Source organism: Podarcis liolepis (assembly GCF_965112155.1).
Source record: "Podarcis liolepis genome assembly, chromosome: 13".
In the NCBI taxonomy this organism is placed as follows: Eukaryota; Metazoa; Chordata; class Lepidosauria; order Squamata; family Lacertidae; genus Podarcis; species Podarcis liolepis.
Genome location: NC_139573.1, coordinates 10,167,413 through 10,455,770, shown reverse-complemented (window position 1 = coordinate 10,455,770; position 288,358 = coordinate 10,167,413). Strand labels below are relative to the sequence as shown.

The following is a 288,358-nucleotide window of genomic DNA, read 5'->3' as shown; positions in this document are numbered from 1 at the left end:
CAGAATGTATACGAGCTTCAAGTCCAAATGCTGTTATAAAAGGTGTATCAAAAATAAAAGTTGAGTATCAATTCTGGAATTTTTTATATTGGTGACATCTTTTTTTTATTGTCTCCCTGCTTTTTCTTAGAGCCACATAAACAATACAACAAAATGAGAAATGATTTACAGCTGAAATTCTTGGATCTTAGAAAAGTGAGTTTGATAAGACTTTCCCCCTATTGTCAAACAACCTAATTCTTAGAGTAGAAAACACCACTTCTATTCCACCCTAATTATGTCGAAGTTCGAGGTAAAATATCTTAGCTTCCACTGAAAAAAGAAATCTTCAAGATGTTTTAAAGATTAAAATATATTGATGTTATCTATAAACAATGAGATGAACACATCTGTTAATTTAAGCCTTCTCTCCTGCAGCAGTTTAATGTCAACAAAATTGCCAGGAGCCCAGAGGTTCTGCAGTATCTTCAGATGTCATTTCTAACCTTTCTCATTTGAAATCATTCCTTCTGGACATGGATCACAATCATAGCAGCAAAACTTCTCCCCCTCCTTCTTTTTCTTCCCGTAACCAGGATGGCAGTTGGCATTACATAGAGAAAGGGGTGGCAGCTATGCAAAGAGATAGGAAGAGTTTAATATTATGATATTGTTTTGGGGAATTTATCAAATATCCAATATCAGGTGATTTAATAGTAAATAGGAAGACTAATAGTGTGAAATGATCTGTAGGTACACAAGTGGTACCTTCAGTGGGGTAAAAAGCTGCTGTTCTAACATCATACAAACTTAAGAAGATGTCAGTATTCATGCCTGGACCATCCAACCTTACAGCTGTGTTAGAATTCAGTGTGATTTGACCCCTGGCTTGGCCTTTTGATGGAGTCACCACTTAATGGCATTTGCTTCAAGGAGTTCACATGGTGTTCCTTTGTCGTGGCACAAGGAATTAAAGGTAAGCCATTATAGTGGTTCTGCTCCTACCTGCAGGGTCATTACAAGAAACTAGCAATAGGAAATAATTCCATGACTTTTGGGTTGTGGTTTCCTGTTAGGCCACATCCTGTCTCAGAGAGAAATGCTTTGGGTTCCTACGCCTGACCTGTTCTGGGAGGAGTTGCATTCTGTTTGAAGCAAGAGGTCTGGGAGCACTCCTCTATTCTGACTCATCACTAGTCTGAAGTGGTTTGAGGTGCTAGTGAATTTCAAAATGAATAATGTGTGAAGTGCTTTTGTTGCATCTCATTTCGTGGATAACCACAAATTCTGGGTTTTCAGGGACTGTGCCATTATTTCCATACCTTAGTGAATCGTCTGTGCCATTTGATTCTGTCTTCATTAATGGTGAGCTCTTTGCCCGGAGGGGCCTGAGGATCCAAACTTCCCACTTTGACTCTGACATAGGAATTATTTGGGAAAGTGACCAAGTTGGTAATATCAAAGCCAGCTGCTAACTCTCCATATTCATTTAATGTAATTTCATCCCCAGCACTGTTGTTGAATGAGATTCTCTGCAGGAATGAGTGGAGCTAAGTGGAAAGAGAATTGAAGTTAAATGCTTCAGTTCACATTGGAGAGCATCCATATTTTAGTTGCGCATACAGGAGGAGTAGGGAATCATGAATCAGTGCTGATTCAACATTCAACAGACTTGCATCAAGATATTATGGAGAGATGAAACCATACACCTGCTTGCTTGAGACCAGCCTTTGTCAAGATCCACAAAAGGGAAGGGATTTGAGAAGTTATGTATGAGAAGAGATGGTAGCTTATATTCTTAAAGGATAGGAATGCAGTATGAGAACATCGGACTGGACCTTTCCATAGTTTATAGAGTGGATTTGACCATGGTTGGATGTTGGATGCAGAGGAGTGGCAGGAAGAAGCAGATGGGTAACCCCCAAGGGACATCTCAAGGAAAGGAGGCTCAGAGCCAGGGGATTGGTGGTGGGATGACAAGGAGTGGTCAGTGGGAGAAGAGGGAGCCAACTGGGAGGAAGAGCTTTCAGACACAGAAGAGGCAACAGGGTTAAGGGAGCAGGAAGAGGATGCGCCAGACTGAAATCCAGACTAAGAGGCAGAAGAGGAGAAAGGAGAAAAGCAGAGTCTAGAGACAGTGATCACACAATTGCTAGCCTCTTCTGGGAAACTACCAGTGAGGCTTCAGGCCCCAGATACCCCTGGTGGATGGCATACAGGGAAAGATGAGGAGTTGGCGATGGGGCCTTCCAGGACGTGTCCAGGTTGTGGCAGCCGCCTGATGGGCTGCTATTCTCTTTTCTCTTTGATATGAGGATCCCTGCAAAAGGCAGTGCCTGGGGTTGGGGTCCTGGTTGTGCTCCCTTATAATTATGCGCCTGGGGCCCCCAACCTTATACCACTGGGTAACTGGACAGGTAAGAGAGACAGAAAATTGGTGAGGGATTTGGATAGAAAATGGAGGGGTTTTCAGTATGGAGAAGGTGGTTGGCACAGCTTCAGTTATGTGTAGTTTTTTCCTTATGTCATCTAAAATCTGTTTAGTAGCATTATAGGAAATATTCTAATTCCCATCTTTGATAAAATTACTAAAGGTTTATTTTTTAATTTCTTAAGTTTTATTCTTTTATTTCTTTACTGATGATTAAATGCCAACTCACATAATGTACCAATGCAGTGAATGCTTTGTAACAGAGAACAATACCTGCCAAGGATCTGCATAGTGAGGAGAGAGTTTTTCCTTAGCATCTCTTCTGTTGCGAATGGTTCCATCCAAGTGCATGCTACTTAAGGCATGTGCCAAAGCATAGACAGCATTATAGATACTGTAGCTGTGGCCAGTCATGCTCATTTCAAAATATGGTGCAGGAAGGCTCTCCAGCATCTCCTCTCCAGTACACATGTGATCGTTGGATGTTGAGAGAGTGGAATTTAAAAGTGAACAACTGAATGCATCTTCCCAGAAATCTTGGATAAAACCATCTGTTTCTGTCCAATGAGGACGTATACTCCGAAGAAAGTCTTTAAAGTTGTGAATCTCCTTGAAGTGAATTGCAAAGGAGATAGCACCATGGAACATTCGTATATTAACAGTAAATTTTTGAAGGCTATATAATATGAAATCAATTTGGGTAGTTGTAATCCATACTTTTCCTTCACGTGAATTCTTTTGTGGAAATAGTAGCTGAGATAACTGCATTGTGCTTAAAGCAGCTGACAACCATATACTAAATCTACTTTCTCCATATACAAGAACTACATTGGTCCTGCTGGTTGTGAAAATTGGTAACCAGATCCTTGAGTCATGCAGTTGGTTACTGTTATAAATTAGATAGAGTTCCACTCTTTCTGTGAATGCTGAACAGATTCCATTCTTGAAAAGCATTGGCTCAATTGTCTGTAAGAAACGTTCTCCAGCTTCATTAGCTGGAGTCATGAGCCCAACCCATTTCCATCTGAAATGCAGAAGTAACCGGATAATTCCCTGATACTGAAGGTCTTCATTGGGGACCATGCGGTAAAAGGAAGGGAACTTGGTTCCATAATTTATGGCTGGTTCAAATGAACCATATGAAATCTGGAAAACAAGAAATCATCATATCCCAAAATATTTGTATATAAACACACACACACACACACACACACACACACACACACTGAATATATATCCCAAATGTACCAAATTACATAGAAAAACAGATATAATCTTGCTCTTGATTTCTGTAGATATTTATTGTTATAATTATGGCATCATCCCAGCTTTATACTTGTACACACTGATAGTCTACAAGTAGAGAGGTGCATTTATCATCGTTCGTGTTAATATCCTAAATGGAAGACTCAACAAAGTCCACAGTGGAGGTGGATCATGTACTTTTGCTCTGTAACCTTTATAGTGATTGTAGGGAGTGGTTGATTCTCTATCTATTCATATTTGTTATTAATATTATGGCATCATCACAGCTTCATTCTTGTACATTTTGATTGTAACTAAGAGTAGGGGAGCATTTATCATGGCTCATGTTTATATACTAAGTGGATGTTTAAGCAAAACTGCAAGGTGGAAGTGGAGTGATAGAAATTGTTGATTATGTACTTTTGCTCTGTAACCTTTGTAATGTTTGTAGGAAGCCGTTGATTCTCTATCTTCTAAGTACTCTCTCAGGAAGTTTTCCTGGGAAATCCTGAAGAGCTCCATTAGATTGTACAGTGGTACCTCGGGGTAAGTACTTAATTCGTTCTGGAGGTACGTTATTAACCTGAAACTGTTCTTAACCTGAAGCACCACTTTAGCTAATTGGGGCCTCCTACTTCTGCTGCACCGCCCCTGCATCATTTCTGTTCTCATCCTGAAGCAAAGTTCTTAACCTGAAGCACAATTTCTGGATTAGCGGAGTCTGTAACCTGAAGCGTATGTAACCTGGAGCGTATGTAACCCGAGGTACCACTGTATATGCTATTCTTCTCTGAGCACTATAAACCAAATCATATAAAATATCAGTAAAATATAAAATACTGTACCAGCACTATTTAAAACAACTAAAATGAAATGCAGCAATGCAGCAGAATAGCACAATGCTGACACCACTATATAACGCTCTGAAGTGACAAATGCCAGAACAATAGCAAGAAAACAGTGTTTTCAATTAGCCTCTGAAAGTGAACAATGTTGAGTAACATCATACTTTGAGAAAGGACTATCTTAATTTTTAAGGGGAGGAACATTTTTTGTTAATGTGTTTTCAGCAATTTTTGCTTATGAATCCAGTGCCCATGTCATATATTGAGTAGCTCACAGGAAGCCAGTGCAGTGCATTCAGGATTGATGTATATGAACCAGTCTAGGTGCCTCCTTTACAAACCTGGCAGCTTTAGAGAAACCTTCTATTACATCTATTAAACAGATACGGTCCCTTCTTACACACATTGTTGGGTATGCATATTATGCCTCTTTTACTTTGTCCATTTTTCCACTCCAGATATATGAATCAGTAGATTCTTAATGCAAGGAAAGCATGACATCTCTGTTTTTCAAATCCATATTCTACCTGTGGAATCTTGAAAAGACCTAAGACGTTTGCCATGCACCAGGAGGTATCAGAGCTGAGTCCCCCAATGACTCCTATGACATTTTTCTGGATGCCACACCTGTAGTTGAGAACAAAGTGACGTGATTTAAAGAGCAGGTCCAGAGTGTTTCGGTAGGTCATCTTTGAATCATAATAGCTATCATAGATGTGGAAGCCGAGAGAGACATTGGGCAACATCCTGGGATTCTCGTTGATCTCATCAACAGCAAAGACCAAGGCCAGGATTTGCTGGTAGAACTTTATCAACACTCTGCAAATGAAGTGAGATTTTGTTTGATAGGGAAATTAAACAGTGCACAGAATCTAGATAGGAGAGATTCACCTGCCCGCTTATAAAGAGAGCATGAAGTCAGCGAAGTTTATTTACTTATTTGGGCAATCTAAGAATACTGTGTAATTAAAAAAGCAGTTTCTTCATATCTTCAGCAACCCGTGTTTGTTTTCATCACCTTGAAAATTTGGGTATCATCAAAAAAGTTGAGTACCATACTACTTTGCTATATGCTTTCCCTATTTTTTATGCCATCTCTTTTCTCTTTCTCCTACTCTCTTCCCTATCTCTCTTTACACAATTTGACTCAAAAAAAGAAAAAAGAAAAAGAAAAAGCTTATTGTTCATTGACGGTATGCACATAGCCTATATGCACAGAGATTTCTAATAAAATCTCTCCACACATTAAAAAAATAAAGTTCTAAAGCTATCTTCCTACCCAATCAATGAAAGTTATTTTTAGTCAGATATAGCATATAAGGAATAATTAAATAATATTAGTTAACGGTTACTTACAGTGGCGCATTAATGAAGTCCTGGGAAGGATGTTTCTTGAAGGATAATTTGGGGACTATGTAATAGATATGAGATGCCATTGCACCAATGACCAGGTCACCTGGCTCATGCCACTCGTGTGGAACATGAACAGGATGATTTGTTGCGCATTGAGCGCTTTGTATTTGGGACACTATATTGGGGAGCAGCAGAAGCAGCAGGAGCAACATCCTGATGGCAAATACCCTTGTGGGCATGGACTCCCCTGCTTCTCTCGACAGTATTATTCCTCTCCTCCATCTGATCTGAACAAGAAAAATTGGGTGGCAGCTGATTCTGTCAATTTCGCACTTTAAAGGACATGTATCCACCTTATTGTTAGCTTGAACATTGTCACAACAGAATGCCTTTGATACCAAATAAGATGCAGTGGTTTGATATGAAAGAGGGAAACTGATAACTGATAAGTAACAGAGCCCTGCCTAGTTGTCTATGGAGCACAGAGGAGCTTATAATCATTTCAGGCTTGCTTGTTGATTCTTTTTTTACACTGTGGCATTTGGCGGTTCAGTCAGGTGGATTGATTATTGTAATTTGTGTAATGATAGGGGAGAGAATCAGTTGCGCAGTGTTTTTGGATTCTATGGCGCATCAGCAGTAGAGGAACTGCCAAAATATATCTATTATTAATTTTTAAATATATATTCTTATTGATTTACCAATATTGTTCGAATAGCGACCTCAATATAACAATACCAATTTTATCCAAATAATGCAATTATGAATGCCAATTTTCAAATGTCAAATTATATGATTTAATTAAAAGTTTCCCCTTGCGTTCTAGATTTGATGGCTTCATTCTTCTTCATTATTTCTGTGTTCTACTATGTTAATAATTTCCATTGCATTCTATTGACATATAGTAATCTCTTAGATAACAGCTACAGTCTTGTGATTTCTATTTGTGTTGGTATATATTAGGTAATTTATAAAGTTTCAAGTGAGGAACTCTAAGTGTAGTCCTTATTCTTTCCTGCGTGTGACAAGTTCCCCCCATGATGTTTTCCTTTCCATATATGGTGTTGTATCCTTCATTGCTGCAACTGTTGATATTTCCCATCATGCCCTGGGAGAAGCGGTTATCCCACAGTTTCCAAAAGTCACTTCATCACTTTGTCCTGTGTTTGGCTTCCAGTAAAAAAGCAGTGTTCACCATTTTTTTCCAGCCTAGGAGGAATGGTCTGATTTCAATTAGCTACAGCTTGGTTGCTACAGCTTGGAATTATAATTGGAAACATACGTTTGGAAATGAAGCTGAAAGCACATACATCAAGTAAAGCTCGACTGAGAAGACTGCTGATTAATGGATCTCTGCGAACAGGAGTGACGGACGGATTAGTAAATCTTCTGATGAATTGCCACAAGAAGACTGTATGTTTGGAATGAAGGGGGTGGTGGAGGAAAAAACTCCTTTTTTCCTGCATGATGTGACATTAATAACTCTTCACCCCAGATAGAAACAAGATTGTCGCGTTTTTATGAATCATAGGCAGGACTTTAAGAACTATGTGGGATGGATTATAAAAGGAAAGAAGACTGGAGAACAGTGAGAAAAGAGGAAAAAAATTATGACGCAGTTAAAAAATGGTGTCTCGCCAAGACAGGCTTGCCGGAGGAAATTGTTCGACTGAGAAGGAATGTTGGAATGTGAGTTTGGCCTGACAGAGCCCCCAGACTCATTTGATTTATTTGAAAAATAAAGGACAGATCGGAGATTAATTTTGTGTATGGAAGCGTTGTACAGAGGCTGTCCCTGATCGATATGATTTTTGGAAGAGTACAAAATCCACATAGAATGCCAGCTTTTAACCTGCTTGTGAAAATCATCAGAGATCGCAAAGAAAGGAATTTATGATAACAACAAGAAGAGAAAGGAAGTAATAAAGGACTATCCGGATCAAACTGGACAGAACTGTCTAATTAAAGCAGTAAAGATAAGTGATGCTGTTGTGGACTTGAGCGGAGCTTGATGTATGGGTACCCCCAACAAAATTTAAAATTGGCTGTATAATTTGGAATTAATGTGATATGGATAATGTGATGTAATTGGCCTGTTAATAATTTTTTTTTTAAAAAAGAAGTTATTCATATTGCAGTTGTTGTATAATGGATTATTATTTTGACTGGAATATAATAGAAATTAATACGATTTTGGAATGCGGAAATAACGGAAATCTAGCATGTGGGGGGGCACCTAAATTATATGATTCGGTATTTGAGCGATTAGTATTAGTATTACAATTTGGCATTGTTTTAATGACGCTATTATTGGATGGTAATTGAAAATAAATAAAAATTATTATAAAAGAAATAGCATAAATAGACTTTAAATCAACTTTAGAAACAACTCATCTGTATTCTCTGAAGCCATTTGGCTTATTTGAGATACTCTCTGCCACCACTCTTTCAAACTGGTTAGAAGTATAATTCAGAAAAAAAAGGTTTGTCCTATTAGTGTTAGTAATATCCAATGTATTTTCCTCCAGATAATGTTGCATATCACTGCTAATTTGTTAGTTTGTTAAAACTATTTAAAAATCAAGGGAAATGGCTGTTTTAAACTTCTCCTTCTTCTATTCATCAGCTGCTTTGTAGGTGAGAGATAAACAATGTAGAGCCCTTAACTATTTCACAATGTAATTTGCTTCTGGTCCCCTGTGTTGTCTTCAAGATGAATTTGCAGATTCCATGAAGTAATTGATAAGAGACTTTTTATTAACAATCATTCATACATTACATGTACAACACTGAGCAACTGAAATGAACCATTTCTAAAATAAATGGCGGAGAGTTTTGCTATTAAGATTCCATTTGCTTTAAATATACAGTAATACATGACAGGGGTGTATGGAGTGTTAGGGAGGGGTAGTAACTCTAGCGGGGAACAAGTCGTGCTCCTTCTGGTGCAGTTTGTCTACCTCAGATCCCCACCCTGCCCTCAGTTCTCACCTGTGGCTCCTAGAAGTTGTCAGCATGTGACAGCAGCCACATACCACGAATCAGATTCAACTGGCTCCCTAAATAATAATAATAATAATAATAATAATAATAATAATAATAATAATAAAAACTTTTATTAATATCCCGCCCTCCCCAGCCAAGGAATCAGGGCGGCTAACATTCTAAAATCATTTCATTAAAAAATCAGATGGATGGCAACCATTGGGCTAGAGTTCTGTGAAGATTGCCAAAGGAGGGAGTGAGGCTGTGCCCTGGCCAAAGGCTTGGCAGAACAGCTCTGTCTTGCAGGCCCTGCGGAAAGATGTCATGTCCCGCAGGGCCCAAATCTCTTGTGGCAGACTGGAGCCACAGCCAAAAAAGCCCTGGCTCTGGTTGAAGCCAGCCTAACCTCTCTACGCCCTGGGACCTCCAAGATGTTTTTTGTTTGAAGATCGTAAGTTCCTCTGTGGGACATACCAGGTGAGGGCAGCCAATGGGCCTCAAATCTTCAGTGAATTGGGGAATTTCTCTGCATGCAAAGACAGGATATAGCAGATGAGAGCAAAAGTGGGCCCAGTGCTCAAAAAGGTGGCTACTGCAGGAGCTGTAGAGGGAAATGAGGGGCAGATGGGTCTCATAAACCTAGGAAGGGAGCCCACCTAGGATAAGGAAACTTTGAACTTAAACCTCCACTGCTTTACAGCATTAGTCATTTGTGAAAAAGGTTTAGGGAGTAGAACCTGAGGAAAAATCTGTACCCGTTGCCTTTGGAACATCTTTGGCAAGTTAAGAAGCTAACTCTACACATATCCAGAGTAGGGACCTGGAAAGTGATACCAGCCAGGAAGTCCATGTATTCTAAGACCCAACAGAACCACAAATTCCACTGTCATTTATACCTTTCTTTGTGTTAGCTGCTCTCTGTTATTCAGGTCAGGCCTCAACACAATAATGTAGCATTTAGGGGTGAAAATGCAAGCCAGTAACCCAGCACCAGAAGCAAAGATGGAGAAGATCTCCACAGCCACCATGTATTTTCCTCTGGTGCTCAGGTAGGTTGGAATGAAGGAGAGCCAAACACTGCAGAAGACCAGCATGCTGAAGGTGATGAACTTGGCTTCGTTGAAAGTGTCAGGCAACTTCCTGGCTAGGAAGGCCACCGTGAAGCTGATAGTGGCCAGGAAGCCCATGTAGCCCAAAACACAATAGAACATGGAGACTGACCCTTCATTACATAGAAATATGATTTCTTCAGGCATTGAGTGCATGTCCACATCTGGGAATGGGGGAGAGGTTGCCAGCCAGAGGACACAGATTCCTACTTGGACAATGGAGCAGGAAAAGACAATGGAATAAGCCAGTTCTTTGCCTACCCATTTCCGCATATTGGATCCTGGTTTGGTAGCCATGAATGCCAAAACCACCAATATGGTTTTGGCTAAGATGCTGGAGAGGGCCACAGAGAAGACAATGCCAAAAGCCGTTTGTCGGAGGAGGCAAGTCACCTTATTAGGTTTTCCAATGAACAACAAAGAAGAGAGGAAACACAAGAGGAGGGAGATAAGGAGACCATAGGTGAGGCTTCTGTTGTTGGCTTTGACTATGGCTGTATTGCGATGCTTAATGAAGATGCCTAGCACTAGAATCGTAATTGGAGAGAATAGAAGCACAGAGGAAGTTGAAACAATGGCCAAGGTTTCATCAAAGGCTAGGAAGTTTGGAATCTTAGGAATGCAAAGATCCTGGCCGCTGTTTGGATACTGATCTGCTGGGCAACTGACACATGTTTCCATGTCTGAAAATACACAAACAGTGTGTGACAATTTGAAGTAACCAAAAATATTCTTAAGAATTCCACATCACTAGTCCATTTAGCATAGTGTTTTCTATGTAAGAATGTATACGAGCTTCAAGTCCAAATGCTTTTATAATAGGTGTATCAAAAATAAAACTTGTGGATCAATACTGGATTTTCTACATGGGTGACATTTTTTTACTATTATTGTTTCCCTGCTTTTTCTTAGAGCCACATAAACAGTACAACAAAATGAGAAATGCATTACAGCTGAAATCTTTGGATCTCAGAAAAGCGAGTTTGGTAATAGTTTCACACTATTGTCAAACAACCTGATACTTAGAGGAGAAAACACCACTTCTATTCCACCCCAACTTTGTAGAAGTTGGAGGTAAAATATATTAGCTTCCACTTAAAAAATAAAACTTCAAGATGTTTTAAAGATTAAAATATATTGATGTTATCTATAAACAATGAGAAGAACACATCTGTTAATTTAAGCCTTCTCTCCTGCAGCAGTTTAATGTCAACAAAATTGCCAGGAGCCCAGAGATACTGCAGTATCTTAAGATGTCATCTCTAACCTTTCTCATTTGAAATCATTCCTTCTGGACATGGATCACAATCATAGCAGCAAAACTTCTTCCCCTCCTTCTTTTTCTTCCCGTAACCAGGATGGCAGTTGGCATTACACACAGAAAGCGGTGGCACCTATGCAAAGAGATAGGAAGAGTTTAATATTATTATATTGTTTTGGGGAATTTATCAAATATCCAATATCAGGTGATTTAATAGTAAATAGGAGTACTAATAGTGTGAAATGTTCCGTAGCTACACAAGTGGCACAAACTTAAGAAGATGCCTGGACCATCCAACCTTACAGCTGTGTAAGAATTCGGTTTGATTTCACCCCTGGCTTGGCCTTTTGATGGAGTCACCACTTAATGGCATTTGCTTCAAGGAGTTCACATGCTGTTCCTTTGTGGTGGCACAAGGAATTAAAAGGTAAGCCATTATAGTGGTTCTGCGCCTACCTGCAGGTTCAGTACAAGCAACTAGGACTAGGAAATCATGCCATGACTTTTGGGTTGTGGTTTCCTGTTAGGCCACATCCTGTCTCAGAGAGAAATATTTTGGGTTCCTACGCCTGACCTGTTCTGGGAGGAGTTGCATTCCGTTTGAAGCAAGAGGTCTGGGAGCACTCCTCGATTCTCACTCATCACTAGTCTGAAGTGGTTTCAAGTGCTAGTGAATTTCAAAATGAATAATGTGTGAAGTGTTTTTGTTACATCCCAAACCACAAATACTGGGTTTTCAGGGACTGTGCCTTTATTTCCATACCTTAGTGAAGCGTCTGTGCCATTTGATTCTGTCTTCATTAATGGTGAGCTCTTTGCCCGGAGGGGCCTGAGGATCCAAACTTCCCACTTTGACTCTGACATAGGAATTATTTGGGAAAGTGACCAAGTTGGTAATATCAAAGCCAGCTGCTAACTCTCCATATTCATTTAATGCAATTTCATCCCCAGCACTGTTGTTGAATGAGATTCTCTGCAGCAATGAGTGGAGCTAAGTGGAAAAAGAATCAAGTTAAACACTTCAGTTCACAACAAAGAGCATCCATATTTTAGTTGCCCATACAGGAGGAGTAGGAAATCATGAATCAGTGCCAATTCAACATTCAACATACTTGCATAAAGATATAATGGAGAGAAGAGACCATAGACCTGCTTGCTTGAGACCAGCCTTTGTCTGTATCCAAGAAAGGGAAGGAAATTGAGAAGTCATGTAAGAGAAGAGATGGGAGCTTATGTCCTCAAGCAACATGGGCTGCTTTTCTGTTTTCTCTTTGATATGAAGATCCCTGCAATAGCCAGTGGCTGGGATTGGGGTCCTGGTTGTTCTCCCTCAGAATTATGTGTCCAGGGCCAATGGGCCCCAGGCCCCCAACCTTACACCACTGGGTAACTTGACAGGTAAGAGAGAATGAGAGAATTGCAGAGGGATATGGGGAGGAAACGGAGGGATTTGCAGTGTGAAGGAGGTGGTTGGCACAGCTACAGTTACGTGTAATTTTTGGTAGTCTGTTGCTTCTGAAAGCCTGTGTCACCTAAAGTCTGTTTAGTATCAATATAGGAAATACTCTAATTCCCATCTTTCATACAGTAAATTTACTTAAGGTTTATTTTTAATTTCTTAAGGTTTATTCTTTTATTTCTTTACTGATGATTAAATGCCAACTCACATAATGTACCAACGCAGTGAATGCTTTGTAACAGAGAACAATACCTGCCAAGGATCTGCATAGTGAGGAGAGAGTTTTCCCTTAGCATCTCTCCTTTTGCGGATGGCTCCAGCCAAGTGCATGGTATTTAAGGCATGTGCCAAAGCATAGACAGCATTGTAGATACTGTAGCTGTGGCCAGTCATGCTCATTTCAAAAAATGGTGCAGGGAGGCTCTCCAGCATCTCCTCTCCAGTACACATGGTTGCTGAGAGAGTGGAATTTTGAAGTGAACAACTGAATGCATCTTCCCAGAAATCTTGGATAAAACCATCTGCCTCTGTCCAATGAGGACGTATACTCCGAAGAAAGTCTTTAAAGTTGTGATTCTCCTTGGAGTGAATTGCAAAGGATATAGCACCATGGAGCATTCGTATATTTACAGTAAATTTTTGAAGGCTATATAATATGAAATCAATTTGGGTAGTTGTAATCCATACTTTTCCTTCACGTGACTTCTTTTGAGGAAATAGTAGCTGAGTAAACTCCATTGTGCTTAAAGCAGTTAACAACCATATACTAAATCTACTTTCTCCATATAGAAGAATTGCATTAGCTTTGCTGGTTGTGAATGCTGGCAATAAAATCTTTATGTCCTCCAATTCTAGTAAGTTACTGTTATAGTGTATATTGGGTTTAACGCTTTCTGTGAATGCCGAACAGATTCCATTCTTGAAAAGCATTGGCTCAATGTTCTGCAAGAAACGTTCTCCAGCTTCATTAGCTGGAGTCATGAGCCCAACCCATTTCCATCTGAAATGCAGAAGTAACCGGATAATTCCCTGATACTGAAGGTCTTCATTGGGGACCATGCGGTAAAAGGAAGGGAACTTGGTTCCATCATTTATGGGTGGTTCAAATGAACCATATGAAATCTGTAAAAAGCAAAAGCCAAACGTTTCCAAGTGGAAACAAGAAATCATGATATCCCCAAATATTTGATATTTGTATATAAACAGCCACCCACACACACTGAATATATATCCCAAATGTACCAAATTACATAGAAAAACAGATATAATCTTGCTCATGATTTCTACAGATATTTATTGTTATTATTATGGCATCATAATATGGCATTATACTTGTACACACTGATTGTCTCCAAGTAGAGAGGAGCATTTATCATCACTCATGTTAATATACTAAATGGAAGACTCAACAAAAGTCCAAAGTGGAGGTGGATCATGTACTTTTGCTCTGTAACCTTTATAGTGGTTTAAGAGAGAGGTTGATTCTCTATCTATTGATATTTATTATTAATATTATGGCATCATCACAGCTTCATTCTTGTACATTTTGACTTTAACCAAGAGTAGGGGAGCATTTATCATGGCTCCTGTTTATTTATTAAGTGGATGATTAAGCAAAACTCCAAGGTGGAAGTGGAGTGATAGAAATTGTTGATTATGTACTTTTGCTCTGTAACCTTTGTAATATTTGTAGGGAGCTGTTGATTCTCTGTATACTAAGTACTCTCTCAGGACGTTTTCCTGGGAAATCCTGAAGAGCTCCATTAGATTGTACAGTGGTACCTCGGGTTAAGTACTTAATTCGTTCTGGAGGCAGAATAGCACAATGCTGACACCACTCTATAACGCTCTGAAGTGAGAAATGCCAGAACAATAAGAAGAAAACAGTGTTTTCAATTAGCCTCTGAAAGTGAACAATGTTGAGTAACAGCATACTTTGGGAAAGCACTATCTTGATTTTTAAGGGGAGGAACATTTTTAGTTAATGTGTTCTCAGCTATTTTTGCCTATGAAGCCAATGTCAATATCATATATTCAGTAGCTCACAGGCAGCCAGGGCAGTGCATTCAGGATTGATATATATGAACCAGTCTAGGTGCCTCCTTTACAAACCTGCCAGCTTTACAGAAATCTCCTATTACATCTATTAAACACAAATTGCCCTTCTTACACACATTGTTGGATATGCATATTATGGCCCTTTTACATTGTCTATTTCCCCACTCCATATTTATGAATTAGTAGATTCCTAATGCAAGGAAAGCATGACATCTCTGTTTTTCAAAATCCATATTCTACCTGTGGAATCTTGAAAAGACCTAAGACGTTTGCCATGCACCAGGAGGTATCAGAGCTGAGTCCCCCAATGACTCCTATGACATTTTTCTGGATGCCACACATGTAGTTGGGAACAAAGTGACGTGATTTAAAGATCAGGTCCAGAGTGTTTCGGTAGGTCATCTTTGAATCATAATAGCTATCATAGATGTGGAAGCCGAGAGAGACATTGGGCAACATGCTGGGATTCTCGTTGATCTCATCAACAGCAAAGACCAAGGCCAGGATTTGCTGGTAGAACTTTGTCAACACCCTGCAAATGAAGGGAGGTTTTGGTTGATGGGAAAATTAAACAGTGCACAGAATCTAGATAGAAGAGATTCACCTGCCTGCATATAAAGAGAGGATAAAGCCAGCAAAGTTTATTTACTTATCTGGGCAATCTAAGAATACTGTGTAATTAAAAAAGATGTTTCTTCATATCTTCATATCTTCAGCAACCCGTGTTTGTTTTTGCCACCTTGAAAATTTGGATATCATCAAAAAAGTTAAGTACCATACTACTTGGCTATATGCTTTCCTATTTTTTATGCCATCACTTTTCTGTTTCTCTTTAAACAATTAGACTCAAAAAAACTTATTGTTCATTGACAATATGCAGATAGTCTATATGTACAGAGATTTCTAATAAAACCTCTCCACATATTAAAAAATAAAGTTCTAAAGCAATCCCCCCTTCAAATCAATCAAAGTTATTTTCTGTCAGATATAAGGAATAATTATAATAATATTAATTACCAGTTACTTACAGTGGGGCATCAATGAAGTCCTGGGAAGGGTGTTTCTTGAAGGAAACCTTGCGGACAATGTAATAAATATGAGATGCCATTGCACCAATGACCAGGTCACCTGGCTCATGCCACTCGTGTGGAACATGAACAGGATGATTTGTTGCGCATTTAGCACTTTGTCCTTGGGACACTATATTGTGGAGCAGCAGAAGCAGCATTAGCAACATCCTGATGGCAAATTCCCTTGTGTACATGGACTCCCCTGCTTCTCTCGACAGTATTATTGCTCTTCTTCACCTGACCTGAACAAGACAAATTGGGTGGCAGCTGACTCTGTCAATTTGGTACTTTAAGGGACCTGTATCCACCTTATTGTTAGCTTGAACACTGTCACAACAGAATGCCTTGGATGCCAAACAAGATGCAGTGGTTTGATATGAAAAAGGGAAACTGATAACTGATAAGTAACAGAGCCCAGCCTAGTTGTCTATGGAGCACAGAGGAGCTTATAATCATTTCAGGCTTGCTTGTTGATTCTTTTTTTCCACTCCGGCCTTTGGAGGTTCAGTCAGGTGGATTGATTATTGTAATTTGAGTAATGATAGGGGAGAGAATCAGTTGTGCAGTGTTTTTGGATTCTGTGGCGCATCAGCAGTAGGGGAAATGTCAAAATATTACTATTATTATTTTTTAAATATATATTTTTATTGATTTTTCAATATTGTTCCCATTGCGACCTCATTATAACAATACCAATTTTATCTAATTAATGCATTTATGAATGCCAATTATTCAAATGTCAAACGATATGATTTAATGAAACTGGCTCTCATGCATGCTAGATTTGATGGCTTCATTCTTCTTCATTAATTCTGTATTCCACTATATTAATAATTTCCATTGCATTCCATGCCCATATAATAATCTCTTATATAATGGCTACAGTCTTATGACTTCTATTTGTGTTGGTATATTAGGTAATTTATAAAGTTTCAAGTGAGGAACTCTAAGTGTAATCCTTATTCTTTCCTTCCCCCTACCCTGATGGTTGCTCCCTTCCCGATAGGGTGACAGCAGTGACCTGTGGAAGACAGGATGAATCCTCATACTGTCCAGCAGCATTAACTTAAATGCCACGGGATTAGCCTGTTGGATGACCTCAAAGGACCCACTCTCCTGGGCTTGAGCTTTTTGCACCCACCCCTCCAGGGCAACCCCTGTGTGGACAACCACACCCTATCCCCCACCCGGATGACCTCCCCTGGTCTTCAATGCCTGTCTGCTTCCCTCTTGTACACCTCTTTGGCCCTCTCCAAGTTCAACTGAAGCTATTGGTGAATGGCCTCCATCTCTTCCGCAAACTGTTCAGCGGCCGGCACACTCGATGACTCTTCTCCCCTCCCTGGAAAGGCCCTGGGGTGACACCCGTGATTGGCAAAGAAAGGAGTCATCCCTGTGGACACGTTCTCGGCGTTGTTGTACGCAAATTCTGCTAGTGCTAATTTGTCCGCCCAGTCGTTCTGTCTCTGACTGACAGCAAATACTGTTGCAAAATGGCATTTGCTCTCTCTGCTTGCCCGTTGGTTTCGGGGTGCCTTGCTGTCGTGAAGCTCACTTCTACTTGCAGCAAACCCATGAGCTTGCACCAAAATCGTGAGGTGAACTGCGTCCCCCAGTTAGAAATTACCTTAGAAGGAACCTCATGCAACCGAAACACATGCTCTACGAACAGCTTGGCTGTCTCCTCCGCCGTCACTGCATGGGAACATGCCACAAAGTGGCACATCTTGGTTAGTAGATCCACCACTACCATGACTGATGTTTTACCTCTGGACACAGATAGGTCAGTTATAAAATCTACAGCCACCACTTTCCTTGGCTTCCCTGGTGTGGGCAAAGGTTATAGTAACCCTGCCAGAGCAGCCCTCTCCCCTTTGGCCCTCTGACAGGTGTCACAACCTCTCACGTATTCCTGCACGTCCTCCCTCACCTTGGGCCACCAAAAGTCCCTTGCAATCAACAACATGGTCTTGTATTGCTCAAAATGTTCCGCAGTGGGGTTGTCGTAGAGCTGCTTGAGGATCTTGGCCCTTAGGGATTCACCTGGGACATACAGTGTCCCCCGATAGAACAAAAGCCCCCCTTTTTCCTCAAAACCTCCCTGCCCTCCCCCGTTTTCCTTAAGTTTGTTCAGCTTCCGCTGAGCAAAAGCATAGTTTCTGACCAGTTGACCAGTTCATTGTCCTCCACCAGTGACCCCCCACAAGTCCACCTGTTCTCCAGGAACATGAGCCTGGCTACAGGAGGTCCCTCTTCCACCCAATACTCCGGTTTGCGTGATAGCGCATCTGCCCTCACGTTCTGCTCTCCTGGAACGTACTGAATCCTAAAGTTGAAGTTGGCAAAAAACTCCACCCAGCATATTTGCCTTTGGCACAACACATGCGCCATCCGCCAGTACTCCAGGTTCTTATGAACCATGCACACCTGTATCTGATGTTTCGCACCAATCAGGAAGTGTCTCCACTGTTTAAAAGCTGCAAAAATAGGTTTTGGAAAAAAATTTGACAACAGTGGAATCAGAAAGGTTTCAGAAAGAGACAGACTTAAATGTGGTGAAGAAGGTGAAATACCTAGGGGTCAATATGACTGCTAAAAATTTGAATCTATTTAAAGATAATTATGAAAAGTGCTGGTCAGAGATTAAAAAGGATCTAGAAAGCTGGTCAAGATTGAAACTTTCCTTGTTGGGTAGAATTGCCGCGATTAAAATGAATGTATTGCCAAAAATGCTGGTTTTGTTTCAGACCCTACAGATTGTGGACAGGGTGGAATGTTTTAGAAAGTGGCAGAGAGATATTTCTAAATTTGTCTGGCAGGGCAAAAAGCCCCGAATAAAATTTAAAATACTAACCGATGCTAAAGAGAGAGGGGGGTTTGCCCTGCCAGATTTGAGGCTATATTATGAATCTGCAGCTTTCTGCTGGCTGAAAGATTGGTTCCTTCTTGAGAACACCGATGTCCTGGATCTGGAGGGGTTTAACAATGCTTTTGGATGTCATGCATATCTGTGGTACGACAAGGTAAAAATTCATAAGCTTTTCAAGAGCCATATTGTCAGAAAAGCAGTGTTTAATGTCTGGATAAAATACAAAGACTTATTAGAGAATAAGACCCCAAGGTGGTTGTCACCAATGGAAGCCAAGGCCCAGAAAAGACTCAATATGGAGGCCGCATGGCCGAAATATTGGGAAATACTAGAAAAAGAAGGAGATACTTGGAGATTGCAGAGTTTCGAGAAATTAAAGGATAAAGTGCGAGATTGGCTACATTACGCTCAGATCAGGGAGGTTTTTAATTTGGATAAAAAAATAGGTTTCCAGGTGGAAAAATCGAAACTAGAAACAGAGCTATTAGAACCTAAGACCAAGGTACTTTCAAAAATGTATAACTTGCTGTTGAAATGGAATACCCAAGATGAAACGGTCAAATCAGCTATGATAAAGTGGGCACAGGACATTGGGTACAATATTATGTTTGCTGATTGGGAAAGGTTATGGACCACCGGTGTGAAGTTCACGGCTTGTAATGCCTTGAAAGAAAATATTATGAAAATGATATATAGGTGGTACATGACCCCAGTTAAGCTTGCAAAAATATACCATATGTATGATAACAAATGTTGGAAATGTAAGGAGACTGAAGGAACATTCTTTCACCTCTGGTGGACTTGTCCAAAAGTGAAGGCCTTCTGGGAAATGATCTATAATGAGTTAAAAAAGGTATTCAAGTATACCTTCCCTAAGAAACCAGAGGCCTTCCTTTTGGGCATCGTTGGCCAGAAGGTGTTAAAGAAGGTGTCACGGGAATTGGGGTTGCTTGTGTGTAAACCTCTAGCTGTTCCAAACTGCTTAGGGGCGGTTGTGTCTTTCACTGACTGAGCAGCCTGGGTGCTGCTGCTGCTCAGTCGCTCGACGAATCCGTGAGTGGGCGTCTCCTAAATTTCCTCCAGCATAAGAGCTCCTTGACGGACAACCTTCGCCTCGCCTCTCTGCGCGTAACCCTTCTGCGCAGAGTGGGCGTGCCTAGTGGTGCCCCTCCACCCTCCTCACTGATTTCACTGCCAGAGTCTCGGAGCCTTTCCTCCGAGATGCTTTCTTCCTCTCCCTTCTTCCTGGTGTCACCTGGACATTCTTCCCCAGATGACGTTCTCTCTCTACCCTTACTCGTTCCCTCTTCTGCAGAGTCTGGAAGCACCGCCTTCCCCCTCTGCTCCGATGTCAGTTCCCTGAAAGAAGGATAGAACCTTTTTTATGTATGCAACAACAGCAGCAAGAATACTCATCGCAAAGTATTGGAAGACACAGGATTTGCCCACTCTGGAAGAATGGCAGTCGCAACTGATAGACTATATGGAACTGGCCGAAATGACTGGCAGAATTCGAGACCTGGGAGAAGAGACGGTGGAAGAGGACTGGAAAAAGTTTAAAGACTATTTACAAAAACATAAGCTGTATGAATGTTAAGAGAATGCATGTAAGAAAATAATACGGCGTCAGTAATTTAGTTGTAAGATATATGAATAAGTGATGTTTAAGGAATTGATGAAATTTGAAGTAATATTATGTTTAAGTTAAGCAGTCCAGCATATGATAAAAACAGCCAAAATTTGGGACATAATATTCGAGAACTACAAAATAAGAATTGAAATAAGGTAATAAATTGCTGCCTATATTTATATGACTGAGAACGCAGGAAAGGGAGATGCAAGGAAGTCCAAAGATTTTGAAAATATGATTTATGGATAATTGATTTTGTTATATTTTTTTTGTCTCTACATTCTATGTTTATTCTCTAATTTTTTTCTGTCTTTTTTTCTTTTTGTTCTGTTTTATGGTGATGGTATTGTATATGCTTGATGGTATGTTTTTTGTTGAAAATTTGAATAAATATTTTATTTTTTAAAAAACTGCGAAAATAGCAAGCAATTCTTTGTCGTAAATACTGTAGTTTAGCTCCGACTTTTTCAGAACAAAACGGTCATGTTTTCCTTTGTTCTGTTCAACGCTAAATAAAGTCTGTAAATAATACTCTTCTGCGGTGCAACTTCTGGCTGTGCTTTTATCTGCTGATAAACAGTGTACACAAGCCTGGAATGTGGCAATCCATTTCTCAGGCTTCGTGTCGCTAACTGCTGGATCTGCCTGTCTACGGGAGATCGATGGACGTCCGGCAGCTGGGTTGGGGCCATGATGGACAATATCTCCCTGGCAGATTCCCAACAAGAACATCCTTCCTGGACTTGGGGCTTTTCCATTCCACCACGGCTTTCACCTTCTCAGGATCCATTGCTAGACCCTTATCCGACAGCCGGTAGCCCAAGAACTCAACCTCCCTCGTGTGGAACTGGCAATTTTCCAGCTTTACCCACAGGCGATGCTCCTTTAGCTTCCCCAGAACCTCGTGCAGTCCTCCACATGCTGCTTTTCGTTCTCAGAGTATACCAGAATGTCATCCAAAAAACAAACGCAGTTATGGTACAGTAGCGGTCCCAGCATGTGGTGCATGAATGCCTGAAAGCATGGGCTTCCGCTTTGTAAGCCGAAAGGCATAATGAGATATTCAAATGCCCCAAGGGGGGTAAACATGGTGGTTTTCCATTCGTCTCCCTCTCGCACCCTAATGAGATTGTGTGCCCCCCGAGGTCTAGCTTAGTAAAAAAATTTCCCTTTCCGCACTCTTGCCAAAACGTTGTCGATTCTTGGCATGGGGAAGGCCAGGGGTTCCATCAAGGAGTTCAAAATTCTAAAGTCAACTACAAGTCTCTTTTCTTTCGTTGCCTTCTTGTCCACAAAGAACACAGGGCTGCCACCCACTGCCTTGGACTCCCTGATGAACCCCCTTTTCAAGTTTTTGTCAACAAACTCCTTCAACTCCTGTATCTCTTGGTCGGACATCGAGTACAGCTTACCCACCGGTAGCTTGGCCCCCAGGACCAAGTTAATCTGGCAATCATATGGCCGGTGAGGCGGTAACGTGTCAGCCTCTCTCTCACTGAACACCTCCTCCAAGTCCCTGTATTGTGGAGGGATTTTGCCTTCTTCCCCAGGCACATTGTCGCCACCTGGGCCTTCTTTTCCCAAGGTTCTCCTCCTCCCAGGCAGTTCTCCAAACAGTGAGTCGACCCGAAAGACAGGGATCGCTGGTGCCAAGAAACCACCGGGTCATGCAAGGCCAACAAACTCATTCCCAGAATAATGGGTGACCCAGCCAAGGTGACTACGTGAAAAGTGATGGTCTCTATTCCGTCTCGGGACTTCCGGTTCAGCGCGACTCTAGTGCGGGCGGGGATCTCTTCCTCGCGGAGGATCCTGAGCTTTTCGGAGAAAATAGGGGTTCCACAGGGCGCCGTGGTCCCCTGAAAAGTGTCTGGAGGGTGTTCAGACACACAGGTTCCCGCAGAGCCCAAACGCGGACCTCTCGGCCGTCAGGTAACTCCGGTAACTTCGGTTTCGGAGCGAAGAGTACGGCGGGGGGGAGAAGCGGGCGAGGGAAGCCATAGCTGTCTCCGGGAAAGCGAAGCCCCGAGCCTGCATGAGAAGGGCTGGATTCTCAAAAAAAGAAACTCGAGCCCGACAAGAAGATAAATAATTTGGACATTATAAAAGGAAAGGCTCGAAAAAAAAAGGCAGTGAAAAAAAGGGCTCAACTCTTATCTGGAGTCGTTACAAACGCAAGGAGCTAGACAAAGCGGAGAGAAATGTGAGTGACGCTGGCGGTTAAAGTTCTTTTCTCCTTTCCAACTTTCTTTGTTTGCATGGGAGGATACTAAATAACCAATAGAAGAGGAACTTGGAAGGGGAACAAAGAGATAACTTTTCGTTACTTTTGGCTACCCTTTAGCCCTCCCGGTGAAGGGGGAAAGAGGCGAAACCAAACCTATCTTTCTTTTTGAAATTCTGCGCAGCTGGAGATTCCATTTTGTAAGGTTTGGGCTCCATTACAAACTTTTTGAATTGCTTTTGGAAGAGAGGAAGAAGAAGGCACTCTTTCTTAAGTGCCAACTTACACCTCCGAGAGCCTATGTTTAATTAATCTTAAAAAACTTTAGCTAAGTTCAGAAATTTGATATACGCTACTGCTTTTTGTGAGCAAAATTAAAAGAGAAGCTGGATAGTTTTTTTTCCCTCCCCCCTCCCTTTTTTCGCGCTCTCTTTTCCTGGCTCCCTCCTCATTCGTCAGGTATTAGACCTCTGGTGGACGGGGGAGAAACTACAACCTGTTTTCCCTCCTGCCCCTTTTCTTTTGTCTTTTTATATATATTTTGTGGATGGTTTGAAGCTTTTGTTATCTTCTTCGCGGTTGGGATTTAGCCCAATTGAGGGCAAGAAGAATAAGAAACGGCTTTTTTTTTTAAAAAAAGAAAACAACTTATGGAATAAACAGCTTTATGAGGATTAGCCCGTTTGAGGGCAGGAAGAACTGAGAGTTGTCTACTTGCTGGAGTACAGTTCACCATCCCTTAGTATTGGTAAAGCTGTCTGGAGCTGTTGGGAGAGTTGTCTACTTATTAGTTAAAATATTTGAAGACTTTGGGAGGTCGATAAACTATATTTTTCTTCTTTTTTCTTTTTCCTTTCTCACGGTTATCCCCTGGGCCTCTCTTCCTGTTTGTTGGAATACCCTACTTGGTGGACTAGCCTAAGTGGTGGCATTAAGAAGCGAACATCAGACCCCTACCCAACCATAACCAAGACTAATTAATACACTCCATTACATAACCAACCACAAACCTAACAGAACTGAGTGCATGGAACTTTAGTGGACTTGAAAGAACCAATAGGACTCCTGTTAAATACTGTTGAACTGATGGTTACGCCCTGACTGAGAAAGGGCAATTAGGATACTGCAAATAGGTTTATTATTTTACTCAGCCAGTGTATTAAGTTATACTTATACAAAATGTCTCATGTACCAAAGAAAGGCGGGAATGGGGGGACACCAGTAGAAAAAAAGGGATCTAAACAAGAGACAGATTTCAGATCGGAAATATTAAAGATGTTCGCAGAGATCAGGCAAAGTGAAAAAAATCTGGAAACAAAAATAGAACAGGTAGACGCTAAAATTGGGAAAATGGATAAAAAAATAGATGAAACAGTGAATGAGCTGAAGGGGCAGATCAAAGAGGTATCCAAAAGAACCCATGTGCTAGAAGAAGGGATGAAAAGGACAAAATTGGAAATGAAGGACTTAAAACGGGAAGATGACAAATTTAGGATAGGACTCTTGGAAACCAATAAGATACAAGAGGAAATGTGGGATGCGATCTCCATGGGTGAACTCCGGCAACGGGAAGTAAACTTAAGGTTGAGGGGGATACCAGAAAACCAAGGTGAAAATATTAGACAAAAACTAACAATAGAATTGGCACAATGGCTGGGGTTACAAGCTGAGGAGGTGGCGAGTACTATACAAAATGCCTTTAGACTAAAAGTGAAGACGACCAAGGCGAAGAAATTCCCAGGGGACTGTCTTATAACTTTTAAGGATAGAGATATGAGGAATTTGGTACTTCAAAAAAACAGAGAAAAAAGATTATATGTTGATGGTAGTTACATAATTGTTTTCAAAGATATACCAATTAGACTGTTGAAACGGAGAGATCCCTACAAGCCACAGGCGCAAATTCTCAAAAAGAACAATATAGAATTTAAATGGGAATTCCCAGAGGGAATCTCATTTACTTATAAAAATAAGAGGCACAAATTAACTAGCCCAGAAGAAATAGGGAAATTCCAAAGAAAATATAAAGAGTTGTTAACGGAAGAGGAAGAAGAGGTCAGGGGAGCAGTAGGAGGGGTAGAGGTAAAGGGTCTGAAAGACGCGGGGGAGAGGAGGAAGGTTGAGGAGGGGCTGGAGGAGGAGGAGGGGGAGGAGGGGGAGGAGGAGGGAGAGGAGGAAGAGGAGAGATTATAAGGAATTTAAGCTGAGAAAAAAATACTTTTGTCAATGGAGAATAAAATGGCACTAAAATTATGGAACTGGAATATAAATGGACTAAATGAAAGGAAAAAAAGGAATAAAGTGGAACAATTCTTAAAGAAAAAAAACTTAGATATCATCTGTTTGCAAGAAACGCATGTAGCAAAAAGGCACAGGAGAATTTTGATAAATAAAAGACTTGGAAACGAATTTATATCTTCGGATAAAGGGAAGAAAAGAGGAGTAATTTTGTATATCAAAAATAACATAGAAGCTCACCAAATCTTCAAGGATGAAGAAGGGAGAATTATTGCTGTTCAAATTAATTGGCAAGGTGAAAAAATAATAATTGTCGGAATCTATGCCCCTAATGGAAATAAAACTGATTTTTACAAAAACTTGGAGGAAAGATTAATGGAATATGTGGACCAAAAAATAATTATGATGGGAGATATGAATGGGTAGTTTCAATCGACATGGATAGACTGAGAGAGAGTGGTTCAAAAGAAGGTAAACTACCCAAATCATTTTTCGAAATGATTAAAAACTGCAACTTAATAGATATTTGGAGGTTAAAACACCCATTGGAAAAACAATACACATATTATTCAGAACCAAACCAATCGTTGTCGAGAATCGATCAAATTTGGATGTCGAACGAGTTGACTTTAAGAACCCTCCAGGTAGAAATAGAACCAAGAGTAATTTCAGACCATAATCCGATTAAGTTAGAGATTAAAAGTTTTGAAGAACGAACGTATAGATGGAAGATGAACGATTACCTTTTCGATGATCAAAAATTTGTACAACAGGCACAGAAGAAAATGAAGGAATACTTTGTGGACAACTGTAATAAAGGGACAAAAATGAATATAGTGTGGGATGCAAGCAAGGCAGTGATGCGTGGACTTTATATACAACAAAATTCAATTAAAAGAAAGAATAGAGAGAAAGAAAAGAAAGGAATTCTAAAACAAATTATGGAATACGAGCAAAAGTTAATTAAAAAACCCAATAATATGAAAATCAAACAAAGCATTAAGGCCTTGCAAACCCAATTTGCTATGATAATAAATAAGGAGGTGGAATGGAACATTAAAAGAATAAGACAAAAGAACTTCGAATTTGCGAATAAATCAGGAAAATGGTTAGCCTGGCAGATCAAGAAGAGAAAAGAGCAAAGTACAATAAGCAAAATTAGAATGAAGGAAGAAGAGATTACCAACCCTAAAGGTATTAGGAAAGGATTTTTGGACTTCTACAGCCAATTGTATAGGAAAAAAGAGAAGAACAATATAAGGAAAATAGAGAGATACCTAAAAGAGAAAAAGGTGCAAAAGATTCCGACAGAGGCAAGAGATAGATTGAATGCCCCGATAGAAGAAGAAGAAATTAAGGTGGTTATATCAGAATTGAAAAATGGGAAGGCCCCAGGACCAGATGGTTTTACAGCAAGGTACTATAAAGAACTGAAAACAATTTTGGTAACACCGTTGAAAGAAACAATGAATAATATATTAAAAGAAAGAGATATTCCAGAGACCTGGAAGGAAGCATATATAACTTTTATTCCGAAAGAAGGTGCGGATTTAACACAAGTAAAGAATTATAGGCCAATCTCTCTGCTTAATACTGACTATAAAATTTTCGCAGGAATAATAGCAAAGAGATTAAAAAAAGTGTTGCAAGAAATTATCCATGAAGACCAAACGGGTTTCCTTCCGCGAAGACAGATAAGAGACAACGTGAGGAATATAATAAACATTTTGGAGTACCTGACAGCGAGTAATGAGAGAAGAGCTATGTTAATGTTTGTAGATGCCGAAAAGGCATTCGACAATATATCATGGGACTTTATGTTAAAAAATATGGAATATATGGAGATGGGGAATGAGTTTTTTAATGGAATTAAGGCAATATATACAGAACAAAGGGCAAAGCTGATAGTAAATAACGTAACAACAGAAGAAATTAAAATATCAAAAGGAACTAGGCAGGGCTGCCCGCTCTCGCCATTGCTATTTATTATGGTTTTGGAGATCCTCCTGAATTCGATCAGAGAAAATAAAAAGATAAAGGGGGTGACAATAGGAAAAAATGAATACAAGGTGAGAGCTTTTGCGGACGATTTGGTTATAATGGTGGAGGAACCGATGAACAATGCAACTGAAGTCTTAGAGGAAATTGAAAAATTTGGTGAGGTGGCTGGCTTCATATTGAATAGGGGGAAGACAAAAATTTTGACAAAAAATATCGATCAAACAATGATAGAGGTGCTACAACAACAAATAGGTATTGAAATTGTTAAAAAGGTTAAATACTTGGGCATATGGTTAACAACTAAAAATATTGACCTATTCCAAAATAATTATGTACCGGTATGGCACGGAATTAAGAAAGATTTGGAGAGATGGGGAAGGTTAAAATTATCCTTTTGGGGCAGGATAGCAATGATTAAGATGAACGTGTTGCCAAAGATGATATTTTTGTTTCAGATGATCCCAGTATTAAGAGGAGTTAAGATCTTTAAGGAATGGCAAAGAATGATATCAAGATATATCTGGCAGGGCAAAAAACCAAGAATTAAATATAAACTGTTAACGGATGTAAAGGAAAGAGGAGGTTTTGCCCTGCCAGACTTGAAGTTATACTATGAGGCATCATGTCTTTGCTGGGTAAAAGAATGGATAAGATTAAAAGACACAAAATTGTTGGACTTGGAGGGATTCGATAATCGATTCGGGTGGCATGTTTATCTATGGAGAGAAAAGAAAAAAGGCCATAAATCGTTTGAAAATCATATCTTCCGGAAATCTTTAATTGAAGTTTGGGACAGATATAAAAATATATTGGAAAGGGGAGTGCCACACTGGTTATCTCCACTAGAGACCATAGCAATTAAGAAAATTAATATGAGGAGTAATTGGATTACATATGGTGACTTGGTCATGAAAGAAGGGGATAAATGGAAAATAAAACCATATGAGCAAGTAAAAGAACAAGTATATGACTGGTTGCAATACCTTCAGATAAGGGACATGTTTAATAAGGAGGTCAAAGAAAGAAGATACAATGAAAAAGAATCGAGATTCCAATTAGAAATTATTAATAATGACTGTAAGATAATATCCAAAATGTATAAAATCCTATTGGAATGGCAAACAATGGATGAAGAGGTGAAAGAGGTAATGATCCATTGGGCCAGGGACTTGGGATATAGTATAGAACTGGAGGAGTGGCAAAAAATATGGACTGAAAATTTGAAATTCACGGCATGTATAACGTTGAAAGAAAACACTATGAAGATGGTGTACAGATGGTATATGACACCGGCTAGGCTTGCTAAAATGTACAAAGTTTGTAACAAATGTTGGAGGTGTAAGGAGAAGGAGGGCACATTTATGCACATGTGGTGGGAATGTAAAAGGGTGAAGGGGTTCTGGGAAACAATATATATTGAGTTAAAGAAAATATTGAAGTATAACTTTGTAAAGAGACCAGAGACTTTTTTACTGGGAGTAACTAGAAATGAAATAAATAAGAGGGATAAAAAGCTTTTTCAATATGCAATAACAGCTGCGAGAACCCTATTGGCTCAGAGATGGAAAAACGAAGAAACACCGACTTTGGAAGAATGGAGAGCAAAATTAACAGATTACGCAGAATTGGACAAATTAACCGGGAAAATCAGATTTCAAAGAGACCATAAGTTCCTGGAGGACTGGGTAAAATTTAGAGAATATTTGAAAACTGTATGTGAGGATCATACAACGCTAGTGTGTTTTAAAGAAGCTTTGTGAAAAAATAAGGAATATTGCAAGAAAGAAAATGAAGGTAGGAAAATGTATCTAAAGGTAATATCATAATTAAGGAATGCGCAGGTAGAGGAACAACTATGGAAGACTACTAGAGGAATTGAGGGAGGTCCAATAAGTGTAACTATGTGATGTGGAAATTGATTCTTTGAAGATATTAAGAAAACTTTCAATAAAAAATATATCTGAAAAAAAAAAAGAAAAGTGATGGTCTCGGAGTGTGTGGAAACCCGCATTCACATGGGAGGAGTCTGTCTGATGCATGACTTCCCCTCCCAAAAGTTCCCTTCCATCAATCATGGTAACTTGCAGAGGAAAATCAAGGGGCAGGAGATGCAGCTGGTGCTGTGCAGCAAAGTCCCTGCTGAAGAAGTTAGCACTGGCCCCCAAATCCACTAAGGCGTGGACCTCCATTGTGTGGCCATTTGGGAGCTCCTGCAGCACCCTAACCACTATGCCTGCTTTGGGGTGGCCTGGTCGGGGCTCTTCGCTGCTCCTCCTGCCTGGTTGCTGCCCTGGTTTCCCACCAGCCAGGCTTTCCCATTTCCCTGCATCTGGGGCACTTCTTCTCCCTGTGGAGTGGCCCACACCATTCCCTGCCAGTTACTATGTTCAGGACACACTCTGGCAAAGTTGCCTGGTTTCTGGCACAGAAAACACTTATTGGCAGCCTGCCAGTCCTTTCCCTCCTTTTTGCCCTGTGGCTGGACTTTTGAATGCTCCCACACGCGAGCTGAGTCGATTTCCATGGGCTCTGGCTGACTCCAACCTTGAGTAGCCCCTGCCAGCATCTCAGGAATGTGATTGCCATGGAAACCCTCCCCTCTGTTCTCCCGCCTCTCCGGGCTTCCTGTCTGATTCCAACAGCTAAGGCAGCCTTGGTTAACGAGTCCATATCTTTGGGCCAGGGGCCTCTTGAAAGCTCATCTTTCACGTCTGAATTTAGCCCTGCCTTAAAAAGGGCCTGCACTGGTTAAGAACTCAAATCCCAGCCCAGCTTGTGGACCAGCATGGCAAATTGAGACCAGTAACTGCGGACAGTCAGTTTCCCTTGCCTCAAAGCCAGTAGTTGCTGCTGAGTCATATCAACTTGGCTCTCATTTGTAAACATGGCATCCATCGCCTCATAAATCTTCCCCAAGTACCGGAGTGCATCGTTACCGGTGGCAATTAGGGGCCTCACCCATTCCCTAGCCATCCCAGATAGATGACTGATTACAAATGCCACTCTCTACTGATCCAGTTACAGATAGGTAGCCGTGTTGGTCTGCCATAGTCAAAATAAAAAAATTCCTTCCAGTAGCACCTTAAAGATCAACTAAGTTAGTTCTTGGTATGAGCTTTCGTGTGCATGCACACATCTTCAGATACACTGAAACAGAAGTTGCCAGACCCTTCTATATAGTGAGAAGGTGGGGAGGGGTATTACTCAGAAGGGTGGTGGGAATGGGAGATTGGCAGATAGCTGAGATGAGCCTGTTGATGACTCTTAACGACTGTAATAGGTCTTACAGGAAAAGGCAAGGAGTGAGAAGGTGAGAAATGGCTTAGTCATGTATAATGAGATAAGAATCCAATGTCTTTGTTCAGACCAGGTCTCTCCATGGTTTCATTACCAAACTTAAAACCATGGAGAGACCTGGTCTGAACAAAAATTTCAGTCTTAAAGCTCAAATATTCCTGAGGGTCCCCATCGAACCTACCGACCAATGAAGGCATTTTCCTTCCCAGCAGGTCACCCCTTGGTTCCTTATTTTGCGAACGACTCTCCTCCAGACTAATTCGCAGCTCCTGCGCGTGCTCTTCCATCGCAAATGACATTACTTCAACTCAGAAAATTCTTTCCCTGCTGGCTCTTCCATCGCTGTTATCTGTCCTTTCTTGCTAGCACCCGGCATATGAGTTTCGGCAAGCTGTCAAGATGATTGGTGTGTGCTAGAAGAGATAAGAACCTGGGACTCCAGCCAGCTTTACAAGATTTATTAAGTCCATTATACTATTTACAATCCGGAGCTCTTAAAAGCATGCCCTTCTTAGTTGGTGTCAGTTGCCGAAACTGCCCCCTCTCTTCGTCCTCTCCAGCATAACAACTTCCTGAAGCCTCCCCTTTTCCTTCCTCCCTTACGTAAAGAGCGAAGCCCCGGAAGTTGTTTCTCCCTCCCTGATTCATTGCTTCCTGATAGCCCCTCCTCATCTTCCCTCTCTGACGAGGTGCAGCTGCTCATTATCGGAGGCTGCTCTCTATATTTCCCCAGCGTTTCCCCTTTCTCAGCCCCCAGTTCCCTGACAATGTGCCTGCTTCACTTTAATATATTGCCCCCAACACACTGAACAACCTTTGACCGGAAGGCTTAAAAACAAAACCTAACTATCCCAGCTTGTCCTGTGGACGATCTTTGTGAGGGGATAACCAAAAAGTTGGAGTTTCAAGCAGCTGTTCTTTAAATAAACAATAAAGATTTATTTTTAAAAACAAGGTAGTATAATAAAAGTGGAGAAACATAGGTTACTTCAATAAGAATACGCTAGTTCACTTCAATTTGCTTTCAGAGGTTTCGGCTTTATAGTTCGGTTCCTTTCTAAGGTGGTACTTTCCTTCAGTTACGCGCCCCTTTCACAAATGCAGCTCCTGCGGTGCTTTCAGTAATAGTCTTAAGGGCTCACCACCTCCCCACTTCCTTCACTGGGATTTGGGAGTCTCTTCTTTCCTCAGAAGAGTCTCTCCCCTCCAAATTAGTTGGAGACCTAAGTAGACTCATCTCTTTCAGCTCCTCCTTCTCCTGTCTCACCCTCAGTCTCCCAGCAAGATCCGGTCCTATTACTCCTGCAGGACATTACACTAAGTCCTTCACTGTACACTCAGAGTGGATGTTTTATTCCAGAACCAACTCTCCCTCCTCCACAATCTTTATATTTCAACCTGACTCCTATCCTATCTCCCTACCTAACTCCCAACCTCCCACCTCAACTACCTCAACTCAGCTCCCCTCTTAACCACAGTCTAACTCTATCTGCCTCGAAATCCGTTCCTTTTAAACTCTCCCTCCTGGAAACAAGGCCAATCAGAGGCTGCCGCTCTTTAATCATTTGCTGGCAGGAGAAAAAAAGTAAAAAGAAATACTTGGGGAACCAACTTTTCCGTCACAACAGACACAACATTTTACAAGGAGTGGAAGAAACACCACGGACAGAATAACTGCCACAGACAGGAAGAACAAGGATGTAGTTTGAGTGCCACATTTGTAGTTCTATGAATCATTTAATGTGTCAACATGAATAGAAGTTATTAATATTGCAGTTGTTGTACAAGGGATTATTATTTTGACCGGAATATAATAGAAATTAATAAGATTTTGGAATGCAGAAATAAAGGAAATCATCTAGCATGTGGGGGGGACGACCTAAATTATATGATTCAGTATTTGAGTGCTTAGTATTAGTATTACAATTTGATATTGTTTTAATGATGCTATTCTTGGATAGTAATTGAAAATTAGAACAGAAATAGACTTTAGAATCAACTTTACAAACAACACATCCGTATTCTCTGAAGCCATTTGGCTTATTTGAGATATTCTCTGCCACCACTCTTTCAAACTGGTAAGAAGTATAATTCAGGAAAAAAAGGTTTGTCCTACTAGTGTTAGTAATATCCAATGTGTTTTCCTACAAATATTGTTGCATATCTCTGCTCCTTTTCTTTCTTAAAACTATTTAAAAAAACAAGGGAAATGGCTGTTTTAAACTTCTCCTTCATCTATTCCTCAGCTGCCTTGTGTGTTAGAGATAAAGAATGCAGAGCCCTCAACCATTTCACATTGTTTTTTGTTTCTGGTACTCTTTTTTGTCTTCAAGATGAATTTGCAGATTCCATGAAGAAATTGATAAGAGACTTTGGATTAACAATCATTTATACAGTACATGTAGAACGTTGATCAACTGAACTTAACCATTTCTAAATGAAAAGGCTGAGAGTTTTGCTATTAAGATTCCATTTGCTTTAAATATACAGTAAAACATGACAGGGTTGTATGAAGTGTTAGGGAGGGGTAGTAACTCTACCGGGGAACAAGTCGTGCTCCTTCTGGGATAGTTTGTCTACCTCTGATCCCCACCCCTTCACACAGTTCTCACCTGTGGCTCCTAGAAATTGTCAGCTTGCAACAGCAGCCACATCCCACAAATCAGATTCAACTGACCACCTAAACCAGGTGAGAGCAGCCAATGGGCCTCAAATCTTCAGTGAGTTGGGGAATTTCTCTGCATGCAAAGACAGGATATAGCAGATGAGAGCAAAAGTGGGTCCATTGCTCAAAAAGGTGGCTACTGCAGGTGCTGTAGAGGGAAATGAGGGGCAGATGGGTCTCGTAAACCTAAGAAGGGAGCCTACCTAGGAGAAGGAAACTTTGAACCTGAACTTCCATTGCTTTACAGCATTACTCATTTGTGAAAAAGGCTTTGGGACTAGAACCTGAGGAAAAATCTGTACCCATTGCCTTTGGGACATCTTTGGCAGACAAAACAGTTAAGGAGCAAACTCTACACAGATCCAGAGCAGGGACCTGGAAAGTGATACCCGCCACCCAGTCCATGTATTCTAAGACCCAACAGAGCCACAAATTCCACTGTCATTTATACCTTTCTTTGTGTTAGCTGCTCTTTGTTGTTCAGGTCAGGCCTCAACACAATAATGTAGCATTTAGGGGTGAAAATGCAAGCCAGTAACCCAGCACCAGAAGCAAAGATGGAGAAGATCTCCACAGCCACCATGTATTTTCCTCTGGTGCTCAGGTAGGTTGGAATGAAGGAGAGCCAAACACTGCAGAAGACCAGCATGCTGAAGGTGATGAACTTGGCTTCGTTGAAAGTGTCAGGCAACTTCCTGGCTAGGAAGGCCACCGTGAAGCTGATAGTGGCCAGGAAGCCCATGTAGCCCAAAACAGAATAGAACATGGAGACTGACCCTTCATTACACAGAAATATGATTTCTTCAGGCATTGAGTGCATGTCCACATCTGGGAATGGGGGAGAGGTTGCCAGCCAGAGGACACAGATTCCTATTTGAACAATGGAACAGGAAAAGACAATGGAATAAGCCAGTTCTTTGCCTACCCATTTCCTCATATTGGATCCTGGTTTGGTAGCCATGAATGCCAAAACCACCAGTATGGTTTTGGCTAAGATGCTGGAGAGGGCCACAGAGAAGACAATGCCAAAAGCAGTTTGTCGGAGAAGGCAAGTCACCATATTAGGTTTTCCAATAAACAACAAAGAAGAGAGGAAACACAAGAGGAGGGAGATAAGGAGACCATAGGTGAGGCTTTGGTTGTTGGCTTTGACTATGGCTGTATTGCGATGCTTAATGAAGATGCCGAGCACCAGAATTGTGATCAGAGAGAATAAAAGTGCAGAGGAAGTTGAAATAATGGTCAGGGTTTCATCAAAGGCTAGGAAGTTTGGAATCTTAGGAATGCAAAGATCCTGGCCGCTGTTTGGATACTGATCTGCTGGGCAACTCACACATGTTTCCATGTCTGAAAATACACAAACCATGTGTGACAATTTGAAGTAACCAAAAGTATTCTTAAGAATTCCACATCACTAGTCCATTTAGCATAGTGTTTTCTACGTCAGAATGTAGAAGAGCTTCAAGCCCAAATGCTTTTGTACTAGGTGTATCAAAAATAAAACTATATCTATTCTGTATCTATTCTGGAAATTTCCACATGTGTGACATCTGTTTTTACTGTCCCCCTGCTTTTTCTTAGAGCCACATAAACAGTACAACAAAATGAGAAATGCATTACTGCTGAAATCTTTGGATCTCAGAAAATCGAGTTTAATGAGACTTTCACCCCCTTGGCAAACAACCTAATTCTTAGAGGAGAAAACACCACTTCTATTCCACCCTAATTTTGTAGAAGTTAGAGGGAAAACATATTAGCTTCCACTTAAAAAAGAAATCTTCAAGATGTTTTAAAGATTTAAATATATTGGTGTTATCTATAAACAATGAGATGAACACATCCGTTAATTTAAGCCTTCTCTCCTGCAGCAGTTTAATGTCAACGAAATTGCCAGGAGCCCAGAGGTTCTGCATTATCTTCAGATGTCATCTCTAACCTTTCTCATTTGAAATCATTCCTTCTGGACATGGATCACAATCATAGCAGCAAAACTTCTTCCCCTCCTTCTTTTTCTTCCCGTAACCAGGATGGCAGTTGGCATTACATAGAGAAAGCGGTGGCACCTATGCAAAGAGATAGGAAGAGTTTAATATTATGATATTGTTTTGAGGAATTTATCAAATTTCCAATATCAGGTGATTTAATAGTAAATAGGAGGACTAATAGCATGAAATGATCCGTAGGTACACAAGTGGCACGTACATTGTGGTAAAAAGCTGCTGTTCTAAGCATCATACAAACTAAAAAGATATCAGTATTCATGCCTGGACCATCCAACCTTACAGCTGTGTTAGAATTCGGTGTGATTTCACCCCTGGCTTGGCCTTTTGATGGAGTCACCACTTAATGGCATTTGCTTCAAGGAGTTCACATGCTGTTCCTTTGTGGTGGCACAAGGAATTAAAGGTAAGCCATTATAGTGGTTCTGCTCCTACTTGCAGGGTCAGTACAAGCAACTAGCAATGGGAAATCATTCCATGACTTTTGGGTTTTGGGTTGTGGTTTCCTGTTCGTCCACATCCTGTGTCAGAGAGAAATGTTTTGGGTTCCTATGCCTGACCTGTTCTGGGAGGGGTTGCATTCCGTTTGAAGCAAGAGGTCTGGGAGCACACCTCAATTCTAACTCATCACTAGTCTGAAGTGGTTTCAGGTTCTAGTGAATATCAAAATGAATAATCTATGAAGTGCTTTTGTTACATCTCATTTTGTGGATAACCACAAATTCTGGGTTTTCAGGGACTGTGCCATTATTTCCATACCTTATTGAATCGTCTGTGCCATTTGATTCTGTCTTCATTAATGGTGAGCTCTTTACTTGGAGGGGCCTGAGGATCCAAACTTCCCACTTTGACTCTGACATAGGAATTATTTGGGAAAGTTACCAAGTTGGTAATATCAAAGCCAGCTGCTAACTCTCCATACTCATTTAATGTAATTTCATCCCCAGCGCTGTTGTTGAATGAGATTCTCTGCAGGAATGAGTGGAGCTAAGAGGAAGCGAATCAAAGTTAAACACTTCAGTTCACATTGGAGAGCATTCATATTTTAGTTGGACATAAAGGAGGAGTAGGGAATCATGAATCAGTGCCAATTCAACATTCAACAGACTTACATAAATATATTATGAAGAGATGAGACCATACACCTGCTGGCTTGAGACCAGCCTTTGTCTGTATCCAAGAAAGGGAAGGAATTTGAGAAGTCATGCAAGAGAAGAGATGGGAGCTCATGTTCTCAAAGGATAGGAATGCAACATGAGAACATTGGACTGGACCTTTCAATAGTTTATAGAGTGGGTTTGACCATGGTTGGATGTTGGATTCAGAGAAGTGATAGGGAGCACCAGCTGGGGAACCCCCAAGGGACACCCCAAGGAAAGGAGGCTCAGAGCCAGGGGACTGGTGGTGGGATGACAAGGAGTGGTCAGTGGGAGAAGAGGGAGCCGGCTGGGAGGAAGAGGTGTCAGATGCAGAAGGGGCAACAGCGTTAAGGGAGCAGGAAGAGGATGTGCCAGACTGAAATCCAGAAGAGGAGAAGGGAGAAAAGCAGGGTCTAGAGACAGTGATCACACAATTGCTAGCCTCTTCTGGGGACCTACCAGTGAGGCTTCAGCGCCCAGAAAACCCTGGTGGTTGACAGACAGGGAAAGATGAGGAGTTGGGGAGAAGGCCTTCCAAGATGTGCCCAGGTAGTGGCAGCTCCCTGATGGGCTGCTCCTCTGTTTTCTCTTGGATATGAGGATCCCTGCAAAAGCCAGTGCCTGGGGTTGGGGTCCTGGTTTGCTCCGTCAGAATTATGCACCCGGGGCCATGGACCCCAGGCCCCCAACCTTACACCGCTGGGTAACTGGACAGGTAAGAGAGACAGAGAGAACTGGGGAGGGATATTTGGAGAAAACGGAGGGGTTTGCAGCGTGAAGGAGTTAGTTGTTGGTAGTCTGTTGCTTCTGAAAGTTTGTATCATTTAAAGTCTGTTTAGTATCATTATAGGAAATATTCTAATTCCCATCTTTCAAACAATAAATTTACTTGTTTATTTTTAATTTCTTAAGTTTTATTCTTTTATTTCTTTACTAATGATTAAATGCTATCTCACATAATGTATCAATGAAGTGAATGCTTTGTAACAGAGAACATTACCTGCCAAGGTTCTACATATTGAGGAGAGAGTCTTCCCCCATCATCTCTCCTTTCGCGGATGACTGCAGCCAAGTGCATTCTATTTAAGGCATGTGCCAAAGCATAGACAGCATTATAGATACTGTAGCTGTGGCCAGTCATGCTCATTTCAAAAAATGGTGCAGGAAGGCTTTCCAGCATCTCCTCTCCAGTACACATGTGATCGTTGGATGTTGAGAGAGTGGCATTTGGAAGTGAACAACTGAATGCATCTTCCCAGAAACCTTGTATAAAACCATCTGTCTCTGTCCAATGAGGATATACACTTCGAAGAAAGTCTTTAAAGTTGTGAATCTCCTTGGAGTGAATTGCAAAGGATATAGCACCATGGAGCATTCGTATATTAACATTAATTCTTTTTTGAACGCTATGTAATATGAAATCAATTTGGGTAGTTGTAATCCATACTTTTCCTTCATGTGACTTCTTTTGAGGAAATAGTAGCTGAGTAAACTCCATCATGCTTAAAGCACTTGACAACCATATACCAAATCTACTTCCTCCATGTAGAAGAATTGCATTAGCTTTGCTTGTTGTGAAACTTGGTGACAAAACCTTTATGTCCACCATTTCTAGTAAGTTACTGTTATAATGTATATTGGGTTTAACTCTTTCTGTGAATGCTGAACAGATTCCATTCTTGAAAAGCATTGGCTCAATTGTCTGTAAGAAACGTTCCCCAGCTTCATTCGCTGGAGTGATGACCCCAACCCATTTCCATCTGAAATGCAGAAGTAACTGGATAATTCCCTGATACTGAAGGTCTTCATTGGGGACCATGCGGTAAAAGGAAGGGAACTTAATTCCATCATTTATGGCTGGTTCAAATGAACCATATGAAATCTGGAAAAAGCAAAAGCCAAACGTTTCCAAGTGGAAACAAGAACTCATGATATTCCTGTTTATTCAAATATAAACACGTGCATGCACACACACTAAAATATTGAATATATATTGAATCTACCGTATATCCCAAGTTTACCAAGTTTAGGGACAGCACCAACCCCAGCTTACATAGGAAAACACAGATAACCTTGCTCAATGTTTTCTGTTGATATTTATTATTAATATGGCATCATCACAGCTTCATTCTTGTACATATTGATTGTATCGAAGAATAGGGGAGCATTTGGGGGAGGAGCTGCTGGCGAGCTGCGTTGGAGGATTGCTGAATTCCATCACTGCCGTACGTTCTGGAATCAGAGGCTGAGAAGGGAGTAATCAGCCTCCCTACATTCCCCAGGCTGGGGAGTGGCAGCTCATCCACAGATTGCCCAACACCTGGCCCCAAATTCAGAAGGAAGGGGGGGGGGCTGGGGGACGCTGATTGGAAAGCCGGGAATGTTTCTTGGCAACTCTCCAAAGTCACCACCATTTAGCAGCAAGCTTCCAGTTCTTAAGATGAAAAATTGGATTTAAGTTTTGAACATGATCTGAGCGAAGGGGAAGAAACTACTCTTCTAATTAATTCATCCACTGAGGTGCTAAAAAGGATTCGAATGGAAAAAGGATAAACATCTATGTAGACTTGGTATGTTGGAACTGAAAGTGTGTGTGTGGAGGGTGAGCCTCCTTTGTTATAATATTTTGTTTTGCTATGCTATATGGCAAAATCCTCCTGTGAAAGAATCAACTGCCTGATTTTTTATCGCAAGCGAGACTGGGGAGGTGGTGTATTTGGTGATATAATATGAGTCTAATTGTCATTAGGGGACCTGGGTGGCACTGCGGGTTAAAACACAGAGCCTAGGACTTGCCGATCAGAAGGTCCGAGGTTCGAATCCCCAAGACGGGGTGAGCTCCCGTTGCTCGGTCCCAGTTCCTGCCAACCTAGAAGTTTGAAAGCACGTCAAAAGTGCAAGTAGATAAATAGGTACCGCTCAGGTGGGAAGGTAAACGGTGTTTCTGTGCTCTGCTCTGGTTCGCCAGAATGCGGTGCCTTAGGGGGATAGGTGCCTTTTAATATCTTACTTAATATTTGCATTCCCAGTTTTATATGGCAAAACCTTCCCTGGACAGGTTAACCATTTGAAGGACAGCTGGTCTTAAAGCATTGGGCAGATGCCTTGCTTTGATTTTATCTGGACTGACTTGGCTGCTTCCTGAGATGAGAAGATTTTTGGACTGGCTTGGCGGAAACATCATTTTGTGAAGAGACATTGTGAACATACAGAGAGAACGTAAATTCCAGACAGAATATATTGTTTTGTTTTATCTCGCTTGTTCAGAGGCTGTGAAATGTAATGAGGATTAACATCGAAATGATTTATGGGAACTATCGTGAAAATTATGAAAGCAGCAGAAGTATGAGATGATCAGAACCACCCCCGACCTCAGAACATGGGAAGATATCCCCATATATATTTTTTATAATTTGGCATAATATTTGGACTGTTTGATTGTTGAATAATATGTATAATTTGGAATATTTAATATCATTGGAAAGGATTGTTGAAGTGGAAAATTTAATAAATATATTTTTAAAAAATGAATAGGGGAGCATTTATCATGGCTCATGTTAATATACTAAGTGGATGATTAAGCAAAACTCCAAGGTGTAAGTGGAGTGATAGAAATTGTTGATCATGTACTTTTGATCTGTAACCTTTGTAATGAATGTAGGGAGCGGTTGATTTTCTATCTACTAAGAACTCTCTCAGGAAGATTTCCTAGGAAATCCTGAAGATCTCCATTAGATTGTGAATACTATTCATCTCTGAGCACAATAAACGAAATCATATAAAATGTCAATAAAATACTGTACCAGCACTATTTAAAACAACTAAAATGAAATACAACAATGCAACAGAATAGCACAATGCTGACACCACTATATAACTCTCTGACATCACAGATGACAAATGCCAGAACAAAGCAAGATAACACTTTTTCAATTAGCCTCTGAAAGTGAACAATGTTGATTAACATCATACTTTGGGAAAGGACTATCTTGACTTTTAAGGGGAGGAATATTTTTAGTTAATATGTTCTCAGTTATTTTTGCCTATGAAGCCAATGTCAATGTCATATATTCAGTAGCTCACAGGAAGCCAGTGCAGTGCGTTCAGAATTGATATATATGAACCAGTCTAGGTGCCTCCTTTACAAACCTTGCAGCTTTAGAGAAATCTTCTATTACATCTATTAAACACAAATTGCCCTTCTTACACACATTGTTGGTTATGCATATTATGGCCCTTTTACTTTGTCTATTTCCCCACTCCATATTTATGAATCAGTAGATTCCTAATGCAAGGAAAGCATGACATCTCTGTTTTTCAAAATCCATATTCTACCTGTGGAATCTTGAAAGGACCTAAGACGTTTGCCATGCACCAGGAGGTATCAGAGCTGAGTCCCCCAATGACTCCTATGACATTTTTCTGGATGCCACACCTGTAGTTGGGAACAAACTGATGTGATTTAAAGATCAGGTCCAGAGTGTTTCGGTAGGTCATCTTTGAATCATAATAGCTATCATAGATGTGGAAGCCAAGAGAGACATTGGGCAACATCCTGGGATTCTCATTGATCTCATCAACAGCAAACACCAAGGCCAGGATTTGCTGGTAGAACTTTGTCACCACCCTGCAAATGAAGTGAGGTTTTGTTTAATGGGAAAATTAAACAGTGCACAGAATCTAGATAGGAGAGATTCACCTGCCTCCCTATAAGGAGAGGATGAAGCCAGCAAAGTTTATTTACTTATTTGGGCAATCTAAGAATACTGTGTAATTAAAAAAGCTGTTGCATATTTCTTTATATCTTCAGCAACCTGTGTTTGTTTTTGCCACCTTGAAAATTTAGGTATCATCAAAAACTTCAGTACCATACTACTTTGCTATATACTTTTCCTATTTTTTATGCCATCTCTTTTCTCTTTCTCCTACTCTCTTTTCTATCTGTCTTTACACAATTAGACTCAAAAAAGCTTATTGTTCGTTGACAGTATGCACATAGCCTATACGTACAGAGATTTCTAATAAAATCTCTCCACACATTTAAAAATTAAATTCTATAGCAATCACTCAAAGTTATTTTCTGTCAGATATAGCATATAAGGAATAATTAAAATAATATTAATTAACAGTTACTTACATTGGGGCAACCATGAAGTTCTGGGAAGGGTGTTTCTTGAAGGATAATTTAGGGTGTATGTAAAAGATATGAGATGCCATTGCACCAATGACCAGGTCACCTGGCTCATGCCACTCGTGTGGAACATGAACAGGATTATTTGTTGTGCATTTAGCACTTTGTCCTTGGGACACTATATTGGGGAGCAGCAGAAGCAGCAGGAGCAACATCCTGATGGCAAATACTCTTGTGAGCATGGACTCCCCTGCTTCTCTCGACAGTGTTATTCCTCTCCTCCACCTGATATGAACAAGACAAATTGGGTGGCAGCTGACTCTGTCAATCTAGCACTTTAAAGGACATGTATCCACCTTATTGTTAGCTTGAACATTGTCACAACAGAATGCCTTGGATGCCAAACAAGATGCAGTGGTTTGATATGAAAGAGGGAAAGTGATAACTGATAAGTAACAGAGCCCTGCCTAGTTGTCTATGGAGCACAGAGGAGCTTATAATCATTTCAGGCTTGCTTGTTGATTCTTTTTTTACACCGTGGCATTTGGCGGTTCTGTCAGGTAGTTTGATTATTGTAATTTGAGTAATGATAGGGGAGAGAATCACTTGTGCAGTGTTTTTGGATTCTATGGCGCATCAGCAGTAGGGGAACTGCCAAAATATAACTATTATTAATTTTTAAATATATATTTTTATTGATTTACCATTATGGTTCCAATAGCGACCTCAATATAACAATACCAATTTTATCTAATTAATGCAATTATGAATGCCAATTATCCAAATGCCAATTATATGATTTAATTAAACGTTTCCCCTTGAATGCTAAATTTGATGGCTTCATTCTTCTTCATTATTTCTGTGTTCCACTATGTTAATAACTTCCATTGCATTCCATGTACATATAATCTGTTAGATAACAACTACAGTCTTCTGATTTCTATTTCTGTTGGCATATTAGGTAATTTATAAAGTTTCAATTGAGGAACTCTAAGTGTAATCCTTATTTCTTCCTGCGTGTGACAATTCCCCCCCATGATGTTTTCCCGTCCTTATATGGTGCTGGATCCTTCATTCCTGCAACTGTTGATATTTCCCATCCTGCCCTGGGAGGAGCAGTTATCCCACAGTTTCCAAAAGTCACTGCATCGCTTTGGCCTGTGATTCGGCTTCTAGAAAAAAAGCTGTGTTCACCGTTTTTTTTCCCCAGCCTAGGAGGAATGGTCTGAATCCAGACCGCAGATAGTGAATCCAAAAGCATCTATTACTGCAGCTGGTAGACAGGAAGCTGGATCTGCCAACGTAATTATATGTGTAATATCACAAAATCATAGGCAAGGAATGAACCTACAAGGTCAGCAGGATTGAGTTGAAATGGCCCCATCCTTTCCCTACTTCCAAATTTGTTAGTACTGGCGGCTAACAGATTGAGGTTGAATCCTGACAAGACAGAAGTACTGTTTTTGGGGGACAGGGAGCGGGTTGGTGTGGGGGATTCCCTGGTCTTGAATGGGGTAACTGTGCCCCTGAAGGACCAGGTGCGCAGCCTGGGAGTCATTTTGGACTCACAGCTGTCCATGGAGGCGCAGGTTAACTCTGTGTCCAGGGCAGCTGTCTACCAGCTCCACCTGGTATGCAGGCTAAGACCCTACCTGCCCGCGAACTGTCTCGCCAGAGTGGTGCATGCTTTAGTTATCTCACGCTTGGACTACTGCAATGCACTCTACGTGGGGCTACCTTTGAAGGTGACCCGGAAACTGCAATTAATCCAGAATGCGGCAGCTAGACTGGTGACTGGGAGTGGCCGCCGGGACCACATAACACCGGTTCTGAGAGATCTGCATTGGCTCCCAGTACGTTTCCGAGCACGATTCAAAGTGTTGGTGCTGACCTTTAAAGCCCTAAACAGCCTCGGTCCTGTATACCTGAAGGAGCGTCTCCACCCCCATCGTTCAGTCCGGACACTGAGATCCAGCGCCGAGGGCCTTCTGGCGGTTCCCTCATTGCGAGAAGTGAGGCTACAGGGAACCAGAAAGAGGGCCTTCTCAGTAGTGGCGCCCGCCCTGTGGAACGCCCTCCCATCAGATGTCAAAGAGATAAATAATTACCTGACATTCAGAAGACATCTTAAGGCAGCCCTGTTCAGGGAAGTTTTTAATATGTAACGCTGTACTGTTTTTAACACTGATTGGGAGCCGCCCAGAGTGGCTGGGGAAACTCAGCCAGATGGGCGGGGTATAAATAATAAATTCTTCTTCTTCTTCTTCTTCTTCTTCTTCTTCTTCTTCTCTCTCCCACCTATGTAACACTGATCAGACGTGGTTTGCCATCACATTAACTGAATGGTGGCAGCAATTCTGGATAGCATCCTTGCCTTATCAAGAAGTGAGGGCACTGGATTATAGCATCAATGGGATATCAGATGCACACAAGGCATGATGGAGAACAGCAAGAACTTGGAAAAGAGAGATGCGCCAAGCTTGGCGCCTCAGTTGTAGAGCCCTTAACTATTTCACAATGTTTTTTGTTTCTGGTACGCTTTTTTTGTCTTCAAGATGAATTTGTAGATACCATGAAGTAATTGATAAGAGACTTTTTATTAACAATCATTTATACAGTACATGTAGAACGTTGATCAACTGAACTTAACCATTTCTAAATGAAAAGGCTGAGAGTTTTGCTATTAAGATTCCATTTGCTTTAAATATACAGTAAGACATGACAGGTTAGTATAGTGGTAAGTATCCCCGCCTGTCACGCGGGAGACCGGGGTTCGATTCCCCGACGGGGAGAGGCAGCAATGTTTAAGGGACGCAGGTGGCGCTGTGGGTTAAACCACAGAGTCTAGGGCTTGCTGATCAGAAGGTCGGCGGTTCAAATCCCCGCGACGGGGTGAGCTCCCATTGCTCGGTCCCTGCTCCTGCCACCCTAGCAGTTCGAAAGCACGTCAAAGTGCAAGTAGATAAATAGGTACCGCTCCGGCGGAAAGGTAAACAGCGTTTCCGTGCACTGCTCTGGTTTGCCAGAAGCGGTTGGTCATGCTGGCAACATGACCCGGAAGCTGTACGCCGGCTCCCTCGGCCAGTAAAGCAAGATGAGCGCCGCAACCCCAGAGTCAGTCATGACTGGACCTAATGGTCAGGGGTCCCTTTACCTTTAATACATGACAGGGGTGTATGGAGTATTAGGGAGGGGTAGTAACTCTAGTGGGGACCAAGTCATGCTCCTTCTGGGGTAGTTTGTCTACCTCTGATCCCCACCCCTTCACTCAGTTCTCACCTGTGGCTCTTGGAAATTGTCAGCTTGCAACAGCAGCCACATCCCATGAATCAGATACAACTGGCTGGCTCCCTATACCAGGTGAGGGCAGCCAATGGGCCTCAAATCCTCAGTCTGTTAGGGAATTTCTCTGCATGCAAAGACATGACATAGCAGATAAGAGAAAAAGTGGGCCCAATGCTTAAAAAGGTGGCTACTGCAGGTGCTGTAGAGGGAAATGAGGGGCAGATGGGTCTCGTAAACCTAGGAAGGGAACCCACCTAGGAAATGGAAATTTTGAACCTAAACCTCCACTGCTTTACAGCATTACTCATTTGTGAAAAAGGCTTTGGGACTAGAACCTGAGGAAAAATCTGAACCCATTGCCTTTGGGACATCTTTGGCAGACAAAACAGTTAAGGAGCAAACTCTACAAAGATCCAGAGCAAGAACTCGGAAAGTGATACCCGCCACCAAGTCCATAAGACTCAACAGAACCACAAATTCCACTGTCATTTATACCTTTCTTTGTGTTAGCTGCTCTTTGTTGTTCAGGTCAGGCCTCACCACAATAATGTAGCATTTAGGGGTAAAAATGCAAGCCAGTAACCCAGCACCAGAAGCAAAGATGGAGAAGATCTCCACAGCCACCATGTATTTTCCTCTGGTGCTCAGGTAGGTTGGAATGAAGGAGAGCCAAACACTGCAGAAGACCAGCATGCTGAAGGTGATGAACTTGGCTTCATTGAAGCTGTCAGGCAACTTCCTGGCTAAGAAGGCTACCGTGAAGCTGAAAGTGGCCAGTAATCCCATGTAGCCCAAAACACAATAGAACATGGAGACTGACCCTTCATTACATAGAAATATGATTTCTTCCGTCATTGAGTGCATGTCCACATCTGGGAATGGGGGAGAGGTTGCCAGCCAGAGGACACAGATCCCTACTTGAACAATGGAGCAGGAAAAGACAATGGAATAAACCAGTTCTTTGCCTACCCATTTCCTCATATTGGATCCTGGTTTGGTAGCCATGAATGCCAAAACCACCAGTATGGTTTTGGCTAAGATGCTGGAGAGGGCCACAGAGAAGACAATGCCAAAAGCAGTTTGTCGGAGAAGGCAAGTCACCATATTAGGTTTTCCGATAAACAGCAAAGAAGAGAGGAAACACAAGAGGAGGGAGATAAGGAGACCATAGGTGAGGCTTGAGTTGTTGGCTTTGACTATGGCTGTATCGCGATGCTTAATGAAGATGCTGAGCACCAGAATTGTGATTAGAGCGAATAAAAGTGCAGAGGAAGATGAAACAATGGCCAAGGTTTCATCAAAGGCTAGGAAGTTTGGAATCTTAGGAATGCATAGATCCTGGTCGCTGTTTGGATACTGATCTGCTGGGCAACTGACACATGTTTCCATGTCTGAAAATACAAAAACAATGTGTGACAATTTGAAGTAACCAAAAATATTCTTAAGAATTCCACATCACTAGTCCATTTAGCATAGTGTTTTCTATGTCAGAATGTATAAGAGCTTCAAGTCCAAATGCTTTTATAATAGGTGTATCAAAAATAAAACTTGTGGATCAATACTGGATTTTCTACATGGGTAACATCTTTTTTTTCTTTATTGTCTCCCTGCTTTTTCTTAGAGCCACATAAACAGTACAACAAAATGAGAAATGCATTACAGCTGAAATCTTTGGATCTCAGAAAAGCGAATTTGATAATAGTTTCACACTATTGTCAAACAACCTGATACTTAGAGGAGAAAACACCACTTCTATTCCACCCCAACTTTGTAGAAGTTGGAGGTAAAATATATTAGCTTCCACTTAAAAAAGAAATCTTCAAGATGTTTTAAAGATTAAAATATATTGATGTTATCTATAAACAATGAGAAGAACACATCTGTTAATTTAAGCCTTCTCTCCTGCAGCAGTTTAATGTCAAAAAAATTGCCAGGAGCCCAGAGGTTCTGCAGTATCTTAAGATGTCATCTCTAACCTTTCTCATTTGAAATCATTCCTTCTGGACATGGATCACAATCGTAGCAGCAAAACTTCTCCCCCTCCTTCTTTTTCTTCCCGTAACCAGGATGGCAGTTGGCATTACATAGAGAAAGCGGTGGCACCTATGCAAAGAGATAGGAAGAGTTTAATATTATTATATTGTTTTGGGGAATCTATCAAATATCCAATATCAGGTGATTTAATAGTAAATAGGAGTACTAATAGTGTGAAATGTTCCGTAGCTACACAAGTGGCACAAACTTAAGAAGATGCCTAGACCATTCAACCTTACAGCTGTGTAAGAATTCGGTTTGATTTCACCCCTGGCTTGGCCTTTTGATGGAGTCACCACTTAATGTCATTTGCTTCAAGGAGTTCACATGCTGTTCCTGTGGCACAAGGAATTAAAAGGTAAGCCATTATAGTGGTTCTGCGCCTACCTGCAGGTTCATTACAAGCAACTAGGACTAGGAAATCATTCCATGAATTTTGGGTTGTGGTTTCCTGTAAGGCCACATCCTGTCTCAGAGAGAAATGCTTTAGGTTCCTACGCCTGACCTGTTCTGGGAGGAGTTGCATTCCGTTTGTAGCAAGAGGTCTGGGAGCACACCTCGATTCTAACTCATCACTAGTCTGAAGTGGTTTGAGGTTCTAGTGAATTTCAAAATGAATAATGTATGAAGTGCTTTTGTTACATCCCATTTTGTGGATAACTGCAAATTCTGGGTTTTCAGGGACTGTGCCATTATTTCCATACCTTAGTGAATCGTCTGTTCCATTTGATTCTGTCTTCATTAATGGTGAGCTCTTTCCCTGGAGGGGCCTGAGGATCCAAACTTCCCACTTTGACTCTGACATAGGAATTATTTGGGAAAGTTACCAAGTTGGTAATATCAAAGCCAGCTGCTAACTCTCCATATTCATTTAATGTAATTTCATCTCCAGCACTGTTGTTGAATGAGATTCTCTGCAGGAATGAGTGGAGCTAAGTGGAAGGAGCATTGAAGTTAAACACTTCAGTTCACAACAAAGAGCATCCATATTTTAGTTGCCCATACAGGAGGAGTAGGAAATCATGAATCAGTGCCAATTCAACATTCAACATACTTGCATAAATCTATAATGGAGAGAAGAGACCATAGACTTGCTTGCTTGACACCAGCCTTTGTCTGTATCCAAGAAAGGAAGGGAAATTCATGTAAGAGAAGAGATGGGAGCTTATGTGCTCAAACGATAGGAATGTAACATGAGAACCTTGGAATGGACCTTTCCATAGTTTATAGAGTGGATTTGAGCATGGTTGGATGTTGGATGCAGAGGAGTGGAAGGAAGCAGCAGCTGGGGAACCCCCAAGGGACACCCCAAGGAAAGGAGGCTCAGAGCCAGGGGATTGGTGGTGGGATGACAAGGAGTGGTCAGTGGGAGAAGAGGGAGCCGGCTGGGAGGAAGAGGTGTCAGAAACAGAAGAGGCAACAGGGTTAAGGGAGCAGGAAGAGGATGCGTCAGACTGAAATCCAGACTTAAAGGCAGAAAAGGGTCTAGAGACAGTGATCACACAGTTGCTAGCTTCTTCTGGGGACCTACCAGTGAGGCTGCAGAACCTCCCTGGTGGTGGACATACAGGGAAAGATGAGGAGTTGGGGAGAAGGCCTTCCAGGAGGTGCCCAGGTAGAGGCAGCTCCCTGGTGGGCTGCTCTTCTTTTTTCTCTTGGATATGAGGATCCCTGCAAAAGCCAATGCCTGGGGTTGGGATCCTGGTTGTGCTCCCTCAGAATAATGCTCCCAGGGCCATGGGCCCCAGGCCCCCAACCTTACACCACTGGGGAACTGGACAGGTAAGAGAGACAGAGAGAACTGGGGAGGGATTTGGATTGAAAATGGAGGGGTTTTATAATATGGAGAAGGTGGATGGCACAGCTTCAGTTACATGTAGTTTTTGGTAGTCTGTTGATTCTGAAAGCCTGTGTCATCTAAACTCTGTTTAGTATCATTATAGGAAATACTCTAATTCCCATCTTTCATACATTAAATTTACTTAAGGTTTATTTTTAATTTCTTAAGTTTTATTCTTTTATTTCTTTACTGATGATTAAATGCCAACTATCATAATGTACCAATGCAGTGAATGCTTTGTAACAGAGAACAATACCTGCCAAGGTTCTACATATTGAGGAGAGAGTCTTCCTCTACCACCTCTCCATTTGCAGATGACTGCAGCTAAGTGCATGCTATTTAAGGCATGTGCCAAAGCATAGACAGCATTATAAACACTGTAGCTCTGGCCAGTCATGCTCATTTCAAAAAATGGTGCAGGGAGGCTCTCCAGCATCTCCTCCCCAGTACACATGGTTGCTGAGATAGTGGAATTTGGAAGTGAACAACTGAATGCATCTTCCCAGAAATCTTGGATAAAACCATCTGTCTCTGTCCAATGAGGGTATACACTCTGAAGAAAGTCTTGAAAGTTGTGAATCTCCTTGGAGTGAATTGCAAAGGATATAGCACCATGGAGCATTCGTATATTTACAGTAAATTTTTGAAGGCTATATAATATGAAATCAATTTGGGTAGTTGTAATCCATACTTTTCCTTCACGTGACTTCTTTTGAGGAAACAGTAGCTGAGTAAACTCCACTGAGCTTAAAGCAGTTAACAACCATATACTAAATCTACTTCCTCCATGTAGAAGAATTGCATTAGCTTTGCTTGTTGTGAAACTTGGTGACAAAACCTTTATGTCCACCATTTCTAGTAAGTTACTGTTATAATGTATATTGGGTTTAACTCTTTCTGTGAATGCTGAACAGATTCCATTCTTGAAAAGCATTGGCTCAATTGTCTGTAAGAAACGTTCCCCAGCTTCATTAGCTGGAGTCATGAGCCCAACCCATTTCCATCTGAAATGCAGAAGTAACTGGATAATTCCCTGATACTGAAGGTCTTCATTGGGGACCATGCGGTAAAAGGAAGGGAACTTGGTTCCATCATTTATGGCTGGTTCAAATGAACCATATGAAATCTGGAAAAAGCAAAAGCCAAACGTTTCCAAGTGGAAACAAGAAATCATGATATCCCAAAATATTTGATATTTGTATATAAACACCCCCCCACACACACTGAATATATATCCCAAATGTACCAAATTACATAGAAAAACAGATATAATCTTGCTCATGGTTTCTACAGATATTTATTCTTATTATTATGGCATCATCCCAGCTTTATACTTGTACACACTGATAGTCTACAAGTAGAGAGGAGCATTTATCATCGCTCATGTTAATATACTAAATGGAAGACTCAACAAAACTCCAAAGTGGAGGTGGATCATGTACTTTTGCTCTGTAACCTTTATAGCGGTTTAAGAGAGAGGTTGATTCTCTATCTATTGATATTTAATATTAATATTATGGCATCATCACAGCTTCATTCTTGTACATTTTGACTGTAACCAAGAGTAGGGGAGCATTTATCATGGCTCATGTTTATTTAGTAAGTGGATGATTAAGCAAAACTCCAAGGTGGAAGTGGAGTGATAGAAATTGTTGATTATGTACTTTTGCTCTGTAACCTTTGTAATATTTGTAGGGAGCCGTTGATTCTCTGTATACTAAGTACTCTCTCAGGAAGTTTTCCTGGGAAATCCTGAAGAGCTCCATTAGATTGTACAGTGGTACCTCGGGTTAAGTACTTAATTCGTTCTGGAGGCAGAATAGCACAATGCTGACACCACTCTATAATGCTCTGAAGTGAGAAATGCCAGAACAATAAGAAGAAAACAGTGTTTTCAATTAGCCTCTGAAAGTGAACAATGTTGAGTAACAGCATACTTTGGGAAAGCACTATCTTGATTTTTAAGGGGAGGAACATTTTTAGTTAATGTGTTCTCAGCTATTTTTGCCTATGAAGCCAATGTCAATATCATATATTCAGTAGCTCACAGACAGCCAGTGCAGTTCATTCAGGATTGTTGTATATGAACCAGTCTAGGTGCCTCCTTTACAAACCTGGCAGCTTTACAGAAATCTTCTATTATATCTATTCAACACAAATTGCCCTTCTTACACACATTGTTGGATATGCATATTATGGCCCTTTTACATTGTCTATTTCCCCACTCCATATTTATGAATCAGTAGATTCCTAATTCAAGAAAAGCATGACATCTCTGTTTTTCAAAATCCATATTCTACCTGTGGAATCTTGAAAAGACCTAAGACGTTTGCCATGCACCAGGAGGTATCAGAGCTGAGTCCCCCAATGACTCCTATGACATTTTTCTGGATGCCGCACATGTAGTTGGGAACAAAGTGACGTGATTTAAAGATCAGGTCCAGAGTGTTTCGGTAGGTCATCTTTGAATCATAATAGCTATCATAGATGTGGAAGCCGAGAGAGACATTGGGCAACATGCTGGGATTCTCGTTGATCTCATCAACAGCAAACACCAAGGCCAGGATTTGCTGGTAGAACTTTGTCAACACCCTGCAAATGAAGGGAGGTTTTGGTTGATGGGAAAATTAAACAGTGCACAGAATCTAGATGGGAGAGATTCACCTGCCTGCATATAAAGAGAGGATAAAGCCAGCAAAGTTTATTTACTTATCTGGGCAATCTAAGAATACTGTGTAATTAAAAAAGCTGTTTCTTCATATCTTCATATCTTCAGCAACCCGTGTTTGTTTTTGCCACCTTGAAAATTTGGGTATCATCAAAAAAGTTAAGTACCATACTACTTGGCTATATGCTTTCCTATTTTTTATGCCATCACTTTTCTGTTTCTCTTTAAACAATTAGACTCAAAAAAACTTATTGTTCATTGACAATATGCAGATAGTCTATATGTACAGAGATTTCTAATAAAACCTCTCCACATATTAAAAAATAAAGTTCTAAAGCAATCCCCCCTTCAAATCAATCAAAGTTATTTTCTGTCAGATATAAGGAATAATTATAATAATATTAATTACCAGTTACTTACAGTGGGGCATCAATGAAGTCCTGGGAAGGGTGTTTCTTGAAGGAAACCTTGCGGACAATGTAATAAATATGAGATGACATTGCACCAATGACCAGGTCACCTGGCTCATGCCACTCGTGTGGAACATGAACAGGATGATTTGTTGCGCATTTAGCACTTTGTCCTTGGGACGCTATTTTGGGGAGCAGCAGAAGCAGCATTAGCAACATCCTGATGGCAAATTCCCTTGTGTACATGGACTCCACTGCTTCTCTCGACAGTATTATTGCTCTTCTCCACCTGACCTGAACAAGACAAATTGGGTGGCAGCTGACTCTGTCAATTTGGTACTTTAAGGGACATATGTCCACCTTATTGTTAGCTTGAACACTGTCACAACAGAATGCCTTGGATGCCAAACAAGATGCAGTGGTTTGATATGAAAGAGGGAAACTGATAACTGATAAGTAACAGAGCCCTGCCTTGTTGTCTATGGAGCACAGAGGAGCTTATAATCATTTCAGGCTTGCTTGTTGATTCTTTTTTTCCACTCCGGCCTTTGGAGGTTCAGTCAGGTGGATTGATTATTGTAATTTGAGTAATGATAGGGGAGAGAATCAGTTGTGCAGTGTTTTTGGATTCTGTGGCGCATCAGCAGTAGGGGAAATGTCAAAATATTACTATTATTATTTTTTAAATATATATTTTTATTGATTTTTCAATATTGTTCCCATTGCGACCTCATTATAACAATACCAATTTTATCTAATTAATGCATTTATGAATGCCAATTATTCAAATGTCAAATGATATGATTTAATGAAACTGGCTCCCATGCATGCTAGATTTGATGGCTTCATTCTTCTTCATTAATTCTGTATTCCACTATATTAATAATTTCCATTGCATTCCATGCCCATATAATAATCTCTTATATAACGGCTACAGTCTTATGACTTCTATTTGTGTTGGTATATTAGGTAATTTATAAAGTTTCAAGTGAGGAACTCTAAGTGTAATCCTTATTCTTTCCTTCCCCCTACCCTGATGGTTGCTCCCTTCCCGATAGGGTGACTGCAGTGACCTGTCGAAGACAGGATGAATCCTCATACTGTCCGGCAGCATTAACTTAAATGCCACGGGATTAGCCTGTTGGATGACCTCAAAGGGACCCACTCTCCTGGGCTTGAGCTTTTTGCACCCACCCCTCCAGGGCAACCCCTGTGTGGACAACCACACCCTATCCCCCACTTGGATGACCTCCCCTGGTCTTCGATGCCTGTCTGCTTCCCTCTTGTACACCTCTTTGGCCCTCTCCAAGTTCAACTGAAGCTATTGGTGAATGGCCTCCATCTCTTCCGCAAACTGTTCAGCGGCCGGCACACTCGATGACTCTTCTCCCCTCCCTGGAAAGGCCCTGGGGTGACACCCGTGATTGGCAAAGAAAGGAGTCATCCCTCTGGACACGTTCTCGGCGTTGTTGTACGCAAATTCTGCTAGTGCTAATTTGTCCGCCCAGTCGTTCTGTCTCTGACTGACAGCAAACACTGTTGCAAAATGGCATTTGCTCTCTCCGCTTGCCCGTTTGTTTCGGGGTGCCTTGCTGTCGTGAAGCTCACTTCTACTTGCAGCAAACCCATGAGCTTGCACCAAAATCGTGAGGTGAACTGCGCCCCCCAGTCAGAAATTACCTTAGAAGGAACCCCATGCAACCGAAACACATGCTCTATGAACAGCTTGGCTGTCTCTTCCGCCGTCACTGCATGGGAACATGCCACAAAGTGACACATCTTGGTTAGTAGATCCACCACTACCATGACTGATATTTTACCTCTGGACACAGGTAGGTCAGTTATAAAATCTACAGCCACCACTTTCCATGGCTTCCCTGGTGTGGGCAAAGGTTATAGTAACCCTGCCGGAGCAGCCCTCTCCCCTTTGGCCCTCTGACAGGTGTCACAACCTCTCACGTATTCCTGCACGTCCTCCCTCACCTTGGGCCACCAAAAGTCCCTTGTAACCAACAACATGGTCTTGTATTGCCCAAAATGTCCCGCAGTGGGGTTGTCGTAGAGCTGCTTGAGGATCTTGGCCCTTAGGGATTCACCTGGGACATACAGTGTCCCCCGATAGAACAAAAGCCCCCCTTTCTCCTCAAAACCTCCCTCCCCTCCCCCGTTTTCCTTAAGTTTGTTCAGCTTCCTCTGAGCAAAAGCATAGTTTCTGATCAGTTGACCAGTTCATTGTCCTCCACCAGTGACCCCCCACAAGTCCACCTGTTCTCCAGGAACATGAGCCTGGCTACAGGAGGTCCCTCTTCCACCCAATACTCTGGTTTGCGTGATAGCGCATCCGCCCTCACGTTCTGCTCTCCTGGAACGTACTGAATCCTAAAGTTGAAGTTGGCAAAAAACTCCACCCAGCATATTTGCCTTTGGCACAACACATGCGCCGTCCGCCAGTACTCCAGGTTCTTATGAACCATGCACACCTGTATCTGATGTTTTGCACCAATCAGGAAGTGTCTCCACTGTCTAAAAGCTGCAAAAATAGGTTTTGGAAAATTTTTTGACAACAGTGGAATCAGAAAGGTTTCAGAAAGAGACAGACTTAAATGTGGTGAAGAAGGTGAAATACCTAGGGGTCAATATGACTGCTAAAAATTTGAATCTATTTAAAGATAATTATGAAAAGTGCTGGTCAGAGATTAAAAAGGATCTAGAAAGCTGGTCAAGATTGAAACTTTCCTTGTTGGGTAGAATTGCCGCGATTAAAATGAATGTATTGCCAAAAATGCTGGTTTTGTTTCAGACCCTACAGATTGTGGACAGGGTGGAATGTTTCAGAAAGTGGCAGAGAGATATTTCTAAATTTGTCTGGCAGGGCAAAAAGCCCCGAATAAAATTTAAAATACTAACCGATGCTAAAGAGAGAGGGGGGTTTGCCCTGCCAGATTTGAGGCTGTATTATGAATCTGCAGCTTTCTGCTGGCTGAAAGATTGGTTCCTTCTTGAGAACACCGATGTCCTGAATCTGGAGGGGTTTAACAATGCTTTTGGATGGCATGCATATCTGTGGTACGACAAGGTAAAAATTCATAAGCTTTTCAAGAGCCATATTGTCAGAAAAGCAGTGTTTAATGTCTGGATAAAATACAAAGACTTATTAGAGAATAAGACCCCAAGGTGGTTGTCACCAATGGAAGCCAAGGCCCAGAAAAGACTCAATATGGAGGCCGCATGGCCGAAATATTGGGAAATACTAGAAAAAGAAGGAGATACTTGGAGATTGCAGAGTTTCGAGAAATTAAAGGATAAAGTGTGAGATTGGCTACATTACGCTCAGATCAGGGAGGTTTTTAATTTGGATAAAAAAATAGGTTTCCAGGTGGAAAAATCGAAACTAGAAACAGAGCTGTTAGAACCTAAGACCAAGGCACTTTCAAAAATGTATAACTTGCTGTTGAAATGGAATACCCAAGATGAAACGGTCAAATCAGCTATGATAAAGTGGGCACAGGACATTGGGTACAATATTATGTTTGCTGATTGGGAAAGGTTATGGACCACCGGTGTGAAGTTCACGGCTTGTAATGCCTTGAAAGAAAATATTATGAAAATGATATATAGGTGGTACATGACCCCAGTTAAGCTTGCAAAAATATACCATATGTATGATAACAAATGTTGGAAATGTAAGGAGACTGAAGGAACATTCTTTCACCTCTGGTGGACTTGTCCGAAAGTGAAGGCCTTCTGGGAAATGATCTATAATGAGTTAAAAAAGGTATTCAAGTATACCTTCCCTAAGAAACCAGAGGCCTTCCTTTTGGGCATCGTTGGCCAGAAGGTGTTAAAGAAGGTGTCACGGGAATTGGGGTTGCTTGTGTGTAAACCTCTAGCTGTTCCAAACTGCTTAGGGGCGGTTGTGTCTTTCCCTGACTGAGCAGCCTGGGTGCTGCTGCTGCTCAGTCGCTCGACGAATCCTTGAGTGGGCGTCTCCTAAATTTCCTCCAGCATAAGAGCTCCTTGACGGACAACCTTCGCCTCGCCTCTCTGCGCGTAACCCTTCTGCGCAGAGTGGGCGTGCCTAGTGGTGCCCCTCCACCCTCCTCACTGATTTCACTGCCAGAGTCTCGGAGCCTTTCCTCCAAGATGCTTTCTTCCTCTCCCTTCTTCCTGGTGTCACCTGGACATTCTTCCCCAGATGACGTTCTCTCTCTACCCTTACTCGTTCCCTCTTCTGCAGAGTCTGGAAGCACCGCCTTCCCCCTCTGCTCCGATGTCAGTTCCCTGACAGAAGGATAGAACCTTTTTTATGTATGCAACAACAGCAGCAAGAATACTCATCGCAAAGTATTGGAAGACACAGGATTTGCCCACTCTGGAAGAATGGCAGTCGCAACTGATAGACTATATGGAACTGGCCGAAATGACTGGCAGAATTCGAGACCTGGGAGAAGAGACGGTGGAAGAGGACTGGAAAAAGTTTAAAGACTATTTACAAAAACATTATAAGCTGTATGAATGTTAAGAGAATGCCCGTAAGAAAATAATACGGCGTCAGTAATTTAGTTGTAAGATATATGAATAAGTGATGTTTAAGTAATTGATGAAATTTGAAGTAATATTATGTTTAAGTTAAGCAGTCCAGCATATGATAAAAACAGCCAAAATTTGGGACATAATATTCGAGAACTACAAAATAAGAATTGAAATAAGGTAATAAATTGCTGCCTATATTTATATGACTGAGAACGCAGGAAAGGGAGATGCAAGGAAGTCCAAAGATTTTGAAAATATGATTTATGGATAATAGATTTTGTTATTTTTTTTTTTTTGTCTCTACATTCTATGTTTATTCTCTAATTTTTTTCTGTCTTTTTTTCTTTTTGTTCTGTTTTATGGTGATGGTATTGTATATGCTTGATGGTATGTTTTTTGTTGAAAATTTGCAATAAATATTTTATTAAAAAAAAGGTGCGAAAATAGCAAGCAATTCTTTGTCGTAAATACTGTAGTTTAGCTCCAACTTTTTCAGTTTCCTGGAGAAAAAGGCGCACAGTCTCCAATCCCCCCTACCAGCTTGCTGAATCTGATGGCCCGGTCTGACGCATCAGTTTCCACTCGCAGTGGCAGGTCAGGGTTGACGTGCAATAACTGCTCCTCCGAGGCAAAAACCTGCTTCAGTTTCTCAAATCCCTCTTGCGCCGCCTCAGTCCACTTCTTCTTCCCACTAAGGCAGTCAGTTATGGGCGCCGTCAAATGTGCAAAGTTCTTGATGAACTTCCTGTAGAAGTTGCTGAACCCCAGGGACCACAGAACATCCTTCCTGGTCTTGGGGCTTTTCCATTCCACCACGGCTTTCACCTTCTCAGGATCCATTGCTAGACCCTTATCCGACAGCCGGTAGCCCAAGAACTCAACCTCCCTCGTGTGGAACTGGCAATTTTCCAGCTTTACCCACAGGCGATGCTCCTTTAGCTTCCCCAGAACCTCACGCAGGCCTCCACATGCTGCTTTTCGTTCTCGGAGTATACCAGAATGTCATCCAAAAAACAAACGCAGTTACGGTACAGTAGCGGTCCCAGCATGTGGTGCATGAATGCCTGAAAGCATGGGCTTCCGCTTTGTAAGCCGAAGGGCATAACGAGATATTCAAATGCCCCAAGGGGGGTAAACATGGTGGTTTTCCATTCGTCTCCCTCTCGCACCCTAATGAGATTGTGTGCCCCCCGAGGTCTAGCTTAGTAAAATTTTTCCCTTTCCGCACTCTTGCCAAAACGTTGTCGATTCTTGGCATGGGGAAGGCCAGGGGTTCCATCAAGGAGTTCAAAATTCTAAAGTCAACTACAAGTCTCTTTTCTTTCGTTGCCTTCTTGTCCACAAAGAACACAGGGCTGCCACCCACTGCCTTGGACTCCCTGATGAACCCCCTTTTCAAGTTTTTGTCAATAAATTCCTTCAACTCCTGTATCTCTTGGTCGGACACCGAGTACACCTTACCCACCGGTAGCTTGGCCCCCAGGACCAAGTTAATCTGGCAATCATATGGCCAGTGAGGCGGTAACGTGTCAGCCTCTCTCTCACTGAACACCTCCTCCAAGTCCCTGTATTGTGGAGGGATTTTGCCTTTCTTCCCCAGGCACATTGTTGCCACCTGGGCCTTCTTTTCCCAAGGTTCTCCTCCTCCCAGGCAGTTCTCCAAACAGTGAGTCGACCTGAAAGACAGGGATCGCTGGTGCCAAGAAACCACCGGGTCATGCAAGGCCAACCAACTCATTCCCAGAATAATGGGTGACCCAGCCAAGGTGGCTACGTGAAAAGTGATGGTCTCGGAGTGCGTGGAAACCCGCATTCACATGGGAGGAGTCTGTCTGATGCATGACTTCCCCTCCCAAAAGTTCCCTTCCATCAATCGTGGTAACTTGAAGAGGAAAATCAAGGGGCAGGAGATGCAGCTGGTGCTGTGCAGCAAAGTCCCTGCTGAAGAAGTTAGCACTGGCCCCCAAATCCACTAAGGCGTGGACCTCCATTGTGTGGCCATTTGGGAGCTCCTGCAGCACCCTAACCACTATGCCTGCTTTGGGGTGGCCTGGTCGGGGCTCTTCGCTGCTGCTCCTGCCTGGTTGCTGCCCCGGTTTCCCACCAGCCAGGCTTTCCCGTTTCCCTGCATCTGGGGCACTTCTTCTCCCTGTGGAGTGGCCCCCACCATTCGCTGCCAGTTACTATGTTCAGGACACACTCTGGCAAAGTTGCCTGGTTTCTGGCACAGAAAACACTTATTGGCAGCCTGCCAGTCCTTTCCCTCCTTTTTGCCCTGTGGCTGGACTTTTGAATGCTCCCACACGCGAGCTGAGTCGATTTCCATGGGCTCTGGCTGACTCCGACCTTGAGTAGCCCCTGCCAGCATCTCAGGAATGTGATTGCCATGGAAACCCTCCCCTCTGTTCTCCCGCCTCTCCGGGCTTCCTGTCTGATTCCAACAGCTAAGGCAGCCTTGGTTAACGAGTCCATATCTTTGGGACAGGGGCCTCTTGAAAGCTCATCTTTCACGTCTGAATTTAGCCCTGCCTTAAAAAGGGCCTGCACTGGTTAAGAACTCAAATCCCAGCCCAGCTTGAGGACCAGCATGGCAAATTGAGACCAGTAACTGCGGACAGTCAGTTTCCCTTGCCTCAAAGCCAGTAGTTGCTGCTGAGTCATATCAACTTGGCTCTCATTTGTAAACATGGCATCCATCGCTTCATAAAACTTTCCCAAATACCGGAGTGCATCGTCACCCATTCCCTAGCCATCCCAGATAGATGACTGATTACAAATGCCACTCTCTACTGATCGTTAGCAAATTCACTCCCCTGGAGCTCCAATGCATATTTCATTTCAGTCTTAAAGCTCAAATATTCCTGAGGGTCCCCATCGAACCTACCGACCAATGAAGGCATTTTCCTTCCCAGCAGGTCACCCCTTGGTTCCTTATTTTGCGAACGACTCTCCTCCAGAGTAATTCGCAGCTCCTGCACGTGCTCTTCCAATTGCAAATGACATTGCTTCAACTCAGCAAATTCTTTCCTTGCTGCCTCTTCCATCGCTGTTATCTGTCCTTTCTTGCTAGCACCCGGCATATGAGTTTCGGCAAGCTGTCAAGATGATTGGCGTGTGCTAGAAGAGATAAGAGCCCGGGACTCCAGCCAGCTTTACAAGATTTATTAAGTCCATTATACTATTTACAATCCGGAGCTCTTAAAAGCATGCCCTTCTTAGTTGGTGTCAGTTGCCGAAACTGCCCCCTCTCTTCGTCCTCTCCAGCATAACAACTTCCTGAAGCCTCCCCTTTTCCTTCCTCCCTTACGTAAAGAGCGAAGCCCCGGAAGTTGTTTCTCCCTCCCTGATTCATTGCTTCCTGATAGCCCCTCCTCATCTTCCCTCTCTGACGAGGTGCAGCTGCTCATTATCGGAGGCTGCTCTCTATATTTCCCCAGCGTTTCCCCTTTCTCAGCCCCCAGTTCCCTGACAATGTGCCTGCTTCACTTTAATATATTGCCCCCAACACACTGAACAACCTTTGACCGGAAGGCTTAAAAACAAAACCTAACTATCCCAGCTTGTCCTGTGGACGATCTTTGTGAGGGGATAACCAAAAAGTTGGAGTTTCAAGCAGCTGTTCTTTAAATAAACAATAAAGATTTATTTTTAAAAACAAGGTAGTATAATAAAAGTGGAGAAACATAGGTTACTTCAATAAGAATACGCTAGTTCACTTCAATTCGCTTTCAGAGATTTCGGCTTTATAGTTCGGTTCCTTTCTAAGGTGGTACTTTCCTTCAGTTACGCGCCCCTTTCACAAATGCAGCTCCTGAGATGCTTTCAGTAAGAGTCTTAAGGGCTCACCACCTCCCCACTTCCTTCACTGGAATTTGGGAGTCTCTTCTTTCCTCAGAAGAGTCTCTCCCCTCCAAATTAGTTGGAGACCTAAGTAGACTCATCTCTTTCAGCTCCTCCTTCACCTGTCTCACCCTCAGTCTCCCAGCAAGATCCGGTCCTATTACTCCTGCAGGACATTACACTCAGTCCTTCACTGTACACTCAGAGTGGATGTTTTATTCCAGAACCAACTCTCCCTCCTCCACAATCTTTATATTTCAACCTGACTCCTATCCTATCTCCCTACCTAACTCCCAACCTCCCACCTCAACTACCTCAACTCAGCTCCCCTCTTAACCACAGTCTAACTCTATCTCCCCCGAAATCCGTTCCTTTTAAACTCTCCCTCCTGGAATCAAGGCCAATCAGAGGCTGCCACTCTTTAATCATTTGCTGGCAGGAGAAAAAAAGTAAAAAGAAATACTTGGGGAACCAACTTTTCCGTCACAACAGACACAATATTTTACAAGGAGTGGAAGAAACACCACGGACAGAATAACCGCCACAGACAGGAAGAACAAGGATGTAGTTTGAATGCCACATTTGTAGTTCTATGAATCATTTAATGTGTCAACAGGAATAGAAGTTATTAATATTGCAGTTGTTATATAAGGGATTATTATTTTGACCGGAATATAATAGAAATTAATAAGATTTTGGAATGCAGAAATAAAGGAAATCATCTAGCATGTGGGGGGGGCACCTAAATTATATGATTCAGTATTTGAGTGCTTAGTATTAGTATTACAATTTGATATTGTTTTAATGATGCTATTCTTGGATAGTAATTGAAAATTAGAACAGGAATAGACTTTAGAATCAACTTTACAAACAACACATCAGTATTCTCTGAAGCCATTTGGCTTACTTGAGATATTCTCTGCCACCACTCTTTCAAACTGGTTAGAAGTATAATTCAGGAAAAAAAGGTTTGTCCTACTAGTGTTAGTAATATCCAATGTGTTTTCCTACAAATATTGTTGCATATCTCTGCTCCTTTTCTTTCTTAAAACTATTTAAAAAAACAAGGGAAATGGCTGTTTTAAACTTCTCCTTCATCTATTCCTCAGCTGCCTTGTGTGTTAGAGATAAAGAATGTAGAGCCCTCAACTATTTCACAGTGTTTTTTGTTTCTGGTACCCTGTGTTGTCTTCAAGATGAATTTGCAGATTCCATGAAGAAATTGATAAGAGACTTTTGATTAACAATCATTCATACGGTACATGTACAACGTTGATCAACTGAACTTAACAATTTCTAAATGAAAAGGCTGAGAGTTTTGCTATTAAGATTCCGTTTGCTTTAAATATACAGTAATACATGACAGGGGTGTATGGAGTGTTAGGGGGGGTAGTAACTCTACTGGGGAACAAGTCGTGCTCCTTCTGGGGTAGTTTGTCTACCTCTGATCCCCACCCTGCACTCAGTTCTCACCTGTGGCTCCTAGATGTTGTCAGCATGCAACAGCAGCCGCATCCCACAAATCGGATTCAACTGGCTCCCTAAACCAGGTGAGGGCAGCCAATGGGCCACAAATCTTCAGTGAATTGGGGAATTTCTCTGCATGCAAAGACAGGATATAGCAGATGAGAGCAAAAGTGGGCCCAGTGCTCAGAAAGGTGGCTACTGCAGGTGCTGTTGAGGGAAATGAGGGGCAGATGGGTCTCGTAAACCTAGGAAGGGAGCCCACCTAGGAGAAGGAATCTTCGAACCTAAACCTCCACTGCTTTACAGCATTACTCATTTGTGAAAAAGGCTTTGGGACTAGAACCTGAGGAAAAATCTGTACCCATTGCCTTTGGGACATCTTTGGCAGACAAAACAGTTAAGGAGCAAACTCTACACAGATCCAGAGCAGGGACCTGGAAAGTGATACCCACCACCAAGTCCATGTATTCTAAGACCCAACAGAACCACAAATTCCACTGTCATTTATACCTTTCTTTGTGTTAGCTGCTCTTTGTTGTTCAGGTCTGGTCTCACCACAATAATGTAGCATTTAGGGGTGAAAATGCAAGCCAGTAACCCAGCACCAGAAGCAAAGATGGAGAAGATCTCCACAGCCACCATATATTTTCCTCTGGTGCTCAGGTAGGTTGGAATGAAGGAGAGCCAAACACTGCAGAAGACCAGCATGCTGAAGGTGATGAACTTGGCTTCGTTGAAAGTGTCAGGCAACTTCCTGGCTAGGAAGGCCACCGTGAAGCTGATAGTGGCCAGGAAGCCCATGTAGCCCAAAACACAATAGAACATGGAGACTGACCCTTCATTACACAGAAATATGATTTCTTCAGGCATTGAGTGCATGTCCACATCTGGGAATGGGGGAGAGGTTGCCAGCCAGAGGACACAGATTCCTATTTGAACAATGGAGCATGAAAAGACAATGGAATAAGCCAGTTCTTTGCCTACCCATTTCCTCATATTGGATCCTGGTTTGGTAGCCATGAATGCCAAAACCACCAATATGGTTTTGGCTAAGATGCTGGAGAGGGCCACAGAGAAGACAATGCCAAAAGCAGTTTGTCGGAGAAGGCAAGTCACCATATTAGGTTTTCCGAGAAACAACAAAGAAGAGAGGAAACACAAGAGGAGGGAGATAAGGAGAACATAGGTGAGGCTTCGGTTGTTGGCTTTGACTATGGCTGTATTGCGATGCTTAATGAAGATGCCGAGCACCAGAATTGTGATCAGAGAGAATAAAAGTGCAGAGGAAGTTGAAATAATGGTCAGGGTTTCATCAAAGGCTAGGAAGTTTGGAATCTTAGGAATGCATAGATCCTGGCCGCTGTTTGGATACTGATCTGCTGGGCAACTGACACATGTTTCCATGTCTGAAAATACAGAAGTAATGTGTGGGAATTTAAAGTAACCAAAAGTATTCTTAAGAATTCCACATCACTAGTCCATTTAGCATAGTGTTTTCTACGTCAGAATGTATACGAGCTTCAAGCCCAAATGCTTTTGTACTAGGTGTATCAAAAATAAAACGTGTATCTATTCTGGAAATTTCCACATGTGTGACATCTGTTTTTACTGTCCCCCTGCTTTTTCTTAGAGCCACATAAACAGTACAAGAAAATGAGAAATGCATTACTGCTGAAATCTTTGGATCTCAGAAAATCGAGTTTAATGAGACTTTCACCCCTTGGCAAACAATCTAATTCTTAGAGGAGAAAACACCACTTCTATTCCACCCTAATTTTGTAGAAGTTAGAGGAAAAACATATTAGCTTCCACTTAAAAAAGAAATCTTCAAGATGTTTTAAAGATTTAAATATATTGGTGTTATCTATAAACAATGAGATGAACACATCTGTTAATTTAAGCCTTCTCTCCTGCAGCAGTTTAATGTCAACGAAATTGCCAGGAGCCCAGAGGTTCTGCAGAATCTTAAGATGTCATCTCTAACCTTTCTCATTTGAAATCATTCCTTCTGGACATGGATCACAATCATAGCAGCAAAACTTCTCCCCCTCCTTCTTTTTCTTCCCGTAACCAGGATGGCAGTTGGCATTACATACAGAAAGCGGTGGCACCTATGCAAAGAGATAGGAAGAGTTTAATATTATGATATTGTTCTGGGGAATTTATCAAATATCCAATATCAGGTGATTTAATAGTAAATAGGAGGACTAATAGCATGAAATGTTCCGTAGGTACACAAGTGGCACATACATTGTGGTAAAAAGCTGCTGTTCTAAGCATCATACAAACTTAAGAAGATATCAGTATTCATGCCTGGACCATCCAACCTTACAGCTGTGTTAGAATTCGGTGTGATTTCACCCCTGGCTTGGCCTTTTGATGGAGTCACCACTTAATGGCATTTGCTTCAAGGAGTTCACATGCTGTTCCTTTGTGGTGGCACAAGGAATTAAAGGTAAGCCATTATAGTGGTTCTGCTCCTGCCTGCTGGTTCATTACAAGCAACTAGGACTAGGAAATCATTCCATGACTTTTGGGTTGTGGTTTCCTGTTCGTCCACATCCTGTCTCAGAGAGAAATGTTTTGGGTTCCTATGCCTGACCTGTTCTGGGAGGAGTTGCATTCCGTTTGAAGCAAGAGGTCTGGGAGCACTCCTCGATTCTAACTCATCACTAGTCTGAAGTGGTTTCAGGTTCTAGTGAATATCAAAATGAATAATGTATGAAAAGCTTTTGTTACATCTCATTTTGTGGATAACCACAAATTCTGGGTTTTCAGGGACTGTGCCATTATTTCCTTACCTTAGTGAATCGTCTGTGCCATTTGATTCTGTCTTCATTAATGGTGAGCTCTTTACTTGGAGGGGCCTGAGGATCCAACCTGCCCACTTTGACTCTGACATAGGAATTATTTGGGAAAGTGACCAAGTTGGTAATATCAAAGCCAGCTGCTAACTCTCCATACTCATTTAATGTAATTTCATCCCCAGCGCTGTTGTTGAATGAGATTCTCTGCAGGAATGAGTGGAGCTAAGAGGAAGCGAATCAAAGTTAAACACTTCAGTTCACATTGGAGAGCATTCATATTTTAGTTGGACATAAAGGAGGAGTAGGGAATCATGAATCAGTGCCAATTCAACATTCAACAGACTTACATAAATATATTATGAAGAGATGAGACCATACACCTGCTGGCTTGAGACCAGCCTTTGTCTGTATCCAAGAAAGGGAAGGAATTTGAGAAGTCATGCAAGAGAAGAGATGGGAGCTCATGTTCTCAAAGGATAGGAATGCAACATGAGAACATTGGACTGGACCTTTCCATAGTTTATAGAGTGGATTTGACCATGGTTGGATGTTGGATGCAGAGAAGTGATAGGGAGCAGCAGCTGGGGAACCCCCAAGGGACACCCCAAGGAAAGGAGGCTCAGAGCCAGGGGATTGGTGGTGGGATGACAAGGAGTGGTCAGTGGGAGAAGAGGGAGCCGGCTGGGAGGAAGAGGTGTCAGATGCAGAAGGGGCAACAGCGTTAAGGGAGCAGGAAGAGGATGTGCCAGACTGAAATCCAGAAGAGGAGAAGGGAGAAAAGCAGGGTCTAGAGACAGTGATCACACAATTGCTAGCCTCTTCTGGGGACCTACCAGTGAGGCTTCAGCGCCCAGAAAACCCTGGTGGTTGACAGACAGGGAAAGATGAGGAGTTGGGGAGAAGGCCTTCCAAGATGTGCCCAGGTAGTGGCAGCTCCCTGGTGGGCTGCTCCTCTGTTTTCTCTTGGATATGAGGATCCCTGCAAAAGCCAGTGCCTGGGGTTGGGGTCCTGGTTTGCTCCGTCAGAATTGTGCACCCGGGGCCATGGACCCCAGGCCCCCAACCTTACACCACTGGGTAACTGGACAGGTAAGAGAGACAGAGAGAACTGGGGAGGGATATTTGGAGAAAACGGAGGGGTTTGCAGCGTGAAGGAGTTAGTTGTTGGTAGTCTGTTGCTTCTGAAAGTTTGTATCATTTAAAGTCTGTTTAGTATCATTATAGGAAATATTCTAATTCCCTTCTTTCAAACAATAAATTTACTTAAGGTTTATTTTTAATTTCTTAAGTTTTATTCTTTTATTTCTTTACTGATGATTAAATGCTATCTCACATAATGTATCAATGAAGCGAATGCTTTGTAACAGAGAACATTACCTGCCAAGGTTCTACATATTGAGGAGAGAGTCTTCCCCCATCATCTCTCCTTTCGCGGATGACTGCAGCCAAGTGCATTCTATTTAAGGCATGTGCCAAAGCATAGACAGCATTATAGATACTGTAGCTGTGGCCAGTCATGCTCATTTCAAAAAATGGTGCAGGAAGGCTTTCCAGCATCTCCTGTCCAGTACACATGTGATCGTTGGATGTTGAGAGAGTGGCATTTGGAAGTGAACAACTGAATGCATCTTCCCAGAAACCTTGTATAAAACCATCTGTCTCTGTCCAATGAGGATATACACTTCGAAGAAAGTCTTTAAAGTTGTGAATCTCCTTGGAGTGAATTGCAAAGGATATAGCACCATGGAGCATTCGTATATTAACATTAATTTTTTTTTGAACGCTATATAATATGAAATCCATTTGGGTAGTTGTAATCCATACTTTTCCTTCATGTGACTTCTTTTGAGGAAACAGTAGCTGAGTAAACTCCATTATGATTAAAGCACTTGACAACCATATACTAAATCTACTTCCTCCATGTATTAGAATTGCATTAGCTTTGCTTGTTGTGAAACTTGGTGACAAAACCTTTATGTCCACCATTTCTAGTAAGTTACTGTTATACTGTATATTGGGTTTAACTCTTTCTGTGAATGCTGAACAGATTCCTTTCTTGAAAAGCATTGGCTCAATTGTCTGTAAGAAACGTTCCCCAGCTTCATTAGCTGGAGTGATGAGCCCAACCCATTTCCATCTGAAATGCAGAAGTAACTGGATAATTCCCTGATACTGAAGGTCTTCATTGGGGACCATGCGGTAAAAGGAAGGGAACTTGGTTCCATCATTTATGGCTGGTTCAAATGAACCATATGAAATCTGGAAAAAGCAAAAGCCAAACGTTTCCAAGTGGAAACAAGAACTCATGATATTCCTATTTATTCAAATATAAACACGTGCACGCACACACACTAAAATATTGAATATATATTGAATCTATATCCCAGGTTTACCAAGTTTAGGGACAGCACCAACTCCAGCTTACATAGGAAAACACAGATAACCTTGCTCAATGTTTTCTGTTGATATTTATTATAATTATGGCAACATCACAGCTTCATTCTTGTACATATTGATTGTATCGAAGAATAGGGGAGCATTTGGGGGAGGAGCTGCTGGCGAGCTGCGTTGGAGGATTGCTGAATTCCATCACTGCCTTACGTTCTTGAATCAGAGGCTGAGAAGGGAGTAATCAGCCTCCCTACATTCCCCAGGCTGGGGAGTGGCAGCTCATCCACAGATTGCCCAACACTTGGCCCCAAATTCAGAAGGAAGGGGGGCACTGGGGGTGGCTGGATGGAAAGCCTGGATCGTTTCTTGGTAACTCTCCAAAGTCGCCTCCATTTAGCAGCAAGCTTCCAGTTCTTAAGATGAAAAATTGGATTTAAGTTTTGAACATGATCTGAGTGAAGGGGAAGAAACTACTCTTCTAATTAATTCATCCACTGAGGTGTTAAAAAGTATTTGAACGGAAAAAGGATAAACATCTATGTAGACTTGGTATGCTGGAACTGAAAGTGTTGGTGGGGGAGTGAGCCTCCTTTGTTATAATATTTTGTTTTGCTATGCTATATGGCAAAATCCTCCTCTGAAAGAATCAACTGCCTGATTATTTATAGCAAGCGAGACTGGGGAGGTGGTGTATTTGGTGATATAATATGAGTCTAATAGTCATTAGGAGACCTGGGTGGCACTGTGGGTTAAAACACAGAGCCTAGGACTTGCCGATCAGAAGGTCGGCGGTTCGAATCCCCACAACGGGGTGAGCTCCCGTTGCTCGGTCCCAGTTCCTGCCAACCTAGCAGTTTGAAAGCACGTCAAAAGTGCAAGTAGATAAATAGGTACCACTCTGGTGGGAAGGTAAACGGTGTTTCTGTGCTCTGCTCTGGTTCGCCAGAAGTGGCTTAGTCATGCTGGCCACATGACCCGGAAGCTGTACGCCGGCTCCCTCAGACAATAAAGCGAGATGAGCACCGCAACCCCAGAGTCGGTCGCGACTGGACCTAACGGTCAGGGGTCCCTTTACCTTTACAATAATAGTTAGTCATTAATTTTGTGGAAATAACAATTATTCAAAAGTGGAAAACCAAGTTCAAAGTATTCGGCTGCAGATATATTTGGAAGAGGATAAAGACTTTCCCAACTTTGATTTGCAGAATGACTGGAGAGACACCAAAAAAACTTAGGAAATTTGCATAGAATTGGAATCGGAATGATGCAGCTCCAATTAAACGAGCGGCCAAGACCGAAAGTAGATCAGCTTGTCAAATTAAATGCGGTGCCTTAGGGGGATAGGTGCCTTTTAATATCTTACTTAATATTTGCATTCCCAGTTTTATATGGCAAAACCTTCCCTGGACAGGTTAACCATTTGAAGGACAGCTGGTCTTAAAGCATTGGGCAGATGCCTTGCTTTGATTTTATCTGGACTGACTTGGCTGCTGCCCGAGGTGAGAAGATTTTTGGACTGGCTTGGCAGAAACATCATTTTGTGAAGAGACATGGTGAATATACAGAGGGAACTCGGGATGTAAATTCCACAAAGAATATATTGTTTTGTTTTATCTCGCTTGTTCAGAGGCTGTGAAATGTAATGAGGATTAACATCAAAATGATTTATGGGAACTATCGTGAAAATTATGAAAGCAGCAGAAGTATGAGATGATCAGAACCACCCCCGACCTCAGAACATGGGAAGATACCTCCATTTTTTTATAATTTGGCATAATATTTGGACTGTTTGATTGTTGAATAATATGTATAATTTGGAATATTTAATATCATTGGATAGGATTGTTAAAGTGGAAAATTTAATAAATATTTTTTTTTTAAAAAAAAGAATAGGAGAGCATTTATCATGGCTCATGTTAACATACTACGTGGATGGTTAAGCAAAACTCCAATGTGTAAGTGGAGTGATAGAAATTGTTGATCATGTACTTTTGATCTGTAACCTTTGTAATGATTGTAGGGAGCGGTTGATTCTCTATCTACTAAGAACTCTCTCAGGAAGATTTCCTAGGAAATCCTGAAGATCTCCATTAGATTGTGAATACTATTCATCTCTGAGCACAATAAACCAAATCATATAAAATATCAGCAAAATACTGTACCAGCACTATTTAAAACAACTAAAATGAAATACTACAATGTAGCAGAATAGCAGAATGCTGACACCACTATATAACGATCTGAAGTGACAGACAACAAATGCCAGAACAATAGCAAGAAAACAGTGTTTCCTATTAGCCTCTGAAAGTGAACAATGTTGATTAACACCATACTTTGGGAAAGGACTATCTTGACTTTTAAGGGGAGGAACATTTTTAGATAATGTGTTCTCAGTTATCTTTGCCTATGAAGCCAATGTCAATGTCCTATATTCAGTAGCTCACAGGAAGCCAGGGCAGTGCATTCAGGATTGATGTATATGAACCAGTCTAGGTGCCTCCTTTACAAACCTTGCAGCTTTAGAGAAATCTTCTATTACATCTATTAAACACAAATTGCCCTTCTTACACACATTGTTGGTTATGCATATTATGGCCCTTTTACTTTGTCTATTTCCCCACTCCATATTTATGAATCAGTAGATTCCTAATGCAAGGAAAGCATGACATCTCTGTTTTTCAAATCCATATTCTACCTGTGGAATCTTGAAAAGACCTAAGATGTTTGCCATGCACCAGGAGGTATCAGAGCTGAGTCCCCCAATGACTCCTATGACATTTTTCTGGATGCCACACCTGTAGTTGGGAACAAAGTGACGTGATTTAAAGATCAGGTCCAGAGTGTTTCGGTAGGTCATCTTTGAATCATAATAGCTATCATAGATGTGGAAGCCAAGAGAGACATTGGGCAACATCCTGGGATTCTCATTGATCTCATCAACAGCAAACACTAAGGCCAGGATCTGCTGGTAGAACTTTGTCAACACCCTGCAAATGAAGTGAGGTTTTGTTTAATGGGAAAATTAAACAGTGCACAGAATCAAGATAGGAGAGATTCACCTGCCTGCATATAAGGAGAGGATGAAGCCAGCAAATTTATTTACTTATTTGGGCAATCTAAGAATACTGTGTAATTTTAAAAGCTGTTGTATATTTCTTCATCTCTTCAGCAACCTGTGTTTGTTTTTGCACCTTGAAAATTTAGGTATCATCAAAAACTTCAGTACCATACTACTTTACTATATACTTTTCCTATTTTTTTATGCCATCTCTTTTCTCTTTCTCCTACTCTCTTTTCTATCTGTCTTTACACAATTAGACTCAAAAAAGCTTATTGTTCATTGACAGTATGCACATAGCCTATACGTACAGAGATTTCTAATAAAATCTCTCCACACATTTAAAAAATAAAGTTCTATAGCAATCAATCAAAGTTATTTTCTGTCAGATATAGCATATAAGGAATAATTAAAATAATATTAATTAACAGTTACTTACATTGGGGCATCCATGAAGTCCTGGGAAGGGTGTTTCTTGAAGGATAATTTGGGGACTATGTAATAAATATGAGATGCCATTGCACCAATGACCAGGTCACCTGGCTCATGCCACTCGTGTGGAACATGAACAGGATTATTTGTTGCGCATTTAGCACTTTGTCCTTGGGACACTATATTAGGAAGCAGCAGAAGCAGCAGGAGGAACATCCTGATGGCAAATACCCTTGTGTGCATGGACTCCCCTGCTTCTCCCGACAGTATTATTCCTCTCCTCCACCTGATATGAACAAGACAAATTGGGTGGCAGCCGACTCTGTCAATTTGGCACTTTAAAGGACATGTATCCACCTTATTGTTAGCTTGAACACTGTCACAACAGAATGCCTTGGATGCCAAACAAGATGCAGTGGTTTGATATGAAAAAGGGAAACTGATAAGTGATAAGTAACAGAGCCCTGTCTAGTTGTTTATGGAGCACTGAGGAGCTTATAATCATTTCAGGCTTGCTTGTTGATTCTTTTTCTCCACTGTGACATCTGGAGGTTCAGTCAGGTGGATTGATTATTGTAATTTGAGTAATGATAGGGGAGAGAATCAGTTGTGCAGTGTTTTTGGATTCTATGGCGCATCAGCAGTAGGGGAACTGCCAAAATATAACTATTATTATTTTTGAAATATATATTTTTATTGATTTTTCAATATTGTTCCCATTGCGACCCCATTATAACAATACTGTCTATCTCTTTCCCCTCCCTGGGGGAGGCAGGAAGCAGGGAAGAGTGGTGTGTTCTTCTCATGCTTGAGGAGGATCGCCGATCGTGACCTAGCCTGTGTCCTGCCGGGAAATGCAGACAGGGAGGTCAACAAGGAGATCAAGCCGGGTGCCTGGAGAGTGGCCAGTTCCTCTGATAAGGCTTGAAATCCGACAGAATCCTCATACTGTCCGGCAGCATTAACTTAAACGCCACAGGATTGACCTGTTGGATGACCTCAAAGGGACCCACTCTCCTGGGCTTGAGCTTCACACCCTATCCTCCACCCGGATGACCTCCCCTGGTCTTCGATGCCTGTCTGCTTCCCTCTTGTACACCTCTTTGGCCCTCTCCAAGTTCAACTGAAGCTGTTGGTGAATGGCCTCCATCTCTTCCGCAAACTGTTCAGCGGCCGGAACACTCGATGACTCTTCTCCCCTCCCCGGAAAGGCCCTGGGGTGACACCCGTGATTGGCAAAGAAAGGAGTCATCCCTGTGGGCACGTTCTCAGTGTTGTTGTACACAAATTCTGCTAGTGCTAATTTGTCGCCCAGTCGTTCTGTCTCTGACTGACATAACACCGCAAATACTGTTGCAAAATGGCATTTGCTCTCTCTGCTTGCCCGTCGGTTTCGGGGTGCCTTGCTGTCATGAAGCTCACTTCTACTTGCAGCAAACCCATGAGCTTGCGCCAAAATCGTAAGGTGAACTGCGTCCCCAGTCAGAAATTACCTTAGAAGGAATCCCATGCAACCGAAACACATGCTCTACGAACAGCTTGGCTGTCTCCTCCGCCGTCACTGCATGGGAACATGCCACAAAGTGACACATCTTGGTTAGTAGATCCATCACTACCATGACTGATGTTTTACCTCTGGTCACAGGTAGGTCAGTTATAAAATCTACAGACACCACTTTCCATGGCTTCCCTGGTGTGGGCAAAGGTTATAGTAACCCTGCCGGAGCAGCCCTCTCCCCTTTGGCCCTCTGACAGGTGTCACAACCTCTCACGTATTCCTGCATGTCCTCCCTCACCTTGGGCCACCAAAAGTCCCTTGTAACCAACAACATGGTCTTGTATTGCCCAAAATGTCCCGCAGTAGGGTTGTCGTAGAGCTGCTTGAGGATCTTGGCCCTTAGGGATTCACCTGGGACATACAGTGTCCCCCGATAGAACAAAAGCCCCCCTTTCTCCTCAAAACCTCTCTCCCCTCCCCCGTTTTCCTTAAGTTTGTTCAGCTTCTGCTGAGCAAAAGCATCGTTTCTGATCAGTTGACCAGTTCATTGTCCTCCACCAGTGACCCCCCACAAGTCCACCTGTTCTCCGGGAACATGAGCCTGGCTACAGGAGGTCCCTCTTCCACCCAGTACTCCGGTTTGTGTGATAGCGCATCCGCCCTCACGTTCTGCTCTCCTGGAACGTACTGAATCCTAAAGTTGAAGTTGGCAAAAAACTCCATCCAGCATATTTGCCTTTGGCACAACACAGGCGCCGTCCGCCAGTACTCCAGGTTCTTATGAACCGTGTACACCTGTATCTGATGTTTCGCACCAATCAGGAAGTGTCTCCACTGTTTAAAAGCTGCAAAAATAGCAAGCAATTCTTTGTCGTAAATACTGTAGTTTAGCTCCGACTTTTTCAGTTTCCTGGAGAAAAAGGCGCACAGTCTCCAATCCCCCCTACCATCTTGCTGCATCTGATGGCCCGGTCTGACGCATCAGTTTCCACTCACAGCGGCAGGTCAGGGTTAACGTGCAATAACTGCTCCTCCAAGGCAAAAACCTTCTTCAGTTTCTCAAATCCCTCAGTCCACTTCTTCTTCCTACTAAGGCAGTCAGTTATGGGCGTTCTCAAACGTGCAAAGTTCTTGATGAACTTCCTGTAGAAGTTGCTGAACCCCAGGAACCACAGAACATCCTTCCTGGTCTTGGGGCTTTTCCATTCCACCACGGCTTTCACCTTCTCAGGATCCATTGCTAGACCCTTATCCGAGAGCCGGTAGCCCAAGAACTCAACCTCCCTCGTGTGGAACTGGCAATTTTCCAGCTTTACCCACAGGCGATGCTCCTTTAGCTTCCCCAGAACCTCACGCAGTCCTCCACATGCTGCTTTTCGTTCTCGGAGTATACCAGAATGTCATCCAAAAAACAAACGCAGTTACGGTACAGTAGCGGTCCCAGCATGTGGTGCATGAATGCCTGAAAGCATGGGCTTCCGCTTTGTAAGCCGAAGGGCATAACGAGATATTCAAATGCCTCAAGGGGGGTAAACATGGTGGTTTTCCATTCGTCTCCCTCTCACACCCCAATGAGATTGTGTGCCTCCCAAGGTCTAGCTTAGTAAAAATTTTCCCTTTCCGCACTCTTGCCAAAACATTGTCGATTCTTGGCATGGGGAAGGCCAGGGCTTCCATCAAGGAGTTCAAAATTCTAAAGTCAACTACAAGTCTCTTTTCTTTCGTTGCCTTCTTGTCCACAAAGAACACAGGGCTGCCACCCACTGCCTTGGACTCCCTGATGAACCCCCTTTTCAAGTTTTTGTCAATAAACTCCTTCAACTCCTGTATCTCTTGGTCTGACATCGAGTACAGCTTACCCACCGGTAGCTTGGCCCCCAGGACCAAGTTAATCTGGCAATCATATGGCCGGTGAGGCGGTAATGTGTCGGCCTCTCTCTCACTGAACACCTCCTCCAAGTCCCTGTATTGTGGAGGGATTTTGCCTTTCTTCCCCAGGCACATTGTCGCCACCTGGGCCTTCTTTTCCCAAGGTTCTCTTCCTCCCAGGCAGTTCTCCAAACAGTGAATTGACCCGAAAGACAGGTATTGCTGGTGCCAAGAAACCACCGGGTCATGCAAGGCCAACCAACTCATTCCCAGAATAATGGGCTACGTGAAGGTGGCCACGTGAAAGGTGGCTACGTGAAAAGCGATGGTCTCGGAGTGCATGGAAACCCACATTCACATGGGAGGAGTCTGTCTGATGCATGACTTCCCCTCCCAAAAGTTCCCTTCCATCAATCGTGGTAACTTGCAGAGGAAAATCAAGGGGCAGGAGATGCAGCTCGTGCTGTGCAGCAAAGTCCCTGCTGAAGAGGTTAGCACTGGCCCCAGAATCCACTAAGGTGTGGACCTCCATTGTGTGGCCATTTGGGAGCTCCTGCAGCACCCTAACCACTATGCCTGCTTTGGGGTGGCCTGGTCGGGGCTCTTCGCTGCTCCTCCTGCCTGGTTGCTGCCCCGGTTTCCCACCAGCCAGGCTTTCCTGTTTCCCTGCATCTGTGGAGCGGCCCCCACCATTCCCTGCCAGTTACTACGTTCAGGACACACTCTGGCAACGTTGCCTGGTTTCTGGCACAGAAAACACTTATTGGCAGCCTGCCAGTCCTTTCCCTCCTTTTTGCCCTGTGGCTGGACTTTTGAATGCTCCCACACGCGAGCTGAGTCGATTTCCATGGGCTCTGGCTGATTCTGACCTTGAGTAGCCCCTGCCAGCATCTCAGGAATATGATTGCCATGGAAACCCTCCCCTCTGTTCTCCCGCCTCTCCGGGCTTCCTGTCTGATTCCAACAGCTCAGGCAGCCTTGGTTAACGAGTCCATATCTTTGGGCCAGGGGCCTCTTGAAAGCTCACCTTTCACGTCTGAATCTAGCCCTGCCTTAAAAAGGGCCTGCACTGGTTAAGAACTCAAATCCCAGCCCAGCTTGAGGACCAGCATGGCAAATTGAGACCAGTAACTGTGGACAGTCAGTTTCCCTTGCCTCAAAGCCAGTAGTTGCTGCTGAGTCATATCAACTTGGCTCTCATTTGTAAACATGGCATCCATCGCCTCATAAAACTTCCCCAAATACCGGAGTGCATCGTCACCCAGTCCCTAGCCATCCCAGATAGATGACTGATTACAAATGCCATTCTCTACTGATCGTTAGCAAATTCATTCCCCTGGAGCTCCAATGCATATTTCATTTCAGTCTTAAAGCTCAAATATTCCTGAGGGTCCCCATCGAACCTACCGACCAATGAAGGCATTTTCCTTCCCAGCAGGTCACCCCTTGGTTCCTTATTTTGCGAACGACTCTCCTCCAGACTAATTCGCAGCTCCTGCGCGTGCTCTTCCAATTGCAAATGACATTGCTTCAACTCAGCAAATTCTTTCCTTGCTGCCTCTTCCATCGCTGTTATCTGTCCTTTCTTGCTAGCACCCAGCATATGAGTTTCGGCAAGCTGTCAAGATGATTGGCGTGTGCTAGAAGAGATAAGAGCCCGGGACTCCAGCCAGCTTTACAAGATTTATTAAGTCCATTATACTATTTACAATCCGGAGCTCTTAAAAGCATGCCCTTCTCAGTTGGTGTCAGTTGCCGAAACTGCCCCCTCCCTTCGTCCTCTCCAGCATAACAACTTCCTGAAGCCTCCCCTTTTCCTTCCTCCCTTACGTAAAGAGTGAAGCCCCGGAAGTTGTTTCTCCCTCCCTGATTCATTGCTTCCTGATAGCCCCTCCTCATCTTCCCTCTCTGACGAGGTTCAGCTGCTCATTATCGGAGGCTACTCTCTATATTTTCCCAGCGTTTCCCCTTTCTCAGCCCCCAGTTCCCTGACAATGTGCCTGCTTCACTTTAATATATTGCCCCCAACACACTGAACAACCTTTGACCGGAAGGCTTAAAAACAAAACCTAACTATCCCAGCTTATCCTGTGGATGATCTTTGTGAGGGGATAACCAAAAAGTTGGAGTTTCAAGCAGCTGTTCTTTAAATAAACAATAAAGATTTATTTTTAAAAACAAGGTAGTATAATAAAAGTGGAGAAACATAGGTTACTTCAATAAGAATACGCTAGTTCACTTCAATTCGTTTTCAGAGATTTCGGCTTTATAGTTCGGTTCCTTTCTAAGGTGGTACTTTCCTTCAGTTACGCGCCCCTTTCACAAATGCAGCTCCTGAGATGCTTTCAGTAAGAGTCTTAAGGGCTCCCCACCTCCCCACTTCCTTCACTGGAATTTGGGAGTCTCTTCTTTCCTCAGAAGAGTCTCTCCCCTCCAAATTAGTTGGAGACCTAAGTAGACTCATCTCTTTCAGCTCCTCCTTCACCTGTCTCACCCTCAGTCTCCCAGCAAGATCCGGTCCTATTACTCCTGCAGGACATTACACTCAGTCCTTCACTGTACACTCAGAGTGGATGTTTTATTCCAGAACCAACTCTCCCTCCTCCACAATCTTTATATTTCAACCTGACTCCTATCCTATCTCCCTACCTAACTCCCAACATCCCACCTCAACTACCTCAACTCAGCTCCCCTCTTAACCACAGTCTAACTCTATCTCCCTCGAAATCCGTTCCTTTTAAACTCTCCCTCCTGGAATCAAGGCCAATCAGAGGCTGCCACTCTTTAATCATTTGCTGGCAGGAGAAAAAAAGTAAAAAGAAATACTTGGGGAACCAACTTTTCCGTCACAACAGACACAACATTTTACAAGGAGTGGAAGAAACACCACGGACAGAATAACCGCCACAGACAGGAAGAACAAGGATGTAGTTTGAATGCCACATTTGTAGTTCTATGAATCATTTAATGTGTCAACAGGAATAGAAGTTATTAATATTGCAGTTGTTATATAAGGGATTATTATTTTGACCGGAATATAATAGAAATTAATAAGATTTTGGAATGCAGAAATAAGGGAAATCATCTAGCATGTGTGTGGGGGGGGGGCACCTAAATTATATGATTCAGTATTTGAGTGCTTAGTATTAGTATTACAATTTGATATTGTTTTAATGATGCTATTCTTGGATAGTAATTGAAAATTAGAACAGAAATAGACTTTAGAATCAACTTTACAAACAACACATCAGTATTCTCTGAAGCCATTTGGCTTACTTGAGATATTCTCTGCCACCACTCTTTCAAACTGGTTAGAAGTATAATTCAGGAAAAAAAGGTTTGTCCTACTAGTGTTAGTAATATCCAATGTGTTTTCCTACAAATATTGTTGCATATCTCTGCTCCTTTTCTTTCTTAAAACTATTTAAAAAAACAAGGGAAATGGCTGTTTTAAACTTCTCCTTCATCTATTCCTCAGCTGCCTTGTGTGTTAGAGATAAAGAATGTAGAGCCCTCAACTATTTCACAGTGTTTTTTGTTTCTGGTACCCTGTGTTGTCTTCAAGATGAATTTGCAGATTCCATGAAGAAATTGATAAGAGACTTTTGATTAACAATCATTCATACGGTACATGTACAACGTTGATCAACTGAACTTAACAATTTCTAAATGAAAAGGCTGAGAGTTTTGCTATTAAGATTCCGTTTGCTTTAAATATACAGTAATACATGACAGGGGTGTATGGAGTGTTAGGGGGGGTAGTAACTCTACTGGGGAACAAGTCGTGCTCCTTCTGGGGTAGTTTGTCTACCTCTGATCCCCACCCTGCACTCAGTTCTCACCTGTGGCTCCTAGATGTTGTCAGCATGCAACAGCAGCCGCATCCCACAAATCGGATTCAACTGGCTCCCTAAACCAGGTGAGGGCAGCCAATGGGCCTCAAATCTTCAGTGAATTGGGGAATTTCTCTGCATGCAAAGACAGGATATAGCAGATGAGAGCAAAAGTGGGCCCAGTGCTCAGAAAGGTGGCTACTGCAGGTGCTGTTGAGGGAAATGAGGGGCAGATGGGTCTCGTAAACCTAGGAAGGGAGCCCACCTAGGAGAAGGAATCTTCGAACCTAAACCTCCACTGCTTTACAGTATTACTCATTTGTGAAAAAGGCTTTGGGACTAGAACCTGAGGAAAAATCTGTACCCATTGCCTTTGGGACATCTTTGGCAGACAAAACAGTTAAGGAGCAAACTCTACACAGATCCAGAGCAGGGACCTGGAAAGTGATACCCACCACCAAGTCCATGTATTCTAAGACCCAACAGAACCACAAATTCCACTGTCATTTATACCTTTCTTTGTGTTAGCTGCTCTTTGTTGTTCAGGTCAGGCCTCACCACAATAATGTAGCATTTAGGGGTGAAAATGCAAGCCAGTAACCCAGCACCAGAAGCAAAGATGGAGAAGATCTCCACAGCCACCATATATTTTCCTCTGGTGCTCAGGTAGGTTGGAATGAAGGAGAGCCAAACACTGCAGAAGACCAGCATGCTGAAGGTGATGAACTTGGCTTCGTTGAAAGTGTCAGGCAACTTCCTGGCTAGGAAGGCCACCGTGAAGCTGATAGTGGCCAGGAAGCCCATGTAGCCCAAAACACAATAGAACATGGAGACTGACCCTTCATTACACAGAAATATGATTTCTTCAGGCATTGAGTGCATGTCCACATCTGGGAATGGGGGAGAGGTTGCCAGCCAGAGGACACAGATTCCTATTTGAACAATGGAGCATGAAAAGACAATGGAATAAGCCAGTTCTTTGCCTACCCATTTCCTCATATTGGATCCTGGTTTGGTAGCCATGAATGCCAAAACCACCAATATGGTTTTGGCCAAGATGCTGGAGAGGGCCACAGAGAAGACAATGCCAAAAGCAGTTTGTCGGAGAAGGCAAGTCACCATATTAGGTTTTCCAATAAACAACAAAGAAGAGATGAAACACAAGAGGAGGGAGATAAGGAGACCATAGGTGAGGCTTCGGTTGTTGGCTTTGACTATGGCTGTATTGCGATGCTTAATGAAGATGCCGAGCACTAAAATTGTGATCAGAGAGAATAAAAGTGCAGAGGAAGTTGAAATAATGGTCAGGGTTTCATCAAAGGCTAGGAAGTTTGGAATCTTAGGAATGCATAGATCCTGGCCGCTGTTTGGATACTGATCTGCTGGGCAACTGACACATGTTTCCATGTCTGAAAATACAGAAGTAATGTGTGGGAATTTAAAGTAACCAAAAGTATTCTTAAGAATTCCACATCACTAGTCCATTTAGCATAGTGTTTCCTACGTCAGAATGTAGAAGAGCTTCAAGCCCAAATGCTTTTGTACTAGGTGTATCAAAAATAAAACTATATCTATTCTGTATCTATTCTGGAAATTTCCACATGTGTGACATCTGTTTTTACTGTCCCCCTGCTTTTTCTTAGAGCCACATAAACAGTACAACAAAATGAGAAATGCATTACTGCTGAAATCTTTGGATCTCAGAAAATCGAGTTTAATGAGACTTTCACCCCCTTGGCAAACAACCTAATTCTTAGAGGAGAAAACACCACCTCTATTCCACCCTAATTTTGTAGAAGTTAGAGGAAAAACATATTAGCTTCCACTTAAAAAAGAAATCTTCAAGATGTTTTAAAGATTTAAATATATTGGTGTTATCTATAAACAATGAGATGAACACATCTGTTAATTTAAGCCTTCTCTCCTGCAGCAGTTTAATGTCAACAAAATTGCCAGGAGCCCAGAGGTTCTGCAGTATCTTAAGATGTCATCTCTAACCTTTCTCATTTGAAATCATTCCTTCTGGACATGGATCACAATCATAGCAGCAAAACTTCTCCCCCTCCTTCTTTTTCTTCCCGTAACCAGGATGGCAGTTGGCATTACATAGAGAAAGCGGTGGCACCTATGCAAAGAGATAGGAAGAGTTTAATATTATGATATTGTTCTGGGGAATTTATCAAATATCCAATATCAGGTGATTTAATAGTAAATAGGAGGACTAATAGCATGAAATGATCCGTAGGTACACAAGCGGCACATACATTGTGGTAAAAAGCTGCTGTTCTAAGCATCATACAAACTTAAGATGATATCAGTATTCATGCCTGGACCATCCATCCTTACAGCTGTGTTAGAATTCGGTGTGATTTCACCCCTGGCTTGGCCTTTTGATGGAGTCACCACTTAATGGCATTTGCTTCAAGGAGTTCACATGCTGTTCCTTTGTGGTGGCACAAGGAATTAAAGGTAAGCCATTATAGTGGTTCTGCTCCTGCCTGCTGGTTCATTACAAGCAACTAGGACTAGGAAATCATTCCATGACTTTTGGGTTGTGGTTTCCTGTTCGTCCACATCCTGTCTCAGAGAGAAATGTTTTGGGTTCCTATGCCTGACCTGTTCTGGGAGGAGTTGCATTCCGTTTGAAGCAAGAGGTCTGGGAGCACTCCTCGATTCTAACTCATCACTAGTCTGAAGTGGTTTCAGGTTCTAGTGAATATCAAAATGAATAATGTATGAAAAGCTTTTGTTACATCTCATTTTGTGGATAACCACAAATTCTGGGTTTTCAGGGACTGTGCCATTATTTCCTTACCTTAGTGAATCGTCTGTGCCATTTGATTCTGTCTTCATTAATGGTGAGCTCTTTCCCTGGAGGGGCCTGAGGATCCAACCTGCCCACTTTGACTCTGACATAGGAATTATTTGGGAAAGTGACCAAGTTGGTAATATCAAAGCCAGCTGCTAACTCTCCATACTCATTTAATGTAATTTCATCCCCAGCGCTGTTGTTGAATGAGATTCTCTGCAGGAATGAGTGGAGCTAAGTGGAAAAAGAATCAAAGTTAAACACTTCAGTTCACATTGGAGAGCATTCATATTTTAGTTGGACATAAAGGAGGAGTAGGGAATCATGAATCAGTGCCAATTCAACATTCAACAGACTTACATAAATATATTATGAAGAGATGAGACCATACACCTGCTCGCTTGAGACCAGCCTTTGTCTGTATCCAAGAAAGGGAAGGAATTTGAGAAGTCATGCAAGAGAAGAGATGGGAGCTCATGTTCTCAAAGGATAGGAATGCAACATGAGAACATTGGACTGGACCTTTCCATAGTTTATAGAGTGGATTTGACCATGGTTGGATGTTGGATGCAGAGAAGTGATAGGGAGCAGCAGCTGGGGAACCCCCAAGGGACACCCCAAGGAAAGGAGGCTCAGAGCCAGGGGATTGGTGGTGGGATGACAAGGAGTGGTCAGTGGGAGAAGAGGGAGCCGGCTGGGAGGAAGAGGTGTCAGATGCAGAAGGGGCAACAGCGTTAAGGGAGCAGGAAGAGGATGTGCCAGACTGAAATCCAGAAGAGGAGAAGGGAGAAAAGCAGGGTCTAGAGACAGTGATCACACAATTGCTAGCCTCTTCTGGGGACCTACCAGTGAGGCTTCAGCGCCCAGAAAACCCTGGTGGTTGACAGACAGGGAAAGATGAGGAGTTGGGGAGAAGGCCTTCCAAGATGTGCCCAGGTAGTGGCAGCTCCCTGGTGGGCTGCTCCTCTGTTTTCTCTTGGATATGAGGATCCCTGCAAAAGCCAGTGCCTGGGGTTGGGGTCCTGGTTTGCTCCGTCAGAATTGTGCACCCGGGGCCATGGACCCCAGGCCCCCAACCTTACACCACTGGGTAACTGGACAGGTAAGAGAGACAGAGAGAACTGGGGAGGGATATTTGGAGAAAACGGAGGGGTTTGCAGCGTGAAGGAGTTAGTTGTTGGTAGTCTGTTGCTTCTGAAAGTTTGTATCATTTAAAGTCTGTTTAGTATCATTATAGGAAATATTCTAATTCCCTTCTTTCAAACAATAAATTTACTTAAGGTTTATTTTTAATTTCTTAAGTTTTATTCTTTTATTTCTTTACTGATGATTAAATGCTATCTCACATAATGTATCAATGAAGCGAATGCTTTGTAACAGAGAACATTACCTGCCAAGGTTCTACATATTGAGGAGAGAGTCTTCCCCCATCATCTCTCCTTTCGCGGATGACTGCAGCCAAGTGCATTCTATTTAAGGCATGTGCCAAAGCATAGACAGCATTATAGATACTGTAGCTGTGGCCAGTCATGCTCATTTCAAAAAATGGTGCAGGAAGGCTTTCCAGCATCTCCTGTCCAGTACACATGTGATCGTTGGATGTTGAGAGAGTGGCATTTGGAAGTGAACAACTGAATGCATCTTCCCAGAAACCTTGTATAAAACCATCTGTCTCTGTCCAATGAGGATATACACTTCGAAGAAAGTCTTTAAAGTTGTGAATCTCCTTGGAGTGAATTGCAAAGGATATAGCACCATGGAGCATTCGTATATTAACATTAATTTTTTTTTGAACGCTATATAATATGAAATCCATTTGGGTAGTTGTAATCCATACTTTTCCTTCATGTGACTTCTTTTGAGGAAACAGTAGCTGAGTAAACTCCATTATGATTAAAGCACTTGACAACCATATACTAAATCTACTTCCTCCATGTATTAGAATTGCATTAGCTTTGCTTGTTGTGAAACTTGGTGACAAAACCTTTATGTCCACCATTTCTAGTAAGTTACTGTTATACTGTATATTGGGTTTAACTCTTTCTGTGAATGCTGAACAGATTCCTTTCTTGAAAAGCATTGGCTCAATTGTCTGTAAGAAACGTTCCCCAGCTTCATTAGCTGGAGTGATGAGCCCAACCCATTTCCATCTGAAATGCAGAAGTAACTGGATAATTCCCTGATACTGAAGGTCTTCATTGGGGACCATGCGGTAAAAGGAAGGGAACTTGGTTCCATCATTTATGGCTGGTTCAAATGAACCATATGAAATCTGGAAAAAGCAAAAGCCAAACGTTTCCAAGTGGAAACAAGAACTCATGATATTCCTATTTATTCAAATATAAACACGTGCACGCACACACACTAAAATATTGAATATATATTGAATCTATATCCCAGGTTTACCAAGTTTAGGGACAGCACCAACCCCAGCTTACATAGGAAAACACAGATAACCTTGCTCAATGTTTTCTGTTGATATTTATTATTATTATGGCATCATCACAGCTTCATTCTTGTACATATTGATTGTATCGAAGAATAGGGGAGCATTTGGGGGAGGAGCTTTCGGCTAGCTGCGATGGAGGATTGCTGAATTCCATCACTGCCGTACGTTCCGGAATCAGAGGCTGAGAAGGGAGTAATCAGCCTCCCTACACTCCTCAGGCTGGGGAGTGGCAGGTCATCCGCAGGTTGCCCAAAACCTGGCCCCAAATTCAGAAGGAGGGGCTGGGGATGGCTGGATGGAAAGCCTGGAATGTTTCTTGGCAACTCTCTAAAGTCGCCTCCATTTAGCAGCAAACTTCCAGTTCTTAAGATGAAAAATTGGATTTAAGTTTTGAACATGATCTGAGTGAAGGGGAAGAAACTAATCTGATAATTAGTTCATCCACTGAGGTGTTAAAAAGGATTTGAACGGAAAAAGGGTAAACATCTGTATAGACTTGGTATGCTGGAACTGAAAGTGTGTGTGTGGGGGGGGAGTGAGCCTCCTTTGTTATAATATTTTGTTTTGCTATGCTATATTGCAAAATCCTCCTCTGAAAGAATCAACTGCCTGATTATTTATAGCAAGCGAGACGGGGGAGGTGGTGTATTTGGTGATATAATATGAGTCTAATAGTCATTAGGAGACCTGGGTGGCACTGTGGGTTAAAACACAGAGCCTAGGACTTGCCGATCAGAAGGTCGGCGGTTCAAATCCCCACAACGGGGTGAGCTCCCGTTGCTCGGTCCCAGTTCCTGCCAACCTAGAAGTTTGAAAGCACGTCAAAAGTGCAAGTAGATAAATAGGTACCGCTCTGGTGGGAAGGTAAACGGTGTTTCTGTGCTCTGCTCTGGTTCGCCAGAAGCGGCTTAGTCATGCTGGCCACATGACCTGGAAGCTGTATGCCGTACTCCCTCAGACAATAAAGCGAGATGAGCACCAGAGTCGGTCGCGACTGGACCTAACGGTCAGGGATCCCTTTACCTTTACAATAATAGTTAGTCATTAATTTTGTGGAAATAACAATTATTCAAAAGTGGAAAACCAAGTTCAAAGTATTCGGCTGCAGATATATTTGGAAGAGGATAAAGACTTTCCCAACTTTGATTTGCAGAATGACTGGAGAGACACCAAAAAAACTTAGGAAATTTGCATAGAATTGGAATCGGAATGATGCAGCTCCAATTAAACGAGCGGCAATGACCGGAGGTAGATCAGCTTGTCAAATTAAATGCGGTGCCTTAGGGGGATAGGTGCCTTTTAATATCTTACTTAATATTTGCATTCCCAGTTTTATATGGCAAAACCTTCCCTGGACAGGTTAACCATTTGAAGGACAGCTGGTCTTAAAAGCATTGGGCAGATGCCTTGCTTTGATTTTATCTGGACTGACTTGGCTGCTGCCCAAGTTGAGAAGATTTTTGGGCTGGCTAGGCGGAAACATCATTTTGTGAAGAGACACCGTGAACATACAGAGGGAACTCTGGATGTAAATAACACACAGAATATATTATTTTCTTTTATCTCGCTTGTTCAGAGGCTGTGAAATGTAATAAGTATTAACATCGGAATGATTTATGGGAACTATCATGAAAATTATGAAAGCAACAGAAGTATGAGATGATCAGAACTACCCCCGACCTCAGAACATGGAAGGTACCTCCAATTTTTTTATATAATTTGGCATAATATTTGGACTGTTTGATTGTTGAATAATATGTATAATTTGGAATATTTAATATCATTGGATAGGATTGTTAAAGTGGAAAATTTAAAAAATATATTTTTTTAAAAAAAAAGAATAGGGGAGCATTTATCATGGCTCATGTTAATATACTAAGTGGATGATTAAGCAAAACTCCAAGGTGTAAGTGGAGTGATAGAAATTGTTGATCATGTACTTTTGCTCTGTAACCTTTGTAATGATTCTAGGGAGCGGTTGATTCTCTATCTACTAAGAACTCTCTCAGGAAGATTTCCTGGGAAATCCAGAAGATCTCCATTAGATTGTGAATACTATTCATCTCTGAGCACAATAAACCAAATCATATAAAATATCAGCAAAATACTGTACCAGCACTATTTAAAACAACTAAAATGAAATACTACAATGTAGCAGAATTGCAGAATGCTGACACCTCTATATAACGATCTGAAGTGACAGACAACAAATGCCAGAACAATAGCAAGAAAACAGTGTTTCCTATTAGCCTCTGAAAGTGAACAATGTTGATTAACACCATACTTTGGGAAAGGACTATCTTGACTTTTAAGGGGAGGAACATTTTTAGATAATGTGTTCTCAGTTATCTTTGCCTATGAAGCCAATGTCAATGTCCTATATTCAGTAGCTCACAGGAAGCCAGTGCAGTTCATTCAGGATTGATGTATATGAACCAGTCTAGGTGCCTCCTTTACAAACCTGGCAGCTTTAGAGAAATCTTCTATTAAACACAAATTGCCCTTCTTACACACATTGTTGGTTATGCAAATTATGGCCCTTTTACTTTGTCTATTTCCCCACTCCATATTTATGAATCAGTAGATTCCTAATGCAAGGAAAGCATGAAATCTCTGTTTTTCAAAATCCATATTCTACCTGTGGAATCTTGAAAAGACCTAAGACGTTTGCCATGCACCAGGAGGTATCAGAGCTGAGTCCCCCAATGACTCCTACGACATTTTTCTGGATGCCACACCTGTAGTTGGGAACAAAGTGACGTGATTTAAAGAGCAGGTCCAGAGTGTTTCTGTAGGTCATCTTTGAATCATAATAGCTATCATAGATGTGGAAGCCGAGAGAGACATTGGGCAACATCCTGGGATTCTCGTTGATCTCATCAACAGCAAACACCAAGGCCAGGATTTGCTGGTAGAACTTTGTCAACACCCTGCAAATGAAGTGAGGTTTTGTTTAATGGGAAAATTAAACAGTGCACAGAATCAAGATAGGAGAGATTCACCTGCCTGCATATAAGGAGAGGATGAAGCCAGCAAATTTATTTACTTATTTGGGCAATCTAAGAATACCGTGTAATTTTAAAAGCTGTTGCATATTTCTTCATCTCTTCAGCAACCTGTGTTTGTTTTTGCCACCTTGAAAATTTAGGTATCATCAAAAACTTCAGTACCATACTACTTTGCTATATACTTTTCCTATTTTTTATGCCATCTCTTTTCTCTTTCTCCTACTCTCTTTTCTATCTGTCTTTACACAATTAGACTCCAAAAAGCTTATTGTTCATTGACAGTATGCACATAGCCTATACGTACAGAGATTTCTAATAAAATCTCTGCACACATTTAAAAAATAAAGTTCTATAGCAATCAATCAAAGTTATTTTCTGTCACATATAGCATATAAGGAATAATTAAAATAATATTAATTAACAGTTACTTACATTGGGGCATCCACGAAGTCCTGGGAAGGGTGTTTCGTGAAGGATAATTTAGGGTGTATGTAATAGATATGAGATGCCATTGCACCAATGACCAGGTCACCTGGCTCATGCCACTCGTGTGGAACATGAAGAGGATTATTAGTTGTGCATTTAGCACTTTGTCCTTGGGACACTATATTGGGGAGCAGCAGAAGCAGCAGGAGCAACATCCTGATGGCAAATATCCTTGTGTGCATGGACTCCCCTGCTTCTCTCGACAGTGTTATTCCTCTCCTCCACCTGATATGAACAAGACAAATTGGGTGGCAGCCGACTCTGTCAATTTGGCACTTTAAAGGACATGGAAGAGGGAAAGTGATAACTGATAAGTAACAGAGCCCAGCCTAGTTGTCTATGGAGCACAGAGGAGCTTATAATCATTTCAGGCTTGCTTGTTGATTCTTTTTTTCCACTGTGACATCTGGAGGTTCAGTCAGGTAGTATGATTATTGTAATTTTAGTAATGATAGGGGAGAGAATCAGTTGTTCAGTGTTTTTGGATTCTATGGCGCATCAGCAGTAGGGGAACTGCCAAAATATAACTATTATTATTTTTTAAATATATATTTTTATTGATTTACCAATATGGTTCCAATAGCGACCTCAATATAACAATACCAATTTTATCTAATTAATGCAATTATGAATGCCAATTATTCAAATGTCAATTATATGATTTAATTAAACGTTTCCCCTTGCATGCTAAATTTTATGGCTTCATTCTTCTTCATTATTTCTGCGTTCCACTATGTTAATAACTTCCAGTGCATTCCATGTACATATAGCAATCTGTTAGATAACTGCTACAGTCTTCTGATTTCTATTTGTGTTGGTATATTAGGTAATTTGTAAAGTTTCAATTGAGGAACTCTAAGTGTAATCCTTATTGCTTCCTGCGTGTGACAATTTCCCCCCATGATGTTTTCCCATCCTTATATGGTGCTGGATCCTTCATTCCTGCAACTGTTGATATTTCCCATCATGCCCTGGGAGAAGCAGTTATCCCACAGTTTCCAAAAGTCACTGCATCGCTTTGGCCTATGATTCGGCTTCTAGTAAAAAAGCTGTGTTCACCGTTTTTTTTCCCAGCCTAGGAGGAACGGTCTGAATCCAGACCGCAGATAGTGAATCCAAAAGCATCTATTACTGCAGCTGGTAGACAGGAAGCTTGATCTGCCAATGTAATTATATGTGTAATATCACAAAATCATAGGCAAGGAATGAACCTACAAGGTCAGCAGGATTGAGTTGAAATGGCCCCATCCTTTCCCTACTTCCAAATTTGTTAGTACTGGGGCATCCTTCACTCTCCCCCCTATGTTACACTGATCAGACATGGTTTGCCATCACATTAACTGAATGGTGGCAGCAATTCTGGATAGCATCCTTGCCTTATCAAGAAGTAGGGGCACTGGATTATAGAATCAATGGGATATCAGATGCACACAAGGCATGATGGAGAACAGCAAGAACTTGGACAAGGTGGATGTGCCAAGCTTGGCGCCTCAGTTACTGCTCACGTCCATGTGCCTGCTCTCACTTTAATATATTGCTCCCACCACACCAACAACCTTTGACTCGAAGGCTTAAAAACAAAACCTAACTATCCCAGCATATTCTGTGGGTGATCTTTGTGAGGGGGATAACCAAAAAGCTGGAATCTCAAGCAGGTGTTCTTTAAATAAACAATAACGATTTATTTTTTAAAGCAAGGTAGTATAATATAAGTCGAGAATAATAATATGCTAGTTCACTTCAATTCAGTTTCTGAGGTTTGGGCTTTATAGTTCGGTCCCTTTCTAAGGCGGTACTTTCCTTCAGTTACCCAGCCCTTTCACAAATGCAGCTCCTGAGGTACTTTCAGTAATAGTCTTAAGGGCTCACCCCCTTCCTTCACTGGGATTTGGAAGTCTCTTCTTTCCTCAGAAGAGTCTCTCCCCTCCAGATTAGTTTGAGACCTAAGTAGACTCATCTCTTTCAGCTCCTTCTTCTCCTGTCTCACCCTCAGTCTCCCAGCAAAATTTGGTTCTATTACTCCTGCAGGACAATACACTCAGTCCTTCACTGTACACTCAGAGTGGATGTTTTATTCCATAACCAACTCTCCGTCCTCCACACTCCTATCCTATCTCCCTACCTAACTCCCAACCTCCCTCCTCAACCACCTCAACTCAACCCCACTCTTAACCACAGTCTAACCCCATCTCCCTTGAAATCGGCTCCTTTTAAACTCTCCCTCCTGGAACCACAGCCAGTCAGAGGCAGCTGTTATTTATCCATTTGCTGGCAGGAGAAAAAAGTAAAAAGAAATACTTGTGGAACTAACATTTCTGTCACAATAGACACAACATTTTAGAAGGACTGGAAGAAACACTATGGACAGCATATCTGCTACACATTGGAAGAACAAGGATATAGTTTGAGTGCCTCATTTGCAGTTCTATGAATCAATGTGTCAATACAAATAGAAAATATTAATATTGCAGTTGTTGTATAAGGGATTATTATCTTGACTGGAATATAATAGAAATTATTAAGATTTTGGAATGCAGAAATAAAGGAAATCATCTAGCATGTGGGGAGGGGCACCTAAATTATCTGATTCAGTATTTGAGTGCTTAGTATTAGTATTACAATTTGATATTGTTTTAATGATGCTATTATTGGATGGTAATTGAAAATTAATAAAAATTATTATAACAGAAATAGACTTTAGAATCAACTTTAGAAACAACACATCTGTATTCTTAAAAATGGGCTTTCTTGAGATATTCTCTGCCGCCTCTCTTTCAAACTGGTTAGAAGTATAATTCAGAAATAAAAGATTTGTCCTATTAGTGTCAGTAATATCCAATGTGTTTTCCTCCAGATATTGTTGCATATCTCTGCTCCTTTTCTTTCTTAAAACTATTTAAAAAAACAAGGGAAATGGCTGTTTTAAACTTCTCCTTCGTCTATTCCTCAGCTGCCTTGTGTGTTAGAGATAAAGAATGTAGAGCCCTTAACTATTTCACAATGTTTTTTGTTTCTGGTACGCTTTTTTGTCTCCAAGATGAATTTGTAGATACCATGAAGTAATTGATAAGAGACTTTTTATTAACAATCATTTATACAGTACATGTAGAACGTTGATCAACTGAACTTAACCATTTCTAAATGAAAAGGCTGAGAGTTTTGCTATTAAGATTCCATTTGCTTTAAATATACAGTAAGACATGACAGGTTAGTATAGTGGTAAGTATCCCCGCCTGTCACGCGGGAGACCAGGGTTCGATTCCCCGACGGGGAGAGGCAGCAATTTTTAAGGGACACAGGTGGCGCTGTGGGTTAAACCACAGAGTCTAGGGCTTGCTGATTGGTGGTTCGAATCCCCGCGACGGGGTGAGCTCCCATTGCTTGGTCCCTGCTCCTGCGACCCTAGCAGTTCGAAAGCACGTCTAAGTGCAAGTAGATAAATAGGTACCGCTCCGGTGGAAAGGTAAACGCCATTTCCGTGCACTGCTCTGGTTTGCCAGAAGCGGTTAGTCATGCTGGCCACATGACCCGGAAGCTGTACGCCGGCTCCCTCGGCCAGTAAAGCAAGATGAGCGCCGCAACCCCAGAGTCGGTCATGACTGGACCTAATGGTCAGGGGTCCCTTTACCTTTAATACATGACAGGGGTGTATGGAGTGTTAGGGAGGGGTAGTAACTCTAGTGGGGACCAAGTCATGCTCCTTCTGGGGTAGTTTGTCTACCTCTGATCCCCACCCCTTCACTCAGTTCTCACCTGTGGCTCCTAGAAATTGTCAGCTTGCAACAGCAGCCACATCCCATGAATCAGATACAACTGGCTGGCTCCCTAAACCAGGTGAGGGCAGCCAATGGGCCTCAAATCCTCAGTCTGTTAGGGAATTTCTCTGCATGCAAAGACAGGACATAGCAGATGAGAGCAAAAGTGGGCCCAATGCTTAAAAAGGTGGCTACTGCAGGTGCTGTAGAGGGAAATGAAGGGCAGATGGGTCTCGTAAACCTAGGAAGGGAGCCCACCTAGGAAATGGAAATTTTGAACCTAAACCTCCACTGCTTTACAGCATTACTCATTTGTGAAAAAGGCTTTCGGAGTAGAACCTGAGGAAAAATCTGTACCCATTGACTTTGGGACATCTTTGGCAGACAAAACAGTTAAGGAGCAAACTCTACAAAGATCCAGAGCAAGAACTCGGAAAGTGATACCCGCCACCAAGTCCATAAGACTCAACAGAAGCACAAATTCCACTGTCATTTATACCTTTCTTTGTGTTAGCTGCTCTTTGTTGTTCAGGTCAGGCCTCACCACAATAATGTAGCATTTAGGGGAAAAAATGCAAGCCAGTAACCCAGCACCAGAAGCAAAGATGGAGAAGATCTCCACAGCCACCATGTATTTTCCTCTGGTGCTCAGATAGGTTGGAATGAAGGAGAGCCAAACACTGCAGAAGACCAGCATGCTGAAGGTGATGAACTTGGCTTCATTGAAGCTGTCAGGCAACTTCCTGGCTAAGAAGGCCACCGTGAAGCTGAAAGTGGCCAGTAATCCCATGTAGCCCAAAACACAATAGAACATGGAGACTGACCCTTCATTACATAGAAATATGATTTCTTCCGTCATTGAGTGCATGTCCACATCTGGGAATGGGGGAGAGGTTGCCAGCCAGAGGACACAGATTCCAACTTGGACAATGGAGCAGGAAAAGACAATGGAATAAACCAGTTCTTTGCCTACCCATTTCCTCATATTGGATCCTGGTTTGGTAGCCATGAATGCCAAAACCACCAGTATGGTTTTGGCTAAGATGCTGGAGAGGGCCACAGAGAAGACAATGCCAAAAGCAGTTTGTCGGAGAAGGCAAGTCACCATATTAGGTTTTCCGATAAACAGCAAAGAAGAGAGGAAACACAAGAGGAGGGAGATAAGGAGACCATAGGTGAGGCTTCGGTTGTTGGCTTTGACTATGGCTGTATTGCGATGCTTAATGAAGATGCTGAGCACCAGAATTGTAATTAGAGCGAATAAAAGTGCAGAGGAAGATGAAACAATGGCCAAGGTTTCATCAAAGGCTAGGAAGTTTGGAATCTTAGGAATGCATAGATCCTGGCCGCTGTTTGGATACTGATCTGCTGGGCAACTGACACATGTATCCATGTCTGAAAATACACAAACAGTGTGTGACAATTTGAAGCAACCAAAAGTATTCTTAAGAATTCCCTCATCACTAGTCCATTTTGTATAGTGTTTTCTATGTCAGAATGTATACGAGCTTCAAGTCCAAATGCTTTTGTACTAGGTGTATCAAAAATAAAACGCGTGTATCAATTCTGGAATTTTCTACATGGGTGACATCTTTTTTCCCCTTCATTGTCTCCCTGCTTTTTCTTAGAGCCACATAAACAGTACAACAAAATGAGAAATGCATTAAAGCTGAAATCTTTGGATCTCAGAAAAGCGAGTTTGATAATAGTTTCACCCTATTGTCAAACCACTTCATTCTTAGAGGAGAAAACACCACTTCTATTCCACCCTAATTTTCTAGAAGTTGGAGGTAAAATATATTAGCTTCCACTTAAAAAAGAAATCTTCAAGATGTTTTAAAGATTAAAATATATTGATGTTATCTATAAACTGTGAGAAGAACACATCTGTTAATGTAAGCCTTTTCTCCTGCAGCAGTTTAATGTCAACAAAATTTCCAGGAGCCCAGAGATTCTGCATTATCTTCAGATATCACCTCTAACCTTTCTCATTTGAAATCATTCCTTCTGGACATGGATCACAATCGTAGCAGCAAAACTTCTCCCCCTCCTTCTTTTTCTTCCCGTAACCAGGATGGCAGTTGGCATTACATACAGAAAGCGGTGGCACCTATCCAAATAGATAGGAAGAGTTTAATATTATGATATTGTTTTGGGGAATTTATCAAATATCCACTATCAGGTGATGTAATAGTAAATAGGAGGACTAATAGCGTGAAATGATCCGTAGGTACACAAGTGGCACATAGAGTGGGGTAAAAAGCTGCTGTTCTAAGCATCATACAAACTTAAGAAGATATCAGTATTCCCATACCTTAGTAAAGCGTCTGTTCCATTTGATTCTGTCTTCATTAATGGTGAGCTCTTTACCTGGAGGGGCCTGAGGATCCAACCTGCCCACTTTGATTCTGACATAGGAATTATTTGGGAAAGTGACCAAGTTGGTTATATCAAAGCCAGCTGCTAACTCTCCATATTCATTAAATGTAATTTCATCTCCAGCACTGTTGTTGAATGAGATTCTCTGCAGGAATGACTGGAGCTAAGTGGAAAGAGAATCAAAGTTGAACACTTCAGTTCACATTGGAGAGCATTCATATTTTAGTTGGACATAAAGGAGGAGTAGGGAATCATGAATCAGTGCCAATTCAACATTCAACAGACTTGCATAAAGATGGAGAGACCATAGACCTGCTTGCCTGAGACCAGCCTTTGTCTGTATCCAAGAAAGGGATGGAATTTTAGAAGTCATGTAAGAGAAGAGATGGGAGCTTATGTTCTCAAAAGATAGGAATGCAACATGAGAACATCGGACTGGACCTTTCCATAGTTTATAGAGTGGATTTGAGCATGGTTGGATGTTGGATGCAGAGGAGTGGGAGGAAGCAGCAGCTGGAGAACCCGAAAGGGACACCCCAAGGAAAGGAGGCTCAGAGCTAGCGGACAAGGAGTGGTCAGTGGCAGAAGAGGGAGCAGACTGGGAGGAGGAGGTGTCAGAAGCAGAAAAGGCAACAGGGTTAAGGGAGCAGGAAGAGGCTGTGGCAGACTGAAATCCAGACTCAAAGGCAGAAGAGAAGGGAGAAACGCAGGGTCTAGAGACAGTGATCAAACAGTTGCCAGTGTCTTCTGGGGACCTACCAGTGAGGCCTGAAACCCCTGGTGATTGGCAGACAGGGAAAGATGAGGAGTTGGGGACAGGGCCTTCCAAGATGTGCTCAGGTAGTGGCAGCTCCCTGGTGGGCTGCTCTTCTGTTTTCTCTTGGATATGAGGATCCCTGCAATAGCCAGTGCCTGGTGTTGGGGTCCTGGTTGTTCTTCCTTAGAATTATGTGCCCAGGGCCAATGGGCCCCAGGCCCCCAACCTTACACCACTGGGTAACTGGACAGGTAAGAGAGAGAGGATTGGGGAGGGTCTTGAGATGGTGATCACACAATTGCTAGCCTCTTCTGGGGGTCAGCCAGCAAGGCTTCAGGGCCCAGAAACCCCTGGTGGTTTACAGACAGGGAAAGATGAAGAGTTGGGGACGGGGCCTTCCAGGACGTGTCCAGGCAGTGGCAACTCCCTGATGGGCTGCTCTTCTGTTTTCTTTTTTTTAAAGATATATTTATTAAATTTCATAAACAAATTTAAACAGATTTTAAACATAAAATACATAGCACAGAAAAGAGAAAAAAATTCAAGAATAGTAAGAAATACAAAGCAAAACAGATATTCAACAGAAAGACAGTTACCAAAAAGAAAAGGAAGTCATAACAAGCACCAACCCACCCCAAGAAAAAAGAAAAAAGAAAAATTATACCTCCAAATATTGTATCTTATTCACTAGTTTTTTGACCTCTTCACACCTCCCTTTCTGTATTACAATTCAGATATTTGGTTCAGCAAGTTCTTGCCCTCTGTCATTTAACCTTATTCAGCATCTTAAACTATGATAAAAATATAATTCCCATCATTATCAATCCAAGTTTACATATTCTTATTAATCTTCTTACTAACACCACTTGTTTCCAATCCAACGTCCTTTTAACATTCATTAATTTTACAGTATTTCTGTAGATAGTCTTTAAATTTTTTCCAATCTTCTTCCACCGACTCTTCTCCCTGGTCTCGGATTCTGCCAGTCATTTCTGCCAGTTCCATGTAGTCAATCACCTTCGTCTGCCATTCTTCCAGAGTGGGTAAATCTTGCGTCTTCCAGTACTTTGTGATGAGTATTCTTGCTGCTGTTGTTGCATACAGAAAAAAAGTTCTATCCTTCCTTGGCACCAAATGGCCGGCAATACCCAAGAGAAAGGCCTCTGGTTTCTTCGGGAAGGTGTATTTAAATACCTTTTTCAGTTCATTATATATTATTTCCCAGAAAGCCTTAATCTTTGGGCACGTCCACCAAAGGTGAAAGAAAGTACCTTCTGTCTCTTTACATTTCCAACATTTATTATCAGGCAAGTGATAGATTTTTGCAAGCTTGACTGGGGTCATGTACCACCTATAGATCATTTTCATAATATTCTCTCTCAGGGCATTACATGCCGTAAATTTTATACCAGTGGTCCACAACTGTTCCCAGTCAGCAAACATAATGTTATGTCCAACATCCTGTGCCCATTTAATCATAGCAGATTTGACTATTTCATCCTGAGTATTCCATTTTAGCAGCAAGTTATACATCTTTGACAAAATCTTAGTTTTAGGTTCTAACAGTTCTGTTTCCAGTTTTGATTTTTCCACCTGGAAGCCAAATTTTTTATCTAGATTAAAGGCCTCTCTTATTTGATAATAGTGAAGCCAGTCTCGCACTTTATCTTTTAGTTTCTCAAAACTCTGCAACTTCAATTTGTCTCCTTCCTGCTCCAAAATTTCCCAATATTTCGGCCACTTGGCCTCCATATTGAGCTTTTTCTGAGCCTTCGCCTCCATTGGTGACAACCACCTTGGGGTTCTATTTTCAAGTAAGTCTTTGTATCTTGTCCAGACATTAAACAATGCTTTCCTGACAATATGGTTTTTAAATGCTTTATGGGCTTTAACCTTGCCGTACCACAAATATGCGTGCCACCCAAAGACGTTGTTGAAACCTTCTAAATCCAAAATATCAGTATTTTCAAGAAGTAGCCAATCTTTCAACCAACAGAAAGCTACTGATTCGTAATAAAGTTTAAAGTCTGGCAGGGCAAACCCCCCTCTTTCTTTAACATCAGTTAATATTTTAAATTTTATTCTGGGCTTTTTGCCCTGCCAAACAAATCTAGAAATATCTTTCTGCCACTTCTTGAAGCAATCCATCTTGTCTACAATTTGTAATGATTGAAACAAAAACAACATTCTTGGCAATACATTCATCTTTATAGCAGCAATTCGACCCAGCAAGGAAAGCTTCAAATTTGACCATATCTCTAAATCTTTTTTAACCTCCGTCCAACATTTTTCATAGTTATCTTTAAACAATTTCCTGTTTTTAGCTGTCATGTTAATCCCCAAGTATTTAACTTTCTTAACCATTGTTAAACCTGTCTCATTCTGAAACTTCTCTTTCTCAATTATTGTTAGATTTTTTCCAAAACTTTAGTTTTTGATTTGTTCAACTTAAATCCTGCCACATGACCAAATTCATGAATCACTTCTAAAACTCTTTTAGTACTAGATTCTGGCTCCTGTAATGTCAATACAAGGTCATCTGCAAAAGCTTTCAATTTATATTGTTTAGCTCCGACCATTATACCTTTGATCAAATGGTCCCTTCTAATCATGTTTAACAGAACCTCCAGGACCGAGATAAAAAGTAATGGGGAGATTGGGCAGCCTTGTCGTGTCCCCTTCTCTATCTTAAATTCATGTCACCACATTGTTCACTATTAACTTAGCTTTTTGTTCTGAATAAATTGCACTTATACCGTTTTCAAATTCTTGACCAACCCCCATCCCACGAAGATTTTTCTTCATAAAGCTCCAAGAAATATTGTCAAAGGCTTTCTCGGCATCCACAAAAATCAAAACAGCTTTAGTATTAATTTCTTCTTGTAACTTCTCCAAAATATTAATTATATTCCTCGTGTTGTCCTACAAATGTCTACCTGGGAGAAAGCCAGCTTGGTCCTTATGTATCACTTCCCCTAATACTTTTTTCAACCTTTTGGCCAAAATATCAGCAAATATTTTGTAATCCACATTTAACAGGGATATGGGTCGGTAGTTCTTAAGCTGTGTCTTTTCAGCCTCAGTTTTCGGTATAAGTGTAATAAATGCTTCTTTCCACAATTCTGGCGCTTTTCCCCCCTCCAGAATTTCATTACAAACCTCCTTTAGTGGTTGTATTATCCAGTCTTTCAAAGTTCTGTACTATTTGGAGGTTAGGCCATCCGGCCCTGGAGATTTTCCCAACTGCATATTCTGAATGGAACCTTCTACATCCTGTTCCGTAATTTTTTGGTTCAACATTATCTTGTTTTCTTGAGAGATTTTTTGCAGCCCATTTATTTTCAAAAACTGGTCGATGTCTTCTGTTTTCTTTTGGATATGAAGATCCCTGCAAAAGCCAGTGCCTTGGGTTGGGGTCCTGGTTGTACTTGCTCAGAATTATGCGCCCGGGGCCCCCAGTCTTACACCACTGGGTAACTGGAGAGGTAAGAGAGACAGAGAGAAGTGGGGAGGGATATTTGGAGAAAACGGAGGGGTTTGCAGCGTGAAGGAGGTCGTTGTTTGTAGTCTGTTGCTTCTGAAAGTCTGTGTCATCTAAAGTCTGTTTAGTATCATTATAGGAAATATTCTAATTCCCATCTTTCATACAATAAATTTACTTAAGGTTCATTTTTAATTTCTTAAGTTTTATTCTTTTATTTCTTTACTGATGATTAAATGCCAACTATCATAATGTACCAATGCAGTGAAGGCTTTGTAACAGAGAACAATACCTGCCAAGGTTCTACATATTGAGGAGAGAGTCTTCCTCTACCACCTCTCCATTTGCAGATGACTGCAGCCAAGTGCATGCTATTTAAGGCATGTGCCAAAGCATAGACAGCATTATAAACACTGTAGCTGTGGCCAGTCATGCTCATTTCAAAAAATGGTGCAGGGAGGCTCTCCAGCATCTCCTCCCCAGTACACATGGTTGCTGAGATAGTGGAATTTTGAAGTGAACAACTGAATGCATCTTCCCAGAAATCTTGGATAAAACCATCTGTCTCTGTCCAATGAGGGTATACACTCTGAAGAAAGTCTTTAAAGTTGTGAATCTCCTTGGAGTGAATTGCAAAGGATATAGCACCATGGAGCATTCGTATTTTAACATTAATTTTTTTTTGAAGGCTATATAATATGAAATCAATTTGGGTAGTTGTAATCCATACTTTTCCTTCATGTGACTTCTTTTGAGGAAATAGTAGCTGAGTAAACTCCATCATGCTTAAAGCACTTGACAACCATATACTAGATCTACTTTCTCCATATAGAAGAATTGCATTAGCTTTGCTTGTTGTGAAAGTTGGTGACAAAATCCTTGAGTCCTCCAGCATTTCTAGTAAGTTACTGTTATAATGTATATTGGGTTTAACGCTTTCTGTGAATGCTGAACAGATTCCATTCTTGAAAAGCATTGGCTCAATTGTCTGTAAGAAACGTTCCCCAGCTTCATTAGAGGGAGTGATGAGCCCAACCCATTTCCATCTGAAATGCAGAAGTAACTGGATAATTCCCTGATACTGAAGGTCTTCATTGGGGACCATGTGGTAAAAGGAAGGGAACTTGGTTCCATCACTTATGGCTGGTTCAAATGAACCATATGAAATCTGGAAAAAGCAAAAGCCAAACGTTTCCAAGTGGAAACAAGAACTCCTGATATTCCAATTTATTCAAATATAAACACGTGCACGCACGCACACTAAAAATATTGGATATATATTGAACCTGTATGCCAAGTTTACCAAGTTTAGGGAGAGCACCAACCCCAGCTTACATAGGAAAACACAGATAACCTTGCTCAATGTTTTCTGTTGATATTTATTATTATTATTATGGCATCATCACAGCTTCATTCTTGTACATATTGATTGTATCGAAGAATAGGGGAGCATTTGGCGGAGGAGCTTCTGGCGAGCTGCGATGGACGATTGCTGAATTCCATCACCGCTGTACGTTCTGGAATCAGAGGCTGAGATGGGAGTAATCAGCCACCCTACACTCCTCAGGCTGGGGAGTGGCAGCTCACCCACAGATCTCCCAACACCTGGCCCCAAATTCAGAAGGAGGGGCTGGGGGCAGCTGGGTGGAAAGCCTGGAACGTTTCTTGGCAACTCTCCAAAGTCGCCTCCAATTAGCAGCAAGCTTCTAGTTCTTAAGATGAAAAACTGGATTTACGTTTTGGACATGATCTGAGCGAAGGGGGAGAAACTACTCTGCTAATTAATTCAGCCAATGAGGTGCAAAAAAGGATTCGAATGGAAAAAGGATAAACATCTATGTAGACTTGGTACGTTGGAACTGAAAGGGGTGTGTGTTTCAGCCTTCTTTATTATTATATTTCGTTTTGCTATGTTATGTGGCAAAATCCTCCTCTGAACGAACCAACTGCCTGATTATTTATAGCAAGCGAGACTGGAGAGGTGCTTTATTTGGTGATATAATATGATTCTAATAGTCATTAACTGTGTGGAAATAACAATTATTCAAAGTGGAAAACCAAGTTCAAAGTATTCGACTTCAGATATATTTGGAAGAGGATAAAGAGTTTCCCAACTTTGATTTGGAGAATGACTGGAGTGATGCAAAAAAAAACCTTGGGAAGTTTGCCTGGAATTAGAATCGAAATGACGCAGCTCCAACTAAATGAGCGTCCATGACCGAAAGTAGATCAGCTTGTCAAATTAAATGCAGAGCCTTTTAATATCTTACTTAATATTTGCATTCCCAGTTTTATATGGTAAAACCTTCCCTGGACAGGTTAACCATTTGAAGGACAGCTGGTCTTAAAGCATTGGGCAGATGCCTTGCTTTGATTTTATCTGGACTGACTTGGCTGCTGCCCAAGTTGAGAAGATTTTTGGGCTGGCTTGGTGGAAACATCATTTTGTGAAGAGACATCGTGAACATACAGAGGGAACTCGGGATGTAAATTCCACAAATAATATATTGTTTTGTTTTATCTTGCTTGTTCAGAGGCTGTGAAATGTAATAAGTATTAATATCGGAATGATTTATTGGAACTATCATGAAAATTATGAAAGCAGCAGAAGTATGAGATGATCAGAACCACCCCGGCCTGAGAACATGGGAAGATACCTCCATTTTTTTTATAATTTCGCCTAATATTTGGACTGTTGATGGTTGAATAATATGTATAATTTGGAATATTTAATATGATTTTATTGGATTGTTAAAGTGGAAAATTTAATAAATATTATTGTTTTAAAAAAGAAGAATAGGGGAGCATTTATAATGGCACATGTTAATATACTAAGTGGATGATTAAGCAAAATTCCAAGATGGAAGTGGAGTGATAGAAATTGTTGACCATGTACTTTTGATCTGTAAACTTTGTAATGAATGTAGGGAGCGCTTGATTCTCTACCTACTAAGAACTCTCTAAGGAAGATTTCCTGGGAAATCCTGAAGATCTCCATTAGATTGTATATTCTATTCTTCTCTGAGCACTATAAACCAAATCATATAAAATATCAGTAAAATATAAAATACTGTACCAGCACTATTTAAAACAACTAAAATGAAATACTACAATGTAGCAGAATAGCACAATGCTGACACCACTATATAACGCTCTGAAATGACACATGACAAATACCAGAACATAGCAAGAAAACACTTTTTCAATTAGCCTCTGAAAGTGAACAATGTTGATTAACATCATACTTTGGGAAAGGACTATCTTGATTTTTAAGGGGAAGAATATTTTTAGTTAATGTGTTCTCAGCTATCTTTGCCTATGAAGCCAATGTCAATGTCCTATATTCAGTAGCTCACAGGAAGCCAGTGCAGTGCGTTCAGGATTGATGTATATGAACCAGTCTAGGTGCCTCCTTTACAAACCTGGCAGCTTTACAGAAATCTCCTATTACATCTATTAAACACAAATTGCCCTTCTTACACACATTGTTGGTTATGCATATTATGGCCCTTTTACTTTGTCTATTTCCTCACTCCATATTTATGAATCAGTAGATTCCTAATGCAAGGAAAGTGTGAAATCTCTGTTTTTCAAAATCCATATTGTACCTGTGGAATCTTGAAAAGACCTAAGACGTTTGCCATGCACCAGGAGGTATCAGAGCTAAGTCCCCCAATGACTCCTATGACATTTTTCTGGATGCCACACCTGTAGTTGGGAACAAAGTGACGTGATTTAAAGATCAGGTCCAGAGTGTTTCGGTAGGTCATCTTTGAATCATAATAGCTATCATAGATGTGGAAGCCGAGAGAGACATTGGGCAACATCCTGGGATTCTCGTTGATCTCATCAACAGCAAACACCAAGGCCAGGATTTGCTGGTAGAACTTTGTCAACACCCTGCAAATGAAGTGAGGTTTTGGTTTGGTTTGGTTCAGGGAAGTTTTTAATGTATGATATTTTAGTGTTTTTTGGTTTCTATGGAAGCCGCCCAGAGTGGCTGGGGAAACCCAGCCAGATGGGCGGGGTACAAATAATAAATTATTATTATTATTATTATTATTATTATTATTATTATTGGGAAAATTAAACAGTGCACAGAATCTAGATAGGAGAGATTCACCTGCCTCCCTATGAGGAGAGGATGAAGCCAGCAAATTTATTTACTTATTTGGGCAATCTAAGAATACTATGTAATTAAAAAAGCTGTTGCATATTTCTTTATATCTTCAGCAACCCATGTTTATTTTCGCCACTTTGAAAATTTGGGTATCATCAAAACTTTGACTACTATACTATTTGGCTATATGCTTTTCCTATTTTTAATGCCATCTCTTTTCTTTTTCTCCTACTCTCTTTTCTTTCTGTCATTATAGATTTGGTGTTTTTAAAAAGCTTATTTTTCACTGACAATACACACAAAGTCTATATGCACAGAGATTTCGAATAACATCTATCCACACATTTAAAAAATAAAGTTCTAAAGCAATTCCCCCTTCAAATCAATCAAAGTTATTTTAAGATACAGCATATATGGAATAATTAAAATAATATTAATTAACGGTTACTTACATTGGGGCGTCAATGAAGTCCTGGGAAGGGTGGTTCTTGAAGGAAACCTTGCGGACTATGTAATAAATATGAGATGCCATTGCACCAATGACCAGGTCTCCTGGCTCATACCACTCGTGTGGAACATGAACAGGATGATTTGTGGCGCATTTAGCACTTTGTACTTGGGACACTATATTGAGGAGCAGCAGGAGCAGCAGGAGCAACATCCTGATGGCAAATTCCCTTGTGTGCATGGACTCCCCTGCTTCTCTCTACAGTATTATTCCTCTCCTCCACCTGACCTGAACAAGACAAATTGGGTGGCAGCTGACTCTGTCAATTTGATACTTTAAGGGACATGTATCCACCTTATTGTTAGCTTGAACATTGTCACAACAGAATGCCTTGGATACCAAATAAGATGCAGTGGTTTGATATGAAAGAGGGAAACTGATAACTGATAAGTAACAGAGCCCAGCCTAGTTGTCTATGGAGCACAGAGGAGCTTATAATCATTTCAGGCTTGCTTGTTGATTCTTTTTTTCCACTGTGACATCTGGAGTTTCAGTCAGGTGGATTGATTATTGTAATTTGAGTAATGATAGGGGAGAGAATCACTTGTGCAGTGTTTTTGGATTCTATGGCACATCAGCAGTAGGGGAACTGCCAAAATATTACTATTATTAATTTTAAAATATATTTACTTATTGATCTACCAATATTGCTCCAATAACGACCTCATTATAAGAATACCAATTTTATTTAATTAATGCAATTATGAATGCCAATTATTCAAATGTCTAATTATTTAATTTCATTAAACTGGCCCCCATGCATGCTAGATTTGATAGCTTCATTCTTCATTATTTCTGTGTTCCACTATGTTAATAATTTCCATTGTATTCCATGTACATATAACAATCTCTTAGATAACAGCTACAGTCTTGTGATTTCTATTTGTCTTGCTATATTAGGTAATTTATAAAGTTTAAAGTGAGGAACTCTAAGTGTAATCCTTATTCTTTCCTGCGTGTGACAATTTCCCCCCATGATGTTTTCTTGTCCATATATGGTGCTGTATCCTTCATTCCTGCAACTGTTGATGGTTCCCACCATGCCCTGGGAGAAGCAGTTATCCCACAGTTTCCCAAAGTCACTGCATCACTTTGTCCTGTGATTCGGCTTCCAGTAAAAAAGCAGTGTTCACCAGTCTAGGAGGAGCGCTCTGAACCCAGACTGCAGATAGTGAATCCAAAAGCATCTATTACTGCAGCTGGTAGACAAGAAGCCAATCTTCCAATGTAATTATATTTGTAACATCACAAAATCATAGGCAAGGAATGAATGTACAAGGTCAGCAGGATATCTAGGGTTGAGCTGGCCCCATCCTTTCCCCGTTTCCTAATTTGTTAGTACTGGGGCATCCTTCACTCTACCACCTATGTAACACTGATCAGATATGGTTTGCCATCACATTAACTGAATTGGAAAAGATAGATGTGACAAGCTCGGCGACTCAGTCACCGCTCACGCCCATGTGCCTGCTCTCACTTAAATATATTGCCCCCACCTCACCGAACAACCTTTGACCCGAAGGCTTAAAAACAAAACTAATTATCCCAGAATATCCTGGGGGGGGGGAATCTTTGTGAGGGGGATAACTAAGAAGTTGAGTTTCAAGCAGGTGTTTTTAGATAATCAATAAAGATTTATTTTTAGAACAAGGTTGTATAATACAAGTAGAGAAATTTTGGTTACTTAAAGAATAATATGCTAGTTTACTTCAATTCGCTTTCAGAGGTTCCGGTTTTATAGTTCAGTTCCTTTCTAAGTCTCTCCCTTCCTGATTAGTTTGATACCTAAGTAGACTCATCTCTATCAGTTCCTCCTTTTCCTGTCTTACCCTCAGTCTCCCAGCAAGATTCAATCCTATTACCCCTGCAGGATACTACACTCAGTGCTTCACTGTAAACTCGGAGTGGATGTTTTATTCCAGAACCAACTCTCCCTCCTCCACACTCCTATCCTCTCTCCCTAACTTCCAACCTCTCCAGCCTCCCCTCCTCAACCACCTCAACTCAGCTCCCCTCTTAACCACATTCTAAAGCCATCTCCCTTGAAATCTGCTCCCTTTAAACTCTCCCTCCTGGAACTACAGCCAATCAGAGGCTGCTGATCTTTAAGCATTTGCTGGCAGGAGAAAAAAGTAAAAAGAAATACTTGTGGAAGCAACTTTTCCGTCACAATAAGCATAACATTTTACAAGGATTGGAAGAGACACCATGGACAGAATAACTGCCACACACTGGAAGAACAAGGATATAGTTTGAGTGCCTTATTTGTAGTTCTATAAATCATTTAATGTGTCAACACAAATAGAAGTTATTAATATTGCAGTTGTTGTATAAGGGATTATTATTTTCACTGGAATATAATAGAAATTAATAAGATTTTGGAACGCAGAAATAAAGGAAATCATCTAGCATGTGGGGGGGGGCACCTAAATTATCTGATTCGATATTTGAGTGCTTAGTATTAGTATTACAATTTGGTATTGTTTTAATGACGCTATGATTGAATGGTAATTTAAAATTAATAAAAAATATTATAACAGAAATAGCATAACTAGACTTTAGAATCAACTTTAGAAAGAACACATCTGTATTCTCTGAAGCCATTAGGCTTATTTGAGATATTCTCTGCCACCACTCTTTCAAACAGGTTAGAAGTATAATTCAGAAAAAAAGGCTTGTCCTATTAGTGTTAGCAATATCCAATATGTTTTCCTCCAGATATGGTTGCATAACTCTGCTACTTTTCCTTGTTAAAACTATTTAAAAAACAAGGGAAATGGCTGTTTTAAACTTCTCCTTCTTCTATTCCTCAGCTGCCTTGTGGGTGAGAGATAAAGAATGCAGAGCCCTCAACCATTTCACATTGTTTTTTGTTTCTGGTACTCATTTTTTGTCTTCAAGATGAATTTGCAGATTCCATGAAGAAATTGATAAGAGACTTTTGATTAACAATCATTCATATGGTACATGTACAACGTTGATCAACTGAACTTAACCACTTGTAAATGAAAAGGCTGAGAGTTTTGCTATTAAGATTCCATTTGCTTTAAATATACAGGAAGACATGACAGGGGTGTATGGAGTGTTAGGGAGGGGTAGTAACTCTAGCGGGGAACAAGTCGTGCTCCTTCTGGTGCAGTTTGTCTACCTCTGATCCCCACCCTGCACTCAGTTCACACCTGGGGATCTTAGAAGTTGTCAGCATTCAACAGCAGCCACACCCTACCCCAGAAAATACAACTGGCTCCCTAAACCAGGTGAGGGCAGCCAATGGGCCTCGAATCCTCAGTGAGTTGGGGAATTTCTCTGCATGCAAAGACAGGATCAGACTGAGTGAGTGGATGAAAGCAATAGCAGGTCCAATGCTCAAAAAGATGGCAGGAGCTGTAGAGGGAAATGAGGGGCAGATGGGTCTCATAAACCTAGGAAGGAAGCCCACCTAGGAGAAGGAAACTTTGAATCTAAACCTCCACTGCTTTACAGCATTAGTCACTTGTGAAAAAGGCATAGGGAGTAGAACCTGAGGAAAAATCTGTACCCATTGCCTTTGGGACATCTTTGGCAGACAAAAAGGTTAAGAAGAAAACTTTACACATATCCGGAGTAGGGACTCGGAAAGTGATACCAGCCACCAAGTCCATGTATTCTAAGACCCAACTGAACAACAAATTCCACTGCCATTTAGACCTTTCTTTGTGTTAGATGCTCTTTGTTGTTCAGGTCTGGTCTCACCACAATAATGTAGCATTTAGGGGTGAAAATGCAAGCCAGTAACCCAGCACCAGAAGCAAAGATGGAGAAGATCTCCACAGCCACCATGTATTTTCCTCTGGTGCTCAGGTAGGTTGGAATGAAAGAGAGCCAAACACTGCAGAAGATGAGCATGCTGAATGTGATGAACTTGGCTTCATTGAAAGTGTCAGGCAACTTCCTGGCTAGGAAGGCCACCGTGAAGCTGATAGTGGCCAGGAAGCCCATGTAGCCCAAAACACAATAGAACATGGAGACTGACCCTTCATTACAAAGAAATATGATTTCTTCAGGCATTGAGTGTATGTCCACATCTGGGAATGGGGGAGAGGTTGCCAGCCAGAGGACACAGATTCCTACTTGAACAATGGAGCATGAAAAGACAATGGAATAAGCCAGTTCTTTGCCTACCCATTTCCTCATATTGGATCCTGGTTTGGTAGCCATGAATGCCAAAACTACCAATATGGTTTTGGCTAAGATGCTGGAGAGAACCACAGAGAAGACAATGCCAAAAGCAGTTTGTCGGAGAAGGCAAGTCACCATATTAGGTTTTCCGATAAACAGCAAAGAAGAGAGGAAACACAAGAGGAGGGAGATAAGGAGACCATAGGTGAGGCTTCTGTTGTTGGCTTTGACTATGGCTGTATTGCGATGCTTAATGAAGATGCTGAGCACCAGAATTGTGATTAGAGTGAATAAAAGTGCAGAGGAAGATGAAACAATGGCCAAGGTTTCATCAAAGGCTAGGAAGTTTGGAATCTTAGGAATGCATAGATCCTGGCCGCTGTTTGGATACTGATCTGTTGGGCAACTGACACATGTTTCCATGTCTGAAAATGCACAAACAGTGTGTGACAATTTGAAGTAACCAAAAATATTCTTAAGAATTCCACATCACTAGTCCATCTAGCATAGTGTTTTCTACGTCAGAATGTATAAGAGCTTCAAGTCCTAATGCTTTTGCACTAGGTGTATCAAAAATAAAACTTGTGTATCAATTCTGGAATTTTCTATATTGGTGACATTTTTTTTTCTTTATTGTCTCCCTGCTTTTTCTTAGAGCCACATAAACACTACAACAAAATGAGAAATGCTTTAAAGCTGAAATATTTGGATCTCCGAAAAGCGAGTTTGATAAGAGTTTCACCCTATTGTCAAACAACCTCATTCTTAGAGGAGAAAACACCACTTCTATTCCACCCTAATTTTGTAGAAGTTGGAAGTAAAATATTTTAGCTTCCACTTAAAAAAGAAATCTTCAAGATATTTTAAAGATTAAAATGTATTGATGTTATCTATAAACAGTGAGATGAACACATCTGTTAATTTAAGCCTTCTCTCCTGCAGCATTTTAATGTCAACAAAATTGCCAGGAGCCCAGAGGTTCTGCATTATCTTAAGATGTCATCTCTAACCTTTCTCATTTGAAATCATTCCTTCTGGACATGGATCACAATCATAGCAGCAAAACGTCTCTCCCTCCTTCTTTTTCTTCCCGTAACCAGGATGGCAGTTGGCATTACATACAGAAAGGGGTGGCACCTATGCAAAGAGATAGGAAGAGTTTAATATTATGATACTGTTTTGAGGAATTTATCAAATATCCAATATCAGGTGATTTAATAGTAAATAGGAGGACTAATAGCGTGAAATGATCCGTAGGTACACAAGTGGCACATACAGTGGGGTAAAAAGCTGCTGTTCTAAACATCATACAAACTTAAGAAGATGCCTGAACCATCCAACCTTACAGTTGTGTTAGAATTCAGTCTGATTCAGTGTGATTTCACCCCTGGCTTGGCCTTTTGATGGAGTCACCACTTAATGGCATTTGCTTCAAGGAGTTCATATGGTGTTCCTTTGTGGTGGCACAAGGAATTAAAGGTAAGCCATTATAGTGGTTCTGCTCCTACCTGCAGGGTCAGTACAATAAACTAGCAATAGGAAGTCATTACATGACTTTTGGGTTTTGGGTTGTGGTTTCCTGTTCGTCCACATCCTGTCTCAGAGAGAAATGCTTTGGGTTCCTATGCCTGACCTGTTCTGGGAGGAGTTGCATTCCGTTTGAAGCAAGAGGTCTGGAAGCACTCCTCTATTCTGACTCATCACTAGTCTGAAGTGGTTTCAGGTGCTAGTGAATTTCAAAATGAATAATGCATGAGGTGCTTTTGTTACATCCCATTTTGTGGATAACCACAAATTCTGGGTTTTTAGGGACTGTGCCATTATTTCCATACCTTAGTGAAGCGTCTGTGCCATTTGATTCTGTCTTCATTAATGGTGAGCTCTTTACCTGGAGGGGCCTGAGGATCCAACCTGCCCACTTTGATTCTGACATAGGAATTATTTGGGAAAGTGACCAAGTTGGTAATATCAAAGCCAGCTGCTAACTCTCCATATTCATTTAATGTAATTTCACCCCCAGCACTGTTGTTGAATGAGATTCTCTGCAGGAATGAGTGGAGCTAAGTGGAAAGAGAATCGAGGTTAAACGCTTCAGTTCACAATGGAGAGCATCCATATTTTAGTTGCACATACAGGACGAGTAGGAAATCATGAATCAGTGCCAATTCAACATTAAACAGACTTGCATAAATATATTATGCAGAGATGAGACCATAGATCTGCTTGCTTGAGACCAGCCTTTGTCAAGATCCAAGAAAGGGAAGTGATTTGAGAAGTCATGTATGAGAAGAGATGGGAGCTTATGATCTGGAAGGATGGGAATGCAAAATGAGAACATCGGACTGGACATTTTCATAGTTTATAGAGTGAATTTGATCATGGTTGAATGTTGGATGCAGAGGAGTGGCAGGAAGCAGCTGCTGGGGAACCCAAAAGGGACACCCCAAGGAAAGGAGGCTCAGAGCCAGGGGATTGGTGGTGGGATGACAAGGAGTGGTCAGTGGGAGAAGAGGGAGCAGACTGGGAGGAAGAGGTGTCAGAAGCAGAAAAGGCAACAGGGTTAAGGGAGCAGGAAGAGGCAGTGGCAGACTGAAATCCAGACTCAGAGGCAGAAGAGGAGAAGGGAGAAACGCAGGGTCTAGAGACAGCGATCAAACAGTTGCCAGTGTCTTCTGGGGACCTACCAGTGAGGCCAGAAACCTCTGGTGATTGGCAGACAGGGAAAGATGAGGAGTTGGGGACGAGGCCTTGCAAGATGGGCCCAGGTAGTGGCAGCTCCCTGATTGGCTGCTCTTCTGTTTTCTTTTTGATATGAGGATCCCTGCAATAGCCAGTGCCTGGTGTTGGGGTCCTGGTTGTTCTCCCTCAGAATTATGTGTCCAGGGCCAATGGGCCCCAGGCCCCCAACCTTACACCACTGGGTAACTGGACAGGTAAGAGAGACAGAGAATTGGGGAGGGATATGGGGAGGAAACGGAGGGATTTGCAGTGTGAAGGAGGTAGTTGGCACAGCTACAGTTACGTGTAATTTTTGGTAGTCTATTGCTTCTGAAAGCCTGTGTCATCTAAAGTCTGTTTAGTATCATTATAGGAAATACTCTAATTCCCATCTTTCATACAGTAAATTTACTTAAGGTTTATTTTTTATTTCTTAAGGTTTATGCTTTTATTTCTTTACTGATGATTAAATGCCAACTCACATAATGTACCAACGGAGTGAATGCTTTGTAACAGAGAACAATACCTGCCAAGGGTCTGCATACTGGGGAGAGAGTTTTCCCTTAGCATCTCTTCTGTTGTGGATGGCTCCAAACAAGTGCATGCTATTTAAGGCATGTGCCAAAGCATAGACAGCATTATAAACACTGTAGCTGTGGCCAGTCATGCTCATTTCAAAATATGGTGCAGGGAGGCTCTCCAGCATCTCCTCTCCAGTACACATGGTTGCTGAGAGAGTGGAATTTTGAAGTGAACAACTGAATGCATCTTCCCAGAAATCTTGGATAAAACCATCTGCGTCTGTCCAATGAGGATATATACGCCGAAGAAAGTCTTGAAAGTTGTGAATCTCCTTGGAGTGAATTGCAAAGGATATTGCACCATGGAGTATTCGTATATTAAAATTAAATTTTTTTTGAAGGCTATATAATATGAAATCAATTTGGGTAGTTGTAATCCATACTTTTCCTTCATGTGACTTCTTTTGAGGAAATAGTAGCTGAGTAAACTCCATTACGATAAAAGCACTTGCCAACCATATACTAAATCTACTTTCTCCATGTAGAAGAATTGCATTAGCTTTGCTTGTTGTGAAACTTGGTACCAAAATCTTTATGTCCACCATTTCTAGTAAGTTACTGTTATAATGTATATTGGGTTTAACCATTTCTGTGAATGCTGAACAGATTCCATTCTTGAAAAGCATTGGCTCAATTGTCTGTAAGAAACGTTCCCCAGCTTCATTAGCTGGAGTCATGAGCCCAACCCATTTCCATCTGAAATGCAGAAGTAACTGGATGATTCCCTGAAACTGAAGGTCTTCATTGGGGACCATGCGGTAAAAGGAAGGGAACTGGGTTCCATAATTTATGGCTGGTTCAAATAAACCATATGAAATCTGGAAAAAGCAAAAGTCAAACGTTTCCAAGTGGAAACAAGAACTCATGATATTCCAATTTACTCAAATATAAACATGTGCCCGCACGCACACTAAAGTATTGAATATATATTGAATCTATATCCCAAGTATAGGGACAGCAGCAACCCCAGCTTATATAGGAAAACACAGATAACCTTGCTCCAAGTTTTCTGTTGATATTTATTATTATTATGGCATCATTACAGCTTCATTCTTGTACATATTGATTGTATCGAAGAATAGGGGAGCATTTGGGGGAGGATCTTCCGGCAAGCTGTGATGGAGGATTGCTGAATCCCATCACCGCTGTACGTTCTGGAATCAGAGGCTGAGATGGGAGTTATCAGCCACCCTACATTCCCCAGGCTGGGGAGTGGCAGTTCATCCGCAGATTGCCCAACACTTGGCCCCAAATTCAGAAGGAAGGGGGGCACTGGGGGACGCTGGATGGAAAGCCCGGAATGTTTCTTGGCAACTCTCCAAAGTCACCACCATTTAGCAGCAAGCTTCCAGTTCTTTAGACGAAAAATTGGGTTTAAGTTTTGGACATGATCTGAGCGAAGGGGGAGAAACTACTCTGCTAGTAAATTCAGCCATTGAGGTGCTAAAAAGGATTTGAATGGAAGAAGTATTAACATCTATGTAGACTTGGTATGTTGGAACTGAAAGGGGACCATTTATCATGGCTCATGTTAATAAACTAACTGGATGATTAAGCAAAACTCCAAGGTGTAAGTGGAGTAATAGAAATTGTTGATTATGTACTTTTGATCTGTAACCTTTGTAATGATTGTAGGGAGCGGTTGATTCTCTATCTACTAAGAACTCTCTCAGGAAGATTTCCTGGGAAATCCTGAAGAGCTCCATTAGATTGTGTATACTTTTCATTTCTGAGCATCATAAACCAAATCATATAACATATCAGTAAAATACTGTACCAGCACTATTTAAAACAACTAAAATGAAATACAACAATGCAGCAGAATAGCACAATGCTGACACCACTATATAACGCTCTGAAGTGACAGATGACAAATGCCAGAACAATAGCAAGAAAACAGTGTTTCCTATTAGCCTCTGAAAGTGAACAATGTTGATTAACACCATACTCTGGGAAAGGACTGTTTTGATTTTTAAAGGGGGGGGGACATTTTTAGTTAATGTGTTCTCAGTTATTTTTGCCTATGAAGCCAATGTCAATGTCATATATTCAGTAGCTCACAGGCAGCCAGGGCAGTTCATTCAAGATTGATGTATATGAACCAGTCTAGGTGCCTCCTTTACAAACCTTGCAGCTTTACAGAAATCTCCTATTATATCTATTACACACAAATTGCCCTTCTTATAAACATTGTTGGATATGCTTATTATGGATCTTTTACTTTGTCCATTTTACCACTTCATATTTATGAATCAGTAGATTCCTAATGCAAGGAAAGCATGAAATCTCTGTTTTTCAAAATCCATATTCTACCTGTGGAATCTTGAAAAGACCTAAGACGTTTGCCATGCACCAGGAGGTATCAGAGCTAAGTCCCCCAATGACTCCTATGACATTTTTCTGGATGCCACACCTGTAGTTGGGAACAAAGTGATGTGATTTAAAGAGCAGGTCCAGAGTGTTTCGGTAGGTCATCTTTGAATCATAATAGCTATCATAGATGTGGAAGCCGAGAGAGACATTGGGCAACATCCTGGGATTCTCGTTGATCTCACCAACAGCAAAGACCAAAGCCAGGATTTGCTGGTAGTACTTTGTCAACACCCTGCAAATAAAGTGAGATTTTGTTTGATGGGAAAATTAAACAGTGCACAGAATCTAGATAGGAGAGATACACCTGCCTGCTTCCCCTTCATGGATCACTGCCTTGCCGTGTTGAAGGGGCCTGAATAACTCAGAGAAGCTATGAACTATGCCGAGCAGGGCACCCATGATAGACAGGTCATAGTGGAGAGTTTTGACCAAACGTGATCCACCTGGAGGAGGAACCAGCAAGCTCCTCCAGTATCCCTCCCAAGAAAACTCCATGGACAAAGACAACAGACACATAAAAGTTATGATGCTGGAAGATGAGCCCCTCAGGTCAGAAGGCGTCCAACATGCTACTGAGGAAGAGCGGAGGACAAGTACAAGTAGATTCAGGCTGGGCCAAAGCTGAAAGGACACTAAGTTGTGGATATGCCTGGAAGCGAAAGGAAAGTCCAATGCTGTAAAGAAAAATATTGCATAGAAACCTGGAATGTAAGAACCATGAACCTGGGTAAGTTGGATATGGTCAAAAATGAGATGGCAAGAATAAATATTGACATCCTGGGCATCAGTGAACTAAAATAGACGGGAATGGGCGAATTCAGTTCGGATGACCATCATATCTACTACTGTGGGCAAGAAACCCATAAAAGAAATGGAGTGGCCCTCATAGTCAAGAAAGCTGTACTGGGATGCAATCTCAAAAATGATAGAATGCTCTCGATACGAATCCAAGGCAGACCTTTTAACATCACAGAAATCCAAGTTTATGCACCAACTACTGGTGCTGAAGAAACTGAAATTGACCAATTCTATGAAGACTTACAACACCTTATAGAAATGACACCAAAGAAGGATGATCTTCTCATTATAGGGGATTGGAATGCTAAAGTAGGAAATCAAGAGATAAAAGGAACAACTGGCAAGTTTGGCCTTGGAGATCAAAATGAAGCAGGGCAAAGGCTAATAGCATTCTGCCAAGAGAACAAGCTGGTCATCACAAACACACTTTTCCAACAACACAAGAGACGACTCTACACATGGACATCACCAGATGGGCAGCATCGAAATCAGATTGATTATATTTTCTGCAGCCAAAGATGGAGAAGCTCTATACAGTCAGCAAAAACAAGACCTGGAGCTGACTGTGGCTCAGATCATCAGCTTCTTATAGCAAAATTCAAGCTTAAACTGAAGAAAGTAGGAAAAACCACAGGGCCGGTAAGATGCAATCTAAACCAAATCCCTTATGAATACACAGTGGAAGTGAGGAACAGGTTTAAGGATTTAGATTTGGTGGACAGAGTGCCTGAAGAACTATGGATGGAGGCTCGCAACACTATACAGGAGGCAGCAACGAAAACCATCCCAATGAAAAGGAAATGCAAGAAAGCAAAGTGGCTGTCCAACGAGGCCTTACAAATAGTGGGGGAGAGAAGGCAAGCAAAATGCGAGGGAGATAGTGAAAGATACAGGAAATTGAATGCAGATTTCCAAAAAATAGCAAGGAGAGACAAGAAGGCCTTCTCAAATGAGCAATGCAAAGAAACAGAGGAAAACAACAGAATGGGAAGAACAAGAATGGAAAGAACCAGAAAATTGGAGATATGAAAGGAACATTTCGTACAAAGATTACCATAATAAAGGACAAAAGTGGTAAGGACCTAACAGAAGCAGAAGACATCAAGAAGAGGTGGCAAGAATACACAGAAGAATTATACCAGAAAGATATGGATGGCTCGTACACCCCAGGTAATGTGGTTGCTGACCTTGAGCCAGACATCCTGGAGAGTGTGGTCAAATGGGCCTTAGAAAGCACTGCTAATAACAAGGCCAGTGGAAGTGATGATATTCCAGCTGAACTATTCACAATTTTAAAAGATGATGCTGTTAAGGTGCTACCCTCAATATGCCAGCAAGTTTGGAAAACTCAGCAGTAGCCAGAGGATTGGAGAAGATCAGTCTATATCCCAATCCCAAAGAAGGGCAGTGCCAAAGAATGTTCCAACTACTGCACAATTGCACTCACTTCGCACGCTATCAAGGTTATGCTTAAAATTCTAAAAGGAAGGCTCAAGCAGTATGTGGACCGATAACTCCCAGAAGTGCAAGCTGGATTTAGAAGAGGCAGAGGAACCAGAGACCAAATTGCAAACATGCGCTGGATTATGGAGAAAGCTAGAGAGTACTAGAAAGACATCTACTTCTGCTTCATTGACTATGCAAAAGCCTTTGACTGTGTTGACCACAGCAAACTATAGCAAGTTCTTAAAGAAATGGGAGTGCCTGATCACCTCATCTGTCTCCTGAGAAATCTCTATGTGGGACAAGAAGCTACAGTTAGAACTGGATATGGAACAACTGATTGGTTCAAAATTGGGAAAGGAGTACGACAGGGTTGTATATTGTTTCCCTGCTTATTTAACTTATATGCAGAATTCATCATGTGAAAGGCTGGGCTGGATGAATCCCTAGCCGGAATTAAGATTGCTGGAAGAAATATCAACAATCTCAGATATGCAGATGACACAACCTTGATGGCGGAAAGTGAGGAGGAATTAAAGAACCTTTTAATGAGGGTGAAAGAGGAGAGCTTAACATAAAAAAACCCCCGAAGATCATGGCCACTGGTCCCATCACCTCCTGGCAAATAGAAGGGGAAGAAATGGAGGCAGTGAGAGATTTTACTTTCTTGGGCTCCATGATCACTGCAGATGGTGACAGCAGCCACGAAATTAAAAGACGCCTGCTTCTTGGGAGAAAAGCAGTGACAAACCTAGACAGCATCTTAAAAACTAGAGACATCACCTTGCCAACAAAGGTCGGTATAGTAAAAGCTATGGTTTTCCCAGTAGTGATGTATAGAAGTGAAAGCTGGACCATAAAGAAGGTTGATCGCCGAAGAATTGATGCTTTTGAATTATGGTGCTGGAAGAGACTCTTGAGAGTCCCATGGATGGCAAGAAGATTAAACCTCTCCATTCTTAAGGAAATCAGCCCTGAGTGCTCACTGGAAGGACAGATTGTGAAGCTGAGGCTCCAATACTTTGGCCACCTCATGAGAAGAGAAGACTCCCTGGAAAAGACCCTGATGTTGGGAAAGATGGAGGGCACAAGGAGAAGGGGACGACAGAGGACGAGATGGTTGGACAGTGTTCTCAAAGATACCAGCATGAGTTTGACCAAACTGCGGGAGGCAGTGGAAGACAGAAGTGCCTGGCGTGCTCTGGTCCAAGGGGTCACGAAGAGTCGGACACGACTAAACGACTAAACAATAACACCTGCCTGCTTGTACAGAGAGGATGAGGATGAAGCCAGCAAAGTTTATTTACTTATTCGGGCAATCTAAGAATACCGTGTAATTTTAAAAGCTGTTGCATATTTCTTTATATCTTCAGCAAACCATATTTGTTTTTGCCACCTTGAAAATTTGGGTATCACCAAAAAAGTTAAGTACCATACTACTTGGCTATATGCTTTTCCTATTTTTTATGCCATCTCTTTTCTCATTCTCCTACTCTCTTTTCTATCTCTCTTACCACAATTAGATTCAAAAGAGTTTATTGTTCATTGACAGTATGCACATAGTCTATATGTACAGAGATTTCTAATAAAATCTCTCCATACATTTAAAAAATAAAGTTCTAAAGCCATCCCCCCTTCAAATCAATCAAAGTTATTTTCTGTCCGATATAGCATATAAGGAATAATTAAAATAATATTAATTAATGGTTACTTACATTGGGGCCTCAATGAAGTCCTGGGAAGGGTGTTTCTTGAAGCATAATTTGGGGACTATGTAAACAATATGAGATGCCATGGCACCAATGACCAGGTCACCTGGCTCATACCACTCGTGTGGAACATGAACAGGATTATTTGTTGCACATTTAGCACTTTGTCCTTGGGACACTATATTGGGGAGCAGCAGAAGCAGCAGGAGGAACATCCTGATTGCAAATACCCTTGTCTGCATGGACTCCCCTGCTTCTCTTGACAGTATTATTCCTCTCCTCCACCTGATCTGAATAAGACAAATTGGGTGGCAGCTGACTCTGTCAATTTGGTACTTTAAGGGACACGTATCCACCTTATTGTTAACTTGAACACGGTCACAACAGAATGCCTTGGATGCCAAATGCAGTGGTTGATATGAAAGAGGGAGACTGATAACTGATAAGTAACAGAGCCCTGCCTAGTTGTCTATGGAGCACAGAGGAGCTTATAATCATTTCAGGCTAGCTTGTTGATTCTTTTTCTCCACTGTGACATCTGGAGTTTCAGTCAGGTGGACTGATTATTGTAATTTGAGTAATGATAGGGGAGAGAATCACTTGTGCATTGTTTTTGGATTCTATGGCACATCAGTAGCAGGGGAACTTCCAAAATATTACTATTATTATATTTAAAATATATATTTTTATTGCTTTACCAGTATTGTCCCAATAGTGACCTCATTATAAGAATACCAATTTTATTTAATTAATGCAATTATGAATGCCTATTATTCAAATGTCCAAATTATATAATTTAATTAAACTGGCCCCCATGCATGCTAGATTTGATAGCTTCATTCTTCATTATTTCTGTGTTCCACTATGTTAATAATTTCCATTGCATTCCATGCACATATAATCTCTTAGATAACAGCTACAGTCTTGTGATTTCTATTTGTGTTGGTCTATTAGGTAATTTATAAAGTTTAAAGTGAGGAACTCTATGTGTAATCCTTATTCTTTCCTGCGTGTGACAATTTCCCCTCATGATGTTTTCCCGTCCATATATGGTGCTGTATCTTTCATTCCTGCAACTGTTGATGGTTCCCATCATGCCCTGGGAAAAGCGGTTATCCCACAGTTTCCAAAAGTCACTGCATCGCTTTGTCCTGTGATTCGGCTTCCAGTAAAAAAGCAGTATTCACCATTTTTTTCCAGCCTAGGAGGAACGCTCTGAATCCGGACTGCAGATAGTGAATCCAAAAGCATCTATTGCCACAGCTGGTAGACAAGAAGCTGGATCTGTCAATGTAATTATATTTGTAACATCACAAAATCATAGGCAAGGAATGAACCTATAAGGTCAGCAGGATGTCTAGAGTTGAGCTGGCCCCATCCTTTCCCCACTTCATAATTTGTTAGTACTGGGGTATCCTTCTCTCTCCCACCTATGTAACACTGATCAGACATAGTTTACCATCACATTAACTGAATGGTGGCAGAAATTCGGCATAGCATCCTTGCCTTATCAAGAAGTGGGGGCACTGAATTACAGCATCAATAGACCAATGGGATATCAGATCCACACAAGGCATGATGGAGAACAGCAACAACTGCTGTTGTTGCTCACGCCCATGTGCCTGCTCTCACTTTAATATAATGCCCCCACCGCACCGAACAACCTTTTACCCGAAGGCTTAAAAACAAAACCTAACTATCCTAGAATATCCTGGGGCAGTTCTTTGTGATGGGAATAACCAAGAAGTTGAAGCAGGTGTTCTTTACATAAACAATAAATATTTATTTTTAAAACAAGGTAGTATAATATAAGTGGAGAAACTTAGGTTACTTCAATAATAATATGCTAGTTCACTTTAATTCACTTTCAGAGGTTTGGGCTTTATAGTTCAGTCCCTTTCTAAGGCGGTACTTTCCTTCAGTTACCCACCCCTTTAACAAATCCATCTCCTGAGGTACTTTAAGTAATAGTCTTAAGGGCTCACCCCCCACCATCCTTCACTGGGTTTTGGGCGTCTCTTCTTTCCTCGGAAGGGTATCTCCCCTTCAGATTAGTTGGAGACCTAAGTAGACTCATCTCTTTCAGCTCCTCCTTCTCTTGCCTCACACCCAGTCTCCCAGCAAGATTTGGTCATTTTACTCCTGCAGGACACTGGAGTGGATGTTTTATTCCAGAACCAACTCTCCCTCCTCCACACTCCTATCCTATCTCCCTACCTAACTTCCTACCTCTCCAGCCTCCCTCCTCAACCACCTCAACTCAACTCCCCTCTTAACCACACTCTAACTCCATCTCCCTCGAAATGTGTTCCTTTTAAACTCTCCCTCCTGGAACCACAGCCAGTCATAGGCTGCCGTTCTTTAACCATTTGCTGGCAGGAGAAAAAAGTAAAAAGAAATACTTGGGACCAATGTTTCTGTCACAACAGAAACAACATTTTACAAGGACTGGAAGAAACACCACGGACAGAATAACTGCCACACACAGGAAGAGCAAGGATATAGTTTGAGTGTCTCATTTGTAGTTCTATGAATCATTTAATGTGTCAACACAAATAGAAGTTATTAATATTGCAGTTGTTGTATAAGGGATTATTATTTTGACTGGAATATAATAGATATTAAGATGATTCTGGAATGCAGAAATAAAAGAAATCATCAAACCAGCACTTCTAGCGTGTGTATGGGGGGGGGCACCTAAATTATATGATTCACTATTTGAATAATTAGTATTAGTACTATAATTTGGTATTGATATAATGAGGTTATTATTGGCTGGTAATTGAAAATTAATAAAAATTATTATAAAAGAAATAGCATAAATAGAGTTTAGAATCAGGGTTACAGGGAACCAGACAGAGGGCCTTCTTGGTAGTGGCACCTGCCCTGTGGAACGCCCTCCCTTCAGATGTGAAGGAAATAAGCAGCTATCTTCTCTTTAAAAGGCATCTGAAGGCAGCCCTGTTTACTGAAGTTTATAATATTTAATGCTGTACTGTTTTTAACACTTGATTGGAAGCCGCCCAGAGTGGCTGGGGAAACTCAGCCAGATGGGCGGGATATAAATAATACATTATTATTATTATTATTATTATTATTATTATTATTATTATTATTATAATATAATCAAGTTTAGAAACAACACATCTGTATTCTTAAAGATGGGCTTATTTGAGATATTCTCTGCCACCACTCTTTCAAACTGGTTGGAAGTATAATTCAGAAAAAAAGTTTTGTCCTATTAGTGTTAGTAATATCCAATGCGTTTTCCTCCAGATAATGTTGCATATCTATGCTACTTTTCTTTCTTAAAACTATTTAAAAATCAAGGGAAATGGCTGTTTTAAACTTCTCCTTCTATTCATCAGCTGCTTTGTGGGTGAGAGATAAAGAATGTAGAGCCCTCAACTATTTCACAATGTTTTTTGCTTCTAGTACCCTGTGTCGTCTTCAAGATGAATTTGTAGATTCCATGAAGTAATTGATAAGAGACTTTTTATCAAAGTTCATTCATTCATACAGTACATGTACAACACTGAACAACTGAAATTAACCATTTCTAAATGAAAAGGCTTAGAGTTTTGCTATTAAGATTCCATTTGCTTTAAATATACAGAAATACATGACAGGTATGTATTGATGTATGACAGGGATGTATGAAGGGGTAGTAACTCTAGCGGGGAACAAGTCGTGCTCCTTCTGGGGTAGTTTGTCTACCACTGATGCCCACCCTGCGCTCAGTTCTCACCTGTAGCTCCTAGAAGTTGTCAGCTTGCAACAGCAGCCACTTCCCACGAAACAGATTCAACTGGCTCCCTAAACCAGGTGAGGGCAGCCAATGGGCCTCAAATGCTTAGTGAGTTATGGAATTTCTCTGCATGCAAAGACAGGATATAGCAGATGAGAGCAAAAGTGGGCCCATTGCTCAAAAAGGTGGCTACAGCAGGTGCTGAAGAGGAAAATGAGGGGCAGATGGGTCTCATAAATCTAGGAAGGGAGCCCACCTAGGAGAAAGAAATTTTGAACCTAAACCTCCACTGCTTTTCAGCATTACTCATTTGTGAAAAAGGCTTTGGGAGTAGAAACTGAGGAAAAAACTGTACCCATTGACTTTGGGACATCTTTGGCAGACAAAACAGTTGAGGAGGAAACTCTACAAAGATCCAGAGAAGGAACTTGGAAAGTGATACCAGCCAGCAAGTCCATGTATTCTAAGACCCAACAGAACCACAAATTCCACTGTCATTTATACCTTTCTTTTGATAGCTGCTCTTTGTTGTTCAGGTCAGGCCTCACCACAATAATGTAGCATTTAGGGGTGAAAATGCAAGCCAGTAACCCAACACCGGAAGCAAAGATGGAGAAGATCTCCACAGCCACCATGTATTTTCCTCTGGTGCTCAGGTAGGTTGGAATGAAGGAGAGCCAAACACTGCAGAAGACCAGCATGCTGAAGGTGATGAACTTGGCTTCATTGAAAGTGTCAGGCAACTTCCTGGCTAGGAAGGCCACTGTGAAGCTGATAGTGGCCAGGAAGCCCATGTAGCCCAAAACACAATAGAACATGGAGACTGACCCTTCATTACAAAGAAATATGATTTCTTCAGGCATTGAGTGCATGTCCACATCTGGGAATGGGGGAGAGGTTGCCAGCCAGAGAACACAGATTCCTACTTGAACAATGGAGGAGGAAAAGACAATCGAATAAGCCAGTTCTTTGCCTACCCATTTCCTCATATTGGATCCTGGTTTGGTAGCCATGAATGCCAAAACCACCAATATGGTTTTGGCTAAGATGCTGGAGAGGGCCACAGAGAAGACAATGCCAAAAGCAGTTTGTCGGAGAAGGCAAGTCACCATATTAGGTTTTCCGAGAAACAACAAAGAAGAGAGGAAACACAAGAGGAGGGAGATAAGGAGACCATAGGTGAGGCTTCGGTTGTTGGCTTTGACTATGGCTGTATTGCGATGCTTAATGAAGATGCTGAGCACCAGAATTGTGATGAGAGAGAATAGAAGCACAGAGGAAGTTGAAACAATGGTCAAGGTTTCATCAAAGGCTAGGAAGTTTGGAATCTTAGGAATGCATAGATCCTGGCCGCTGTTTGGATACTGATCTGCTGGGCAACTGACACATGTTTCCATGTCTGAAAATACACAAACAATGTGTGGCAATTTGAAGTAATCAAAAGTATTCTTATAAATTTCCTCATCACTCATCCATTTAGCATAGTGTTTACTACGTCAGAATGTATAAGACCTTCAAGCCCAAATGCTTTTGTTAAACAACCTAATTCTTAGAGGAGAAAACACCTAATCCACCCAAATTTTCTAGAAGTTGGAGGTAAAATATTTTAGTTTCTACGTAAAAAAGAAATCTTCAAGGTGTTTTAAAGATTATAATATATTGATGTTATCTATAAACTGTGAGAAGAACACATCTGTTAATTTAAGCCTTCCCTCCTGCAGCAGTCTAATGTCAACAAAATTGCCAGGAGCCCAGAGGTTCTGCAGTATCTTAAGATGTCATCTCTAACCTTTCTCATTTGAAATCATTCCTTCTGGACATGGATCACAATCATAGCAGCAAAACTTCTTCCCCTCCTTCTTTTTCTTCCCGTAACCAGGATGGCAGTTGGCATTGCATAGAGAAAGCGGTGGCACCTATCCAAAGAGATAGGAAAAGTTTAATATTAAGATATTGTTTTGGGGAATTTTTCAAATATCCAATTTCAGGTGATTAAACAGGAGTTCACATGGTGTTCCTTTTGTGGTTGCTCAAGGAATTTAAGGTAACCCATTATAGTAGTTCTGCCCCTACCTGCAGGGTCACTACATGCAAATTATCTCATGACTTTTTGGTTGTGGTGTCCTGTTAGGCCCCATTCTGCCTCCTATGGTATTTATCACCTGTATGAAACTCTTAGGAATAATAGGCTAAGATCTGGGACATGTCATCATCTGTATGCTGATGATATGCAGTTCTACCTTTCCATTTCATTAGAATGAAAGGAGTTGCTGAAATTGTTTGACAGGTTTCTGGAGTGAGTCATGGATGGGATGGGGGCTGAATCCTTAACACAGAGAAATGCTTTGGCTGGGTGGTTCCTACGCCTGCCTTGTTCTGTGAGGGGTTGCATTCCATTTGAAACAAGAGATCTGGTAGGATAAACAAAGAGGGGAGGGATTTGCTGAACTAACAAACTGAACTGGAATACAGAAAAGGGAGGCGTGAGGAGGTCCGGGAAATAAGCTAATGAAAGATAAGTTATTGAAAGATTGAATTGTTTTTAACTATTTTTATTTTGTATTTTTCTTTTTTCTTTTTTATCTTTTTGTAATATTTTGAAAACTTTAATAAATATCTTTTTTAAAAAAAATGAAACAAGAGATCTGGGAGCACTCCTTGATTCTAACTCATCACTAGAGTCTGAAGTATTTTTTGAGTGCTAGCTAGGAGTCCTCCACCCACCTTAGACCTATTCACCAGCTACAACCACTCCTAGGTGTATATATCCTGAACTTTCTTCATACAAAATCAAGAAAATTATGATGTTCATTCTCAACCCAAATACTGATACAGCCAGCTTAGTATTTAATCTAATGCCACTAACTGGAGAACTGCTTCATGGATTTCATAAACAAGAATGGTGGATGATGCTGGACTCTCTGATAGCCATTGCTCCTTCTTAGTGGGAGATGTCTTCTGCACATGTTGCTCATTTTGATATTGTGGCTCATTTGTTTTTGTACTGATAGACCTTACAGCGTTTCTTAAAGGACAATATTTTCTCCTGGATGCCTTATTAACATGCAGTAAACAAAAAGGGAATGTCAGTATCACATGTAATGTAATACTATGTAGAAAGAAAAGTGCCTTTAGCAAAATTGAAGGCCAACAAGCACAGCTTCAGAGGCTGAAGGTGCAAACATACAGGAAAAGTCACTCTTTCAAAAAGAGAATCTCTCCATTAAAGCACTATCATCTAGATATGAAAACTATATATGAAAAATAAGCTATATTAAATAATAAATTTCAAAATTATTAATGCATGAAATGCTTTTGTTACATCCCATTCTGTGGAAAACCAGGGTCTGTGCCATTTTTTTCCATACCTGAGTGAAGGCTCTGTGCCATTTGATTTGGTCCTCCTTAATGGTGAGCTCTCTGCCCGGAGGGGCCTGAGGATCCAGCCTTCCCACTTTGACTCTGACATAGGAATTATTTGGGAAAGTGACCAAGTTGGTAATATCAAGGCCAGCTGCTAACTCTCCATATTCATTTAATGCAATTTCATCCCCAGCACTGTTGTTGAATGAGATTCTCTGCAGGAATGAGTGGAGCTAAGAGGAAGAGCATAAAAAGGTCTATAAAGCATTCAAACAGACTGATTAAGATTGTTGAATAGCTTTCCTAGATGGAAGTTGAACACTTCAGTCCACAATGGAGAGGAGGAGGGAGAAAAGCAGGGTCTAGAGACAATGCTCACACAGTTGCTAGCCTCTTCTGGGGACCTACTAGTGAGTATAGGTTTGGCTTCAGGGTGCCAGAAACGCCTGGCAGTGGGTAGACAGGGAAAGATGGGGTCTTCCAGGACATGCCCAAGCAGTGGAAGCCCCCCAAATGAGGATCCAGTGCCTGGTGTGGGGGAAGCCAATGCCTGGTGTGGGGGTTCTGTTTGTGCTCCCTCAGAATTATGTAAATTGGCCACGGGCCCCTGGCCTCCATCCTTACACCACTGGGTAACTGGACAGGTAAGAGAGACAGAGAGAATCGTGGATGGATGTGGTTGGCACAGCTTCAGTTACATGTAGTTTTTGGAAGTCTGTTGCTTGTGGAAGCCTGTGTCATCTAAGGTCTGTGCAGTATCATTATAGGAAATATTCTAATTCCCATCTCTGATAAAAATTTCTAAAGGTTTATTTTTTAATTTCTTAAGTTTTATTCTTTTATTTCTTTACTGATAAGTAAATGCCTACTCAAAAAATGTACCAATGCAGTGAATAATTTTTGAGAGGGAACAATACCTGCCAAGGATCTGCATACTGAGGAGAGAGTTTTCCCTTAGCATCTCTTCTGTTGCGGATGGCTCCAGCCAAGTGCATGCTATTCAAGGCATGTGCCAAAGCATAGACAGCATTATAAATACTGTAGCTGTGGCCAGTCATGCTCATTTCAAAAAATGGTGCAGGAAGGCTCTCCAGCATCTCCTCTCCAGTACACATAGTTGCTGAGAGAGTGGAATTTGAAAGTGAACAACTGAATGCATCTTCCCAGAAATCTTGAATAAAACCATCTGTCTCTGTCCAATGAGGATATACACTCTGAAGAAAGTCTTTAAAGTTGTGAATCTCCTTGACGTGAATTGCAAAGGAGATAGCACCATGGAGCTTTCGTATATTAACATTAATTTTTTTTGCAGGCTATATAATATGAAATCAATTTGGGTAGTTGTGATCCATACTTTTCCTTCACGTGACTTCTTTTGAGGAAATAGTAGCTGATATAACTCCATTGTGCTTAAAGCAACTGACAGCCATATAATAAATCTACTTTCTCCGTATACAAGAACTGCATTGGCTCTGCTGGTTGTGAAAGTTGGTAACAAAATCTTTATGTCCACCATTTCTTGTAAGTTAGTATTATCACGTATATTGTGTTTAAATCTTTCTGTGAATGCTGAACAGATTCCATTCTTGAAAAGCATTGGCTCAATGTTCTGCAAGAAACGTTCTCCAACTTCGTTAGCTGGAGTCATGACCCCAACCCATTTCCATCTGAAATGCAGAAGTAACTGGATAATTCCCTGAAACTGAAGGTCTTCATTGGGGACCATGCGGTAAAAGGAAGGGAACTTGGTTCCATAATTTATGGCTGGTTCAAATGAACCATATGAAATCTGGAAAAAGCAAAAGCCAAATGTTTCCAAGTGAAAAGAAGAAATCATAATATCCCAAAAACATTTGTATATAAACACGTGCACGCACACACACTAAAATATTGAATATATATTGAATCTATATCCCAAGTTTACCAAGTTTAGGGAGAGCACCAACCCCAGCTTATATAGGAAAACACAGATAACCTTGCTCAATGTTTTCTGTTGATATTTATTATTATTATGGCATCATTACAGCTTTATTCTTGTACATATTGATTGTATCCAAGAATAGGGGAGCATTTGGGGGAATAGCTTCCAGTGAGCTGCGATGGAGGATTGCTGAATTCCATCACTACTGTACGTTCTGGAATCAGAGGCTGAGATGGGAGTAATCAGCCTCCCTACACTCCTCAGGCTGGGGAGTGGCAGCTCATCCACAGATCTCCCAACACCTGGCCCCAAATTCAGAAGGGAGAGGGGAGGCTGGGGGACGCTTGATGGAAAGCCTGGAACGTTTCTTGGCAACTCTCCAAAGTCGCCTCCATTTAGAAGCAAGCTTCCAGTTCTTAAGATGAAAAATTGGATTTAAGTTTTGAACATGATCTGAGCGAAGGGGGAGAAACTACTCTGCTAATTAATTCAGCCACTGAGGTGCTAAAAAGGATTTCAACGGAAAAAGGATAAACATCTATGTAGACTTGGTATGTTGGAACTGAAAGGGGGGGGGGTTTCAGCCTTCTTTATTATTATATTTCATTTTGCTTTCTTATATGGCAAAATCCTCCTCTGAACAAACCAACTCCCTGATTATTTATAGCAAGCGAGACTGGAGAGGTGGTTTATTTTGTGATATAATATGATTCTAATAGTCATTAACTGTGTGGAAATAACAATTATTCAAAAGTGGAAAACCAAGTTCAAAGTATTCGACTTCAGATATATTTGGAAGAGGATAAAGAGTTTCCCAATTTTGATTTGGAGAATGACTGGAGAGACGCCAAAAAAACTTAGGAAGTTTGCCTAGAATTAGAATCGGAATGATGCAGCTCCAATTAAACGAGCGGCCAAGACCGAAAGTAGATCAGCTTGTCAAATTAAATGCGGTGCCTTAGGGGGATAGGTGCCTTTTAATATCTTACTTAATATTTGCATTCCCAGTTTTATATGGCAAAACCTTCCCTGGACAGGTTAACCATTTGAAGGACAGCTGGTCTTAAAGCATTGGGCAGATGCCTTGCTTTGATTTTATCTGGACTGACTTGGCTGCTGCCCGAGGTGAGAAGATTTTTGGACTGGCTTGGTGGAAACATCGTTTTGTGAAGAGACACCGTGAACATACAGAGGGAACTCTGGATGTAAATAACACACAGAATATATTGTTTTGTTTTATATTGCTTGTTCAGAGGCTGTGAAATGTAATGAGTATTAAGATTGGAATGATTTATTGGAACTATCATGAAAATTATGAAAGCACCAGAAGAATGAGTTACAGATAGGTAGCCGTGTTGGTCTGCCATAGTCAAAATAAAAAAATTCCTTCCAGTAGCACCATAAAGACCAACTAAGTTAGTTCTTGGTATGAGCTTTCGTGTGCATGCACACTTCTTCAGATACACTTCTTCAGATACACTTCGTGTGCATGCACACGAAAGCTCATACCAAGAACTAACTTAGTTGGTCTTTAAGGTGCTGCCAGAAGTATGAGATGATCATAACCACACCCGACCTCAGAACATGGGAAGATATCTTCAATTTTTTTATAATTTGGCATAATATTTGGAATTATATGTATAATATTTGGATAATATATATAATTTGGAATATTTAATATGATTTTATTGGATTGTAAAAGTGGAAAATTTAATAAATAGTATTTTTTTAAAAAAAGAAGAATAGGGGACCATTTATCATGGCTCATGTTAATATACTAAGTGGATGATTAAGCAAAACTCCAAGGTGTAAGTGGAGTGATAGAAATTGTTGATCATGTACTTATGATCTGTAACCTTTGTAATGATTGTAGGGAGCGGTTGATTCTCTATCTACTAAGAACTCTCTCAGGAAGATTTCCTGGGAAATCCTGAAGCGCTCCATTAGATTGTGTATACTATTCATCTCTGAGCACAAAACCAAATCATATAAAATATCAGTAAAATACAAAATACTGTACCAGCACTATTTAAAACAACTAAATGAAATACAACAATGTAGCAGAATAGCACAATGCTGACACCACTATATAACGCTCTGAAGTGACAGATGACAAATGCCAGAACAAAGCAAGAAAACACTTTTTCAATTAGCCTCTGAAAGTGAACAATGTTGATTAACATCATACTTTGGGAAAGGACTATCTTGATTTTTAAGGGCAGGAACATTTTTAGTTAATGTGTTCTCAGCTATTTTTGCCTATGAATCCAATGCCAATGTCATATACTGAGTACCTCACAGGAAGCCAGTGCAGTGCTTTCAGGACTGTTGTATATGAACCAGTCTAGGTGCCTGCTTTACATAAAAGGTAAAGGAATCCCTGACCATCAGGTCCAGTCATGACCGACTCTGGGGTTGCGGTGCTCATCTCGCTTTATTGGCCAAGGGAGCCGACATACAGCTTCCGGGTCATGTGGCCAGCATGACTAAGCTTCTTCTGGCAAACCAGAGCAGCGAACTGAAACGCCGGTTACCTTCCTGTCGGAGCGGTTCCTATTTATCTACTTGCACTTTGACAACCTTTCGAACTGCTAGGTTAGCAGGAGCAGGGACCGAGCAATGGGAACCTACCCCGTCATGGGGATTCAAACCGCCGACCTTCTGATCGGCAAGTCCTAGGCTCTGTGGTTTAACCCACAGCACCACCCCACGTCCCATACCTCCTTTACATACCTGGCAGCTTTACAGCAATATTCTATTACATCTATTATACCCCTTTTACTTTGTTCATTCTCCCACTCCATATTTATGAATCAGTAGATTCCTAATGCAAGGACAGCATGAAATCTCTGTTTTTCAAAATCCATATTCTACCTGTGGAATCTTGAAAAGACCTAAGACGTTTGCCATGCACCAGGAGGTATCAGAGCTGAGTCCCCCAATGACTCCTATGACATTTTTCTGGATGCCACACCTGTAGTTGGGAACAAAGTGACGTGATTTAAAGAGCAGGTCCAGAGTGTTTCGGTAGGTCATCTTTGAATCATAATAGCTATCATAGATGTGGAAGCCGAGAGAGACATTGGGCAACATCCTGGGATTCTTGTTGATCTCATCAACAGCAAACACCAAGGCCAGGATTTGCTGGTAAAACTTTGTCACCACCCTGCAGTTGAAATAAGAGTGGGGAAATTAATCATAATCTAGGTATGAGAGACTCACTTGCCTGCCTATCGAAAGAAAGGACAAAGCCCGCAAAGTTTATTTACTTAATAGGCAGTCTCATAATACTGTGTCATTAAAAAAGCCGTTGCACATTTCTTCGATATCTTCAGCATCCCGTGTTTGTTTTCACCAGCTTGAAAATTTGGGTATCATCAACAAAGTTGAGTACAACACTTTTGGCTATATGTTTCTCCTAGGTTTTCATGCCTTTTCTCTTTCTCCTACTCTCTTTTCCGTCTGTCAACATTGTCAACACCCTGCAAATGAAGTGAGATTTTGTTTGATGGGGAAATTAAACAGTGCTCAGAATCTAGATAGGAGAGATTTACCTGCCTGCCTATAAAGAGAGGATGAAGCCAGCAAAGTTTATTTACTTATTTGGGCAATCTAAGAATACTGTGTTTGTTTTCAGTACCTTGAAAATGTGGGTATCATCAAAAAAATTCAGTACCGTTCCTATTTTTTTATTCCATCTCTTTTCTCTTTCTCCTACTCTCTTTTCTATCTCTCTTTACACAATTAGAATCAAAAAAGCTTATAGTTCATTGAGAGTATGAACACAGCCTATATGCACAGAGATTTCTAATAAAATCTCTCGACACATTTAAAAAATAAAGTTCTAAAGCTATCCCCCCCAATCAATCATATCAGGAATAATTAAAATAATATTAATTAACGGTTACTTACAGTGGGGCATCAATGAATTCCTGGGAAGGGTGTTTCTTGAAGGATAATTTGGGGACTATGTAATAAATATGAGATGCCATTGCACCAATGACCAGGTCACCTGGCTCATACCACTCGTGTGGAACATGGACAGGATTATTTGTGGTGCATTTAGTACTTTGTCCTTGGGACACTATATTGGGGAGCAGCAGAAGCAGCAGGAGCAACATCCTGATGGCAAATACCCTTGTCTGCATGGACTCCCCTGCTTCTCCCGACAGTATTATTCCTCTCCTCCACCTGATATGAACAAGACAAATTGGGTGGCAGCTGACTCTGTCAATTTGATACTTTAAGGGACATGTATCCACCTTATTGTTAGCTTGAACATTGTCACAACAGAATGCCTTGGATACCAAATAAGATGCAGTGGTTTGATATGAAAAAGGGAAACTGATAACAGATAAGTAACAGAGCCCAGCCTAGTTGTCTATGGAGCACAGAGGAGCTTATAACCATTTCAGGCTTGCTTGTTGATTCTTTTTTTCCACTGTGACATCTAGAGGTTCAGTCAGGTGGATTGATTATTGTAATTTTAGTAATAATAGGGGAGAGAATCAGTTGTGCAGTGTTTTTGGATTCTATGGCGCATCAGCAGTAGTGGAACTGCCAAAATATTACTATTATTATTTTTTAAATATATATTTTTATTGATTTACCAATATTGTTCCAATAGCGACCTCATTATAACAATACCAATTTTATCTGATTAATGCCATTATGAATGCCTATTATTCAAATGTCAATTATATGATTTAATTAAATGTTTCCCCTTGCATGCTAAATTTGATGGCTTCATTCTTCTTCATTATTTCTGTGTTCCACTATGTTAATAATTTCCATTGCATTCCATGCACATATAATAATCTCTTATATAATGGCTACAGTCTTGTGATTTCTATTTGTATTAGGTAATTTATAAACTTTCAAGTGAGGAACTTTAAGTGTAGTCCTTATTCTTTCCTGCGTGTGACAATTTCCCCTCATGATGTTTTCCCATCCATATATGGTGCTGTATCCTTCATTCCCGCAACTGTTGATGGTTCCCATCATGCCCTGGGAGAAGGGTTATCCCACATTTTCCAAAAGTCACTGCATCGCTTTGTCCTGTGATTCGGCTTCCAGTAAAAAAGCAGTGTTCACCATTTTTTCCAGCCTAGGAGGAACGGTCTGAATCCAGACTCCAGATAGTGAATCCAAAAGGATTTATTACTGCAGCTAGTAGACAGGAAGCCGGATCTGCCAATGTAATTATATTTGTAACATCACAAAATCATAAGCAAGGAATGAACCTACAAGGTCAGCAGGATGTCTAGAGTTCAGCTGGCCCCATCCTTTCCCCGCTTCCTAATTTGTTGGTACTGTAGTATCCATCACTCTCCCACCTATGTAACACTGATCAGACATAGTTTGCCATCATATTAACTGAATGGTGGCAGCAATTCTGAATAGCACCCTTGCCTTATCAAGAAGTGGGGACTCTGGATTCTAGCATCAATAGACCAATGGGATATCGGATCCACACAAAGCATGATGGAGAACAGCAACAACTTGGAAAAGATGGATGCGACAAACTTGGCACCTCAGTTACCACTCAAGCCCATGTGTCCACTCTCTCTGAAATATATTGCCCCCACCTCACTGAACAACCTTTGACCCGAAGGCTTAAAAACAAAACCTCACTATACCAGGGGGATCTTTGTGAGGGGGATAACCAAGAAGTTGGAGTCTCGGGGGGGGGGCGCTAGGGGTGCATTGGAAGATGGCCGGCAATACCATCTCTCCAGCTCACACGAGGAAATTAAGAGGCTGATATGGGAGTATGCAGCCTCCCTTGTTACCCCAGGGAATGGGGGGACACTGCCTTTGCCTGTGGTGCCGATAAATCACCCCCGAGTTCAAAAGATGCAGGGGGTGAGGTGTTACGATATTGAAGCAATGCAGCCGCGAGCTGCTGGTAGCTTGAAAACAAAACATAATGGGAATGTTGGGACTGTTCTGTGGGAAACAGAGGGACAGTCAATTCACAGTGCAGAGGGCACCGGAATTAGCTCAGATTGTAATATGAGCTGGACAGGAAGTGTTTGTTCTCTCTCGACTGCTGGAGTTTGAAGAGAGCAGTCATGTTTTCTGTAACGCTGCAAAGACAGAAATAAAGGCATGTAAATATGTTTCTGTCTATCTCTTTCCCCTGCCCGGGGGGGGGGGGCAGGAAAGAGGGGTGTGTTCTTCTCACGCTGAGAAGGATCGCCTATCGCGACCTCTGCCTGGATCTTGCCGGGAAAGCAGACAGGGAGGTCAACAGGAGACCAAGCCGGGTGCCTGGGAGAGTTGCCAGTTTCTCCTGATAAAGGCTTGATTTCCGACCTGAGGGCACTAAGCGCATAGCCCTTGTGTGGGTTCTCGGCTCTCCCGGACGCTGTCTCTGATAGCGCGCCTGGTTGCAGCAGCTGAAAATAAACAATTAGAGAGCAGCAAATGCACATGTTTCGAATGAAGAATGGGAGTTGACACTGCTATGTGAAGTGACCTCTGTGAAGTCGAGCGACGGGCTGGATTCAACAGGAAAATATATCAAGAAGAAGACACATCAAAGGGTCGGTATGTCGGAATGGGACGGAATGGGGGGAGGAAACTTTTCTTTTTTTATCTTATGTGATTACCTAACAATCCCCCCCCCCAAGAAGAATCGTTGCAACTACTGATTATAAGCGGGATGATTAAGAACTGTGTGGAAATGAATTACTAATCAAAGACATGGTTTGTGGAATATCTGGAAAGGAATGAAAGGCCTTTGGAATGACGTAGTTATAAAAAGAGACTTGCTAGGAAGCAGGCCTGGTTGCAGGATTTACGATCGAGGGGGAGGAGACCATGGCTTTGTTATCATATTGGACTGTGAGCTTGACCTGGCAGAACTCCCTAAGAAGATTGAGGAGAGAGTGACAGGCCTGCGAGGATTAATGGGAAGACTTTAAGAATGTTTTGTACGGAGTGATGAAATGGCGTCTGTCTATTTGAATATGGCACTTGGAGGAATGGAAAATCTACACAGGACAATAACAATGTTTGTTTTTAACCCGCTTGTGGAGACTATCAGAGGTCACAAAGAAAGTATTATATGATAACAAGAAGATGAGGAAAACAATAAAGAGAAGATTGGACAGAACTGTGAATACTATTTGGACAGAACTGTGAATATTAAAGCAGCAGCAATAGAGATGTTTGGATCCCTTTCTGAGCTCGAAGCATGGGTACCCCCAACAAAAAATTCAAAATTTGGCTCTGTAATTTGGAATTAATGTGATATGATTGGTTTGCTAATATATTAAAAAAAAGAAAAAGAAGTTGGAGTCTCGAGCAGGTGTTCTTTAAATAAACAATAAAGATTTATTTTTAGAACAAGGTAGTATAATACAAGTGGAGAAACTTAGGTTACTTCAAAAAGAATACACTAGTTCACTTCAATTCACTTTATAGTTTGTTTCCTTTCTAAGGCGGTACTTTCCTTCATTTACCCACCCCTTTAACAAATGCAGCTCCTGAGGTACTTTCAGTAATAGTCTTAAGGGCTCACCCCCCTTCCTTCACTGGGATTTGGAAGTCTCTTTCCTCAGAAGAGTCTCTCCCCTCCAGATTAGTTTGAGACCTAAGCAGACTCATCTATTTCAGCTCCTCCTTCTCCTGCCTCACCCTCAGTCTCCCAGAAAGATTTGGTCCTTTTACTCCTGCAGGACAATACACTCAGTCCTTCACTGTACACTCAGAGTGGATGTTTTATTCCAGAACCAACTCTCCCTCCTCCACACTCCTATCCTATCTCCCTAACTCACAATCTCTCCAGCCTCCCGCCTCAACCACCTCAACTCAACCCCCCTCTTAACCACACTCTAACTCCATCTCCCTCGAAGTGTGTTCCTTTTAAACTCTCCCTTCTGGAACCACAGCCAATCACAGGTTGCTGTTCTTTAAGCATTTACTGGCAGGAAAAAAAGTAAAAAGAAATACTTGTGGAACCAACTTTTCCGTCACAATAAGCATAACATTTTACAAGGATTGGAAGAGACACCACAGACAGAATAACTGCCACACACTGGAAGAACAAGGATATAGTTTGAGTGCCTCATTTGTAGTTCTATAAATCATTTAATATGTCAACACAAATAGAAGTTATTAATATTGCAGTTGTATAAGGGATTATTATTTTCACCGGAATATAATAGAAATTAATAAGATTTTGGAATGCAGAAATAAAGGAAATCATCTAGCATGTGGGGGGGGCACCTAAATTATCTGATTCGGTATTTAAGTGATTAGTATTAGTATTACAATTTGGTATTGTTTTAATGAGGCTATTATTGAATGTTAATTTAAAATTAATAAAAATTATTATACTAGAAATAGCATAAGTAGACTTTAGAATCAACTTTAGAAACAACACATCTGTATTCTCTGAAGCCATTTGGCTTATTTGAGATATTCTCTGCCACCACTCTTTCAAACAGGTTAGAAGTATAATTCAGAAAAAAAAGGCTTGTCCTATTAGTGTTAGTAATATCCAGTGTGTTTTCCTCCAGGTATGGTTGCATATCTCTGCTACTTTTCTTTGTTAAAACTATTTTTTTTAAAAAAAGGGAAATGGCTGTTTTAAACTTCTCCTTCTTCTGTTCCTCAGCTGCCTTGTAGGTGAGAGATAAAGAATGTAGAGCCCTTAACTATTTCACAATGTTTTTTGTTTCTTGTACCCTGTGTTGTCTTCAAGATGAATTTGCAGATTACACGAAGTAATTGATGAGACTTTTTATTAACAATCATTCATACAGTACATGTACAACACTGAACCACTGAAATTAACCATTTCTAAATGAAAAGGCTGAGAGTTTTGCTATTAAGATTCCATTTGCTTTAAATATACATTAATACGTGACAGGTTCCCATCATGGCCTGGGAGAAGCGGTTATCCCACAGTTTCTAAAAGTCACTGCATCACTTTATCCTCTGATTTGGCTTCCAGAAAAAAGGAGTGTTCACCATTTTTTCCAGCATAGGAAGAATGGTTAAATCCAGACTGCAAATAGTTAATCCAAAAACTTCTAATCCTGCAGCTGGTAGAAAGGAAGCTGGATCTGCCAATGTAATTATATTTGTCACATCAAAAAATCATAGGCAAGGAATGAACCTACAAGGTCATCTAGTTCAGTCCTTGCTATGGTAGGATATCTAGAGTTGAGCTGGCCCCATCCTTTCCTCGCTTCCTCACTTGTAGTTCTATAATTCATTTAATGTGTCAACATGAATACAAGTTATTAGTTTTTCAGTTGTTGTATAAGGGATTATTATTTTGACCAGAATGTAATAGAAATTAAGATGATTCTGGAATGCAGAGATAAAGAAATTCATCAAACCATCACTTCTAGCATGGTGGTGGTGGGGGACACCTAAATTATATGATTCGGTATTTGATTGATTAGTATTAGTATTATAATTTGGTATAGTTTTAATGAGGGTATTTTTGGATGGTAATTGATAATTAATAAAAATTATTATAAAAGAAAATAACATAAATAGGCTTTAGAATCACCTTTAGAAAAAACACACCTGTATTCTCTGAAGCCATTGGGCTTACTTGAGATATTCAACCTTTCCATCTAGTTAGAAATGTAATTCAGAAAACTAAAAGGCTTGTCCTATTAGTGTTAGTAATATCCAATGTGTTTTCCTCCAGATATTGTTGCATATCTCTGCTCCTTTTCTTTCTTAAAACTATTTAAAAATCAAGGGAAATGGCTGTTTTAAACTTCTCCTTCTTCTATTCCTCAGCTGCCTTGTGGGTGAGAGATAAAGAATGTAGAGCCCTCAACAATTTCACAATGTATTTTGTTTCTGGTACCCTCTGTTGTCTTCAACATGAATTTGCAGATTAAATTATGTAATTGATAAGAGACTTTTTATTAACAATCAGACATCCATATATTTACAAAATCCATCAAATGAATTTAACCATTTCTAAATGAAAAGGCTGACAGTTTTGCTATTAGGATTCCATTTGCTGTAAAGGTACAGTAATACATATCGGGGTGTATATAGTGTTAGGGAAGGGTAGTAACTCTAGTAGGGAACATGTCATGCCTCTTCTGGGGTAGTTTACCTTCCTCTGATCCCCACCCTGCACTCACCTCTCACCTGTGGCTCCTAGAAGCTGTCAGCATTCAACAGCAGCCACACCCCACCCCAGAAAATGCAACTGGCTGCCTAAACCAGGTGAGGGCAGCCAATGGGCCTCGAATCCTCAGTGAGTTGGGGAATTTCTCTGCATAAAAAGACAGGATCAGACTGAGTGAGTGGATGAGAGCAATAGCAGGTCCAATGCTTAAAAAGGTGGCTACTGCAGGTGCTGTAGAGGGAAATGAGGGGCAGATGGGTCTCGTAAACCTAGGAAGGAAGCCCACCTAGGAGAAGGAAACTTTGAACCTAAATCTCCACTGCATTACAGCATTACTCATTTGTGAAAAAGGCTTTGGGAGTAGAACCTGAGGAAAAATCTGTACCCATTGCCTTTCAGACATTTTTGGCAAACAAAAAAGTTGAGAAGCAAACTCTACACATATCCAGAATAAGGACCTGGAAAGTGATACCAGCTAGCAAGTCCATGTATTTTGGGACCCAACAGAGCCACAAATTCCACTGTCATTTATACCTTTCTCTGTGTTAGCTGCTCTTTGTTGTTCAGGTCAGGCCTCACCACAATAATGTAGCATTTAGGGGTGAAAATGCAAGCCAGTAACCCAGCACCGGAAGCAAAGATGGAGAAGATCTCCACAGCCACCATGTATTTTCCTCTGGTGCTCAGGTAGGTTGGAATGAAGGAGAGCCAAACACTGCAGAAGACCAGCATGCTGAAGGTGATGAACTTGGCTTCGTTGAAAGTGTCAGGCAACTTCCTGGCTAGGAAGGCCACCGTGAAGCTGATAGTGGCCAGGAAGCCCATGTAGCCCAAAACACAATAGAACATGGAGACTGACCCTTCATTACACAGAAATATGATTTCTTCAGTCATTGAGTGCATGTCCACATCTGGGAATGGGGGAGAGGTTGCCAGCCAGAGGACACAGATTCCTACTTGAACAATGGAGCAGGAAAAGACAATGGAATAAGCCAGTTCTTTGCCTACCCATTTCCTCATATTGGATCCTGGTTTGGTAGCCATGAATGCCAAAACCACCAATATGGTTTTGGCTAAGATGGTGGAGAGGGCCACAGAGAAGACAATGCCAAAAGCAGTTTGTCGGAGAAGGCAAGTCACCATATTAGGTTTTCCAGTAAACAGCAAAGAAGAGAGGAAACACAAGAGGAGGGAGATAAGGAGACCATAGGTGAGGCTTCTGTTGTTGGCTTTGACTATGGCTGTATCGCGATGCTTAATGAAGATGCCAAGCACCAGAATTGTGATGAGAGAGAATAAAAGTGCAAAAAAAGTTGAAACAATGGCCAAGTTTTCATCAAAGGCTAGGAAGTTTGGAATCTTAGGAATGCATAGATCCTGGCCGCTGTTTGGATATTGATCTGCTGGGCAACTGACACATGTTTCCATGTCTGAAAACAAACGGTGCATGACAATTTGAAGCAATCAAAACTATTCTTAAGAATTTCCTAATCAGTAATCCATCTAGCATAGTGATTTCTACCTAAAAAGGTTTAAGAACTTCAAACCCAAATTCTTTTAACCTAGTGGCATCAAAAGTAAACCTCATGAATCCAATCTGGAATTTTCTACTTGGAGGATATCTTCTCTTACAGCCCCCCTCCTTTGTCTTAGAACCACACAAACTGTACAGCAAATTAAGAAATTACAGCTGAAATCTTAGGAGCCTAGAAAGGCAAGTTTAATGAGACTTTCACCCTCTTGTCAAACAACCTAATTCTTAGAGGGGGAAACACCACTTGTATTCCACCCTATATTTGCAGAGGTTGGAGGTATAATATATAATAAAAAAAATATTCAAGATGTTTTAAAGATAAAAATATATTGATGTTATCTATAAACTATTAGAACAGGACCTCCATTAATTTAAGCCTCCTATCCTCAACAAAATTGCCAAGAGCCCAGAGCTTTTGTAATATCTGAAGATGTCATCTCCCACCTTTCTCATCTGAGATCATTCCGTCTGGACATGGATCACAATCATAGCAGCAAAACTTCTTCCCCTCCTTCTTTTTCTTCCCATAACCAGGAAGACAGTGGGCATTACATATAGAGAGGGGTGGCACCTATCCAAAGAGACAGGAAGAGTTTAATATTGTTTTGGGGAATTATCCAGTATCAGGTGCTTTAACAGTTGCTGCTCTAAGTATCATACAAACTTAAGAAGATTTCAGTATTCATACCTGGACCATCCAATCTTACAGCTGTGTTAAAATTTGGTGTGATTTCACCCTGGCTTTGCCTTTTGATGGAGTCACCACCTAACGGCATTTGCTTCAAGGAGTTCACATGGTGTTCTTTTGTGGTGGCTCAAGGAATTAAAGGTAACCCTTTATAGTGGCTCTGCTTCTATCTGTAGGGTCACAATAAGAAACTAGCACTAGGAAATTATTGAATGACCTTTGGATTGTGGTGCCCTGTTAGACCCCATTCTGTCTCCTATAGTATTTATCATCTATAGGAAATCCTTTGGAACAACATCCTAGGATCTAGCACATGGTGTCATGTGTATGCTGATGATGTGAAGTTCTACCTTTCCATTCCATTTGAATGAGAGGAGGTGGTGAAGGTGCTGGTTTGGTGTCTGGAGGCAGTGATGGAAGGGATGGGGAGAGAGAAATGCTTTGGGTGGGTGGTGCCTATGCAACACCTGTTCTGGGAGGTGTTGCATTCCCTTTCAAGCAAGAGGTCTGGAAGCACTCCCACCTTAGACCTACTCACCTGCTACAACTGGTCCTAGATGCATGCACTCTGAACTTAGCTTCATACAAACTAAAATTTCATGATGTTCATTCTCAACCCAAGTAGTGATACAGCTAGCGTAGTCTTCAATCTAGTGCCACTAACTGGAGAATAGTTTCATGGATTTCATAAACAGGAATGGTAGATGATGCTGGACTCTCTGATAGCCATTGTTCCTTCTTAGTGAGAGATGTCTTCTGCACAGGTTCCTCAGTTTGGTATTGTGGCTCATTTGTTTATGTACTGATAGACCTTACAGCATTTCTTAAAGGACAATATTTCTCCTGGATGGCTTATTAGGTAAAGGTAAAGGGACCCCTGACCATTAGGTCCAGTCGTGGCCGACTCCGGGGTTGCAGCACTCATCTCGCTTTATTGGCCGAGGGAGCCGGTGTACAGCTTCCAGGTCATGTGGCAAGCATGACTAAGCCACTTCTGGTGAACCAGAGCAGTGCACAGAAATGCTGTTTACCTTCCCGCCGGAGCGGTACCTATTTATCTACTTGCACTTTGACGTGCTTTCGAACTTCTAGGTTGGCAGGAGCTGGGACTTAGCAACGGGAGCTTACCCCGTTGCGGGGATTCGAACTGCCAACTTTCTGATCGGCAAGTCCTAGGCTCTGTGATTTAACCCACAGTGCTACCCGCATCCCTGGCTTATTAGCATGGAATAAATAAAAAGGGAATGTCAGTATCCCATGTAATGTAATATTATGTACAAATAAAAGTGCCATTAGCAAAACTGAAGGCCAACATGCACGGCCTCAGAGGCTGAAGGTGCAAACATACAGAAAAGTCACTCTTTCAAGTAGAGTATCTCTCAATTAAAGCACTATGAAGCACTTATTTTAAGCCATATTTAATATTGAATTTCAAAATCAATAATGTATGAATTGCTTTTGTTACAATGCATTTTGTGGATAACCACAAATTTTGGCATTTCACAGATTGTGCCGTTATTCCCATACCTGAGTGAAGTCTCTGTGCCATTTCATTCTGTCCTCATTAATGGTGAGCTCTTTGCCCGGAGGGGCCTGAGGATCCAACCTTCCCACTTTGACTCTGATGTATGATCTATTTGGGAAAGTGACCAAGTTGGTAATATCAAAGCCAGCCGCTAACTCTCCATATTCATTTAATGTGATTTCATCCCCAGCACTGTTGTTGAATGAGATTCTCCGCAGGAATGAATGGAGCTAAGAGGAAGAGAATTAAAAGGTCTATAAAGGATTCCAATAGTCTAATTAAGATTGTTGAATAGCTTTCCAAGATGGAATTAATTCCTTTAGGAGGTAAACACTTCAGTTCACAATGTAGAGCATCCATATTTCAGTTGCACATTCAGGAGGAGGTGGAAATCATGAATCTGTGTCAATTCAGCATTTGACAGACTTCCATAAAGATATTATGAAGGAGAGTTGAGCCCCTAGACTTGCTTGCTTGGGACCTGACTTTGTCATGATCTGTGACAGGGACAGAATTTGAGAAGTCATGTAAGAGAAGCAATGGGAACTCATGTTCTCAAAGATAGGAATGCAAGATGAGAACATCTGACTGAACCTTTCCTTACTTTATAGAGCAGAGCTGAGCATAGTGTCATGGGCTTGCTGGATGCAGAGGAGTGGCAGGAAGCAGCAGCTGGGGAACCCCCAAGGGACACCCCAAGGAAAGGAGGCTCAGAACCAGGGATTGATGGTGGGATGACAAGGAGTGGTCAGTGACAGAAGAGGGAGCAGACTGGGAGGAGGGGTTTTTGGAAACAGAAGAGACAACAGGGTTGTGTGAGCAGGAAAAGGTTGTGACAGACAGCAATCCAGTCTCCGAGGCAGAAGAGGAAGCTGGAGAGAAGGGGGCAAAGGGGCAGAGAACAGATGGTTGCCAGGCCAGGCTCCAGGCCCCATAGAAAACTGGTGGCAGGCATGTTTGCAAGGAAGGACTGGGTACTTGGGACTGCCAGGATGTCCCTGGGTGGTGACCTCTTCCAATGGGCTGCTCTTCTGCCCTCCTCCCCCATTCTACACCACTGGGTAATTGGAGAAGGTCATAGAGACAGAGAGATTTGCGGAGGGATTTGGAGAGGTAACAGAGATTTTCAGAGTGTGGAGGAAGAGGTGGTTGGCAGAGCCTCAGACTGCAGAATAGCTCTGAAACACAAGGCATTATCATTGCCATCACCAGCTGCTGAGAAACCAAAAAGTGTAAGGCAGTTTCCACACTGGAAAAGAAGTTGGAGGTGCTGGACTTCTTGAAGGATAGGACGTCTGTGAGTGCTGAGGCATGCAAATTTGGCCACAACGAATCCAGTATCCAAGTCATCAATGTTCATGAGAGGGAGAAACATGGGACTGTGGCAGCACTGACTGCAAATTTGACCAGCCAGGGGGACAAGGCTTTGGTGAAGCAGAGATGGCACTGAACTTATAGGTGGAAGATATGAACTGGACATTGGTTTCTGAGGATAGCAGCATCGTAAACCAAAATCCTCCGGTCCTCTAAGACCACTCCCAATCATTCACAGATGAGGACCAGCTTGCCAATGGAATTTAAAGCCAGCCTAGGTTTGCTTAACAGCTTTAAGATTTGCTTAAACCTGAAGAATGTCTGAATGACAGGGGAGGCTGCATATGCAGAAAAAGAGGCTTCCAAAATGAACCCTGCACAACAAGCCGAACACAACATCTGACTGTCAGTCAGACCCTCTGGTGCTTTTATCATATGAAGAATAATTCGGTGAGGGAGAAGAAGAGGAAGAGGAGGAAGAGGAAGAGGAAGAGGAAGAGGAAGAGGAAGAGGAAAAGCCACATTTGTCCCTCACCGGTAAGTGAAGCAGTTTTTTAAAAATAGCTTTAAGTTGGTTTTCTAGGAGTTATTCTGGCTTTACATGAGTCTGCTTATATGTGTGATGGCCAGGAATGTGAGTTAACTGTCATAGTTGTTGCCTGGTTAGATATGAAAGCTTGAGTCATGTAAAGTCAGTTCAGTATCACTATGGGAAATATTTTAATTCCCATCTTTGATATAATAAAATTACTTAAGGTTTGGACATCTGGGTTAGTGCGATCGGCTAATGGCGGATTCCCTCTGAGCTCCGGAGGGAATCAGCTCCGCAGGATTGGGTCTTGCCGCTGCGGTGACGCGGGGACCCTTAAAAATCACAGGCGGTGAAGCCTGTGAACCTGGTGACTTGGCAGGCACCATTAGCGCCCCCCGACCCGTGAAGGAGCCTTTTTAAAGGCTTCGGAACGGGGGACGGGGTCAGCGGTGCGGTGCTGTGAGTCGACTGCTTCTCCTATGGAGTGAAGCTGCATGCCATGGTCGGAGAGCGCTGACTTCTTCTTGTGAACAATTGGACTTTAAAGTAGCAACCCGTGAGTAGTACGGAAATTGGATTTCTAAAGGAATTTTTTTTTTTAATTAGGCACGATCGGGGAAGGCGTAAACAGGAAATCCGTCTCCCGGTCCTATAAATAATCTAAAGCAAGGACTAACTAACTAAGGTTGAGAGGATTTTTTCTTTCTTATTGGGCAAAAGATATTAATTTCACAATTTGGCAGCTTAAGTAATTTTTACTGGAGGATAAGAGCTAATTTTTGGAGCTGAAGTGTCACCCCCCCCCCCCTGGACCCGGGAGTGATCTGTGAGAAAGCCTGCTGGAGAGATATTGAAGAGCTTGACAGCTGTCAAGCTAGCTGTCAAGATGGAAAAAGCGAACTTTGTTTTCTGTCTCTGCTGGTTATATTTGTTACAATTTGGTTATACTTTGTTGAAAATAAGGAAGAACTGATACAAACTAACTTGATTTTTGGATTTGAACTGGAACGAATACTAAGTAACCAAAATCCCTCTAGAGGGGGTTTTGGGACATTACAAGAATGGCTGAAGGAGGGAAAACTCAAGCTAAATTGGACAGAAATTTCTTTCTCTTGGGAAAGTTACAAGGCCAAATTGATGTTTTGGCTACTAACGTTGCAACCCTAGACTTAACAGTAAATAAGTGCATTGAATTTGATAAGGATTTGATCCGGGAAGTGCATGCAGCTGGACAAGAGGAGAAAGTTGAGAACTTTGAGAGTGTGGAGAAAGAGACACATGTTGTTTTTGAGGAAAGGGAAGGAGGAGATGTGGTGTTGCAGATGACAAAGGAGAGCCAGAGTCCTGACATGATGGCTACAAAGGAAAACAAGAATTGGATGATGAAAATCTGGTTTAAATTGGAGACTGAAGAATGGAGAGATCTCTATATGTGGGGAGCTGAAGATCTAAGGATTACAAATTTGATCAAGGTGAAAGCTGGAGCTTTGGGAGTATTTGGACTTGAAAGGTGCAAGAAACAAGATCTGGGCTCCACTTTTAAGTATGGCGGTCTGGCTGGAGGAAGCATTGTCCCTATCGGATTAGAGCATCTCCGAGATCTGGTGTTTAATATTAAGGACTATCAAAAAAACCGGCAGAGAGGAACTGAGAGACAATTAAGGGCCTCGGATGTGAGATCTCCAGGCTGATAGCAGATTGAGACTGATGGGCATTTGTTGGGGATTGAAAGGGGATGGGGTGGGGTTTGGGGATCCAAAGGGTGTATAATTATAATTTGTCTTTTTCTTTTTCTTTTGTTTTGTTATCAGTATGAAAAGTGGGGAATTCGTGGAAGGGAATTTGGGTCGACTTTAGAAAAAAAAGGATTTAACAATGAGTACTGAGGTATAAATTTTGAGGTTTATAAGGTAAAACTGGTTTTTTAAAATGAAGTAAGTATAAAAAGGTTAAAAACTGGGGATAAGAACTTGTTGAATTTACAATTTGAATTGGAATATAAGAAGGGGAGGTGTGGGGAAATATGTTATAGAAAATAAGGATTGTAAACTGTATATGTTTTTAATTTTTTCTTTTTCTTTTTTCTTTTTGGCTTTTTTAAAATGGAAAATTCTTAATAAATATTTAATAATAATAAAATTACTTAAGGTTTATCTTTAATTTCTTAACTTCTATTCTTTTATTTCATTACTGATAATTAAATGCCAACTCATATAATGGATCAATGCAGCGAATGTTTTGTAAGAGAGAACATTACCTGCCAAGGTTCTACATACTGAGGAGAGAGTTTTCCCTTAGCATCTCTCCTTTTGCGGATGACTGCAGCCAAGTGCATTCTATTTAAGGCATGTGCCAAAGCATAGACAGCATTATAGATACTGTAGCTGTGGCCAGTCATGCTCATTTCAAAAAATGGTGCAGGGAGACTCTCCAGCATCTCCTCTCCAGTACACGTGGTTGGTGAGAGAGTGGCATTTGAAAGTGAACAACTGAATGCATCTTCCCAGAAATCTTGGATAAAACCATCTGCGTCTGTCCAATAAGGATGTACATTCTGAAGAAAGTCTTGAAATTTGTGAATCTCCTTGGAGTGAATTGCAAAGGAGATAGCACCATGGAACATTCGTATATTAATAGTAAATTTTTGAAGGCTATATAATATGAAATCAAGTTGGGCTGTTGTAATCCATACTTTTCCTTCATGTGACTTCTTATAAGGAAGTAGTAACCGAGTTATCTCCATTGTCTTTATAGCACTTGCTAACCATATAATAATACCTTCTCCATATAGAAGAACTACATTGGCTTTGCTGGTTGTGAAAGGTGTAAATGAAAACCATGCATTCAGCGTTCCTACTATGTTACCGTTATAATGCACATTGGGTTTAGGTTTTTCTGTGAATGCTGAACAGAGTCCATTACTGAACAGCATTGGTTCTATTGTCTGTAAGAAACGTTCTCCAGCTTCATTGCCTGGAGTGATCAGCCCGACCCATTTCCATCCAAAATGCAGAAGTAACTGGATTATTCCCTTGTACTGATGATCTTCATTGGGGACCATGCGGTAAAAGGAAGGGAACTCGGTTCCATCATTTATGGCTGGTTCAAATGAGCCAAATGAAATCTGGAAAAGGAAAAAGCCAAACATTTCCAAGTGTAATAAAAAACTAATGGTATTCCAACTACTTTGAATATAAATATAAATCCTATATATCCCAAATTTATGAAGCTTAGGGACAGCACCAACCTCAATTTACATAGAAAAACATAGACAATCTTGCTCTATGCTTTCTGTGGATATTATTATTACTATTATTACTATTATTGTTATATCAGTTTCATACTTGTTCACATCGATTTTTTTCAAGTAGAGGGAAGAAATTATCATTGCTTATTTTAATATATTAATAAAGGAATGATTGAGGTGGAGATAGAGCAATAGAAACTGTTCCTTTGCTCTGTAACCTTTACAGTGGTTGTAGAGATTGGCTGATTCTCCATCTGCTAAAAACTCTCCTGGGAAGATCTCCATAAGATTATATATGTTATTATTCTCTGACCACAAGAAACCACATTATTTAAAATATCAGTAAAATACAGAATCATAGACTGGTTGCAAAGATTGAAACAACTAAAATGAAACTAACTATACAGCAGAACAACATAATATTGCCACTTCCATATAACTTTCCAGAATGTCAAATGTCTGAACAATAACAAGAAAACCGTGTTTTTAATTAACTTCTGAAAGTGAGCAATGCTAAATAAAACCATACTTCTCCAGGAAAGGAATTTCATAAGTTTGAAGGGAAGGAAAATTCTTAGTTACTGCGTCCTGAGTTATTTATGCATTTGTAAGGTAGTGTCAACAGCATAAATTGATACGGGTATCTCAGATACATGCAGTGCAGTCCTTTCTGGACTGATTCAATACGAACCATTGAGGTGCCTCATTTATGAACCTAGCACCTGACAGCAATCTTCTATTATTACATCTATTAGACACAAATTGCCCACATTGTTAGATATGCATATTAAGCCCCGACCCCAATTATATCCACATTTTGCAGTCCCCTTTTACTATTTCCATTTTACCATATTTATGAATCAATAGGTTCCTGCTGCATGGAAACGAGAAGAGTGAATTATGGAATGAAATACCCATTTTTCAAAATCCATATTCTACCTGTGGAATCTTGAAAAGACCTAAGACGTTTGCCATGCACCCGGAGGTATCAGAGTCAAATCCCCCAATGGCTCCTATGACATTTTTCTGGATGCCACACCTGTAGTTGGGAACAAAGTGATGTGATTTAAAGATCAGGTCCAGAATTGTTCGGTAGGCCATCTTTGAATCATAATAGCTATCATAGATGTGGAATCCCAGAGAGACATTGGGCAACATCCTGGGATTCTTGTTGATCTCATCAACAGCAAAGACCAAAGCAAGGATGTGCTGGTAGAACTTTGTCATCACCCTGCAAATGAAATGAGTTAATGTTTAATGGGAAAATTAAACAGTGCATATTATCTAGATATAGGAGAAATTCACCCACCTGCTTATAAAGGGCACAGCCAGCAAAATTTATTTATTTATTTAGACAACCTTTATATAATACTGTGTCAATAAAAATATATTAAAGTGTTTTCTACAACTGCTGCAAACTTCATCGACGTCTTCATCAAACTATCTACTAGGACCACAACATCTTATTGATGATTTCTTACAACCAGTTGAGACCCCATGACCGTAGAAGTGAAGTTAATTTTTTTGCTCATCACTTTGCACTTGCTTACAGTCAATTGCATTTCCCATTTTCCTGCCCATGCATTCAGTTTATCATTTTGTTGCTGTTTGCAACCCATGTTTGTTTTCTCCACCCTGGACATTTTGGTATCATCAGCAAAGTTCAGTACCTCACTGCTTGCCCATTTGTTCTTCATATGTTTTTATGCCATCCCTTTTCTCTTGCTCTTACTCTCTTTTCTCTCTGCCTTTATAGACTTAGACAAAAAAGCTTAATGTTCATTGCCATTAAGCTTTTGTGCATAGCCTATGTGCATGGATATTTCTAATAAAATTGTGTGTGTGTGTGTGTGTGTAGAAAATCCTTCCATTCTTTTTCTTAAAAAAATCCTAAAGCTTTTTTCTCCAAACCAATCAAAAGTTTTGTTCCAGTTAGCCATGACATATAAAGAATAAATAAAATAATATTAAGTACCATATAAGTACCACTTACTTACAGTGGGGTATTAATGAAGACCTGGGAAGGGTGTTCATTGAAAGAAACTCTGGGTAATATGTAATACGTATAAGATACCGTTTCACCAATGACAAGGTCACCAGGTTCATACCACTCATTTGGAACATGAACAGGATTATTTGTGGTGCATTTGACACTTTGTACTTGGGACCCCATGTTGGTGAGAAGCAGAAGTAGAAGCAACATCCTGATGACAAATGTCCTTCTCTGCATAGACACTCCTGTTTCTCTTTACAATATTATTGCTGTCCTCCACTTGATTTGAACAAGAGAGATTGGGTGGTCGTTGATTCTGTCAATTTGGTACTTTAAGGGACATGTATCCACCTATTGTTAACTTAAACACTGTCACAATAGAATGCCTTGGATGGCAAATAAGATGCAGTAATTTGATATGAAAGAGGGAAACTGAAAACTGAGAGGTAACAAAGTCCAGCCTCTCTCTCCTCCTTTACCATAGCTGTCTATGAAAAACTGGGGAACTAATAATCATTTCAGACTTGCATGTTGCGTGTTTTCCAGTTTGACATCTCAAGCTTCAGCTTGTGGAATTGATTATAGTAATTCTAATAATTACAGGGGAGAGAATCACTTTTGTAGTGCTTTTGGAGTCTATGGCGCATCAGCAGTAGGGGAACTGCCAAAGTAATTATATTTGTGATGTTTCAGAATAATAGGTTAGGATTGTACCTAGAAGGTCATCCAGTTCATCCCCTGTCAATGCAGAATACCCACAAGTATTTGCTATTTTTTAAAATCCACTGATAAGCAGGAAACAACACTCTTCATAAAATTTCTCTATCAAGTATTTTTTAGAGTTTCTGAGTGTCAGAGGTACATTGAAGGAAACTAGGGAAGATACCATTAGCAGTTTGGGAGAAAAGCTGCTAACCAACTACAGCAAGAAGTAATCCTTGAGCATATATGCCAACAATTTTGAATAATTGTAATACTTACAATTGGCAGATAGCGATGTGGAAGTACCCATTTGTTTTTACTTTCTTTGTTTTCCCTCCTTTTTATCTTTTTGCATTGTTTTGTTTGTTCTTTCTGTTTCTTTCTTTCTCTCTCCTTGTTTTATTTTTGTATCGTTATCGTTCAGATTTGGAAACATTTATAAGAAGCTTTGGAAGTAAGAAAACAACTCACTCTGAAACTTACTTACAGGTGGTACCTAACACCACGGAAACTACGCCCAGGAACCTCACCAAAATGCTGGAGAGGATACACCTCCACAGGCACATACCTCCACATGTGATGGGAATGTCCTAAAATCCAACTCTTCTGGACCTCGATCATACAAGAAATATGCAAAATAACTAAGCAATATTAGAAGTCATTACAGAACTGGCCCTACTAAACATCTTCCAAGACAATAAATGCCCACTCACAACACAAAGAGCTTATAACCCACCTACTCTCAGTAGCCAGAAGCATCATAGCCTGACACTGGAAAGACTTCTCAGGAGTAAGCGTAGATCAATGGTATCAAATAGTATGGGGAACAGCCTTACGGGAAAACCAACCAATAAACTGAAACTGACAAGGGGACAAACAGAAGATGATGCCTTCACTCCTGTATGGTTAACCTTGATCATATAGCCCAACAAGGCAACAACAAGAACCTGCCAACAGCATATGAATCAGTCTGGCTAACCTGATCCAAACACACACACACACACCACTCACACATGAAAATAAATTTCACTATATCCAGTCAAAGACAACCAGCCACACCCTTAGCTACCCCCAACCTCTTTCACCACCAATGGAATACAAGCGAATAGTAAAGAGAACCCACACAAGTGATGCTGACACAAAACCCCACACATACACTAAGCAGAATAGAAGCACTGCCACCCGACCCCACTCTACTCAGCATCCCCCTCTTTCTTTCTTTCTTTCTTTCTTTCTTTCTTTCTTTCTTTCTTTCTTTCTTTATAAAATTTTTATTGGTTTTTCAACATTTATATAAACACAAACAAAACACAATACAAACAAACAAAGACATAAACAAACATGTATAATTTCAAAATCCTTTTTTCTTAAACCCTACTTCACTGACTTCCCCGTACCACCCCTTTCCGCATCCCAATTTCAAAATTAATTTCAGCAAGTCCTCCTCCTTAATTTTATCCAATTTTCCCTTGTTCTTTTCTTTTACTTAATCATCTGCAGCTGTGATCCCCTTTTTTCTCGAACCCACCATCCCCCATTTCTTCCTAATGTAGTCCTAATGTCTCAACAAATGAAACTGATCTGTAGAAAATGTAACTTGAAAAAAGAGACGTTGCACATAGTTTATTAAACCAAGAAATTTTAATAAAAATATAGCTTTCTTTTTTAAAAAAAATGTTTGGGAGGTGGGGAAGGAAGCAAGAGGGTCCCTGGATGAAAGGCATGGCAGAAACTGTCTCCCAGGGGGAGAGACTGGGAGAAGAAGTAGGGTCTCAGGGGGGAGATGGGAAGGTCTACTTCTCTGTGTGTGACTAAATGAGTAGATATATATGATATAAATATGATAAAGGGCCCATCTTCTTTCTCTTTCTCTCCTTATTTTTGGGTTTTTTCTTTTTATTCACCTTGTTCTGTAGACTAGGTTGATTTTTATTGCATTCCATGTTGAAATTTTTCAATAGGATAGAATTGAATTTATTATGGTCCCAGACCAGAGTCACATACCGTATTAAACAAATCAGAAACACAATAAAATTAAGTTTAAATTAACAATCAATATAACGATAAACAATACAGTTATGACAGCAGTTAAAATATAGTTTAAGTCTTAATCTCTACAATATTATCTATAATTTGCTTCTAAGGCCTTAGTCTTTATAATACACAGCTTGGTCCCTAGGTTTTATGGCAACCGCGCAAAATTTGGCCACCTTTAACGTGATCTCTGGATCCTTGTCCTCTATCAGAGATTTTAAACATTGAGGTTGGGGCCCACTTGGAATTTTCTGTATAACAGGGGTGATAAAAACTGAGCGTATATCCTTGTAAAAACAGCATCGTAGCAGGGCATAAGAGATGGTTCTCACCTCTAACGCGCCGCAGGGGCAAACTCGTTATAAAAATTATACATATAAGAACTTCCAGATTGGCAAAGCCAAGTGTATGCACTTGTTTGAGTGGTAGTGCACTAAGGCATATGGAAAATAAGAACAATTTGAACAAGTAAACCTAAAACCGAATGAAAATAGTAAAACACCTCCTGCTAAATAGCATCTAGATGTGTTCACTACTGAGGACAAAGCTTTAAAATGAAGCAATTTCAAATCCAAATAGACCAAGGTCAGCAAGAACTTCCAGCCCTCACAAACTTCATCTTCTTCTGTTCTTGGAGTCTCCTAGTCTTACTTCATTTTGTTCTGCATTAGCCTTCCAAGACAAACGCAAAAATCTCTGAAAAACCCTGGTGACAGCTTTATTTGCATACATTGTTTCTTTCCACTTCTTATCCAATCTTCTTAGCACAGTAGAACTCTGTTTAGATTCCCATTACCCAAAATCTGAAGTTTCTTTTTTGAAATTTTATCCTTCCTGTGCAGCTGCTAAAGAGTTTCAAGGGAAAAGTGGTCATTATTCCAAAAGCAAAATCAATGAGAGAGGGTGCCATGCTATTGTATCCACATGTGAATACAGCAGATTTCCATGAGCAAACAAGGGAAGGACCATAGTTTAGTAACATATTCTTTTTATTGAATGAACCCAGTTCACACAGTTGGCAGTCACTTACTAGATCGCTATTCTTTGTCAGTCTTTGGTTCTCATTACATGTGAAACCAGATATCCATACAGGTAGCTATTGTGCAAGACGGGGTTCACAAAAGGTCAGGGAGCTGGCATGGATATGGAGTGAAGTTGGAATGGAGTGAAAAGCAATCCAGGGCCCCCCAAACAGTCCAGGCCACACTTGATGAAGCCAGGGACCTCTGGCATGATCTGAGATCCATTCCAAAGCAGTTCAAGAGCTGGCCTAATGTCTAATTAGTGTCAAAAACTCTAATTAAATATATGGCTGGAAGCAGAGTGGGAGGATATGAAGTTGAAACTTCTCCAAACTCAGGATTGGGGAAGGGGTCCAATTCCACAGGGTTCTGTTTTGCAAACAACTTATTTGTGGAGAAACTGCATGTAGTTGAGCACCCTGCAGGATCTCTGCCCCGAGGCAACTGTTGAGTGAAGGCAAGGAATCTGTGGGGTGGGGCATCAGGTAGGAAGGAGAATCAGGCACTCAATCTCCTACATTATGCTGGGAATACACACTTTGCAGCTTCCAATGGTCTCCCCAAATTTGTTCAGGAAAGGCACAGAGACTCTTGAGCAGAAATGTGGGGCACCCATGGGGATGAAGGAGAAGAGTAGGAAGGCAAAGTAAATTTCCTGGTAAACTCTTGGTGAGGAAACGACAGGGAAAGTGAAGCCTGCTAGAAAGTCCATTTAGCCTAAGAACCAAACGAGCCACAAATTCATCTGTCCCTTAAACCTTTCTTTGTGTTAGCTGTTCTCTGTTGTTCAGGTCAGGCCTCACCACAATAATGTAGCATTTGGGGGCAAAAATACAAGCCAGTAACCCAGCACCAGAAGCAAAGATGGAGAAGATCTCCACAGCCACCATGTATTTTCCTCTGGTGCTCAGGTAGGTTGGAATGAAGGAAAGCCAAACACTGCAGAAGACCAGCATGCTGAAGGTGATGAACTTGGCTTCATTGAAAGTGTCAGGCAACTTCCTGGCTAGGAAGGCCACCGTGAAGCTGATAGTGGCCAGGAAGCCCATGTAGCCCAAAACACAATAGAACATGGAGACTGACCCTTCATTACATAGAAATATGATTTCTTCAGGCATTGAGTGCATGTCCACATCTGGGAATGGGGGAGAGGTTGCCAGCCAGAGGACACAGATTCCTACTTGAACAATGGAGCAGGAAAAGACAATGGAATAAGTCAGTTCTTTGCCTACCCATTTCCTCATATTGGTTCCTGGTTTGGAAGCCATGAATGCCAAAACCACCAGTATGGTTTTGGCTAAGATGCTAGAGAGGGCCACAGAGAAGACGATGCCAAAAGCGTTTTGTCGGAGAAGGCAGGTTACCTTATTAGGTTTTCCAATGAACAACAAAGAACAGAGGAAGCACAAAAGGAGGGAGATGAGGAGAGTATAGGTGAGGATTCTGTTGTTGGCTTTGACTATGGCTGTATTGCGATGCTTAATGAAGATGCCAAGCACCAGAATTGTGATTAGAGAGAATAAAAGTGCAGAGGAAGTTGAAACAATGGCCAAGGTTTCATCAAAAGCTAGGAAGTTTGGAATCTTAGGAATGCATAGATCCTGGCCGCTATTTGGATACTGATCTGCTGGGCAACTGACACACGTTTCCATGTCTGAAAACAAACAAAGAATGCATGACAGTTTGAAGCATCCAAAATTATTTTAAAGAATTTCCTCATTAATCCATCTAGCACAGTATTTTCTACCTAAAAAGCTTTAAGAACTTCAAGCCCATATGCTTTTAACCTAGAGGCATAAAAAATAAATCTCATGAATCAAACCCATAATTTTCTACATGGAGGACATCTGCTCGTACAGTCCCCCTGCTTTTTCTTAGAACCAAATAAACTGCATAGCAAATTAAGAAATAAATTACAACTTAAATCTTTGGAGTCCAGAAAGGCAAGTTTAATGAGACATTCACCCTCAATTCGCATCATCTCTCACCACTGGTCCTGTTAGCTAGGGATGATGAGAGTTGTAGTCCCAAAACATCTGGAGGGCCGAGTTTGCCTATGCCTGAACTTGAAGGTGAAATATATTTTTTAAAAATTATTCAAGATGTTTTAAAGATAAAAATATATTGATGCTATATATAAACAATGAGAACAACACATCTGTTAATTTAAGCCTTTTGTCCTGCAGCAGTTTATCGTCAACAGAATTGCCAAGAGCCCAGAGCTTTCGTAATATCTGAAGATGTCATTTCCCACCTTTCTCATTTGAAATCATTCCTTCTGGACATAGATCACAATCATAGCAGCAAAACTTCTCCCCCTCCTTCTTTTTCTTCCCATAACCAGGATGGCAGTTGGCATTACATACAGAAAGCGGTGGCACCTATGCAAAGAGATAGGAAGAGTTTAATATTATGATACTGTTTTGAGGAATTTATCAAATTTCCAATATCAGGTGATTTAATAGTAAATAGGAGGACTAATTGCATGAAATGATCCGTAGGTACACAAGTGGCACATACATTGTGGTAAAAAGCTGCTGTTCTAAGCATCATACAAACTGAAGAAGATGTCAGTATTCATGCCTGGACCATCCAACCTTACAGCTGTGTTAGAATTCGGTGTGATTTCACCCCTGGCTTGGCCTTTTGATGGAGTCACCACCTAACGGCATTTGTTTAAGGTGTTCACATGGTGTTCCTTTGTGGTGGCAGAAGGAATTAAAGGTAAGCCATTATAGTGGTTCTGCTCCTACCTGCAGGGTCAGTACAAGAAACTAGCACCAGGAAATCATTGAATGACCTTTGGATTGTGATGCCCTGTTAGATCCCATTCTGTCTCCTATAGTATTTATCATCTATAGGAAACCCTTTGGAATAATATCCTAGGATCTGACACATGGTGTCATCTGTATGCTGATGATGTGAAGTTCTGCCTTTCCATTCCATTGGAATGAGAAAAGGTGGTGAAGGTGCTGGACAGGTGTCTGAAGACAGTGATGGAAGGGATGGGGGCTGAATCCTTATCAGAGAGAAATGCTTTGGATGGGTGGTTCCTATGCCAGACCTGCTCTGGGAGGGGTTGCATTCCCTTTGAAGCAAGAGGTCTATGAGCACTCTTCTAACTCATCACTAGAGTCTGAAGTGTTTTTTGGTGTTAGGTAGGATTCCTCCAGCCACATCAGACATATTGACCAGTTACAAACAGTCCTAGATGCATGCACTCTGAAGTTAGCTTCATACAAACTAAAAAAGATTATGATGTTCATTCTCAACCCAAGTAGTGATACAGCTTGCTCCTTCTTAGTGGGAGATGTCTTCTGCGCATGTTGCTCATTTTGGTATTGTGGCTCATTTGTTTATGTACTGATAGACCTTACAGCATTTCTCCAAAATGGCTTATTAGCATGCATTAAATAAAAAGGGAATGTCAGTATCCCATGTAATATTATGTACAAATAAAAGTGCCATTAGCAAAATTGAAGGCCAACAGGTGCAAAAATTAAAGGTGCAAAAATAAAGGAAAAGTCACTCTTTCAAATAGAGTATCTCTCCAATAAAGCACTATCCATCTAGATATGAAAACTTCTTATTTTAAGCTATATTTAATAGTGAATTTCAAAATTAATAATGTATGAATGGCTTTTGTTACATCGCATTTTGTGGATAACCACAAATTATGGCATTTCACATATTGTGCCATTATTCCCATACCTGAGTGAAGTATCTGTGCCATTTGATTCTGTCCTCATTAATAGTGAGCTCTTTGCCAGGAGGGGCCTGGGAATCCAGCCTCCCCACTTTGACCCTGACATATGATCCATATGTCTGAAGTGGTTTCAGGTGCTAGTGAATTTCAAAATGAATAATGTATGAAGTGCTTTTGTTACATCCCATTTCGTGGATAACCACAAATTCTGGGTTTTCAGGGACTGTGTCATTATTTCCATACCTTAGTGAAGCGTCTGTGCCATTTGATTCTGTCTTCATTAATGGTGAGCTCTTTGCCCGGAGGGGCCTGAGGATCCAAACTTCCCACTTTGACTCTGATATAGGAATTATTTGGGAAAGTGACCAAGTTTGTAATATCAAAGCCAGCTGCTAACTCTCCATATTCATTTAATGTAATTTCATCCCCAGCACTGTTGTTGAATGAAATTCTCTGCAGGAATGAGTGGAGCTAAGTGGAAAAGAATAAAAAGGTCTATAAAGCATTCCAATAGTCTGATTAAGATTGTTGAATAGCTTTCCAAGATGGAATTAATTCTTTTTCCTCTAGGAGTTGAACACTTCAGTTCACTATGGAGAGCATCCATATTTCAGTTGCACATACAGGTGAAGGTGGAAATCATGAATCAGTGTCAATTCAACATTTGACAGTCTTCCATAAAGATATTATGAAGGAGAGTTGAGCCCATAGACCTGCTTCCTTCGGACCTGCCTTTGTCAATATCCATGACAGGGACAGAATTTGAGAAGCAATGGGAGCCCATGTTCTCAAAGGATAGGAATGCAAGATGAGAACATCTGACTGAACCTTTCCTTAGTCTATAGAGTGGACTTGAGCATTGGTGTTAGGGACTGGCTGGATGCAGAGGATTGGTTACAGGCACCAGCTGGGGACCCCCAAGGAACCCCCAGGGAAAGAAGGTTTAGAGCCAGGGTTTGGTGGTGGGATGACAAGGAGTGGTCAGTGGCAGAAGAGGGAGCAGACTGGGAGGAGGGGCTGTTGGAAATTGAAGAGGCAACAGCAGGGGTCAGCAACCTTTTTCAGCCGTGGGCCGGTCCACTGTACCTCAGACCTTGTGGGGGGCCGGACTATATTTTGGGGGAAAAATATGAACGAATTCCTATGCCCCACAAATAACCCAGAGATGCATTTTAAATAAAAGGACACATTCTACACATGTAAAAACATGCTGATTCCTGGACCATCCGTGGGCCTGATTGAAAAGGTGATTGGGCCGCATCCAGCCCACGGGCCTTAGGTTGCCTACCCCTGGGCAACAGGGTTAGGTGAGATGGAAGAGGCTCTGACAGACAACAATCCAGACTCAGAGGCAGAAGAGGAGGATGGAGAGAAGCATGGTCTAGAGACAGTGGCCACACAGTTGTTAACCTCTTCTGGGGTTAGGCTTCATGGCCCAGAAACCTCTGGCGGTGGGCAGGCAGGCAAATTTGAGGAGTTGGGGACAGTGGCCTGCCTGCCTGTTTTCTCTTGGATAGGCTGAAGATCCCCATAGAAGCCAGTGCCTGAGGTGGGGTTCCTGGTTGTGCTCCCTCAGAATTATGGGTCTGGGGCGATGGACCCCGGCCTCCAACTTTACACCACTGGGTAACTGGACAGGTAAGAGAGACAGAGAGAATTGCAGAGGGATATGGGGATAAAACGGAGGGGTTTGCAGTGTGAAGGAGGTGGTTGGCACAGCTTCAGTTACTTGTACTTGTTGGTAGTCTATTGCTTATGAAAGTCTGTGTCATCTAATGTCTGTTCAGTATCATTATAGGAAATATTCTAATTCCCATCTTTGATTCAATAAAAATTCCTTAGCTTTATTTTTAATTTCCTAATTTCTATTCTTTTATTTCTTTACTGATAATTAAAAGCCATCTCACATAATTTATCAATGCAGTGTACCTGCCAAGATTCTACATATTGTGGGGAGATTTCCCCCCCGGCATCTCTTCTCTTGTGAATGACTCCAGCCAAGTGTATGCTATTTAAGGCATGTGCCAAAGCATAGACAGCATTATAGATACTGTAGCTGTGGCCAGTCATGCTCATTTCAAAAAATGGTGCAGGAAGGCTCTCCAGCATCTCCTCTCCAGTACACATGGTTGCTGAGAGAGTGGAATTTGAAAGTGAACAACTGAATGCATCTTCCCAGAAATCTTGGATGAAACCATCTGCCTCTGTCCAATAAGGTTGTATATTCCGAAGAAAGTCTTGAAAGTTGTGGATCTCCTTGGAGTGAATTGCAAAGGAGATAGCACCATGGAACATTCGTATATTAACATAAATTTTTTTTTGAAGGCTGTGTAATATGAAATCAAGTTGGGTTGTCGTAATCCATACTTTTCCTTCACGTGACTTCATATGAGGAAATAGGAGCTGAGTTAACTCCATCACGATTAAAGCATTTGCCAACCATAGAATAAATCTACTTTCTCCGAATACAAGAACTGCATTGGCTTTGCTGGTTGTGAAAGTTGGTAACAATATCCTTGAGTCAGCCAGCGTTTCTAGAAAGTCACCATTATAATGCAGATTGAGTTCAACTCTTTCTGTGAAAGCTGAACATATTCTATTCTTGAAAAACATGGGTTCAATTGTCCGTAAGAAATGTTCACCGGCTTCATTAGCTGTAGTCACGAGCCCAACCCATTTCCACCTGAAATGCAGAAGTAGCCGGATAATTCCCTGATACTGAAGGTCTTCATTGGGGACCATGCGATAAAAGGAAGGGAACTTGGTTCCATAATTTATGGCTGGTTCAAATAAACCATATGAAATCTGGAACAAGCAAAAGCCAAATGTTTCTAAGTGGAAACAAGAACTTATGAGATTCCAATTTATTCAAATATAAACACACACACACACACACACACACACACACTATATTGAAAATATATCCTAAATGTACCAAGTTTAGGGACAGCACCAACCCTGGCTTATATAGGAAAACACTGATACTCTTGCTCAGTGCCAGGGCTGTCTTAAGAATATGCGGTGCCGGCATGCAAAGATCCACCAGGCGCCTCTTCCCCAGGTTGCCCAGTCCCAGGTGCACAGGAGGTCAGAGCTGGCTGGCCATCTCAGTGTCTCGCTGGCTCGGTCGCCCCCAAACCTGCTGCCTGGCGCCCCTAAGAGCCCGGCGCCTGGATGCCCAGCACCCCTAGCGCCTATGGGTAAGTCGGCCCTGCTCAATGGTTTCTGTAATTTATTATTATTATTATTATTATTATTATTATTATGGCATCATCGCAGCTTTATACTTGTGTACACTGATTGTATCCAAGAATAGGGGAGCATTTATCATCACTCATGTTAATATACTAAGTGGATGATTGAATAAAACTCCAAAGAGAAGGTGGATCATGTACTTTTGCTCTGTAACCTTTATAGCGGTTGAAGAGGGAAGTTGATTCTTTGTCTACTTAGAACTCTCTTGGGAAGGTTTCCTGGGAAATCAAGAAGAGCTCTGAAAGATTAAATATGTTATTGTTCTCTGACTACAATAAACCACATCATATAAAATATCAGTAAAATGAAAATTAACGTACCAGCAGTAATTTTAAAAAATGAAATCCAACAATGAAGTAGAACAGCACAATGCTGTCACCACTATGTATATAACGCTCTGAAATCACTGGTGACAAATTCCAGAATAATAGCAAGAAAACAGTGTTTTCACTTAGCCTCTGAAAGTGAACTTTGGGAAAGGACTATCTTGATTTTTAAGGGGAGGAACATTTTTAGTTAATGTGTCCTGAGTTATTCATACCTTTGAAGTCATCTGTCAATTTCATAAATTGAGTAGCTCACTGGAAGCCAGTGCAGTGCTTTCAGGTTTGATATACATGAACCAGTCTAGGCTTCTCATTTACAAACCTGGCAGCTTTGCAGCAATCTTCTATTACATCTATTAAACACAAATTGCCCTTCTTACACACATTGTTGGATATGCATATTATGTCCCTTTTACGTTGTCTATTTCCCCAATCCATATTTATGAATCAGTAGATTCCTAATGCAAGGAAAGCATGAAATCTGTTTTTCAAAACCCATATTGTACCTGTGGAATCTTGAAAAGACCTAAGACATTTGCCATGCACCAGGAGGTATCAGAGCTAAGTCCCCCAATGACTCCTATTACATTTTTCTGGATGCCACACCTGTAGTTGGGAACAAAGTGATGTGATTTAAAGAGCAGGTCAAGAGTTGTTTGGTAGGCCATCTTTGAATCATAATAGTTATCATAGATGTGGAATCCCAGAGAGACATTGGGCAACATCCTGGGATTCTTGTTGATCTCATCAACAGCAAAGACCAAAGCAAGGATGTGCTGGTAGAACTTTGTCATCACCCTGCAAATGAAGTCAGTTAATGTTTAATGGGAAAATTAAAGAGTGCATATTATCTAGATATAGGAGAGATTCACCCACCTGCCTATAAAAAAGGGCACAGCCAGCAAAATCTATTTATTTATTTAGACAACCTTTATATAATACTGTGTCAATAAAAATACATTAAAGTGTTTTCTATAGCTGCTGCAAACTTCATTGACGTCTGCATCAAACTATCTACTAGGACCACAACATCTTATTGATGATTTCTTACAACCAGTTGAGACCCCATGACTGTGAAATTAATTTTTTTGCTCATCACTTTGCACTTGCTTACAGTCAATTGCATTTCTAATTTTCCTGCCCATGCATTCAGTTTATCATTTTGTTGCTGTTTGCAACCCATGTTTGTTTTCTCCACCCTGGATATTTTGGTATCATCAGCAAAGTTAAGTACCCCACTGCTTGCCCATTTGTTCTTCTTATGTTTTTATGCCATCCCTTTTCTCTTCCTCTTACTCTCTTTTCTCTCTGCCTTTATAGAATTGGATAAAAAAAGCTCAGCGTTCATTGATAGTATATGTGTAGCCTATGTGCATTGAGATTTCTAATAAAATGTGTGTGTGTTTGGAAAATCTTTCCATTTTTTAAAAAAAAGTTCTGAAGCTTTTTTTTTCAAACAAAAGTTTTTTTCAGACAGACACGGCATATAAAGAATAAATAAAATCATATTAAGTACCAGTTACTTACAGTGGGGTATTAATGAAGACCTTGGAAGGGTGTTCATTGAAAGAAATTTCGGGTAATATGTAATACATATAAGATACCGTTGCACCAATGACAAGGTCCGCTGGCTCATACTACTCGTGTGGAACATGAACAGAATTATCTGTTGTGCATTTAACACTTTGTACTTGGGACCCCATGTTGGGGAGAAGCAGAAGCAAAAGAAATATTCTGATGACAAATGTCCTTCTCTGCATAGACACTCCTGTTTCTCTCTACAATATTATTGCTGTCCTCTACCTGATTTGAACAAGAGAGATTGGGTGGTCGTTGACTCTGTCAATTTGGTTCTTTAAGGGACACGTATCCACCTTATTGTCAACTTAAAGACTATCACAGCAGAATGCCTTGGATGCCAAATAAGATGCAGTAATTTGATATGAAAGAGGGAAATTCATAACTGAGAGATAACAAAGCCCACCCTCTCCCCTCCTTTACCATAGCTGCCTATGAAGCACTGGGGAGCTTACAATCATTTCAAACTAGCTTGTTGATCCTTTTTTTCCAGTTTTACATCCAAAGCTTCAGCCAGGTGAATTGATTACTGTAATTCTAATAATGATAGGGTAGAGAATCATATGTTCAATGTTTTTGGAGTCTATAGCACATTAGCAGTAGGGAAAATGCCAATGTTTTCATATTTCTTACAGTGTAGAAAGAGCCTCTCTGGGTGAAAAACTGGGACAAGAAGATGCACAGGAATGACAAAATTGCAAGCAAAAGAAACTTAAGATTTGGGGTAATGGGAATCTAAATAGAGTTCTACTGTGCTTCTGATTGGCTAAGAAATTGAGAGAAACAATGTAGGCAAGTAAAGCTGTCAGTCAGGGATTTTCAGAGAGTTTGTGTTTGTCTTGGGAAACTGATGAAGAACAAAATGAAATTAGAATAGGAGACTCCAAGAACAGAAGAAGATGAAGTCTGTGAGGGCTGGAAGTTCTTGCTGACCTTGGTCTGTCTGGATCAGCAATTCCTCCATTCTTAAGCATTGTCTTCAGTAGTGAACACTTCTAGATACTATTTAGCAGGAAGCATTCTGCTGTTTTCATTCGGTTTTATGTTTACTTGTTCAAACTGTGGTTATTTACCACATGCCTTGGTGTGCTACCACCCAAAGAATTGCATACACTGGAAGTGCATATATATATATATATATATATATATATATATATATATATATGTTTTCGTAGATTTTCACGGGTACAGGAATGCAGGTTTTGGTGTCCTCGGGTGTCTTCCCGTGTAAAAGTTGGGGTGTCTAGGCGACGTTTCGACGAGGTCTCACTCGTCATCTTCAGGCTGGTGCTTTCGGCTTCTTGTTACTGGAACAGAGCTCTGTTCCAGTAACAAGAAGCCGAAAGCACCAGCCTGAAGATGACGAGTGAGACCTCGTCGAAACGTCGCCTAGACACCCCAACTTTTACACGGGAAGACACCCGAGGACACCAAAACCTGCATATATATATATATATATATAAACTTTTTTATTGAAAATTTTTGATATAGAATATAATAAGAATCAACCTAGTCTACAGAACAAGACTAATAAAAAGAAAAACCTAAAAAATAAGGAGAGAAAGAGACAGAAGATAGACCTTTTATCATATTTACATCATATAAATCCAGTAATTTAGTCACACAGAGAGAAGTAGACCCTACCATCTCCCACCTTTGACCCTACTTCCTGTGCAGCTGCTAAAAAGAGTTTCAAGGGAAATATGGTCATTATTCCAACAGCAAAATAAATGAGATAGGGTTCCATGCTATTGTATCCACATATGAGTAGAGCAAATTTCCAAAAGCAGATAAGGGAAGGAGCATAACTTAGTAAGATATTCTTTTTATTGAAGTGAGCCCAGTTCATACCATTGGCAGCCACTTGCTGAACTGCTTTTCTTTGTCCGTCTTTGGAGTCTTTTGTCCTCTGTTACATGCAAAACCATGTATCCATACGGGTAACTAGTGTTCCAGAGATTGTTCACAAAAGGTCATTGAGCTGGCATGGACATGGAGTGAAGGTGGAAATGGGTGAAAAGCAATCCAGTTCAGGCCCAACTTGATGAAGACCTCTGACATGATCTTGGATCCATCATGAAGCAGATCAAGAACTGGCCTAATGTCTAATACAGTGGTACCTCGGGTTAAGTACTTAATTCGTTCCGGAGGTCCGTTCTTAACCTGAAACTGTTCTTAACCTGAAGCACCACTTTAGCTAATGGGGCCTCCTGCTGCTGCCGCGCTGCCGGAGCACGATTTCTGTTCTCATCCTGAAGCAAAGTTCTTAACCTGAAGCACTATTTCTGGGTTAGCAGAGTCTGTAACCTGAAGCATATGTAACCTGAAGCATATGTAACCTGAGGTACCACTGTAATGTCAAAAGCTCCAATTAAACATATGTCTGGGAACAGAGTGGGAGGATATGAAGTTGCAACTTCTCCAAACTCAGGATTGGGTGGGGGCGGTGGCGGCGGCGGGGGGGGGGGGTATAATTCCAAAACTTTCTCTTTTGCAAACAATTTATTTGTGGGGAAGCTGCTTATGGTTGAGCATTCTACAGGTTCTCTGTCCCCAAGCAACTATTTGGTGAAGGAAAGGATGCCGTTGGGTGGGACATCAGGTAGGAAGGAGAATCAGTCAGTGAATCTCCTACATTATCCCGGGAAGACACACCGAGAACACAGTTGGGTCTAGATTATTTCACAGGTAACCCAGCCTAATATCTGAGTTTAGTTCCTTCCTGATGCACCACTGCCGGACAACCCCAGAAAATTTTGAGGCAGCCACAGTCCCATTAGATAGACAAATGGTCTGACTCTGAATTAGGCAGTTTCCAGTATTCCTGTGGTTTTCTTCCTCTCTTCTCTTGGCAGCTTCCTATGGTTTCCCCAAATTTGTTCAGGAAAGGCACAGAGACTCTTGAGCAGAAATGTGGGGTACCCACATGAATGCAGGAGAAGAGTAGGAAGATAAAGTAAATATTCTGGTAATGTCTTGGTGGGGAAATGACAGGGGAAAGTGATACCTGCCAGCAAGTCCAGGTAACCTAAGAACCAACAGAGCTACAAATTCCTCTGTCATTTAAACCTTCCTTTGTGTTAGCTGCTCTCTGTTGTTCAGGTCAGGCCTCACCACAATAATGTAGCATTTAGGGGCAAAAATACAAGCCAGTAACCCAGCACCAGAAGCAAAGATGGAGAAGATCTCCACAGCGACCATGTATTTTCCTCTGGTGCTCAGGTAGGTTGGAATGAAGGAGAGCCAAACACTGCAGAAAACCAGCATGCTGAAGGTGATGAACTTGGCTTCATTGAAAGTGTCAGGCAACTTCCTGGCTAGGAAGGCGACTGAGAGGCTAACAGTGGCCAGGAAGCCCATGTAACTCAAAACACAATAGAACATGGAGACTGACCCTTCATTACAAAGAAATATGATTTCTTCAGGCATTGAGTGCATGTCCACATCTGGGTATGGGGGAGAGGTTGCCAGCCAGAGAAGACAGATCCCTACTTGAATAATGGAGCAGGAAAAGACAATGGAATAAGCCAGTTCTTTGCCTACCCATTTCCTCATATTGGATCCTGGTTTGGTAGCCATGAAAGCCAAAACCACCAATATGGTTTTGGCTAAGATGCTGGAGAGGGCCACAGAGAAGACAATGCCAAAAGCATTTTGCCGGAGAAAGCAAGTCATCTTATTAGGTTTTCCAATAAACAACAAAGAAGAGAGGAAACACAAGAGGAGGGAGATAAGGAGACCATAGGTGAGGCTTCTGTTATTGGCTTTGACTATGGCTGTATTGCGATGCTTAATGAAGATGCCAAGCACCAGAATTGTGATCAGAGAGAATAAAAGTGCAGAGGATGTTGAAACAATGGCCAAGTTTTCATCAAAGGCTAGGAAGTTTGGAATCTTAGGAATGCATAGATCCTGGCTGCTCTTTGGAAATTGATCTGCTGGGCAACTGACACATGTTTCCATGTCTGAAAACAAACAAAGAATGCATGACAATTTTAAGCATCCAATACTATTCTTAAGGATTTCCTCATTGAAATTTTAGGATAGTATTTTCTATCTCAAAATGTTTAAGAACTTCTGTATGAAATCTGGAATTTTCTACATGGGTGACATCTTTTTTACTGGTTCCCTTCTCTTTTTGTTGTAACGACGTCGTGCATAGCAAAATTAAAAATACATTATTGCAGAAATCTTTGGAGCACAGAAAGGCAAGATTAATGGGACTTTCAACCTTTTGTCAAACAACCTAAGTCTTTCAGGAGAGACCACCACTTCTATTCCACCCTAACTTTGTAGAAGTTGGAGGTAAAATAGACTTTCCATTTTAAAATATTTTTAATATGTTTTAAGGATGGAATTAAATTGATACTAACTACAGTGGTGCCTCGCAAGATGAAAAGAATCTGTTCTGTGATTCTCTTCATCTAGCGGTTTTTTCGTCTTGCGAAGATAGCCCATTGAAGGATTAGTGGATTAGCGCTATTAGCGCTATTAGCGCTATTAGCGGCTTTTAGCTGCTTTTAGCGGTTTATCTGCTGATCAGATCAGCTGATAAGCGGCTTAGTGGCTTAGAAAAAGGGGGGGGAGGAAAAAAACCAGCAGGAACTCGCAAGACATTGTCGTCTTGCGAAGCAAGCCCATAGGAAATTCGTTTTGCGAAGCACCTCCAAAACGGAAAACTCTTTCGTCTAGCGAGTTTTCCGTCTTGCGAGGCATTCGTCTTGCGGGGCACCACTGTATAAACAATGACAACAACACATCTATTTAAGTTAAGCCTTCCCTCCTCCATCAGTTTAATGACAACAAGTTTGCCAAAGAGTTCAGAGCTTATTAAAATAAATTGGTATATCCTAAAATGACATCTCCCACCTTTCTCATTTGAGATCATTCCTTCTGGACATGGATCACAATCATAACAGCAAAACTTCCTTCCTTCCTTCTTTTTCTTCCCGTATCCAGGATGGCAGTTGTCATTACATATAGAAAGAGGTGGCACCTATTCAAAGATATAGGAAGAGTTTAATATGAAGACAAGGTTTGGGTGAATTATTTCTGTTACTTCTTGTAGGGTCATTTGAGAAACTAGTACTAGGAAACCACCCCATGGCTTTGGGGTTGTAGTGTCCCAATATGGTCCATTCTGTTTCCTGTGCTATTTATTATATCAATGAAACTGTTAGGAATAATATCCTAGAATCTGGCTCATGGTATCATCTGGATGCTGATGATGTGAAGTTCTACCTTTCCATTCCATTGGAATGAGAGGAGGTGGTGAAGGTGCTGGACAAGTGTCTGAAGACAGTGATGGATGGGATGGGGGCTGAATCCCTATAGAAGAGAAATACTTTGGATGGGTGGTTCCTACATTTGACCTCTGCAGCAAGAGCTTCTTAAGTCTGGGATACTCCTTGATTCTATCTCATCACTGGAGTCTTAATTATGGAATTTCATGGCCTGTGCAGTTATTTCTGTACCTCAGTGAAGACTCTGTGCCATTTAATTCTGTTCTCATTAATGGTGAACTCTTTGCCGGAAGGGGCCTGAGGGTCCCACCTTCCCACTTTGACTCTGATGTAAGATCTATTTGGGAATGTGACCAAGTTTGTAATATCCAAGCCAGCTGCCAACTCTCCATATTCATTGAATTTAATTTCATCTCCAGCACTGTTGTTGAACGAGATTCTCTGCAGGAATGAGTGGAGCTAGGTGGAAAGAGAATCAAAAGGTCAATACAGCATTCTAATAGTCTGATTATGATTGTTGAAGAGCTTTCCTAGATGGTATTAAATCCCTTTCCTCTAAGAGTTAAACACTTCAGTTTACAATGGAGAGCATCCTTGTTTCAATTCCCCATATGGGAAGACTAGGAAAACATGAATCATTATAAATTCAACAGTTGACAGAATTCTATAAATAAATGTGAAAGAGTTAAGGATATAGACCTGCTTGCTTGGGACCTGCCATTGTCAAGATCCAAGAAAGGGAAGGAATTTGAGAAGTCAAGTAAGAGCTCATGCTCTCATGTTCATGTTCTCAAACATCATGTTCCCTGAGCGTAGGAATGGAATATGAGAACATCTGACTGGACCTTCCATTAGTTTCTGCTGTCAAGATGTATGAGAAGGAGAAGGGTGTGACTATGGCCTCACTGAATGCAAAGCTCCACAATTGTGCCCTGTGCAACAGGTGAAGCATTCTTCTGGCTATCTCTCAAACTCTTTGGTCCTTGTAGCATCCGAAGCATCATTCAGTGAGGGAGAGGAGGGGGAGAAGGAAGATGAAGAGCCACATTTGTCCCTCGCCAGTAAGTACAGCAATTCTTAAGATGTTTTTTTAAAAATTGTTTTTCTAGAGGCTATTCTGGCTTTAAATGATTTTGCTCGTATGTGCAACTGCCCCCTGTAAAATGTAAATTTGTTGCTTATGAAAGTCTGTGCCATCTAAAATCTGTTTACTATCATTATAGGAAATATTCTAATACTCTTTCTAATTTCTGAAGTCCTTTTCTGTTATTTCTTTACTGATAATTAAATGCTTACTCCCATAATGGATCAATGAAGTGAATGCTTTGTAAGAGAGAATGTTACCTGCCAAGGTTCTACATATTGAGGAGAGAGTTTCTCCTTAGCATCTCTACTCTTGTGGATCGCTCCAGCCAATCGCTTGCTATTTAAGGCATGTGCCAAAGCATAGACAGCGTTATAGATACTATAGCTGTGGCCAGTCATGCTCATTTCAAAAAATGGTGCAGGGAGGCTCTCCAGCATTTCTTCTCCAGTACACATGTGATCATTGAATATTGAGAGAGTGGAATTTGGAAATGAACAACTGAATGCATCTTCCCAGAAATCTTGGATAAAACCATCTGTCTCTGTCCAATAAGGACGTATACTCCGAAGAAAGTCTTTAAAGTTGTGAATTTCCTTGGAGGCAATTGCAAAGGATATAGCACCATGGAGCACTTGTATATTAACATTTAATTTTTTTTGAAGGCTATATAATATGAAATCAAGTTGGGCTGTTGTAATCCATACTTTTCCTTCACGTGACTTCTTTTGAGGAAATAGTAGCGGAGTGAACTCCATTATGTTTAAAGCACTTGACAACCATATATTAAATCTACTTTCTCCATATACAAGAACTGCACTGGCTTTGCTGGTTGTGAAAGTTGGTAACAAAATCTTTGAGTCATACAGCATTTTTAGTAAGTTACCATTATAATGCAGATTGAGTTCAACTCTTTCTGTGAATGCTGAACAGATTCCATTCTTGAAAAACATGGGTTCAATTGTCTGCAAGAAATGTTCTCCAGCTTCATCAGCTGTAGTCATGAGCCCAACCCATTTCCATCTGAAATGCAGAAGTAACTGGATAATTCCCTGATACTGAAGGTCTTCATTGGGGACCATGCGGTAGAAAGAAGGGATCTTGGTTTGATCATTTATGCCTTGTTCAAATGAACCATATGAAATCTAGAGAAGGGAAAAGGCAACCATATCCAAGTGCAAAAAAATTCTCACGTTAATAAAATTTCTTTGAATATCAATAGAAAACCTCTGAATCCCTACTGTACAAAGTTTGGGGACAGCACCAACCTCAATTTGCATAGATAAGAAAGACAATCTTGCTCAATGTTTTCTGCATATATTATTATTATTATTATTATTATTATTATTATTATTATTATTATTATTATGGCGTCATCAGATCTTCATACTTGTACACATTGATAGTCTCCAAGAACAGGGGAGCATTTATCGTGGCTCATGTTAATATACTGTAGGTGGATGAATCAACAAAACTCCAAGGTGGAGGTGGAGCAATAGAAATTGTTGATCATGCTCTTTTGCTCTCTAACCTTTATAGGGATTGTAGAGAGAGGTTGATTCTCTATCTACTTATAACTCTTTTGGGAAGATATCTTGGGGAATCCTGAAGATCTCTGTTCGATTGTATATGTTATTCTTCTCTGAGCACAATGGACCACATCATATAAAATATCAGTAAAATACAGAAATACCATACCAAACACTTTCAGCCAAGGTTAAAACAACAAAGAATGAAATCCAACAATGCAGGAGAACAGCCCAATATAGACACCACTATATAACTCTGCAGAAGGCCAAATGCTGGAACAATAACAATAAACAGTGTTTTCAATTAGCTTCTGAAATTAATAATGCTGGATAACATCCTAGTTCCCTAGGAATGGAATATCTTGATTTTTAGTGGGAGGAACTTTATTAATTAACGTCTTGTGAATTATTTATGCATTTGTCTTTATTAAAATATTTTTTTATTAAAGATTTTCCTCATTTACAAAAGCACATGCATTGTCTCTTTCTTCATGTTGTGTTTTCTATAGATCAGTTACATTTGTTGTGAGACATTGGTGTTATATGCATTATAGGACTGGGAAGAAAATAGGCGGGGAGAGGAGAGAGGGTGTGGGGTGGTCAACCTTATGTTCTTTTACTTAGTGTATGCGTGAGGTTTTTATTTCAGCGACTATGGCATGAATAGTTTTCTTCTTTTCTGTTCAAAACCCATATTCTACCTGTGGAATCTTGAAAAGACCTAAGACGTTTGCCATGCACCAGGAGGTATCAGAGCTAAGTCCCCCAATGATTCCTATTACATTTTTCTGGACGCCACACCTGTAGTTGGGAATAAAGTGACGTGATTTAAAGATCAGGTCCAGGGTGGTTCGGTAGCTCATCTTTGAATCATAATAATTATCATAGATATGGAATCCCAGTGAGACATTGGGCAACATCCTGGGATTCTCGTTGATCTCATCAACAGCAAAGACCAAAGCAAGGATGTGCTGGTAAAACTTTGTCATCACTCTGCAAATGAATTGAGTTACTGTTTAGTGGGAAAATTGCAGAGTGCGCATAATCTAGATATGAGAGATTCACTTGCCTTTCTGTAAAGAGAGGACACAACCAGAAAGGTTTATACATTTTTTAGACAATACAGTCATACCTCATGTTACGTTTGCTTCATGTTACGTTTTTTCAGGTTGTGTCCCGCAGCGACCTGGAAGTACCAGAAAGGGTTACTTCTGGGTTTCACCGCTCGCACATGCGCACAAGCGCACAAGCACCAAATCACGCCGTGCACCTGCGCAGATACGGTGCTTCAGGTTGCAGGCTTTTCATGTTGCAAACGGGCCTCCAGAACGGATCCCACTCGCAACCAGAGGTACCACTGTAGTATTATACCGCTGTGTCAGAAGAATATACTAAAGTGCCTGTGTGCCTGGAGATTTCTAAAAAACAAAGTTCTAAAGCTTTCATTCCAAATCAATCCAAGCTATTTTAAGTCAGATACAACATTTAAGGAATAAAAAAACAAAAACAAAAAACACTGGTTACTTACATTGGGTTATAAATGAAGGCTTGGGAAGGGTGTATATCGAAGGATAAATTGGGGACTATATAACAGATATGAGATGCCATTGCACCAATGACCAGGTCACCTGGCTCATACCACTCGTGTGGAACATGAACAGGATTATTTGTTGTGCATTTAGCACTTTGTCCTTGGGACACTATATTGGGGAGCAGCAGGAGCAACATCCTGACGGCAAATACTGTTGTATGCATGGACACCCTTGCTTGTCTCTAAAGTATTATTCTTCTCCTCTACCTGATCTGAACAAGACAAATTGGGTAGCAGCTGACTCTTTCAATTTGGCACTGTAAGGGACACGTATTCACCTTATTGTCAACTTAAAGACTGTCACAACAGAAAGCCTCAGATGCCAAACAACATACAGTGATTTGATATGAAAGGGGGAAACTGATAACCGATAGGTAACAAAGCCCAGCCTCTCTCTCCTCCCTAACCATAGCTGCCTATGAAGCGCTGGGGAGCTTATAATCATTTCAGACTTGCCTGTTGATCCTTTTTCCACTCTGACTTCTGGAGCCTTCGCCAGGTGAATTGATTATTGTAATTTTAATAATTACAGGGGAGAATATCAATTGTGCAGTGCTTTTGGAGTCTATGGTGTATAAGCAGTAAGCAGTGTTTTTTTCTGGTGGTACTCAAGGTTATGTAGTACCGGCACCTGTTTTCCCGGGTGAAAAGCACTGGTTAAAAATGTGGCATTTAGTGTAACAACTTCATGGTGAGTGCACTATTTTTCTAGAAGAAAAGCACTGGCAGAAGGGGAACTGCCAATGTAATCATATTTGTCACACTATAGAATCTTAGATAAGGAATGAACCTACAGTCCACTCCCTATGAACGCCCTCTTATTGCAACATTAATCCTGCCCCTTGCTTAGGAAATAGCAAGGGAAATAAATCAATATAATTTATGAACACATGTTTGCCTGCGTCTCAGCACCTTTACTCTGAGGGGAATTATTTGGTTGTCTCCCTGGGGTTACAGGATGTTTATAAAATGTTTTCTCTTTCCATCCTGCCCATGTTCAACATGCACAACAGGAGAGTCTCCATAAATTCCTTCATGACGATAAAGTGATCAGCTGCAATGGATTAAAATGTAGAAGGGACTTTCAAAGGCCTTGATATCAGATGTACCCATGGTGGAATTTCTGTAGTCCTTTGGAGGAAAGGTAGCTTGGATGACTCTTCAACATATTTGTTTTGTTTTACTCTGACAAACTGAGTAATGTAAATCAGATTCAAGGTTGTTTTTGTGTTAACATAGGGGTGCAAAACTAGTGTTTGTTCATCTAGTGTGGTTCAGAGATAGTTTGAAAGGGATTTTAAGCATAAGATAAAGGTAAAGGGACCCCTGACCACTAGGTCCAGTCATGGCCGACTCTGGGGCGCTCATCTCGTTTTATTGGCTGAGGCAGCCGGCGTACAGCTTCTGGGTCATGTGGCCAGCCTGACTAAGCCGCTTCTGGCGATCCAGAGCAGCGCACGGAAATGCCGTTTACCTTCCCGCTGGAGCGGTACCTATGCACCTATTGCTTCTGTGACAATGCTGGGGAATTCTATTGCCAGAGCCTTCACTCAAATCTGGATTTACTTGCAAAAAAATGGCTTGGACTCATGTGAACACATGATGCTGCCTTTTACTGAGTCAGAAGCACATTGATCCACCTAGCCCAGAATGATCTACTCTGAGGCCCCATCTACACAGAGGGGTTTAACACTCAATCCCAGGGAACTCTGGGAATTGTAGCTCTGTGAGGGGAATAAGGGTCTCCTAACAACTCTCAGCACCTTTAGCAAAAACCTGTAGCAGTTTCCCTCAGTATAAACGTATCTGCAATCCATTTCCCCTTATATAATGCATTTTTGTAGGTTATTTTCACTAATATATTTTTCAATGCACATGTTAACCTAGCATGTGCATTGTTGCACACACTACATGGTAGTATTTAGGGTTACCATATTTCAAAAAAGTAAAATTCCGGAGTTTTTGTTGAGTTTTTGGGGGGAACAAACCAAAATTGCTGGGGAAACACCTCCCCCCATAGTGATTTTTAGCTTTTGGAGCTGTTTCCGCTGCTTTCCCCATCACACTTTCCCAGACATTTCCCCAATTCTGCAAAAATCCCCCCTGACACCATTTTTACACCCGAAAACTAGGACATGTCAGGAATTTTTCTGATGTATGGCAAATCTAACTGCATTGCAAAATTCAGAGAAGTGAGAATTTTGAATGAATGGCTGCATTTTGGTTTGTGAGTTGTGCTGGGAAATGTAAATTAGGTAGGTTTGCCTTCAGATGTGAACTGATCCAAATTTCTCCTCCATTCCTAGAAGTAGCCTGTGCTCAATTTGCCAGCACCTCTACTATCACCAAACATCCAATCCACTTCCATCCTCATGCTTGCCTACACCCCATCTCATCCATCAAATGTACCTGCATCCAATATTTCTGCTTATTAAATCCTGCTCATTGTGTTCTGTCCAGTGCTCAGTAAAGGGATGGCATAGTGATGTGTATTTACCATTTCTTTCTCCGTTTTTTCTAATGGCAGCTGTGGAGGAAGAGAAGAATTTCTGCTTTTGTTTGATCTTCTTGCTTAGGTGCTATACCTTCTTACTTAGGCTCCCATGATCTGGAACACAACCACTATTAGATGAAGAAACCCAACCTGACTGTGGGGATTCAGTTCACTCTCTCTGGGTTTTCTGATGTTCTGGAGCTCCAGCTCCTCTTTTTCCTGCTCTTTCTTTTCATCTACATGTTGACTCTTCTCGGAAACATCCTCATATTCCTCACCATCTGGTTCAGCCCTGTGCTCCATTCCCCCATGTACTATTTTCTTAGCGAGCTTTCCATCCTGGATGTGCTTTATTCCAGCACCACCGTGCCCAAGATGCTGACCAGCTTCCTGACTGGTTCCCAAGCCATTTCCTTTGAGGGCTGTGTGGCTCAGCTCTATGCCTTCCACTTCTTTGGAGGCACCGAATGTTTCCTGCTCACTGTCATGGCATATGACCGCTATGTGGCCATCTGTGACCCTCTCCGCTACTCTGGGATCATGAGCAACGTGTCTTGCATCAGACTGGTGACTGCAACCTGCCTGGTGGGGGCACTTCATTCGACTCTTCAGACTGTGCTCACGTTTCGCCTCCCTTACTGTGGGCCTTACAAACTTGACCACTATTTCTGTGATGTTCCGCCCTTACTGAAGGTGGCCTGTGCAGAAACCTCTCTGAATGAGACCGTGGTCACAGTGAACATTGGTGTTGTGGCACTGAGCAGCTTTGCTTTGATCCTTGGTTCTTATATCCGCATTGCCACCACAATTCTCAAGATGCGCTCCGAGGAAGGGAAGAGGAAGGCCTTCTCCACCTGCGCGTCTCACCTCACTGTAGTCCTCCTCCTTTATGGCCCTTGCATAATCATTTACATGCAGCCATCCACCAACCACTCCGCCCTGAACATTGTGGCCCTCTTTTACACATCTGTGACACCTGCCCTGAACCCCATCATCTACACCTTGAGAAATGAAGAAATCAAGAAGATGGTGAAGAAACTGGCATTCAAGAAGGTGTTTTCTTGAAGGACAGCAATGCAGCTCCTGTAGACAGAAGCACCATGAGTTGGGATGAATTGTACCTCTATGAGTTGTCGCCACTGCTAATCTTGCTCAGAGTAGAACCTCTGAATGCCAGTTGCTGGGAATCACAAGTGGGGAGAGTTGCTGTTGCGCATAGATCTTCCTGTGGGTTATTGGTTTGCCATTGTGAGAACAGGATGTTGGGCTAGCTGGGCCTTGGGCATGATCCAGTAGTGGTCTTCTGATGTTATGTTCTTAATGGACATGACTATATTTGCTCCAATATTTTCAATGGGTCTATTCTGAGCATAACTTTGTTAGATACAACCCTATGTCTATTTGTGGGGGGATAGTCGTGCCATGAATACTACTCATATTGATCCAGAGGAGAACTCCAACGTATAGTTAGCAGAGTAAAAACTTAGCTGCAGGATTCCCCAAAAATAGACCAGAGGCAATTAATATTTCATTCAGCAGAGGTTTATGGCTACTGAAGGCAAATGGTGACAAATCCAATACAGTGGTACCTCGGGTTACATACGCTTCAGGTTACATACGCTTCAGGTTACAGACTCCACTAACCTAGAAATAGTACCTCGGGTTAAGAACTTTGCTTCGGGATGAGAACAGAAATCGTACAGCAGTGGCACAGTGGCAGCAGGAGACCCCATTAGCTAAAGTGGTGCTTCAGGTTAAGAACAGTTTCAGGTTAAGAACAGACCTCCAGAACGAATTAAGTTCTTAACCCGAGGTACCACTGTACATTCAGGATTGGCACTGTCCATAAGAAATCCAGTTGCAGCAGACTTAACTTAAACTTACAGTAACTTATAATAAGACTGAAACCTTAACACTAAGTAAGCATACTATATACAGAACACCATACCAGAAGGAAAGAGAGATAGAAAGGTGAAACCCAGGCTCCTTCTGGCCTTATTATTATAGTCAGCATGACCTTGACAGAAAGAAATAACAGAACCATTTTAAGCCAGCCGTACTCAGCTTCTCTGAAGGAATAACCCAAACATCAGGAACCAACATTTCTTCTTCTCCCCCCCTCCCTCTTTATTTTTTCTTCTTTCTTCTTTTCTTCGTTTCTTCTCTTTTGTTCCTTTTTTCATATATATGTGCTTATTTGAAATATATATGTATGTATGTATTTGTAACATTTTGCTTATATTTTGTAACAATTATGTTAAATAAACAATAAAATTATCCAAAAAATAGAAAATGAAAAAACACCACTTTATTTTTCTGTTATTAAACCTGATCTCATTCTAAAATGTTATTTGTTGTATTTTATGACTGAATGTAGTAAGACAAGGTATCTGATGAAATCAGAAGTCCTTTGGAGAGATAAAATACTGCATGGAAACAAATACAACAAAACTCTCATTTCTCACTGGTAGTTATTATTCTGCACGAATGATGCAAACACCAGTAATTGCTCATTAAACTTGGTGTGCAGATCCTTTAAGGTACTTTTCCTTGGAGTCACCAAACTGATGTCAAAATATGCTTGGGGAGAATTCTCGTCTCCCATGATGAATAAGAACCAGAGATATGGTGAGAAGAGGGTTCATAACTCCCCCAGCTGGTATACTCAAACCAACCTTGAAATGTGGCTGAGGAAGACATTTGTTTTGTCCTTGTACATTCTAGAGCTTCTCGTTCAAGCGTCTTGCAACTTCTGAAGAAGATGCAAACACTGGCTCCTTCTCAAGGCAGCTAAGGAAGCTGCATGGGTCATTGACTTGGATCAACCCTCTCTAAAAATATAGGGAAATCTATTTGTCAGAGTATTTGCAAGTTGCAAGAATATTGTGCACGTGAATACAACTAATCTGACATTCAGTTTTACCAGCACTTCAAATCCTTCCAACTGGAAATTTCCAAAGTTGAGGGACTCATGTTCTTGTAGATCACGTATTGACTTTGATGCAAGAGTCATTGTCTGGAGACATTCTAGAGCTCTTATAAAGACAGGGAGATCTTCTGCCAGAGAGATACAGCTATGTTCTGCATTTGAAGGCCAATGCAACTGATTTTTGCCGGCTTATTTGTGGTTCAGGTAAGTTCAAATACTGCCGACTGAAAAGGTCCATAGTTAAGAATCAATGTTCTCATAGCTCAGTATGTCTTTAAGAGGGCTAGCTCCTCAACCCAGATATTTCAGGGTGAGAAAACACCTGATCTGCATATTGCTCCTAATTTGATTAGGGAGACTATGCTGTGGGAAGTGGCTGTGGGAAGTGACTGTTGGAAGAAAAGAGAAGCAAACCTGCCTAGTTTCAACTTCCTGAAATAAAAAGTGAAGGAAAACACAGCTACCCATCAAAATTGGCTATTCTCTGTATTTCACAATGCTGCTCTCTAACCAAATGCTGTGTACAAAAATGCACATATTAGGGGGAAGAGTGCGTAGAAATGCATATATTAGTGAAATCAATATACAGAATGCATTATGTTAGGCAAAATTATTTGCGTGTCGAGGTCCCCAATACACCCCAAAGGAAAACACAATTGACACTTAATTTTTGTTTAAATTTTTTGGCATAACTTTGGCCACAACTTTATTCAAATACAGCAATGTGAGTGGTTGCTTAGGCATTGGTAGCACTAACTGACCCCCGCACGGGGACAGCTCTGACATTCGCACCCCCCGCGAAGTCAGGAAGGGTAAGTCACCTGGGGAGAGAGACGGGACTGGAAACCATGCCTCACCTCTCCCCAACATGCTCCCAGGGGCTTGCGTGGCCCTAGCCCCTTGCCAGGGGGTTTCAGACAAAAGCATGGGGGAGCCCCTGGGTTCCTTTAACAGTAAAACCCTTCAGCAGCAGCAGCAGCAGCAGCAGCAGCAGCAGCAGCAGCATTTTGGAGGGGCAGGCACAGCCGAATCCATACCCCTCCACCACCAGCAGCATTTTGGGGGGCAGGCACAGCCGAATCCATACCCTCCCAGCAACCAATTCCAGACCAATGCCTAACCGCAAACCTTACAAGTTGTGACGATTTGCTACGCGGTAGGCGAAAACCAAGTGGCACACACTAATCAGCCAAATGGCAAAATTCCTACCAGGCCCCTGCCCCAAAGCAGATGACCCCATGACAGGCAATAGCAAGGTCAAGCAAACAGCCTAACATTAGGGAAGGGATTGGGAAATTTTGGAACAAGAAGGAGATAAACTGAAATTACAGAGTCATGAGAAATTAAAAACAAAAGTACGAGATTGGCTCCATTATTTTCAAATAATGGAGGTATATAAACAAGACAGGAAAATTGGCTTCCAGGTGGAGAAATCAAAATTAGAAACAGAACTGTTAGAACCCAATGTTAAGAATTTGTCAAGAATGTATAACTTGTTGCTGAAGTGGAATACACAAGACAAAACAGTTAAATCAGCTATGATTAAGTGGGCACAGGACATTGGCCACAACATTATGTTTGCTGACTGGGAATGGTTGTGGAACACCGGTATAAAATTTACGGCATGTAATGCCTTAAAGGAAAATATTATGAAAATGATCTATAGGTGGTACATGACCCCAGTCAAGCTTGCAAAAATCTATCATTTGCCTGACAATAAGTGTTGGAAGTGTAAAGAAACTGAAGGTACTTTCTACCACCTTTGGTGGACGTGCCCGAAGATCAAGGCTTTCTGGGAAATGATATATAATGAAATGAAAAAGGTACTAAAATGTACTTTCCCTAAGAAACCAGAGGCCTTCCTCTTGGGCATTGCTAACCAATTGGTGTCGAAGAAAGACAGAACTTTTTTTATGTACGCTACTACAGCAGCAAGGATACTTATCGCAAAGCATTGGAAGACTCAAGATCTACCCACTCTGGAAGAATGGCAGATGAAGGTGATGGACTATATGACATTGGCTGAAATGACCGACAGAATCCGTGAACAGGGGAAAGAGACGGCGGACGAAGATTGGAAGAAATTTAAAACTTATCTCAAGAAATATTATAAAATTAATGAATGCTAAAATGTTGAGGTTTTTAGTAAGAAAAGGAGATTACAGCGACAAAAGATTAAGTAAAAGAAAAGAACAAATAAGGGACAAATTTGACAAAATTAAGTTTAGGATTTGCTGAAACAATTTTGGAAATTGGGATGTAGAAAGGGGAGGTTTGGGGGAGTCAGAGAAGTGAGGTTTATGAAAAAAGGAGATGAAATTATACATGTTTGTTTGTTTCTTTATTTGTTTGTATTGTTTATAAAAATTTTGTAAAATCAATATATTTTTTTTAAAAAAAACATTAGGGAAGGGAGGGCGGGTGATCCGAAGCACGCAGCAAAAGAGGACGTCCGTTGCTGCGTGCCTTGTATTTATCAAATAGGGCTGTCAGTCACTAAATGGCAACATGTAATTTTCCCCAGTAACAGCCCGCCCCTGCTTACGAGTTGGCCAAACCATCTGCCCAGAAACAGCAAGGTGTCTTGGAATCCCCAACCGCAACACGTGCTCTCCATGATGGAGAACACGCTTTGCCAAAATGTGTGTATTAGCCAAAATTGCATGCAGAATTCTGACTATATTTGGAGAAATGCTGGTGAATTTCCATGAGGATTTTTTAAAAATGTAAATTGATGTGGAAATGTGGCAAACTGATTGGAAAAAATGAAATGTAGATAAATCAAAATGGACTGATTAGTTTCTCCTCCTCCTCCTCCACTTCCCCTCCTCAAAATTCTCATTTTCTTCCCACATTCAGGTGTGTGCCATTAACAACCACAACAATCAATTGAAGGTAGATGGAGAAAGACAACTTCACTCTTGTGATTAAATTCACCCTCCTGGGTTTCTCTGAAGTCCAGGGTCTTCAGATCTTTTTCACTCTCTTTCTTGCCATTTACCTCTTGACGTTGCTCGGGAATGCCGTCATACTCTTCACAATCCGCCTCAGTCCTCAGCTCCACTCCCCTATGTACTACTTCCTCTCTGAACTGTCCCTCCTAGATGTGTGTTACTCCACTACCACCGTTCCGAAGATGATGGCTGGCTTCATCAATGGCTCTCAAAGCATCTCTTACCAGAGCTGTGTGGCTCAGCTTTACTTCTTCCACTTCTGTGGGGGCACAGAGGGCTTTCTCCTCACTGTCATGGCCTTTGATCGTTATGTGGCCATATGCAACCCCCTTCGCTACTCTTCCATTATGAGCAAGATGGTTTGTGCCCAGTTCATAGCTGGAACGTGCCTTGTCGGGACCATCCATTCTACTATTCAGACCGTCCTCACTTTCCGCCTCCCTTACTGTGGCCCTTATGAGCTTGAGCACTACTTCTGTGATGTCCCACCTTTGCTCAAAGTGGCCTGTGCTGACACATCGATAAACAAAGTTGTCATCATGATCAATGTTGGCGTGGTTGCCCTCTGTTGCTTCATCTTGATCGCGGGCTCCTATGCACATATTGTTGCCACCATACTGAAGATGCGCTCGGAGGAAGGAAAGAGAAAAGCTTTCTCCACGTGCACAGCTCATCTCATCGTGGTCTTGACTCTCTACGTCCCTTGTGTCCTCATATACTTGCAGCCAGCCACAACCAACTCGGTTCAGAAGGTGATGTCCATTTTCTACACAGCTATCACCCCTGCACTAAACCCCATCATCTATTCCTTGAGAAGTGAAGAAATCAAAAGGGCAATGAAGAAACTTGTATTTAGGAAGGTATCTTGCTGAATGAAAGGAAAGGAATGAAGCAGAGAGAGAGCTTGCCAAGTGGTGAGTTCAAGTAAACTGGTCACTATGTAGCCCTCATTACCAGTAGCCACCAATTGCTGTATCCTCCATCAACTTCTCCAATCCTATTCTAAAACCATCTTTGTTGGTGGCTCCCACCATGTCCTGTGGTAGCAAATTTCGCAGTCTAATGGAGTGTATGGGATGATGAATACCCTTCTTCCATCTTGAATCTCTTTGCTTTCAGCTTTGTTCCATGGCCCTGGATCTAGTACTATGAAAGGGGGAGCAAACTGTTTCTGTCTGGTTCAGTCATAATCTCTTGACCTGACCTACTTCATGGGTTGCTGTGAGAATAACCGTGGTGGGATGTTTCATCCTCTCTACCCACCCATCCACCGTTTTTTGTGAAACTGAATCTTCCACCTGCCTCTTTCTACACATCCCTGCTTGAACACTGAGGACTTCAGGGGAGTTACAGTCATTTGTCTCCCATAATTTGATGGCACAGCTCATATTCATGAAACATCATGCATTCAATATGGTGGGTTCAATTTTGTGGAACTGAGATGAGACAGGGCCACTCCCTGATGGAACTTCTGGAGACTAGTCGGTAACTTTAATTTCAGTAAGAATTTAAGGTCATTTGTGATTTTATAGCTGGCTTGTAATGGAGTTTGTCTCTGTTGTATTTGTTCAGCTTATTGTACACTGCTTAGAGACAATTGCAGTTAAGTGGTATAAATAATAAATAAATAACCCGATTAATCCAATTCTGCATTAAGACATCTACTTGTATCTTGGCTGGCCCTGGCACAGTATCATATGTGCTAAAAATCTAGCTCTGCTCTGCTCACCACCTATCATCTTGCTGAAAGTTTTGCTGCTGTTTATGGGTCTGTTTATAGATTATTGTATGACTTTTATTGTAATGTACCATTCTTTTTAATTTTGTGTCATGCTTTATGCTCTCGTATTCTGCAAGTTGCTTGGAGCCGCCTTATGTGGGTAGCAACTAATAAACTGAAATAATAATAACAATGGTAATGTTGTAAACCACTGTCATATATATTTTTATACAGATAGATAGATAGATAGATAGATAGATTGTAGTTCGAGGACCCGATCCCCACTTTGTGGAATGAAGACACACGGACACAGTGTATAAGGTTAATGGGCAAGAAAAGGCCACAACTTTATTGATTACAGCAAATGAGAAGGTATTGGCTTAGGCATTAGACCACGACAGATTGACTCCACCCACTTGGAGAGGGGTGAGTCTGAAGAGGGTTTATTCACCAGAAGGTGGAGCCTGTTGATGCCAATACAACTATAAGCTCTCCCCTGATGTCACCGAGGGTTGTGCTGTAGCACCCTGCTTGTGGTTAACGCTTAGCTGGAATGAAATATTCAACGCAGCAATAGAGAAATTAAAATAATAATTTATTTGTCAGACAAATAAATGATAGGCACAGTGCTATATGGTTACCAAAGCTCTGCCCCCTCCAGCCCTGATGGCCAGCACTTATATTTCCTCAGCCCAGCCCCCTTGCACCTCCTTTGGCTGCCTCTGTCCAATCAGCCTGGTTGAAATTCCTATTGGCTGTTTGCTAGAACCAATCATAAAAGATACACCCATTTCCTATTACCTTTTATGGGAGACAAAGAGCTATATTTCCTTCTATCCATAAATGGCAGACAAGTAGCCATATATCTCACATTTGCCTTGACAAGGCACCTTAATTACCAGATCACCTTTTGCCCCTGTTGCCCCTGCATTCCAAAACAAATGGCTCATGGTATTAAATTCTATCTAAACAGAGATCTTGGGTTCACATTCTCACACACCATCAATGAAATAAGAATCTAACATAAGAATCTAACATTTCTTACTTTCTAAATCCTTTGCATAATTACATTAAGCCAACAAATCTCATACATAATATAGATAGCTTTTTAGAAGAAAAGGTCTTTGCAAAGTAAAAAAGGAACTCAGTAAAAACAGCTTCAAAAGAAGCCTCTTCAGTTTACACCCCCCTTTCCCAGCCAGCTGCTTTTCCCATTAGCTCTTCCCAAAATTTATTGCCCTTTAACTCTCTCAGTATACCTTAAAGCTTAGGAAAATATGGCTAGAGTCTGATGGGAGGCACATGGTATTATTTTCTGTTAAACAATAAATCTTACTATTTACCAACTCTTAATTAGTGTTTTTGCAGCTTGATTGTATTCTGTAATATGTAAGGTCAGTGTAACATTTGCTCCCAGCCTGTAATTCCCTTTTACAACTTTGAGAAACTTGTCTCCTGCTACTGCTATAAATCGGGGGGGGGGGGGGTTGTTCAGGAGAGCAGGAAGATAAACAACTACCAAAGTACTTAGCCAGCTGGTTTCTGCCTGGCATGAAACATACAAACATTTGCAAATATATCTTTAAGCTCATTTTAAAATACAGGCCTTGATCAGATGCTTCAGTGCCATGGCCCCCCGCCACACAGGCATCGGACAGGATCCACGACTGCCGGATTCCTTTAACGGAATACCCAAATTTGAAGGGGCCACATCTAGCCCTTCCACACACCAACAACACATTCCAATGCCTAACCGCCAAATACCAAGAAAGTTGTGACGATTGCTACGAGGCAGGCGAAAAAACCAAAAGGCCTAATAGTGGGTGACTCGCGGCGGGAATGGGAAAAGTGAGGCAGAATGGCTGGCGCGGCAGTGTCTTTAACCGCACTCCACTCCCCCTCCAAGCCGCCCAGTTGGGCACTTACCTGTGGGCATGGTGCGCCAGCCAGGCGAGTGGGGCAGGGGGCATAATGCCCTCTGCGTGGCACAGAAATCGCGTCCCACCCACAACACCTCCCCTCCTTGAGGAGGAGAGGCCTAACAACAACTCCTTGTGGTTGTTGCTATGGGAAAACTACTGTATTAGGAGTCAGAAACTCTTGCCAATCTACCAGAAGATCTTCCTTTGCCTTCTGCTCACCCCTGTTTATGGATTTTAAGCCTGTGGGCCATAATTATATTGATTATTATTGATTTTATGTAAGCCACTAGACCTTTTCAACTGAATAAAGGGGCAAAAGGGCTGTAGGTCTACATGTAGTTTGGTGGGTAAGAACATAAAAGCCTGCTGGATCAGGTTCATAGCCCATCTACTCCAGCATCCTGTTCTCGTAGAGACTAACCAGAAGTTCAGAGGAAATCGGCAAATGGGACCCAAGCACACAAGCACTCTGTCCCCTGCTGCAGTGTCTGGCAACTGGTATTCAAAAGCATGACTGCCTCTGACTATGGAGGAAGAGCATAGCTATGATGGCTAGTAGATCATAGATAGTCTTATATGCTGTAAATTTGTCTAATCCTCTCAAAGCCTTCCAAGTTGTTGGCCATCACTGCCTCTGGTGGCAGCACTTAATTTTTTTGAAAATACAATTTTTATGATTTTTTTCATTGATAACACTCCAATTTGGGCCACATTATTACAATATCAAATCATGCCAAATCATAATGCAATTTATAAAGCCAATTATACATTCCAAATTAAACAAATTGGGTGACTTCCCGTGCTCTGATCATGGCAGCACTTTAATTGCATGGTGTGTGAAGAATCACTTTACAGTCGTACCTTGGTTCTCGAACGTAATCCGTTCCGGAAGTTCGATTGACTTCTGAAAATGTACGAAAACCAAGGTGCGGCTTCCGATTGGCTGCAGGAGCTTCCTGCACTCAATTGGAAGCCGAGGAAGCCAGATGTTCAGCTTCCAAAAAACATTCACAAACTGGAACACTTACTTCTGGGTTTGCAGTCTTCAGGAGCCAAGACGTATGAGTACCAAGGCATTTGAGAACTAAGGTACTAAGGTTGATGGATCTCAACCAAAACTCTTGCTACCAGCTGCCGTTTAGTTGTTTAGTTGTGCCCGACTCTTCGTGACCCCATGGACCAGAGCACGCCAGGCACTTCTGTCCTCCACTGCCTCCCGCAGTTTGGTCAAATTCATGCTGGTAGCTTCGAGAACACCATCCAACCATCTCGTCCTCTGGCATCCCCTTCTCCTTGTGCCCTCCATCTTTCCCAAGATCAGGGTCTTTTCCAGGGAGTCTTCTCTTCTCATGAGGTGGCCAAAGTATTGGAGCCTCAGCTTCACGATCTGTCCTTCCAGTGAGCACTCAGGGCTGATTTCCTTAAGAATGGAGAGGTTTGATCTTCTTGCAGCCCATGGGACTATCAAGAGTCTCCTCCAGAACCATAATTCAAAAGCATCAATTCTTTGGCGATCAGCCTTCTTTATGGTCCAGCTCTCACTTCCATACATCACTACTGGGAAAACCATAGCTTTTACTATACGGACCTTTGTTGGCAAGGTGATGTCTCTACTTTTTAAGATTTATATACAGCAGAGTAAAGCACAGCTTTGTACAAGTTGCTTTATGTACAGACTATTCGACTATTCAGACCATACACAGAAGATTCAAACTTCTTTCCAAACTTCTTTCCAAACTTCTTTCCAAACTTCTTTCCAAACTTCAGCACTCCAATACTCCAACAAGAAAACTGCTTTGTCATTCTCCTTATAAGGAAGAACTCAGCCAATCACCATCTGTTGCTAGGCTTCCTTATCTCCAAGCAGTCTTTCTCACATACTCCGTTTAACTTGGCTTGTTGCCAACCCACTAACTGTTCACTCCAAAAGCTGCTAGAAAACCAAAGTCTCAACAATGACTGTATTTTCTTTGTTCTTTGTCTAGTTTCATTAGATGCCCATGAGTTCTAGTGTTATGACAGAGGGAGAAAAAAACATCTGTGTAGGCGAGACATGTCTAGTCATGGAGAGAACCTTTTTTTGCCCTGGGGGCCTCTTGTGCCAACGCAGGAGGAATCTGTTGAATTGGACTTCATCTCATATGCTGGTGGGAATGTAAAACTGATAGCTATTTGAGGATTTCCCTAATTCAAATCCATTACATCATTAGTTTGTGGAGTGAATGCTGCCAGTTCTCTACTGTCAGGGCTTGGGAAGTCTATTCCTCCCCTTGTGACAGCAAGAGGTAGAGATAACAAGGTAGAGTCCACTAATCCAGAATGCGGCAGCTAGACTGGTGATTGGGAGCGGCCGCCGAGACCATATAACACCGGTCCTGAAAGACCTACATTGAATTGTGCTCAGAAACGTACCAAGAGCCAATGTAGGTCTTTCAGGACCGGTGTTATATGTTGGTGTTGACCTTTAAAGCCCTAAATGGCCTCAGCCCAGTATACCTGAAGGAGCGTCTCCACCCCCATCATTCTGCCCGGACACTGAGGTCCAGCGCCAAGGGCCTTCTGGCAGTTTCCTCACTGTGAGAAGCAAAGCTACAAGGAACCAGGCAGAGGGCCTTCTCGGTAGTGCCACCCGCCCTGTAGAATGCCCTCCCATCATATGTCAAAGAGTTAAACAACTACCTGACATTTAGAAGACATCTGAAGGCAGCCCTGTTTAGGAAAGTTTTTAATGTGTGACATTTTAATGTCTTTTTAATCTTTGTTGGAAGCCACCCAGAGTGGCTGGGGAAACCCAGCAAGGTGGGCAGGGTACATTTTTTATTTTTATTTATTTATTATTATTATTTCATTCATAATAGCGAGAGACAAAAGAGTGCAGCAAGCCCTAACAATGGTGTTGCTCCAGCTCATCCCTTCCTCCCTCCTTCCTAGCAACAGCATTTCCCTTTACGGTGGTTTATCCTAACACTTCCCAACTCATCATTCTTATCATCCTCATCCTTATCCTCATCATCACTTTTAATTTGTATACCGCCTTTCTATCTTGCAGTACTCAAGGCGGTTTACAAGCTGAAGAAACAAAGAATGTACACCTTATAACAATCTAATGCAATACAAAAACATAGCTTTAAAATAAGCAATCTACATCAAATAAAGTAACATTCAACAATAATTAGAATAGTATAGAATAATAATATCAGCATAAAAAAATTAAACAGAAACCCACTCTTAACAATTACAATAAATAATTTCAAAACTGCAACCAATAAAACAACGGCAAGCCACGGTACATAAAATAATACAATACAAATTCAGAAGCAGAGACTGGAGGGTGGGGCAAGGCAGGTGGAAGAAGGCCTTGCCTGATGGAGTCTCTCCCCTCTTCTGTTCATCTGTCTCTGAGCTGTGACCTTCCTCAAACCCCTGCTGTAAATCAAGACTACATTCCTCCTCTGCTGCAGCATCAGAAGAATGTGTGTGTGTGTGTGATCTCCACCATTCCTCCTCCATCTCGTCCTCTTGAGTCCGATCCCTGACATCTACTGAATGATGCAACTGACCGTGTGTTTTAAATAAGTCTTATGTTATTTATGAACCTCATTTTTTGTATTTGTTTTAATCATTGATGCAATCCCTGGATTCGGTTGGAGAAAAGGTGATTCATAAATGCAATATATAATGTAACAGTAATAATATACCACCACCACCTCCTCCTTTTCAATACCTCTCATTATAGTTTGCCAACATGAGATATCATTATAGATTTACAGTGGTACCTCGGGTCAGTGGCGTAGCGTGGGTTGTCAGCACCCGGGGCAAGGCAAGTAATTTGCTCCCCCTAACCCGTGGATTGCACCCGGTGCGGTCGGCCCCCCATGCTACACCACTGCCTCGGGTTACATACGCTTCAGGTTACAGACACTTTGGGTTACAGACTCCGCTAACCCAGAAATAATACCTAGGGTTAAGAACTTTGAATCTGGATGAGAACGGAAATTGCGCGGTGGCGGCAGCGGGAGGCCCCATTAGCTAAAGTGGTATCTCAGGTTAAGAACAGTTTCAGGTTAAGAACAGACCTCCGGAACGAATTAATTTCTTAACCAGAGGTACCACTGTATTTTGAAAACAAACGAAATCCCTACCCACTAGTTGGCTGTGGGTGATCCTGAGGGAAATAGATTGATGTTATGGGAACTGGTGGTGATGAAGCCTGATGACATAAATTGCCATGATACTACCATCTAGGACTGGGTGAATCCCAGAACCATTGGTGCAATACCCAAGACAAAGGGAGGGTTATTGCTATGCTCGCGGCATGCATTCTGGAGTGACTTTGGATTAGAGATTATTTTACTGTAACAGGAGAATATTTTTGTCTTCTATGGTTTCAGGTTAAAGAGATACACAGGTTGCTCATATGTCGCAGTCAAAAAGAGTACAATCTGTGTACCTGCATACCCAAATAGTTGAGCTATACACTCATACAGCTATTCATCTATAATGTTCAATGAGTGTACAGTGTGTACATGTGTACACAACAGCATAATTGTACAGATCAACAAGTGTAGACTCTTTCACATAGAAACTTGTACGTCTATCTCTGTTCAGTGTAACATGTGAACAAGCCTAAGCTGAGAAAGGATTGGAGTTCTTTTCTCACCTTGGCATTGACTTTATGATTAAGAGTGGTGGCTGTCTTGAAATGCAGAGAAGGAAGACTAAGGAAACACTGAAAAGGACTGCGGCATAAAATAAAGAGAGCTTCAATTTCAGCAGGCTACAGAACATCTGACATTACATCAAGCAGAAAGGTAAGATTTCGTGATGGGATGAGTTCAACATAGTTAAGCATTATGAGACATAATCTAGCACCAGGACCAGCTTAAGGTGCCATTTGCTGTTTATCCTGAATGTCTTTGGCCAGTCCTGCTAGTTTTCTCCAGTTCTGCATGCTCTTCTCTCCTTTGCCACTGTGAGGAGAAGTTTTGATTAACCGCAGTTTGCTGTGCCATTAAAACCTGGACAGACTGTAGTTACTCTTATCTACCAATAGAAACAAGCCAATGACAAACCACGGTTGATACAAATTTAATAAATAATAATTTTTTAATTAATTTTACGTAACAACAACAGCAACAACAGCATCAATTAATAACCAACTAGGTTTTTGCTAACCATCGTTAACCACAGTTAAGGAGTTTGGATGGCACAGGAACGTAAGGCACACTAAACATTGGTTACTCTAAATCAGAACCTGAAAGAACCTGAAGCATCTTATCTCCACCTTATGCCTATACCAGAGGAGAGAAAAGGAAGATGTGTGTACATTCTTGAAACACCATACCACAATTTGGTGTTTTCTCTGAACACAGTCAATATCTAGAACTATTGAGCTTCAGAACCTAGGGAACGCCATTCTGCTGAGATAGCTTATCATCCTTTCCTGCATCAGCTCCCCAGAGTCTCAGGCCAGTAAAATTTCCCCCATTGATTTCCTGAGATTATTTCTGCAGGTGACGATTTCAGGGTCTGAACCAAGGGATATATTCTGTTTCTGAGTGAATATTAATTCACCTTTCATCTTCAAGAAAGAAATGGAACCAAAATGGACACATTCCAAATTCAAATTGTTTTGCAAATTCTGGATCTGAGAACACTTGTTTGAGAATTGCCTCCCAGACTGAAGATTGCTTGTGAGATTGGTGTGCCAAGCCAATTTGTATGGCAAGCCAGTGCCATTTTTGTTTCTTAGGATCATACAGAGCTGTTATAGTCTGTGTCAGACCTGGGTGGCTCTCCAGGGTTTTAGGCAGGACGTCTCTCCCAGACCTACCCAGAGATGCCTGGGATTGAAAATGAGACCTGTTTTATGTAATTCCTGGAGAATAGCTGGAGTGAGTTACATACCTCGGGTTACATACGCTTCAGGGTACAGACTCCGCTAACCCAGAAATAGTACCTCGGGTTAAGAACTTTGCTTCAGGATGAGAACAGAAATCGTGCTATGGTGGCAGCAGGAGGCCCCATTAGTTAAAGTGGTGCTTCTGGTTAAGAACAGTTTCAGGTTAAGAACAGACCTCAGGAACGAATTAAGTACTTAACCAGAGGTACCACTGTAGTAAGTTACAGAGACAACTTCTGCTTTCAGTTGTAGCCAAGGTCTTCTGAAATCGGAGTTACAAAAAATTAACTTGTGTTTTGGCTGCTGTACAAAGCTATAATACAAAAACCTGCTAGTGAAAAATGAAATCCTTAGAAAAAACAAACCAAAACAACCTACTCTTACAGCTCAAACAACTTTATTTGGCAATCAGTACTATGATCTATTTGGCAATCAGTACTATGAATGCAGGTGGCGCTGTGAGGGATGCGGGTGGTGCTGTGGTCTAAACCACAGAGCCTAGGGCTTGCCGATCAGGAGGTAAGCAGTTCAAATCCCTGCAACGAGGGGTGAGCTCCCGTCGCTCGGTCCCAGCTCCTGCCAACCTAGCAGTTTGAAAGCATGTCAAAGTGCAAGTAGATAAATAGAAACTGCTCCGGTGGGAAGGTAAACAGCATTTCCGTGTGCTGCTCTGGTTCACCAGAAGCGGCTTAGTCATGCTGGCCACATGACCTGGAAGCTGTACGCCGGCTCCCTTGGCCAGTAAAGCGAGATGAGCGCCGTAACCCCAGAGTTGTCCACGACTGGACCTACTGGTCAGAGGTCCCTTTACCTTTACCTTTACTATGATTTTCAGCAAAATTAATCTCTGAGCATAGCAGTCCAACTAAAAACTTGAACACCTAGTTTGAAATTCATATAACTAATGGTCTAGATCAGGGGTCTGCAACCTTTAAGACAAAAAGAGCCACTTGGACCCGTTTCCGAAGGAAAAAAAAAACTGGGAGCCGCAAAACTCGTCATTATAAAAATAACTTTTTTTGTCACTTTTTAAAATTATTTCTTCGTTTGACCCCTCAGAATTACTCCTCCTCATAGAAATAAACGTTAAATTAACAAGTTACCTTTTTGTGTGTGTGTGTTCTTCACTCCCCTTCAAAACAGTGACCAGCGTACATGCCCCCTTTCAATGCAGTGACCAGCGTACATGCCCCTTACAGTGTAGCGGGCAGGCGGGCGGGAAGGTGACATCGGGACGGTGCGTGACTAACACACGCACTGCCCCCATGTGACGTCACAGCCAGTACAGCGCCCGCCACAGTGGGGAGTGTCAGGGCGCACAATGCGCCTCCTCCCCTTGCTAGTATCTGCTCCGGAGCCGCAGCAAAGGTGTAAAAGAGCCACATGCGGCTCCGGAGCGGGTTGCAGACCCCTGGTCTAGATGTTTGATATTCCATGTGGAAATTGAGGGTACGGTTTGGAATCTGCCACCCACCCGCAATGTTAATTTTATCTGTACTTTCATTTTATCTCCTAGAAATAACCTAAGTGGTTGCAAGTAATTTTATCCAGAACTGAGCAGTTGATGTGGCATGCCAACCCCTTCTCTCCCTTGTTTGGATTTTGCAGTCTAATCATTAAGAACGCTAAGGTGAACATTAAGTTACATGGAGTGTGAAAACCAAACGGGACAGTACCATTTCGTCATTGTCGGGTTTCCTTATCCCCGTGAACTACGAGTCCCATTGTTCCTCTTCTTCTTGCTCATCTACCTGCTCACCTTCGTAGGAAACCTCATGATCCTCTTGGCAGTGGCATTTGAGCCCAGGCTGCACAAACCCATGTATTGGTTCCTTTGCCACTTGTCCTTCTTGGATATGACTGTCTCCTCAGTGGTGGTACCCAAGGTGGTCGCTGGGTTTCTTGAAGGTGGTGGGGTCATCTCCTTTGGTGGTTGCGTGACCCAACTCTTCTTCTTCCACTTCCTGGGCTGCACTGAATGTTTCCTTTATACCGTCATGGCCTATGACCGCTTCCTGGCCATCTGCAAGCCGCTCCGTTATGGCACTATTATGAGCCATAAAGCTTGCCTCTGCCTCTCCTTTGGGACCTGGTTTGGGGGCTTCTTGCACTCTATGATACAGACCACTCTCACCTTCCACTTGCCCTATGGCCATGGGGACCAAGTGGGCTATATCTTCTGTGACATCCCAGCTGTGCTTAAGCTGGCCTGTGCTGACACGGCACTCAACGAGATGGTGACCTTTGTAGACATTGGCTTCTTAGCCATGACCTGCTTCTTCCTCATCCTCACATCCTACGTGTACATCATCTCTGCAATCCTGAGGATCCGTAGTGCTGAGGGACGCCGCCGAGCATTCTCCACTTGCGCTGCTCACATCACAGTTGTCATAACTTACTATGTTCCCCTTGTGTTCATCTATCTGAGACCAGGGTCTGAAGACCCACTGGACGGAGTGGTGGCTGTGTTCTACACCACTGTAACCCCACTCCTGAATCCCGTCATTTATACATTGAGGAACAAGGAGATGAAGTGTGCATTGAGAAAACTGTGGAGCAGGAAGATGTCCTCACCAATTGAATGATTCCCTGGGCAACTAATAGGATTTCACTGGCCATTAGCTGTGTTCACTCAGACAATATGGGGAATGTTATCTTTTACTATGACTAAGCCATTTTTCACCTTCTCACCCCTTGCCTTTTCCTGTAAGACCTATTGCAGTCGTTAAGAGTCGTCAACAGGCTCATCTCAGCTATCTGCCAATCTCCCATTCCCACCACCCTTCTGAGTAATACCCCTCCCCACCTTCTCACTATATAGAAGGATCTGGCAACTTCTGTTTCAGTGTATCTGAAGAAGTGTGCATGCACACGAAAGCTCATACCAAGAACTAACTTAGCTGGTCTTTAAGGTGCTACTGGAAGGAATTTTTTTTTATCTTTTACTAGGTTGGTGCATAATAGAAATGTGTTCATTTTCCAATGGTGTCTGTGGCGAACAAGAATCTTGGGTGATCTAAAGAATGTTTCTAGCTAATCAGTTTTCTTAAAGGTGGGCATACGGGAAAGGGAATGTGGGATGAATCAACTTCCCCATACCTAAGGGGCTGGGGTTTGTTGTGGGGGTGCTGTTGGTTTTTCTGTATCTTTATTCTAGATCTTGTTGTAATATGGAAACTGTTCTATTTGGTTGGGTATTTTTTAAATGTTTATGACTACTTTTGTTATGTTGTAGTTATGCGTTTTTTTTAAAAAAAGTAAGTTGCCTTCAGCATGGTTTTAACTGTGCAAAGGTGGCATACATATAAAGTCATATCTGTATATAATGGTTGGGAGTTACTCGTGTGTAATCCTGCTCCGTTTGAGCATCGGATTGCCTGGTTAAACCCTCCGGACTGCGCAGCCCATCTTAGCGTGGCTGCTCTTAGTCACTCGTAGAATCAGTCTGTGGGCGTTTCTTAAAGTGCTGCCAACATAAGAGTTGTTTGACGCCCAATCGTTTCTGCCTTTCACTGCGCGGGAGTCTCCTGCGCAGGGTGGGCGTGGGCAGCGGGGTGCTTGGGCTCTCCTCGCTAACTTCCAACGAAGAGTCCTGGAGCCCCTGCACCTCCCTGTCCCGTTGCTCTCCTGGATCCCTGGTGTTACACTCATTCTCTTCCCCTTCTTCCCAGCTGAGTCTCCCTCTAGCGCTGGGACCTTCCCCTGCAGAATCAGAGACCCTCTCCTTCTCCCGTGCCTCTGATGGCAGTTCCCTGACACTGTATATATGTAATTTTGTTTGTATGCCAACTTTTCATAGTTGAAACCATGCTCAAGGGAAAAAACCACAAAGTTCTGACATAACAAAACTAGTCACAAAATACACAAAAATACACAAACAAATTAAACAATTTCCACATAATAAAATATGAGTAAAGATTACTATTTTTTTTGGTATAACAATAACAGCAACAACCTCCCCAACAAAACCCCATAAACAATATCCCAGCCCAAGAGTCCGTTTAGCAGCCTCAGGTTCTGTAGCTGAAGTCAGTCGGAGCCCTGTGCTCCCAGGCCAAGTGGAAAAGGGTTGCATGGCAGGGAGACGGCCTTCCAAGATTCACGCTTCTGATGGGAATAAGCACCAGCCATGGCAGAACTCAACAAACCTTTCCCACCAAGTTCTCACCTGCTCAAGCTGTACAACTGCAGCAACACAAAGGCTACCCATGCTCTTAACTTGGGGTGGGAGGAAGATATAAAATCCTCAAGCAGGCTGAACCAATTTGCTTTGGCTTCTTCATCACCCCTTCCCCCCAACCTGTCTGCAACTCCTTTGGGCGACTGACCAGAGTCAGCGGAGCAATGTACGTAAATATACAGCAAGCTTTGTGTACACACACACACACACACACACACACACACTTCTGTATCCGTCCAGAGAAGCAAGATGAATGGATTCATCCAGAGAAGCAAGATGGCACTATAAGAGTCTGATGACACATTCCCACTAGGCAAAAAACTCAATGTGCAAAGCAGGACAAATGAAGGGGTGTGTGGTAGAGGAGTACAGGACTTACTCCCTGGTAAATGTTATAGTAGGGGTGGGAACCTCAGGACCCAGGACCAAATGCAATCCTCTGCCCCCTTAAATCAAGTAAATAAAATAAAATGTCAAGTAAATAAGATTTCTACTAAAAGTAGAAATAATCAGAATAGTTGAAACTGAGATGCTCACTGGGGTCACTTGGGCGACGTTGTAGCGCATTCTAGCAATGCAACTGGCAACCTGACTGAGTGATAGGTGTGGCTTCTGTGAACTGACCAAGCAGGTAGTTCAGTTCTGGAACAGGACAGGTTGGTGTCCTCCCTTCCTCCTCTGCCCATGTGTCTAGGCCACACCCCCTTTCCCAAGCCACACCCCTCATCAGCCCTACTTCATACTCTGATAATGCCCCTTGCTTGCCTGAATGGAGAATAGAATGAGAGCCCTGCTGGTTCAGGCAGAGTTTCATCTAGCCCAGCATCCTGTTCTCACAGTGGCCACCCAGATGCCCATGGGAAGTTTTCAAGGAGGGCCTCAGTGCAACATCATTTTTCCTTCCTGTACTTTCCAGCAGCTGGAATAAAGACTCATACAGTGAAGATAAAACATAGCCATCAGGGTTTGTGACCACTGATAACCTTATCCTCCATGAATCTCTCTAATCTAAAGTCATCAGAGTTGGAGTCTATCATTGTGTCTTCATGGCTTAAGCATGATGTTGATGATGCTTACAATTTATATTTCACCCTTTATCAGAAGATCCTAGGGCAGTGTACCACATTAAAAACACATTAAGGTAAAGGGACCCTTGACCATTAGGTCCAGTCGTGACCGACTCTGGGGTTGCGGCGTTCATCTCGCTTTATTGGCTGAGGGAGCCAGTGTACAGCTTCCAGGTCATGTGGCCAGCATGACTAAGCTGCTTCTGGAGAACCAGGACAGCACACGGAAATGCCGTTTACCTTCCCACCACAGCGGTACCTATTTATCTACTTGCACTTTGACGTGCTTTCGAACTGCTAGGTTGGCAGGAGCAGGGACCAAGCAACGGGAGCTCACCCTGTCGCGGGGATTCGAACCACCGACCTTCTGATCGGTAAGTCCTAGGCTCTGTGGTTTAACCCACAACGCCACCCGCATCCCAAAAACACATTACAGCGCATCAATGATTAAAACATAATAAAAAATCATAACGCCAGACAGCCTAATAGGATACAGAGAGGCATACAAGCATGTGTAGAAATTAACTTATTGTACAAAGGTAAAACTCACATCCATAGCTGTGTCTACTTTTGCCTCTGGCCCCACCCAGTATGGCCCCTGTAAACCCAGAGGGAATGTAGCTTTTGCTATGTAAAAGTTATCCCTCCCCTGTGTTTGCTAGGAAAAGGAAGCTTTTGTCTCTCGACAGGGGGAATTAATGAAGTGATCCTGCTAGAATACCCAGAGGAAACTGTTATATTTGTCCTAGCTGGTTATGCCCTTGCCGATATCAGCAGCACAAAGTTGCTGTGTCAGTCGCGTTGGGCAAAAGGAAGAGAGCGACAAGATTGCCCCCGTAATGGTGGGACCATCCCTGATACTCCCTGGGCATCACCCAAGGCCCTTTCAGGCCCCCATGGAGTGTATCCTTCCCCTAGAAGGCTGTGGTTTAGACTGTGCAAGTATATAGACTGGTGGACACTCAAGAACTGTGCCACATTGAAAACAATGTCTATATTCATCTTCACACTGCAGGTTTACAGGAGGTGAGAATATCTGAATGCAAAAGTTATGCTTCTATTAAGATATGCACATATCCTTCTCGGAAGCTCTCTAGCTGGTGGTTCAATCCTTAAACAGCATTGGGGAGCAGGTTCTGCTAGAACATCTCTTTCTGAATTTCAGTTGCTGGAAGCTACAGGAGAGAAGAGTGCTGCTGCACTTAGGTCTCATAGGCCTCCAGTTGACTGTAAGAACAGAATGCTGGACCAGATAGGCCTTTGGATGGTCTTATGTTTTAAAATGATTTTTAAAAATTAAAACGAATCCAGACTAGCAGCAAGCTAGTTCAGTAGAAAGCAATGCTTGTTCCCATTGTATGCTTGTCCGGAAAATATGCTAGAAGCTTGCAGACCGAGATCTGTAAAAAGCAGCTGTGACAAAGCGAGGAAAGTGTCCCCCTCCAAAACTTCAGAGAATTTAATTCTTCTAAAATTGGCTTTTCTTTTACAACGTTATAAAACACTGATGAAATTTAGGGAAATTCCTGGAAAAGTTTACTTTTAAACCTCAACGCTTTAATACCCATCAAGAAAATGTGACATCTTCTTTTAAATTTTGAGTTTGAGGTTTCATTGTTTTTGTAAAAATAGCCAAATGTCAAATTCTAGTCCTGCATCCTGATATGATGGTGGCCAAGTTAGTAGAAGCCTAAGAAAAGCTGTAAACAAGGACTTCCGTGCAGCAGAACTTCTCCCTACTTGTGATTCCAAGCAAGTGGAATTCAGAAGCATCCTTCCTCCAACAGTTAAGGTGGAATGAAGTCATCAGGGTAAGCAATAAATACCCATGGCAGTTAAAAGAGAAAAAGAAGGAGAGAGAGGGAGAGGGAGAAGGAATGGATAAAGAAAGAGACAGAGACAGGGAAAATGAAACGAGCCTGACTATTATTTTCTTTCATCATTTGAATGCCTAAATTACTTTTCTTCCTGTTAGGAGCTGCAGGGCTCATACTGCCAACCTTTGTGTATACAGTGGTACCCTGGGTTACATACGCTTCAGGTTACACAGAAATAGTGCTTCAGGTTTAGAACTTTGCTTCAGGATAAGAACAGAAATCGGACTCTGGCGGCACAGCGGCAGCAGGAGGCCCCTTTGCTAAAATGGTGCTTCAGGTTAAGAATGGTTTCAGGTTAAGTACGGACCTTTGGAACGAATTAAATACTTAACCCGAGGTACCACTGTATATGTAACTTCCCCTTGTGGTGAGCCACTGAACTGCATGTTGCAACTTGCATGTTCTCATATCCTTGGTTCTTGTCTTGCCCTTCGGTTCAGATTACTCACTTTGTTCCTTGCCTCCTGTACTATCAGATGGACCCTGCCAACCAAACTGTGACAGTCTTTGTCCTGGGGGTGCTGCCAAACACAGCTGAACTCCCCCTTCTCTTCTTCTTCATCTTCTTGGTGATCTACATGCTGACTGTGATGGGGAACCTCCTCATCCTGATCACCATCTTGCTCGAACCCCAGCTCCATAGTCTCCCCATGTACTTCTTCCTCTGCCACCTCTCATTCCTAGACACCTGTCTCTCCTCTGTCACAGTACCCAAAGTCTTGATGGGCTTCTTAAGGTCCAGCTACAGAACCATCTCCTTTGGAGGCTGCATTGTCCAGCTTTATACCTTCCACTTCTTGGCAAGCACTGAGTGCTTCCTTTACACCGTCATGGCTTATGATCGCTACCTTGCCATCTGCCGCCTGCTGAACTACAGTACACTCATGAACAGGAGGGTCTGCTCTGGTCTCACAGCTGGGACCTGGCTCACTGGTTCCTTTCACGCCGCTATCCATACCAGCCTGACGTTCCGTCTGCCCTACTGTGGTCCCAACCAAGTGGACTACTTCTTTTGTGACATACCACCAGTGCTCAAGCTAGCCTGTGCCGACACTGCTGTGAATCATGCCGTCATACTGGCCAACATTGGTGCCGTGGCTGCCGGCTGCTTTGTGCTCATATGTATCTCCTATGCCTACATCACATCTGCCATTTTGAAAATCCAAACAATGGAGGGAAGGCGCCGGGCCTTCTCCACTTGCAGTGCTCACCTTACAGTGGTGCTGCTCTACTATGGACCTCCAGTCTTTATATACTTGCGTCCATCTTCAAGTGCCTCCACCTATGGGACTCTGGCTGTTTTCTACACCATCATCACTCCTATGTTGAACCCGTTCATATACACATTGCGGAACAAGGAAGTGAAAAGAGCGTTGAGGAAATCATTCAAGAGACATATTGCTTCTCAGGAATGATAGTTTGGGCAGTCAGATTCCACAGGGCGGATAAGCTCTGTACAAATTTAGGAGCAGATTTATTGGACCATGATAGAAGAGGAGTTGGGGAACCATTTTCAACAGGAGGGCCACAGTCCCATCTGTGAAAACCTCTTAGGGACACATACCAGTGGTGGCATGACCAGAAGCAAAAACACGTAGAGCAACAGAACTGGAGCGGTCCAACTTTCATACAATATAGTAGTGAGTGATTAGAATGTTCTTACTCTTAGCTGTGGTATGCTTTCTCTTTATAGGTGTTGCTAGGATCTGAAGCAAAAGCCATATCCGAAACATCACAGTGAGATTCCTAAGATGTGTGTGTCCACAGTTGCCTAATTTGAAGTCAGTTAAGTGCTCAAGGTTAAGGCTGCAATCACACAGCAGTTTATTCCTATTCCCCTCACCAAACTGCAGTTGTTGCAATAGTTTTTACAACACCCTGTCTTCCTAGGGAATCCTGGGAACTGTAGCTTTTGTGAGAGGAACAGGGGTTAGCACCCTTAACAAACTAGAGCTCCCAGAATTATTTTGGGGAAGGCATGACTGGTATAAGTGGTCCCATGGTGCTTTAAATGCATGGTGTGAATGTGTCAGGGACTGGGCGGAGGCGGAATGGCAGAGACCACCTCTTCAGCCTGGCCCTTCCAGGGAGGAGGAAGAGGAAGACAGTTTAGATTTGCAACCCGGAGGTCACAGCTCAGAGGCAGCTGAGGGAAAAAGTTGGGAGATAATGGGAGAGGAGGAGGAGGATGCGAGGCAACAGCTGACGGGCACGGTGTCATTGGAAAGCCTTCCAGACCCCCCTCTCCCAGAACCTGGTGAGCCTTAAAAGTAGGAGAGCAAAGAGCTCAAAGACAGAGGGCATGTAGCAGCACCCATGGAAGTGACGAATGAAGAAGTGGGAGAGACGGAGGGTGGAGATTCACTCGGGACAACACCATTATCCAAGAGGCTGGGTTCTCTAGCCTCTCTCTGTAATTATTGAATAAAAAAATGGTAAGAACCTTCCCCTGTCTTTATACTTTCCTGGGGCAAATGGCTGGGAGCCGCTGACAGCATCCTACAGAATGTGGCTTCATAGCTTAGTGGAAGTTCCTAGGCTGAATCCCAGGCATCTCCATATCAGGCTGGGAGACAGTCATTTCAGGCGGTATAGCGCATATTAATATTGTGCATGCATGAAGCAATTGGATATATAAAAGCTCATTCCTTTGGGAATAAAAATTGTCCAGACCCATCATTATGATTCAAAGCTTTACTAACCAGAACGTCTTCAAAATAGGTACAAAAACAATCAATGATACATCCAAATAATTCCATAAAGCATATTCTTATCCAGGCATAGGCTTCTCTTCTTAAATATATAACATAATTATGATCAGGGCAACAAACCAAAGCTCTGTCTCTTCCATAGCTTGCATTAGCCTGCATCCAGTCTAAAGCTAAGCAGTTCCTGAAGAGGCTTTCTGACTGCCCAGGAACAAAAACCCAAGAGGCAACTGTTTCAAAATGGAGATTTGCAATTAAATACATTAATCACATGTGTTCTAAGGTTAAACATCCATGTGAGAGCTAGCAGAGAACATCAACAGTTAATAATCAACTCAGTTAGAAGCTTAGAGACCACTCTTCTAGCTTAGTATACTCCAATGGAATTTTCTAATGTTAAACCTTTAGTAATATACATACAAGCAATTTCTATTTCAGTGTGAATTAAACAATTATACTTAACAGAGTGTGTGTCACTTGTTTGGATATGCATCCTAGCTTGTTTAGTCCTGCACGATACCTAATTTATAACACTTTCCTGCTTTCCACTCTGTTCCGATTTGAGATATATAGAGAGATACATAGTCTGAGTTTGATTCCTTCATCCAATGGCCGCCAGTTCAATCTGCACTATACATTTCAAGCAGTATGATACCACTTTAAACTGCCTTGCCTTCCTCCAAAGAATCCTGGGAACTCTAGTTCCTCAAGGAACTGAGAGTTGGTAGGAAAACCCCTTTCCTCTCCCAGTTACAATCCTCAGCAGTCCATGAGAAGAGGGATTGAGGAATTGAGTGTTAATGAGCTAGTGTGGTGTAGTGGTTAAGAGCGGTAGTTTCGTAATCTGGGGAACCGGGTTCACGTCCCCACTCCTCCACATGCAGCTGCTGGGTGACCTTGGGCTAGCCACACTTTTCTGAAGTCTCTCAGCCCCACTCACCTCACAAAGTGTTTGTTGTGGGGGAGGAAGGGAAAGGAGAATGTTAGCCGCTTTGAGACTCCTTCTGGTAGTGATAAAGCGGGATATCAAATCCAAACTACTAAAGCACTCTGGGAATGGTAGCTCTCTGAGGGCAATAGGGGTCTTCTAACAATGCTCAGCACCTTCAATAAAGCAGAATTCCCATGATTCTTTGGGCGAAGCCATGGCTGTTTAAAGTGCTTTGATATCTCTTTAAATGTATAGTGCAAATGAGGCCTACATATCCGACTTCTGATTGAAGCCAGCTGGGCCACTCTAGCGTAAGGAATGACAACCATGCCCTCTGGGTAATCTCAATGATTGAGGCAGGGAGATAAGAGCCAGTGGCGTAGCGTGGGTTGTCAGCACCCGGGGCAAGGCAAGTAATTTGCGCCCCCTAACCCGTGGATTTGCGCCCCCTAACCCTAACCCCCAGATGTTGCGCCCGGTGCGGTCGGCCCCCCCTGCACCCCCCACGCTACGCCACTGATAAGAGCTCTGGGAGTTCTTAAGCTATCTTGGACACAACTTGAACAGGCCTTTATAAATTAAGAGCCTCACATAAGGAGCACTGAGGAATTTTGAGATTTCAAAACCGGTCTTCGGAAAACCAACAGCAAGTTCCATTGTTCTTGGTTGGGGGCGGGAGCAGGGCAAGCAGTTTTGCTAAGCACAGTTCTGGATATAACCAAACTGCGTCCTCTCATTTCAAGGTTGTATCATTTCAAACTGAGAAGAAGGGGAACAAATGCTGAATGCTCCTCAGCCCAGACATGGGTTTAAGGAAACATGACCGGTTTTTCAAACTGGGCACAGAACCTTGCGAGCGCCACAACTATGATGTAGAATGGAAGGGAAGAGGTGGGGGAGGGACACACTGAATTTTGGCATCACACAGAGTGCTGCTGAAATTTGAGGTGCCAAGGTCTGCCACTACTCAGCCCCACGAAGAGCTCCATGCACATGGATTGAGTCAGGGAGAATGTTGCTGGCTAGACTTTCTCCTTGCCCATTAGTTTCCTATGGTTAAAAAATTATTATGATGAGTCAGTGAAACCTTCAGCATCAACTGCTCCCACTGAAATGGTAGTTTTCCTCCCTGTCTTACTGTTATTGGGGCTACCCAGCGAAGGAGGGAGCATTCCTGATATCCCCTGGGCATCAGCCAAAGGCCTCTCAGCCCCCTATGGAGCGCATCCTTCCCCCTGTGGTTTGGACTGTACAAGTATATAGACTAGTGGACACTCAGGAACTGTGCACATTGAAAACAATGCCTACATTCATCATAGCACTGCAGCTTTACTGGAGGTGAGTGTACCTGAATGCAAAAGCTATGCTTCTATTAAGATATGCATGTGTTCTCCTTCTGGGAAGCTCTCTAGATGATGGTTTAACACCTAAACAACGCTGGAGGTCAGGTTCTCCTAACAATATCTCTTCCTGAATTCCAGTTGCTGGGAGCTGCAGGAGAGAAGAGTGCTGTTGCTTCTGGCCTCCCCATAGCATACTCTCCAAGTTTTAGGTAGTGAGACTATCATTTAAATGCAAGACCTGTAGGCATTTCCACACGTAGAGGGAATGTGTGTAGAGCAGAGGCTGAGACAAAGACAGACAAAATGCAATGAGTCCTTCCTTTGAATGACTGATTTACTTTTCTTCTTGTTAGGAGCTGCAGGGCTCAGACTGCAAACCTTAGTGTATATGTGTTGCTGTCCCATGTAGTGAGCCACTGAATTGCATGTTGCAACTGCTGCCTAGATAATTTAATATCCTCAAACCTTGGACTGAGCTTGCCCACCCAGGCTGGGTGAAGAAGCAGAAGGCAGTCTGTTTCAGTTAAGATTTGTTCAAGGTCTGGGCATGTTGTTGCATCCTTTGGTTATCCTGTGATCCTGTCTTGTCCTTCGGTTCTGATTGCTCGCTTTGTTCCTTGCCTCCTGTGCTATCAGATGGACACTGCCAACCAAACTGTGAGGGTCTTTGTCCTGGGGGTGCTGCCAAACACAGCCGAACTCCCCCTTCTCTTCTTCCTCATCTTCTTGGCCATCTACACGTTGACTGTCCTGGGGAACCTCCTCATCCTGATCACCGTCTTGTTTGAACCACAGCTCCATAGTCTCCCCATGTACTTCTTCCTCTGTCACCTCTCTGTCATAGAAACCTGTCTCTCCTCTGTCACAGTGCCCAAAGTGTTGGCGGGCTTCCTAAGGTCCAGCTACAGAACCATCTCCTTTGGAGGCTGCATCATCCAGCTCTATTCATACCACTTTTTGGCAAGCGCCGAGTGCTTTCTTTTCACCGTCATGGCTTATGACCGCTACCTTGCCATCTGCCGCCCGCTGAACTACAGTACACTCATGAACAGGAGGGTCTGCTCTGGTCTTACAGCTGGGACCTGGCTCACTGGTTCCTTTCATGCCGCTATCCACACCAGCCTGACGTTCCGTCTGCCCTATTGTGGTCCCAACCAAGTGGACTACTTCTTCTGTGACATACCACCAGTGCTCAAGCTAGCCTGTGCCGACACTGCTGTGAATCATGTCGTCACACTGGCCAACATTGGCGCCGTGGCTGCCGGCTGCTTTGTGCTCATATGTATCTCCTATGCCTACATAGCATCCGCCATTTTGAAAATCCGAACAACGGAGGGAAGGCGGCGGGCCTTCTCCACTTGCAGTGCTCACCTTACTGTGGTGCTGCTCCAGTATGCGCCTCCAGTCTTTATATATTTACGTCCATCTTCAAGTGCCTCCACCTATGGAGCACTGGCTGTGTTCCAAACCATGATCACTCCCATGTTGAACCCATTCATATACACACTGAGGAATAAGGAAGTGGAAAGGGCATTGAGGAAATTGTTCGACAGGCATGCTGCTTCTCAGGAACGATAGTTTGGGAGATCAGATTCCACAGGGCGAATAGGCTCTGCACAGGTTTAGGAGCACAACAGTGTTGAGTCTGCAGAACCATGTTCCCACTGTCAGAACTGCAAGTTGTCCCCACATTTGGAGCTACAAGCCCAGTTACACCTGAGCTCGAGATAAGGGAGGGTCAGGAAGTAACTTTTCTGTAGCCAAGTAGATGAATACCTGACTTAAGTATGCATTCCTAGCCACAAGTGACGCAGGAAATCATGCAACTGTGTGCTTGCTACAATTGTATAAATGCTTTGTGCTTTGTGTGCTCTACACTCAGTCTTTTGGAGATATCTTGCCAAGACTCACTGCTACAGCCTTGAGTAAACTCTTTTTACCTTTCTGCCTGCGGTTTCTTTATTGGCTTGGGAGAGACAGTGTTCTGGACTTGGTTCCAATAACAGGGCCACAGCCCCTTTTGCGCAACCTTGTTTGGGACACACGCAAGTGGGAGGCATGACCAGAGGCAGAAATTAGCAGACCAACAAATTTTGGGTGGCCCAACTGTCATATAATTGTTATAAGAAAAACTGCTCCCTTTCTCTATTCGGAGCCCATATAAAGTCCTTAAGTGGGTTCCCTATTAGTAGGAGAAAATAGCAGAGGCCAACCAGAGTATATTGAGAAGCAAAGCGTCTAGTAAGCCTGATCTTTATTCAAAGAACTGTTGCAACAGGGTCCCCACTCACCCCACGCAGGAGGGAGGAGAACCCTGAACAATGGTGTGCAAGCCCTTATATAGACTTTTGAAATTGCTCACCCTGTAGCCCAAAGCCACCATCCCCCAAAAACATCATACATACATCACAGAATGAGGCAGTCTATGTGAAGGGTTTCAGAACTTACAGGGTTAAGAGTTCTGAATGACGTCTCACATCTTGAGGCATGGCTGCAATACACATACGGGAGTGGCTTTCTCTCTGTGTGTTCATTCTCGTACGCTCTGCAAGAGGAAAGATGTGTGAGCTTTCGCCGGGTGAAATTTACGATGTTATGCTACACGATTAAAGGCTGGAGAAGATAAGAGAACGCCTTGTGTGTGTTCTGATTTATTACCCACACACTGCAATCGCTTCTGACCACTGTGTTCGCTCTGCTAAACCGGTCAAAGAGGCAGGAGGACATTTCCGTGATCGGCACAAGCAGCTGCGTGCGTAGCGAAAGTGTGCCGGGCTCCATGTTGGCCCTCTTGGCCGCCATAGTCTACAGCAGAAATCCTGCCTGCCAGAATACCTGATAATGGTCACCGATTTAATTACCTGGGCAGTCTGGCCATTCTTTTGTGATGGTTAATACTTATTCATACACAAATATGCCCTTAAGACAGGATTTGCAAGCAAAAAGACAATTTGAAGCCAGTTAAGTACCCAGGTATAAGGCTGCCTTCACATGGAAGTTTATTCCTATTCCACTCACCAAACTACGATGGTTGCAATAGTTTTAAAATAAATTCCTCTTCACAGGGAACCTTGAGAACTGTTTTTGTGAGGGGAGCAGGTATCTGTTAACAGCTCTTAACAAATTACAGCTCCCAGAATTCTTTGGGGGAAGCCATGACTAGTGTAAGTGGTATGTGCTATGTATACAGTCGTACATTGGATCTTGAACACCTTGGCTCCCCAACAAATCGCCTCCCGGACGATCAAAACCTGGAAGTGAGTGTTCCGGTTTTTGAACGATTTTTGGAAGCCAAACGTCTGGCATGGCTTTAAATGCAGAGTGCAGATGGGACCTAACTCACTGGTGTCATGTGACTGTGACAGCAGTGTCCAGGTTCTGGCGAGATCTCACAAGAGGCCAGTGAGGATCATAGATTTGTGGGGTTGAAAGGGACCCCAAAGGTAATCCTGTCTCAACTCTCTTAGATTCAGAAATCCTGCCTATAGGTGCCTCATAGATGGGTTGACCCTGCCTTTTTCAGACAGGTAGCACTGGCCACAAACTTAAATGGCTTTAAAGGAGAATTAGACAAATTCATGGAGGATCAATGGCTCCTAACCACAATGGTCTACTCCATACAGGGCAAATATCTCTCTCTCTCTCCCCCCCCCCCGTTTCCCAGAGTTGTTGACCCTTTTTTAAGGGGGGCACTTCTGTCTGGCTCGTTTACATCGTGTGGTCCGACACACGCTCAGCGCTGCACGTAAGAGGTGCCGGGATCGCAACCCAGATGGCCTCCCGTGAAGCCTCCCTCTAAGAGCCTGGTGCCCCTTACTTGCCCCTGTCTGGGGCAGTCTGTGCCACAGGAGGGCTAGCAAGCAGATCAGGTGGCTTGCCAGCTGTGCCATCCTCGTTCGGCACCAGGATCACACAGGGCACTTCCCCGCTCCGCTCGCAGACTCCACAGGGAGGCATGCAGGCAGCGACGTGGCCAGAGAGGGGCACCCCATGCCCACCCCTGATCGCACCCATCAGGCACCTAGGCAGCCCCAGTGGGAGGGGACGCCAGGAAGTGCCCTGAGAGGAGAGGAGCAGGCTGCCCCAGAGTGGAGAAGGGAGCGTGCCCTGACTCTCCTTCCCGGACACTCAGCCTGTGGCGCCCTCCAAAATCTGGCGCCCTGGCGCCCCGCGTCACTAATGTCTATGGGTAAGACGCCCCTGACTCCATTGTCAGATGCCCTTGATTGGCAGTTGCAGAGAATCAAAGGTGGCGAGAGTAGTATTGTGCTCAGTTTTTGCTTGCAGGCTTCCCATAGTCATTTGGTTGGCTTGCTGAGAGAAGATGTTGCTAGACTAGTTGATTGGCTTAATCCACCAGTGTTTTTCCAATGTTCTTATCCTGGAATATTTCTACTTCCTGTTTCCTCACTAGTTTTAGCCCTTAAGCATGCCAGCACATGGGAACACATGATGCTGCCGTACACTGAGTCAGACCACTGGTTCACCTCGCTCAGTATCTTCTCTGGAAGAGACTTTCCAGAGTTTGAGGAAGGGACCTCTCCCAGCCCTTCCCACAGGGGATTGAACCTGTGACCTCCTGAATACGAGGCAGAGGCCCTACCACTGAGCTACTGAGCCAACAGCACTTCCAAGAGAAGCAAAGGCATTGGTTTTTCATTCCCCAGCATGCCTCACTAGTCCATTTGCTTTGGAAATGTTACACGATACCCTTTCCCCTGTCTTCAGCATCTGCTTAGCGTTTGCTCATTTCATTGGAGAGCAAAACCCACCGGAGGAAGGAATTCCGTGCGGTTGCCGTGCTAATGAAGTCAATCGAGTGACCTCCCCGATTGGTGTAATTGGAACATTAAACCCACTGCTTGCTTGCAAAGAGTGCGCGAAGCACAGGAACCACACAGCTGCCGCTCGAATATACCTATTGTTACCTGTTAACACTGTAATTGGCCTGGAGGGAACGGCAGGAGTTCAAACTGTTTGATTTGACTTTGGCTCGCCTCCATTTCGGCTGTGCCATAAATTGCACGGGGCATTGAATTCTCTCCTTAAGCTTCCAAACACTGGTGCCACTCCCAAGGCCTTGCCTAACTAGACACCGGGGAGGGCTCTAATTACAGGCGCTGTTTAATTAGACAGGGGGGATTGCATGACCCAAAAGCCATTAGCACCAAATGAGACAATTAAGGATTCAGCAAAGTTCAGAGCTGGGAAATCCCTGTGGGTGCCTCTAATGAGCTCCGTGGAGGATCAGAAATTAACATGGAAACACTTTCCCTTAGCAACTGCAGAAATACAAGTTGAAATTGGATGGTTGTCAAATAAATCTTCTTTATCAACGTTCCTAATGTCAGACACTTGAATACTTAGTAAACATTAGCTTTGAGCCATAACTGGATCACAGAAAATAAATATTGTAGTCTCTCTCTCTCTCTCTGAGTTGCTCCAATACAAATGATGCTGTTTCCAAAATAGTATGCACTGAACTTTTGGAACGGAAAGCTCAGAAGTCCTTCAATCCACTGAGCTGAAGAAATGCTGATACTATCCTCCAGGTTGAAGCCGTGTGGTGTTAATATGTCTAGCATGTTAATCCAGATGTTCTTCCTCTTTGTTGGCATCTCTATAGCAATTATTGATAAGTCCGACAGGCTACAGTTCTCAGAATTAAAGTGTTTAGCAACAAGTTGCTCCATTATTATTACTTTGGTCACAATTGCTGATCTGCTGTTTCTAAAACTTGTGTGTTAGGTCGATTGCAGTTTTGCCTACATGCTGTATATGTCGTTTTTGTGCCAGGGTTGCGCACGAACATCAGACGTTGATCTGCCCGCTGGTGTGCATGCCTGATTTCAGCGGGTGCGCTGATGTCATGTGCATGCACTGGCGGGCATGCTGATCTTGGATGTGCATGCCCCCATGCTGTGTGCAGCCCTGGCACAAAAATTTGTGGGTGCCCGGCCCCTTCATGGCAAATGTTGTGGAGGCTGGAGCCCCGAGAGCTCCAGGCACCCTACACCTATGCTCAGCCATTTTCTGTCAGGCAGAGCCACTCCTTTTTTTATCTTGGTGACCCATAAAGGTAAAGGTAAAGGGACCCCTGACCATTAGGTCCAGTCATGGCAGACTCTGGGGTTGCAGCGCTCATCTCGCTATTGGCCAAGGGAGCCGGGGTACAGCTTCCAGGTCATGTGGCCAGCATGACTAAGCCGCTTCTGGCGAACCAGATCAGTGCATGGAAACGCCGTTTACCTTCCCGCTGGAGCGGTACCTATTTATCTACTTGCACTTTGAACTGCTAGGTTGGCAGGAGCAGGGACTGAGCAACAGGAGCTCACCCCATCGTGGGGATTCGAACCACTGAATTTCTGATCGGCAAGTCCTAGGCTCAGTGGTTTAACCCACAGCACCACCCTTGGCTATTGGCCAAGCTAGCCTGGCTATTCCAGGAATTGTCTCCATGCTGGATCTAGGAATAAACAGGGGGCCCAGGCATGCAGCCTACCACCCCCAGATCTCATAACGATATAAATTATATTGCAGGACCTGCAGGCAATGTCCTGTTTCACGTAATACAATCATACCTCGTGTTGCATCTGCTTCATGTTGCGTCTTTTCGCGTTACGTCCCGTGGCAACCCGGAAATACCGGAATGGGTTACTTCTGGGTTTCGCCGCTCACACATGCTCAGAAGCGCCAAATTGCACTTTGCGCCTGCACAGACACTGCACTTTGAGTTGCGGGAATTTCACGTTACAGACGGGCCTCCAGAACGGATCCCGTCTGTAACACGAGGTACCACTGTATGGTACCAACATTTCTGCAATGTAAAATTTATGTAATAAATTATCATAACCTCCAACATTTCTCCAATGGAAATAGGGACATCCTATTCCATACCCTGGTACTGCTCCAGTGGGAAGGTAAACAGCGTTTCCGTGCGCTGCTCTGGTTCGCCAGAAGCAGCTTAGTCATGCTTGCCACATGACCCGGAAGCTGTACGCCGGCTCCCTCGGCCAATAGAGCGAGAAGAGCGCCGCAACCCCAGAGTCAGCCACGACTGGACCTAATGGTCAGGGGTCCCTTTACCTTTACCTATTCCATACCCTACAACATTTATCTGAAGAAAATAGGGACATCCTACCATACCCTCCAGCATTTATTCCTATGTACACACACAGACACACGCACACAGAGAGAGCTTAAATGGAGGGGAAATAAAAGAATAAATTTGCATTTGTTTTGTATTTAAGACGTTTTAGATGATTTCCCAATTTTAACTGAGTAGCTAGTAAAGTAGTTTTGGTGTTACTTCTTCGTGTTCCTTTTATTGTAAAGCACCTTGGAAAGTTCTATCAACCTGAAAAGCTGCATGGAAGACTGCATAAATAAACTAGGAAAGCAAATAAGCAAATAAATAAATAAATAAATAACAATGCAGCCCTATACATAACTACTCAGATGTAAAGCTTATTGAACCCAATAAGCTTTATGTCTGAGTAGTTATGTATACGGCTGCATTGTTATTTATTCCCAGCGAGTAGAGGATTGCAGCCTCAGACCTTGACATCAAATAAGCAGCACACCAAATCTACTACAAAGAAGGTAAAATCTGTTATATAACTATGTTAATAATAGTGAAAGCACACATTTGGGGAACGTGTGCATACAATAAATTTAACGTATGTATAATTATGTTAGAAGAAACAGCTTGCAAAAATGTATACAGTGGTACCTCGGGGTACATACGCTTCAGGTTGCATACGCTTCAGGTTACAGACTCCGCCAACCCAGAAATAGTGCTTCAGGTTAAGAACTTTGCTTCAGGATGAGAACAGATATCATGCTCTGGCGGCGCGGCAGCAGCGAGAGGCCCCATTAGCTAAAGTGGTGCTTCAGGTTAAGAACATTTTCAGGTTAAGTACAGACCTCTGGAACAAATTAAGTACTTAACCTGAGGTACCACTGTATCTTGGGCAAAATTGCACACAGAAATGCACTAAAATGCTGACAAGTTTTTCATGAAGACTTTAACAAAGAAAAGAAATCAGAATAATTCACACAGGCTGATGTGGAAAGACTGGAAAAATGAGAATAATAATAATAATAATTTATTATTTATACCCCGCCCATCTGGCTGGGTTTCCCCAGCCACTCTGGGCGGCTTCCACAGAAACCAAAAAACACTAAAATATCATACATTAAAAGCTTCCCTGAATAGGGCCGCCTTAAGATGTCTTCTGAATGTCAGGTAGTTGTCCATCACCTTGACATCTGATGGGAGGGCATTCCACAGGGCGGGCGCCACCACCAAAAAGGCCCTCTGCCTGGTTCCCTGTAGCTTCGCTTCTCGCAATGAGGGAACCGCCAGAAGGCCTTCGGCGCTGGACCTCAGTGTCCGGGCAGAACGATGGGGGTGGAGACGCTCCTTCAGGTATACTGGGCCGAAGCCGTTTAGGGCTTTAAAGGTCAACACCAGCACTTTGAATTGTGCTCGGAAACGTACTGGGAGCCAATGTAGGTCTTTCAAGACCGGTGTTATGTGGTCTCGGCAGCCGCCCCCAGTCACCAGTCTAGCTGCCGCATTCTGGATTAGCTGTAGTTTCCGAGTCACCTTCAAAGGTAGCCCCACGTAGAGCGCATTGCAGTAGTCCAAGCGGGAGATAACTAGAGCATGCACCACTCTGGCCAGACAGTCCGCGGGCAGGTAGGGTCTCAGCCTGCGTACCAGGTGGAGTTGGTAGACAGCTGCCCTGGATACAGAATTGACCTGCGCCTCCATGGACAGCTGTGAGTCCAAAATGACTCCCAGGCTACGCACCTGGTCCTTCAGGGGCACAGTTACCCTATTCAGGACCAGGGAGTCCTCCACACCAGCCCGCCCCCTGTCCCCCAAAAACAGTACTTCTGTCTTGTCAGGATTCAACTTCAATCCATTAGCCGCCATCCATCCTCCAACCGCCTCCAGGCACTCACACAGGACCTTCACCGCCTTCACTGGTTCTGATTTGAAAGAAAGGTAGAGAAGCAGAGAGAAAGTGAAACTAATAGATTCCTGCCATCCCTGGTCTGAGGTCAAATGCTATAGTAGCTCTTCACTGGTTTTTATTTTGGCTCTCTGCTGCCACCTACTGATCTCATTGACTTCTAGCGCTGCAGATTGCATTGATTCCAACTGTAGAGAAGTCAAGAGTTCCCCAACCCACAAACAGTGGTGTTGGTGGGCAGCCGCTGGCAGTGGGAGGCGGGGGGAAGACAGGCACCCACAGGATAAAAATTATGGATGCCCAGGCCCTAGGGCCCCCTGGAGTTGATGCTCCTGCCCACAAGGGACATTAGCATTTTCTTCTAGAAAAAAAGGTGCTGTTACTCACTATGAAATTGTTATAGGGGTTGCAGTGTTCATCTTGCTTTCAGGCTGAGGGGGCCGGCGTTTGTCCACAGACAGCTTTCTGGGTCATGTGGCCAGCATGACTAAGCTGCTTCTGGCACAATGGGACACCGTGACGGAAACCAGAGCACACGGAAACACCATTTACCTTCCCGCTGGAGCAGTACCTATTTATCTACTTGCACTCGCGTGCTTTTGAACTGCAAGGTTGGCAGGAGCTGGGACAGAGCAATGGGAGCTCACTCCGTCTCAGGGATTTGAAACACCAACCTTCTGACTGGCAAGCCCAAGAGGCTCAGTGGTTTAGACCACAGCACCACCCACGTCCCCTTATACCCTTGAGTACCCCTGGAAAAAAGCGCTGGGCACTAGTTCTGTCAAGTTGTGAAGAATGTTCTGATAGAGATCTGTCTCTGGCCCCTCACTGAGGGTGTGAGGGTTTGAGACCCATCAGCTCCCCTCGCCTGGTTTAGCCGCCCGGCCGAAGCCAATCCCAGGGTGTGGCCGCTGTCACATGTTGACAGCTTCTAGGAGCCACAGGTGACAGCGGAGTGCAGGGTGGGGACCAAAGATGGACAAATTGCCTCAGAAGGAGCATGGCGTGTCCCCTACCAGAGATACTATCCTTCCCCTAACACTCTGAGAATGTAAACTAATATAATAATACTTGGAATACATTTGATTCACAGTAAAGGAATCACTTATGTATTTTAATCTAGAACAGTGGTTCCCAATTAGCTAATTACTGGAGACCCCCTATTTTTCAAAAGCCAAGCCACGGATCCCCCTACTTTTAATTTTTTTGATAACTATATGGTAGTTACCTGTGCCAAGCAATTTTTTGAAGAAAAAGTGGGGTGTCCCCAAATAAGCAAAGGATTTTAGGTATACTGAAAAGAAAAGAAAACAGACCCTAAAATTTGTGAAATTACCACAAATTGCCTTTCCCCAGACAGCAGGAAAAACTTGTATCCATTGCTCCACGACAATAAATAGCAAAATTAAAAAAGCAATTGTGTCCCTAACTTGCAATTTCTCTACGCAGAAGGCTTTTTATATGAGAGAGTATTCAAACATGCTATTCCTTACTTCTAATTTGAGATGGTATCACTTAGCAAATCTTTGCAGCACATGGTTCTGCTAACTGACAAATCTTGCACCTTCAAGACATAGGTAAAGACTTGGTCAGGGCTTGATAAAGTCTTGGTGAAGACTGAGTGGAAAACAGCTGGAATTTTGTAGTGTTGGTAATAGTAGTAGTAGCAGTATTACTAGTAGAATTTTATTATTATTTAATTACTGTGCCCCAGTTTCATTCCTGGTTTAAAGAGATTAATTAGTTAAATACAGTACTTATTTGGAGTGAGGTTTTTATTCTTGCTGATTACCCAACAGGAACAACCAACTTTTGAATTTCATAGGATTCTGCCGTACATCTGTTTCCTTTCACCCCCAAAATGCAACCACATTGCTTCCCACAGAAAACAAGAGAAAAAAATCCACACAGGCTGCCTTTTGCACTAAATAAGCCTGGGTGATGTATTGACCCCTAATTGGGAACCACTGATCTAGAACAAGTAAGAATAAAATAGGAAGCTGCTTGAGAGATAACTGATAAGGCCAGACAATAAATCTGTGTCATCGTCAAATATCAGTCTGAGCCACATATTTTTTGTGTTTTAGTGGTGGCATTTTAAAATTTTGCCATAAAAACCTCCTTTAAGTCATAAAAAACAGACTTTGCTCTGCACATTTGGTGGAAGAGTAACAGAGTGTGTTATTTTCATTTATTTATTTATTTATTTATTTATTTATTTATTTATTTATTTCACATTACATGTTAGTTCCCGTACAATTTCAGCACTATGCATAACATATATTATATTATATTATATATACAGTGGTACCTCTGGTTAAGAACTTAATTCGTTCTGGAGGTCCGTTCTTAACCTGAAACTGTTCTTAACCTGAAGCACCACTTTAGCCAATGGGGCCTCCCGTTGCCGCCGCGCTGTCGGAGCATGATTTCTGTTCTCATCCTGAAGCAAAGTTCTTAACCCGAGGTACTATTTCTGGGTTAGCAGCATCTGTAACCTGAAGCATCTGTAACCCAAGGTACCACTGTATGGATTTCCCATATCTAACCCTATACTAACCCTATATCTAACCCTTCACTTTTTGTATAAGAACTAGTAAGAAAGTGGCCTCCCAGCATTCTCACAGGCCCATATAAGAACAGCGTAAACAGTTGGGCCTGATGAACATTTACTGTTCCCAACCCTAACCCTGTGGAAAGCCATCTAATTAGATTTTATTTTGATCCTGACTTGTTTTTAGGAGGTAATTTAATTATTGTTTTATTTTATACCAATGTTATATATTTGATGTTAGCCGCCCTGAGCCCAGTCTCGGCCGGGGAGGGCAGGATATAAATAAAAGTTGTTTATTATTATTATTATTATTATTATTATTACTACTACTACTACTACTATACCCAACAGCATTTACCCAAATACCCATGTGACTTCCTTCACCCTCATGCATGATAATCTTCTTGCTACTTTAAAACTCTAACATTGTGTTCATAATTGTTCATCACATTGATCAGTCCACTATTTTAAAATCATTGCATCTTAGCTTAATGAACTCAATCAGTACTTATCCAGAGATTTCTATTGAGTAATTTTATACAATATATTCTTTAACACACTTCCATTCCTTTCTTGATTTTTTGTTTTGATTGCATTCTAATTGATGCTGTCATCTTGGCTAGTTCAATATATTCCCAAAATTTAATTTGCCACTCTGACATTGAAGGAGTCTCCTCGCTCTTCCAGTTTTTGGCCACCAGTACTCTAGCTGCCGCTGTTGTGTATAAAAAATGTACTATTTTCTTGGGTCCCGTGAGAGAGGAACATGAAACCACCCACAAGTTTGTGGTCTGTGCCACAGCTCATGCTGCAGATAAAACTAGCTGAGGCACATTCATCACATCTGTCACCCAAAAGAAAATGGAGACCCTGGTGAGACGCATCATTCCTTTGCTCCTGGCTTTCTCCACAGGTATTTTCTCTCTAGTAAAGGGTTAACACAGCTGGATCCCAGCTCATTCATGATTCAGGGCTCAAGGCATGACCCAATCTTACCCACATTTATTCAGATTCTTCAATGGATGTAACAGAAAGAAAGATGAAAGTAAGAAAGAAATTGAGTAAAACTGAGAATTCACTGGCACTTTGCTGGAACACTCATTTTCTTCTGCTAAATGTGGAATGCTGAATTTAAGATTGGGAAAATGAGAAACAGAGAGAGTTCCCACCAAACAGAGGGGAAATCCCACCAAGTTAAAATCCTTCCTTTTAGGAAGGCAACAGATGCAGTCTGATGAAAACGTAACATAGGTTTAGCTGCTGCAATTTTCTCATACCCCGTTTACTTCGATACGTAGTCCCATTGGGCACAGTGAGACTTACTTTTGAGTAATTGTTGATTTGATTGGGCTACTTTTCCCAGTAAAGGAAGTGTAGGGGACCTTTGGACCTCCAGGTGCTTCTGCTTCAAGTCCCAGATGCCAGCATGGCGTGATCAGAGATGATGGTAGTTTTGGACCAGCTGAACATCTGGAAGGCCAGAGGTTTTCCAGCCCTGCATTAAAGCTAAAGAAAACTTGAGCCCTTTCCTCCTTCCCTCCTCCTCCTCCTCCTCCTTCTTCTTCATAAATAATTATTTCTCTGATATTCATAATATTTATATTGTTGTTGGATAAGCGCTGGTAGTTTTTTTGTATTTTGAATTTTCACGCTGTTTGTGTTTTTATGTATTTGTAACTTGTATTTCTTTCTGGAAGCAATGAATAAATGCAATTTATTTATTATTATTATTATTGTTAATTATTGTTAATTAATTAATTAATAACAGTTTAAAAAATAAGTATTAGCCTTAATTAATGCTAATACTTATTTGTTTTAAACTGTTATTAATATTGGGTTTTAATTGTTTTAACCCATCCTGAGAACTTAGGGTGAATGTTAATGATAGATGGTCCACTGACCTTATCCAGCAGGCTCTTCTTATGTTCTCAATCATAATTCCTGTTCCAGGCACTTCAGGCCAGTCTTCTGTGACCCAGAAGGACCAGTTTGCTTCTGTCAAGGAGGGAGAACCTGTCCAGTTCAACTGCTCTTACGAAGGAACTGAATATAGCTTGCAGTGGTACAAGCAGCAGTTGGGCAGGCGGCTCCAGTTTATACACTTGATGGTTCAGACTGGAACTGAGTTTCACGAGCACGTCACGATCAGCCTGGACAAAAAGAAGAAAACCACCTCTTTGTACCTGATGAACACCAGGCTGAATGATTCTGGCGTCTATTTCTGTGCTCTGGAGCCACAGTGCCACAAAGACACACCTGGCCTGACACAAAACCTGGAGAGGCCCTTCATGAGGGCTTTGTGGAGCAGAGGTTTTCTCAGGGTCACGACCAGCTTCAGCCTTCTGGATTTCAAGTAGTAGTCCAATCACTGGAAACTTCAAGGATGAATTCAGCTTCAAGGTCATCCATCAGAGCAGACAAGGGGCACCAGAAAGACTTGGAGGTCAGGAAAGAAGGAGACAACTCCACCATCACCTGCCAGTACGAAATTAGCAATTTCTTCAGCTTGCAGTGGTATAGGCAATACCCCAGAGAGGGACCTACTTTTCTGCTCCGGTTACTTACAACTAAAGAAAGCAAAGAGCCCAACTTCAGTGCTGAACTGAGTAAACAGGACAAGTCGAGGGTTTGCTCACCATGGGACTCTGGAATCCAATTCCCATGTCACATTCTAGGATCTAGGGCAGGGGAAACAGTTTCAAGATCTTTCTGACCAAAAGTGCTACTCTGAGTCCAAAATCTAAGGAATTAATTATCTCCTCCTGCAATTAGCCAGATCACAGTAATTTGTTCAGCTGGGCAAAGCTCAACACTTTCCTGAAGAGGTTAGAAAACTGTCAACAAGCCAACCTAGAAATAAACAGGCTCCTCCACCGCTGAGATTTAGAAGTGAGGGCATGAAGAGAGCGATAGGTCTCTGTTTGTTTCATTACTGCCAACACCTCTTTCTGCAGATCAGTTATATTTGACATGAGACTTTGATGTATACAGTCTAAGGTTGGGGGAGGAGAAAGTTGGGGAGAGACAGCGGGGCAGGGAGAGAATGAGGGTAGCAAACTTTCATTCTTTTACATGGTATATGTGAGAGGTTTTTGTGTCAGCATCACGTGAGCAGGTTCTCTTTCTATTTAGTTTTCTATATCAGTTCTCATTGGCATTGAGAGAGGGCATTGTTGATTGCCTGTAGTTGATTGAAGTGGGTTTTGTTTGCTTGTTGGGTCAAGTCAGCTGTATCGATTCATATGCTGTCGGTGGGTTCTTGTTGTTGTCTTGTTGGGGTGTCTTGATCTCCTTCCGCAGGGCCTGTAAGACAGAGCTATCCCGCCTGCCCTTCAATTTGATTTAGCCTGATCCTCTATTCCCTTTTCCCTTTCCACTTCTATGAAGAAACCCTTTCTGGGACCCCACATTTAAATTATTCCCTGGTCTCCTTGCTGGCCCTAGTATGACCAACCTGGCCAGTTAGCCCTGGTCATCATTTGATGTCTACTGACTGGGGTTTTTGTTTGTTAGTTAGTTTGTTTGTTTTCCCCAAAATGCCCCCTAAATTTTTGAATTTTATTGATGCTGCATTTTATGCTGTTTAATGCTGTTTTTAAGTCGCATTTTAATCAATGTTTTATATTTGCTGTTAGCCACCCTGAGCCTCATTTTTAAACCGGGAAGGGTGGGGTATCAATAAAAAATATTATTATTTATTATATAATAAAGGGGAGCCACATTGGAGTGAAGGTGTCCTCTTATATTTGTCCCTGTGTTAGATTCAGTCTGTTGGTTAGCTTTTCTAATAAGGCTGTTTCAGTGGTCCAAGTTCACCCCTGAGAGGTCTCTCCAATGCCCAGTATCTAAGTTCACATTTAAAGCATTTGTAAGCCTGCTGATGCTAAAAGTCAGACAGGGGATGTGTTTGGACACAGAGGTACCTGTATCTAGAGAGAGAGGGTCTGCAGCCTCAATGGTGAGGCTCTTGCTGCTGCTGCTGCCCCACATGGTGTGCAAGATTGGCGCAATGAAGTGCCCTACAGGTGATCCAATCCATGTTCCCCATGAATGGTACCAAGCAGGTGACCTTCTCATTGGTGCAATAGTTTCTCAGGTCACTTACTCTTTCGATGAAGTTTACTTTGAAGAGCAGCCATCTCAAAAGCTGTTTGGCCTTCCAGTGTAAGCATTATATTCTCTTCTCACCCCTGTTTTCTTTTCCCCCCTGCTCAGCTCCACCAAATCACAAAACAATTTCTAAAAAAGCAATCTTTGCATGAGTGATCTTATGTTCAAAGAAATTATATTTAAAATCCAGGGCCAGTCCTCTTTCAGTGTTTCTAAATCTTGGGTCCCCAGATGTTGTTGGACTACAACTCCCATCATCTCTGAGCTCTGGCCTTGCTAGCTAGAGATGATGGGAGTTGTAGTTCAACAACATCTGGGGACCCAAGGTTGAGAAAGGCTGAATAACTGAAATGCTTTCTGAATATTCTGCATTTTACTGAGATTATTATTTGTTGTTGTTGTTTAGTTGTGTCCAACTCTTCGTGAACCCATGGACCAGAGCACGCCAGGCACTTCTGTCTTCCGCTGCCTCCCGCAGTTTGGTCAAACTCATGCTGGTAGCTTCGAGGACACTACCCAACCATCTCATCCTCTGTCGTACCCTCTCCTTGTGCCCTCCATCTTTCCCAACATCAGGGTCTTTTCTAGGAAGTCTTCTCTTCTCATGAGGTGGCCAAAGTATTGGAGCCTCAGCTTCAGGATCTGTCCTTCCAGTGAGCACTCAGGGCTGATTTCCTTAAGAATGGAGAGGTTCGATCTTCTTGCAGTCCATGGGACTCTCAAGAGTCTCCTCCAGCACCATAATTCAAAAGCATCAATTCTTCGGCGATCAGCCTTCTTTATGGTCCAGCTTTCACTTCCATACATCACTACTGGGAAAACCATAGCTTTTACTATATGGACCTTTGTTGGCAAGGTGATGTCTCTACTTTTTAAGATGCTGTCTAGGTTTGTCATTGCTTTTCTCCCAAGAAACAGACGTCTTTTAATTTCGTGGCTGCTGTCACCATATGCAGTGATCATGGAGCCCAAGAAAGTAAAATCTCCTACTGCCTCCATTTCTTCACCTTCTATTTGCCAGGAGGTGATCGGACCAGTGGCCATGATCTTCATTTTTTTGATGTTGAGCTTCAGACCATATTTTGCACTCTCCTCTTTCACGCTCAATAAAAGGTTCTTTAATTCCTCCTCACTTTCTGCCATCAAGGTTGTGTTATCTGCATATCTGAGGTTGTTGATATTTTTTCCGGAGATCTTAATTCTGGCTAGGGATTCATCCAGCCCAGCCTTTCGCATGATGAATTCTGCATATAAGTTAAATAAGCAGGGAGACAATATACAGCCCTGTCGTACTCCTTTCCCAATTTTGAACCAATCAGTTGTTCCATATCCAGTTCTAACTGTAGCTTCCTGTCCCACATAGAGATTTCTCAGGAGACAGATGAGGTGATCAGGCACTCCCATTTCTTTAAGAACTTGCCATAGTTTGCTGTGGTCGACACAGTCAAAGGCTTTTGCATAGTCAATGGAGCAGAAGTAGAAGTCTTTCTGGAACTCTCTAGCTTTCTCCATAATCCAGCGCATGTTTGCAATTTGGTCTCTGGTTCCTCTGCCTCTTCTAAATCCAGCTTGCACTTCTGGGAGTTCTCGGTCCACATACTGCTTGAGCCTTCCTTGTAGAATTTTAAGCATAACCTTGCTAGCGTGTGAAATGAGTGCAATTGTGAGGTAGTTGGAGCATTCTTTGGCACTGCCCTTCTTTGGGATTGGGATATAGATTATAGGAGATTATAGGAAATATTAAATTATATATTAAATTTTGTCAATGAGAGCTATTTTCTTTTGTAAAGCGGGAGCAGATTTCTTGGTGAGACAGAGTCACAAAAATAGTCTCCTGGCAGTAGGGTTTGTTTTTTGTTTTATGCTGCTGATTACAGGGATGGAGAGCAATAAGGTGCTGGAGAGGCTGGACTTTGTGGGAGGACGGGCATGACTGCAAGATTGGCACCTTGCTAAGTAGCAGCGACACTATTGATAGAATGATAAAATTGTAGAGTTGGAATGCAGGATTTCAGTTTTTTTCGAATTATGTGATTTGTAAAAGTTTTATATATTTTTGCTTCTCCATACCATAGGTAGGTATGCTACCCAAGCTGTATATCATATCGTTCTAAATTTAACAATTTAAATTTAAATTTTCCAACAAAATTCAATCTTTTATCCAACATAACCATGATATAGTAAATTTGAAGGTCTGGCAGGGTGAAGCCTCCATTTTTTATTTTTTATTTTGCAAGAATCTTAATTTTATATTTTGCTCTGGGCTTCTTTCCCTACCATATGATCCTTAATAAATTTTTCTGCCACTCTGTGAAGCATAGAATATTATTTATTAAAGGGACATTTTGAAATAGAAAAAGCATTTTTGGAAGAACATTCATGGCAGAAACTCTGCCTAGCAGTGATAGCTTCATTCTCTCCCATATTTCCAAATTTCTCTTTATTTATTTCCAAGCTTTTACATAGTTGTATTGATAGATATTATAGTTAGTTATTGTTCACGAAATCCCCAGATTTTTTTCCTCTATTTCCCACCCTTATTCTGATTCAATTTCGTTTTTGTTTGACTATCCACATTTTTTACCAGCATCTTGGTTTTCCCTTTATATAATTTGAAGCCAGCCAATTTTCCAAATCTATTTATCTCATCTGTCATCTCTGGTATGCTCACTCTTGATTGTTCTAAGCTTAATACAGTGTCATCTGCAAATCTGCTTTTAATTTGTAATTTTGCTGGCCAACTGTTATTCCTTGAATTTTTTTATTCATCCTTATATTTTGAGTCACTACTTCTAATATTAGTATAAATAACAGCAGGGACATTGGGCAACCTTGCCTTGTCCCTTTATATATCATACATTTTTTATTATACATTTTTCTGATATGTTGTTGTTTTCAATTATATTGGCCGTTTGCTCATTATAGATTGATTTTATACCTTTTATAAAGGTCTCGCCAAACCCCATCCCTTCTAACAGTTTTATCACAAACAGCCAGGAGATGTTATCAAAAGCCTTCTTGGCGTTCACAAATATTATCGCCACCCTTTTCTCATTATGTACTTCTAGGTACTCCAACACATTTATGACATTCCTGACATTTTGTTTCATATGTCTGCCAGGGAGGAATCCTACGTAAAGCGTTTATAATTATTTAATTATGATATCAGCCGATAATCCTTTGTCTCCAGTGGGTCCTTATCCTGTTTTGGTATGAATGTAATATATGCTTGTTTCCAGAATTCTGGAATTTCCCCTGTATTTAAAACCTTGTTCATAATATCTTTTAATGGGGTTGTTAATTCATCTTGGAATTTTTTATAATATCCTATCGAAAGGCCGTCTGGTCCTGGTGCCTCCTGTTTTTGCCTGGTTTAGTGCCATTTGCAACTCCATCATTGTTATTGGCGCATTCAATATTTTTACATTTGCAGGGTGTGGGAGTGCCAACAGAGGGAAATGAAATACAAAAAATTGTGGAGAGTGAGGATGACATAATTAATGTAACTATACAGAATTGGTAATAATACTGTATAAGTTTGTTCTCTAAGAATGTTTAAAACTGAAAGCTGAGGCAAGAATAAGCACAGATCAAAGTAACAGCAGCTATATCAAAGATATGATGCAAATTGCAGGTGCCAGTACAAATATATATCATAAATGATATTACGGCTGAAGGTGTCAAATTCATGGGAGTGTGGCATAATGGTGTCATGTACGAAACTATTCTTTTCCCCATTTTTTAAAAAAAATATGTCTACAGTATTCACAGTGTAGCAACAAAGTTCTATCAGAACATCCTGGCCTTGGTTTTTGCCACAAAGGAGATCAATGACAATCCGAAGATCTTGCTCAATGTCACCCTTGGTTTCCACATCTATGACAGCTATTCTGATGGGAGAATGACCTATCAAACCACTTTGGACCTTCTCTTCAAATGGCAAAGATTTGTCCCCAACTACAAATGTGACACTCAGAAAAACCTCATGGCTGTGATTGGGGGACTCACTTCTGACACTTCTAGCCACATGGCAGATATCTTAAGTCTCTACAGGGCTCCACAGGTAGAATCAGTGCATAGGGGAATGTGGGGAAGTTTGTTTTGCAATACTTTTATTCAGAAGGAAAAGGGAAATATTAGTGTGAGATAGAAATAACCTGGAAATCTCATTATTTTCCCATAATAATTCACCCAGTTTCTTCTTTCTTCTTTCTTTCTTTCTTTCTTTCTTTCTTTCTTTCTTTCTTTCTTTTGAATTGTGTCTACAAATTTCTTAAGGGAATGCTCTGCTAAATTATCATTTTCTTTTAGCTCACCTATGGCTCATTTGCTTCAGAGGAGAGTCAATCAATGCAGAAGTCTTTTTATACCATGGTCCCAAATGAAGACCTTCAATATGTAGGGATTATCCAGTTACTTCAGTATTTCAGATGGAAGTGGGTCGGACTCTTTGTTGCCAAATATGACAGCGGAGAACATTTTTTGAAGATCCTGAAGCCATTGTTTTCCCAGAATGGAATCTGTTCAGCCTTCACAAAAAGAATCCCACTTCAAGCTCGCATAGAAGATCTGGAAAAAATATCTGGTGAAATTGAAGATATTTATGAAGGTCTCAGAGATGAAAAGGCCAGTACGTTTATCATGTATGGAGATGATGGGACAATTGCATGGCTGATAACAGCTATCTTTATAAAAGAAAATGGAAATAAGCAAAACACATCATTTGGGAAGGTCTGGATCATGACAGCGCAGATAGATTTTGTATCATTTGGATTGCTGAGAAACATGGATTTTCAGTTGTTCCAAGGTGCCCTTTCCTTTACAATTCACTCAGAAAAGATTCTACAGTTCAAACAATTCCTTCAGAAGATCCAAACACACTGGACCAAAGCAGATGGTTTTTGGAAGGACTTCTGGGAGCAGGCATTTGACTGTCTCTATCCTGATCCAGGTATGCCAGTCATGGATGATGGAACATGTACCGGAGAGGAGAGGCTGGAAAGTCTCCCTGCAGGTGTTTTCGAAATGCACATGACTGGGCAGAGCTACAGTATCTATAATGCTGCCTATGCTATAGCTCACGCATTGCATGCCATTTCCTCATCCAGATCCCCACACAGAACAGTGACCACTGGTTACAGTATTGGATCTCCATTTCTGCAGCCTTGGCAGGTAATGTTACAGAGCCAAATATTTTCATTTCAGTGGACTGATTAGCACAAGGACAGGAAGTTGCTTTATACTAAATTAGGAATCACATCCATCTGTTTCAGTATTGTGTACACTGTCTGGCTTGGAATCTCCAGGGTTTGAGACAAGATGAGATTCCCAGTGTCACTGGAAGATTCTGGGAATTGAATCTGGGCCCCTTACATGCAAGGAGAAGCTCAACCAGGGAGTTGCTACCCTTTACAGCCCCTCTTCTCATGTGTAAAAACACACACAAACAATTGACAAATTACAGTGGTACCTCGGGTTACATACTTTTCAGGTTACAGACTCCGCTAACTCAGAAATACTACCTCGGGTTAAGAACTTTGCTTCAAGATGAGAACAGAAATGGTGCAGTGACTGCGCAGCAGCAGCAGGATGCCCCATTAGCTAAAGTGGTGCTTCAGGTTAAGAACAGTTTCAGGTTAAGAATGGATCTCCGGAACGAATTAAGTATGTAACCAGATGTCAGGGAACTGACATCGGAGCCAGAGGCGGAGGGAAGGCTCCCAAGTGATGCTGGAGAAGGGCCCAGCAGGGAGAGAGGCAGCTCATCAGCTGGGGAAGGAAATCAGCGCAACACCAGGGATAAAGGGGGGCAGATGGGGGAATCGGCGAGAGGGCTCCAGGACTCTTCACCGGAGACCAGCGAGGAGAGCACGGGTCCTCCGCTACCCACACCCTCCCTGCGCAGAAGACTTCCGCGCAGGGAGAGTAGGAGGAGACTTGGCGTCAAACAGCTTTTATGCTGGAAAAGGTTTAAGAAACGCCCACTGACGGATTCTGCTAGTGACTGAACAGCCACGAAATGTAGGGCTGTCCAGACAGAAAAGGTTTAACAAGGCAACCTAGCCAGGAGTGGCACCAACTTGCGCACGAGCAACCCCCACGTTTATGACAGCAATCCATCAGTCCTTGACGTTGCTTGTGCGCAGTGACAGGCGGGCAGCAGAATGAGCCAAACCGGAGAAGCCGGTGCCAGGGAGCAGCTGGAGGGCAAAATCTGGTGGAGAGGAACCGAGATCTGGAACAGCATCTGGCTCTTCTCACGGCACGGTTGGAAGAAAGGCGGGCTCACGATGCACAGGTCAGACCCATCCCCGTAGCAAGGAAGGTACCGGGACTGGTACACAAGTTTGGGGGAAGCCCCAGGACTACAACGCGTTCCAAACGGAAATAGAATACGCTTTGGAACTGCAGCATAAGGATTTTGTGGACGATGGGGAGAGGGTGGCCTACATTGTCGGGCATCTGCAGGATGGGCCAGGGAATGGATCAGGCCCCTAATGGCAACGCAAAATGCCGCCTTGAAAGACCTGAGGAAATTCTTCCAGGCGATGGATGCGATGTATTCCAGTGATGTGCAGCAAAGTGTGACTCGGCGGGAACTGATGAATTGTAAACAGGGGAACCAGTCAGTTAGAGACTACTGGTCGCGCTTTGCCATGTTAGTCCACCGGCTCGGGTGGGAATTGGACTCGGAACCCATTCAGATGCTGTTTGAGGAGGGGTTGTCCCAACGGTGAAAGACGAGCTTTCCCGCGCGCCCCGCCCGCAGTCGATGGATCAGCTGACCAAGGCTGTGCTTGCGATTGGCGTAAGACAGGAAGCGCGGGCTCAGGAGAAGCGCGAAGGGAGAGGGGAACGTTGCCATGACTACCGCATTCCTGAAATACCGAGGCAGCCTTCCCCGCCAGCAGATCCAATGGAAATTGATGGCGCGCGCGCGGGGGAGGTTTCAAACTCCAGTGAAAGTCGCAAAAGGGAGGGAAAGGATTGGAAAACTAATAAGAAGTGTTTCCTCTGCCAGCGGCCAGGACATTTTGCCAGGGTCTGCCCTCAAAGAAAGGCCTGGCAAGGAATGGTGGGAGCTGGTGGTGGTGAGGAGGAGGGGGAAAAGGGGCAGGAGCAGGGAAACGCCAACGCTTGGCTGCCACTCAGCAGGCACAGCAGCCAGGCCAGCCACCAATAGAAGTGCCCCAGCCAGACCCCCCAGGGCGGCCATAGCCATAGAAGTGGTGCTAGAACTCCCAAATGGGCACCCAGTCAAGGTGAAGGGGCTGTTGGATTCAGGCAGTTCCTGCAATTTCTTCAGCAAGGACTTTGCCCTAGAGCACCAGCTCCACCTGCTGCCCCTGGATTTTCCCTTGCAAGTAAACACCATTGATGGCAGGGAGCTTCTGTGAGGGGAAGTGACGCACCAGACCCCACCAATGAGAATGAGGGTTTCCAAGCACACGGAGACCGTTGTCTTTCACGTAGCCACACTGGCAGGACCCCCAATAATATTAGGGATGAGTTGGCTGGCACTACATGATCCAGTAGTGGCATGGCACCAGCGGACGGTCACCTTTGGGTCAGCCTACTGCTTAGAACACTGTCTGGGGGGGGGAAACCCCAAGGATGACCGTGGCCAGGGTGGCTGGGATAGCTGTGGAGCCGAAAGGGGAGGTGCCACCACAATATGCTGACCTGCAGGAGGTCTTCAGCGAGAAGGAGGCAGATAGACTACCCCCCCATAGGCCCTTTGACTGCCAAATCAACTTGCTCCCAGGGACGCAGCTGCCGGTGGGTAAACTGTATGCCATGTCGGACAGGGAGATGAAGGAGTTGTGGGAATTTATTGACAAGAACCTGAAAAGAGGTTTCATAAGAGAATCAAAGGCGGTGGGGGGCAGTCCGGTGTTCTTTGTGGACAAAAAAGGTACGAATCAACCCAGGCTCGTGGATTTCAGGGCCGTCAATTTGGTGTCAGAACCTGTGACCTTCCCAATGCCCAGGATTGACGACATTTTAACACGCGTGAGGCAGGGAATTCTTTTTATCAAGCTAGACCTCAGGGGGGCCTACAACTTGATTAGGATGAGGGAGGGGGATGAATGGAAGACCACAATGTTCACACCCCTGGGGGCCTTTGAGTACTTAGTTATGCCATTTGGATTACAGTCGGGCTCTGCCTGTTTTCAAGCTTTCATGCATCACATGTTGGGGTTCCTGCTGAAGGGGTTCCTGAAGGAACTGCGTAGCCTTCTTGGACGATGTCTTAATCTATTCGGACAATGAGAAGCAACATGTCAGTGACGTCAGGATAAAAAAATTCCTTCCTGTAGCACCTTAAAGACCAACTAAGTTAGTTCTTGGTATAAGCTTTCGTGTGCATGCACACTTCTTCAGATACACTGAAACAGAAGTTGCCAGATCCTTCTATATATAGAGAAGGTGGGGAGGGGTATTACTCAGAAGGGTGGTGGGAATCGGAGATTGGCAGATGGTTGAGATGAGCCTGATGAGCCTGTTGACGACTCTTAACGACTGTAATAGGTCTTACAGGAAAAGGCAAGGGGTGAGAAGGTGAGAAATGGCTTAGTCAGGTATAATGAGATAAGAATCCAATGTCTCTGTTCAGACCAGGTCTCTCCATTGTTTTAAGTTTGGTAATGAGTTGCAATTCAGCAGCTTCTCTTTCCAGTCTATTTCTGAAATTCCTTTGTAGTAAAACAGCTACTTTGAGATCTTGTATAGAATGTCCTGGGAGATTGAAGTGTTCTCCTACTGGTTTCTCTGTTTTGTGATTCTTGATGTCAGATTTATGTCCGTTTATTCTTTGGCGTAAGGTTTGGCCTGTTTGTCCAATATAGAGAGCTGAAGGACACTGTTGGCATTTGATGGCATACACAATGTTAGACGATGAGCAATTAAATAGTCCCGAGATGGTATGTGTGATGTTGTTGGGGCCAGTAATGGTGTTGTCCGGGTGTATGTGGCAGCAAAGTTGGCATCTGGGTTTATTGCAGGCTCTGGTGCCAGTGTCCGTGTTAAGTCTGGTTGTAGTATTATTGTGGGTTAGGAGTTGTTTAAGATTGGGTGGCTGTCTGTAGGCAATGAAAGGTCTTCCTCCCAGAGCTTGAGAAAGAGAACTGTCATTGTCCAGGAGAGGTTGTAGATCTCTGATGATGCGTTGAACTGTTTTAACTTGGGAGCTGTATGTGATGACTAGTGGTGTTCTGTTATTTTCTTTTTTGGGTCTGTCTTGCAGCAAGTTCTCTCTGGGTATCAGTCTGGCTCTGTTGATCTGTTGTCTAACTTCATCTGCTGGGTATTTTAGTTCTGAAAAGGTTTGCTGTAGATCTCTTAGGTGAGAGTCTCTGTCTGTAGAATTGGAACAGATGCGGCTGTAACGTAGTGCCTGGCTATATACAATGGACTGTTTGGTATGTTTGGGATGGTAGCTAGAGGCATGTAGATATGTTTGTCGGTCAGTTGGTTTACGGTATAAGGTGGTGTCTATGCGTCCATCCTGTATTTTTATAGTAGTGTCCAATAAATGTATTTCTTGTATAGTGGTAAATGTTTTGTTTTTCCTTTTGGAACTCTTGCCAAGCTTGGTGGTTCCTGATAGAGTTGTCTAATACAAGGAGTTCCTCCTTTATTAGCTTCTGTTTAGAGTAGAGAACGCTGATCAGATGTTTGAGCAGCTTCTTAGAGAAAGTGTAGCATAGTTTTCTTGCATATTCAGTGGGATACGTGGATTGTAGAGGGTTCTTAATTCTAAGACCCTTGGGTATAATGTCCAGGTTCTTGCATTTAGTAAGAAAGAAGATATCAGTCTGTACCTGTGCAAGTTTCTTGGTGAGGTTGATGGACTTCCATTTCATGCGGCTCAATGTGGTGCCTTCCATGGTTCCAGTTACAGATGGGTAGCCGTGTTGGTCTGCCATAGTCAAAATAAAAAAATTCCTTCCTGTACCACTCTCAACTGGAGCTACTGAAAAAACAGAAAAACAAGAAACTCTCTAACCTTTCCAACCTACAGGCTACTAATCAAAACAAGATCAACAATATTGTCAATCTCTCACAGCAAGCTCTCAGCCCAGCTGAGGAATCAGTCCTTTCACGTGGACTGCCATTCTGCCCTGCCAAATCCCCACACATGATCCAGTTCTACGGGGACTTGGAAGCATTTTTCCGCCGTTTACGCCTGAAGGAGTATTTTCAACACACACAACAACAAGACAAATCAGAACAAACAACAACTTCACAACACAACACCTCTCAACCCACTGGAGAACAACAACCACCCTCCCATTGACGATATTTTTATCATCTGGACACATGGTCAACAGACCCTGGACACCTTCCACCAGAAATTCAATGATTTTCACCCCACAATCAACCTTACAATGAATAATTCTATGCAAGAAATACATTTTTTGGACACTACTATAAAAATACAGGATGGACGCATAGACACCACCTTATACCGTAAACCAACTGACCGACAAACATATCTACATGCCTCTAGCTACCATCCCAAACATACCAAACAGTCCATTGTATATAGCCAGGCACTACGTTACAGCCGCATCTGTTCCAATTCTACAGACAGAGACTCTCACCTAAGAGATCTACAGCAAACCTTTTCAGAACTAAAATACCCAGCAGATGAAGTTAGACAACAGATCAACAGAGCCAGACTGATACCCAGAGAGAACTTGCTGCAAGACAGACCCAAAAAAGAAAATAACAGAACACCACTAGTCATCACATACAGCTCCCAAGTTAAAACAGTTCAACGCATCATCAGAGATCTACAACCTCTCCTGGACAATGACAGTTCTCTTTCTCAAGCTCTGGGAGGAAGACCTTTCATTGCCTACAGACAGCCACCCAATCTTAAACAACTCCTAACCCACAATAATACTACAACCAGACTTAACACGGACACTGGCACCAGAGCCTGCAATAAACCCAGATGCCAACTTTGCTGCCACATACACCCGGACAACACCATTACTGGCCCCAACAACATCACACATACCATCTCGGGACTATTTAATTGCTCATCGTCTAACATTGTGTATGCCATCAAATGCCAACAGTGTCCTTCAGCTCTCTATATTGGACAAACAGGCCAAACCTTACGCCAAAGAATAAACGGACATAAATCTGACATCAAGAATCACAAAACAGAGAAACCAGTAGGAGAACACTTCAATCTCCCAGGACATTCTATACAAGATCTCAAAGTAGCTGTTTTACTACAAAGGAATTTCAGAAATAGACTGGAAAGAGAAGCTGCTGAATTGCAACTCATTACCAAACTTAAAACAATGGAGAGACCTGGTCTGAACAGAGACATTGGATTCTTATCTCATTATACCTGACTAAGCCATTTCTCACCTTCTCACCCCTTGCCTTTTCCTGTAAGACCTATTACAGTCGTTAAGAGTCGTCAACAGGCTCATCAGGCTCATCTCAACCATCTGCCAATCTCCGATTCCCACCACCCTTCTGAGTAATACCCCTCCCCACCTTCTCTATATATAGAAGGATCTGGCAACTTCTGTTTCAGTGTATCTGAAGAAGTGTGCATGCACACGAAAGCTTATACCAAGAACTAACTTAGTTGGTCTTTAAGGTGCTACAGGAAGGAATTTTTTTATTTTGACTATGGCAGACCAACACGGCTACCCATCTGTAAACAGTGACGTCAGGGAAGTGCTAAAGAGACTGCAGAAGCACCAGTTGTGGGTCAAGCTAGAAAAATGTCAGTTTCACGCCAGAGAAGTCGAGTTCCTGGGGTACAAGTTGTCAGACAAAGGCCTAGCTATGGACCCAAGCAAGGTGCAAGAGGTGCTGGAATGGAAGGCCCCCCAAACCCGGAAGGACATGCAGAGGTTCCTAGGGTTCAGCAACTTCTACAGGAAGTTCATCAAGAACTTCGCCCACTTGACAGCGCCCATCACAGATTGTCTGAGTAGCAAAAAGAAGTTTGTCTGGACAGAAAGTGCCCAGCAATCCTTTGAAAGACGGAAGAAGGTGTTCGCTTTGGAAAAGCAGCTCCTGCATGTTGATCTGGAGAAACCCATGAGGCTAGAGACCGACGTGTCCAACAGAGCCATTGGGGCGGTTCTTTTGCAGCCAGGGAGGAGCAAGCAGGAATGGAAGCTGTGTGCCTTTTTCTCGAGGAAGCTGAGCAAGTCAGAGCAAAACTATGTGGTGTACGACCGCGAACTGCTTGCAATCTATGCGGCGTTTCGCCAATGGAGACATCTGCTGATAGGGGCACGGCACAAGATCCAGGTTTGTACTGATCACAAGAACTTGGAGTACTGGAGGACCGCACGAGTACTCAACCAGAGACAGATTCGATGGGCACAGGAGTTCTCCAAGTTTTCCTTCAAAATCCAATACATGCCAGGAGAGGAAAACGTAAGAGCAGATGCTCTCTCCCGGAAGCCGGAGTACATGGAAGGAGAGAGACCGCCGGAGATACGACACGTGATCCCCGAGGACCGATGGGTGTGTGGGGGAGCCTTGGTTGGGAAACGAGAACTGGCTGGGCTTACTAGAAACGATAGATTCGCTCAAACTAAAATCCGGGAACTCCGAGATGGAAGAGAAAACCAAGGGGGTTTTGAGGAAAAGGAAGGGGTGCTGTAATATAAGGGGGCACTGCATGTACCGGGGGAGACCCTGAGGGGAAAGGTACTCAAACAACTCCACGACAACCCCACAGCTGGGCACTTTGGACAGCACAAAACCATGATGCTAGTCACCAGGCAGTTCTGGTGGCCAAGGGTGAGGGAGGATGTACGGGAATATGTACGGGGGTGCAACCACTGCCAAAGGGCAAAGGGAGAGAGGGCTGCCCCCGCAGGATTACTGGAACCCTTACCCACGCCGGGAAGACCCTGGGAGGTGGTGTCCATTGATTTTACGACCGATTTGCCCAAGTCCCGGGGGAAGACAGCAGTCATGGTAGTAGTCGATCTATTGACTAAGATGTGCCATTTTATAGCTTGTTCACATGCGGTGACCGCAGAGGAGACAGCCAAGTGATTTGTGGATCACATCTTCAGGTTGCATGGGGCTCCCTCAAGGGTAATTTCGGATCGCAGGAAACAATTTACTTCCCGGTTCTGGAGGAAGCTCATGAGCTTCCTGCAGGTCGAAGTGAGCTTCTCGACGGCGAGACACCCGGAAACCAATGGGCAAGTGGAAAGAACGAACAGTATACTCCAGCAATACCTACACTGCTACGTCAGCGAGAGGCAGAACGATTGGGTAGAGAAACTAGCGCTGGCTGAATTTGCGTACAATAACGCTGAACATGTGTCCACGGGAATGAGCCCGTTCATGGCCAATTATGGGTGTCACCCTAGGGCCTTCCCGGGGAGTGGGGAGGAAGGGTGGAGCGTACCTGTGGCAGAGCAGTTTGTGCAAGAAATGGAGGCCCTGCACCAGCAACTTAAGATGAACCTGGAACGGGCCAAGGAAGTTTACAAGAGGCAGGCAGACAAGCACCGTAGGGAAGGGGAGACCATACGGGTAGGAGACCGGGTGTGGTTGTCAACCCGAGGGTTACCCTTTAAGGGGGGGTGCAAGAAGTTGCAGCCAAGACGGCTGGGACCGTTTGAGGTAACACAGCAGGTGAACCCCGTGGCATTCAAGCTCAAGTTGCCTGACAGCATGAAGATACACCCGGTGTTTCATAGGTCCCTACTCTCGCCGTACAGGGAGGGGTGGGAATTCCCGGGGCGAGAGGGAGAAGTCACCACACACCTGCAGATAGAAGAGAGGGAACACCACAACCTGGCCACGGAAATACTCGATTCAAGGTGACGAGGACGCCAGGTGGAGTACTTGGTAGCTTGGGAGGGAGAACCCGGGTCAGAAAACACGTGGGTCCCCGCGGAGGCAATCAATGACGGGTATATTGTGGAGGAGTTCCACAGACTGTTCCCAGACAAACCCAAACCACTAGCGAGATTCTGGGAGGAGGAATTTGGAACCACAGACGATGAAGAGGGTTTTGTGGGTTTTTTTGCCTCCGAAGAGGAGGGAGGAGAGGCTTCGGAGGAAGAATCAGACTGGGAGGCCCACCCCACGGGAAGGGATCGGAGCGAGTGGGAAGCGGGTTTTGAATCCTCAGAGGATGGCGACAGCTCCTTCCGGGGAAAAGGGACGAAGTTGGATCAAAAGGTCGGGTGGGGGGTGGAGGGGGTCCTGGGGGGGAGGTGGATGTCAGGGAACTGACATCGGAGCCAGAGGCGGAGTGAAGGCTCCCAAGTGATGCTGGAGAAGGGCCCAGCAGGGAGAGAGGCAGCTCATCAGCTGGGGAAGGAAATCAGCATAACACCAGGGATAAAGGGGGGCAGATGGGGGAATCGGTGAGAGGGCTCCAGGACTCTTCACCGGAGACCAGCGAGGAGAGCACGGGTCCTCCGCTACCCACACCCTCCCTGCGCAGAAGACTTCCGCGCAGGGAGAGTAGGAGGAGACTTGGCGTCAAACAGCTTTTATGCTGGAAAAGGTTTAAGAAACGCCCACTGACGGATTCTGCTAGTGACTGAACAGCCACGAAATGTAGGGCTGTCCAGACAGAAAAGGTTTAACAAGGCAACCTAGCCAGGAGTGGCACCAACTTGCGCACAAGCAACCCCCATGTTTATGACACCAGAGGTACCACTGTATTCAGCATCTTAGTCCGGATACTCTTTTGCTGTTTACATTTAATCTTGTAATTTGATTTTGGAATCTGTTTCAATTGGGAACCTCAAACAGTTTGTTTCTTCTTCTTCTTTTTAAATAGATTAACTCATTTCTTCAAGGTGTTTCATTCAACAACTCAGCTGGAGAAACGGTATCATTTAATGATAACAGGGAAATGAGAGGAGGATTTGATATCATGAATCTGGTCACATTCCCAAACACGTCTTTCCAGAGAGTGAAAGTTGGACGGGTGGATCTCAGTGATAGAGGAGATAAAGAGTTCAAAATCAATGAAGGCAAAATTCGATGGCACCAAAATTTTAACCAGGTACGGATCGCAGTTATCAACCTGCAGAGAATTTGCCTTGTTAGGTTATGATTAAAGTTCACATATTGATGAAGCGTAAGATAGTCCTGTGGGTCACAAATAGCAGAGCACTTCCACCCTCAACTCCTCTCATCTTTTTGTACAGGTGCTTCCCTCTTCTTTGTGCAATGAACCCTGCCACTCTGGTCATCAGAAGAAAAGGAAGGAAGGGGAAATGTTTTGTTGCTATGATTGTACGCCATGCCCAGAGGGGAAGATTTCAAACCAGATTGGTAGGTAATACCCTTGCAGCCTGATAACCACATAAAGAGACTGACACACAGGCTGGGCTTGAGTTGGGCCACTTACCTTTAGTGAACATAACAAGATCAGCAGAGGAAGATAAATTCAAAAGGCAGGACTGTCTTGAAACAGAACTGTAGCCATTGGGTGACACACAGGGATTTTTCAAGGCAAAACCAGGGCTTTTTTTTTGGGGGGGGTGACTACACGGTGGGACACATACCACTGCCCAGGGAGGGGAGTTTGGGGTGGCCACGGTGGAGGCGATGGCGTTGCTGCTGCTTCTCCTCCTTTTGCCGGTCTCAAGTACCCCCCCTCCATCCTCTTTGCTGTCCTCTCAGCACCGCGGCTACCTCATGTCTCTTATCTGTGGGTTGAGAGGGGGTTTGGGGTAGGAAGGGGGGAGGGAAGCAGCCAAAATGAGAGTATCCCCAAACATTCTTTTGAAGCAAAGCACTGTCCAGATCTCCATGTCACAGGGGCCTGCGAATCAAACCAAAAGGTTTGCTCCTTATATTGGGCCCTAAAGTGGCCGTCCCCATCTCATACCATTTTTATATGTGACAGTATGTTCACTTCTGTTTGGTGTGCTGTCTCTCATGGCCAAGGTGCCTCAGCAGCCAGTACTGCTGTGGCGGAACAGCCATGATGTACAATTCATCACAAGACATGGTTCATTCAGTGTTCTAGGTCACATGAATCAGAACTGAATTTCTATTTAAACTTTTCTTTATGTTTCTCAGATATGGATGCATGCTCCAATTGCCCAGAAGATCAGTATCCAAACAAGAAGAGAAATGGATGCATCCCCAAAGTTATACATTTTCTGTCCTATAAAGAACCTTTAGGAATCACCTTAGCCTCACTTAGTGTCTTATGTTCTTTGATTACTGCTTTGGTGTTGGCTATTTTTATCCAGCACAAAGATACCCCCATAGTCATAGCCAACAACCGAGAGCTCACCTACACTCTCCTGGTCGCCCTCCTGCTCTGCTTCCTCTCCTCTTTGCTTTTCCTCGGCCAACCTGGGAAAGTGACCTGCCTTCTCCAACAACCTGCTTTTGGCATCATCTTCTCTGTAGCTGTTTCTTGTGTGTTGGCCAAGACCATCATTGTTTCTCTAGCATTCATAGCCACAAAGCCAGGATCTAAGATGAAGAAATGGGTGGGAAAGAGACTGGCTCATTCCATTGTCCTTTCAGGTTCCCTCATTCAAGTGGGTATCTGTACTCTGTGGCTCATAATATCCCCCCCTTTCCCTGATCTAGACATGTATTCAGTAGCTGAAGAAACCATTGTGCAATGTAATGTTGGGTCAGCCACCATGTTGTATTGTGTCTTAGGCTACATGGGCTTCTTGGCCATTGCTAGTTTCATTGTGGCCTTCCTGGCCCGCAAGTTACCTGACAGTTTTAATGAAGCCCAGTTCATTACCTTCAGTATGTTAGCATTTTGCAGTGTTTGGTTCTCTTTTATTCCAACCTACCTGAGCACAAAAGGGAAACACATGGTGGCTGTGGAGATCTTCTCCATCTTGGCCTCCAGTGCTGGGTTACTGGCTTGTATCTTTTCCCCAAAATGCTACATCATTGTGCTGAGGCCTGAACTGAACAGCAGGGATCAATTAATACGAAGAAAGAATTAATTCATAAGTCTTCACTCGTAATACCCTAATGTCTGTTGGAGAAGGCAGTTGTACTTTCATACATGCACACATTAGTTATAGACATTCGATTTAAAGATGTTGCTAGATTTCTTTACAAAGTTTAAGCTGCATTTCAGTTTCCCTGTTAGGGTACACAACCAAATATTTTATTCAGTTGTCTGACATGTTGACATGTTCCATGATGAAATCTTGGTATTTAAAGGATATTGGGGAAAAAACTGAATTTCTATACATTACATAAATATTTTTGATTGTGATATAATGTTCTTCCTTTTCCACTCAGGCCTTCATTGGACATTGGTAGCTGTGATGAGTTCCTTCATTTCTGTATCAGAATTTCTCATTTTATTAGTTGAAAAAAATAAATCTATTTGAGTTTTATTACATGTGCTGTGGATTCTTTCTATTTCTTTACTCTGGGAGTGTTTTTCAACAAAGAGATGTTGTGGTTGGATAAAACTGTCAGTATCATTTCTCTCAGTTTCTTGTTCTTTTGAACTTTAATCCAGATTTCATTTCTAAATCAAATTGCAATATACACATACTTTTTTTTTTTAAAAAAAAAACCTCATGGTTTTTTTCTGTGTTTTAGGGCAGTCTATGCCACAGGAGGGCTAGCAAGCAGATCAGGTGGCTTGCCAGCTGTGCCATCCTTGCTTGGCGCCGGGATCGCACAGGGCACTTCCCTGCTCCACTCACAGACTCCACAGGGAGGCACGACGTGGGCAGAGAGGGGTGCCCCGTGCCCACCCCTGATCGCACCCATCAGGCACCCGTGCAGCCCCAGTGGGAGGGGACGCCAGGAAGTGCCCTGAAAGGAGAGGAGTGGGCTGCTCCAGAGTGGCTGGAGAAACCAAGTCAGATGGGTAGGGTATAAATAAAAAGTTGTTGTTGTTCATGTTCTAGAATGTGTTTTTAATATTGTACACTGCCCTCGGATCTTCTGATAAAGGGGGTACATAAATTGAAACAACAACAACAACCCTTGAGCATAAGATACATAGGAAGCTGCCTTATACCAACCATGAACATTGGTCTATGTAGCTCTCTAATGTCTATATGGGTTGGTAGCAGTTCTCCATGAGATCAGGCAAAGGTCTCTGCTAAACCTACCTGGAGATGATAGGTATTGAAGCTGGGGCTTTCTGCATGCAAACTGATATAATGTTCAGTTGAGCAGTTCGAAAAGTTATTTGTTGTAGAGAAAAAATACACATTTTTTCCCCTCTGTACAGGGATCAGATGCCAGGAAAAGGTGCACCAGAAAGATTTGGAGGTCAGGAAAGAAGGAGAAAACTCCACCATCACCTGCCAGTATGAAATTAGCAATTTCTTCAGCTTGCAGTGGTATAGGCAATACCCAGGAGAAGGACCTACTTTTCTGCTCCAGTAACTAACAACTAAAGAAAGCAAAGAGCCCAACTTCAGTGCTGAACTGAGTAAACAGGACAAGTCAAGTTGCCTGAACATCAGAGGGGTCCAGCTCACAGACGCTGCCAGCTACTTCTGTGCTGTGGAAGCACAGCAGTGCAAGTGCATTTGTAGCCTGTGCAAAAACACTGAAAGAGGAGGAGGAGGGGGGGGGGAGAGATCTGTAACACAGTAATCAGAAGCCATGTGTTTTGCATGTAGAAGGTGCCTGGTCCAATCCCTGGCATCTCCAGGTAGGGCTAGAATACCTGGTATGGAGAGTTACTGCCAGCCAGGGAAGACAGTACTGAGCTAGATGGGCAAGTACTCTGACTTGGTATAAGGCAGGGTAGGCACATGGGAAGCTTCCTTATGCTGTTGGAGTCATAGCCATTGATCCATCTAACCAAATATTGTCTACACTGACTGGCAGCAGCCATCCAAGATCTCTCCCGGTCTGATCTGTAGGGAAGCTTTCGAAAAACTTTGGTGCAGATTGATCAACTAATAAATAAATACATAAAAATACATAAGTATGAAACATCTCAATTTTAGAGAAAAGAACCATTTTCTCTAAACCTGTGAAATGCCCTCCCATCAGATGTCAAGAAGATAAAGAGCTACACAATTTTTAGAAGACATCTGAAGGCAGTCCTGTATTGGGAAGTTTTTAATGTTTGACGTTTTATTATGTTTTTATATGAGCCAGATGGTCAGGGAATAATAATAATAATAATAATAATAATAGGAAATAGGATTTGGAATTTCCTTAGGTTTTTGGGCAAGATGATGGCTCTTCTTTAGGGTCCCACTTTCTGGTTGGGGTTTGCTCACCATGGGACTCTGGAATCCAATTCCCATGTCACATTCTAGGATCTAGGGCAGGGGAAACAGTTTCAAGATCTTTCTGACCAAAAGTGCTACTCTGAGTCCAAAATCTAAGGAATTAATTATCTCCTCCTGCAATTAGCCAGATCACAGTAATTTGTTCAGCTGGGCAAAGCTCAACACTTTCCTGAAGAGGTTAGAAAACTGTCAACAAGCCAGCCTAGAAATAAACAGGCTCCTCCACGGCTGAGATTTAGAAGTGAGGGCATGAAGAGAGCGATAGGTCTCTGTTTGTTTCATTACTGCCAACACCTCTTTCTGCAGATCAGTTATATTTGACGTGAGACTTTGATGTATACAGTCTAAGGTTGGGGAAGAAGAAAGTTGGGGAGAGACAGTGGGACAGGGAGAGAATGAGGGTAACAAACTTTCATTCTTTTACATGGTATATGTGAGAGGTTTTTGTGTCAGCATCACGTGAGCAGGTTCTCTTTCTATTTAGTTTTCTATATCAGTTCTCATTGGCATTGAGAGAGGGCATTGTTGATTGCCTGTAGTTGACTGAAGTGGGTTTTGTTTGCTTGTTGGGTCAAGTCAGCTGTATCGATTCATAGGCTGTCGGTGGGTTCTTGTTGTTGTCTTGTTGGGCTGTCTTGATCTCCTTCCACAGGGCCTGTAAGACAGAGCTATTCTGCCTGCCCTTCAATTTGAGTTAGCCTGATCCTCTGTTCCCTTTTCCCTTTCCTCTTCTATGAAGAAATCCTTTCTGGGACCCCGCATTTAAATTATTCCCTGGTCTCCTTGCTGGCCCTAGTCTGACCAACTTGGCCAGTTAGCCCTGGTGATCATTTGATGTCTACTGACTGGGGTTTTTGTTTGTTTGTTTGTTTTCCCCAAAATGCCCCCTAAATTTTTGAATTTTATTGATGCTGCATTTTATGCTGTTTTATGCTGTTTTTAAGTTGCATTTTAATCAATGTTTTATATTTGCTGTTAGCCACCCTGAGCCTCGTTTTTAAACCGGGAAGGGTGGGGTATAAATAAAAAAATATTATTATTTATTATATAATAAAGGGGAGCCACATTGGAGTGAAGGTGTCCTCTTATATTTGTCCCTGTGTTAGTTTCAGTCTGTTGGTTAGCTTTTCTAATAAGGCTGTTTCAGTGGTCCAAGTTCACCCCTGAGAGGTCTCTCCAATGCCCAGTATCTAAGTTCACATTTAAAGCATTTGTAAGCCTGCTGATGCTAAAAGTCTGACAGGGGATGTGTTTGGACACAGAGGTACCTGTATCTAGAGAGAGGGGGTCTGCAGCCTCAATGGTGGGGCTCTTGCTGCTGCTGCCCCACATGGTGTGCAAGATTGGCGCAATGAAGTGCCCTACAGGTGATCCAATCCATGTTCCCCATGAATGGTACCAAGCAGGTGATCTTCTCATTGGTGCAATAGTTTCTCAGGTCATTTACTCTTCTGATGAAGTTTACTTTGAAGAGCAGCCATCTCAAAAGCTGTTTGGCCTTCCAGTGTAAGCATTATATTCTCTTCTCACCCCTGTTTTCTTTTTCCCCCGCTCAGCTCCACCAAATCACCAAACAATTTCTAAAAAAGCAATCTTTGCATGAGTGATCTTATGTTCAAAGAAATTATATTTCAAATCGAGGGCCAGTCCTCGTTCAGTGTTTCTAAATCTTGGGTCCCCAAATGTTGTTTTACTACAACTCCCATCATCCCTGAGCTCTGGCCTTGCTAGCTAGAGATGATGGGAGTTGTAGTTCAACAACATCTGGGGACCCAAGGTTGAGAAAGGCTGAATAACTGAACTGCTTTCTGAATATTCTGCATTTTACTGAGATTATAGGAAATATTAAATTTTGTCAATGAGAGCTATTTTCTTTTGTAAAGCGGGAGCAGATTTCTTGGTGAGACAGAGCCACAAAAATAGTCTCCTGGCAGTAGGGTTTGTTTTTGGTTTTTGCTGCTGATTACTGGGATGGAGAGCAATAAGGTGGTGGAGAGGCTGGGCTTTGTGGGAGGATGGGCATGACTGCAAGTTTGGCACCTTCCTAAGTAGCAGCGACACTATTGATTGAATTGGAATTGTAGAGTTGGAATGCAGAAATCTCAATTTTTTTCTAATTATGTGATTTGTAAAAGTTTTATATATTTTTACTTCTCCATACCATAGGCAGGTATGCCACCCAAACTGTATATCATGCCATTCTAAATTTAACAATCTGATATTTTTCAACAAAATCCAATCTTTTATTCAACATAAGCACGATAAAGTAAAGTTGAAGGTCTGGCAGGGTGAAGCCTCCATTTTTTATTTTGCAAGAATCTTAATTTTATATTTTACACACTGAGAGCCAGTGTGGTGTAGTGGTTAAGAGCAGTAGTCTCGTAATCTAGGGAACTGGGTTCGCGTCTCCGCTCCTCCACATGCAGCTGCTGGGTGACCTTGGGCTAGTCACACTTCTTTGAAGTCTCTCAGCCCCACTCACCTCACAGAGTGTTTGTTGGGTGGGAGGGAGTTAAAGGAAAATGTTAGCCGCTTTGAGACTCCTTAAAGGGAGTGAAAGGCGAGATATCAAATCCAAACTCCTCCTCCTCCTCCTCCTCCTCCTCCTCCTCCTCCTCCTCCTCCTCTTCTTCTCTGGGCTTCTTTCACTGCCTATGACCCTTAATAAATTTCTGCCACTCTTTGAAGCATAGAATATTATTTATGCATGGGGCATTTTGCAATAGAAATAGCATTTTTGGAAGGACCTTCCTGGCAGAAACTCTGCCTAGCAGTGATGGCTTCATTCTCTCCCATATTTCCAAATTTATCTTTATTTATTTCCAAGCTTTTACAAAGTTCTATTGATAGATATTATAGTTAGTTGTTGTATTCTTTCCCCCATTTTTTTTTTAAAAATATGTCTACAGTATTCACAGTCTAGCAACAAAATTCTATCAGAACACCCTGGCCTTGGGTTTTGCCATAAAAGAGATCAATGACAATCTGAAGATCTTGCCCAATGTCACCCTTGGTTTCCACATCTATGACAGCTACTTCGATGCGAGAATGACATATCGAACCACTTTGGACCTTCTCTTCAAATGGCAAAGATTTGTCCCCAACTACAAATGTGACACTCAGAAAAACCTCATGGCTGTGATTGGGGGACTTACTTCTGACACCTCTCTCCACATGGCAGATATCTTAAGTCTCTACAGGATTCCACAGGTAGAATCAGTGCATAGGAGAATGTTGGGAAGTTTCTTTTGCAATACTTTTATTCAGAAGGAAAAGAGAAATGAGCCAGTGTGGTGTAGTGGTTAAGAGTCTCGTAATCTGGGGAACCGGGTTCGCGTCTCCGCTCCTCCGCTACTCACACTTCTTTGAAGTCTCTCAGCCCCATTCACCTCACAGAGTGTTTGTTGTGGGGGAGGAAGGGAAAGGAGAATGTTAGCCACTTTGAGACTCCTTAAAGGGAGTGAAAGGCGGGATATCAAATCCAAACTCTTCTTCTTCTTTTTCTGTGTGATAGAGAAATAACCTGCAAATTGCATTATTTCCCCATAACTAGAAATTCAACCAGTTTCTTTCTTTCTTTCTTTTAATGATTAGAATTGTGCGTACAAACTACTTAAGGAAATGCTCTGCTAAATTATCATTTTCTTTTAGCTCACCTATGGCTCATTTGCTTCAGAGGAGAGTCAATCAATACAGAAGTCTTTTTATACCATGGTCCCAAATGAAGACCTTCAATATGTAGGGATTATCCAGTTACTTCAGTATTTCAGATGGAAGTGGGTGGGGCTCTTTGTTGCCAAATATGACAGCGGAGAACATTTTTTGAAGATCCTAGAGCCATTGTTTTCCCAGAATGGAATCTGTTCAGCCTTCACAAAAAGAATCCCACTTCAAGCTCGAATAGAAGATCTGGAAAAAATATCTGGTGAAATTGAAGGTATTTATGAAGGTCTCAGAGATGAAAAGGCCAGTACGCTTATCATTTATGGAGATGATGGGACGATTGCATGGCTGAAAACAGCGATGTTTGCAATAGATTATAGCAATAAGCGAAACACATCATTTGCAAAGGTCTGGATCATGACAGCCCAGATAGCTTTTGTATCATTTGGATTGGTGAAAAACGTAGATTTTCAGCTGTTCCAAGGTGCCCTTTCATTTACAATTAACTCAGAAGAGATTCTAGAGTTCAACCACTTCCTTCAGAACATCCAAATACACAGGACCAAAGCAGATGGCTTTTTGAAAGACTTCTGGGAGCAGGCATTTGACTGTCTCTATCCAGATCCTGATATGCCAGTCATGGATGATGGAACGTGTACTGGAGAGGAGAGGCTGGAAAGTCTCCCTGCAGGTGCTTTTGAAATGCACATGACTGGGCAGAGCTACAGTATCTATAATGCTGCCTATGCTATAGCTCACGCATTGCATGCCATTTCCTCATCCAGATCCTCACACAGAACAGTGACTGTTGGTTCCAGTATTGGATCTCCATCTCTGCAGCCTTGGCAGGTAATGTTACAGAGCCAAATATTTTCCTGTCAATGGACTGATTAGCAGCAGGACAGGAAGTTGCTTTATACTAAGTTAGGCCTCATATTCATCTGTTTCAGTATTGTGTATACTGTCTGGCTTGGAATCTCCAGGGTTTGAGACAATATGAGATTCCCAGTGTCACTGGAAGATTCTGGGGATTGAATCTGTGCCCCTTCCATGCAAGGAGATGCTCAACCAGGGAGTTGCTACCCTTTACAGCCCCTCTTCTCATGTGTAAAAAAAAAACAAAGAACTGACATATTACAGTGGTACCTCGGGTTACATACACTTCAGGTTACAGGCTCCGCTAACCTAGAGATACTACCTTGGGTTAAGAACTTTGCTTCAGTATGAGAACAGAAATGGTGCAGTGACTGCGCAGCAGCAGCAGGATGCCCCATTAGCTAAAGTGGTGCTTCAGGTTAAGAACAGTTTCAGGTTAAGAACGGACCTCCGGAACGAATTAAGTACGTAACCAGAGGTACCACTGTAGTCTGCATCTTAGTCATGGATACTCTTCTGCTGTCTACATTTCATCTTGTAATTTGACCTTGGAATATGTTTCACTTGGGAACCTCAAATAGTTTGATTCTTCTTCTTTTTAAATAGATCAACTCATTTCTTCAAGGTGTTTCATTCAACAACTCAGCTGGAGAAACGGTATCATTTAATGATAACAGGGAAATGAGAGGAGGATTTAACATCATGAATCTGGTCACATTCCCAAACACGTCTTTCCAGAGAGTAAAAGTTGGATGGGTGGGTCTCAGTGATAGAGGAGATAAAGAGTTAATCATCAATGAGGACAAAATTCTATGGCACCAAAGTTTTAACCAGGTACTGATCGTAGTTATAAACCTGCAGAGAGTTTGCCTTGTTAGGTTATGATTAAAGTTCACATATTGATGAAGCGTAAGATTGTCCTGTGGCTCACAAATAGCAGAGCACTTCCACCCCCAACTCCTCTCATCTTTTTGTACAGGTGCTTCCCTCTTCTTTGTGCAATGAACCCTGCCACTCTGGTCATCAGAAGAAAAGGAAGGAAGGGGAAAAGTTTTGTTGCTATGATTGTACTCCATGCCCAGCGGGGAAGATTTCAAACCAGACTGGTAGGTAATACCCTTGCAGCCTGATAACCACATAAAGAGACTGACACACAGGCTGGGCTTGAGTTCGGCCACTTATCTTTAGTGAACATAACAAGATCAGCAGAGGAAGATAAATTCAAAAGGCAGAACTGTCTTGAAACAGAACTGTAGCCATTGGGTGACACACAGGGATTTTTCCAGGCAGAACCAGTGCTTTTTTTGGTGGAGGGACACGGTGGGACGCGTACCCCTAAACATTTTCTGTTGCCATGACTGGTGGATGGATGGACCGGTGCCTGGGGAAGGAAGCTTGGAGTGGCCATGGTGGAGGCAATGGCACTGCTTCTGCTTCTCCTCCTTGAGAGTAGCCCCAAACATTCTTTTGAAAGAAAGCACTGTCCAGAACTCAATGGAACTCAGTTCTGGTACCTCTCAGGTGTGCAGCATTGCCATAACTAAGAGAATGAGGGAGGTCTTCAAGGTGTTTTGAAAATTATTGAATCCTTATCTCTCTCGGGTCAGTTTTGGAGCAGAGCCTGCTCTCCTTCAAAAATTATATCCTGAAAAGAAAAGCCCTGTTAGAGACTTTATTTTTAGGGGAGCTCAAAGCAAACTAAGGAACAGGGGGAGGTAGGGGTGTGGCAACCCAATGACAGCCTATGCATAACCTGAATTAACAGGAGCTATGAAAGGGAAAGCCTCAGGCCAGCAAAGGAAAGCATTTTCTACCCTACAATCTCTGATTGCCTATTGATTTTGAAACCCTGCCTGACCCTGTTTGCTTTGCAATTCTGCTAGCAGATTAATTACTGCTTCACCAGAGGATGCAAGAGTCCTCAGGTATCAATCCAGCTACAATTGTGGGAGAGAGAATAACCAAAAGCCCCAGCAAAGAAGGGACAACCCTGATAGGCTAGAATGTACGTATTCTTTTTTTTTATATAAAAAAGAAAGAGAGCGGTCCCGGCACAAATGAACAAGTGTTACAGGGGCTGGGAATCAAACCAAAAGGTTTGCTCCTTATATTGGGCCCTAAATTAGCGTCCCCATCTCATACCACTTTTATATGTGACAATATGTTCATGTCTGTTTGGTGTGCTGTCTCTCATGGCCAATGTGCCTCGGCAGCCAGTGCTGCTGTGGCGGAACAGCCATAATGTACAATTCATGACAAGACACGTTTCATTCAGTGTTCTAGGTCACATGAATCAGAACTGAATTTCTATTTAAACTTTTCTTTATGTTTCTCAGATATGGATGCATGTTCCAATTGCCCAGAAGATCAATATCCAAACAAGAAGAGAAATGGATGCATCCCCAAAGTTATACATTTTCTGTCCTATAAAGAACCTTTAGGGGTCACTTTAGCCTCACTTAGTGTCTTATGTTCTTTGATTACTGCTTTGGTGTTGGCTATTTTTATCCAGCACAAAGATACCCCCATAGTCATCGCCAACAACCGAGAGCTCACCTACACTCTCCTGGTCTCCCTCCTGCTCTGCTTCCTCTCCTCTTTGCTTTTCCTTGGCCAACCTGGGAAAGTGACCTGTCTTCTCCAACAACCTGCTTTTGGCATCATCTTCTCTGTAGCTGTTTCTTGTGTGTTGGCCAAGACCATCATTGTTTCTCTAGCATTCATAGCCACAAAGCCAGGATCTAAGATGAAGAAATGGGTGGGAAAGAGACTGGCCCATTCTATTGTGCTTTTAGGTTCCCTCATTCAAGTGGGTATCTGTGCTCTGTGGCTGACAACGTCTCCCCCCTTCCCTGATCTAGACATGTATTCAGTAGCTGAAGAAACCATTGTGCAATGTAATGTTGGGTCCGCCACCATGTTCTATTGTGTCTTAGGCTACATGGGCTTCTTGGCCATTGCTAGTTTCATTGTGGCCTTCCTGGCCCGCAAGTTACCTGACAGTTTTAATGAAGCCCAGTTCATCACCTTCAGTATGTTAGCATTTTGCAGTGTTTGGATCTCTTTTGTTCCAACCTACCTGAGCACAAAAGGGAAACACATGGTGGCTGTGGAGATCTTCTCCATCTTGGCCTCCAGTGCTGGGTTACTGGGTTGTATCTTTTCTCCGAAATGCTACATCATTGTGCTGAGGCCTGAACTGAACTGCAGGGATCAATTAATACGACGAAAGGATTAAACCATCTGTCTTCACTCATAATACCCTAATGTCTGTTGGAGAAGGCAGTTGGGAGAAAATACATGCACACAACATAAATTATAGACATTCGTTTTAAAGATGCTGCTAGATTTCTTTACAAAGTTTAAGCTGTGTTTCAGTTTCCCTGTTAGGGTACATAACCAAATATTTTATTCTGTTGTCTGACATGTTGGCATGTTCCATGATGAAATATTGGTATTTAAAGGATATTGAAAAAAACCTGAATTTCTATACATTACATAAATATTTTTGATTGTGATATAATGCTCTCCCTTTTCCAATCTGGCCTTCATTGGACGTTGGTAGCTGTGATGAGTTCCTTCATTTCTGTATCAGAAATTCTCATTTTATTAGTTTAAAAAAATAAATCTATTTGTGCTTTATTACATGTGCTGTGGATTCTTTCTATTTCTTTACTCTGGGAGTGTTTTTCAACAAAGAGATGTTGTGGTTGCATAAAACTGTCAGTATCATTTCTCTCAGTTTCTTGTTCTTTTGAACTTAATCCAGCTTTCATTTCTAAAACAAATTGCAATATACTCATATTTTTTTAAAAAAAACCTTCATCGGGTTTTTTTGTGTGCTTTAGGGGTCATTTATCCTGATATACTCTTTTCTGTATCCAGTATTTCCTAATAGTATGTATTTTCATGTTATTTGTATAAATATATGCATTGGTTGCATATTTCCCCCAAAATGATTTATTGGAGAGTTGTACCACAAAGTTCAAAGAAGTTCGAATTTTAAATTATAGCTGTGTTTTGGCTTGCATACTGTGTCAAGAAAAGGGAATGAGGTAATTTCTTCTTACAATGCAAAGAGAATCAAATTTCTCCACCACTAAGAATATATCATGATTCTGTTTTAAATAAGTATATAGAAGTGGAACCTAAGAAAAGGCGAAAGATTGATACGATCTGAGAAGAAGCCATAGGACTGTAACTCAGAATGGGAATGGAGAACCAGAACCATTTTCAATTCACTGAGTCTTTATGATTTGGGAAAGACATTAGAAAGTGTTTGCCCTATCACAAAACTCTTGACTTTTGTCCTTCTTGGCTCCTAATAGCTAGCCCAGTATCCTGGCTGCATACCCTTGTGTGTTTTTGTGTTTCTGTCAGTAAGGGTTCCAAGGGCCTTTACATTCTTTCCTGTGGAAAAGGAATAGTACTTCCATGTGAATTGGAGAGGGGATTTATGCTCAGTCCAGCAGTGTTCTATTCTGCACACCATGCTCTTCAACCTCTGTCTGGCAGCTTTGGGAGTGCTGACCTTCAGACTGGAGCGAAGTAAATATCGTAAATATCCTCATGGCACCAAGTCTTCTCTCTGACGTAAGAATTAGATGCTGATTGGTGTCTGTAGTCATTAATGGGCAAATTAGGGTCTGACAATAAAGATAACATAGAGGTGTGTGGAGTGTTGGCTCTTGGATCTGGGGAACAGGAAGGTGATGTCTTCCATATGGGTTGCACTACTCTTGACAGTACAGGTGCATCATCTGGTGCAGATATTCTGGCTTCTAATTTGAAATGCATTGCCATCTTTGGAGGCCTTCTTCTATGAAACTCACCCTGTACCCACTTACTTGGGGGTAATCAATAAACACAAAGAAACATGCTTCTAAGTAGACATGTATACCATTGTACTAGAAGTTAACAGGCTCTGGTCATAAGCTGCTGCACAGCTGGAGACCTGCCTAAATCACACTGCATTTACATTTTAGTGAGTTGGTTCTTTAACACCCACCCATGCTAGTACTAGTATTTGCAGGAAATGTCTTCTCTAGGGTTGAACTGAGATGAACCAACCTTAGGAAAGTACATCCTGGTTACCATGGGGAAATGAACAGCAAATTATGGAAATTCCAAGAATTCCTAGAGAACAGGATGGAATCAAGGGATGTCCACTGAAAGGTCGTGGGAAAAAAAAAAACTTTAAAAGACTCCACAGATTTCCACTGTTTGGTTTTGAAACAACTCACATATCATTTACAGCTCTGACTTCATTCATTGTTTCAAAACACTGACAACCAACGATACACATATCTAAAACAAAAATACAGAAAATTGTAACTGAACATGTCATCACTTTCTTTCTGGGTGATATTGAGGATTGCTTTTTCAAAATGAACGTTCTGAGGCTGGGGCTCTTGTCTGGGGTTCACTCACCATAGAACTCTGCTCTCAAATTCCCCTGTCTCAGTCCTCCAAGGACTAGAGCCAACTTGTTTTGTACATCTAAAAAAATAGTAATTTTAAAAGTTTTTGAGCAAAAGTGCCACTCAAAGTCCTGGATCTAATGAAGTAATTATCTCCCTCTGCAATTATCCAGATCACAATAATTTGTTCAGCTAGACAGAGCTCTCAGTAGTTTCCTAGGGATATCAGGAAACAGTCAACCACCCAGCATAGTAAGAGCATTAAATATACTCCTGCGCCAGTGAGATGTAGGAATGTTGGACACAGAGAGAGGGGAGGTCATAATTATCAACATTTTTTGTTATAACGAAGTTTTAATCATTTAGGTTCATATTCAAAGCATTTGTACACCCGCTGATGCTAAAAAGAAGGCTAAGTGCAACCTCCAAGACAGCTCAGTTGAGACAGGGGAGGTGTTTGGCCAACTCTGCTTCTTCCAAGAGAGAGTTTGAAGCTACCATGGTGAGGTTCTTGATGCTGCTGCTGCCTCACACTATGTGCGAAGTCAGGACAATGAAGTGCTCTGCAGCTGATCCAATACTCGTTCCTCATGAATGGGGCCAAGCAGGGGACCTCTTCATTGGTGGGATTGTTAGTCAGACCACCTACGTTTTTAATGACGTTTCATTCACGGTACATCCTTCTCAGGAGCTGTTTGACAATCCACAGTAAGCAATAATATTCCCCTAACCCTATTTACTCTATGCACTACTGAATCAGCAAAGAACACCATGTGTTTGTTGCATGTATGATCATATGTTCAAAGAAATTCTATTTTAAAATATTTATTTATTGAATTTATATACCGACCTATACCCGGAGGTGCCAGAACAGAACAGACCTCTCAAGGAGGAAGCACACAAAGAAGGCCCCCCAAGATGATCTCAGGGTCTGGGTAGGTTCATATGGAAAGAGGCGGTCCTTGAGGTATTGTGGTCCTCAGCTGTTTATGGTTTTATAGATCAAAACCAGCACCTTGAATTGGGCCGGAAACTATTTCTTAGCGAGTGCAGTTGGACCAGGATCTGTGTACTATTTCCAAACCGTCTTGCTCTGAACATTTTTTATTATAACAGACACTGAATATTATAACAGCACTGAATTTTCTGAACTGTTTTCAGAGGCAGCCCTACGTATAACACATTGCAGTAATCTAGCTTTGAGGCCACCAGCCGAAGCTGATGGAAGGCTCATCGGTCCATTGAGGCCACATGAGTGTCGAACGACAGCAAAAGATCCAGGAGTATCCCCAAACTATGAACCTGTTCCTTCAGACAAAGTGTAACTCCATCAAGAGCAGGTGATCCCCCAACTATCTGGTCTAGAGAACCACCCACTAACAGTGCATCTGTCTTATCTGGATAGAGCTTCAATTTGTTGGCTCTCTCCCAGTCCATTACCGAGGGAAGACACTGGTTCAACACTTCCACTGCCCCACCTGCAGATGTAAAGGAAAGACACAGCTGAGTGCCACCAGCCTACTGCTGACAAGGTACTCCAAAGCTCTGGATAACCTCACCCAGCGGTTTCATGTACATGTAAAACAGTGTGGGGGATAGAATTGCGCCCTGCGGAACCTCACATTGAAGGTTCCATGAGGCTGAAAAGTATTCCCCAAGTAACACCCTCTGGGAATGACCATCCAAGTCGGACTGGAACTACTGCAAAGTGGTGCCACCCATCCCTAGTTTGAAGAGTCACTCCAGAAAGATACCATGGTGGATGGTATTGAGAGGTGAAGAAGAATATACAGGGAAAAATTTCTCTTGTCTCTCTCTCAACAGAGGTCATCATACAGGGTGACCAAAGCAGTTTCTGTGCCAAAATCTGGCCTAAACCCAAATTGAAATGGATCCAGAAAATCAATTTCTTCAAAAAGCATCTGGATTTGGTCTGTACTCACTCTAGAACCTTGCTCAGGAAAGGGAGATTAGCAACTGGTCAGTAGTTAGGTTTTCTGAATCTAGTGAAGATTTCTGAAGGAGTGGTTTTACCACTGCCTCCTTCAAACAGGCATGGACCCCCTCCTCTCCTAAAGAGGCATTGATCATTTCCCTGGCCTAGTCAGCTGTTCGCTCCCTGCTGGATTTATCAGCCAAGAGGGGCAAGAGTCTAGAGTGCAAGTGGCCCCCTGGCTGATCTGAGCACCTTGTCCACATCCTTGAGCTTTACCAACAGAAACTCTACCAAACACAACAGGACTAGACTGTGCCCTGGACACCTATGAGATTCATCCGCTATATCAGCAGTTCTTGGTGGATGCAAGCGATTTTAACCTCAAAATGCTTTGCAAATAAGTCACATTGAGCTACCGTTGAATCTATCACCTCCTTTGGGCCAGCCTGTATAAGACGCCATACAACCCAGAAGAGCTCTGCTGGATGACATAATGAAATAGTTCAATCAAGGGCCAGTCCTCCTTCTGAACTACTTTCTGAATATTCTGCATTATACTGGGATTAGAGAATACAGTGGTATCTCTGGTTACAAACACCATTTGTTCCGGATGTCTGTTCTTAAGCTCAACTGTTCTTATCCTGAGGCGGGTTTTCACTAATGGCACTGTTGGGAAACACCCTGGAGGTGCCCCTGCAGCCCCGAACTCCGAACGTCCTCCGGTATTTGCAGTCAGTGTGGTGTAGTGGTTAAGATCAGTGGACTCATAATCTGGTGAACTGGGTTCGCTTCCCCGCTCCTCCACCTGCAGCTGCTGGGTGACCTTGGGCTAGTCCACTTCTTTGAAGTTTCTCAGCCCCACTCACCTCACAGAGTGTTTGTTGTGGGGGAGGAAGGGAAAGGAGATTGTTAGCCACTTTGAGACTCCTTAGGGTAGTAATAAAGCGGGGTATCAAATCCAAACTCCTCCTCCTCCTCCCCTTCTTCTTCTTCTCCTCCTCCTCCTCCTCCTCCTCCTCCTCCTCCTCCTCCTCCTCCAGTGTGCTTCAGCAACATATATGAAATGGTGGAGAGGGAGGCATCTGTGCCAGATTGGCACCTCTGTAGGAAACAGTGAATCCTCAAATGCCTTGTTAATGAAATAGAAGGAAATTATAAAAAATATATGTGTATGTATAATAGGTACTGCTCCAGCAGGAAGGTAAACGGCATTTCCATGTGATGCTCTGGTTCACCAGAAGTGGCTTATTCATGCTGGCCACATGACCTGGAAGCTGTATGCTGGCTCCCCCGCCCAATAAAGCAAGATGAGCTCTGCAACCCCAGAGTCGGTCACGACTGAACCTAATGGTCAGGGGTCCTTTTACCTTTACCTTATATATTCGAACTGATTTGAAACAAAACTGAACAGAGACCTAAAGAAAACCAACATATTGACAAAAGCATAGAGGACTCCTGCAACATCTTAAAGACTAAACAATATTCTATTCCATAAGCACATGCATCTTCATTAATAGTATAGTTTCAGGTTTACAGGACTATAAATATATATTAAAAATCAGAGAGGCATGGTGCAGGAGTGCCATTAGAAGGAAAAGAAATGCCAAAAATAGCAGATAATGAAAATAATATAATTAATGTAAAGATACAAAGCCACTCATAAAACTGTGAAATAAGTTCATTCTGCTAGGATGCTTAGAGATGAAAGTGCAGAGGAGAAAAAGCCAGAAACCAAGAAAAGAGCAGGTGTGTCAAAGATACTCTCCTCTATCATGAATTAGATTTTGGCTGAATGTGTTTTATTCGCCCCTCCCTTTTTATATCTTCCCTATTGACAGGGTAAAAACAAAGTTCTACCAGAACATCCTGGCCTTTGTTTTTGCCATAAAAGAGATCAATGACAATCTGAAGATCTTGCCCAATGTCAGCCTTGGTTTCCACATCTATGACAGCTACATTGATGGGCGAATGACCTATCGAACCACTTTGGACCTTCTCTTCAAATGGCAAAGATTTGTCCCCAACTACAAATGTGACACTCAGAAAAACCTCATGGCTGTGATTGGGGGACTTACTTCTGACACCTCTCTCCACATGGCAGATATCTTAAGTCTCTACAGGATTCCACAGGTAGAATCAGTGCATAGGGGAATATGGGGAAGTTTCCTTTGCTATTCTTTTATTCAGAAGGAAAAGAAAAACGTTGGTGTGTGAAAGAAATACCGTGGAAATTGCATTATAATGAGATAATGAGAAAATATTGAGACAGGGTTTCTCGTCCATTACTAATTCTAACCTCTTTTGGAAATGTTCTGCTAAATTGTCATTTTCTTTTAGCTCACCTATGGCTCATTTGCATCAGAGGAGATTCAATCAAGGCAGCCAACTTCTTTTTATACCATGGTCCCAAAGGAAGACCTTCAATATGTAGGGATTATCCAGTTACTTCAGTATTTCAAATGGAAATGGGTTGGGCTGTTTGTTGAAAAAGATGACAGTGGAGAACATTTTTTGGCGATCCTGGAGCCATTGTTTTTCCAGAATGGAATTTGTTCAGCCTTCACAAAAAGAATCCCACTTCAAGCTCATATACAAGATATGGAAAAAATATATGGTGAAATGGAAGATATTTATGAAGGTCTCACAGATGAAACAACTAGTACACTTATTATTTATGGAGCCGATGGTGCAATTTCATGGCTGAAAACAGCAATCTTTATAATAAATAATAGAAATCAGCAAAAAACATCATTTGGAAAGGTCTGGATCATGACAGCCCAGATTGATTTTGTATCAATTGGATATCAGAGAACCTGGAATTTCCAGCTGTTCCAAGGTGCCCTTTCATTTACAATTCACTCAGAAGAACTTCTAGAGTTCAACCACTTTCTTCAGAACATCCAAATACACAGGACCAAAGCAGATGGCTTTTTGAAGGACTTCTGGGAGCAGGCATTTGACTGTTTCTATCCAGATCCTGGTATGCCAGTCATGGATGATGGAACGTGTACTGGAGAGGAGAGGCTGGAATGTCTCCCTGCAGGTGTTTTTGAAATGCACATGACTGGGCAGAGCTACAGTATCTATAATGCTGTCTATGCTGTAGCTCACGCATTGCATGCCATTTCCTCATCCAGATCCCCGCGCAGAACAGTGACTGTTGGTTACAGTGTTGGATCTCTGCAGTCTTGGCAGGTAATCTAACACAGCCAAATATTCTCATGTCAATTGATCAATTATGAGAAAGAACAGTTCTTTATACTGAGTGAGGCCTTTCAGTCATCTGTTTCAGTATTGTGTGCAGTAGGAATTTCCAAACTTGGGTCTCCAGCTGTTTTTAGACTACCATTCCCATCATCCCTGACTACTGGTCCTGCTAGCTAGGGATGATTGTTCTTTTTGTCCAAAAACAGATGGAGAACCAAGTTTGGAAAGCCCTGGGTGCTCCGACGGGCTTTGGCTTCCCAGGTTTATGTGAAGATGAGATTCCCAGTGTTACCTGAAGATTCTGGCAATTGAATCTGGGACCTATCAATATCAATTCATGTCAATGGACTGATTAGCAGAAGGATAGGAAGTTGCTTTATACTAAGTTAGGCCTCACATCCATCTGTTTCAGTTTTGTGTACTCTGTCTGGTTTGGGCTGTCCAGGGTTTGAGACAATATGAGATTCCCAGTGTCACTGGAAGATTCTGGGGATTGAATCTGGGCCTTTCCATGCAAGGAGATGCTCAACCAGGGAGCTGCTACCCTATACGGCCTCTGTTCTCATATGTAAAAAACAGCTGCCAAATTATTCAGCATCTTAGTCACAGATACTCTTTTGCTGGTTTACATTTCATCTTGTAACTTGACCGTGGAATCTGCTTCAATTGGGAACCTCAAATAGTTTGATTCTTCTTCTTCTTTTTAAATAGATCAACTCATTTCTTCAAGGTGTTTCATTTAACAACTCAGCTGGAGAAACGGTATCATTTAATGATAACAGGGAAATGAGAGGAGGATTTGACATCATGAATCTGGTCACATTCCCAAACACGTCTTTCCAGAGAGTGAAAGTTGGATGGGTGGATCTCATTGATGGAGGAGATAAAGAGTTAATCATCAATGAGGAGAAAATTCGATGGCACCAAAGTTTTAACCAGGTACTGATCGTAGTTATCAGCCTGCAGAGAGTTTGCCTTGTTAGGTTATGATTAAAGATTGTCCTCTGGGTGGCAAATAGGAAAGCACTTCCACCCCCAACTCCTCTCATCTTTTTACACAGGTGCTTCCCTCTTCTTTGTGCAATGAACCCTGCCACTCTGGTCACCAGAAGAAAGGGAAGGAAGGGGAAAAGTTTTGTTGCTATGATTGTGCTCCATGCCCAGAGGGGAAGATTTCAAACCAGATTGGTAGGTAATGCCCTTGCAGCCTAATAACCACATACGGAAACTGACACACAGACTGGGTTTGAGCTGGGCAACTTTTATTTAGTGAACATAACAAGATCAGCAGAGGAGGATAAATTCAAAAGGCAGAACTATCTTGACCCAGAACTGTAGCCATTGCATGACACACAGGGCTTTTTCCACGCTGAACCAGTGCTTTTTTTGGGGGGGGGGACACGGTGGGACGCGTATCCCTAAACATTTTGTGTTGCCATGACCGATGTATGGATGGACTGGTGCCCGGGGAGGGTAGTTTGGAGCGGCTGTGGTGGAGGCGATGGCGTTGCTGCTACTTCTCCTTCTTTTGCCGGTCAAGTAGACCCCTCCGCTGCCGCCGACATTCCCATCCTCTCAGCACTGCAGCATCCTCATGTCCCTTTTCTGGGGGTTGAGAGGGGTTTGGGGGTAGGAAGGGGGGAGGGGAGGGGAGCAACGAAATGAGAGTACCCCTAAAAATTCTTTTGAAAGAAAGCACTGTCCAGAACTCAATGGAACTCAGTTCTGGTACCTCTCAGGTGTACACCATTGCCATTCTAAGAGAATGAGGGAGGTGTTCAAGTTGAAGTTGATTGAACCCTTGTCTCTCTGGTCTGTTTTGGAGCAGAGCCTGCTCTCCTTCAAAAATTATATCCTGAAACAAAAAAGCCCTGCTAGAGGCATCATATTTTGGGGAAGCTCAACACAAACTAAGGAACAGCGGGGAAGTAGGCGTGTGGCAACCCAAAGACAGCCAATGCATACCCTGAATTGACAGGAGCTATGTAAGGGAAAGCCTCAGGCCAGCAAAGGAAAGCATTTGCTACCCTACAATCTCTGGTCGCTTATTGATTTTGAAACCCTGCCTGACCTTGCTTTGCTTTGCAATTCTGCTAGCAGATTAATTGCTGCTTCACCAGAGGATGCAAGAATCCTCAGGTATCAATAATAATTGTGGGAGAGAGAATAACCAAAAGCCCCAGCAAAGGAGGGACATCCCAGATAGGTTGGAATGCACCTATTCCTTTTTTTAAAAAAAAGGGACTGGCAGGCTGCAAGTTAAAGGGAGTAGAGAGATGCCCCTGCACAAATGAACAAGTGTCACAGGGGCTGGGAATCAAATCAAAAGGTTTGCTCCTTATATTGGGCCCTAAAGCAGCTGTCCCCTCTCATATCACTTTTATATGCGACAATATGTTCACTGCTGGTTGGTATGCTGTCTCTCATGGCCAATGTGCCTCATTGTTCCTCGGCAACCAGTACTGCTGTGGCGGAACAGCCATAATGTGCAATTTGTCACAATACAGGATTCATTCAGTGTTCTAGGTCACATGAATCAGAACTGGATTTCTATTTAATCTTTTCTTTATGTTTCTCAGATATGGATGCATGTTCCTATTGCCCAGAAGATCAGTATCCAAACAAGGAGAGAAATGGATGCATCCCCAAAGTTATACATTTTTTGTCCTATAAAGAACCTTTAGGGATCACTTTAGCCTCGTTTAGTGGTTTATGTTCCCTGATTACTGTTTTGGTGCTGGCTATTTTTATTCAGCACAATGATACCCCCATAGTCATAGCCAACAACCGAGAGCTCACCTACACTCTCCTGGTCTCCCTCTTGCTCTGCTTCCTTTCCGCTTTCCTTTTCCTCGGCAAACCTGGGAAAGTGACATGTCTTCTCCAACAAACTGCTTTTGGCATCATCTTCTCTGTTGCTGTTTCTTGTGTGTTGGCCAAGACCATCATTGTTTCTCTAGCATTCATAGCCACAAAGCCAGGATCTAAGATGAAGAAATGGGTGGGAAAGAGACTGGCCCATTCTATTGTCCTTTCAGCTTCCCTCATTCAAGTTGTTATCTGTACTCTGTGGCTGACAACGTCTCCCCCCTTCCCTGATCTAGACATGAAATCAGTAGCTGAAGAAACCATTGTGCAATGTAATGTTGGGTCTGTCGCCATGTTCTATTGTGTCTTAGGCTACATGGGACTCTTGGCCCTCACCAGCTTCATTGTGGCCTTCCTGGCCCGCAAGTTACCTGAGAGTTTTAATGAAGCCCAGTTCATTACTTTCAGTATGTTAGCATTTTGCAGTGTTTGGATCTCTTTTGTTCCAACCTACCTGAGCACAAGAGGGAAACACATGGTGGCTGTGGAGATCTTCTCCATCTTGGCCTCCAGTGCTGGCTTACTGGGTTGTATCTTTTCCCCAAAATGCTACATCATGGTGCTGAGGCCTGAACTGAACAGCAGGGATCAATTAATACGAAGAAAGGATTAAGCCATCTGTCTTCACTCATCATACCCTAGGGTCTGTTGGAGAAGGCAGTTGGGAGAAAATACATGCACACAACTTTAGTTATAGACATTTGCTTTAAAGTTATGACTGCATTTCTCTACAAAGTATAAGCTGCATTGACATATTCCACATGCATATTTTCTATTTCCACTCAGACCTTCATTGGACATTGGCAGCTGTGATGGGTTCCTTCATTTCTGTATCAGAATTTCTCATTTTATCTGTTGAAAATAATAAATCTATTTCTGCTTTAATACGTGTGTTGTGGTTTCTTTCTATTTCTTCTCCCTGGGAGTGTTTTTCAACAAAAAGATGTTGTAGTTGGAGGAAACTGTCAGTATCATTTCTCTCAGTTTCTTGTTCTTTTGTACTTTAGAACTTTAATCCAGTTTTAATATCCAAAGCAAATTGCAACGTGCTCTTTTTTTTTAAAAAAAAATCATCATGATTTTCCCCTGTGTTTTAGGGGTCATTTATCCTGATAGAAACATTTCTGTATCCAATATTTCATATAATGTATTTTCATGGTATTTCTGCAAATATATGCATTTGTTGCATATTTCCCCCATGATTCTTTTTTAAATAAGTAAATAGAAGTGTAACACAGAATGGGATAGGAAAACAAGAACCATTTAAGTTCGGATTATTGAGTCTTTATGATTTTGGGCTGTGCCCCAGCTGCAGCCACCCCCTCACTCCGCTATGGTGCTGGGGACAGTAGCCTGATTTGTGGGCACCTTGTGAGGTTTGCAGGCACAATGTGCACAATGCTGGAGGGTGGGGACCCCACCCAGGTTTTCCCCCTTGTGTGGCAGGCATTCACCACCATTTTTGTTTGGAACACATGGTCAGCACCTTTTTGTTTTGAACATGTGGTCAGCGCCATTTAGTTTGTATGAGCATGTGTGAGCCTCCCTACACATTAACCAGCCTTTGCGGGCCTGGTGGTTTGCACTGCTGTCTCTTGATCAGATTGGAAGGCAGTGGTGGGCAGTCACCCCTTCCTAATAATCTTCCAAAAAGGCTGTGTTGCGGCACCCCCCTGCCTCCTTCCTATGTTCAACTGGCAGGGCCTAGTGGGTTATAGTATGGTACTGCCTTGTAATAGATGCCAACCCCGTCAGGATTATTAAAGGGTACCCTTTCAGTGATGCATGATAATTGACAGGACAGGACCATTGGCCATCTAAGGCAGTGTTTAGAGAAAGCCTAGTCTGGCATGGCTAGGTTGTCCTCACACCGCCATCATTCCCGAGGTGGGAGGCGCAGGGATGAGTTACCTTTCACCAGCCCTTCTGAGAGCTCCTCAAGCCCCGATGTGCACAGAGTGTAATGCAAGAAGAAAAGATCACAAAAATCCAGGAGCCATGGATACAAATACAGAAGGTACTCTTTGGACTTGTCGGAGTCCTCAGGTACACCTGATTCTTCTCTATCCCATGAGGACAGGATAAAAGGGTACTGGGTGACCACTCACAAATCTCCAGGGCTCCCTAGATGGGTCTGGTTGCGGAGAAATAAGCAACATTGCCGCGACAATGGGGCTACTGGGAGGGTTGGATGCCAGGGGTAAGGTCAGGGAATCTAACATCAGAAGAACTGCCTCATGTAGCCTTCAATCAAAAGTGGCCAATTGCCATACAAAGGATAAGAAATTGATGTGGAATGCAATTTCCACAACTGGATGATGGGGTGGTTTCTCCAGCATACCCTGACAAGGGGCAGCATTTATTTAACAATCAACACGTCATCCTTAAAGCAAAATTGATGGCTGGGGAGGCGGCTGCCCTAGATTATGATGAAGAATTTAGAGAGAGGGCTGCCAAGGATCCCACGGTTAAAGATACGTGGACAGAGTTGATTGTCCGCCATGTAGAGAAGAGAGGGGACCTGGCAAAGCCTTCTAAGATGCATCTCAAGGTGCCGCATAAGGTCTGCTGGGAGTATAACAATGGGTCATGTAACAGAGACAGGTGCTGCTAATCCCACAAATGCAAGCGCTCTGGGGGCTCCCACTCTTGCTCTAAGTGTTTTCAGGATAGGAAATCTTTTTGCAGCTTTCCAAGTTCAGGATCCAGGCCCAGAAAGAAGTATGGTGGACCAGCAGCGGGTAACTCAGGCACTCAGTCAGTGGATGCCCTGTGCAGAAGTGACGCCCCCTTTCCCTAGCCCCCTCGCTTGTCACCCTTACAGCCATGCTGCCTCACCTATGACTATACCCAAAGAGGGAGGTGGCAAAATACCCGAAGAATGGGTTTCATGATGGCTTCCGGATCCCTGCTGTAGGTACACCAATCTCAAAGAACCCTCCCAACCAAAAGTCAGTAAGCCGCTCATTGCACAGAAAAAGATTGAGAAGGAATGGCTCCTCGGCCACATTGCAGGTCCTTTCCCTGCACCACCCTTCAAAAAATTCATTGTGTCACCCCTTAGAATTATACCCAAGAAGACTCCTGGGTAATTCTGCATGATCTACAACTTGTCTTAATTAAACGGCGGCTTGTTAAATGACACCAGTCCCGAGGAGAAGCGTCCGGTCAAGTCAACCTCACAGGATTATGTGGTAACATTATTTAGATTAGAGTGTTGTCCGAGTGCCCTGTCGGCAAAATGTGACATTGAGTTGGCATTCTGCTTACTCCTGGTACATCCCGATGAGTTTTGGTTGCTGGATTTCAAGTTCCAGGACAGCTGGTACTTTGACAAAGTTAAGCCCATGGGCTGTTCTGTCGCCTGGGCAGCCTTCAAAACCTTTAGCACATTTGTAGAGTGGGCCATGAAGGTGACTTTTGTCTGTCCATGCATCATTCATTACCTCAAGGATTATTTGGTTATTGGTCTCCTGACCCCATGGCATGTGCACAAGTGTTAGCCGCATTTGTGCACCTTACTGCGGAATTTAGTATCCTGCTTGCTGCAGAGAAAATGGAAGGCCCAGCCACCATTTTGTCTGACTTGGGTATTGAGTTGGACACATATAAACAAACCTCCCATCTACCTGAAGTAAAACTGGACACTTTGAAATCTCTATTGTCTGCCATGATCAACGCTAAAAAGACTACGCTGAGGCAAGTCCAATCTCTGCTTGGTCATCTCAATTTTGCTTGCAGAGTCATTGCCCAAGGGAGAGCCTGCTGTGCACGTCTGGCGCAGCTCACCACTGGGGGGATTGCCTCCCCATCACCATGTCAGGGTGTCCCACAACATTAGGGAGGGTCTCAAGATCTGGTTGACTTTTCTTAGGGAATATAATGGAGTGTCATTTTGGCAGCAGCCACTCAATAGAAAAAATGAGCTGAAAGTGCACTCTGACACCTTCGTTTGCTTCAGATTTGGAGTCTTCTTCAGAGGCTTTTGGCATTTGGCGGGCATTTGGCGGGAGCTAACCTTTCTTGAATTCTTTCCCATTCTAGTCACCCTTCATTTATGTGGTGACCAGTTTGAGAATACCAGAGTATGATTTGGTCTGACAACCAGGCAGTAGTAAGAATCAAAGTCAAGTATCGGGTCATCCGGGTGCTTTGCTTGTTCATGCTTGAATGCCTTAAGGGTAACATTTTCTTCATGGCTCAGTTTGTCCCAGGCCTAAATGACAAAATAGTGGGTGCCTTATCTCATTTCCAGGTGGAGCACTTTTGAGAACTCGCACGAGAGGCAGCTCAGCTTCCAGACGCCTTCTCAGATGAGCTTTTGGAAACTGGACAAGAGAAATGACACAGGGAGTATTACATTCCCTAGCGCCTTCCAATAGGAGATCTTATTCTAGGGCATGGGCAGCATTTGAGGGGTTGCGAGGCTGCTATGGCTTTGCTCCCAGACAGGCAGCTTCTGAAGCGGATGTATTGAAATACATGGTTTCCCTTAGGCAGAGAGGCCTGGCCATCAGAACCATGTCACTCCATAGGGTAGCCATATCTTATTTTTGTCACTTCCTCCAGCAACCAGGCCCCTGTAATACATTTCATGTTAAGAAGCTGATCGCTGGCTGGAGGCACTTACACACACATACTGACAAAAGGACACTCTAATCTAAAATAAAATAAAAATACAGAAAAGTGTAACTGAACATGCCATCACTTTCTTTCTGGGAGATATTGAGGGTTACTTTTTAAAAATGCAATTCAGAGTCTGGGGCCCTTGTCTGGGGTTCACTCACAATAGAACTCTGCACTCAAATTCCCCTGTCTCAGTACTTCAGGGACCAGAGGCAAGTTGTTTTGTCCATGTTTGGGGGGGGGGAATACAATTTTTAAAGTTTTTGAGCAAAAGTGCCACTCAATGTTCTGGATCTAATGAAGTAATTATCTCCCTCTGCAATTATCCAGATCACAATAATTTGCTCAGCTAGACAGAGTTCTCAGGAGTTTTTTAAGGACATCAGAAAACAGTCGACAACCCAGCATAGTAAGAGCATTAAATATGCTCCTGTGCCAGTGAGATGTAGGAGTGTTGGACATATAGAGGGGGGGGGTCTTTATTGTAAACATTTTTTATTATAACGGAGTTTTAATCATTTAAGTTTATATTAAAAGCATTTGTACACCTGCTGATGCTAAAAAGAAGGCTAAGTGCAACCTCCAAGACAGCTCAGTTGAGACAGGGGAGGTGTTTGGACAACTCTGCTTCTTCCAAGAGAGAGTTTGAAGCTACCATGGTGAAGCTCTTAATGCTGTTGCTGCTGCCTCACACAATGTGTGAAGTCAGGACAATGAAGTGCCCTGCAGCTGATCCAATCCTTGTGCCCCATGAATGGGGCCAAGTAGGGAACCTCTTCATTGGTGGGATTGTAAGTCAGACCACCTACCTTTTTGAAGAAGTTTTATTCAAGAAACATCCTTCTCAGGAGCTGTTTGGCATTCCACAGTAAGCAAGAATATCCCTCTTTCCTCCCCTGTTTATTCTATGCTCCACTGAATCAGCGAAGAACAACATGTGTTCTCTAAAAAGAAATTCTATTTGGGAATATTTATTTATTGAATTTATATATTAGTAAGCGACTGTCAACCCTCAAATCTCTTGTTAATCAAATAGAAGACAATTATAAATGTAGAGTGCCGCAACCCCTTAGTCGCTTTTGACTGGACTTAACTGCCCAGGGGTCCTTTACCTTGTTACCTTTACCGTATATGTATATGTATATGTATATGTATATGTATATGTATATGTATATGTATACGTAGTGCTGTTTTCTGAAAAAAAATTCAAAATGTTTGGGGTATTCCCTTTTTGACTCGAGAAAATCACCATTTTATAGTTCAAATAGGGAAAGATAAATACAGTAAATGAAAATGTACAAAGATTCACAAAATGTTTAGGGGTATGCATCCTCCTGTGTCCCCCCAGAAAAAAGCACTTTGTATATGCATATATATATATATATATATGCAAACTATTTGAAACGCAAGTGAACAGACAGCTAAATAAAACCAGAATATTGACAAAAGCATAGAGGACTCCTGCAGCACCTTCAAGACTTAACAATAGTCGATTCCGCAAGCTTTTCTGGACATGTTTAGCAGATGAGTCTTCATCAAAAGTATAGTTTCAGGTTTATAGGAATACATATAGTTATGTAAATGCAGAGAGGCATGGTGCAGAAGTGCCATCAGAGGGAAAGGAAATGCCAAAAAGTGCAGACAATGAAAAAGACATAATTAATGTAAAGATAACAAATTACTCATAAGTCTATGAAATAAGTTCATTCTGCTACGATGCTTAGAGTTGAAAGTGCAGAGGAGAAAAAGGCAGAAGCCAGTCTCATGCATTAAAATATTCCCACCTCTCTTTTTATATCTTCCCTATTGACAGAATAAAAACCAAGTTCTATCAGAACATTCTGGCCTTGGTGTTTGCGATAAAAGAGATCAATGACAATCCGAAGATCTTGCCCAATGTCACCCTTGGTTTCCACATCTATGACAGCTATTTTAATGAGAGAATGACCTATCAAACCACATTGGACCTTCTCTTCAAATGGCAAAGATTTGTCCCCAACTACAAATGTGACACTCAGAAAAACCTCATGGCTGTGATTGGGGGACTTACTTCTGAAATCTCTATCCAAATGGCAAGTGTCTTAAGTCTCTACAGGATTCCACAGGTAGAATCAGTGCATAGGAGAATGTGGAGAAGTTTCTTTTGACACATTTTATTTAGAAAGAATAGAGAAATATTAGTGTGATAGAGAAATAGCCTGGAAATTATAACTAGAAATATTATATTATAATTATAACTAGAAATCAAGCCAGTATATTTTTTAAAACTAATTTGAACTGTGCCTACAAATTACAAAATAAGGAAATATTCTGCTAAAGTGTCATTTTCTTTTAGCTCACCTATGGCTCATTTCCTTCAGAGGAGAGTCAATCAATGCAGAAGTCTTTTTATACCATGGTCCCAAATGAAGACCTTCAATATGCAGGGATTATCCTGTTACTTCAGTACTTCAGATGGAAGTGGGTGGGGCTCTTTGTTGCCAAATATGACAGTGGAGAACATTTTTTGAAGATCCTGGAGCCATTGTTCTCCCAGAATGGAATCTGTTCAGCCTTCACAAAAAGAATCCCACTTCAAGCTCATATAGAAGATCTGGATAAAATATATGGTGAAATTGAAAGTATTTATGAAGGTCTCAGAGATGAAAAGGCCAGTACAGTTATCCTCTATGGAGATGATGGGGCATGGCTGAGAACAGCTGTCTCATTCCAACATAATAGAAACCTGCAAAACACATCATTTGCAAAGGTCTGGATCATGACAGCCAAGATAGATTTTGTATCAATCGGATTTCAGAGAAACCTGGATTTTCGGCTATTCCAAGGTGCCCTTTCCTTTACAATACACTCAGAAGAACTTCTAGAGTTCAACCACTTCCTTCAGAACATCCAAACACACAGGACCAAAGCAGATGGCTTTTGGAAGGACTTCTGGGAGCAGGCATTTGACTGTCTCTATCCTGATCCAGGTATGCCTGTCAAGGATGATGGAACATGTACTGGAGAGGAGAGGCTGGAAAGTCTCCCTGCAGGTGTTTTTGAAATGCACATGACTGGGCAGAGCTACAGTATCTATAATGCTGCCTATGCTATAGCTCACACATTGCGTGCCATTTCCTCAACAAGATCCCCACACAGAACAGTGACCGTTGGTTACGGTGTTGGATTTCCATCTCTGCAGCCTTGGCAGGTAATGCTGCAGAACCAAATATTCTCACGTCAATGGATCAATTAGCAGAAAGAACACCGGAAGTTCCTTATACAGAGTTTCAGTCATCTGTTTCAGTATTGTGTACAGTAGGGATTTGCAAACTTGGGTCTCCAGCTGTTTTTAGACTTCCATTCCCAGCATCCCTGACCACTGGTCCTGCTAGCTAGACATGATTGGTGTTTTTGTCCAAAAGCAGCTGAAGAAGCAAGTTAGGAAAGCCCTGGGTGCTCCGATGGGCTATGGCTTTCCAGGGTTTGAGACAAGACCAGATTCCCAGTGTTACCTGAAGATTCTGGCCATTGAATCTGGGATCTATCAATGTCAATTCATGTCAATGGAAAGATCAGCAGAAGGACAGGAAGTTGCTTTATACTTCACATCCATCTGTTTCAGTGTTCTGTACTCTGTCTGGTTTGGCCTCTACAGGGTTTGAGATAATATGAGATTCCTAGTATCACCGGAAGATTTTGGGGATTGAATCTGGACCCTTTCCATGAGAGGAGATGCTGAACCAGGGAACTGCTACCCTTTACGGTCCTTCCTCTCATTCATACACACACACACACACACACACACACACACACACACACACAAACAGCTGCCAAATTATTCAGCATCTTAGTCATAGATACTCTTTTGCTGGTTTACATTTCATCTTGTAACTTGACCGTGGAATCTGTTTCAATTGGGAACCTCAAATAGTTTTATTCTTCTTCTTCTTTTTAAATAGATCAACTCATTTCTTCAAGGTGTTTCATTTAACAACTCAGCTGGAGAAACGGTCTCATTTAATGATAACAAGGAAATGAGAGGAGGATTTGATATCATGAATCTGGTCACATTCCCAAACACGTCTTTCCAGAGAGTGAAAGTTGGACGGATGGGTCTCATTGATGGAGGAGATAAAGATTTACTCATCAATGAGGACAAAATTCGATGGCACCAAAGTTTTAACCAGGTACGGACCGTAGTTATCAACCTGCAGAGAGTTTGCCTTCTTAGGTTCTGATTTATGTTCACATATTGATAAGCATAAGATTGTCCTCTGGGGGGCAAATAGCAGAGCACTTCCACCCCCAACTCCTCTCATCTTTTTGTACAGGTGCTTCCCTCTTCTTTGTGCAATGAACCCTGCCACTCTGGTCATCAGAAGAAAGGGAAGGAAGGGGAAAAGTTTTGTTGCTATGATTGTACTCCATGCCCAGAAGGGAAGATTTCAAACCAGACTGGTAGGTAATGCCCTTGAAGCCTGATAACCAGATAGGGAGACTGACCCACAGGCTGGGCTTCAGCTGGGGAACTTTTATTTAGTGAACATAGCAAGATCAGCAGAGGAGAATAAATTCAAAAGGCAGAACTATCTTGACCCAGAGCTGTAGCCATTGGGTGACACACATGGCCTTTTTCAGGAAGAACCAGCCACCATTTTTTTGTGGAGGGACACGGTGGGATGCGTACCCCTAAACATTTTGTGTTGCCGTGACCGACGGATGGATGGACCGGTGCCTGGGGAGGGAAGCTTGGAGTGGCTGTGGTGGAGGCGATGGAACTGCTTCTGCTTCTCCTCCTTTTGCCGGTCTCAGGGAGATCCCACCGCCACCGCCATTCCTATCCTTTGAGCACCGCTGCTTCCTCGTTTCCCTCGTCCTGAGTTTGAGAGGGTGTTATGGGTAGGGAGGGGGAGGGGAGCAGCCAAAATAAGAGTAACTCTAAACATTCTTTTGAAAGAAATCACTGTCCAGAACACAACAGAACTCAGTTCTGGTACCTCTCAGGTGTGCAGCATTGCCATTCTAAGAGGATGAAGGAGGTGTTCAAGGTGAATTGAAGATGATTGAATCCTTGTCTCTCTGGTCAGTTTTGGAACAGAGCCTGCTCTCCTTCAGAAATTATATCCTGGAGGGAAAAATCCCTGTGAGAGACATCACATTTGGAGGAAGCTCAAAGCAAACTAAGGAACAGGGGAAGGTAGGGGTGTGGCAACCCAATGACAGCGTATGCAAGCCCTGAATTAACAGGAGCTATGTAAGGGAAAGCCTCAGGCCAGCAAAGGAAAGAATTTGCTACCCTACAATCTCTGGTCGCCTCTTGATTTTGAAACCCTGCCTGAACCTGCTTTGCTTTGCAATTGTGCTAGCAGATGAATTGCTGCTTTACCAGAGGAAGTAAGAGTCCTCAGGTATCCAGCAACGACTGTGGGAGAGAGAAAAACAAAAACCCCGGCAAAGGAGGGACATCCCTGATAGTCTAGAGTGCTCCTGTTGAAAGGATAGCAGCTGGCAGGCTGCAAGCAAAAGGAAGCCGAGAGCGGCCCCTGCACAAATGAACAAGTGTTACATGGGCTGGGAATCAAACCAAAAGGTTTGCTCCTTATGCATGAATTTATTATTTTGGTCACAGACCAGTTCCAGCTCACATACAAAATCAGGGACGTCATGAAACACAGTAGGGATACATTTAAATTAGCAGTTCAGTATAAGAGGGACAGTACAGATATAGCATCAGTTAAAAAAATATAAATTAGATCTTAGTCACTAAAATATAACCTGAAGTTGTGCTTTAAAACCTTAATCATGATGATAGCACAGCTTGTTCCCTATGTTTTATTGCAATCACACAGAATTTGGCAACCTTCTACCAGAGATTTTAAACATTGGAGCTTGAACCCATTTGAAGATTTTTGCATAGCAGGGGTGCTAAATGCCCAGCCTATGTCCCCATAGAAACGACAGCGTAACAAGGCATGAGAGACAGTTTCTACCTCCATCAAGCAGCAGGGACAGACTCGTTCCGCGTATGGTATACCCTCGAATCTGCCCTGCAATAAGGCAGATGGCAGCATGTTGAATCTAGCGAGGGTGAATGACCATCTCTATTTGGGTATTTGTAATTTAGACAAATATATTGCTGGGGTAAACCCTCTCCCGTTGTCTTTTAGTGCTGGGTGTTTATTCATCTGATACAACTTTTAAATGTGACAATAGGTTCACTACTGGTTGGTGTGCTGTCTCTCATGGCAAATGTGCCACAAATGTGCGTCAGCAGCCAGTACTGCTGTGGCGGAACAGCCATAATATACAATTCGTCACAATACATGGTTCATTCAATGGGCTAGGTCAGATGAATCAGAATTGAATTTCTATTAAAGCTTTTCTTTATGCTTCTCAGATATGGATGCATGTTCCAATTGCCCAGAAGATCAGTATCCAAACAAGAAGAGAAATGGATGCATCCCTAAAGTTATACATTTTTTGTCCTATAAAGAACCTTTAGGGATCACTTTAGCCTCACTTAGTGTTTTATGTTCCCTGACTACTGTTTTGGTGCTGGCTATTTTTATCCAGCACAATGATACCCCCATAGTCATAGCCAACAACCGAGAGCTTACCTACACTCTCCTGGTCTCCCTCCTGCTCTGCTTCCTCTCCTCTTTGCTTTTCCTCGGCCAACCTGGGAAAGTGACCTGCCTTCTCCAACAACCTGCTTTTGGCATCATCTTCTCTGTAGCTGTTTCTTGTGTGTTGGCCAAGACCATCATTGTTTCTCTAGCATTCATGGCCACAAAACCAGGATCTATGATGAAGAAATGGGTGGGAAAGAGACTGGCCCATTCTATTGTCCTTTCAGGTTCCCTCATTCAGGTGGGTATCTGTACTCTGTGGCTGACAATGTCTCCCCCTTTCCCTGATCTAGACATGAATTCAGTAGGTGAAGAAACCATTGTGCAATGTAACGTTGGGTCTGTCACCATGTTCTATTGTGTCTTAGGCTACCTGGGACTCTTGGCCCTCACCAGCTTCATTGTGGCCTTCCTGGCCCGCAAGTTACCTGACAGTTTTAATGAAGCCCAGTTCATCACCTTCAGTATGTTAGCATTTTGCAGTGTTTGGGTCTCTTTTGTTCCCACCTACCTGAGCACAAGAGGGAAACACATGGTGGCTGTGGAGATCTTCTCCATCTTGGCCTCCAGTGCTGGGTTACTGGGTTGTATCTTTTCCCCAAAATGCTACATCATGGTGTTGAGGCCTGAACTGAACAGCAGGGATCAATTAATACGAAGGAAGGATTAAGCCATCTGTCTTCACTCACTACCCTTCACTACCCCAGGGTCTCCTGGAGAAGGCAGTTGGGAGAAAATACATGCACACAACATTAGTTATAGACATTCGCTTTAAAGTTATGACTGCATTTCTCTACAAAGTATAAGATGCATTTCAATTTCCCTGTTAGGACACGTAACCAAATGCTTTGTTCAGCTGTCTGAAATGCTGACATGTTCCACATGCATATTTTCGATTACCACTCAGGCCTTCATTGGACATTGGTAGCTGTGATGGGTTCCTTCATTACTGTATCAGAATTTCTCATTTTATCAGTTGAAAATAATAAATCTGTTTCTGCTTTAATACGTGTGTTGTGGATTCTTTCTATTTCTTCTCCTTGGGAGTGTTTTTCAACAAAGAGATGTTGTGGTTGGAGGAAACTGTCAGTATCATTTCTCTCAGCTTCTTATTCTTTTGAACTTTAGTACTTTAATCCAGTTTTCATTTCCAAAGCAAATTGCAATTTAGTCATTTTTTTAAAAAAATCATCATGATTTTTTCCTGTGTTTTAGGGGTCATTTATCCTGATAGAAACATTTCTGTATCCAATATTTCATATAATGTATTTTCATGTTATTTCTGTAAATATATGCATTTGTTGCATATTTCCCCCATGATTCTTTTTTAAATAAGTAAATAGAAGTGTAACACAGAATGGGTTAGGAAAACAAGAACCATTTAATTTGGGATTATTGAGTCTTTATGATTTTGGGCTGTGCCCCAGCTGCAGCCACCCCCTCACTCCGCTATGGTGCTGGGGACACTAGCCTGATTTGTGGGCACCTTGTGAGGTTTGCAGGCACAATGTGCACAATGCTGGGGGGTGGGGACCCCACCCAGGTTTTTCCCCTTGTGTGGCAGGCATTCACCACCATTTTTGTTTGGATCACATGGTCGGCACCTTTTTGTTTTGAACATGTGGTCAGCGCCATTTAGTTTGTATGAGCATGTGTGAGCCTCCCTACACATTAACCGGCCTTTGGGGGCCTGGTGGTTTGCACTGCTGTCTCTTGATCAGATTGGAAGACAGTGGTGGGCAGTCTTCTCTATCCCATGAGGACAGGATAAAGGGGTACTGGGTGACCACTCACAAATCTCCAGGGCTCCCTAAATGGGTCTGGTTGCGGAGAAATAAGCAACATTGCCATGACAATGGGGCTACTGGGAGGAAGTTCTTCCTAATGTTTAGGTGGAATCTTCTTTCTTGTAGTTTGGATCCATTCCTCCGTGTCCGCTTCTCTGGAGCAGCAGAAAACAACCTTTCTCCCTCCTCTATGTGACATCCTTTTATATACTTGAACATGGCTTTCATATCACCCCTTAACCTCCTCTTCTCCAGGCTAAACATGCCCAGCTCCCTTAGCCGTTCCTCATAAGGCATCGTTTCCAGGCCTTTGACCATTTTGGTTGCCCTCCTCTGGACACGTTCCAGTTTGTCAGTGTCCTTCTTGAACTGTGGTGCCCAGAACTGGACACAGTACTCCAGGTGAGGTCTGACCAGAGCAGAATACAGTGGCACTATTACTTCCCTTGATCTAGATGCTATACTCCTATTGATGCAGCCCAGAATTGCATTGGCTTTTTTAGCTGCCGCGTCACACTGTTGGCTCACGTCAAGTTTGTGGTCAACCAAGATCCTTTTCACATGTACTGCTCTCAAGCCAGGTGTCATCCATCTTGTATTTGTGCCTCTCATTTTTTTTTGCCCAAGTGCAATACTTTACATTTCTCCCTGTTAAAGTTCATCTTGTTTGTTTTGGCCCAGTTCTCTAATCTGTCAAGGTCGTTTTGAAGTGTGATCCTGTCCTCTGGGGTGTTAGCCACCCCCAGTTTGGTGTCATCTGCAAATTTGATCAGGATGCCCTTGAGTCCATCATCCAAGTCGTTGATAAAGATGTTGAATAAGACCGGGCCCAAGACAGAACCCTGTGGCACCCCACTAGTCACTCTTCTCCAGGATGAAGAAGAACCATTGATGAGCACCCTTTGGGTTCTGTCAGTCAGCCAGTTACAAATCCACTGAGTGGTAGCATAGTCAAGACCGCATTTTACCAGCCTCTTTACAAGAATATCATGGGGCACCTTGTCAAATGCCTTGCTGAAATCAAGGTAGGCTACACCCACTGCGTTCCCTTCTTATTTTTGTAGCTTCCTCCAGCAACCATAAATTTCACATTAAGAAGCTGATCGCTGGCTGGAGGCACTTACACACCCACACCAGCCAGATACTAGAAACCCGTTCACTTCTGACACCTTACAGCCAATATGGTGCAAGCTGCCTGCAGTTTGCTTCTTCAGCTATGAGGATCACCTATTCCGTGCTGCCTATTCCATGGCTTTCTTTGTGGCCTTACACATTGGTGAATACTCTGGTGGTAATGCTTCCGCCCCCTATTCAGGACTACACATTGATAACATAAGCTTCACTGGGTGTGACCTGGAACTTAGAATCCATACCTCTAAAACAGGATCAATTGCAGAAGGGCACAAACTTAATGCTGGCCCCCTACCCACTCAATGGCCCCTGCCCTGTGCGTGATACTCGTAGGTTCCTAAAAGTCCACCCTGGCTGCACAGGCCCTCTTTTCATTCGTGCTAACGCCCATCCTCTGTCTCATCACCAATTCACTGCAGTCCTGCGCAAGTCTATTTTGGCATGTGGGGGCAACCCACAATTTTCTGAAATCTCCTTTTGCATTGGAGCCGAAACTACTGCAGATGTGTGGGGCCCTGCATGCATTAAGACAATGGGCCGATTGTGCTCTGCCGCTAACCGAGCCTACATCGCTTCTTGCCGGCTGCCATTTACCGTGACCTTTTAAACCCTTGATTTTCAGGTTCCCATGAACTGGAAAAGGAGGCTGCCCACAACACAGGTCAGCCATTTGGCCCAGAGTGCCACCCCCAACCCGCCCATAAGGTATTGCATTTTTCTTTGCTGGCTAACCCCCCACACTTTCCATTATAGGTTGCAGGCATTGCTATGATCACACGATAGTTGCTGTTTCCCAGAGCCGTGAAGGAATTCACCTGCTCTGCAGGTTTTGCCTTCCCTGTGGCAATTGTCATAACTTTGGCAGTTTTAGGCCTTGGATAAAATCCTTTAGTCCATCAATCAAATGGAGGCATAGCATGGTAGCATACCTCTCATGCAGCGGCAGCTTTAGCAGGGCCCCTTAGAGGGGTTTTATGCTGGGTATCAATGACCACGAGTGCTCGGTGTATGGTCAGATTCCCAGAAATGGAAAGGTGGGGGCAAACTGCATAAACGTATTGTCAGGGAACTGACATCGGAGCTAGAGGTGGAGGGAAGGCTCTCAAGTGATGCTGGAGAAGGGCCCAGCAGGGAGAGAGGCAGCTCCGCAGATGGGGAAGCAAATAAGCGCAACACCAGGGATATAGAGGGGCTGATGGGGGAATCGGCGAGAGGGCTCCAGGACTCTTCACCGGACACCAGCGGGGAGAGCACGGGTCCTCCGCTACCCACTCCCACCCTGCGCGGAAGACTTCCGTGCAGAGAGAGTAGGAGGAGACTGGGTGTCAAACAACTTTTATGTTGGAAAAGATTTAAGAAACGCCCACTGACAGATTCTGCTAGCGACTGAGGCAGACACGAAGTGAAGGGCTGCCCAGACTGAAAGGTTTAGCAAGGCAACAAAGCCTGGAGAGGCGGCAACGTACGCACGAGCAACCCATACACATTACACGTATGTTCTACAGTGTCCCCCATATCTCCTATCTACCCCTGTTTCCTTGGTTCCCAGTCAGGCGGCTGAGAGGTATATAGACCCAGTCCCTAAGCCCAAGTTTTCCTGCACCTGAAACTTAATAAAGTATTGGCCTAATTTAATCCCATACCAAGCTGTGTTTTTGTCCTTTTACTTCCGGCCTGACTTCTGGGATAGGCGGTCTGTGACAGGGCTCCCAATGTGGGAATTCCTAGAACTACTAGAGAACAAGACAGAATCAAGGGAAGTCCACTGAAAGGTAGTGCGGAAACAAAAACTCTAAAGGACTTCACAGATTCCCTCTGTCTGGTGTTGAAACAACACACATGTCATTCATAGCTCTGACTTCATTCATTGGTGGAAGACACTGACAGAAGCAGCCAAGGACACTCATATCTAAAATAACATAAAAATACAGAAAATTTCAGCTGAGCATGTCATCACTTTCTTTCTGGATATATTTAGGATTACTTTTTAAAAATGAAAGTTCAGAGTCTTGTCTGGGGCCCTTGTCTGGGGTACACTCACCATAGAACTCTGCACTCAAATTCCCCTGTCTCAGTCCTTCAGGGACCAGAGGCAATTGGTTTTGTCCATTTGAAAAAAATAAGAATTTAAAAAAGTTTTTGAGCAAAAGTGCCACTCAAAGTCCAGGATCTAATGAAGTAATTATCTCCCTCTGCAATGATCCAGATCACAATAATTTGTTCAGCTAGACAGAGCTCTCAGGAGTTTCCTAAGGACATCGGAAAACAGTCAACAACCCAGCGTAGTAAGAGCATTAAATATGCTCCTGCACCAGTGAGATGTAGGAGTGTTGGGCATAGAGAGGGGGGTCATTATTGTCAACATTATTATTATTATTATTATTATGGAGTTTTAATCATTTAAGTTCATTTTCAAAGCATTTGTACACCTGCTGATGCTAAAACGAAGGCTAAGTGCAACCTCCAAGGCTGCTCAGTCGAGACAGGGGAGGTGTTTGGACAACTCTGCATCTTCCAAGAGAGAGTTTGAAGCTACCATGGTGAGGCTCTTGCTGCTGCTGCTGCTGCTGCCTCACACAATGTGTGAAGTCAGGACAATGAAGTGCCCTGCAGCTGATCCAATCCTTGTGCCCCATGAATGGGGTCAAGTAGGGAACCTCTTCATTGGTGGGATTGTAAGTCAGACCACCTACCTTTTTAAAGACTTTTTATTCAAGGAACATCCTTCTCAGGAGCTGTTTGACATTCCACAGTAAGCAGGAATATCCCTCTTTCCTCCCCTAATTATTCTATGCTCCACTGAATCAGCAAATAACAACATGTGTTCTTTGCACGTTCAAAGAAATTCTATTTAGAAATATTTATTTATTGAATTTATATACCGACCTATACCTGGACGTCTCAGGGTGGTTCACAAAACAAACTCAAAATATTAAACCACAATATATATAATCAAAATAAAAGCAACAACCCAATAACACCCATTAAAAAAAACACCCATGTTTTAAAAGGGCATTGGATATAAATCAAATCTACCAAAGGCCGGGTTAAAAAGGCATGTTTTTGCCTGGTGCATATTGAAGGCTCCAGGCAAACTTTCCTGGGGAGAGTATTCCACAGAAAGAAGCCACTGCAGACAAGCCCTATTCTCATTTTGCCACCTCCGGAGGAGGCACACGCAGAAGGGCCTCAGAAGATGATCTCATGGTTCTGGTAGGTTCATATGGATAGAGGCGGTCCTTGAGGTATTGCAGTCCTGAGTCATTTATGCGGCAGCTAGACTGGTGACTGGGAGCGGCCGCCGAGACCATATAACACCGGTCTTGAAAGACCTACATTGGCTCCCAGTATGTTTCCGAGCACAATTCAAAGTGTTGGTGCTGACCTTTAAAGCCCTAAACGGCCTCGGTCCAGTATATCTGAAGGAGCGTCTCCACCCCCATCGTTCTGCCCGGACACTGAGGTCCAGCTCCAAGGGCCTTCTGGTGGTTCCCTCACTGCGAGAGGCCAAGTTACAGGGAACCAGGCAGAGGGCCTTCTCGGTAGTGGCGCCCGCCCTGTGGAACGCCCTCCCATCAGATGTCAAAGCGATAAACAACTACCTGACATTCAGAAGACATCTGAAGGCAGCTCTGTTCAGGGAAGTTTTTAATATGTGACATTTTAGTATATTTTTCATCTTTGTTGGAAGCCGCCCAGAGTGGCTGGGGAAACCCAGCCAGATGGGCGGGGTACAAATAATAAATTATTATTATTATAATTATTATTATTATTATTTAGGGCTTTATAGGCCCAAACCAGCACTTCCAATTTGAATTGGAAACTAATTGTTAGGCAGTGCAGTTGGACCAGCATTGGTGTAATATGCTCAAACCGTCTTGCTCCGGTGAGCAACTTGGCTGCTGAATTTTCTGAATCGTCTTCAGAGGCAGCCCTACGTATAACATATTGCAGTAATCTAACCTCAAGGATAGCAGTGCATAAACAACAGTAGTTAGGATATTCCTTTCCAGATAGGGGTGTAGCTGGGCCACCAGCCGAAGCTGATGGAAGGCAAATAGGTCATTTGAGGCCACCTGAGCCTCGAGTGACAGCAAAGGATCCAGGAGTATCCCCAAACTACGAACTTGTTCCTTCAAAGGAAGTGTAACCCCATCAAGAACAGGTGATCTCCCACCCATCTGGTCTAGGGAACCACCCACTAACAGTGCCTCTGTCTTATGTGGATCAAGCTTCAGTTTGTTGGCTCTCCCCCAGTCCATTACCGAGGGAAGACACTGGTCCAACACATCTACTGCCTCTCCTGCAGTTGTAAAGAAGGAATACAGCTGAGTGTTATTAGCCTACTGCTGACAACGTACTCCAGATAACCTCACCCAGTGGTTTCATGTACATGTTAAACAACATGGGAGATAGAATTGAGTTCTTTGGAACACCACATTGAAGGTTCCATGAGGCTGAAAAGCATTCCCCAAGTAACACCCTCTGGGAATGACCATCCAAGTCGGACTGGAACTACTGCAAAGTGGTGCCACCCACATCTAGTTTGGAGAGTCACTCCATAAGGATGTCGTGGTGGATGGTATATAGCTGCTGAGAGGTCAAAAAGAATATTCAGGGATATATATATGTGAGTGTTTTCCCTGCCTCTCTCTTGACAGAAGACATCACACAGGGCGACCAAAGCAGTTTTTTTGTCAAAACCATATGGATCCAGAAAATCAGTTTCTTCCAAAATCACCTGGATCTGGTCTGTGACCACTCGCTCCAGAACCTTGCTCAGGAAAGGGAGATTAGCAACTGGCTGGTAGTTAGTTAGGTTTTCTTAATCAATGGAAGGTTTCTGAATGAGTGGTTTTCCAACTGCCTACTCCAAACAGGCAGGGACCAGTCCCTCTCCTAAAGAGGCGTTGATCACCTCCCTGGCCAAACCAGTTGTTCCTTCCCTGATGGTTTCTATCAGCCAAGAGGGGCAGGGTCCAAAAGCGGAAGTGTGCCCTGAGTGATCGAGTATCTTGTCCACATCCTCAAGCCTTACCAACAGAAGCTTATCCAACATAAGAAGCCTAGACTGTGCTCTGGACATCGCAATAGATTCATCTGTTATAACAGCAGAGTCAAGGTTTTGGCAGTTGCAAGCAATTTTATCCTGCAAATGCTTTGCAAACAAGTCACAGTGAACTACCGTTGGTTCAATCACCTCCTTTGGGGCAAACTCTAAAAGGCCCTGTATAACCTGAAGGAGCTCTGCCAGACAACATAATGATATAGTTCGATAAAGGGCCAGTCCTCCTTCTGAACCACTTTCTGAATATTCTGCATTATACTGAGGTTATATAATATATTTAACTTTCTTTTTGGAAAGCAAACTCCATGTGAAGGAGAAGCAGCATGCTTGGTGAGGCAGAGCAAGAAAAATATTTTGCTGACAATAGGTACCCCCCCTCCTCCAATACTGAGATTGAGAGCAAGAAAATGGTGGAGAGGCAGGCATCTGTGCCAGACTGGGACCTCGGTAAGAAACAGTCAACTCTCAAATCTCTTGTTAATCAAACAGAAGAAAATTATATATGTAGAGCGCCACAACCCCATAGTCACCTTTGACTGGACTTAACCATCCAGGGGTCCTAACCTTTTTATCTTTACCGTATACGTATATTTATATGCAATGCTGTTTTCTAAAATAAAAATAAAAATGTTTAGGGTGTTCCCGTTTTGACTCAAGAAAAATCACCATTTTATAGTTCAAATAGGGAAAGATAAATACAGTAAATGAAAATGTACAAAGACTCACAAAATGTTTAGGGGTATGCATCCTCCTGTGTTTCCCCAGAAAAAAAGCACTGTGTATATGCATATGTATATATGCAAACTGATTTGAAACGCAAGTGAACAGACAGCTAAATAAAACCAGCATATTGACAAAAGCATAAAGGACTCCTGCAACACCTTCAAGACTAAACAATACTCTATTCCATAAGCTTTCCTGGACCACCATCATGTTCAGAATATGAGTATTCATCAGTAGTATAATTTTAGGTTTATAGGAACACATATAGATATATAAATGCAGAGAGGGATGGTGCAGGAGTGCCATCAGAGGGAAAGGAAATGCAGAAACTGCAGACAATGAAAATAACATAATTAAAGATAACAAATTACTCATTAGACTGCAGAATAAATTCATTCTGCTAGGATGCTTAGAGTTGAAAGTGCAGAGGAGAAAAAGGTAGAAGCCAGTCTCATTCATTAAAATATTCCCACCTCTATTATTCTTATTCTTATTCTTATTCTTATTGATATCTCAATACATATACAAAATGTTTACATAATATTACATATACATAATACTTGTAAATTTACATTTTTCATTTCATTATGTATCAACATTTAGTCATTTCTTACTTGCATTTTATCTTTCCCTATGTCGCAACCCTGTGTCTTCCCTCCACCCATGCATGACTTCCTAATTTTTATACTATAACTTTATTATTGTGGTTGTACTCTTATATCTTAATAATTTAAACATGCATTCTTGTATTTCTGTTTATATTAATTGTGTGAGATCAATCTATACATATCAATAAATTTGTGTTGGAGCAGCTTTTAACCATGTATTCGTCTACACACTTCCATTCCTGTTTGAGATTTTGGTTAGATTGCATTCTAATTGTTGCTGTCAATTTTGCTAATTCAATCAATTAAAAAAAATTTCTTTGCTAATCTGGCACTGATGGTACTTCTTCAGATTTCCAATTTTTGGCAACCAGTAACATAGTGGCAGCTGCTGCATATAGAAAAAATTTCTTCATGTCTTTGGGGATGTCATTTGTGATGATTCCTTGAAGGAATTTTCTGGCTTTCTACCAATTGTTATTCTAAACATTCATTTCAATTCCTCATGTAGATTTCTCCCAAATTTTTTAATTTTATCACATCTCCACCAGACATGATACAAAGATTCTTCTGACACCTTACATCTCCAACACAACTTCAATGGTAATTTATAAATTTTGGCAAGTTTTACAAGGGTTAAATACCACCTGTAAAACATCTTCATAATACAGTGGTACCTCGGGTTAAGTACTTAATTCGTTCCGTAGGTCCGTTCTTAACCTGAAACTGTCCTTAACCTGAAGCACCACTTTAGCTAATGGGGCTCCCGCTGCCGCTGCACCACTGGAGCACGATTTCTGTTCTCATCCTGAAGCAAAGTTCTTAACCTGAAGCACTATTTCTGGGTTAGCGGATTCTGTAACCTGAAGTGTATGTAACCTGAAGCGTATATAACCTGAGGTACCACTGTATTTTATTTGATAGTGTTACATGCAGTGAAATTATTATCTGATTTCCATAGTTTTTCCCAAAGGTCTATTGGAATTGTGTATCTAAAGTCCTGTCCCCACTTGATCATTACTTTGATAATTTGTTAATCTTTGAGTTCCCAATCGAGATCATAGAATCATAGAATCATAGAGTTGGAATAGACCACAAGGGCCATCGAGTCCAACCCCCTGCCAAGCAGAAAACATCATCAGAGCACTCCTGACATATGGTTGTCAAGCCTCTGCTTAAAGACCTCCAAAGTAGGAGACTCCACCACACTCCTTGGCAGCAAATTCCACTGTCGAACAGCTCTTACTGTCAGGAAGTTCTTCCTAATGTTTAGGTGGAATCTTCTTTCTTGTAGTTTGGATCCATTGCTCCGTGTCCGCTTCTCTGGAGCAGCAGAAAACAACCTTACTCCATCCTCTATATGACATCCTTTTATATATTTGAACATGGCTATCATATCACCCCTTAACCTCCTCTTCTCCAGGATAAACATGCCCAGCTCCCTTAGCTGTTCCTCATAAGGCATTGTTTCCAGGCCTTTGACCATTTTGGTTGCCCTCCTCTGGACACGTTCCAGTTTGTCAGTGTTCTTTTTGAACTTTGGTGCCCAGAACTGGACACAGTACTCCAGGTGAGGTCTGACCAGAGCAGAATACAGTGGCACTATTACTTCCCTTGATCTAGATGCTATACTCCTATTGATGCAGCCCAGAATTGCATTGGCTTTTTTAGCTGCCGCGTCACACTGTTGGCTCATGTCAAGTTTGTAGTCAACCAAGACTCCTAGATCCTTTTCACATGTACTGCTCTCAAGCCAGGTGTCACCCATCTTGTATTTGTACCTCTCATTTTTTTTGCCCAAGTGCAATACTTTACATTTCTCCCTGTTAAAGTTCATCTTGTTTGTTTTGGCCCAGTTCTCTAATCTGTCAAGGTCGTTTTGAAGTGTGATCCTGTCCTCTGGGGTGTTAGCCACACCTCCCCCCAGTTTGGTGTCATCTGCAAATTTGATCAGGATGCCCTTGAGTCCATCATCCAAGTCGTTGATAAAGATGTTGAATAAGACCGGGCCCAAGACAGAACCCTGTGGCACCCCACTAGTCACTCTTCTCCAGGATGAAGAAGAACCATTGATGAGCACCCTTTGGGTTCTGTCAGTCAGCAAGTTACAAATCCACTGAGTGGTAGCGTAGTCAAGACCGCATTTTACCAGCTTCTTTACAATAATATCATGGGGCACCTTGTCAAATGCCTTGCTGAAATCAAGGTAGGCTACATCCACTGCATTCCCTTCATCTACCAGGCTTGTAATTCTGTCAAAAAACGAGATCAGGTTAGTCTGACATGACTTATTTTTCAGAAATTCATGCTGACTATTGGTGATCACAGCATTCCTTTCTAGGTGCTCACAGACTGTTTGCTTAATGATCTGCTCCAGAATCTTCCCTGGTATTGATGTCAGACTGACTGGGCGATAATTATTTGGGCCCTCTCTTTTCCCCTTTTTGAAAATAGGGACAACATTTGCCCTCCTCCAGTCTGCCGGGACTTCGCCTGTTCTCCAGGAATTCTCAAAGATGACTGCCAGTGGTTCTGAGATCACATCTGCCACTTCTTTTAATACTCTTGGATGCAGTTCATCTGGCCCTGGAGACTTGAATACATCTAGACTAGCAGAAGTATTCTTGTACTATCTCCTTAGTTATTCTGGGCTGTGTTTCCTCTGCTGAATCATTTGCTCCAAATTCTTCAGGTCGGGCATTGTTTTCTTTATCGGAGAAGACTGAGGCAAAGAAGGCATTGAGGAGTTCAGCCCTTTCTGTGTCCCCTGTTTGCATTTCACCATCTTCTCCTCTGAGTGACCCCACTGTTTCTTTGTTCTTCCTTTTGCTACGAAGATACCCATAAAAGCCTTTTTTGTTGCTTTTAACCTCTCTAGCAAGCCTGAGTTCATTCTGTGCTTTAGCTTTTCTGACTTTGTGTCTACATGTGCTGGCTATTTGTTTGAATTCCTCTTTGGTGGTTCCCCCCTTTTCCATTTTTTGTACACATCCTTTTTTAATCTTAACTCAGTTAAAAGTTCTTTAGATAGCCACCCTGGATTCTTTAGGCACCTTCCATGTTTCCGTCTCATTGGTATTGCCTGAAGTTGTGCTTTTACTATCTCCCTCTTAACAAACTCCCAGCCATCATGAACTCCCTTTCCTTTTAGTATTATTGCCCATGGGATCTCACCCAGCACTTCCCTAAGTTTTATGAAGTCGGCTTTCTTAAAGTCAAGAAATTGAGTCCTAGTATGCTTGGCTGCTCCTTTCCGCTGTATAGTAAACTTCAGAAGAGCATGATCACTCGTGCCTAATGATCCTTCCACTTCTACCCCACTAACCAGGTCATCAACATTGGTTAGGACCAGATCTAAAATGGCTGTTCCTCTTGTTGCTTCTCCCACTTTTTGGACAATGAAGTTGTCTGCAAGGCCAGTGAGGAATCTGTTTGACCTTATGCTCTTGGCTGAGTTTGACATCCAACAAATATCCGGGTAATAGAAGTCCCCCATTACTACTATCTCTCTTCCTTTTGCATGCTTGGCCATCTGTTCCAGGAAGGCATCATCTATGTCCTCCGTTTGGCTTGGGGATCTATAGTAAACTCCCACAATGAGGCCTCTGTTATTCTTCTCTTCCTTAATTTTGACCCAAATGCTCTCACTTTGGCTTTGAGGTTCTAAATCTTGGATCTCTTCACAGGTATACACATCCCTGACATATAACGCCACTCCTCCTCCTTTCTTGTCTGGTCTGTTTCTCTTAAATAGATTGTATCCCTCCATTATTACATTCCAATCGTGGGACTTATCCCACCAGGTTTCAGTGATGCCTATTATGTCATATTTAATTTGCTGTACCAAGAGCTCAAGCTCATCTTGTTTATTTCCCATGCTTTGCGCATTAGTGTACAGACATTGAAGTCCATTAATCATTCCCCATGTCTCTTATTTAAGGATTTTTTCCTCCCACCACTAGGTCTGTGTGCTGTTTGCTCCATTTGGTCTATGACATTTAGATCCTTTTTGGAATTATTCTAGCTGGAGTTTTGATTCGTCTTTTTGAAAAACAATTTTATTATCAGAGTTAAATTTATCATATAATTGACGATATTGTAGCCAAGTGGTACAAATCTGTCTACGGTCTTCATAATCCCCCTCTCTTTTTATATCTTCCCTACTGACAGTATAAAAACCAAGTTCTATCAGAACATCCTGGCCATTGTGTTTGCGATAAAAGAGATCAATGAAAATTCAAAGATCTTGCCCAATGTCACCCTTGGTTTCCACATCTATGACAGCTACTTCAATGCAATAATGACCTATCGAACCATTTTGGACCTTCTCTTCAAATGGCAAAGATTTGTCCCCAACTACAAATGTGACACTCAGAAAAACCTCATGGCTGTGATTGGGGGACTTACTTCTGACACTTCTATCCACATGGCAGATATCTTAAGTCTCTACAGGATTCCACAGGTAGAATCAGTGCATAGGGGAATGTGGGGAAGTACCCTTTGCAATACTTTTATTCAGAAGGAAAAGAGAAATATTAGTGTGAGATAGAAATAACCTGGAAATCTCATTATTTTCCCATAACTAGAAATCTAGTCAGTATTTTTTCTTAATTCGAACATGGACTACAAATTTGTTAAGGAAATGTTGTACAAAATTATCACTTTCTTTTAGGTCACCTATGGCTCATTTGCTTCAGAGGAGAGTCAATCAATGCAGAAGTCTTTTTATACCATGGTCCCAAATGAAGACCTTCAATATGTAGGGATTATTCGGTTACTTCAGTACTTCAGATGGAAGTGGGTAGGGATCTTTGTCGCCAAATATGACAGCGGAGAACATTTTTTGAAGATCCTGGAGCCATTGTTTAGCCAGAATGGAATCTGTTCAGCCTTCACAAAAAGAATCCCACTTCAACTTCGTATAGAAGATCTGGAAAAAATATTTGGTGAAATTGAAAGTATTTATGAAGGTCTCAGAGATGAAAAGGCTAGTACACTTATCATCTATGGAACCGATGGGGCAATTGCATGGCTGAGAATGGCTATCTTTATAATAAATAATAGAAATCAGATGGACACATCATTTGGAAAGGTCTGGATCATCACAGCCCAGATAGATTTTGTATCATTCGGATTTCAGAGAAAATGGGATTTTCAGCTGTTCCAAGGTGCCCTTTCCTTTACAATTCACTCAGAAGAACTTCTAGAGTTCAACCAATTCCTTCAGAACATCCAAACACACAGAACCAAAGCAGATGGCTTTTGGAAAGACTTCTGGGAGCAGGCATTTGACTGTTTCTATCCAGATCCTGGTATGCCTGACAAGGATGATGGAACATGTACTGGAGAGGAGAGGCTGGAAAGTCTCCCTGCAGGTGTTTTTGAAATGCACATGACTGGCCAGAGCTACAGTATCTATAATGCTGCCTATGCTATAGCTCACACATTGCATGCCATTTCCTCATCCAGATCCGCACACAGAGCAGTGACCGTTGGTTACAGTGTTGGATTTCCATCTCTGCAGACTTGGCAGGTAATGTTGCAGAGCCAAATATTCTCATGTCAATGGATCTATTAGGAGAAAGAACACAGGAAGTTATGCCCTTCAGTCATCTGTTTCAGTATTGTGTACTCTAGAGCTTTCCAAACTTGGGTCTCCAGCTGTTTTTAGACTTCCATTCCCATCATCCCTGACCACTGGTCCTGCTAGCTAGGGATGATTGCTCCTTTAGTGCAAAAACAGATGGAGACCCAAGTTTGGAAAGCCCTGGGTGCTCCAACGGGCTTTGGCTTCCCCGGGTTTAAGTGAAGATCATATTCCCAGTGTTACCTGAAGATTCTGGCAATTGAATCTGGGACCTATCTACCGTATTTTTCGCTCGATAACACGCACCTGACCATAACACACACATAGTTTTTAGAGGAGGAAAACAAGAAAAAAAAATCTGAATGAAACAGTGGGTGTATCATTTTTGTGCTTCATGCTGTGGCCACAGACATGTGATTTGACGGTGAGTTTGGGGTAGCCCAATGCAAAAATCCTGAGAATCCATGTGGATCTGTGCTTTGCAACCACGTTTTTGCACCATTGCAGCCCCAGGCAACAGTGGGTGCGTGATTTTTTTGGTGCAGGCTGTAGCCATGGATATGCTATGTGATCTGATGTTGAATTTGGGGTGACCCTATGCAAAGATCCTGAGGATCCATGTGGATCCATGCTTTGTAACCACGTTTTTGTACCATTGCAGCCCCAGGCAACAGTGGGTGCGTGATTTTTTTGGTGCAGGCTGTAGCCATGGATATGCTATGTGATCTGATGTTGAATTTGGGGTGACCCTATGCAAAGATCCTGAGGATCCATGTGGATCCATGCTTTGTAACCACGTTTTTGCACCATTGCAGCCCCAGGCAACAGTGGGTGCGTGATTTTTTTGGTGCAGGCTGTAGCCATGGATATGCTATGTGATCTGATGGTGAATTTGGGGTGACCCAAGGCAAAGATCCTGAGGATCCATGTGGATCCGTGCTTTGTAACCATGTTTTAAGTGGGGAGGGAAGGAAAAACATAGAAGGGACAAGGAGCACCGAGAGGGGTGTGCGAAGAAGCAGCTGGCTAAGAATGCAGGAGAGGGATTTTACCGGAGGGAGGAAAGGAAGGCAAAAGTTTCCCCACCCAAGCCAGCCAGCGCTCGCTCGCTCTCTCTCTCTCTCTCTCTCTCTCTCTCTCTCTCTCTCCCTCCCCCCCCACCTGCATGTTGCCTGCGAGTCCCTAGACACAGCAGCAGCAGCAGCGGAGCACGGAGAGGAATTATGGTAGAAGGAAGGACGCTCTGCTTTCCCCTCTGCTTGCCTGGAGGGGAGGGGTTTTCTCTGCTCTTTGTTCCATTTGAGCAAACACAGTAACGAAACAGAAGGGGTGGGCAGTAAGACCCTGAGGCAGAATGCAGGAAAGCAACAGCTTTCTCTCTCAGGAGGCTTGAACGCACGTGTGGCTGCCTGCAATCAGTTTACCACACCGAGAATGAAGATAAACTGGTAAAATAAGGGAGCTGGGTTAAAGCTAAAGGGAAAACCTCAAAGATCCCTCAAGAACAAGGCAGGAGTTCAGGGCTCCCAAAGCCGAGCTGCAGCCTTAGAAGGGAAAAATGGGGCTTTCGGAGGTGGTTTTTACTGCCCCGCTGCTTCCAATTTTTTAAAAGGCAAATTGCAGGAGCAGATGCAGCAGTCAGTCACTCTCTCACTCCCTCCAAGCACCCACGCTAGTGAACAAACACACAGGCAACCACACACTCACAAAGCACACACACTAGCAAACACACAGTCGCGCTGCAGAGTGGCCAAACCTCCTAGCAAGCACTTCCCTGGCTTCAGCTGACCGCAACGAAGACGACCCTCGAAGAAAATGTGTGATGCACTCGGGCCAGTCGGCTCCAGGGACCACACATTCGCTCAATAACACGCATAGACATTTCCCCTTATTTTTTAGGAGAAAAAATCTGCGTGTTATAGAGGGGAAAATACGGTATATCAATTCATGTCAATGGACTGATTAGCAGAAGGACAAGAAGTTGCTTTATACTAAGTTAGGCCTCACATCCATCTGTTTCAATGTTGTGAACTCTGTCTGGTTTGGGCTCCCCAGGGTTTGAGACAAGATGAGATTCCCAGTCTCACTGAAGATACTGGGGATTGAATCTGGGCCCCTTCCATGCAAGGAGATGCTCGAGCAGGGAGCTGCTCCCCTTTACAGCCCCTCTTTCATGTGTAAAAAACCAGCTGACAAATTATTCAGCATCTTAGTCATGGATAAAAAGGTAAAGGTACCCCTGCCCATATGGACCAGTCGTGTCCGCCTCTAGGGTTGCGCGCTCAACTCGCTCAAGAGGCCATGAGCTGGCGCCATCCGAAGACACTTCCAGGTCACGTGGCCAGCATGACGAAGCTGCAGCTGGCGAGCCAGCACCAGCGCAGCACACGGAAACGCCATTTACCTTCCCACTATAAAGCGGTACCTATTTATCTACTTGCACTTAGGGGTGCTTTCGAACTGCTAGGTGGGCAGGAGCTGGGACCGAACGACGGGAGCTCACCCCACCGCAGGGATTTGAACTTGCGACCTTGCGATTGGCAAGTCCTAGGCACTGAGGTTTTACCCACAGCGCCACCCGCGCCCCCGCATCATGGATACCCTTTTGCTAATTTACATTTTATCTTTTAACTTGACCTTGTAATCTGTTCCACTTGGAACCTCAGAAACTTTGATTCTTCTTCTTCTTTTAAAATAGATCAACTCATTTCTTCAAGGTGTTTCCTTTAACAACTCAGTGGGAGAAACGGTATCATTTAATGATAACAGGGAAATGAGAGGAGGATTTGACATCATGAATCTGGTCACATTCCCAAACATGTCTTTCCAGAGAATGAAAGTTGGATCGGTGAGTCTCACTGATGGAGGAAATAATGAGTTAATCATCAATGAGGACAAAATTTTATGGCACCAAAGTTTTAACCAGGTACGGATTATAGTTACTCACCTGCAGAGAGTTTGCAGGTAAAAGTAAAGCCAGTAAATAACAACAGGAATAAGAAGACCAACAATGATGTCTAGTGCATGCAGAAATATGATGCGAAATTGATATGCCAAATCTCCCTTTTCTCACTTTGAAATCAGTATTACCTTGAAAGTGCACTAAGAGTAAAGCATAAGATTGTCCTGTGGGTGACATATAGGAAAGCACTTCCACCCCCAACTTTCCCATATTTTTGTACAGGTGCTTCCCTGTTCTTTGTGCAATGAACCCTGCCACTCTGGTCATCAGAAGAAAAGGAAGGAAGGGGAAAAGTTTTGTTGCTATGATTGTGCTCCATGCCCAGGGGGGAAGATTTCAAACCAGACTGGTAGGTAAAGCTCTTGCATCCTGATGACCAAACAAAGAGACTGACACACAGGCTGGGCTTGAGATGGGTCACTTTTATTTCGTGAACATAACAAGATCAGCAGATGAGGATAAATTCAAAAGGCAGAACTGTAGCCTTTGGGTGACACAAAGGGCTTTTTTAAAGCCAGAACACACTGGAAATCAGTGCTGGTACCTCTCAGGGAGGTGTTCATGGTGAGTTGAAGCTATTGAATCCTTCCCTAGCTGGTCAGTTTCGGAGCAGAGCCTGCTCCCCTTCCATACATAAGTCCTGAAACAAAGAAGCCCTGTGAGATGCATCATCTTTGGAGGAAACTCAAAGCAAACTAAGGCATAGGAGGAATTAGGAGCGTGGTAACCCAGTGACACGGGTTACCACAGGATGCAGGTGGCACTGTGGGTTAAACCACAGAGCCTAGGATATGCTGATTAGAAGGTCGGCAGTTCAAATCCCTGTGACGGGGTGAGCTCCCGTTGCTCTGTCCCTGCTCCTGCCAACCTAGCAGTTCGAAAGCACGTTAAAGTGCAAGTAGATAAATAGGAACTGCTCCGACAGGAAGGTAAACGGCGTTTCCGTGCGCTGCTCTAGTAATGCTGGCCAGATGACCCGGAAGCTGTACGCCGGCTCACTTGGCCAATAAAGCGAGATGAGCATCGCAACCCCAGAGTCGGTCACGACTGGACCTAATGGTCAGGGGTCCCTTTACCTAACCCAGTGACAACCTAGGCATACCCTGAATTGACAGGAGCTATGAAAGGAAAGGCCTCAGGCCAGCAAAGGAAAGCATTTGCCACCCTACAATCTCTGGTTGCCTTTTGATTTTGAAACTCTGCCTGACTCTGCTTTGCTTTGCGATTGTGCTAGCAGATTAATTGCTGCTTCACCTGAGGATGCAAGAGTCCTCACGTATCAATCCAGCTACGACTGTGGGAGAGAGAAAAACCAAAAGCTCCAGCAAAGGAGAGAAAACTGTGATAGGCTAGAATGTGGTTCTTCAAAAGATAGCAACTAGCAGGCTTCAAGTGAAAGGGAGCACTAATGAACAAGCATTAGAAGGGCTGGGAATCAAATCAAGGATTTGCTCCTCATATAAGGCCCTAAAGCAGACCTCCCCATCTCATACCTCTTTTAAATGTGGCAATATGTTCACTGCTGGTTGGTGTGATGTGTCTCTTGGCCAATGTGCCACAAATGTGCTTTGGTAGCCAGTCCTGTGGTGGAACAGCCATAATGTACAATTTGTCACAATACAGGGTTCATTCAATGGGCTAGGTCAGAAGAATTGGCGCTGGATTTCTATATATACATTTCATTATTTTTCTCAGATATGGACGTATGCTTCAATTGCCCAGAAGATCAGTATCCAAACAAGAAGAGAAATGGATGCATCCCTAAAGTTATAGATTTTCTGTCCTATAAAGAACCTTTAGGGATTACTTTAGCCTCAGTTTGTGTCTCATGTTCTTTGATTACAGCTTTGGTGTTGGCTATTTTTATGCAGCACAAAGATACCCCCATAGTCATCGCCAACAACCGAGAGCTCACCTACACTCTCCTGGTCGCCCTCCTGCTCTGCTTCCTCTCCTCTTTGCTTTTCCTCGGCCAACCTGGGAAAGTGACTTGCCTTCTCCAACAACCTGCTTTTGGCATCATCTTCTCTGTAGCTGTTTCTTGTGTGTTGGGCAAGACCATCATTGTTTCTCTAGCATTCATAGCCACAAAGCCAGGATCCAAGATGAAGAAATGGGTGGGAAAGAGACTGGCCCATTCCATTGTCCTTTCAGCTTCCCTCATTCAAGTGGGTATCTGTACTCTGTGGCTGATAACATCTCCCCCTTTCCCTGATCTAGACATGAATTCAGTAGCTGAAGAAACCATTGTGCAATGTAATGTTGGGTCTGTCACCATGTTCTATTGCGTCTTAGGCTACATGGGCTTCTTGGCCATTGCTAGTTTCATTGTGGCCTTCCTGGCCCGCAAGTTACCTGACAGTTTTAATGAAGCCCAGTTCATTACCTTCAGTATGTTAGCATTTTGCAGTGTTTGGGTCTCTTTTGTTCCCACCTACCTGAGCACAAGAGGGAAACACATGGTGGCTGTGGAGATCTTCTCCATCCTGGCCTCCAGTGCTGGATTACTGGGTTGTATCTTTTCCCCAAAATGCTACATCATTGTGCTGAGGCCTGAACTGAACAGCAGGGATCAATTAATACGCAGAAAGGATTAAGCCATCTCTCTGGTCTCATCATACCTTAATTGGTGTTGGAGAAGGCAGTTGGGAGAAAGTACATGCATACAACATTAGTTATAGACATTCGTATTAAAGTTGTCATTACATTTCACTACAATGTTTAAGCTGCATTTCAATTTCCCTGTTAGGATACAGTACCAAATGGATTGTTCAGATGTCTGACAGGTTCTATGAAGAAATATTGGTATTTAATTGATACTGAAATAGCTGAACTTTTCTATGTCACACACATATTTTTGATTGTCATATAATGGACTCCCTTCATTGGACATTGGTAGCTGTGATGGCTTCCTTCATTACTGTATTTGAATTTCTCATTTTATCAGTTGAAAAAACAAACCTATTTGTGTTTTATTACATGTGCTGTGGTTTCTTTCTCTTTCTTTATTCTGGGAGTGAATATGAGTGGGGATTTTTACTCAGTCCAGCGGTGTTCCTTTCCTCACACCATGCTCTTCAACATCTGTATGGCAGCTTTGGGAGTGCTGATCTTGGAGTGAAGTCTCATCAATATCCTGATGGAGCTAAGACCTCTACTCCCTGACCTAAGAATTAGCCTCCTGATTGGTGTCTGGAGTCATTCATGGGCAAATTAGGGTCTGAGAATAAAGCTAAACATAGAGGCATGTGGAGTATGGCTATTGGATCTGGGAAGCAGGAAGGTGACCTGTTCTAGATGGGTTGCCCTACCCTTGACAGTACAGGTGCATCATCTGGTGCAGATATTCTGGCCTGTGATTTGAAACCTCTTGCCATCTTTGGAGGCTGCCTTTTTCTTTGAAACTCATCCTGTACCCACTTACTTGGAGGTAATCAATAAACATAAAGAGACATGCTTCTTAGTAGACATGTATACCATTGTACTGGGAGTTAACAGGCTCTGGTCATAAGCTGCTGCACAGCTGGAGACCTGCCTAAATCACACTGCATTCACATTTTGTTGAGTTGGTTCTGTAACACCCACCCATGCTGATTGTGTAGCAGTACTTGCAAGAAATTTCTTCTGCAGGGTTGAACTCGGATGAACCAACCTTAGAAAAGTGCATCTTGGTTACCAGGAGAAAATGATGGGCAAATTATGGAAATTCCAAGAATTCCTAGAGAACAAGATCGAATGAAAGGAAGTCCACTGAAAGGTAGTCGGGAAGCAAAAACTCTAAAGGACTTCACAGATTCCCTCTGGTGCTGAAACAACTCACGTATCATTCACAGCTCGGACTTCATTTGTTGGCTTAAAACACTGACAGAAGCAACCAAGGAAGCTCATATCTTTTTTTAAAAAAAATACAAGGAAGTGTAACTGAACATACCGTTTCTTTCTTTCTGGGACATATTGAGGATTACTTTTTTAAAATTTAAGGTCAGAATCTGGGACCCTGGTCTGGGCTTCACTCAACATAGAACTATTGCACTCAAATTCCCTAGACGCATTCCTGAAGGGACCAGGTGCAATTATGATTTAGAAAGTTTTTGTGCAAAAGTGCCACTCAAAGTCCAGGATCTAATAAAGTAATTATCTCCCTCTGCAATTATCCAGATCACAATCATTTGTTCAGCTAGACAGAGCTCTCAAGAGTTTCCTAAGGACATCAGAAAACGCTCAACAACCCAGCATAGTAAGAGTATTAAATATGCTCCTGTGCCAGTGACATGTAGGAGTGTTGGGCACAGAGAGAGGGGGAGGTCATTATAATCAACATTATGATGATGGCTGTGATGATGATGATGGAGTTTTAATAATTTAAGCTCATATTCAGAGCATTTGTACACCTGCTGATGCTAAAAAGACGGCTAAGTGTAACCTTCAAGACAGCTCTATTGAGACATGGAAGACAGGGTAAACTCTGCATCTTCCAAGAGAGAGTTTGAAGCTACCATGGTGAGGCTCTTGATGCTGCTGCTGCCTCACACAATGTGCGAAGTCAAGAGAATGAAGTGCCCTGCAGCTGATCCAATCCTTGTGCCCCATGAATGGGGCCAAGCAGGGGACCTCTTCATTGGTGGGATTGTTACTCAGAGCACCTACATTTTTAATGAAGTTTCATTCGAGGTACATCCTTCTCAGGAGCTGTTTGACATTCCACAGTAAGCAAGAATATTCCCTTCACCTCTATTTATTCTATGCATCACTGAATCAGCAATGAACAATAACAAACAGCTTTGCATGTGAGATTATTATTTCAAAGATATTCTATTTTGAAATATTTATTTATTTAAACAGAAACCCAATAACCCCCCCCCAAGAACCACATTTTAAAAGGGCAAAGGATGTCAATCAAATCAAGCAAAGGGCTAGTTAAAAATGAACATTTTTGCCTGGTGCCTAAAGGTGTATAATGGAGGCGTCAGGCGAACTTCCCTAGGGAGAGAATTCCAGAGAAAAGGAGCTACTGCAGAGAAGGCCCGTTCTTGTGTTGCCACCCTCTGGACCTCTCAAGTAGGAGGCACACGTAGAAGGGCCTCAGAAGACAATCTCAGGGTTCGGGTAGGTTCTTATGGAAAGAGGTGGTCCTTGAGGTATTGCAGTTTTTATGGGCTTTATAGGTCAAAATCAGCACTTTGAATTGGGTCGCCAACCTCATTGGTAGCCAGTGCAGTCGACCCCTGATCAGTGTAATAAGCTCAAACAATCTTGCTCTCGTGAGCAATCTGACCGCTGAATTCCAAACCAGCTGAAGTTTGCAAACCGTCTTCAAAGGAAGACGTACATATAACGCATTGCGGTAATCTATCTTTTAGGTTACCAGAGCATAGACAGCAGTAGTTAGGCTATCCCTCTCCAGATACTGTAAGAGTGTAGCTGGGCCACCAGACAAAGCTGATGGTAGGCACTCAGGGCCACTGAGGCCACCTGAGCTTTGAGTGACAGCAAACGATCCAGGACTACCATGAAGCTACGAACCTGCTCCTTCAAAGGAAGTGTAACCCCATCAAGAACACGTGATCTCCCACCCATCTGGTCTAGGGAACCACCCACTAACAGTGCCTCTGTCTTATGTGGATAGAGCTTCAGTTTGTTGATTCTTATCCAGTCCATTACTGAGGCAAGACACTGGTCCAGCACTTCTAGTGCCTCTCCTGCAGATGTAAAGGAGGAATACAGCTGAGTGTCGTCAGCATACTGCTGCCAGTGTATTTCAAAGCTCCGGATAATCCCACCCAATGATTTCATGTAGACCTTGAAAAACGTAGGGGATAGGATTGTGCCCTGAAAACCCTCACATTGAAGGTTCCACGGGGCTGAAAAGCATTCCCCAAGTAACACTGTCCGGAAACGACCATCCAAGTAGGAATGGAACCACCACAAAGTGCAACCCCTACCCCTAGTTCAGACAGTCACCCCAGAAGGATACTAGGGTCAATGGTACTGAAAGCTGCTGAGAGGTCAAGAATAACTAACAGGGACATATTTCCCTTGCCTCTTTCTCAACAGAGGTCATCATACAGGGCAACCAAAGCAGTTTCTGTGCCAAAACCATATGGATCCAGAAAATCAGTTTCTTCCCAATGCTACTGGATCTGGTCTGCGACCACTTGCTCCAGATTCTTGCTAAGGAAAGGGATATTAGCAATTGGCTGGTAATAATTTGGGTTTTCTGAATCCAGGGAAGTTTTCTGAAGGAGTAGTTTTACCACTGCTTCCTTCAAACAAGCAGGGACCACCCTCTCTCATATAGAGGCACTGATCACCTCCCTGGCCCAACCAAGTGTGCCTCCCTGCTGGTTTTTACCAGCCAAGAGGGGCAAGGGTGTAGAGTGCTAGTGGTCACCCTGACTGATCTGAGCACCTTGTCCACATCCCCGAGCCTTACCAACTGAAACTCATCCAACACAACAGGACTAGAAGGATGCTTGGTGAGGCAGAGGAAGAAAAATATTCTGCTGACAGTAGGTTCTTTCCCCCCTGCTTACTGAGATTGAGAGCAAGAAAATGGTGGAGAGGCAGGCATCTGTGCCAGAATGGCACCTCAGTAAGAAACAGTCAACCCTCAAATCCCTTGTTAATCAAATAGAAGAAAATTGTAAAATGTACATGTACGTATATATTCAAACTGATTTGAAACCCGACTGAACAGAGAGCTAAATAAAACCAACATATTGACAAAAGCATAGGGGACTCCTGCAACACCTTAAAGACTTAACAATACTTTCTTTATAAGCTTGTGTGGAACCCCATGATGATCAGGAGATGAGTCTTCCTCAGTAGCATAATTTCAGGTTTACAGGAATACATATAGATATATAAATGCAGAGAGGCATGGTGCAGAAGTTCCATTAGAGGGAAAGGAAATGCCAAAACCCGCAGACCATGAAAGTAAAATAATTAATGTAAGGACACCAAATTACTCATTAGACTGTGAAATAAGTCTATTCTGCTAAGATGCTGAGAGTTGGAAGTGATGAGGGAGAAAAGCCAGAAACCAAGGAAAGAGCAGGTGTGTCAAAGAAACACTGCAAACTGCAAATAACACTGCTCTCCTCAAACATAAAAATGATTTGGCTGAATATATTTTCAGGAATAGGGCATAACAGGAATAGGGCATAACAATCTCATGCATGAAAATATCTTCCCAATTACAGTGTAACCACGAAGTTCTATCAGAACATCTTGGCCTTGGTGTTTGCGATAAAAGAGATCAATGACAATCCGAAGATCTTGCCTAATGTCACCCTTGGTTTCCACATCTATGACAGCTACTACGATGGGAGAATGACCTATCGAACCATTTTGGACCTTCTCTTCAAATGGCAAAGATTTGTCCCCAACTACAAATGTGACACTCAGAAAAACCTCATGGCTGTGATTGGGGGACTTACTTCTGACACTTCTATCCACATAGCAGATATATTAAGTCTCTACAGGATTCCACAGGTAGTATCAGTGCATGGGAGAATGTGGGGAAGATTCCTTTACTATTCTGTTAATTGGAAGGAAAAGAGAAATATTAGTGTGAGATAGAAATAACCTGGAAATTTCATTATTTCCCCATAACTAGAAATCCAGACAGTATTATTATTATTATTATTATTATTATTATTATTATTATTATTATTATTATTAAACTAATTTGAAGTTTGCCTACAAATTTCTTAAGGAAATGTTCTTCTATGTTATCATTTTCTTTTAGCTCACCTATGGTTCATTTGCTTCAGAGGAGAGTCAATCAATGCAAAAGTCTTTTTATACCATGGTCCCAAATGAAGACCTTCAATATGCAGGGATTATCCAGTTACTTCAGTACTTCAGATGGAGGTGGGTGGGGCTCTTTGTTGCCAAATATGACAGCGGAGAACATTTTTTGAAGATCCTGGAGCCATTGTTTAGCCAAAATGGAATCTGTTCAGCCTTCACAAAAAGAATCCCACTTCAAGTTCGTATAGACGATACGGAAAAAATATCTGGTGAAATTGAAGGTATTTATGAAGGTCTCAGAGATGAAAAGGCCATTACACTTATCATCTATGGAGATGATGGGGCAATTGCATGGCTGAGAATGGCTATCTTTATAATAGACAATAGAAATCAGACGGACACATCATTTGGGAAGGTCTGGATCATGACAGCTCAGATAGATTTTGTATCATTTGGATTTCAGAGAAACATGGATTTTTGGCTATTTCAAGGTGCCCTTTCCTTTACAATTCACTCAGAAGAACTTCTAGAGTTCAACCAATTCCTTAAGAATATCCAAACACACAGGACCAAAGCAGATGGCTTTTTGAAGGACTTCTGGGAGCAGGCATTTGACTGTTTCTATCCTGATTCAGGTATGCCAGTCATGGATGATGGAAGGTGTACTGGAGAGGAGAGGCTCGAAAGTCTCCCTGCAGGTGTTTTTGAAATGCACATGACTGGGAAGAGCTACAGTATCTATAATGCTGCTTATGCTGTAGCTCATGCATTGCATGCCATTTCCTCATCCAGACCCCCACACAGAGCAGTGACCGTTGGTTACAGTGTTGGATTTCCATCTCTGCAGCCTTGGCAGGTAATGTTACAGAGCCAAATATTTTCATTTCAATGGACTGATTAACAGAAGGACAGGAAGTTACTTTATACTATGTTAGGCATCACATCCACCTGTTTCAGTATTGTGTACACTGTCTGGGTTGGGCTGTCCAGGGTTTGAGACAATATGAAATTCCCAGTGTCACGTTGTGAAAAATGTGAATTTACAGATATAATGTAGATGTATTATTATGTAAAGATTTCATATATGTATTGCAACATTAATATAAAGAGAGAGAGAGAGAGAGAGATTACCAGTGTCACTGAATATTCTGGGGATTGAATCTGCGCCCTTTCCATGCAAGGAGATGCTCAACCAGGGAGCTCCTACCCTTCACTGCCCCTCAACTGATATGTGTAAAAAAAAAAAGTTGGCAAAGTATTCTGCATCTTAGTTCTGGCAGACCCTCCAAGTGTCCCTATTTTCCAGGGATGTCCCTGATTTAGAAAAATCGCCCCAATTTCTGATTTGATCCTGTCCCACTTTTCTTTAGAATGTCACTATTTTCATTGGTGAAATGTTGGAGGGTAGGTAGTTATTCAACCCCCAAACTGTCTGACGTAAATCATGTGTAGGTAAGCTTTTTAAAATGTTGAATGCTTTATTATTATTATTATTATTATTATTATTAGTTGGAATCTGCCAGGCAACCCAGTAAGATACGCTGGGTAAATTGTAAAGTTATCACTATGGAATTGTATGTCCCTATTTTTATTGTAGAAATGTTGGAGGATATGTCATGGTTACAGTCTTGCTGGTTTGCATTTCATCTTGTAAATTGACCTTGGAATCCAGTTCAATTGGGAACCTCAAATAATCTGATTCTTCTTTTTTAAAAACAACAACAGATCAACTCATTTCTTCAAGGTGTTTCATTTAATAACTCAGCTGGAGAAACAGTATCATTTAATGACAACAGGGCAATGAAAGGAGGATTTGATATTATGAATCTGGTCACATTCCCAAACACGTCTTTCCAGAGAGTGAAAGTTGGATGGGTGGATCTTGATGATAGAGGAGAAAAAGAGTTAATCATCAATGAGGACAAAATACTATGGCACCAAAGTTTTAACCAGGTAGAGAATGTGGGAACCTCTTTGCAAAAACAGGGAATACTTTCTGCTGTTTCCTGTTCTGTCTAATATTACTTTGCAAGAAAGGGTACAAAAATTCTAGACTGCAAAAATACTTAAGAGTGCTTGGAGATC

The 288,358-nt window shown here is 42.4% G+C and overlaps 13 protein-coding genes across 13 annotated transcripts; 4 read left to right on the top strand and 9 right to left on the bottom strand.

Moving 5' to 3' along the window:
- Window positions 1-9,352: 9,352 nt before the first annotated feature.
- LOC310692479 (vomeronasal type-2 receptor 26-like) lies at window positions 9,353-15,127 on the bottom strand (the record flags this gene model as incomplete). Its single annotated transcript, XM_083473425.1, has 5 exons — window positions 9,353-10,630; window positions 11,323-11,341; window positions 11,972-12,199; window positions 13,355-13,789; window positions 14,966-15,127. The coding sequence occupies 5 exons, from the start codon at window positions 15,125-15,127 to the stop codon at window positions 9,729-9,731; spliced, it is 1,746 nt and encodes a 581-aa protein (XP_083329551.1). The 3' UTR covers window positions 9,353-9,728.
- Window positions 15,128-33,143: 18,016 nt separating this feature from the next.
- On the bottom strand, window positions 33,144-41,204 carry LOC310692598 (vomeronasal type-2 receptor 26-like; the record flags this gene model as incomplete). Its single annotated transcript, XM_083473541.1, has 6 exons — window positions 33,144-34,066; window positions 34,764-34,782; window positions 35,479-35,706; window positions 37,306-37,740; window positions 40,194-40,485; window positions 40,996-41,204. The coding sequence occupies 6 exons, from the start codon at window positions 41,202-41,204 to the stop codon at window positions 33,165-33,167; spliced, it is 2,085 nt and encodes a 694-aa protein (XP_083329667.1). The 3' UTR covers window positions 33,144-33,164.
- Window positions 41,205-44,672: 3,468 nt separating this feature from the next.
- On the bottom strand, window positions 44,673-50,610 carry LOC310692597 (vomeronasal type-2 receptor 26-like; the record flags this gene model as incomplete). Its single annotated transcript, XM_083473540.1, has 5 exons — window positions 44,673-45,665; window positions 46,251-46,377; window positions 47,013-47,240; window positions 48,405-49,274; window positions 50,449-50,610. The coding sequence occupies 5 exons, from the start codon at window positions 50,608-50,610 to the stop codon at window positions 44,764-44,766; spliced, it is 2,289 nt and encodes a 762-aa protein (XP_083329666.1). The 3' UTR covers window positions 44,673-44,763.
- A 26,812-nt stretch (window positions 50,611-77,422) lies between these two features.
- On the bottom strand, window positions 77,423-78,361 carry LOC310692596 (vomeronasal type-2 receptor 26-like; the record flags this gene model as incomplete). Its single annotated transcript, XM_083473539.1, has 1 exon — window positions 77,423-78,361. The coding sequence occupies one exon, from the start codon at window positions 78,359-78,361 to the stop codon at window positions 77,462-77,464; it is 900 nt and encodes a 299-aa protein (XP_083329665.1). The 3' UTR covers window positions 77,423-77,461.
- An 11,100-nt stretch (window positions 78,362-89,461) lies between these two features.
- Window positions 89,462-100,886, bottom strand: LOC310692595 (vomeronasal type-2 receptor 116-like; the record flags this gene model as incomplete). The annotated part of the gene is made up of 5 exons (XM_083473538.1): window positions 89,462-90,856; window positions 91,445-91,571; window positions 91,776-92,003; window positions 99,687-99,978; window positions 100,651-100,886. The coding sequence occupies 5 exons, from the start codon at window positions 100,884-100,886 to the stop codon at window positions 89,955-89,957; spliced, it is 1,785 nt and encodes a 594-aa protein (XP_083329664.1). The 3' UTR covers window positions 89,462-89,954.
- A 3,501-nt stretch (window positions 100,887-104,387) lies between these two features.
- Window positions 104,388-114,701, bottom strand: LOC310692594 (vomeronasal type-2 receptor 26-like; the record flags this gene model as incomplete). The annotated part of the gene is made up of 4 exons (XM_083473537.1): window positions 104,388-105,289; window positions 106,753-106,924; window positions 110,477-110,768; window positions 114,493-114,701. 4 exons carry the CDS (start codon window positions 114,699-114,701, stop codon window positions 104,388-104,390), a joined length of 1,575 nt encoding a protein of 524 aa, XP_083329663.1.
- Window positions 114,702-118,015: 3,314 nt separating this feature from the next.
- On the bottom strand, window positions 118,016-156,304 carry LOC310692593 (vomeronasal type-2 receptor 116-like; the record flags this gene model as incomplete). The annotated part of the gene is made up of 5 exons (XM_083473536.1): window positions 118,016-118,738; window positions 148,982-149,877; window positions 150,478-150,604; window positions 152,173-152,400; window positions 156,017-156,304. The coding sequence occupies 5 exons, from the start codon at window positions 156,302-156,304 to the stop codon at window positions 118,733-118,735; spliced, it is 1,545 nt and encodes a 514-aa protein (XP_083329662.1). The 3' UTR covers window positions 118,016-118,732.
- LOC310692478 (vomeronasal type-2 receptor 26-like) lies at window positions 118,750-119,706 on the bottom strand (the record flags this gene model as incomplete). The annotated part of the gene is made up of 1 exon (XM_083473424.1): window positions 118,750-119,706. A coding segment is annotated over one exon (957 nt), but the record flags the coding sequence as incomplete, so codon positions are not given.
- Window positions 156,305-160,151: 3,847 nt separating the features above from the next.
- On the bottom strand, window positions 160,152-166,672 carry LOC310692592 (vomeronasal type-2 receptor 26-like; the record flags this gene model as incomplete). The annotated part of the gene is made up of 7 exons (XM_083473535.1): window positions 160,152-161,053; window positions 161,958-162,084; window positions 162,563-162,790; window positions 163,676-163,754; window positions 164,475-164,560; window positions 165,646-165,937; window positions 166,473-166,672. The coding sequence occupies 7 exons, from the start codon at window positions 166,670-166,672 to the stop codon at window positions 160,152-160,154; spliced, it is 1,914 nt and encodes a 637-aa protein (XP_083329661.1).
- On the top strand, window positions 163,319-187,041 carry LOC310692590 (uncharacterized protein; the record flags this gene model as incomplete). The annotated part of the gene is made up of 4 exons (XM_083473533.1): window positions 163,319-163,392; window positions 174,818-175,772; window positions 176,485-176,522; window positions 186,099-187,041. Exons 2-4 carry the CDS (start codon window positions 174,858-174,860, stop codon window positions 187,039-187,041), a joined length of 1,896 nt encoding a protein of 631 aa, XP_083329659.1. The 5' UTR covers window positions 163,319-163,392; window positions 174,818-174,857.
- Window positions 169,165-170,094, top strand: LOC310691437 (olfactory receptor 10G4-like; the record flags this gene model as incomplete). Its single annotated transcript, XM_083471229.1, has 1 exon — window positions 169,165-170,094. One exon carries the CDS (start codon window positions 169,165-169,167, stop codon window positions 170,092-170,094), a length of 930 nt encoding a protein of 309 aa, XP_083327355.1.
- Window positions 187,042-192,056: 5,015 nt separating the features above from the next.
- On the top strand, window positions 192,057-192,995 carry LOC310691434 (olfactory receptor 10S1-like; the record flags this gene model as incomplete). The annotated part of the gene is made up of 1 exon (XM_083471226.1): window positions 192,057-192,995. One exon carries the CDS (start codon window positions 192,057-192,059, stop codon window positions 192,993-192,995), a length of 939 nt encoding a protein of 312 aa, XP_083327352.1.
- A 4,203-nt stretch (window positions 192,996-197,198) lies between these two features.
- On the top strand, window positions 197,199-198,140 carry LOC310691431 (olfactory receptor 10S1-like; the record flags this gene model as incomplete). The annotated part of the gene is made up of 1 exon (XM_083471223.1): window positions 197,199-198,140. The coding sequence occupies one exon, from the start codon at window positions 197,199-197,201 to the stop codon at window positions 198,138-198,140; it is 942 nt and encodes a 313-aa protein (XP_083327349.1).
- Window positions 198,141-288,358: the final 90,218 nt, after the last annotated feature.